Here is a 266,617-nt window from a genome sequence, read left to right on the forward strand (position 1 = left end):
TAAAAACACAATCAGGAAAAAAATCATATAAAGACATAGTGCCTATCCCACTCTCCCATCTCATTTCTTATCTGCAAGGCTACACATGTGCAGGTTAAATTCAGCTCAAGGAAGGAGCTGACCGCATTGGCAGACCTGAAGAACAGCAAAGTAACAATACCATGTCTTGGACCTATAGATGGGCCTACCACTACAGCTGATGGACAGGTTCATTGCCAAGGGCATGTTCAAAGAAGGGGGTGGGAAGAAGGAAACCAATCTTAGGACTGGAGTGGGCAACTTTGGCAGATCCAGTGGCCATACATCTGCCCCAGGAACTCTTAGGGGCCATGCAGGCCATCAAAAATACCAAAACAACAAACCAATTAGTAATAGTAGTAGTGACAATAATAATAATAATAATAACAACAAAACAACAACAACATGCAGCTAGAAGTTCACTTCTAGTTTTGAACAAATGTTTTTCCCCCTTTCCTTTCTTATTTGTTTTGGCAGTGTTGCTGCAGGGAAACCATGAGCATGTCTTATTCAAAATAGCCATCTGCGCTCCTGAAGGCTTCCAGGATCTCTGAATCACCTGTTTTTGTGCTTGAAAAAGTGGGGAAGATTGATGAACTGAGGGCTGGAAAAACAACTTGGGGGCTACAGTTTGCCCATCCTCTCAGTGTCTTGTGAAAGTCAGATTCTGGTGGGAGTACCTTGAAAACTGTGGCTCATGGGTGCAATCAAATCAGCACGCACAATTCCATTTATTTCCCTAGTAAGACTACGGGTAACAACTAAGTATGGGTCTTCTTAAAACACACACACATAACCAACTGGTGTGTTCCCCCTATGCTCATTAGAATTGCTGGACATTCTGCTTTGTGGATTATTACATAAATTCTGTAGCACCTACTATCACCTCTGGTGTTGCTTGATATTTGGACCTAACTTTGAAAACAATTTTTTTCTTTTTAATACATCTGTTTAGGTAAATGCTTCAACTGTCTTGACAAGGGAGAGTGTCGCTCATGAAAACTATGCCCCCAACATATTTGTCTTAAAATTGCAATAAGACTCTGTGTCCTTGTGTGTGTGTTTGACCTCAGACTAATAAGGCTTCCCATTCTGGAATTTTGTCTACTATGACCCCATTTTGTTACAGAGATCCTATTAAAATCCTAAAGGAAGTTACTCTAGATGTTGTTCAGAAACCAGATAAGCAACCTCAGCTTGTCCTGAAATTAAGAACAATATATATGACTCCTTCCAAATTATTACATGATTGTAATTATAGCATTAACATTTATTTTGGAAGTGGGCCTTGTATAATTTATATTTCTGTTACAATTTGATTCTCCCATCATAAAGGAACTCCAGTTGTGGCTACCCAGGTGACTTCCATTTCTTAATAAAATCTTGATGTAGCTACATCCACCCCAAGCACAGTTGAGGGCAGGATGATAATCTCCCCGGAGTGAATTTTATTTTGAGCCCTCTCTCCTTCTTTATTAGTCCTCAATGACAGAATGTCCAACTAACTAATGATGTTTCTCTGCTCAACAGGGCTCTTTTCCTTCACTGTGTGCGACCATGTTCTCCTCATGGAAAAGAAAATGTCAAGATGCTCCAGCCACTGAATTTTTCAAACAGAAAGACTGTGTGTGCTGCATGCTGGGCCAGCTTGTGTGACTCTTCTTAAGTGTCTAAAATTACTCTAGCACAATTATGACTATTAAGAGCTTGAATCTTCCTTTCTGATTTTAACTGAAGAGAAATTTTAACTGATGAAAAACTGGCCAATGTAGATCCTTATCTTTTATCTGAAGCTGCTTACACAGCTTCTCAATCTATGCTTGACAGACCTTTACCCAAAATAGGGATGTAAGAGTCAGTAAAGCATGATTCCCCTAGTTCCAGAAGATTCCTTCAGCCTTCCCCAAGTTGGCATTCTGTTGATATATTGGACCCATACTCCAATCGCTCCCTCAGTTTGTTTTAGAATAAGAATGAGCTGTTGCCAGTAATCTCTTCCAAAACTAGGTAATACTTCAATAACTAAAGGCTCTTTCATGTGTGAAATGTTCAATGCAAACCCAAGTACATTTCCTAAAGTGTGGGCCCAATGGGACACAGACTTAGGTTTGCACTGAATAAATAGACTTAGGTTTGCACTGTTAGTGTTCCCCTCCACTGAACTCGGTGAGAGCAAAGCACAACACTGGCTGCAGTAGACACTCCACACACTGGCTGCATTAACAGCATTCTCCTCTGTGCCACAATTTATGGCTGAGATGCTGAAAAGCTCCTTTAAAAACCCTACAACTTCACATGAAAAATGCTTTCAGTAGCTGTGTTGAATGTGCTTCTTGTCAGGTCTACTATACTGCACAAGGGCAGAGGGAGGATGAGAAATCCCACGGCCAGTTGCATTACTTAGATCGGAGGTCCCCAACCAGGACCGGGCCACAGACACAGATCTCCTACCCACCCACAAGCGCCCCGCGAGTGTGATGTGCACATGCGCGCAAGCACATTCTGTCCCCTGCGAGCGCACTGTGCACATGCACGTGAGCGCCCCCTGCTAGCGTGACATGCGCATGCACACAAGCGAGCTTCACCAACCTTGCGGGCACACCACGCCCCCCCCCAAAACCAATCCGCGGTTGGGAAAAGGTTGGGGACCACTGACTTAGGTAGTTTACTGAGTCATCCACAAAAGCAGTGAGACCCTATTCACAACTTTTTAGCCCAGTCTTTAAAAATTATACAGGACATTCCAAGATAGCAAGAAATCCTAGCACACACCCGCATATAGGATTTAGCAGACATTTAGGAGGTAAAAATAGGAAGTCTGTGATTCCATATATTGCATTTTCGTAAGAAATAAAAACCATTCAGAACTCAACAGGCCATCATGATGCAAGAAAATCACATTTTGCAAAAGAAAAGTAGCCACAAAGTACAAATATATGGAATGAATGCAAGAAAACAGCATCTTGCCATTGGCTTAACTCTGGAAAAGAATTGAGATGCTCTGTAAAGGTATCCTTACACAGGATCCTGTATAAGGACCAAAACGCACCAGATATTTTAAAGCTTAAATTCGTTATTAGGTGGGGGGGGCAGTGAGTGAGGGCAAACCAGGAAGCACAACCTCTCTGAAGAGATTTTCATTTCCCGCTTGTCCGTGGGTGAGTTTCAGAGCCATGAAAATAGCAATCTGCAGGACTGCATCTTCCTGAAGGTCCAGGTGGCCCCTGTGCTCCTGAAGCTCCAGGTGGGCCTGGGATCCCAGGGACTAAGCAAATAATTAAAAACAAACAAAGAACCCTGCAATTAATTGACTTATTCCACCACCCGTTCAGCCCCTATAATGAGCCCTGGGACCCTAGTTAGTTTAATAATTTGAACTACCAAACAAAAAGTGTTTTTTTCCTGTGAGATTGGAGTCATATCCAAGAGATATATTTCCCACCCACCCCACTATTCTGTAACAGGGGGAATCCTAACTCAAAAGATGTGACAGCCCTAGGGATTTAAGATTAAGTATAAAAATCTTCTACCAGCAGAAATACCCATCTACCTCCAGAACCCTTTCTTTCTGGATGAGCTTAGGGCCTTTTCCTGCCTGAACTGCTCTTCTGCCTAAGATCTGATGACAGAAATGTCAAAAGGGGCGGGGAAGGGGCAGGACATGGGAGGAGCTAAGTTACACCAGATATAAACCTCCTGCAATCAATAGTCACAGCCACAGTGCTGGCGCTAAGTCAGGCCAAGGTGAATGTAGTCCTAAGGGATGTCTGACCCAGTAGTTTCCAAACTTCTTCAACTTGTAGCTTCCTTGACCTATCCCAGAGTATCTGCCTGTTCTCCTCCTGTGTAGTTAGGCATTTGGGGAGAAGAGTGTGGCTTGCCCTGGGGTCTGTGCCTAGGCATGGGCAGGGCATTAGACACAATCCGAGCCAGCATGCAGGGAGACCCATCAGCCAAGGAGAGGGAGGGGCAGTGGTGACAAAGGATGAGAGGATCCCACAGCATCCCTGGCAGGGTTTGGCAGTGCCCCAGGGAGTCGGGTACACACTTTGGGGACCACTGGTCTAACATCTTTATACAGGATGAGATTTGGATCCATCCCACCTTCAGTTGGTCTACAGATGGCTTAGCTGTCCCTTGGCCATCTTGGCCAATTAAGACTGTGTTCCAATTCATCTATTCTTTTATAAAGAGAAGTACAAACTGATGTTTTTTACCTGAAGGACCAGGTGGGCCAGGATCACCTGGCAGGCCAATTCCAGGCTCACCTCTTTCACCCTTCTGCCCTCTGTAGCCTGGAGGAGATAAACAAAAAAGGAATAAGAGTGCCCTGGAATTGCACGGTTCTATTTGTTTCATGTCTTTCTCAACATGCAACTGTACAAAAAATTATAATTCACTCCCTTTTGATGTTGGTAATGGAAACAGTACTTTGCATATTTTCTTTTCAACAAACAGACAATGTCTGGTAGAACTGAACAGATTCTATGATCAAGGCTCATTGCTAAACCTTCTTCTCCCAATTTACCCGAATTACTCTCATATCTGTTTTGTACTTTCAGTCACTGAATTGGGATTAAAAATCCTTATCAAAGGACTGAGGCATGCATTGAAAGCTCAGGTGTGCTTTCTTCTTTTTAACATCTTTAACTATCCTATGGGAACTGTAGTGCATTAGAAATATATATATTTCTTTATATACGAAATGCATAATATAATGCAATATGCATTACAACCTGAGGAACAGGTGGCATCAAAATGAAATTTTATTTCAAACGGAAAGGGAAGAGACCTACATGGGATCCAGTATCATGCTTTGTTTGAACATAGGGCATGCAGGTTCAAAACCCTTACCCAGGGTATTAGACCATGCAGAACTACAAATCAATATAGACATTACAGCAGCTGAAAGGAGGCTGTTGAAAAAGGGATGGATTTCCTACATGGGGTCCACATAGGTAACCTCACTTACCAAGTGGATCTTCTGTACTGTGTGAAGAAATTTACGCTAAGCATGAAACCAGCATAGAGACCTTTTGGTGATGCAGAGGATCTATGTGGAAAATGGCACTGCATAATTAAATCATGTGAATTGTGCTCTGGTCAAAGCTGTTTCAGTCTTTCAACAGACAGGAAAAGAGCTTGGAACCAAATAGTGTGCCCACTACTTGCAGTACCACATGCAGATAAAAATGGGTGACAGATTATATTACCAGGAGTGCTGTTCGGAAAGCTGTAGATATGGTTGGTTCTAAAGCCTTTGAGGAACATGCCTCGGCCCTGTAATTACTGATGGCAGCAGATCAACCCCTATACTGTCGTTTCTTTGCTTAATTCTGATTCCAGTACTGGAGTTTCTTCTGTGAATGACTGTACCTATGAAAGTTGCTGATTGCAGACATTTGGAAAAGAGGAACTGGAATTCAAAATAACCCTTTCAGATATCTGCAGCAAAATTAAGGGATATTTTATGGACAGCTCTGTCTTTTTTCACATACAAGACTGGACGTTTCAACTACTAATCACCGAAACTTCTGAGTAGCTCAGTTGTTAAGTTTCTGGATGCAGAGCCAGAGACTGGGTGTTTGATTCCCTACTGTGCCTCCTTGACAGAAGCTGGAGTTGATCCATAGAATCCATTCCAGCTCAGCAGTTCATCATCAATATATAATCATCAGTTCTGTTCCAAAGACTCTTGGAAGCTACTGACAAACTGTTTTGTGGAACAGGAATATGTTAAAGCAACTCAGATCAATCTATACAAACTTTAACAATCATTCACTACTTGATATGGAGAAAAATAATTTGCATTTCCTAATATTTTTGAAGGTCAAATGATGATTTTCGGTGGGTGGGTTAAGACAATATATTTTCTTAGATGAAAGAACTCTTTGGATCCTCCTGTGATTCTGATCAAACTCTTTCTTCAGGTCTCCACTTTGAATAGGAAAAGTCTCCACTGAAGTAAACAGAGACATTTGTCCTGTCTAAATTGTTGAGGAGAAAATATTTATCAAAAGCACAGCAGGGAGCAAATTATTAAATCCATCTGAGTGCTAAGCTAGGATCCCAATCCATGGCAGTCCTCCTTATTCACCTTTGATTAAGGTGGTGAGAAGACAGATGTAACTGCATGCTACCTATTAAAGAAATGTCACTGTTTGGTTCAAATGAAAAAACAAAAACAAAAAACAGCTCAGCAAGCAGTTAATCTAAAAAGCACCACTTCGATCTCCAGAAGCCAATAGACACAACACTGCAGTGCTGGAGTATATTATAGTTCTTAGAGTTGTTCTGTAGGCTGTATCAGAGGCAAAGTTCAGAAACAGAAAAGCTGAAATTAGATCCACTTTTACGATGTCTGTCACCCAACAATAAAAAGGGAGCACAAAGGTCTAAACTAGGGACTTTTTAGGAAGTAATAAGTTAGCTGTTAGATGTATTAATTTATTGCAATCACCTTTAGATCCTGAAGCAAATAAACATGGCATTTTCTTCACCTGCCACAGTATCATGATATGCCCACTTGAAATGATTCAGAGGAGAAGAACAAAGCTTCCATTGATAGAAGAAACATGCAGGAGTGAGGGTGGACGGGGGCATGCGTGGCATGACAAAACGTATGTATATTAACATACAAACAAACAGGCAGATGTTGAAATTGGCTTATATATTAAGAAAGGAATTACAAGGCATTATCGTCATGTTAGTTGTGAAATCTGTGTTCTACTGGACAGAGCTATAAATGATTATCCTGGTGAGTTTCTGTTACCATGATTCATGGCAAATATGTCAGCCCAAAATGTGGAGCAATTTGTTTTAATTGCTGAAATATGTCAGCCCAAAATGTAGAGCAATTTGTTTTAATTGCTGTTTTTCAGATTCCATAATCAAAGCATGGATCACATTTTCCATTTGTTATACCATCTTGGTTTCCTCAGTTTTACAATAAAAAAATGTTTAAATGCCCCCTTTTCATCTACACATAAAATGAGTGATCCCATTAGACATATATCTGCTTAATTGCTACATGGGTCATCCAGTAAGAAACAGAATGTTCATGATAAATCACCTCAAGTATTCCTACTGGAAGCCATAAAGTATGTACAAAATGAAAATCCAAACAAAGATCAATCAATAAGAAGTGAGAAAATTTGTGAACCCTTTTGAGATTCAGAACGCTTTGAAGAAAGTAAATAATACAACAGTCTATCTACTCATATTTTATCAATAAAAATGGTGTATATAGTGCTTAAGAATATTTGAAACTTATATAAACAAATGTTTTGGGCATTCTTGAGCAACAATAACAACGCAAACATTTAATAAAACATTTCACCAATCACTTTCTAAACTTCTGTTTTATTTTACATAATCAAAACAATAAGAAAAACATTTAAATATTGTATGAGAACACCATTCAAGAACAATCCAAAACAAATCTCTGTCAATAACACAGCAGATTTTACATGAGGTATATTTTAATAATGATTAAACTTCTGGAGTTTAAATTCACAGTATACCTGAGCATGATTTTAAGTTCATTATGAAAATTGTGACCTAAATATAAAAGATTTTCACAGAGTAAAATAAGTAACATATATAAAACAAAGGGAAAACCTTTAAACCTTGTTACTGAATGGTTATGCCAGGACCTTTTGTGAAGACAGTGTTATAAATTATGTTTCAGTAAGCCTAAACAGAATCACACTGTTGTGATTTCTTAGCCCTGAAATTATCTTGGAAGTTCAGATTAAGGACTTGTTCAGATAAAAGCAGTCGTTGTGCGGTTAGGTATGACTATGATGAGAAACCTCCCATGACAGCAGACACAGTTGTATAGCTTGAAAGCTATCTGCTTCATAAACACAGTTCCAGCTCACTCAGCAGCAAAGGCACATATAAAGTTCTTCCTTTTTTCTTACTTTATGGAAAAATCATCTGGAACCATTCCTTTGATCCATGATAAGAAATGTACATTAGTTAAAGTCAGTGAATATTTGGAGAGTGCTTTAAATGTCTCTATGCAATCGTCTACATAGTAAGACACTAATATGCTATGGCTCATCATGTGCGTGGTACCGTTTTCTCAGACTATAGAACTGTTTCCCACTGTCTCCTGTGTTGCAATTAAAGCAGTAACAGTATGTAGTATCTTTCAAGACTGTCTCACTGCCTGCACAGTATTCTAAACTGATTGGTGTCAGGACTGGACCTCCAAGGAAAATAATTCCTTCTGCCCTTTCCCTTATTGCCTCATCTCAGATATTTGGGAACTGTCTGCCAGTAACTGATGATGAGACAATGGTACTGTGCACATGATTGAACACACTGTATTATCGAACTCTGCCCATGGAACTTTGATGAGCCCAGATTCAGATGAAGCCCTGGATTGGTTCACGGCATTTTAGTGAGTCTCTAAGTGTGGACTTTGAATTTGATAAATGCTGATCCTGATTCCAGAGATCTAAATGCACAGAAAGGAGCATTGCATATTGACCAACATGCCAGAATATTCCCAATGGCAATATTGAAAACCATGTGGATCATTTAGGGGAGTGTGTATGTGCGATGAAGAACTGGGCTCATAACCTATTCTGAGGTGTGTACATTTATACAGCACTGCAGTACAATGTGCACACAGATTTTGCATGCAGGTTGTTTCTCCCCACACTGCATCTGTAGGAATGCAACCCGAAAGATGCGCCAGTAGCAGAAACCTCTGTTCTTGTATTTAGATCACGCTTAGGGGAGGGGTCATAGTGACTCTCTTTCTAGAATACTAATTACAATGAGTACAAAATATGGGACACAATGTGATCACAATTAAGTGTATTCAAGTCCCATTAATTTTAGTGGTAAGGTTATGCAAGGATACCCATGATAATATTCTATCCTACCACCAAAAAATCTTAAACTCAATGCAGAAGTGGAAATCTGAAACGCCATTTTGCCTGCTTAACATGTTATATGTCACATGTTGTTATTTGCATGGAGAAGTTTCATAGAGAATATTTCCATGCATATAGAGTATATTTATCTGTGTGCCATGTTAATGCCTTATTGGTTCTTCCAATACAGATGTAAATCACACTTCTACCTTCCCCATTGCAACTATCTGATTTTAGAGGGGCAGCTCTTTTAATGCTGAAAGTAAAATCAGCCTTATTACAGCATCTTAAAGATGTAGATTTATTGTGCCCGTAAAGTGTTCACAGGACAGAAGACATGCTGTCAAACTCATGAAGTATCGGAGAGAGAGGTCCTGACTCAGAAAAAGTTCCAGCCAAAATATGCACATCAATCTTTTAAATCTGGTCTGAGGTTTTTTAACCTGCTACGAGACTCTTTGATTTATTTAAACTGATATGACGACATTTTTTTTTACCCACGAGTCTGTGGACTGCAGCAATAGTTCGACCAACAAAATGCAAACTAAATGACCCCGTAATGCGTAAGAACCATTGTACCAAGACTGAGAAAATTAAACAGTTGACTAACTTTCTGTATTTGTCTGAAGACAAATTATAGACATGTTTTTCAAGGAAATAGATCTCACAACCTGATCTCGTCTGTGTGTTTACTAGGGCATATGTCACCCTTCATTTAACATGACTTCAATTGCGGCATCAGTTTTAAATTACTGAAATATTCATTACAAAGATGTATCTGTTTCTAATTATAAATCATAACAAAATTATGCATTTCATTTGTCGAATTAAAACTGTAGTGATCTTGGGTGGGGAGATGGAAGGTATGATGCTCTGCTATATTCTACCATGCCACACAGTAATGTTCTTACAACTAAAACACAAAAAAGCAGCATTATAATTTCCCTTGCTTCCCAGGGGGCATTGTTCCTAGCTTTTACTTCTGGCAAACATGCCCGTTGGGAAGGAATTCACATTATTGCTCAGCTTGCTGTTTCTGATGTACATCTTAAAACTATCCATTGTGTGCATCCTCATTAAGCAATCAAGCAGAAACATTCAAATTGACCATTTACAACAATCAGAATACTCAGATGATAAGCAAGCCATTTGTACGTGTTTTGCTTTTTTAAAAAAACTCTAGTCCCTTTTTAATGCTCTCCTTGTTTCTTTTATTCTGGTTCTTCTCATTCTGAGCCCATCACACTTTGCAACCTTCAGTCAAGGATTTGCTCTTATCAGTCTCTCTACAGTCTTTATTCTTCTCCTCACAGCTTTGTGTTCCGCATTTCTTCAGCTTTGCTCTCACGTTCTTCATTCCAGTCTGACTTGCTCTGACTCCAGAGCAGACCAAACTAACAAAAAACAATAATTAAGAACTACCTATATATTTGTATGTGGCTCATTATTTACTACGCCAATAATAATTACACAGCATGTGCTCTGCCTCTTCGGACAGTCTGTCTAAAATGATTGTCTTAAATGGACCAAAGAAGGCAAGGGGAGAAATTGTCTTAAGAGACAGCCTGTCATTACAACTGAAAAGATTTACGGGGAAAAATAAAAATAAAAGAACAAATAAAAAAGACAAAGACATTACGGTACCTTAAAGACTGTTATATTTTACAAAAGCTCACATTTGAACATAACAGCTAGTCTTTAAGGCGCTACAACATTTTTGTCTTCTGTATTTGTTCTTTTCTTTTTATTTTGTTTTAGCCTGTAACACTTACACAAACTAACACAACTGCCTCTCCTATGGCTTAAAAGATATTAGTGATGGAGAGATGCAACTCAGGAAACATTTGTTTCTCAGAAATCTGAAGTTCAAAGGAATCCCATGCTTAAATCCTATAGACCAATCAGAAAACAAAGCAAGCCAATTTGCAAATCACATGAGATGAGCAAAGCTGCTGTGTACTCAAGACACTTCCAGCAGCTAAGGAATGCCTTCTAATCACAGATTATCTCTAAGGTCTATTTTTGCCACAAGAGCAAAATACTGAGGAGACTGGATTCATTGGCATCTGAATGAGGCACATTGATGAACCACTGAACAAACAACAGAGCTTTCTTTGCAGTGCCATATGAATTTGCAGATGATTACACACCATGAACGGTGCATAGCTAACTATAAGGAAGTATGAATATAATCAGATTCACAGCAAAAATGGCATGTTATAATGCTCAGGTTTTATTAATGTTGGTTACAGTTTATTTTGCATATTTTTCATCATCTGAACCCTTATAGCTCAAATATTGTGTGATGATTACTGATTGTCAGAACAGTACTGTATTTGAGTACTGTGTTTACATGATTGTAGGTTTAGGGAAGGTGTGTATCAGTACCCCAATGTTATAAATTATTAGCATTATTATACATTGATTAGAAGTTTTTAATATACAAAATCACACACCTACTGAATGTTAATATATTGGTCTAGTGTTGGAAAGCGCTAGTATGGATTTAAAAGTTAATAAGGAAGCTAAGTGTGCACTTTCACCCAAACCTAAAGAGGTTTGAAAACTTTAAAATAATATGCATATTAAATTATGTGTTTGGAAGACCTACCTGGGGGCCCAGGTTCTCCCGGTGGTCCAGGTAAGCCATCTTTTCCTGGAATACCTGGCTTTCCATGAGTTTGGGAAGCTAACATGGCAGCTGGCAACTTGATCTGTGATACAAACTGAGCCATCCTCTCTTCATTCATTAAAACAAACAAAAACAAACAAAACGAAACAAAAAACAAGTGAACAGCATTAGATACTTTAGTCTACTCAATATAGTGAATGTAATTCAATATGTCATTTCAAAACTAGCTGGCAGGTATAAATGTCTAGACTGCCATTCTTTTAATGTGAACAGTGGCACTCCAGTTTCTCAGACCTAAACTCTCAATCAGTTTGTGATATTCTACATATACAGTAATAGGGCAAGCAGCAGATTGACACAATGATTTCAACCATGAAAATGGTGGAGAAGAAGAATTAACTTCCACTATAACAAGGTGAAGAAAGATACATTACATTGGGGAAAATCTATTGGGGCCACCATACTGGATGGGTGGGGATTAGGACTGGGAATAAGTGGCGGAGTGGGCCACTTATTTTCTTGCACCTCCCATTTTTCTTTTCTCCCACTGAAAATTGCCATGTCATTATGAACTTCTGCTCTGTGCCAGCTCAGGAACCTGTATCTTTGACCTAAGCCGGTGGACAGATCCATGAGTTGCACCCATACTTCTGGCATCAGAAATGAGGTGTACACATTATTTTTCATTCTATCCTAGAGGGTAGGGTAAGGAATACTCTGCAATCCACACAAGTATTAGTAATTCACCCAGTTCATCATCTCCATTTTCAGTGGGTTGAGCTGCAAATCTTGAGGTCACAACAATAGAGCTTATTTGGAAGCATTTCTGTTTCCTCCCCCATTCCCTAATCCTTAAGAAGAGTTGTGGGATAGTTAGAAACTTGTACATTTTTGTTACATTCTACCAATACCAATACTACTATATCCTCAACTCAATTCTGATTTATGGTGATACTTTGCATGAGATTATGGATAACCTTGGCCATGTAAGTTCATCAGAATGATAAATTTCTCTGCCTTAAGCTACAGTGTCTATTTAAATTATTAATATGAGTGAAGTAAGTTCAGTAAAACTGTTTCAAAAGTTATGTACTGAAAATACCTGTGGGGATATAAAAACAATGAAAACAAATACAGATTAGGAAAAATATGTACATTATGCTTTCTGATACTTCTTTTCCTCACCTTCAAAAACTCTAAGGACCTCTTGTCTGATATATTTTTTCATTTCTTCAAATAATGCTGTATCAGCCTGGTAAAGATATTTAAAAACAACAACAACAGGACATTGAGGTAAGGATAGATTATCTTGGTGTCAATTTTTTTTAAAAAAGGCAAACAATTGTTTTTCAGTGTCTATGAAGAGCTTTGTACACACACAGTCTTAATGTCTATGAAAAGCTTTGTAGTAACATTTGTTAGCACACACACACAGTCTTTGTACAAATGTGTAAAAATGAACCAAACTAGGTGCATTTGTGCATTTCAGAGGCCATCCTAGAGGATACCAAAGAGCCCAAAAGCTTTAATGGATCATTTGTGTTATTTATGGCAGCTGCAATGAGATGTGGGAGGAAATCAAAGAACAATTCAAGAAGACAACGGACAGTACGCTGTTTACCTTGGAAATAAACCTCACTTGCCTTTTCATCTGTGACATTGACCTACCTCCTCTTCGCTCAACCCCTGCCCTTCATGGTTAATAAATTCCACCAAGGGGATTATGGTCAACTGGGCTGAGAATCATTATTGAGGGAGGGATATCTCTCCCCCCCCCAGTGAAGGAGATCATTATTTGACCCATTGTTAAATGACCACACATAGTGGTGGATAATCTTAACTTCAGACCTATTACATTTCCTTTATGAGCCAGGTGCTTGAGCAGATGGTGGTGGTACGGCTCCAGTCGTGCCTGAAAGAGGAGAATTGCCTTGACCCATTCCGGTCTGGATTCAGGACATGGTGGGATATGAGAAGGCACTGGTCACGCTGCACAATGAACTTCTAAGGGAGACTGATAGGGGAGGATCTTCCCTCTTGGTTCTCCTGGAACTCTCATAGGCTTTTGATACTGTTGACCTCGGTATCCTTCTCGACAGGCTCTTGGAGGTGGGGATTGGGGGGGGGGGAGGAAATTGCCTTTGAGTTGGCTTTGATCCTTCTTTGAGGACCATGTCCAGAGAGTTCAGATCTGTCCTTCACCAGCTCTGCAGTGGATGCCATTCAGATGCTCAAGCAATGCCTGGATGTGGTCTTGGAATGAACCAGGGCTAACGGGCTTAAACTGAGCCTGGAAAAGATGGAGATTTTGATCCTGAGGGGTACCTCAGACAGATTGGGGGGCATCATCCTAAATTGGATGATGTTGCCCTTCCAGATAAGGAGCATATTTGTAATCTGGGTTTACTCTTGGATCCAGCTCTGTCTTGGGATTTCCAGATTGCTGCAGTGTGCAGAGCTACCATAAGCTGGACAAGGAGTCTCTCAAGACATTGGTGCATGCACTGGTCATCTCCTGGATTGACTACTGTGATGCCCTCTGTGTGGGGCTTCCCTTGAGGCTGATCCAGCGATAGCAGTAGGTTGAGAATGTGGCAGCTGGAGTAGTGTCTGGGTCAAGTAGATTTGACCACATATCCCCATTCCTGGTTCATCTGCACTGGTTACCTGTTGCCTCTTGGGTCAGATTCAAGGTTTGATGATCACCTACAAAGCCCTTCATGGTTTGGGGCCACATTACTAGTTAGAGGACCTTTTCTCTATGTCTACTGTTCGCACCACTATGTCTGCCTAGGCAATGCTCAGTGACCACACTGAGGAAGGCCAAGAAACTGTCTACTAGAACCAGGGCCTTCTTTGTGGTGGCACAAACACACAATGGAACCTGGTGGAGCTGCACCTGGTTTCCTCCCTCCCAGCATTCAAAAGGAGCCTGAAAACATTTCTTTTCAGAGGCATTTTCACCTACCTGCCTTGATTTTTATGTCTTAAATTTATATTCCGCCAATAAAGCATGCACGATTTAAAACAAATAAAACAAACATATATATATATGCCTCATGTTCATCTTCTAAGTTATAATTTACACATGTTGAGTTTATGCCATTATGTGTTTTTATTATAACATGGTGTTGTTTGTTTTATTTGTTTTAAATAGTGCATGCTTTATTGGGGCGGTATATAAATTTAAGACATAAATAATAAATAATAAATAAATTGAAGCCTTGTGGTTTGGATTGCCACTGATTAGAGATAATGGTGAAATTAATGAATTAGACATGGTCTAGAGGGGCGGGGTAAAAATCAAATAAATAAATAAATAAATAAATAAATAAATAAATAAATAAATAAATAAATAAATAAATAAATAAATAAATAAATAAATAAATAAAATTATTAAAACATTGATGTTAGCATCTCACAGAGCACGAAAGGTACAGCAGAGAGAACAAGCAGCAACAGTGAAGAGAATAAACTCCCTGCATTAGTGCCTTAAGAAGGAATCTGGGCATGCCCATTGAACTTTTAAAGTCCTAAAGAGGTAGTCAAGTTACTCAGTTGCTTGATTCTGTGAGGATGTGGATTTTGATCCATGAAAACTCACACTGAAACAAATCTGTTCATCTCTGAGATGCCACAATACTTTGTCCAGGTTTTCTTCCCTGCCCCCTTGATTACGCTAGCACTTTAAAAATTCTTGTTCCCTCTTTACCTCCCTTTGGCTGCCTTAGAAAGCTATTGGGGTTTTTCCCCTTTGCATTTCTCCCTTTGCAGGAATGGGGTCTTCACAGTGAACCAGGAAAGCACGAATATCATCAGGGATCTGGACCAGGATTGTGCTGGAGGATCTTCAAAAGGGCACAGGGAGGGTTGGCCCTGAACTGTGTGTGCTCTCATTTGGGTACAAAGTGAGTCGAAGAGTTCTGCACATCTCTAGTAATTATTATTCAGCATAAAGCTGAATACCTAATACTGTACCTAGAAGGCGGAAACAAAATTCAAAAAGACTTTGATAAGCTTCAAACAACAGAATAGAATTTAGCAGGCATAAGTATAAAGATCTAGACCCAGGGAAAAAACCAAAACAAATGCACAGTAGCAAGATGGGGGAGTATTTGGCTCAGTACTTCTGCATGTGAGAACCATCTTGGAATTGTTGCTGACCATAAACTGAACATGAGCCAACAGTGTGATGTTGCTGCAAAAAGATCAGTGCTATTTTAGGATGCATTAACAAAAGTATAACCTCCAAATCTTGTGAAGTACTCTTTCCCCTTTATTTGGCACTGGTTAAGCCTCATCTTGAGTACTGTGTCCAGTTCTGGACACAGCCCTTCAAGAAGGATTCAGACAAACTGGAACAAGTTCAGAGGAAGGCAAAAAAGGATGATCAGGGGACTGGAACCCGTGTCCTATGAGGAAAGACTGAAATAACTGGGCATGTTTAGTCTTGAGAAAAAAAAGACTAAGGGGATATATGATAGCATTATTCAAATACTCAAAAGATTGTCATACATAAGAAGGGCAGGATCTGTTCTTGAACATCGCAAAGTGCAGGACACATAAAAATGGGCTCAAGTTACAGGAAAACAGATTTCAGTTGAATATCAGGAAAAACATTTTAACTGTCAGAGCAGTGTGACAGTGGAACCAGTTACCTCAGAAGTGGCACGTGCTCTAATGCTGGAGGCATTCAAGACAAAATTGGACAACCATCTGTCACATGGTTGATTTAGATTCCTAAATCTAGATTTAGATTCCTGGATTGAGCAGGGGGTTGGACTCAAAGGCCTTATGGGCCCCTTCCAGATTTTATGGTTCTGTGATCCTATGAGTCTAAAGGAGGCAAATGTAAGAACAGTCATATTAGCATCATTCACTCAGTGTTTATAAACATTTGTTTTGGAACCCTGTCAAGAGCCATTTAAGCTTACCGGTAAACCTGGAACACCTGGTGAACCTGGAGGGCCTTTATGACCTGGTAATCCTGGATTGCCTTTTTGTCCTCCGGGCCCCATGGGTCCTACATCTCCTTTGTCTCCAGGTAATCCTGGTTTTCCTCTTTCACCTTGCAGGCCCCTATCTCCTGGTATACCTTGATCCCCCTGTTCAAAACAAAGAGAACGTTCAATTCCATTGATTTGTTCAGCCCTGATTGTTTTGTATCTACTGCAAGCTCCGCAAAGAACAGTGAAATCTACCACAGCAAATGGCACTTACAATGTGCAAAGGGTTAACACAGAAAAGATTATTAAAGGTTGTGATGCTTTAGATGAAAAGAAAGACTCACCCATCTACCCACACTTCTGTTTCTAAACTTCCTGTAATATATGAACACTGTTATGAAAGAGGGGAAATGCATGCATGTGGGGGAGAGTGAAGTAAATGATTCAAAGAGATATTGAAAGATTCTGGCTTAAAAGTCCCAAATTACTTTCTGAGGAACACTGAGAAAAATGAAACATTCTATGGCACTGTGCCTATTTGAAACCTTGTGGTCTTCTGTGATAATAGCACAGAAGGCCATGGGACATTTTATGAGTGAGAAACCAACATCCCTAGAGAAACATTTGAAATGAGGTATATAGGCTAAGTACATAAATGTGGTCCAAGAATTTGAAATCAATGCAGAATGTGAATCTCAAAATGCCAGGGAGTTGCATTCCAGATTACTGATCTTTCTGTTGTTAATCACACAGAATGATATTAATTGTTCAAGAACAATGTACTGTCTTGTCTCTCCAGCTGTCCTTCTATTTAGAGGAGTTGCTGGCATCAAACAAAGCGTCTACAAATGAAAGAGGAAAGAAAGGATGTTTGCCAGTTCCTCCTTCCTTCCACAACTTCTTAAATCCTCAAGTCTTCTCCAGAAGGTTATGGAACTTTCCCGAACACCATGGGAAGTGGTTAGGAAGGCTGCAGGAGAGAAATAGGAGATGGCAAAAACACTGCTCTCCTCTTTCTCTTCACAGAAACCTCTACTGGATCAGCACTGGAGATAACTTCATATGAATGGAAATTCATTTATATGGGGAAAGCTGTAAAGCAATATTAAATATGGTGAGTGGCCTCTTTGTTCAACTTCAGTTGTGTCCATCTTAGTGCAAGAGTCAAATTTTCAGAGCTGATCTTAAATCTTTTTAGCAAATTTAACAGTGGATGGCTAGATACTAATTTAAGGTTTTAGTGGCAGCGTACAAAGTCCTAAAAACATCTCAGGACTCAATTCACCAAGATTTAAGACCAGGTCTGAAAACTGTGTTTATTTTGTTCAGGAGTTCTGGGGTCTACTGGGCTACCACACATGCCACAACGCTTTCTCAATGGTGTTACCCTAGCTGTAGAACCTCCCTCCATCAGACAGTTGGTTGTTCCCCTCATTCTTATCTTTCAGATACTAGTTAAAACCAATCTATTAATAAAAGATTTCAGGGTAAAACCATGTGTTCAGTTTATCATTTACTGCTAGTTGTTTGCCTTGCTTTTATTATATTTTTTAGCAACCTTTGTAATCTTTGATTTTGGATATTTGTAACTCTAGATGCATGTAATTTCTGGTTTTGGTTGTTTGCAACTTTTGATTTTCACAGTGTTTTTAAGTGAATTGTTAGCCATCCTGGGCTCATATGAGGAAGGATAGGATTATTAATAAAAATAAGAATAATACCATCATATGTTAGCTGTCTGTGAATTCACTCAATATGCCCTATGTAACATAGCACGGTTAACCTGGCCCAGGTTCCAAATTGTTTAACCAGCCATGGTAGCTGTATCTTCAAAAATAAATGTTGATTTCTGCATACCCTTCAAGAAACAGGCATTAGATGCAACTCAACATTTTGTTTTGTCATGTGTACACTGGCAATCCTAACCTCACCAACAACTACTACCATGTCTTACTAATGAATGAGAAATGTCAAGTACTAAAAATTCAGTGGTGATTCATTTCATAACATGGCCAGGTATCAAAACTGACTCACTTTCTTGTGTGGCTGCTTGAATCTTATGGAGAAATGAGAGGCAATTGTGCATTGTAAAATCTCACACAAAGTAAAAAAAGAGAAAGAATACAGGAGAAAAAGAAGGATGGATGGACTGACTTGAGAAGATCTTAGTATAAGGATTATAATGAGCATATATAGATGGCATGAATTAAAAAGAAAATGTGATGTTATTATTTTTACAGTAAGCCTTTAGGAGATATAATGCAGAAGAAAAATTATTATTCAGGTTTCCCCTTAATCTTTTTGGAAAAGAACAAGCCAGCACTGTTTTAATGGAAGCAGACATTGGATATAAATGATGTACATCTGCTGTCTTGAGACTGGAAAGAAGAAGAAATCAAATAATAAGGATTTAGTCAGTAGTGGTTTTCGCAGCCATGCCTACTTGCTGGTTTGTTTAGTTGCAAAGATTTACATCTGAAAGGTAGACTGCAGAATTTATTCTTAGGTTTGAACTAAATCTGTATCAATATGCATTTGAATTTTTCATAATAATAGTAATGATAATAATCTAGAACTGCAGAGCTGGAAGGGACCCAATATATCATCAAATCCAGCCCCTGTCAAGGAGGCCCAGTGGGGAATCAAACTCCCAACTTCTGGCTCTGCAGCCAGAAACCTAAACCAATGAGCTTATCCAGCAGTTCCTTATAAATAAGATGGGTGTCTCTGAGATTTATGAATAGGTTCTGCTTCATCATATCTCCAACCTGTGTACAGGAAGTTAAAACAAGAAAGTGTAATTATAGTAAACCAAAGAACAGATAGATGGTTCCTACCACTACAGTTCAAAAAGCAACATGTAGTTATTCTTTTTATGGTTAAAAAAGGCAGGGGGCTGAGAAATAGTGGCACAAGTGGAATAATACCTGGATATTGGAAACATAGTTAAGGAGGTGCAACTAGTCCTATCCTCTCTGTCATCACTCTCTCCACCCTAAGGGTGACATGTCTGAAGAGGGAGAGGTGCCTGCTAATGTGCAGTTTTTTCATGTTAGCAAAACTCTGGAATATTGGGTATCTTCACTGTGTCGAGAGCTTATGCACAGGTGGGCTCCTCTTACCTGCAGACCCATTGCACACTGACCTGCTACAGTGGTTAATATTTTGCAATTCTTCATGCATTTGGTTAAGAAGAGCAGAGAGAAAGCTAAGGATTATAGCAAAGATTGAAGACCTTTGTGTAATTTAACTTGACCCCTAAATTGATAGGCTTTCCAGTGGTTTAACATTTGCTACTAACTGTAATTAAGACTTCAGTTCAAAGACCCCTATGACATATGGACTAATTGAATCCATACTGAATTTGGACTAATTGAATCCATACTGAATTCCTGACTACAATTTAAATATTCTCTATTAAACATGCAGCCAGCAAAGCTAATCCCCTGCAACATGACCCTTCCAATTCATCTATTAACTGTGCAAAATTACTAACAGATTATATATCTACAATATAGCCCCAGGGACATATTACAATGATTTAGACATTCTCAGCTATTTTAAGGGGAAGGCTACTTCATATCTGAGAACTCGTAACTCCACTATTAAGGCACACAAGCAGTAATTGTTCTCATTTGATATTAAGTATTTTGGGGGAAAAGTATAAGACCTACATGCAACATCATACTACCACATGCCCACTTGTGTAACATTATTTCACCACCTCACTACATCTCTGTACCCCCCCCCCAGCGCCCAGCTGGACCACAAAGCAAAACTGTCCAAGTTTTAATATAGTTCTGTTGACACAACCACTCACCGGAGAACAGCTTTTTTGTTTTGGTTTGTTTTAAATTAAGACATCATTTTATGGGTGTTGTACTTGCAGAGCACAGAAGGAAGGCAAGTATGGCAGATTCAGTGAGATAAATATTTACAGAATCTGCTGTTACATAGCAAACAAGGTTCATTCCTGGGAATTCTTCCAGAACAAGGCCACAGAGCTGTGTGGGCATTGGTAGCCAGTGAGGTTGTCAAAAGGTCACAAGTCAAAGTTGTGTATTAAATAGAATAAATAAAAAAATAAATAAATTAAATAACTAATGTTATTATCATGCTAAAAAGTAACTTAGCCATATGTAAAAATCAAACTTACACGTTCTCCTTTGGGGCCTCTGTCACCAGGTTTACCCAATGAACCCTGAGGGAAAGAATGGAAAGACACCTTTAAGAATCTAAGCATCTTCCTAAAATAGCTCATCCAATATTCCCCTTTGGCCAAAAACTGAATGATGCCAACTATGCATAAAAACCCAGAAATAACAAGCTACTTCTTACCTGAGGGCCAGGCAATCCATCCTTTCCATTTATGCCCTAGAAAAATAACAAAGCTTTTGTTATTTAGAAAGTTTTTAAAGTTCCTCTCATGAGAAGCATTAGATATCTTAAGACCCAAGTTTGGTGGTTCACACATTAAACGTCATTCCTTGTATGGGATAATGTTACTTTTTTTAAAAAAAATATGGCAACTGAATGACTCACTGGCTAAAATCCAGTTGCAAGTTACAACTACAATAGGCCCATTGAATCAGTGGGAATTTGGTGAGTCAGTTCCTCCATAAGTTCCATAGATTCAGTGGGCCTACTCTAGTTGTGACTTACAACTGGATTTCAGCCACTCAGATGCTGTCTTCTGGGGAGCTTGAGCAATACTATTGAAGAATATGGAACTTGCCCTCCAGGAAGGCTTGCCAGATATCTGTACCACTGTCCCTTCAGCAACCGGAGAAGACTTTTCTCTAATTTCCCAAACTTTTAAAGTGTTTACAGCTCAATCCTAAGCATTCTCGGTGCTGAAGTACATCCTAAGAATTGAATGGCATTAGGTGCCAAGAGATCTACAGCCTTGAATGGTTTCAACTGCTGCTTCTAATTGCCAGTTATTATCCTCTTTCTGTTTTATATATAACTATATTATATTATCATTGGTATTGTGTTGGTTGTAAAGCCCCTGAGAGCCAATTAAAGTGGGGCAGTATGGGAATAGAATGAATGAATGAATGAATGAATGAATGAATGAATGAATGAATGAATGAATGAATGAATGAATGAATAAATAAATAAATAAATAAATAAATAAATAAATAAATAAATAAATAAATAATATCACATAAGAGGGTGCATATTAGAACATGAATCATAGTAAATTTCTTTGTAACTGCATCCACAGACAGAGCTAGATGAAGTTTTATATTAGGAGGAACAAGAATTACTTACAGGTATTCCAGGTGGTCCTTCTGGCCCAGGAAAGCCAATATCTCCAATAGGACCTCTTTCACCCTGAAGGAAATAGAATATTTTCCCTGATGATTTACAATGTCAATATTGTACTAAGATTTCACAGGTAGAAAGTCTAATGAAGGTGCACTTACTGGTTCACCAGGGATCCCTGGGGGTCCTGATGCACCATGTTTTCCCTATGTAAACAAAGAAAAAAAAGAGGACATTACTTAAAATTAGTACTGAGCAAGGGATTCAGTTCAGGTCCTGATTCAAATTGAGAACTGATTTAGTGGTGATCTGATCGTTCCAGAGTTCGGAGCGTCAGACCTGAAAGTTGAGTCATAGCAACTTGACTTCTTTCTTCTTAGGTTGAAATGTTTCGCTACTCATCCAAGTAGCTTCTTCAGTCTGAGGAGAGTTGGCTGGAGATCCCTGATATATCCTCCACATTGGTTTCAATTTCCCCTGGTCTGAAGAGGCTCATTAGATGGAGAAAAGGTGGGGGGGGGAGTGAGTGAAAATCCCACTTCTGCAGGGTGGAGAAGGACTGCAGAAGTGGGAGTTTCACTCCCCTACTCCATCCTTTGTTCATCTAACAGGCCTATTAAGATCAGGGGAAAGTGAAACCAACATGATCCTCCTACCAATTCTCTTCAGACTGAAGAAGCTACTTGATTGAGTAGCGAAATGTTTCAACCTAATAGGAATGCAGTTGCCATGACTCAACTTCCAGATAACCTCACCTGGATGACTGAGAATCTTCACAGATGACATCAACAAATTAAGTCTAAAAATGTTTAATTTGCTGGACTGTTGTTATTAATTAATTGGTCAAATCACTAGTTTTTAAATAAACAGTGGGGTTTATAGAGAATGGCATCTAGGTCGTCACTAGTGTCCCCTTACTAGCTCACTTGCTATTGGCACCTTTAAGAATGCTTTTTAAAAGTCCCTTTGGAATTATTTTTCCTAAACTGGCATTTTTTCTCCCGGTGGACTATAAATCCCATAATACAATGGGTAGCAGGAATTCAAGCTGAAATGAATGAAAACTGTGTAACTGCTGATTGTATTAAAAATCATGAAATAGTTTCATGATCAAAACTATTTCACAACTGTGTGGAGATGTTCCAATGCCAGTTATTTAATCTGTACACACTTTTTTGTTACTTAAAGCCCGAATGACCCATTTTAAAAACTGTTATTGTACATAAAAATGGCAATAACTTCAATTTATTTACTTTCTGAAAGGCTGCAAGCCAGCAAGTCAATGTTTCAGTTCAGGTGTTTGGAATCCTATTACATGCACTGTAGTGTAGTTACACCTGGAGAGAATCATAGGGAGTTACGGCAAAGTATTTCACATTGTGTGCCTGATTGCAGAACTGATATTTCAACTAGTTGAAAAAAACTGTCTGTGGAACTGCTTCCTCTATATGGCCTCCATGTTAGCCTGAATTTTGCAACTGCTTGATTAACTTCAAGTTATGCAGGCATTGCTACACAACAGGATTATGAGCACTGTATTTTGTTTTAACAACAGCAAAGTTTTGACTGAAATGAAGTTTTTTTCAGATTCACGTTATAGCTGCTTAGGTGCATACCAAAAGGAACTGGTCTGCTTTAGAAGCACACATTTATGTGTAAAATTCTCCCTTAAGGTCTGAGTGAGACTGGCAAAGATTCTTTCAGGTCTGTGTCAGGTATGAGGGAACAATATTGGCTTTTTCTAGGTGAAAACTTTACTGTAGCAGAAGGGTATAGAAACTGGAGGCTGGGAGACAAGTGGATGGGAAAGCTGGATTTAAAAGAGACTAGGCTGGAAGCTCTGGTAGAGAGCCTAGCAACAAGAAAGTTGTGTTGCCTTGGAGAAAGAACTGAGCATTGTGAAGGATTAGGTATCATATTCAATTCAGAATATTGAGCACTTTTTTTAGATACAGGTGTCAAACCAAAGTATTATTTCCCACAGAGAAGGCATCTTTGTGCATATATTCATATTCAGTATTTTTCCAGCAGAAATTACTAATATTTCATGTACTGCAACTGATATTATTTTTCTCAGTATGAAATCAGCTTCTTTAACAGCATACTTACGGGTACCCCTGGTACTCCTGGAGGACCCGCTGGTCCCCGGTCTCCCTAAAAGAAGAGATGTTGCATTATAGTATTTTAAAATAACTTCAAAAGTTCAATGTTTTGATAAAGGGTCTGGCAGACTCTGGAAGGCAAATAAAAACTAATGGGTTTAATGGGTGTTTGAGCAAATAATGTGACTGACACCCTGTCTGGCCTCTGTGTTCATTTTACATACCAAAGGAAGGCACAGTATCAGATCACTGCTGTCCTACGTAGGTTTCCATCTGCTCATGTGTATGGCTAGACCAGGTTGGGAAGACCTAGCTGTGACAAACCCAGACCTACTGGGATATGCCACAGTTTCACTAAGCTGCCACCAACCATTCCCTGTAAGGAGTCACACAGACCAGGAATGGATTTTTAACAAATAAAGGAATAAGGTTTATTTAAAATAACACACAGGGAAAATAAAATGATCAAGTGAATAAGATACAGTAACGTGGCTTAGTCTCAATCATACATACACTAGTTTGGTTCACACAGAACGCATTTAACTAAAGCACAGACCCTGAACCTATCAGTTCTGGCTAACCCTACAGACACCTGAACCTATCAGGTTGGTACTGACTGACACACAGTAGTACCCTGTCTGACACACAGACTCCCACTCAAGCTTCTTCTCTCAGCTCTTCTCAGCTTCTCTGCACAGGCTTCACATATATATACAGTACAGCCCCTCCTCCTGATGTCCCGCCTTCCACTCCCCATAGGATGGAACTTTCCCTCCAAACCCATGACAGACAGGTAACATCAGTGCTGTATGTAACACCTCCCCTCTTTATAAGTTGTTTTGTAGGGGGAAAGCTAAGGTGCTTTTCTCCAAAAAACAACCTGGTTAAAACACACAAAAACAGTTATACTTACAATATCATACTTACTTATACTTACACTCTAAGTTAAACATTTACCATTTACAATACATCAAGTTACCTTTATTCATACAAACCAACATGTTTAATAAACAGACACATTTGACTTTTTGTCATCAAAATATATACATAGTCCATGTTTCTTTCGCCGTCTTCATTCTTCAGGTCTTCTTGACAAGGCGTCAGCAACACAGTTCACTGACCCTCTGACCACCTTCACTTCAAAGTCATAGTCTTGCAGGTTTAAAGCCCACCTCATAAGTTTACTATTGTGGGTTTTCATTGTCTTTAACCATTGCAGTGGTGAATGGTCAGTGCACAGAATAAAATGTCTTCCCCAGATGTAAGGCTTGGCCTTCTGGATCGCGTAGACTATGGCCAGGCACTCCTTCTCCACGGTTGCCAAATGTCTCTCACCTTTCTGGAGTTTCCTACTCAGGTAGGACACTGAATGCTGGTCACCATTTTCATCCTCCTGGCAAAGAACTGCTCCTACCCCGCTGTTAGACGCATCGGTGTAGATGATGACCTCCCGGTCGAAGTCTGGAGCACGCAGCACTGGATAATTGATGAGCGCCTTCTTCAACCTCCGGAACGCCTCCTCACAGTCGCTGGTCCACGGGATGCGGTCATCAGTCTTCTTCCGCGTCAGATCGGTCAGCGGAGTCGCTATCTCGCTAAACCTCGGGATGAACTTTCTGTAGTAGCCCACCAACCCAAGAAATGATTTGACTTTTTTCTTGGTGTTGGGTCTGGGCCAATCACGAACGGCTTCTATCTTGGCCTCTAGGGGTTTTATTACTCCTCCCCCTACTATGTGACCCAAATATTTTATTTCTGGGCTACCCAGCTGCAGTTTGTTCTCTCTGCAGGGCCTAGGCCAAAGCACTTCCTCCCCTGGGTCAAAGTGCCTCTCCCTGGCTTGCTGGTCATCCCAAGCTTTCTTTCTGACCTTTTGAGCTTGCAGGGTCTCTGCTGCTAACTCTAGGTTTCTCTTTAGGTCATTCCTTAAAGAGTCTATATATGTCACAACGTCTTGTGGGTCATCCTGGGTGATCTGCGCCCAATTTTGTTTGATTAAATCAAGGGGCCCTTTCACCCTTCTCCCAAACAAGAGTTCAAACGGACTGAACCCGGTACTGGCTTGTGGCACTGATCGATAAGCAAACAAAAGGGATTGCAGCTTCTGGTCCCAATTGTTTGGATTCTCCGCCAAGTAAGCCCTAATCATGCGCATTAGAGTCCCATTGAACTTCTCAGTTAACCCATTACTTTCAGGGTGATAGGCAGTGGTTTCCTTGTGCTTAATTCCACAGATTTGCCATAACCGTTTCATGAGCTTTGATGTGAACGATGCGCCCAAATCTGTGATTATTTCTGAGGCAAATCCCATCCTGGACATATACCCCACCAAGGCATCTGCCACTGTGTTAGTTTCAATGTTAGTTAAGGGTATGGCTTCAGGGTACCTCGTGGCATGGTCCACAATGGTGAGAATGAACCTGTTCCCCCTCTTTGTGGCCTTGGGCAAAGGTCCCACAATATCCACCCCTATACATTTGAACGGAGTGTCAATCACAGGCAAAGGGCACAACTTTGCTTTGGTCCTGTCACGGTGATTCCCCTGCCGCTGACACACATCACATTTTTTACAGAACTCCCTGATCTGCTTCCCTATGTCAGGCCAGTAAAAATTCTGTGTGATTCTCTGCTGTGTCTTGTTCACCCCTAAGTGCGCAGCAAACATGTCAGAGTGCCCCCTTTGTAAGATCATGGGGCGATACTTTTCAGGTACCACTAGCTGACTTCTGATCCCATCTCCCCCTTTTGAGATATTCCTCAGGGTCTCTATATAAAATCCCCTTTTTCTCTAGAAATCTCACTGGGGTTTCAGGTGTTAGCTGGGCGTCTGTCACCTGTTCAAAACACTTTTGGAGAGTGGCGTCTGCCTTTTGCTCTTGGCCAAATCTGCTGTCTGTGGTTAAGGTGTCCACCACAGCTTCGGCACTCCCCTCTGCTTCCGTCTCGGGCTCATCAGTACCCCCCTGAACTGTCCCCGTGGTGGCTTGTGAGCGTGTAATCACTAGCACCCTTTTCACATGTTCAGCCAGGTCATTTCCCACGAGCACGGCTGCTGGCAGAGTCGATGAAATCGCTAGCCGCCAAACTCCCCTCCAGCCTTGAAAGTTCACAGGTACCTCAGCCACTGGCAGCGAGATCATCTGTCCCTCAATCCCTGCCACCTTTATGCTCTCATTCGGGATTATATATTCCCTAGGAATAATATCTGGATGGCACAGGGTCACCTGGGAACAAGTATCCCTTAACCCCCGATACTGATGGTCAAGTATTCCTACGTCCACCCCTGCTGTTTCAAACAACTGTGAATCTGTTCTCACAAGTAAGCAGCGCCTGACCTCCACAAGAGGACCATTTTCCTCAGCCTGATCAGCAGATGTCACTGTTCCAGATTGAGTAGCCATGGCAACAGGCTCCCTCAGTGGCAAGGAGCTTTGCTCTTTCTGGACACAGAACACAGCTTTTGGCTTGGTTCCACTCGAATCATGAGGCACATTTCCTTTTAGCTGCTTTAATTTCTCACACTCTGAGATTAGATGGCCCTTTCCCTGACAGAAATAACATTTTCTGGTGTATTTTGAGTCTTTCTCATCTTGTTTTGGTTTTCCCTCCAAAATCTGAGGTCTTGGTTTCATGTCTGAGGGCTTCCCATCACCATGGGTCCCTCCCCCTTGCTGGTTTCTTCCTGGTCCCTGAGAGTACTTGCTGTAGGTTTCTTTAGGTTTCCCCATCGATTTCCCCTCACCCAAGGGCTTTCTTATTTGGGAAATAAAATCTGCGATCTCGGCTGCTTCTGCCACAGATTTCGGTTTCCTTTCCCTCACCTGGAACTTCAGTTCCCCATGCAGGACTGAATAGAACTGTTCCAGCGCTATCAGGTCTTTGAGCTGCTGGTAGGTCTCTGTTCCCTCCTGAGATAGCCATTTCTCTAGCAGCCTCACCAGTTGGGCCCCCACTTGGGTAAAAGTCTGCTCTGGTTTCTTTGTGAGGGACCTGAATCTCTGCCTCAGCTGTTCCGCATTTATCCCATGTCTGGCAAACACCAGTTTTTTAAACTCAGAGAAGTCTTTTAGCAGCTCCTCTGGCATCTCTGCATAGACTTCTGCCAGGCTGCCACTGATTAAAGATCGCATGATGGTCATCTTCTCAGTTTCCCTTACTGAGAAGTCCACAAACGCTCTTTCCACGAGGGAAAAGAACACCTCAGGACAATCTCCCTTGTGGTACACAGGGAATTTCTTCAGGTCAGTTTTAGACAATTGGCCTCCCTCAGAATCTCTATTGTTATTATTGTTCTGATTCATCAGTTCCAATTTTCGTAACTCAAACGCCATTTTCTCTCTCTCCAATTCAAATTGTCTTTGCCTCTCCCTTTCCTGCATTCTCTCTCTCTCTAATCTTTCCTCCATTTCAAATTGCCTCATCCTCAGTTCATGCTGTTGGGCTATGAGCATTTTCCTGAGTTCTGGGTTCTGTTCTCCCGTGCTGTCACCCTGCACTGAGCCAAATTCATCCTCAGAACCTTGGTCTACCTGGGGGTCTTTCACTTCACCCATTTCTGCCATTTGGCTTCGAGTCAAGGGCATAATCCCCCCCCCCCAGAACAGGCTGCTTTCAAAAGTCAAGCCTCAAAATAAAGCGACCACTTTTTTTTTCTCTTTTGCCTCAGAACCAGCCTTCTATAGATTGCTGCTGTTCTTCAGCACTAACTTGCAACTGTAGCCAGCCGGAGTCCACCCCCTCTGCTAGGCCTCTCAGCAGACAGGCTAGATTACTGCTATTTCACACAGTTTTGCCTCAGCTTTTTTCCCGCCAAAACAGGTTGCCTCAGAGCTCCCTAATCTAGTCCCCAGTTGGCACGTTCTTCCACTAGCGCACCTCCCCGTGAGGTACGCCTAGAAGATTACCTACGCGCCCTCAGATTGTCCCTGACTAGACCCCCCTTGCTCTGGGCACACTTGCCAAGGCTTTGCTGGACCACTGGACAACTGGACCAGTCGTATCCCACACGCTGGATACCAATCAATGTGACAAACCCAGACCTACTGGGATATGCCACAGTTTCACTAAGCTGCCACCAACCATTCCCTGTAAGGAGTCACACAGACCAGGAATGGATTTTTAACAAATAAAGGAATAAGGTTTATTTAAAATAACACACAGGGAAAATAAAATGATCAAGTGAATAAGATACAGTAACGTGGCTTAGTCTCAATCATACATACACTAGTTTGGTTCACACAGAACGCATTTAACTAAAGCACAGACCCTGAACCTATCAGTTCTGGCTAACCCTACAGACACCTGAACCTATCAGGTTGGTACTGACTGACACACAGTAGTACCCTGTCTGACACACAGACTCCCACTCAAGCTTCTTCTCTCAGCTCTTCTCAGCTTCTCTGCACAGGCTTCACATATATATACAGTACAGCCCCTCCTCCTGATGTCCCGCCTTCCACTCCCCATAGGATGGAACTTTCCCTCCAAACCCATGACAGACAGGTAACATCAGTGCTGTATGTAACACTAGCTATACATGGATACCCCATGCCCAAATTCTGCAGTATCCCTGGCAGCACCTTTTTGTAGGAAAAAGTGTGCATACATTTGAATGAATAGCATGGTACAAATGTGAGAAATTGAGCATTTCTCTATCAGATTATCAATATACTACTGCAGGAGTCTGAAGTACAATCACCTGTGTCCACTGACTGTGTTAAATGAAAGAAACAGATACCAAAATCTCACAGAAGATTTTGTTCTTCAGTTAATTCTAATACTAATTTTCTCTCTGCAGTGTGTTAGAATAATCACATGTTATTCATTGATTTCATGTGTAGTATACTGAAGAAAAATCCAGCCCTAACAACATGATTAACATGATTATCACAACTTGCCTCCCAGTTTGTCTTCAATGAAGCCTGTAAAAAGCCTTACCAAAATTAACTTATCTGAATACAGAAGACTGATGGATAACCTGACCTCACTGCCTTTGGTTCCATCATAATAAAGAAACAAGCACCTCATTGGCTGTCCTGTCTGTTCTCATCAATGGCAGCTGCTGGCCAAGGGGCAATGACCTTGTTATCTGATTTCCCCTCCCTCCCCTCCACAATTCACCTCCCATCTAAAAGGCTTGCATTGGCTTCTGAAATTGGAGCAGCTGCTGTGCCTGTGTGTCCTTTAATGGAGACAGAGGAGGAGACAAATAGCAGCTGCTTGGTGTCTTTCGAACTCTTATCCCTTACTGAAGTCAAATCAAAACTCTGCAATGAGTGAAAGAAAAATATCTGAGACATAGCTAAAATAATAGTGGATGAGAATTCAGAGATGGCACAGGAAGGCTGATTTCATTTCCTTTTGCTAAATGGCAAACTTAGCTTTGTGTTTGAATTCCCACTCAAGTTAGATTCATGGGGTACAGTCCACCAGCGCAATGCTTTACAGTGAAAAGTTGCAAGGCCAGCGTCTTTGCCAGTGGGAAAATGCCCCAACATTTCCTGGGTGTCACCAGTGTTGAGTGGGTGTCCTCACCTCATCCTTTCCAATAGTTTACTCCAAGTCTTCCTTATGTAAGCAGCCACACTTAATTTCCATGACAGGTATGCTATATTTTAAAACACACGGATTATCAGTTTCCCTAAAAAATTCAATTGTGCTGTAAAAATGCTAGTGAGTTAGGTTTGTCTTCCACTAGTGTGCCATGGACTGAGAAAATATATTTTGTCAACATTGATAGGCAATAGAGGTATACAAAAGCGTGAGCAGGGCCAACCACTAAGATAGTCAAACTTGTCAGGAAAAGATAGATCAGGTTTCATTCTTAAAATGCTTGCCTTTTCTCCTGGAAGTCCTTCTAGTCCTGGCAACCCCATTGGGCCTGGTTCACCCTTGTTTAAAAAAATAAAAAGTGATTACTCAAGAGTTTTATATCCTAAAGTAAGCTAGACATACTTTATGCAAACATTTTGCAAGCTCTCAAGCACCATGCTTACTTACAGATGCCAATTTTGCCCTATTCAGTTTTTAAAACCTTGAGAATGTGAATTGCTTTCTGACTCAACAATTTGAACAAATATTGAAATTTTGATTAAAAGTCTCAGTCAGGCATGGATGAAACCTCTGATGAGTAAAATTTATCAAGGTCAACTTTTACCTGATTTTAGTCCAAACACAGTAATTGTGTTTTTATTGTTATTATGTGTCATCAAGTTGGAACCAACTTATAGTTACCTTAATAGGGCTTTTAAGATAAGTGAGATATTTAAGGAGTGGCTTTATCCACGCACACACACCCGTGGGCTTCATAGGTCAGTAGGGATTTGACCACAGATTTTCTAACTCCTAGTCTCACACTCTATCCACTACACCACATTAGCAGATCTAGTAGTTTTGTACCTACACTTAGTTTGTATACAAATTTGTATTGGCTTGCATGATAGGTTTCTGGGGTTGACTGACGGTTGTATATAGGATGTGTGTCATGAGTGTCCATTAGCTGAGATGGAGGGAAGAATGTTTATGAATGGAAGTGTGATCTAACTGGTCTGTGGGGTACCTGGCTGAACAAGAGATATGTGTTAGTTAGAGATATAGTCAGCTGAGTAAGAGATATGTGTCAGTTAGGATAAAGCTAGTTAGAGCTGTGAGAAGTATGAGTAAGAGTGTAGAAGTGTGCTCTTAAAATTTGTTTCAAAGCAAGTAGCTATCTGTATATGTATAAAGAACTATAAGTGTTTTATGTTATAAAGAAGACAGTGAAGTCTTATATTGAACAACTGATAGCTTGAAACATTGCTCTCAAATTTTACTTTAACCTGTTAAATGAATTTTGTTCCTTTGTGTATTTCTTAAAAATAAATTTCCTTTCATTTTACATCTTCTGGTTATTATTTTTACAGAGAGTGGTCACGTGATTTTATGCCCTCATATACTGCTAGTCAGTGCTATGTCACATGGCATATACAGAGTAAAGCAAGCAAGGTTGTGTTTTATCAGGAACATTCTTACTTTTAAAAAAAGGCAGTGTGAAGTCAGCAGTGTAAAAACAAACACAGGGTAATTGTCTAGGCTGGCAAGAGGGAAAATCCAAACAGGAAACAGACTTCTTTGGTTTTTCTTCTGGATTAGTAAATGGCTCTGAATGAGGGCAGCTTGAAGGAATAAGGGCAATCAGATGAGTATATAGCTCACTATTTGGTTAGTTTTGATGCTGTTTCATTCACCCTGTTTTCTGGCAACTGCATGTGTTTTCAGAAAGAGGGATTCATCCTGCTCCTTTTGTAAGATGTCCCACTCCTTTCTGGAACAGCACTAGGGCTGCAGTATAGTTGATGCTATTGGGAGCATTCCTGATTATCCCATTTGTTCGTCTATGTAGTTGCTTAATCTATGCCCGAATAGACCTGTATGTAGCATTCTCTTGGAGGACAGCCCTGTGATATATGCAGTGGGTTGTGACAGTAGAAGGAGAAACCCCCTCCCCTCTTTTCATTAATTTTTGAAATATTCTAAGTGCTGCAATACTATTTCAGATATAAGGGAGCATCCATCCTTATCCATATCATATCTGATGCAGCACTGAGTCACTGGAAAGAAATATATATCGTATGTGCAGGCAGGCATGTTTACCATGTTAAGCTGATGCATTGCTGTAGTGCTATGCCACTCACTAAATTTAATCATTGACCAAAAAAAAGTGGGGGACGCTGCTACAGTCTGCCGAATGATGGCCACAACAAAAGACAGGGAAGAAGATGGGGAAGGGAATATCAATAATCCAAAGAGGGGAGTAATTGGAGCAATCTGGAAAGCTGTCTGGATCCTTCTCATGGAAGAAGAAATGTCTCCCATGTAAATGGAAGGACTCCTCAAGTGCAACATAAAATAGATCACGGCAAAGATAAGAGCTTTTTAAGCCCTAACCAGATTGCTCCAACTTCCCCCATCTAGTCATGTCCAATGTTTGTCAAAGGTTTTTTTTCCATGATATCAAATAACGGAACTCTTTAGCTCAAAGGGGCCATCAAGTCCAACTTCCTGCTGAAGAGGAATTCAACAACTAAATGTTTAAGAGGTATTTTAATCAGGTACATACCGCTGCTCCAGTGTCACCTTTTGGCCCCTAAAAGACAAAGGAAGGTTGTACAAACATGTTATTCATTTGTCATTTATTTGTATCTTTTTAAAAAATCCTGCTTTCTCTCATTCTTCCAATCTGAAACACAATTGGAATCATAAAGGAAAAAAATTGTAACTGTTGTCAATTAAAAAAATACAGAGGGCAGAATACCAATGAAACTGTTCATATTTGTCAGGTATTCCTGTCTTCGCAGTTCAAAAAAATCCAGGATTTCAGGATTTCCTGCACATCTGGGCTTACTTATTCAGCATTGGGAAAGCTTAAGTCCATTTAATTGAACAAGTTTTTCTATATCTAATTAGCTGGCTAATAATAATTTATTATGAGATTTGATGGCAACTTTATATGATTTTTTTTTCTGCCATTGACTTACCATTTTATTATGTAGCACTACACTACCTTGGCATTTGTACTTGAGATGCTTATTCTACTTTTGTTTTTATCCCATTGTTTGGTTTATTGTTTTGTTTTTTGTTTGGCTAATGGAGCAGCATATAAATAAATGAATAAATGAATGAATAAATGAATAAATAAATTTATGATTAATTCACTTGGGAAAATTTCAGATTTACTTTTCCTCCCACAAATAAGTTCACAGAGCCAAAAATTGTTTCTAAAAGTCACTACAAAGGCAACAATCATGACATGATTAATACTGCACATTAATAACGTCCCCTAGCTGAACTCCTGTTGTGCAAGTATGTGGGCATAAATGACAATGACATCATCACTTGGAAATGTCACACTTTAATTTAATTTAATTTAATTTAATTTAAAGCCTATCCCCCTCTGAGGTTCAGAGAGTCCCCGAAAATCCTTTTTTTTAAACCTGGGTAAGCCTTTGAGAGCCTTGAGATGGGGTGGGGGAGCCATTGATATACAAAAAGATCACTACCACTGGTTCTGATTTTACCCAGTATATCATAGATAACTGTCAGGTATGTCCAATGTAATTTATTTTCATAAATATCCAGATCATTATTAAGATGTCATACTTACAGGGGGTCCAGGTGGACCAGGATAGCTTGCAACATTGGCACCTCCCTGGAGTAGGGAAACATGGCATTTGAATTCATGGAAAATGTAGTGTAATCAAAGAATTCTGACTTATAAACTGTTAAAATAAATACCTGCAGTTTGTATAGGCTACTCATGCCATTTCTTTCATTGTATGGCACACCCTGAGAAAGAAGAAAAGATTAAGAAGTAGGAGAAGCCGATAACAACGGCAACAGCAACCCTAACAAGTCAAGAAATCTAACTTTCAGAATAAAATATCTGATTTCTCTTATCGGGAAGCACATCCCATTATTTTATGATGCAATGTGTCACAAAAAATTGTCCACATAGTGTGGCAATGGGGAATTTTTTTTCCTGTTGAAAGTCAAGCCGCAATAAAGAAATTATATGGCAAGTGTCAGCATTCTCACTAGTAGTAGCTTTCCAATATTTAAGGACCCTGGCCATTGTCAGTATTTATTTATCATTTATTTATATCTTTACTTTCCCGTTTACTTACAGGGGGTCCTGGAGGTCCAGGTTTCCCAGGAGCTCCCTCATTACCCTGCACCAAAAGAAAAAAACAACAACACTATGAATATTAACTCTTTGTGGTCACTGTGACTATACATGCAGATACGTCATGAATCAAATGTGGCAACATATTATCCCAGGAGTACCTTTAGCTTATTACTTAAAAATGAACTAAATACAGAGGTACATAGCTCCTTAGTATACAAAAATGGAATATAAACATTGCTATAATATTAAAAACAACTGCCATGAATAGTAATCTTGAGTAAGACGTCCTTCCATCAGCAAGAGAGCTTGTCGTTTAACAGAAGGTGCTATTCATAGAAGAGGAAGGAGAGGCTCTTTTAAGATTTAATCACACACACCCCTTCTTTTTTGCAGTTTTCCATACCATCTTCCATGCTAATTCAGAAGATCTTTGAATTCTCCTGAGCAAATATTTGGGTGGAAAAGGAAGGAACACCTCAAATGACTTCCCTTCTCCTTTGGTAACCCAGAACAGAATGTCGGCTGGTGCCTGTTGTGGTGGTGTGGGACAAAAGGCACAGCAGCAAAGGGTGCAAGGAGCCATCATGACAGGCAAAGAAGAGGCAAAGGTGGACATTCATACAGGCATGTGCACACACATGAAGGCAAGCGTTCACTTTGACATTGTCCTGCCCACATCCCATTGACTCCAGAACTCAGCTGAGGAGCATAAAAATACACCTGCCTCCAAATTTGAAATATTTCAACCTGCTGCTGCTGCTGCTTCCCTTTTCTCCCTTCCCAATCCCACAGCTAGGGGTCCAGCAAGAGGACAGCACAAATGGGGCCCTGATTCTCCTCTGCCTGCGATGAGGAAGAAAGGAGGAGAGGGCTGTTGGGGATAGGCTATGGTGGGCCACCACCTTATTTGACCTAATAGAGTCGATGGTGCTGCTGGATCTATTCTATGAGATATATATTTTATAGTACCGTAACCCAAGGTTTTCACATGCAAAGCATTCTTGTTGAACTGGGGGCTTCCTCTTACCCGCTGTGCAAAAGCATAGACTGCCATAACAAACATGTGCAATGCTCTCTTTCATGCAACTAATTCTTCTAAAAACACAATTCAGTAGGACAGAAGTAACACCTATGCTTATTAGTATCTTTTGTATAAAAGGAATGCAAAATGAAAGCTCTCATATACATTTGAATTTGGAAGTGATGTTTTTAATCAAATGGAGCACAATAGTGAAACAGGATTTACTTTCAGCAAGTGGGAGAGAATCATGCAATTAAAATTTGCAAATTCTTTCTTCTAACTGTTTTTACCCAGCCCTTCTCCCCAAAAGGACTCAAGGTAGCTTACATCACCAAAAAGACAATATTTAAAAGCTAAAAACTGTAAGTAGACAAATATTAAAGCTTTCACGGCATGTTGTGTGCATTATACCATACTGTTAGAAGCTGCCTTGCAGTGAAACATAGAATCGAGCTGGCAAGTTATTACAGAGAATGATAAGGCCAGGAAGAGATGGGAATACAATATTGATGATAAAACTCTAACTTTTTATTTCCAAAAGGAAAAAAAGAAAAGAAAAACAGCCTTCATCAATTCAAACTGACAAAATTGTCTTCACATCAGACAATAACAGAAGGTCTATCATTTTTTCATGTAACAGATTGTGTTGGTGGCAATGTGGAACAGATTGATGTGGCTGGCCATCTCTGTTGTCTTAGACTCCGATTCCTCAGCAGAAGGTTGAGAACCACAGGCGGCCTGTGGGAGCTGAGGACTGCTGCTGACATTAAAACCTTCCAAACATTTCATACAGCTTCGTGAAAACTCATCTACATTTATCGCACTGTAAATATATTATGCACAGATCACATTCGAGCAATATATGCATGCCTAGGGCTTAGTTTTTGACTTTTGCCTCCTGTTGATCCAATGATCCACATATTATGAACTACAGCATTGTATTAGCAACAATACACTTCTCAGAAAAGTAGAACTGCTGAATAAAATAGGTGGGGAATTCAGAGTTATTGTGGTTGTCTGAAATCTTCTAGGAACAACTCAAAGACGGTAATAATGCTTGACAATACTATACAGGTAAAAAGGTAAAGGTAAAGGTTCCCCTTGACAATTTATGTCCAGTTGCGTTCGACTCTAGGGAGCTCATCCCTGTTTCCAAGCCATAGAGCCAGCGTTTGTCCGAAGACAATCTTCCATGGTCACATGGCCAGTGCGACTTAGACACAGAACGCTGTTACCTTCCCACCGAGGTGGTCCCTATTTATCTACTCGCATTTGCATGCTTTCAAACCACTAGGTTGGCGGGAGCTGGGATAAGTGACGGGTGCTCACTCCATCACGTGGATTCAATCTTACAGCTGAAGATCTACAGACCTTCTTACAGCACAGAGGCTTCTGTGGTTTAACCCACAGCGCCACCACGTCTCTACTATACAGGTAGAATAAAGCAAAGGTGGAAATATCGGACCAAATGAGGTCTGATTTTAGTGAAGCTGCTGCCTTGGGGGACTGGGAGAATGTCTCTGTTGTAAGCCTTCATCTCTCTCCTCATTATTTCTTCCAAAAAGCTTTCCAGTGCATATGGAAGGGCTATAATAGAGCTGGCTGTACAATCCGGCAGCTGCGATCTACTTCAATATTAAGTTGCTTCATTACAGCCCAGAATATCTGATCTTCAAGATGAGTATGGTCTGCTCTGGCACTGGCTCTTCAGGTTTTCAGGTTACATGTTCCTTTTTACTGGAGATGCTAGCAGGGAGCAAACCTAGCACCCCCTCTGTGCAGATTGTGCGTTCTGTTGTTATGACTCCTCCCTTGTCATAGAGACCCGTACAATGTATTTCATCACCAATTTAAAAGAAGCCTGCTGACCATATACTGTGACCAACAGATGCTGGATTACCATAATATTTTTGCACACTCACATAAGCAACAACAATGGGAGGACTATCAGATTCTTTGCGATTCCATATATTGTAAGTGGGTAGGGTTTGCAGGTCTCCGATTTGGCTCCCAACGCTCAGGTGTTGGAGTCCATTATGCAAGTTCCAGGCTTTGGACCTGAACATTTTAAGAATGGAATGCTACTAACTCAGATTTAGGGGTTCGTTCTTATTCTTTTAAGAAAGGACATCTGACCTGCTTTCTTTCCACTGAGTTGTATGCTGGTGCCACTTAATGAAGCTGGTGCTTCTAGAATTCACACATTAGCCTTTAAAATCATCATAGAGTCTCAACATCCTCCACATGTCAGACGCACAACATTTTGCAGCTGTGGTCTACCCCATGCCATCATACAGGACCAGCCCATCTGATGTCACATAGGCCTGCCCCTAGTTCTCAGCTGATATTCCTGACGTGGCAACCTTACTTGTTGGGAGACCTGAAGTAAAGCACAATGCATCTCAGCAACTGTCATAAAGTCTGAAGTGGTACAGCCAAACTATAAGCTGGCACATTGATGTATTCTGTTACTAAAGGAAGAAAAGAGCACATATTGATATGCAGTATAATTAGTTTGTTTTACTGAGACCTTAACTCTTGGCATTTCCAAACACTTTACAGTTTGACACGAGCAATGTTAAACACTGCACTGATTCGACTCTCCCATCTCACTTAACTATCTCTGAGGAAAATATCAGTGCAACAAACTAACAGTAAAAGCAGTTTCAGATGCTTAACTGTGTACATAAAAGAATAACACACCTTTTCACCTTTCAGACCTGGAGCACCTGGATGTCCAGTTCTTCCTACTGCCCCCTATAAAACATAAGATTGATTGACATTTTTTAAAAGTTATAGACCACTATTTCCTATTTTGACAATGTTCACCAATGCCACTCCAATGTTATTTAAATAATGCACAGTCCACCTTCTTATATATATGCATCATGCAGATCAGGCACTATGATCACAAACTCAGTACAGTGTCACTAAAATACAAGAAAATGTGTAAAAATAGAGAACACCATGTTCTTCAGATAAAAGATCACAGAATAAAAACATATTCATTGGCTGGCAAGGTGTCCCATGGCACTGATATTAATATAATCATGAAGAAGGCCCTGTCCCTTAGCTCACTCAGCTAAGATGGGACATAGATATGGGCATCTCCATTTGATTTCACGAGTAGACAGGCTAGCTATAAACGGCAGTCCTTCAGGATTATTTTAAAATAATTATCAACAACTTGTATTATGATTAAAACAAACTGGCCATCAGAGCAGGTGCTGCAGGCTAGGTGTAACACAATCTCAGAGATGTATGCCCACCAAGACCTTTGCTATCACATACTAGACAAAGCTGAAATACCCAACTTTGGAAAAAAGAAGTTGCCAAAACGCTTCCAAAGTAACCCTATGCAGAGAGAATTGCAATAGTCCTATCTAGTTGTGATGAAGCTTTGCATTACCATTATATTTCTGAGACAAGGGCTGCACGCTGCCCATGCCCCATGGGGTGTGGAACTCATTTTAAAGATATGGTGGGTGAAAGTGACATTTCTCATTGCATTGCCACCCACTCCCGCCTATCTCTGCCAGCTTGATATTAACACCTCTTGATATTATGGTGTCTCTTCAAATGTCAACAGCAGTGTTCAAATGCTGTTCATTACAGTTTGTCAAATCAAGAATGTTGGGTGGCATCCAACACAGCACAAGTGCAAAGATACTTTTGCAAAGGGAATTCCTCAAACCATCTCCTGCTAAAACAACTCCCCAGCCAGTTCTGAGGGAGCAACATGTCCAAAGAATCTCCACTCACGTTTACTTCAAGCCAGTCACACATCTCAGTTCTTTCCAGAGGGTCCTTGGCTCTTTGGTGAGGCATTTAGAAGCATCGGGCGGGGGGGGGGGGGGTAAGGTGAGAGAATGGGGTTGGAATTTTATCTTGTACAAGGGCCCTTGCTCTACAGTGGATGAAAGGTGATAACTACACTAAAGGAGAGCTGAGGAACTGCCCCTGTCTTCTTCCTATATCCCATGAATGTCCCATAATCTGCTAGGTCCTTGGCAGTCTTTTTGGTCTTTGTGATTTTTGCTTTTGTAGTTCTAGACAGGAGGAATGAAGGCCAGTCACAACACCTAAGATACAAAACAGAATGGCCTGCCACAGAACACATACTTACAGAAGGTCCTGTAAGACCTGCTACACCTGGAAGTCCGGGAATCCCTTGAAGCCCCTGAAAAAAACAAAGGAAAAAATCATTATGTATGTATGTATGTATGTATGTATGTATGTATGTATGTATGTATGTATGTATGTATGTATGTATGTATGTATGTATGTATGTATGTATGTATGTATGTATGTATGTAGTTTTCTACATAGTTATATTATTATTTTTCAGTTTGCTTTGAAATAATACATTAAATCTATATAGTAAAAATGTTGTTTAAGACAATATACCAGCTTCCCTTCCATTTTTCCTTTTATAAGATTTTCAGGTGAGCTCTAAATCCAAAGTTATACCTGACTACAGTTGGATCTAAAGAATAAGTGAAACTTGTGTAAATGTTGGCTTGGCAAATGCATATTTATTTATTGAATGTGTTCCATTTGGGAATAAAAGTTTAGGCCCTGATAATTAAATCTGTCTTGTTCAAAGGCACATTTGTCTGAAACGGTTCTGGTAAGATTTATAAGTGTGATCTGATAGGCTGCACTGTAATTATAGTGTTCTCTTTGCTAATGCAATGATCTGTTAAGTCATACAACAAATAAGCTAGAGTTATCCTAGATTTGCTTAATTTTTCTGTTTGATTGATTGATTGATTGATTGATTGATTGATTGATTGATTGATTGATTGATTGATTGATTGATTGATTGATTGATTGATTGATTGATTGATTGATGTTACAAGATGCAATGAGCTAGTATATAGTTTTGTGTGAAAAAGTTAACATTAATCTGAGAAAAGGATGTCCCCTAAAGTTGTTAGAGGACAAGAAGGCGGCATATGGGGAAATACAATCCCTTAGACACAGTAGTTTGGCCCCAAACTGTATAAAGTTTTATAGGCCATAAAAAGCATTTCGAACTGGGGCTGGAAGAGGATCGGCAGCCAATGAATCTTTTGTAACAGAGGAACTATATCCTCCCTGTAACCAGTCCTGGCCTTGAGTCTGGCTGCACCATTTTGAATGAACTGAAGTTTCCAAAGCATCTTCAAAGGTAGCCCCACACAGAGCAAGTAGCAGTAATCCGAGCAGGGTGCAACTAAGGCATGTGTCACCATAGCCGAATCAGACATCTCAAGGAATGGGCACAGCTGGCCTCCGGTTTTAACTGTGTGAATGCCATCCAGGCCGTTGTCAAGACCTGAACATTGAGACTCAGAGGTGAGTCCAGCAGTACACTCACGTTGCAAGCGTGGATTTTAAAAGGGTGTGTAAAGCTATCCTGCATAATTGGAATCTCTTTCCCCTGATCTGCCTTTCTATTGTCAGGAGTGCCTCTGTCTTGTCTGGATTAAATTTCGATCTTCTTGCCCTCATCCAGTCCATTTCTGATGCCAGACACTGGTTTAGAACAGAAACAGCTTCCTTGGAGTTGGATGGAAAGAAGAGATAGAATTAAGCACCATCTGCATACTGGTGGCAGCAAATCCAAAACTCTACACAATTTATCCCAGTGATGTCATGTATGCAATGAGTAATGGGCAGATGAACGGAATCCTGAGGGACACGAAAAGCTAATGGGCAAAGTACTGAACAGAAGTTCCACAGTTTCTGACATCTCCCTTCCAGGAAGAACCAAAACTATTGTAAAACACTGCCTTCGAGTCTCATACCAGGGAGGTATTGAAAGCCAACAAAAGATATAGCAGAACAAACATGGGTAGACTGCCTTGTCCAGTTCTTTGAATAGGTTATCTACAGTACCAAGGCAACCAAAGCAGTCTCCATTCCACAACTAGGTCTGAAGCCAGTTTGCAATGGATGCAGATAATCCATCTGGTCCAGGAACCTCTGGAGCTCAGAGGCCTCCATATGCTCCAAAAATGCAACACTGGCAATTGGTCAACAATTTCCCAACATTTAAGGGGATTTAAGGGGAGTTTAAAAAAACAAACAAACCACTGCTCATTATTTCCTCCTTCAGGCATGCTGGAGTCCTACCTTGCTGCAAAGAGGAATTCACCTTCCTTCTTAACACCCACTCAGTCACCCCTGGCTGGTTTTATAAGCCAGGACGGACAAGGATCCACCACACACATGGTGGCCTTCACCGCTGCAACCTCAGGCTGCATAAAATAAAACCTGCCTGTCATCAAAGGAGAAACAGGTGCCAAGACTACATCCACAAGAACTGTATCACTACAGCGTTCAAATCAGAGCAGATCCGAGTGACTTTGTCTGCAAAATGCAGTGCAAATTCTTCACAGTGGGCTGTTGAATGGTCAGCATCTCGTTCTACCTGAATACTTGCACTCTGCATACAAGTGAATCGTATGCTGGCTAGGAACAAATTTGTAGGCACAATAATTTAAAAAACCAAGGGACATGAAACAGAAATAAGGCAAGAACAAATTTAGAGGCAGTTTGCAGCATAAGCTGCATTTTAGGATAACCCCCCCGCCCACCAAAAATAAAATAAAATCTCTAATGGGGTTGTCCAAAGTCAAGTGAAAAAGAATCAGTATGGCAGTCTTCCACTGCTCCTGAAACATTATTTCTTTTCAGACCCACTACTAATGAAATCACTATTCTGCAGCGTACTCTCCTCGAAGTAACCTTAATTCACCCCCTTATGATGCACTAAACTACAGCAACTGTTAAAACATAAGAGCCATTGCAAAGTGCTGGGTTGCCTAAGGAGGGAAGGATAGCACTAGTTTTGTAACCAAAATGTCAGTGCAGCACCCTGCTGAACCAATAAAAAGTTTGGTTGGCATGAGCTTACTCTGGAGCCTTTTAAAAGGCTAAGTGCCAATTATAAACTGGCCTTTTTTATTAATACTTGTTCCGTTGCTGCTTAGTTCTCAGCAGCAAGGTTTTGATAACAGTTGTTTGAAGTCTGATAGTTGGAGTTTCTGCAGCTGTTGTGGCTGCCTTTTCTGTACAGAAAGATCTCAACAAGCCACCATGGTAAAATAATGCTGCTTATTTATTTGTCTCTAAAATATAGTGCTGTAATTGTTTACCTTTAAAAATTAATAATATCCATGTACCATCAAGTCAATGTTGACTTATGGTGACACTTTTAAGGGTTTTCCTGGTACAGAGTACTCAGAAGTTGTTTCCTGTTCCCTTCTTCTAGGGATGTCCCGGGACTGTGCAGCTTGCCGAAGGCCACCCAGGCTGATTCTATGTGCAGGAGATACACTGCCAACCACTGGCTCCACAGTCAGACATCTAAACCACTGAGCTATCCAGGCAGCTGGCAGCTCTTTAAAATATACAGCAGCATTTGAATACATACCAGCACCAAAATCCTACCTATACCTGTATTTTAAAATAAAATAAGTTTCTCTAATAGCCCAAGAAGGTAATTTTAGATTTGGGACCTAATGGTCTCATCCACCTGCATTTCTTAGATGAGGAAGGGAAGAGCATAACATTCAGTCACTTCTACCTGGCAATGAATGAGTTCCTGCTTGGATTCTCAAGTGTTTGCCAAGCTAGAGTGCATGTGCACCCCGGAGCATCCCAGCGGGGACTTGTTAATGCCAGCTAGGAGTGACTGAATGATACTTGCCTAACAAACCAACAGGATTTCAGTCAATATATGCTGCTTCATTTTCAAATGTGGTAAACTATTCACACTGTGCCTGGAAGTCCTACTGCTTATTACTATTGATTGGGACCCTTCAGTTTTATCCCAAAGTCCTGATGATGCCACTGAGTTTCTTAAATTCAAATACACCAAACCTCATGTTGGTTGGCTGGTACTTATGTGTTAAACTAGCACCATTATCACATATTCACCTCATCATGTGGTGGCTCATCACCACTGGAAGCTGGTAGCACTGCTGGGGGTGGGGAATGACTCAGTGTAATCTTCTAAAAGCATTAAATGAGGGGAGATTAGGAGCCAAGCTTCTTTCACCCATCTTTTATATATTTTACACACTGCTTATCACTACATTTATATTCATTAATTTAAGGGCTCTTCCAAACATATAATCTACATTATCCCAGTGTACAGTTTAGACGCAGATGTCACCAGTTTAATTTGGAGCAATGACAGATGACTTATTCGGATTTCATTCAAATTGCAGTGAAATTCCAGTGCTTTTGGAATTGAGATTTTTTTTAAAAGCCCAAATTTTTTTAAAAAAAATGCTAGCACTTTTCATGTCCTCTTCTCTCCTATGTATCTGTGTACTGGTATGTTCCATGATGCTAATAGTCATGCCCTTTCTGATGTCCATAGTGATGTGCAGTGTTGGAATGTCCTCTCTTTATATGTACCAGCCTTCTATCCTGTTCTTTAATTCTGGTTTCCTATCTCCTGTGCTCTTCCATCTCCGTAACAGGGAATTATCCTCAGCTTTCAAGCAATCATTTCCCCCTGCTCCTCATCTCTCTGAACACTGAGCGTAAGGAGAGTTGAGGGCAAAGGATAACATACTTCTACTCCTGTGGTTTATTTTCCCATTCTTTTTGCTACTTTGGAGCTTCAGGATGGGACTGAATTGGCATTACGGCTGCCTTGAGCTCATTGGAGGAAGGACAGAATATACAATGTAAATAAATCCTGCCCAAATGAGGAATCCACTGTGAAACATCTGGCAGCACCATAGCTAGTTTCCTCAATGAGGAGTTTTTCAGTTCCATATGCTTTTTGGCAATATTGCTAAATAAATGATGTTTTTTTTTTAAAAAAAATACTGCATCATACCAGTATCATCCAAAGCACTGCAATGATGAACTCTACTTACGGAAGGGGACAACATCTGGCAGCTACTGCATAGCCTTTGCTGTGCTTTGTTACAAGTTTCCAAGAAGCCCGGACTTAAAGAGCTCTAAGCCACCTGCTTTGTGTTAGCAAGATGTAAATGGCAACATACTGATTTTATTCAGTTTATTCTATGTAATGTTCCTGAAACTCATTGAGGCATGATTGTCCCTGAAGAACTCAGTGCAAGTGTTTAAGAGGAAATTTGTGGTTGCTGGCTCTGACTATCCATAGCATGCTATACTATAATGCTGAATTCCCTGGCATAACGGAATTGCTGTAATTGCATGGCACAATCTTTAAAACCAATTGGAAAGATGCTGTGTATAATGGGTCTCTTTTCCTCTAAAGACTGCTTCATGTATTACATTTCCCCTAATCAATGGAAGTAATATTGAGAGTGGGGGGAGAGCTGTCCCTTCAGCGCTGCCTGGGGACTGTACAGCAATGGATGCAGGAGAACGGGCTAAGGCTGAACCCGGACAAGATGGAGGTACTGAGGGTGGGCGCCACCACAATTGGGGATTTGGGAAACTCCCTCCCTTTTGGGGGGGTGACTTTGCCCGCCAGGGATGGGGTCCGCAGCTTGGGGATCCATCTGGGCCCGCCGCTCACTATGGAATCTCAGGTGGCGTCAGTGGACCGTACCGCCTTTTTCCATCTTAGGTGGATAGCCCAGCTGCGGTCCTACCTTGATGTTGGGGTGCTCACTACCTTGGTGCATGCGCTCGTAATCTCAAGATTAGATCACTGCAATGTGCTCTACGTGGGGATGCCTTTGAGGCTGTTGCGGAAACTACAGGTGGTGCAGAATGTGGTGGCCAGACTACTTAGTGGAGTGAAAAAATATCAACATATCTCACCCACTCTGGCCACATTGCATTGGCTGCCCATTCGGTTGGTGCTTACGTACAAAGCCCTAAACGGTTTAGGGCCTCGATACTTGGCGGAACGCCTATTTCCACCAAGTTCTACCTGTGTCACTCGTGCAAGCCAGGAGGTGAGGTTGAGGAGCCTAAAGCCAAGGGAGGCCCGGAAGGAAAAGACAAGAAATCGGGCCTTCTCGGCGGTAGCTCCTTGCCTCTGGAACAACATACCTCCTGAGATTTGTGCGGCTCCCTCGCTGGGTATCTTTAAAAATCAATTAAAAACATGGATGTTTCGGCAGGCCTTCCCTCCAGACAATTCCTGATGTCCTCTTCTTTCTCCTTCCTACCATTAGTTCCCTTCTTGTTTAAATGTTTCTACCATGTAAAAATTGTTTTATATATATTTATTGTGTTATTTTATGTTGTTAGCCGCCTAGCGTGGTCTTAACCGACCAGATAGGCAGGATATAAAATAAATAAATAAATAAATAAATAAATAAATAAATAAATAAATAAATAAATAGTCACATATTCACTAGACTATTTATCTGAAGGTATCAAAACTAAACAGCTACTACAATGATTAATTAATCTGTGTACCAACAGCCAGCCAACAAGCCAGCTAGCCAACCCCAAATTCCATACACTGTCATAAACTGTGAGGTTTCTCAAATGCCTAGTATGCTGTGTCTAAATTGTCAGAAGCTTATTTAGTCTGTTACAAAAAATGTGATAAGAAACATGCAGGAGTAACAATTTTACCTAGTCAAAAGGGATAATGAGACACACTTACCTGACAACCTAGTGTGAAGACTTGCAAAGGGAATGAAAGGGTTTTTTCCCCCCTCTTGTAATTTACATTCAAATAATGGGAAAACAATTCCCAACAAAACAGAAATGATTTTTACCTCATCACCTTTCTCTCCAGGAAGCCCAGGATATCCACGTTCACCTTTAGTCCCCTTGGAACAAAAAACAGCAGGATGTCACTAAACTGTAGTGCTTCCCAAACCTAGGTCCATGAAAGATGCTGGACTTCAACTGTCAAAAGTCCCACATGGCATGGCTAGTGGTCAGGGATTCTGAAATCTGTAATCCCAAAAAATCTGGGATATAAATTAGGGAGCCACTGTGTTGAAGGAACAAAGCAGAACGTGCTTCACATGTCTTGGTTAGAGATGGGCATGAATCAGTTTGGTCCAGTTCATAAAAAATTCATCAGCATGGCACCACGGGTGGTGCACATTTCCTCCCTTCACCCCCTCAGCCAGCTGCCCCATTCACAAGTGGATGCACACTGCACGGGTCATCCTTCTCTGGCAGCTGTACAGTCTGGGCAGTAGTTCAGATTTCCCTTCCCTACCTCCTCTTGCGGCTGACCACTGAACAGCTCTACAGCAAGAATCCCTGTTTCCCTTGTCTGAGTGGTTGACTGCCAGAGGAGGCAGGCAAAGGAGAACTGAGCTCCTGCCCAGACTGGACAGCTGCTGGAGGAGGAGGACCTAGGCGGTGTGCACCAGCTCATGACTGGGCCAGCTGGCTGGAGGATGGGGGGAGGGAAGGCATGGCACCTATGGTGCCGTGCTGATGAATTTCTACAAACTGGGCTGAATTCATCCATGCTAATATCTAATCTTGGACCATAACACTGTGTTATGAAATGGTGTCTTGAATTTGTTTGGACATACAGCTCCACATCTAATACTGCAACTGAGAAATGGGCATGAACCAGCACAATGGTGGTTCATGATTTGTCAGTTTCCATGGATGTCAAACTACACACTATGCTGAATACTTTTTAAAAATGAACAGGCTCATGGTTTGTTTGGTTTAGGCCCACCTCTCAATGAAGGGAAGTTTTCTGTGTAGGACAGTAGGCCGTCTTTGGCCTACTTCCAGCCCCATTGGTTCTTGGGAGGCTTAGGGTATTATGGGAAGTGTAGTTCTTTAGTTCCTTGTACATAGCCCAATAGGCAGCAAAACTACACTTCCCGCAACAACTGAAGCTCCCAGGAAGGAGTCTCCAGACACCCTACTGTTCTACTCAGCTGCAAAGAGGAAGGAAGGAGGCCCAGAGTGAGTATGGTAGATGTTGGGCCCATGAAGATAAACTTTCTGGGGTTGGGCTAGGGACAAAGCAAAACAAAACACCAGTAATAAAAAAAGTTCGGTGTTCCATTTCATTTCACTTTGCTTCATGAATTTGTGGTTCCCTGAAGTGACCCATGAGCTGGCCCAGTTTGTGGCCTTTTCTTGGTTCATGGTTTGTTTTGTGTCCACCTCTACTGGAACCCAATGCTAACTAACCTATGATTACATTCCATTCATTTCAACAGGACTTAAATTTTCAGTAGACATCCATAGGGTTTTTTTGATTTTGAGTAGCATAAATAAAAAATATTTAGATGCATATGTGAACCTGCTTTTAAAGGAGATTGAAAAGCTCTTTTTGCTGCCAACTCTTATAATGTTAGGTTAATCCATCAGCATTCCTGTGTTTCTGAATCTGGAGTGGTCAATAAAAGGAGGACAGTAGAATACTCATTCATCTGAAAGAATGAGAGGCCAGCTATATATGATAATTGCAAGGGTCATATTTTGAGGATAATGCTAATGACAGAATAAGTAAGCTATGATCATTTGCAAGGCAATGCTAATTTTGACATAACAATCTTTCAGTACCATTGAAAGATACTTTTTCTGAGATCAGCTGAATGCAAAATTAAAATGGTGACTGCCAAGCTGTTGATATATGTAATAATCATGTGCCACCAAGCCAATTCTGATTTACGCCTACCTTTTCCAGGGTTTCCTAAGTAGAGAATACACAGCAGTGGTTTACCTTTCCCTTCTTCTGGGACTGCCCTGGGACTGTGTAGCTTGCCAAGGCCACACTGGCTGGCTCTACTCTTAGGAGGCAGGGTGGGGAATCAAATTCCCAACCTCTGCAGCCAGATATCTGAGCTATCCAGTCAGAGTGCAGTACTAATTACACAGTGACAATTTCCCCCTGTAATGTTTGCTCAGATATAAGTTATACTTAGTAAAGCTCTTTGCAACTATCCCTTCATTTGGAATCTTCCTCTGTTCAAATTAATTTCTTTCTGTCCAGTGGGGCACAGCATTACGTAATTACCCCTTAGCTAGCTTTTCCCTACTCTCCCTGTGTTTGTAGGTGGACATTTCATTAACGACTTATGGAGCAACTACAGCTGGAACAATCAATCATTTAAATAAATTAATCACATCTGCACTAATGCAACAGAGAACACATATACTACTTAATGACAAAATATGAATGAGCAATGAAGTTTTCGTTGGCCAGGAAACTTTCTATTGTCTTCCTGGACTCACCTTTGGTCCTTCTCTGCCTGGGATTCCTGGAGGACCTCTTATACCAGGTTCACCCTGATAATGACAAAAAAAAAAAAGGAAAAAAAGGAAAACAACAAAAACAACAACAACAGTGGTCAGAAATTTTGGGATAAGGTAATAAAAACATGAACATTCACAATGAATGTCATACTTTACTGGGTTCATGGCCATCCTTGTCAAATATTCCCCCTACTCCCATTTCTCTTCTTTTATTCCTCAAACTCTAGCCCAGTATTTGCCATAAACATTTTATTGCAAATATAGAAGGCTATGGTAGTTATGAGGGCATAAACGCTTTTCTGCTATTGTGAACTCAAACAACTTATGAATGAGGCACTCATGTGGCAATTGATCCCAAGTGAGATTTTCTTCCTGGGAGGAAAACACTGTTGTTAACAGATACAACACATGAGGGAAATTTAGGAAGAGTCAACAGAAAGAAGACTCAGAGATGATGGTGATGATTTGAAAAAAATAAATTATTTTATGAAAACGAGGTCATGTAATTCCCATCTGAAAAGGAGAAATCAGTTAAGTCTGATCATCAAAGGTAGCACGATAACTGGAAATCTAAAAATCTAGTTTAAATTCAAATTAATTTATTAATGTTACATATTTAGGCCATTCTAACTAACCCTCAGATGAAGTTGAGAGGTGGGGGGTTAGATGCTGCAGAGGCCCTCCTCTGGCTGTGAACAGAGGCTGCCGTGGTGAGGAAGAATTCCTGTATCTCCTATGGCCTCCAGTGCTAGCAGAAGACACCCCAATGGAGGATACTGGCAGTGGGGGGGGGGGAGTGGTTTTGGATCTGCTGGAATCAATGTTCCTCCATTTTCCAAAGATGTTCTCTAAGGCAGTGGTCCCCAACCTTGGGCCTCCAGATGTTCTTGGGCTTCAACTCCCAGAAATCCTGGCCAGCAGAGGTGGTGGTGAAGGCTTCTGGGAGTTGTAGTCCAAGAACAGCTGGAGGCCCAAGGTTGCGGACCACTGCTCTAATGTCCTCCGCTGAAATCAGTGGTAGAGGAAGCGGATCAGCACCTTGAAAAAACATCCACTCTGGCTATTTTTCTTCTGTTGGATGTGGGACACTGAAGTGTCACAATGGCAGATCTCCTAACTGGGCCACCTTTGGATAATGTTTTCCCTTTAATTTAATTTTTCTTCATTGTATTGGGCCACAAATCAACTAAGCCAAATGTGTACACAGGAGATAGCCACATCTGCGGCTAGGCTTTTTCATTCTCCTTCTGATCTGTGGAAATTGCTGAAGAAATGAGCTGCGTTTTAGAGAGAGAAGCCATTGGTGAACATCAGTCTTATTCTGGGGTTATGGAACAAACATATGGGGAGGGAAGCATGCCATCTCCCCTTCCCTCTGTGGCCTCTGCCCTCTTTCTGTAGACAAGAGCTTCCTCTATGCTCTTCATGTAATTCAGAGAATTGATTTTCCAGTGTGACAGACATGCACAAAGAGGGGAAACCAGATTAACAATATATCCCTCATGTGTTTATATCATGACATGTTGTGAGCCTCTTTAGTGGAAAACATGCAACATGAGCTGGAATATGACCTTGAGTGAACTTAGTAAGTATGATGGTCAAGCAAATCCATGACAGCGTGCTTATCCAAGAGGTGCTTTGCACACATGCATGCATCTTTCTTTTGTTTCTTATTCTGGTATATGGTGAACTAGAACTAAAGAGCAGATATTAGGATCTATGACTAATGGCAGAATCTGCACCACTGCTGCATGTGTCACTGCCTCTAATAATTAGGCCATCTATAAGTACCAAGCAAGGAACCTTTATGTACCAAAAACCCAAATGTGTACTGATAAATGTACCAAAGGATGGCATCTATTCTATCAAAATGTTGCCTCTGAAGATACAATTTCCTCTTTATGGGAAATAGAAAAGCAGCAGCAGCTGCAGAAAATGCAGTTACCTTCAACAAAGTACCCACGTCTCCAAGAAGAGGAAGAGCAACCTGTAATCAAACACAGTCATACACATGTTCTCTTAATCCTCCAGCACATGATTTATCCTTTATTTAATATTGTAAAGACACCGAATAAACTCACAATTCAAGCATGCATGTATTTGTTTGTATAACCTATATTTTGTTTCCATTGAGCGCAAGGCTTTCTCCTTCTCTCCACTTTATTCTTACAACTTTCTGAAGTAGGACAGAATGATAGGTGAGTCTGCCAAAATTATCCGGTAAGCTATCTCAGTGTGGACTAGATTTTGTAACTCTCAAATTTCAGACCCACTCTATTTCCCAGTTTCAAAATATCACCCAGTGCCTATATAACTATACCATCCAAATCCAACTCAACTATAGAAGCAATGGAAGACTTTAGTGGCCTGATCCCATGTAACTCTGTAGAACATTACACATATTATATTTATTTCACTCAGAATTTAGAGGAAACTAGGTAGAATAGCTACCTACTAGTAATTAATTCATTTTGCCAGTAGCTAAGATGTAATGACATTATATGAGAATTAAGAAAATGTAACATCATTTCTTTTGGACATTAACCAACTTTCCAATTACTTTAATAGCTACAGAGGTACAGGCACAGTAAGTGGTGGAGGAAAAGGCATATCATATGGTTCAAGTGCTGACGTATCGCTGGCTTGTGCTCGGTCTGTTGTAGCTATAACGAGGGAGAGTGGAGGTGAGTGTGCATGGATTACAAGCTAGCAGCTCATAGCATTTGGACTTTTTATGTGAGGGAAAATAATTATTGTGACGGTTGAGGAAAGTAAAGAGTTACCCTTCATGATGTAAATGTAAGAGCAAATATATAGTGGAGAGGGCTTAGAACTGTAACTTTGTTTAATCGCTTATCATACGTAACCTTCTAAACACAAATTTCACCTGAGGACTGAACGTAGCAAAGAGGGACATACAAGTGTGCTCATCGGGGAGCTATGATTGACTACCGTTCCTTGTTGAATGCGCCATTAATGGCAAATTCAGATTTCTCACTGTGTAAAGCCCAAAATGGGCCTGAGGCAGTTCGCAGGATGTGAAAGGAGGTCTCACTGTCAGCACAAAGATGCAGTGCAAACTAGCATAGATCAGGGACAGGGCCAAATTCCCTTGCAGACCTAACAATACAAGAGAGCGATGTGGCTCCTCTCATCAGATGTCAGGCGTAGGATATACAGTGCCAGATGCTTAAATGTCACACAGAGTGCAAAAGGGAACATTTAGTGATACTTTCTAACCTCAACACCCGGCAAACATCAACTCTAGCGCATAATGATTTGTCCTGGGAATGTAGCATTGAGCACCGCACCTTCTGTGATCTGCTGCTTCTAGTTCCTCTTGTAATACACTCCAGGAGAGGCTAGGCAGAGCACCTGAATCTGCACAGTTTCCCTGTAACAGCCCTCTAGGGGGTTGATTCAAAATTGACTTAAGGGTGTTTCAAGCACAAAGAATTGACTTTATAGGGACTACAGCAGTACAAATGTTCATCAAATATAATTCTAAGTGACTGGAATTGGCAATCTATTTTACAGACTTTCTTCCCTGCCGAGTTCAATGCACAGATTCAAACTTTCAGATGCTCGTGGTTCTTTTAGTAAATCTGCTTTGTCTGTTCCTAACTGGAATGTAATGGAACTTTGTTTTGTATACATACGGGGTCACCGGGAGGTCCTGGTAGTCCTTGCTTTCCATCACGTCCTGGAATACCCTATAGATACAGATACAGATACAGTATTTCAAATTATAGTGTTTGAGAAGGAGCACATACTGTCATTGTAATATTTCCCAAATTAGTACTTACATTAAGACCTGGGGTGCCTGGAGCGCCTGGCAATCCGGGAGGTCCCCTCGGGCCCTGAGACAGAAACAGTTTCAGGCATCAGGGCATCATGCACTAGCTTTACAACAAATATGCAGAATTTTTTTCACCCGTCGTTCCCATTCTGTATCTTACCTGGAACCCTGGTACCCCTGGAGGCCCCTTGGGACCCTGCAAGAGAGGGAAAAGGAAAGGGAGCACATGCAACCGAGAGGGCCATGCCATAGAGTTATCTGTTTCAAATACTGTATAACACTTGTCTTGGAAGCGAACTTAAAAACACAGGTCATGCAAGTGGATCTGCACAGCAGTTACAGCTGTTTGGTACTGCTCTACTTGCAATTACTCTATTGCTATGGAATCATGGGATTCGCCGTTTGGTGAGAGAACTCCAACTATCTCGGATGGTGACAAATCTAGGGTATAAACGTTCAAAAATACTGAATCTCAGTGTTGCAGCAGCAGGGAATGGCCATACATCTTGCTGATATATCTGAGGCTGCAAATTGCCACAGTGGTTGATTCATCTGATTAATTAATGTCACTTTGGAAGTTCTCAGTCCTGTCTGACAGCAGAGTGACATGAAGTAATTCTGTACTTACAGGAGGGCCGTGGGTTCTGTTTCCTGCTGGACCCATCTCCCCAGGAAGACCTTGCAGCCCAGGGAGTCCTCTTTCACCCTGACGAAGGAACACATCTTTGCTTTAAATCCTTAAAAACACTGGCTACTCACATTTTAATCAACAAGAGGTCTAACCACTTTCTCCTACCTTAGGACCTCGTGGACCTATTGTTCCAGGTATTCCTGGAGGGCCCTGAAACAAACACAAAAATCTGCTTTGAAAGAGAGTGATTTAATTTTCAATTAGCCAACGAATTTTGCAGTCCCAGATAGCCAGAATACAAATGTTTAAGCATGCCTGCCTGCCTGCTTATTCACTAACAGAAGCCATAGTTGCACTACTGTAGAGGTGAAATTGAGAAACTACATCACAATTCTACTCACTTGCTCTTGGCTTATTTTCAGACTTAAAACAAAAATAAGCTGCTGGTTATATATAGCCTTATAGGGCTTAAAGCACTCTCTGGACAGTTTACCATTTAATTATGCAGGCTACACATTATGGAGCCCCTCCCCACTGGACGAGCTGGGTCAATCTACCAACCCTGGAAGGAGAGAAGGCTGAGTTAACCCTGAGCTGATTACCTGGGATTCAACCCAGGTTGTGAACAGAGTTTTGGCTGCAGTACTGCAGTTTAACCACTGTGCCATGGGACTGTGCCACAAGATTTAGCATATACAGCAGTACTTGGTTTACGAAAGCCTCGGTTTAGGGAGGCGGGGCTTTGTTGTGGTGCTGCCAGCAACTCCAGAGAAGAGCTCTCTGGAAAAAACTGGAACCCTCCGGTCCGGGATCCCCCTTTTGAAATGGGGATCAAAGGAGAGTCTAGAAGAAGTCTCTCTGAAGCAGATGGTGAGCAGCAGAAGGAGAAGAAAGGGAGGCAGACCCGGACTTTTTTCTTCTGAAGAAATCACCGTGCATGGACTGGAGCGGGCGCCATTTTTGGCACTGAGCCACGAGGAACCCTTTACCGGGGGAGAGGAGAGCAATCAATATAAACTAATAATATATAACAAGTAAGTAAGCCGAAGCCTCTGATTTATGAAACAGCCTCATTAAGCTGAAATAAGAATGAAAATATTTGGCTGAAAGAATAAATGCAGCGGCGGGTTTATCTTATCAGTCTGACTCAAAAGCGAAACTAAGCTTCTCCAAGTGAACTCTTAAAACACCAGGCTGATTCTAAAGCCGAGAGTCTGAGATGGAAAAATAAATCTTATGTTTCTGGAAAAGAATCCCAGACAGCAACACCGTCTGACTGGATTTAAGAGACTTCAGTGGATGCAGTGTGGCTGGGATACATTACTCTTTGCCTTCTCTGGACTTTGTGAACTATAAATAATAGAATCTGGTGGTTTTCGGGAGAAGGAGCTGACGTGGCCGACTGGACTAAGGAGCATTAAGGGGTTAATGAAGGTCACAAGACGAGCTTCAAGGACAATCTACTGGACAGTTTGAGACTTTATGGTTGTTGTTTTGTTTGTCGGACTGCAGACCACGTGTGTCTAATAAAAGAAGCTTGCTGAACCCAGGAGAAGAAGAAATAACTGCGTCACGGTTCTATTTGATACTGTATTTGCTGGGCTAAAAGTTGATTTTTATATTACAATATTTGGATAAAGATTGGAGGGAGATCTAAGGGGAGGTTTATGATGAGGGGTTTGAATTGTTGATAAAATTGTGGAAACTGTGGAAGGATTTCTAGGGGGTGATTATTGTGGTATTTATACAAACCCCAAAGCCTGAGATGGACCCCAAAAATTCAAAAGAACAAATGGAGACTTGGTCTGTTCAATCCCAAAGTTCTGGAATAGTGGTGCAAGAAATAGAAAAGGAATGGCAGATTAATATAAAAAGGCTAATATTAACAGGGTTTCAGCAAGTACATGAAGGTCTTAGCAAAATAGAAGATCTGATGAAAGTGACAAAAGAGGGGACAGTAGATGCCAAACAAAACTTAAATGAAGTTGTACAAACTTTAGAATCGTCTGTATTAGACATGACACCAAGTAATATGAATGCAGTAGAGAGTTATCCAGTGACCCATGCAGCTTCCAAAATTAAAAAGCATTATGACAAAAATCTTAAGGAGGCAGAGATACTGAAACCAGACAATCTTATGGTGAAAATATGGGAAGTGAAAAAAATGGATATTCTGTCAGATGGGCTGAAAGACTGTTCAATTCAAAAAGAAATTGAACGATGGGATGTATTGTATAAATGGCAGCAGTTACCAGACAATGTTGGAATAACATAGAATAAAATTAAAATTAAATGATAAGATAAAAGCAGGAGGGTAATCAAACTGTGAAAAAGCAAAAAGTTGATATGTATTAGTAATATGAATTGATTGGATGATGTTATACTTTATGCTCTCCTATCCCCCAAAACCATTTTTCCTTCTCTATCCCCTCTTTCTTTTTGTACCCCTTATCCCTGTTCCTAAATAAATATATAAAACAGTTAAAAACAAAAAACGAAAGCCTCGGTTTACATAATTTTTGGTTTATAAACCAAAATCCATAGAAAATAATACCCTGGTTTAAGTTTTCTTTTTCTTTTTCCGCTGTATGAAAGGGTTTCCCCAGGATGCATTGCGCCTGGAGGTTTCTAGCACCACTCCCGTTCCTAGCGCAATCTGCATATTGGTTTACAAAATTTCCGCATTATGCAACATCCCAGAGGATGCATTAATTTTGCAAACTGAGGTACACCTGTATAGCATAATTTATGGGCATTATTGTTTAAAATAGGGTTGGTAACTTTTGCCCTCCAGATCTTCTGGTTTCCAACTCCCATCAGCCCCAGCCAGTAAAATCAATGACAAGAGATTATGGGAGTTGTACTCCTAAAATATTCATAGGGTCACAGCTCCCTGCCCCCAGTAAAAAGAAGAAGACACCAGGGAGCAGAAATAAATAGTTCAGATGTTATCATCATCTGGAGGTCTCTGCTGTCTGGGGGCATCTTGTGCTACATCCTTTGCTCGTGAGACAAGGGATAGTGCTGAATCATGTTAGTTTCTCTTTGAAGTGGTCATAGATGGGTCGATGTGCCTTGGGGCAGACATTTGTTTTAATGAGCCGCTGGTCTCCTTTTGTTACGTTGTTGATGAGTCAGTGGTGCTCCCTTGTTACCTTGCTAAGTGATGTCATGTCACATCCAACTAGTGAAAACTTTAAAAGGGTTTTCAAGGTATGTGAGACATGTTATCATTGCCATCCCTTAGTGAGTTTCCATGCCTGAGCAGGGGTTCGAATCCAGGTTTCCCGAGTCCTAGCCCATCACGCTGTCCACTACTCCACACTGGCTCTCATGGTCCTTCCTGCACTATGGTAATTCTGGGGTACCTACCGGTTTTCCTGGGAGACTTGATCCTGGAGGCCCCATGTCGCCTTTAGAACCTGGAGGCCCAGGGGGACCTATGATTCCACCAGAATCACCCTGTAAAGTCAAGATGAAAACAATTCTCATTCCACAGAAGGAAATATGTCAGATATTAACATGCAATATCTTGGGCATGTGAATGGACATATTTTCCCTTTTCCCAATTGCCTTTTAAGGAGTCAAAAGCAACAGTTTGTTCAAAAGTCTCATTTTTCTATATATATCCCCAATAATCTTCTCATCTCATTCATTATGGGGGTTTGTACATTGCCTCTTTATCCCCTAATTTAAGTTGCATTGGGAACTAATTCATTCAATTTAAAGCCCAATGACCACAAGATGTAAAGGTGAACAGGAGGGAGCCTATTGTGGATTTTTTGTTTTGTTTTAAAGGGGAATCATCTTTCTTCTTCAGCTGCCAGGGTAGTTTAACATCACAAATGGGCACTCTTGGGGAAGTCAGTTCCCCTCAACCAAGTACCCCTTGTGTCTACACCATTTTTTCTTTCTTTTTTATATGGTTTCACTGCACTGGACAGGCTTTCGCTGCAGCAGTTAAGAAACTAATTTGAAAAAGAGAGAGAGAGATAGAAATTGCTAATCAGCACTTGTTAGCACCTTGTTAAGGGTTTTGCTCTTGGAGCTCAGTGTAAACCAAGCCCTCTGACTCACCCTGTGTTGATTCCTGCAAATCTGGATGGCTACAGTGAATTTCCCCAGGGAAACCTGATTTCCATGGGTGTGAATGCCAGTAGATCAATGTGTATTTTTCTCACAGTGTGGTTGCACTCTGGGTCAACAGGGCCTTTTTTTTAACCTATCACCATTGCATCTGGGTTTATGCAGTAGTCACATAGATATGACTCTGTAGAAACAAGAAGGAAAACCCTGCTTTCTTATTCCAAACCAGCATTTCTGTTTGCTCTCGTCCTGCATGTCCACTTCCACAAGCTCTTCCTCAGCTTTCAGTTGAGCCTTTAAGGGGCAAAGCATGCTCTTTAGCTGAGACAAAAGCTGTCATTCAGAGCCTGCCCATATTTCTCAAAAAAAAAAAAAAATTCACAATATGTAGCATTTTAATTTTAGCCGACTCAAGTCATGTGATTTTTGAGTAGTTTCCTGTGTTCTTACTGAGTAATTGAAGTGCTCCCTTTTAAAACCAGCTGTAACATTCACAATGGGCTTAAGAAAACAGCATGCTAAAATAAATTGCACTCTAGTGGTCATTTATTTTAAGTCGCTTCCTAAGAAAATAAACCAAGTCAGAGGAAAATAACCTTGGAATTCATTGTGTGAACATGAAACTCAGGATGGTTTTTTACACAGGTCAAATCCCAGGTTTATTGGCTGTGTGACCCGGCCCTCAGTTCAAATCTATTGCTTGCTTCTAAGAGCTGGAGTACCCCATTCAGGTGCAATCAATCACTGAACTAGTAGGGAACAGTTCATTACACTGTATATATTATGAGTGGACAAAATAAAAGCAATTATATAACAAAGGTGATGACCCTTAAAAGCAATACATATAGATATTGTAAAATGTACCTTTTCTCCTTTAATCCCTGGTTTTCCGGGCATTCCTTGTTCTCCCTGTAAGCCCTAGTTAATTAAAAAAAGAAAGAAATAGTTTTGAATAACTATGAGATGGTGACATTCACTGCTACTTTCTTCCTTGGAAATGCAGGAATGTGAAAACACTTACTAAAAGGGTAGTACCCTGTCCTTCTTTAAAAAACAAAAACAAAAAATCTTACATATTGCAGAAACTTAAACGTGTGTATAACATAGAGAATCCATAGGTACTTATCACCCTCAAACCCCCTGCCCATTTACAGTCTTGTAATACAAAAGCCATTTTCCCCCTTTCCTGTGTGGGCAACTCTTGAGTGTACTTAGTTCAGCTGTAATGATTGGAAGATGCACATGGAATTATTTAAAACACTGGTTCTTAACCTTGGGTTACTCAGGAGTTTTGGACTGCAACTCCCAGAAGCCTTCACCACCAACTGTGCTGGCTGGGGTTTCTGGGAGTTGCAGTTCAAAAACATCAGAGTTACAAAGGTTAAGAACCACTGATTAAAAAAAATGATAATAAAAGCAGTTGCTGTTCCTTCTTTGCCTCTGCCTTCTTTCAGCAAAAGTTTTTGCTTTTGCACATTCAAAGGGTACAATCAAAAGAAGTTTGGGATAATTACAAACACAATTTTTACTGATAGCCACCTTTGCTTAAGTATTGGTTTCCACACTCCAGGTGGACATTTCATACTGTTTTTGCTCTCCTTTTATCAGTTCCTTTGAATGGTAGGGAACGAAACAGAAAATAAACTAGAATCCATTTAGACAGTTTTGGCATTTTAGGTAGAACTCTAATGTATTAACTTTAAAATTTGCTCCAGAACAAATTCTTATGAGCAAAAGCACGGAAATGCAATTTCTCACAACTGCTTAAATGAATTGTATCCAAGAAAGTGGTGCATTGTCCTGTCAGGACAATATTACACACACAGAGAGAGACACTGCAATCATGCAACTATAGTATGTGTACTTATTGTGGGGGTGGGGGGATGATTTCTTTCCATTAAAAGTACATGAATTGAAAAGACAGATTTCTTTTCTTTGGAAAGTTCAATTTTCATACTTTGATACCCATAGAATGAGTAACCGACATCAACACAACAGCAGAAATGTTGAAATGCTGAGTGTATATAGTGCATCTACTCATATTGCTATAGTATAGTAAGTCACACAGTGAGGATTTTGTGAGTCACCTCCTTCACAAGTTGTATTGATTAAAAGAAACCAACTCTAGTTGTGATTTACTTTAATGTAGTAAATCACAACTAGAGTAGACCCATTTGAATCACCTACAGAGGAGTTGACTCACCAAGCCCCCACTGGTTCAATGAGCCTACTCTACTCTACACCAAACAATGGGATTTCAGCCAATATGTAGTCTTCCCTCAATTAACTCAGACTGGCTTGCTAGGCTTGCTAAAGGATACCACTTTATCCTCACAATGACCTCCTGCAACATCAGTTTGGTTGAAAGCATGTGGCTATCTCTAGATCACTGGTTCTTAACCTTCGGTTACTCAGGTGTTTTTAGACTGCAGCTCCCAGAAGCCTTCACCACCAGCTGTGCTGGCTGGGGTTTCTAGGAGTTACAGTTCAAAAACATCTGAGTAACAAAGGTTAAGAACCACTGCTCTAGATTACACAATGAGCTTCATGGGGATTTTAACCCTGATCTCCAAAGCAGTCGACACCTCAATGTACATTTTACTGCATTTTCCAACTATGTTGCAGTCAACTTTGAGAAAGGACTGTGGTTCAGTGAAAAAGTTTTGAATGTAGGAATATCTAAATGCAATACCTAGTCTTTCCAGGTAGAATTAGGAAAGACCTCTGTCTGAAACTCTGGAGAGTTAGGTGAATGACTGCAAACTCTATTGAATGGATGGACTAAAGCAGTGCTTCTCAACCTTGGGTTCACAGATGATCTTGGACTGCAACTCCCAAAAGCCTTCACCATTAGCTGTGCTATCAAGAGATTCTGGGAGTTGCAGTCCAAGAATATCTGGGGACCCAAGGTTGGGATCCACTGGACTAAAGGAATAACACAGTGTAAGTCAGCTTCATATTTTCATACTTCTGAGGCCTCATTGCGATGTTCGTATAGCTTAGGTCTCTGGCTGCAGATCCAGAGTTTGGGAGTTTGATTCCCCACTGGCCTTCTTTGACAGGGGCTGGACTCAATGATCCTCAGAGAGGATATGCTTAGCTATCAAAGAAGGCTAAGGGGGAGTGAACAAGAAATGAAATAATGAATGAAGTGGAGGATTCTGTTTTTGGCCTTCTTTCTCTCCCATACCCCCTTAGGGTCCCCTGTCCCCACCCACTGAGGATTTTTTTAAAAAAACTCTGCAAACTCTGAGGTTCCCTCCAGCTTGATGAATCCTGGATGGTGACATCCTGGCTTGGGAAGCACAACCTTTGGAAAATGAACAGAGAACAGACTGCGTTCTGACTCCAGTCCTCTGCAGATGCCGGCCACAGAGACTGGCAAAACGTCAGGAAGAAGAACCTTCAGAACATGGCCAAAGAGCCCAAAAAATCCCACAGCAACCATTTGGAAAATGAGTTTGATATTAGTATGCTTGGTTAATAGTTCCAGACTCCTGACTCCTTTTCCATACTTTCTTTGGTCATGGAATCAGTTAAAACAATTTATTTCTTACTTAAATGCATTCCAGTAATGAAGAGCACAGTAACAGAAGCTTTATTCTTAGAATGTTTTTGTCCGTGGTTTCCATAGAAATTTAAAGATGGTCTGCTCATGTTTCTAGGTTGACACATTTTATCCTGTATTTAGTAAGTAAAGTACTTAAAAGGCATTCAACAATCCGTGTCGGACAGAGCATGCAAGCACAATGTGGTTTATTTGAAAACTACATCTCCCAAAATATTTTGTCTTTCAGCACAATAACTTACAGTGGCTGAAATCCTGTTACTTTAACTGGTGGCAGGGTATATTAAATCATCCCACCAGCAGCGTCTGTTTGTTTGTTTTTTGTATTTTATTTTATTTTTTATTTTTTCCAAATAGAAGACTCCCAGTCTGCTCCACAGCCCTCAAAGTCTGGCCCGCAATGAAAAGGATTGCAAGGTGGTCTCAGGATCTTTGGAAGGGGAAGTGCATATTTTTTATTTCTGAAAAACCACTAGAGTTGACGATGTCACTAGCCTTACACAGTGTAAGTTATACTGCTGGATTTCAGCCACCGGGTACAAAATACATGCAGCAACTTTTCATGGACTTGTGTTATATGAACACTCCATGTGTGCTCAAAACATGGTCATTTCTTTCAAATAAATTACGGCAGGGAAAGGACTGCCACGTGCTTCCAGGGAAAACAATTTCTGTTATACATGTTCATTCTTCATAACGGATAAGGTATACATGCATTTTATATTTGGGTATCTGTAGTTGAATCTAATAGAGAAATAGCTCCATGTGGCTTGATTTTTACCTTTTTTAAAAAGTAGCTCGCCCTTTTAACCATTGCAGCAATTCTTTTTGTTTCATTCATAATTTTAAATCACAGGTTCTTATCACAAGAATTAACCTGGCTCCTTCGTGCTTTTGCACGGCCTTGCAGTGTGGTTATAAGAACGATTTCATTTTTATTTGGTAATTAACTGTAGACTGGTATGTCATCTGAATCAAGACAAACCGCGAACAATCCCAATGATATGTTAGAAAACGAAGCCTACTTCCAACCATAGTGCCTTTTCTTCCCAAGAAAGAACATGGTTACATTGAGGGGGGGGGGTTGTATTTGAATTGGGTTTGGCATGTTTTAATTGGTTATTTTTTAAAAAATTGACTACAAGAAGCTCAGAAAAACAGAATGTGTAGCAAAAGTAGCAAAGAAGCAGTATGATGGCTAATAGTCCCTGGTGTTAGATCCCATGGGCTGCATATCAAACACAACTCTGCTCGTAGTCCTTGTAAAAAGAGCATGCCAGCAGTTTTCCTGGACATTTCAGTTCATTGATTTTTACAAAATGCAATGAAAACACAACACACACCAATCCTCCTGGCTACCCTCTGGGACCAACCAGCACAATGACAACCATGTAGGTTTTCTAAACAAACACCGACCAACCCCTCCTGTTCACATTGTAACGTTTAAATAAAAAGGGTAAGCATCTGAATAAGTCCGGCCCTAAAGTTTACAGCTGTGTGTCTCTAATCCTAATAGTTTGATCTAGCCAAGCTCTGTGGTTGTAAAATTGGGAGACTAAATGACCAGATGATGTGCTAAACTTTCTTTTTCAGATTAAAGAAAGAAACAAACTCTGATCTAACCGTACAGAGTGCTTGTTCTCCATAGGTCATTTTCACATGCATTACCAGGGGCGGTCACTTATGTATTCTTCTCTAATAAATATTCATAGCATGTTCTCTGGCTCTCTCTAATAGCTGGTTCTGTTAATACACGTAAAAAAAATTTTTTTTTGGATTTTTTTCTTTAAATATTTTTGATAGTTTCATGCTGGATAAGTGAATCAGTGGATACTGATACCATGGTTAAGGAAGTCCTACTGTATAGTATAACTAATTGGGGCGAGTCCCTGTGTTTAAAGAATCATTCAAAGTGCTTTTATTTCAGGAGCATAAAGAGAAACCATAGCCATCAGAATTTCCTCATAGACCAGCAACGGCAACCTATGGCACACATGCCACAGCTGGCACGCAGAGCCCTCTCTGTGGGCACGTGAGACATAAGTCACTGGATCATTACCCCCGGCAGCCAAACCTGAGGGGATGGGTGCAGCCACAGTGCTAGTGCCCTGACAGGCGGCAGGGCCAGGATCCAGAGCAGCTGGCTGGCCAAGTTATAGGCAGTGACAGGGTTGGGCATGACTGGAGGAGGATCCAGAATGGGGTCTGGAGGCACCTCCGTGCTCAGGATTCCCCCTTCTGCCACCACTTCCACTTCTGCTGCTGCCGCCACCCTCTGCCCGCTGGTTTTTGTTTTTGTTTTTTAGTTTGGGCACTCGGGCTCAAAAAGGTTTGCCCTCACTGTCCTAGACCATTGTTTTAGAGCTGTGGTGGAAAAAACGCAGCCCTAGAGCTGCAAACAGCAATCCAACGGAGGCTAATTTTTGCAGCCTTCTGCAGGTCCCTGTTAAAAAAAAAAGGGGGGGGGATGAAGCACTTTGAAGGCTCCATAAGTGGCGACCCACATTTTAAAATGGATTACAGCCTCGCTTCCAATTTTTGAAAGTGGGCATATAGCCACTTAATATTTCATTTTTTTTCTTTTTGATGCTCTTTTTTTTTGGGGGGGGGATTTTCAGGTTATTTGTACAGCAGATTCTGGGACCAGAAAATTGGCTCCTACCCTCACTAAATTGTGTATCTCTGCAGCTTAGGCATCTGGCTGTGGAACCAGAGGTTGGGAATCCAGTTCCTGCTGTGCCTCCTTGACAAGGGCTGGACTCTGCAGTTCTAAAATGACCTGTCCTATGTATGCTCATTCCAGTTTTACGAGAATATGGAGAGTTCAGACTTGTGCAATAGTGGGGCTAGCTTCCTGACTATTTTATGCATGCTACACATTTCATAATGAGGAATAACAGAACAATGGAACAAATATTAAATTACTTTCTCCTCTCACAAGGGTCCATCTGAAATGCTACGGTGTCCTACGGACGTATTTTGCCCAATGTCAGGGCTTTCTAAACTATGGTGCCATGCCTGTAGAACACTCATTGCAAGCATACTTGCCTGGCACTAAAACTGGTGTATATTCCCAAAATGAAGATACAGCACATCATCTAGCCAGTTCAAATCCAAAGGTTTGCAATGATTTTGTCATTGCTATTACAAATCTCCTTTTACCGCCTGTTTCATTTATTGCTATATATTTTTGATAAAATGTAGTTTTTGTTGTTCTTTGTTATGCTAATTATGCTAGCTGAATGGCAACCTATACATTAACCATGCAAATAAAATAAACAAATCTTGCTCCTTTGCTTGGGAGAGCAGGAATGGATGCACAATGTAATTTGATAAAGGATGGTGATGTTAGCTGAGATGTATTTTTAAATGGGAAACCAACTACAAATATTATTTAACATTCATTTGGAGTTATCTATGCATTTGGCACCGCACAGGTCAATGAAGCAACATTGTCAGAGTTTGACGGACAGTGAGGGTGAGGCTGAATTTTAGGGGGTTGATAGGAAAGGATGTTAGGAAGCTGCACATATTTTTGACATTTTGTAGAGATCCAGCTGATGTCTAACATAGTACAGAAGCACACCTAAGTTAAAACATTAATGGTATCTTTTAAAAGTTCTGAAAAATCAACTGTGCACCTGCAATGGAAAAGACAATATACCCTTCAATGAAAGCATTCAAATACAATTTAAATACCTGAGGTCCTGGACTTCCAATGGGGCCAGGAGGACCAGGCTGCCCTGATTCACCCTAGAAAAGTTACAAAAAAGACGAGTTAACCTTAGCCAGAATTGTGTTGGTTGATTCTACTAGAGTAGATCAATTCTATCAATGGAATTTACCTAGGTGCTGACTTACAATTCAACATTTGATTCCATGGGTCAACGCTATTTGGGGCTACCCTTAGTTTTTGGCCCTTGTTTTTTGATAGAGATTTAAAATATGAACAACTGATAGCATATATGCTAGCGAGCAGTTTATTTTGTGTGTGTGTGTGTGTGTGGGTTTTTTTTTTTTTTTTGCAAACTTCTTGCACCAATTTTGTCCTTAAAAAAAGGCAATATACAGGGATTCTCCATGGTAAGGAATATTCCCAATATTCCTTTGGGAATATTTACATACTCAAAGAGCTAATAGCACAATATTCATATTTCACATCCATATTTCTTGGAAGCACCCAGAACAGACAGCAAAATAAGACAATATAATGGAAGAAGACCATAGTTATAGGTTTTACTTACTGGATCCCCTTTTTGTCCTTTCTCAGAAGGCTCTCCCTAAACAGAGTACAAAAAAAACTTAATATTTGTACAGGCCTTTAAAATGAAATACCTGTATGTATACAACACAATTCTTAGCATGCTGAGAACTCTTAAGCTCTGTGCTGTTCTCATGAAAAGTAATAAAGCAGAGAATATAAAGTTGTAACCCAAATGCAGCAGAGATATATTTCCATCCATGCACAAACTACAAGTGCAGAATATAGGATATAGTACTATGATGCCATTTAGTTATGCCTTGGGCATAGACCTTTGTTTAATAGGTCTATGTTTCAGCGGAACAGTTAGAGACAAACTCAAGTTTGCTATCAGTGGAACATAAAGTCAGCACTTGAATTTACTGGTGACAACTTCAATGTTTCCTAAAATTAAGAAATTTAGAAGCAAGTCCCATTTCATTTAGTGAGATTTGTCTATTATATATGTTTTTCACTATGCTGAGCTTATATGGTTAATGGTGCAGTCCAGATGGTTTCTCTCTTGAATTACACGGATAAGTCTTAAACATGCTTGCTCTGAAGTACGTCTTACCAAATTTGCTAAGGCTCATTTTCCTGTTGTTAAACATGTTTAGGCCTGGAATTTTAAATTTTGTCTTGCCACAGAGAAGGATACCTAGGCTGGGATGGGCCCTAATGAGGTTACTTCTGTGGCTCTGAAGGGGCTCCCTTATACATCACAGAAAGGCGAGTGTAAGACCAAACTCATCTGGCCAATGCAGCTATAACATTCCATTCTAGCACCTCCCTAATTCCCAGGAAAGGAGACTGTATGGAAAGGAAAGTTTCTGCATGACAGTAGCATGTAGTAGATATACGTACACTGCAGCAGTTTCCATATTATTGGAAAAATGTTTGAAGGGATCCTTAGTTAAATAAAACACTCCAAAGATATGAACAATAATGAGCCTGAGACCTTTTCTTTGACACATAAATCAGTTTTCCAAATTTGTTTTCTTTTTGTTTCTTCTTTTGAAGATTTGGGTAAGTGAACCCATGCTTAATTCCCACTAATGGCAAGCAAGCAAGCAAACGTGCCACCTCCAAATCCCTGAGCAAACATGATTATTTACCTTTTCACCTTTTGTTCCCATTTCTTCTCGACGACTCTTTAAAGGAAAATAAAAAGATATCCATTCATTTGCTGTCCTAACCAATAAAAGAAACAGGATCGCTTGCCACCAACATCAATAGGGCTTCTTAATGGTCCCCCCTCCATTTTCAGTCATATGGTGACAACTGGACTAAATCATCAGATGACTGAAATGCCATTAGAAGTGATTCCAATTTAGAATCAAATTCTAATTTTAAGTACGGCTCCTCTCCTGGGCCATAAGAATTTCTGCATTCTGAAGTGTTCATAATCAAATCATAACTGATGAGAGATAGATCACTGTTTCAAATTCTTTTGAATTTAATGCTGCCTACTTCCAGCTGTGTGCAGGATTACATCAAGTATCATAAATGAAACTAATACTATAATTTTAGTATTGAACTAGAACCAGTTTTCTCATGTTTCACAGATATGGCCCTCAATAAAGGCTTTTAAAATCTGTTCATTATCCCTTTGGGGCCATTGAAGTGGGAACAACAATAAGAAAGCTCTTCCATGGCACGGAATAACATCGTTATGAACCTGCCAAAGGCCTCATACCCCCATTACTAATTTTGCTGTTGTCTGATAAAATGCTGGCAGTGCAGAAGCAGCAAAGATGCTGTGTTTTGCCCTTTAAAACAAACACATGTGGTTTCAAGCAGAATAATAGACCTGAAAAGCTTCTGAAAGTGCTATTCTACCTTGTTTAAATGCACATCATGGCATATATATGACATCTGGAGGGGGGAAAGACGTCTATAATTTCCCCTTTAATTTCTATGAATATCTGGTAGATCTGTCTTGGATCAATCCATGCGTCCTGCTTCGCACAATATAGGGAAGATAACAGAAATAATGGATTCCATCCAACACCACATGGACAGACTTTCATTGGCTCAACAGAATTCTCCATTCTTCTTATCAAATCCGTGCCGCCTTTACGCCTGAAACCTGCTCCACAGGATTTCAAAGCTCCCTGGAGAAGATTGGGAGGAACAAGCCTGTGTGGACAGAGATGGAATCTGCTCCACCAGCAGTGTATGGTCGGATGGTGGATGGATGCATGAACAGCTTATGGTTCCTCTTTCCCTTCTTCTCTGAAACATTAGCCTTGATATTTGAATTATTCTTCCTGCAAATTTTTAGATGTATCCTGGCTGGACCACAATGCCTCTATTGTTTTCAACAACAATGAGGAAGCCATAGCTATATTTGTCATCTTAAAATACCAAAATTTTTCAAGCTTTTCTTTGCATGCTCGACACACCATGTTGCATACAAAAGTTCTTTTTCGGAACAGTGTGCACATTTTATTTGCTGATTAAAAGCACAATTGGAGAAGATATCCCGCTACATCAGACTTAGAAAACAAAATAAGGGAACAAATTTTTTTACATTTTCTGAATGTATACATGTATATATTGGAAACTTATTCTAATGGATGTTTTCCAGTTCAAAGGAGTTCCATATGTTTTTGTATGTAGGAAGGCAAAATAGTAAGGGTGAACATATTAGAAGTAACAATGGGATCTCTGATGGTAAAGAAGAGCACTTCAGTTCAAACCGTAAACAACTGGTTATACACAAAAATCTATAAAGGAGGCTTGAAAGAAGAAAGCTAAGTACTAATAACAGAAAATTGGGCATATAAATTGGCAATAAAAGTGATAGTTTATTTTCCCCAATCAGAAGCTACGTCGTCTTGCATCCAAAGCACTGAAAATATCAGAAGGCAGGACATGAATGTCATAAATGTAGCAATATTGAGAAATGCATCTCTTTTCCACTCCTCTGAGATTTTGGGGTTCCTCTGCTGTATTCACGGAAGATTTATGGAGGTACTTTTCCACTACTAAAAATTGTGTCAAAAAAGAGGACAACTTTACATCTAAATAAATAAATGCCCAAACAGTTAATACTATTTATATAAATATATCAATAGGTGGATTACTAGCATATCCCATTCAAATTAATCTGGGGAGTTTGAACAAAATGAATGAAAGATGGAATCTGAGCTGGCAGCTTAGATGTCAGGACAGAATCTGAGAATAATGAAGTCTGACCATGACCCATAAGCTAATGAGGGAAGTATGAGGAAGTGCAGATTGTGGGGTTCTTAGAGAAAATGAAAAGCAGGGTCCAAATTCTTAAAGAATTTCAACTCCTCCAAATGTCTGCATTCAGAAACAGCAAATCCGTGATTGTGATGCAGAAAATTATTATTCACTTTGCAGCTTCTTAAAACAGAGTCATACAACCCCCTACCAAACATGAGACAGTGAGACAGTTTACCTCAGAAAGCATTCTCCTCCCTAGGGTGTATTAAATGTCAGAGTCTCTAGCTTGGATGAAAAGTATAAAAACTTCATGGCAGATCCACAAGTCTTGGCTTGTGGCTAGATGGCTATGATGCATGACTGACTGCACAGCAATGGTTACTGTTTAAGGGAATACAGTAGAAGCATTTTCTCCCGAGGCTGCTGATGAAACAAAGCATTTGCTGACTAGAGCTGTAAATACTGGCTAACAGAAAATAGGTAGGAACTTTTCCTTTTTCTTATACTGTGGGTAGGAACATACTTGCTACAGAATGTGGGATATGGGGCACAAAGAACAGGGGCCCAAACAATCATGTGATAAAGGGGTAATTGCATTAGTATGAATCTCAATCTTATTAACTGAAAATGTATTGTAGGCTATTGGGAAACTTGCTAAAACCAAAGAATACTTGTGGCAGTAAATGAGTCCAGCATGTCACTACAAATGTGAACATTAGCTCAGTGGTTTAGGTAGCTGGCTGCAGAGCCAGAGGTTAGGAGTCTGATTTCCCATGGCGCCTCCTTGACAGGGGCTGGACTTGATGATCCATAGGGTCTCTTCCAGGTTTGCAGTTGTAATATTATTATTATAAAATTATTGTTTGGCTTTGACGTAAAGGCCAGAATCCCATTGTTGTTTGCTGTGGGTAATTGCAGCTGATTGGCAAGGTACCAGGGTGTGTCATGGTCATGTGTCTGACCGCACACACACAACCGAGCAACACAGTTGTACCCTGGCACCTTGTCAATTAACCCAGCAAGTTAGGCAAACCTTACATGAATACTAATAGGATTCTGTATCTGTAATATAATATATAATGATTATTTTACATGTTATAAACAAAGGAATTAGTCAATTGTGTTGCAAAATGTGTTGTAAACAAGACAGTTCATTTAGGTTAATAACAGGAGGCTCTATAGCAACACAAGATGCGAGAAGAAGAACAAAATTAAATAGATCACATATATAAAGACCATTTAATTATTTAATCCCCCCATCGGAAAAGGCACATAGTTCTTCTAGACACTCTTAGCACAATATGAAGGTTTAAATTTAATTAATTCATTTTGAAGATTTGGATCAGTCCCATTGTTTGCCGAAACTCTCATTTCTAGAATTTTAGCCATCTTAGTCTGTTGCAAAAAAACCAAAATGAAATACCAACCTTAAAGACTAATAAGTTTTATTTGGCATAAGCCTTCACAAACAGAATTTGATAAAAAGGGATGCAGCCAATGAAGGATTATGTCAATAAAACTTGTTAGCCTTTAAGGTTGGACAAAACTTTTCATTTTTTAAATAGTTCCAGAGAGTCTAAGTATTTCCATCTGAAGTTTAGACTGGTAAACTTGACAATCATCTTCTGGCAAGTTGCTTACTTGAAAATAAGTTATTAAATGCTTTGAAATGGACAGCTGAAAAGAGAAGTGCGTTGGTGTTCCATAAGAGGCTTTACAAGATGATTAATTTCTTGAACACAAAACAGCTGGCCCATGTTTTGCCAGAAGATATTAATTGGGAAAGATGATATGCCTTAGGAATTTGTAGAGTCTTATGGCAGTGAGAAATATGACTCATGTAGACAGATGCATATCAAACTTTGAGGACCTCAACTGTGGCTCATGTCACCTGCCACTAACTTAATCTTTAAAAGTGTGGAATTAGGAGGCTGCTAAAATGAGTGTCAAGCATATTATTATGAGAAGCAAATGATACATAAAAAAGGAAAAAATATCCCAGTACAACTAGATGTTCTTATGCAATGGGTTAGAAAAGCAGCCCATCAAAAGAAGTTTTCAAAACAGTAAAGTCCAAACTACAAGTAAATGTGTAGAACGAAGCATGCAATTAATTAATGAAGCTGCTCATTATTTATGTGTGCACATTTGCATATGTACACATATGTACAACCAGGAAATAGAGAGAACTGCATATATCAGAACATGGAAAATAAGAGCCACTGGCCATGCGGGCTCCAGAATTTTGGGAGCTGTAGTCACAAAGGTAACATTTCCATACTCTGGTGCACACATTTCAGGTTGTGTACCACTCTTCAGCAGAAATGGGAAATTATTTCATTGACAAACTTTATTTTACTAGAAGTCTTGGAGAAACGAGGAATGCTAGATTAGTATATCATAATGGATCAAATCTTTGCTTTTCTTCAAACATGATGGAGAACCACAACACCCTTCTCCTTGGGAAAGACAGAAAGGATTAATTTTTTTTTTTGCACTCTTGTTGGAATTCACACATTGGCAAAACTGTCATTTTGTATAAACCTGCCATTTTTCCACACTTTTGTGCAATTCACAAAGTTGTGCAGGTTACATGACTTGGCTTAGCCTGGTTTAACACTGAAAAACTCTGTCATTTTCTTGGCTGGAGGTAAGGAATTTTACATGTATTTAAAATTCCTCAGCGAGGTGCCTCATCATGTTCAAGGAACTTCAGCTGATAAGAATGAGGAATTTGTTAAGCATTCTTGCTGCCTAGAGTACATCAGCTCCCCGGCACCAGACCAACAGATTAGAGCTTTGTATAAGTCCTATAAGTCAGTTCAGCAGAGCATTTATGTGATCATCAGCCTTTACAACGAACCATGGAGCCAAACAACTGGACTTAAAAAAAGAAGAATTTGGAATGGAAAATCTGGAAATATGAGTTTTCTTAGAATCCCTTAATAATCCAGAGAATATAACAAGCACAGAAGGAGTCCCTGGAACATGGCAGGAAGGCAGGAAGAAAGGGAAGTCATGACAGAGTGAGAATACACCATTGCACTTATTTGAGGTGCTGCAAAACTGAGCAAAATGCAGTAGCCTCTCAGCTTGCTCATCTAATGAATATGCCACTTAGCAACTTATAAAAAACGAATGATACAGCCTATTTCCAGGAGCAGTTCCATAAAATTTTTAGAGGCCTAGAAGAGTGTCATTTTCTGCCATGAACAGAGTGGTTCGTGATTGTCCTAATGGAAAGTGAGCAGCTGCAGAGGATCTGAGAGACACTTGTCACATGGCTTAGACCGGTGCAGGCTGCATCTACCGCTCCTGTTAACATCAGAAGTGAGTAGAAGGCTATTTCTTGATTCTAGAAAATGCTTGTTTTAGTCAAAACGAGGTCTAGGAATGGGGATAATTTTGTATAGAACTGTACCACCTGGAGGAGGTGGAGGCATGATGCTTCAAACATTTTTTGCCCACAATTTTTTTACAAGGGATATAGAGGACTGGGAGGGGTTAAGGACCACAGAAAAGGCTTGTGGGGGGGGCAACAAAAAGTGTACAGGCCATATAAGCCACACTGCTGTGCTAAAGAGAATGACTGAGTTTCCATTGAAATTGGACATTGCCATTGATTGAAAGCTTCAAAGGATGCTTCAATACTAGTTAAGCCTCATCTAGGAATGCAAGGAAAGTTATCTTTCTGGAGAAAAAAAAAGCAGGAGATCTATCTGAGCACATGACAGTATGTCAGAGAGCAAGGAATAATTCTGACAATGGAACTCATAACTAAGCACCAAAAAAAAAAAAAAAAGGCAAGAAGGAAAGAAAAGGCAGATGAATCAAGGGAACCCTTTGAGCTGTGTGACAGGCAGTGTCGGTCAAAATTTAGAGCTATGAATGGAGAATAAGCAATCAAGTTTTGTGTGCTCAAATGTAATAGCAATTATAGACTTCAAACTATGGGGTAAAAATTAGGGGCATACACAGGACTGGATGACTTGATAGTTGTTTTTATAATATATTGCAAGGGCACCCTGGACTTCTTCAGTGAAGAGTTTCTTACAGACAAGATCAATAACAGCAATCACACAACAACTAAATGCCTAGGTGCATTACAGAATATGCTTCAACTCATGCTAAATGTGTGAGATGGAGTCAGAGGACAATTTCTTGTCAGAATAGTTTTACCAGCATTCTTGTAATGTGCCATTCTCCTCTTTTAGGTCCTCCTGTCTTTCCCAAGTAAAAAGACATATACAGACAAAAACACATGAGGCTGGGAGCTGTCTAAGTATCTATATCTATAACCATATCTATAATCATTCTTTGGTTCTCCTGTTGTTCACAGGTAAAAGAGATATCTACAAATGAAAACACATGAGGCTGGCAGCTATATAATAGTATAAAATATTTCATCTGTTCCCAAAGGAATTAAGTGTCCATACCTCATAATATGGCCCTTTGAAGAAATCTTGAAATCCTGGAACCCCTGGAGGGCCCTAGAATAGAAGAATATAAAAAAGTATTTTCTCTCATATAAATGTATTTCAATTATTATGAAGTTTCTTACTGCATAAAAAAGATTCTTAGGCACTATTCATTTATGACAACTTCTGGAAGCACATCAACACAATTGGAATATATCAAGTTATGGGCATAGGTGAACTGGCTGAATAGCTCAATGGTTTAAGTATCTGAAGCCAGAGGTTGGGATTTCAGCTCCTTGCTATTTCTCCTGGGAGTCAGCTTGTACAGTCATGGGCAAGCCACTCCATCCCAGGGTGTCCCCGGAAGAAGGGAACGGTAAACCACTTCTGTGTATGCTCTACCTGGAAAACTCTGAGAGGGATCATCTTAAGTCAGAATTGACTTGATGGCACCTAATTATTATTATACTGTATATTATTATTATGTGCATAGGCAGATGACAAAACACAACTGTTGTTTCTTAGAAGAAATTTAATGGCTCAGGTCAGCTAAATAGGCTTACCACTCATTTTAGTCTGAATCACATCTGTCACAGTCAACAAACATACTTCTTAAAGACTTGTTCAGGTTTTATGCTTGTTCAACTTAAAGATGCATTGTATTGCTTTAAAGAAGGTGGTAAAACGTTACTATAAGACATGCCAGTTTTCCAACTATCTAGCTTGTTATAACACAGACCAATACTATTTTAATTGGTGATTGCTTTCTAAGGAGAAATTGAACTAAAGAATGTTATATGCACATATGCAGAAAACATGTGCTCTAAACCATTGCTATTCTCCTTCATGTGATAAGGCCAAGTCTAAGAAAAATAAGACACAGGCAACATAAGGAAAATAATGTGATTTTTTTCCCAGAAACCCTCAGACTAAGAGGAGCAATGTCATTAAAAGGCTTGTAAAACATTCAGTATCAAAAGTCTCAGAACTTGCAATGCTAGTTACAAATCCAATATTCTGTGTTTTTAAAAAGGTAATTTTTCCAAGCTCAGAATTATTCTTTTCTATCACCAACATTTTTCTACTATGGTAATATTTACCCACAAAGAAAAAAATCAAGTTAAAAGAACTGACAAAACAGGAAGTGATTATATATTTATCTCACCAAATCCCATAAATTTCAATAGATAAGTGACCTGAGAGAACCATCCCATAAAAGTTTTCCATTAAAACACGCCAAACAAGATTCATCATAGTCGCTGCCATCCAGGCCCAGAATTACAACATTATAAATATTTATAACTGTGCAAATACAAAGAATTTTTGTTATGGGGAACATAAAAAAACAGAGCAAATGGAGCGAGCAAAGCAATTTTAGAAAGTAAAACTACTATGGAATAGTTCCGAAAAGGAACCAGGAACACTGCTCTTACTTGCTATCTACCTTCGTCATACTCCAGATTACTTTTTAAATCTCTCTGATACATTATGAAGTTCATGTCGGTGCTTCACTCTAGAAAGTCCTATGTGAACATTATTATAGTCATTACTGCACACAGGGATATTGTGGATCCCAGGAGAGCATAATCTGCAACCTTAGATAGTCGGTTCCTGAAACAAAAGACTGGAAGAATATGAAGTGAAGCTTGGCAGAGAATGGCAGCCAGCGCCATGACACATAGCAGAGGGACTGTAGCCCAGTGATTGTAGAAGGCTCTAGGATTCAATCCCAGTTTATCCACCTGGTAGCAAATGAGTGAAAACTTTTTTACTGAGACCCTAAAAGAGCTACATCCATTCAGAATAGACAATACTGCATCTGACTAGGTGTGAATCAAAATCCTTTATGTTTACTAATATATTTAGGCAGGCCTTCCCCTCAGTTATTATTTGATTAATTTTTTTTCCATCTCGAATAACTCTGTTATTGATGTTTAATGTTATATTTTCATATTGTTATTATATGTGTTGGAAGACGCCCAGAGTAGTGAGTTGACTAGATGGGTGGGGTACAAATGCATCAATCAATCAATCAATCAATCAATCAATCAATCAATCAATCAATCAATCAATCAATCAATCAATCAATCAATCAATCAATCAATCAATCAATCAATCAATCAAAAGTTTCATGAAAAATGAATCTATTTAGATCAAAGGACAATTGTGCCACAAAGACCCAATAAAATATAATGTCATTTGATTTCTGACAACATACAATTCTGTCAAGGGATTTGTGTATACAGTTTCCAAATGTCACACACACTCTCAGTGTCACAGGAAGAAAAAAGAACCCAAGATTGCTCCACTATAGTAGAAAGAAGAATCCTTGTTACCAATGGCTAATTTCCACTGATTTCTATAGGACAAAGTACATGCTTTGCAATCCAAGAAATAATTCAAAGAAAGCAAATGGCGTTCTCACTCTGGATAGCTAACAGTATCATAAATAGGAGATAGATTCATCCTTATCTCTGTAGTATCTCCAGGGCTCCCTTTTGCTTCTATTGTTTCACTGAGAGGAAAGTTAAGCATGGCATTTTGAGCTAACTCTGGAACCTCCTCAGATCTCCCTTCATGTAGATAAATTGCCCAGCTACCTCAGTGTTAACTTTTGACTAAACACTTCCAGCTCTACTAATCTACCTCAGTTTTCAACTTTGTGAAAGATACTAATTATTTGAGTATCACCATAAGATACTCTTGCTTTGTACAAACCATAGTTCTCAGGTATAAAAAACTATTGCATCCTGGAATTTTAAAAAAAGCTCTATTTATTTGTTTGTTTGTTTGTTCTACCATAGTCTCTCGAGACTGAAGGATGACTATGATGATGTTTGTTTCTTTGTTTGTTTAAAATACTTCTATGCCACCTTTCACCCCAAAAGGACCCAAGGTGGCTTACATCACTAGAAAACAAGTTGCAATTTTCGTATCATAGATTTTTTCTAATATATTTATTATATAGGCAGAATATGTGGCATGGCACATTGTAATGTTATTTTGGGCTAATAGCCTATTATTCTGAATCAGAAGGGGGAAAAAAGAACAGTTGTTCTAACATTAGAAAAGCAATACTTCCATTTGACCTACTGAAGTTACAGTATAAAAACATGCACACCTTAAAAGTGGGGACTAACGACATGCTTTCTCAAAATGGTTTATTTGAATTTAGTTTTTCTTTTCACATTTTAAAGTCAAAACAACAATCTGTTACCATATCAGTGAAACATCTTCCTTTCCTTTCAAGATCTATACTTTGAAATAAAATGATGTTGCCTATGGCATAACTTCTGATACTTGACCCAGATTGAAACCGTCAGCCCACTCACTGGGGATTAAGCCCTTCTGCAAGTGGGGGCAATTTCTTTCAACTAAAACTCACAACTCTTTGGTCAAATCCTGTCAGGTTCCATGTTCCAGCAGGGACGATGGCAGGTTTCCCAACCTGTGCTGTACTGAAGACAGAAGGTTTCATCACGGAGTGCATACGCAGAAGATTGCCCTGTTATTCTTTCAGCACTCATACCATTGCCTTGGCCTACATCCCAAGCCTACAGTAATTATAATTTGAAGGAAATCTGAGGATTATGACAATTTGAAGCCATTCCATGAAGAGCATGACACTCATTTGATGATTCTCTTTGGCCTGCTTTAGTCAGAAAGTTATCCTGAGGATACAGTTCCTAAGGGTAGGATAGCTTGGCTCCCACATCATCATGTTGTGAAGCATCTTAACAAATGAGGCAAATACGAAATGACAAGGGAGACTGATTTGCATTTTGACACGGAAGCCTTTTCAAGCAAACTCCATCTGTTCCACTGGAGCGCACTGAATGGACAAAGACCAAGAACAGCTCCGCTCTTCTGAAAAAAGAACAACGTTTCGTAATATGATCCCCAGAGATGCTTTCCAAATATTACATTTTAAGTTTAGGAAAAATCTAGGTGAAGCGTGGACTGAACTGTAAAAGTGTTTTAATTGAATGAGATCCAGATCTTTTTTTAAAACAACTGCTTTTCTTGGAACACTATTTTTTTTTTGGAGATAACATGTTCATGTTCTTCACAGTTTGTAGAGACATAAGACCACAACAACAACAAAAAATATATCAGCAGAAACAATTCAGGTAAGAGTGAATTAGACCTCAAAGCCTTGTAATAGGGAGTAAATAATGAGGCCAAGAAATACTCTTCCTATTAACAAATCTGAATAAGCCTAAGGAGAGATGCTTTCAATCTGGATGGCGTTGGTGGGAAAGGCTTGTAGAATTAGCTATGGAGGGGACTGCTCAGACATTGGACTGCTGTGGGAACGGGCCGATTTGCTCCTTTTGCTGGTGACCAGGTGGTGTAAGTGCCAGTAGAAACCTGCCAATCCCCAGAGTGTTTCCATCTGCACTTCTCCGGCTTTTTATCGGGGGCTATTGTTCTTTAGGTGCAGGTATGATTGCTCCATTTTGGTTCACTTCCAGCCTGTGCAAATCCCTGTGACTGAACAAAAGTGGAGCTTGTTTCTTTAAATTTCCCACCTCGTTTTAATTTCCCAAGGCCATTAAATTTAATCACTCAGTGATATTGGGAAATTAAAAACATCCTCTGGCAGAAAGAGAGAAAGCAAAGTTTTTTTTTTTTTTTAAAGCTTATTTGGGCAGCATTGATGTACTGTACTATGCTTCTTAGAAAAACATTTTTAAAACACAAAGGCTTCCCTCCAGAAAAAGGAGGAAAAAGGAGGGGGCAAGGAGGAAGATGTTGGGTTCTTTTTTAAAAGGTGGACCAAATAGGGTTGCTTTAGTTGTCCATATGTCATTTGGATGCAAGGAGCACACCTAATGGCCTCTACGTGGCTTTAAATGAATGTATTTAGCCCATTTCAGACCACTCCAATTGAGCAGCACAGAAGCCCCTAAGTCTGGTCTTACAATCATTCTAGAAGTCAAAGAATGCCATAAATCAAACAAAATTTTGTTATGAATTTTCCGGGGGGGGCGGGAAATGGAAATATGCACATACTCAAATTCCTAAAGAATGTAGTGCCTACCTCTATTTCTTTTGTTCAATGCCATGTTTTATTTTGCTTTTTTCCTGCACTGTAGGACAGTAAAAGTGGTTTTTTCACCTATGACTTCTATTTTCACAAGAGGACTTTGGTTTGTGAAAGACACAAATTCTACCAAGAACAATTAGAAAACAAATCAAAAATAAAGCTGCCAATATCATGCTGCCCTTTCACACTGCTCCCAGAATACTTGTACTGTCCTGGTCACAGTACCTGGAGGATGATATTGAGGGGGGGAAAGATGCAGAAAATGGCAGTACAAATTATCACTGGTCTGGAAAAACTTCCGAGTGAGGAAAGTGTTAGGTGTTGTTTAGCAAGCAAAGAGAAATTGATAGAAGCTCAGAAAACTGTGCATCATGTGGAGAAAGTGGTTGAGGACGACATTTTCTCTCTTCTGATGCTAGGGCCTGGTGTTGTCTCCAAAGCCCTACGGTGGGAGATTCAGGACATATAAAAGGAAGTAGTGTACCTTGTAAACATATGTCATTAAACTGTGAAACTCACAAGCCACGCAATGTTGTAAGAACAGCCAACTGAGACAACTCAAAAAGTAGAATTCATGGCGGTAGAAATGGGACAGATGAAAAATTCTCAGTTCTCAGAATTCACAGATATTTGCTTTGAGTTCTCTCAGCTTATCAGCTGATCAACTCCTTCCTTCTTTTTATCTCACAAACAAGTTTATTTTATTTTGTTTTTTGGATAAAGAGCGGCTCCTTCCTGCATGTCAAGAGATGGCAAGTTCTATGCTATTCATATTCATGTGTGCCTACGATCTAATTATGTGGAATCATAACATTCACATTATCCTCTATAGGCCATGCTCACTGACAGCGTGGCAAAGAAGGGTAGATGTGTGTGTGTAATCAACTAGCCACCAGAGAATTTTTGAATTTCTACTCTTTAAAAACATTACCTATTCATTTTTATTGGAAGGAGCAAACTGGTGCCATTCAAGGCATACATGACATTTATTTGGAACTAAATGCAACGAACTATATGCCAGGCAGTGTTTAATATTATGCTAAACTTGTTTGCGATACATAGCAAGCATATGAATTTGATTTCAATGTGATAAGTCAGAGAGAGAACTTTGCAAGAGTTCTCTAGAGGGAGGGAGACGAGTGCTCAATCGATATGTTCAAGGTCAAGGAGAAATAAGGAGAACTGTCTGACAATTCAGCTGCCTTCAGATACAAATTCCCATCTCTGGCTATACCCTATCTCCAAGATGAGGGGCAATCAGCCTCTGAATGTCATGTGCTGGGAAACATGAACTATTGTTGCTTTCCTGATCCGCTTGTGAGTTTTCTATAGGGACTTGATTGAATACTAATACAGAGCACTGGATTAGATGGGCCTTTGGTCTGACCTGGCCTGTCTCTCCTTATGTTCTTAAGAGAGATCAAAGAGTAGAATCGTATAATCCTTTTTGGTCCTGAAAGAATGAATGGTTGTATATAATCATGATACTAAACCTCTTCTCCATAATGCACTCTAAAACAAACTGTTATCCAAGTCTCTCTCTATATATACTCTTTGTGCCAATAGTACTAAACAAAATAAATTACTGATGGTCCAATATTTTAGAGGTGAAAAAACTTAACTGTATACTGTTGTTTTCTCCATTGTGGGAATGTATACTCCATAGCAGGCATTGCCTGTATTTTCTTGAGAGGCTTTTGGTAGGCTTCACATTGTGTATGATAATCATTTCCAACATACTACATCACCAGAAAAAACACTGAAATTCAAGCTCCCCTCTCCTTTAGTTGTGTGAAATAAACAATCACACAAGCAAAACACCATATGAATTGTTTCACTTAGAAAAAAAAAGTAGAAGCCCCAGTGGCCGAAAGTGTGGGGTATCCTGGATTGGAAGGAAAAAAGGATGAATTTATTTGCATTGACCTTTACATTGTGTGAAGATATAAAGCCCGGTACCACAACATCTTTGACAGCGTGTGTATTTCTGCTTTGTGGGTTGAGATATGTTGTGGTCATTCAATCAAAAGAAGATATCTTTCTCTTGAGTGATTATTTTGTATGTTTTATTTATTTATTTATTTATTTATTTATTTATTTATTTATTTATTTAATTTATACCCCGCCTATCTGGTCGGTAAGGACCACTCTAGGCGGCTAACAACAAAAATGAACATGTCCTGGCTATCTCCTCTAATTTAAAAAAACAAACAAACACTTTTGAGCATCAGTGCCACTAAAATGCCCTCCATGTACTTTTGCCATATTGAATATTTTGTCTCCAGATGCTGTTTAATGTATCTCATATAATTTAAAAATGCATATTTAACTACATTTTGGAATGTTTATGGAGGAATGAGTTAAAGGATCTGAGCTTAACTAGGTGCTTGTAGGCCAGTCAATCAAAACATGACTTAAATCACATTGATCTCAATGGAAAACTATGTACAAATAAGTCTGGATGTAACCGATGAAATTAAGCTGATGGATGCATAGACAGAATGTGGTTCTCTTCAGTGAAACATGTTCCATTTGTATTTTGATTACTTTTTTCCAAACTCCTCAAAAATTTGGGTGTGGGAATTGTGGGAAAATATATGAAAGAGAACTTGAAAAAGTGCAGATTTTCAGGAACATAATTTGGAAGAGTTATTTAATTTAGCACCTAATTTTGTACAGCTGTTAAAACTTCACACCATCTTGTTTTTCAGAAACAACGAGTCTGTCCCAAAGAACAAAGGGTAATGTATACTGTACATAAAATCAATATAACTTATAAGAAACATCAACACGATTGGTGTTATGTTAATGGAACATTTCTGAAATTCTTTCAGAGGAAAATAAAGAAATGTTTGAAAGCATACATTTTATCTAGCCATCTGGAAAATATTTTGGGTTCATCACTTCCACTCACTCCATGCCTCCTTTGGTAAACAGATTTCCCCATCCTGCTTTTTATTGCAATGAAATGTTATTCATTATGAAACACAGAGATCTTTAGTATGGTTTGTTGAACAGTGCAATAGCATCAAAGGGGAACTGTGAAGAGCCATGGAAGCTTGACATTCCCCAATATCAAGATGAAAGAAAAGCAATTGATGTTTGTAATATTGAGAAATATAGGCAGGGTACAATAATCACTTCTTTATTGTCTAAATCTCATATTGGGATCTGGTTTCTTTAAGTGGCCTCTTATTTTCTGAAAATTATCTCCATGTTTGCAATGGTTCTTTTCCTTCAGACAGTCTTGGGCAGAACTCCAAGACTGGCCACCTTGAGATGCCATTTACATTTTGATTGGTTGCTTACCAAAACAGACACCCAAGGTGAGACATCTGATCAACAGAACTGTCTCAGTTTTGTCAAGACCACCAACTAAGGCCAATCTTGTAGCCATGAGAAGTCACAAAGCACCAAGGCTTTGTATGGGTAATCTAGGCTTTAGGACCTAACGGTCCCAAGAACATCTCGTACAAACAATGTTCTATGTAGACCAGCCCTCCTCAATAGGGGCCATATGGCCTCCTGGGTGGTCACAGTACATTTGAAGGGGGCCACAGGCTGGAAACAATTCTTCACACACAACCTTATAAGGTACATTATGGGACTTGTACAATCCTGATATTTTTCATATTGTGTTTATGTCCATGGCCAAAAAAAGCAGGGTTCTGAGAATAACTGATGTAGACTGAAGCTCACGAAAGTGCTACATGCTAAGCAGCTTGAGGGGGTCTGTCAGCTCTTTCTTAGTGGAGATCCACTACTAGTCTTTGTATCTAACAATGGCCTAGATCAATCTTGGGCTAAAACTCCAAAAAGTCTTCACCAATAGCTGTGCTAGCCTGGATTTCTGTAGTCCAAGAACATCTGGGAACCCAATGTTGGGAATCATTGGCCATAGATGAATCAATGGTTAGTTGGCTGACTGGCTCATTGATTAGTGGAACAGTTTCCCTGCTTTTCCTCCAGGGAACTTATGGGAATATACAATGCCCTTATTCATTTTATTCTTACAACTCTGTACGGTATTTTGGAAGACAATGGCGTACACTGTATATATTATCATGCTCAAAGGCATGCAGTCAGTTTTATTAATGAGTATGGATGTGAACTTCAGACTTGCTCTCCTGGAAATGTGGTTGCTAACCAGAATTCTAAAGGCGTCTGTGTAATCTAAATTCTAGCCCCAGTCATTTCTCTGAGCAGGACTGAAAGTTTTGGATATTAACCTTTATCTTCTAGTCATCGACACCCTGGAAAATCATGGTCATCTTTTCCAAGTGAGCTTTTCTCCAATCCTGGCAGGGTAACCATCTACATTATGATTTGCTCCACCCAAGCAATGGCAGGGCTTTAAATATTATAGCAAATTGGTGGAATGCTTATAGAATTTTACGTTACTCCATTTTTTAAACCAATACAGATGAACTCACAGAAAACCAGGGAGATACCAGAGACTACAATGACATCTAAAAGGGAACATTCTCCTAAGGGCGCGCTTTCTTGCTTATTTGTTGAAGAATAAAGTGCTCTTCCAAATTTATTCTTCACAAACACCTCCAGTGTGTGAATGCAGTATCCATAATTCAAAAGACCAGGAAAGGATCCAATACTACTGCACAATATTGTGACCATGTTGCCAACAGAAAAAGGATACCAAGCTTTACATAGAAAAAGGCAGTCTGATTGTTGACAACACCAATGGCAGCAGTCAAGATAGTCTAGAGGATACCCTCTTGTGCTCACTACCATTCACAAAGTGACACCAAGCAGGAGAAAAATCTTAGAACCTGATTCTTTTTTCCATCAGTTAATCACTTCTCACCCAAACACAAAGCAACTATCAGAACTACTTTTCAGCTGATTTGAAGCGTCATTTAAAAGTTAAAAAAAGTTCTGGGCTGCCCTCATTTTTACAACTGCCTTACATAATGTTATTTTGTTGGGCCAGCAGAAGATAATACCTTCACCTACTCTTTACTTCTTATTTGATGGAACCAACTCTGAAGTGCTAAATATTATTACTTGTCCAGTATTGAATCTTTCTAGTGTCTAGAATCTTTCTTACTGTCTCTAAGAATGTGGATATAGAAACGCTAGAGGGAGCTGCTGCTCTATCAAGGATGAGTTTGTTGTGTAGATTCTCAGCTTGAATGACCACACACTGAATGGAATACTGATGAGATCTTCAGGAGTGAAATAGTAGAACAGTGTTCTAACACTGAGCAAGAGAGGAAGGAAAAAAACCAACAAAGGAACAAAAAGTTTTGCACCACAAAGGAGTCATGAATATGATTCTTGTTCATAATGATTGATTTTAATCAATATTTCAAGATAAAAAAAATAAAATAATGTGAATGAAATAATATGCTTTTGGTTTGAGAAATTAATATTATAACTTTTGGGGAATCTGAATTTTCCTCAATAGGAATAGTCTTCCTAGACATCACAATGTATTTTCTCTGAGTTAATAATGTTGTACATGCAACCACAAGGTCTTTCACAAACAAGGAAATGGCTCTGAAGTTATTTAGTATGTGCCTGAGTGAGCAGCTGGGAAAATCGTAGTGGGAACAGATTGCCTAAAAGAGGTGTTCTAAAGTTTACTATAAAATACAGCACATAAATATCTGATCACAATAACCTTCCAATAGCTTTGCGCTGTGTGAAAATTGATTTTTGATTTGTTTATTCATATGCACTGTCTTCTCACATATAGAGTCTCCTTTTAAATCAAGATTGCATTTACTGCTAGTTGAGACATTGTGCATGGTAGTTGGGCCATTCATGAGGAATGATGATTGCTCTTGCAGTACTGCATACAAAGACTGGCAGTAAATTACCGCGTTCCTCTTCTCTGCAGCAATCTGCTGTGATCCATTTCCAGCAGACCTATGTGCAAAGAAATTTTTCTGCATCTGGATCTTGCCATTGTATCAGAAATAACACAACGAGGTCAGCAGCACACCTTGTATTAGAAGTGGAAGATAACAAATAATGACAGCAGGGGGCAGGGTAGAAAATGTATGTACTCGCTGGGTATTCCGTTTGTCTTAGTAAAGCTGTACCTGCTGGTCCAATTATTCTTATATTTAATTATTTGTTGGTTGCTATAGTACATATATTTATTCTTTATGCCCACTTGCATATGAACTCCAAAGCTAAAGCATATACGGTGATCCATATTTTCTCATACATAGAACACTACAATGTCACTTGCTCCCAGCCTGAAGTGCTTTAAAAAAATTATTAGTTTTCTTTTTTAAAAAAAATCCTAAATGAACCCTGTCTTCTTCAGCCAGTAGAAGCACTTGGAAATATATAAAATGATTTGGGTCAGAAGAAACCTGAGAGTCAGCTAGCCCAACATGAAACAGAATTTTCAATGCCAAATATTTATGTCAAATCAGCTGTCAGGAAGACAGCCTATGTAATAGTGAAAATCATCATCTCAAAGAAGAAAATGAGAAGAATAATCTACCTGTTACATGATATCAGTAAGGTGATTTGACAGTTATAGGTCATCACTCACTGTTGAACAGGACACAGTTTAAAAAGGTGCACATTGCCAGTGTTTTCAAATGTTTCCATAGTTTCATTTTTGGCTTTTAATCTAGCTATTAAAACACTGGGGTATAGCACCATTTAGAGGGCTGGAGAACAGAACCTGTTGCCAAGAAGTCAATGAATCATAAAAGGGTCTGAAAGTTTAGGGCTTTGGGAGCCTTGCCTTCTACTGTATGTACCTGCAAGCAGTCAGCAGGAAAGAGCAGGTGGGCAGGCGTTTAGGAGGCGCTGGAGTGGTCCCTCACTATTTTCAACTGCATGCCTGTGCATGATTGCGGTGTTTGCTTATTTGTCAAGGCAAAAATGGGGCACTGCTCCACCTAAGGCTCTGACTAATCCCAGCCATCCCTCTCCTGTCTATTTCCTCACCAGAGGCAAAGGGCCTCTCTCTCTCTCTCTGTCTCTGTCTCTGTCTCTGTCTCTCTCTCTCTCTCTCTCTGTGTGTGTGTGTGTGTGTGTGAGAGAGAGAGATTCTGTTTGCATATCTATACCCACTTCTGCCCTTGGCCTAGCATCACTAGTTGTTGTGACTTCCATCCTATCAACAACAATGGGCACCAGCTGCCACTAGCTGTTTGAGTGTGCAACTGGACAGTCAAGTTGGAGGAGGCTGGATTGAACTCATTAGGGTTGTGTAAGGTTGTACAGAGGAGTGGTATGCCATTTGGTGCAATCCTTGCATTCATGTGAAAGGATCGGGTGATTTTGGATCAAGAGACCACATTCCACTTAAAGCAACCCTATTTCGTCCACTTCTTTTTAAAGGGGATAGAGAAAAAAAAGAAAAGAAAACACAGAAAGGGATCTCCCTCATCCTCTCCTGCCAAGAGGAAGCTTAATATTTTTAAAGGCACACTGCATCAGCAGTGCCTTACATGACTCAAAAAACAAACCAGCCTTTGCTTCCTCTCTCTTCCCTTACACAGAGGAGCAGGAGGAACTTTTCAGTTTCCCAACATTGACAAACGGCTGAAGCAGACAACTGAAGCCATTCACTTCAGTTTGATCCCAGCAACCACACATGCTGAAACGGAACCAAAACTCTAGCCAAACAAACAAAGAAACAGAAAAGAGTAGCCATGACAAGGACCCCCCTTGATGCAAGTTTAGGCACGCATCAAGGATGGGCTACAAAGACGTTTTTAAAACACAAAATAAAATTTTTTGGTGCAAAATACAAAGTTGTTACATTACATCTCCTTTTACTAATTATACTGTTCACCAAAATAAGACAAAGCAAAGCGAAACACAGATTTTTTTTCCTCTTGTGCAGGATTGAAAAAATCTCATAGTGGTTGATCATTTTTTTCAATATATTAGATTTTTTTTCAATCAAGGATGATAAGAATTGTGAATATTCATTACATCCTTATTTTAAAATACAACCACCACTTCCTACATAATTAATGTTAGGACATTAATGTCCTGCACTATGCTTACTGCCTTTATGACACGCAAAAAGAGCTGCTCCTGTAGACAGATATAAGCTATAGTTAAAATCAGGTTAAGGATTTTTTAAAAATGGGGCAAGATTGGTATCCGTTAAACACTTCACAGCAGCAGTAATGTAAGTCACAACTTTTCCAAATCATGGTTGCAATTAAATTTCTTTAAAAATGATTTTTTTAAAAAAAGAGACTTTAATTTGCCAATGCCTTTCCCTTCTGCTGGAATTGTTGTCACAGGTTTCTACTCGTCAGGCAAACCCCTGTTGCCCGTATAGCTCCAATATGTCTGCCTCAAGTGGAATTACCATCCTCTTGTTTTTACAGGTGATAAACGGGGGCATCATTCAGGTCACTATCTTAGTTTTCTTTTGTTGAGATCTATTGTTATGTTGTTTCTTCTTTTTGCCTTTAGTTAAGAGAAAGTACTGTGTCTTCCGATTTATTCACCCTTCCCTTTCAGAATTCTTTTTCTTTTCTTGTTGTGTCCAGCACTACTCTTGCCATGAAAAATGTAATAACTCAGAATTCCTGAAGCTCAACAGGAAACACACGGTTACTGATGGATTTCTGCACATCATACACTATAGCAAAAAAGTGGACAGAGATTGGATAGTAGGCATGTATATCTCTTTGTGTTGCTTCTTTTTAAAAAAATGACAGGAGAAACATTTTACAAAATCCTTGAGGGGGGAAATAAGAGCTCTTTGTCTTGTTCTTGGTTGGAGGCAAGGAATTTTGCAAGTCTTCGTAATTTTATTTTATAGATGTGTCTCATTTTGTTGAGACAGCCTAAATAGATGAGAACACATTTGGCGAGAATTCTTTCCCTCCTTATTGGTCGGTACAGCATGTCACAAGCATCCAGACTTCACTCTTCATCTTCTTATGTGCCATCAAGATGCTTTCAACTTCTGGTGACCCTATTAATTAAAGTCCTCCAAAAGATCTTACCAGTAACAGTCCAACTCAGATTGTGTAAACTCAAGGCAATCGCTTCCTTTATTGAATCAATCCATTTTATATTTGCTCTGTCTCTTTTCCTGCTGAATTCATATTTTCTCCCAGCCCTGTTGTCTTTTCAGGAATTTTTATCCTTGTCATGGCACGCCCAAAGTACAATAACTTCAGTTAGTCATTTTTGTTTCTTGATACAGTTCAGGGCTGATGTTATCTAGTATCTATTTATTTGTCCTTCTGGATGTCCATAGTAGCTATAAAAGTTGCCTCCAACATTTCAAATGAACTGCACCAACCCAAATGGAAGGGAGTGATAGTTATGCATTTACCATGTTCTTATGTTGTCAGTAAATACCAGCAGGGGTACTTCCATGATGGAAAGTGGCAAAGTGCAATCTGGTGAGAAAATAGCTGGCATACATGTGCATGAACATGCAGGATATCACACCATTACAAAGGGTGGGAGATTGCAAGACACTTTCCCATTTAGCTTTCCCCTCTGCTTAGCCACACCACATGAACTTCTGGCAATAAGCTCTTTGGACCAGGAATGGATGAGAAGTTCATTTCAGTTAGCTTTTTGTATAAAATTACTAAAATGGTCAACACTTCTTTATATTCAAGGTGGAGAGCACTTGACGTTTAAAACAATTCAAATGGGGGCAAAACCAAATTGACAAAGTTTGTCCATCTTGGCTTAGGATCTGAGTGCTTAACTCTTAAAAGTCTGGGTATGAACTCCTGCATACATTGATGATACTACTATATTTGTGATACACATTTGTCACTGAAAGACATTTCCTCTTTACTACCTATATACCCAATTAACCAAAAATTCAAAATTAACCCAAATCAGTGTGTACAGCTATTCCCAGTATGATTCTGGTTCATATAGATGTGGGAAGAGATTCATTTTAGTTTGTTTTGAAGAATATATCAAACTTTGAATAGTTTTTTTTTTGTATCTGAGATGAAAATTTCAAATGCAAAAGAGAGCAAAACTGGCCAGTTTACTCATCCCTCCTTTGGATGATGATGTATATCTATGCACAGCTATGCATAGGAGAAGCAGGAGTAGAAAGTTCTCCCATATGAGTTCACTGTTCCCTTTTTTTGGAAAGAAAAGGCCTCTAGGACTGTTAAGTAAGGATAGGAAAACCCTATGGAACCAATAGAAGAAACAACAAATGGCTGTTGATGAATTGACCCACTGCAAGGAAAATACAACGAAAAAAAATATTCACAGCATGCCTACAAATTTCTCTTTCAAAAAATTGCTATTTAAATCAAGAATATCAATAAATATAACTCATAGTATGTAGCTGAATATGAAACTCAACGCTATTCACAAAGTATACCGATATTGTACATTCTCTCAGTGTTAGAGTACTTTCACAGATCGTAAAACCAACATGGGAATGACAAAAATTAGCAGATTCCATTAGATATACAGCATAATGCAAAATGGCCTACTTCCAGAGGCTGCCTCCATTCCATGATGTGAGGAAATGTCTTGAGAGTCAGCTATATGGCCAAGATTAGATTTCAATCCATACAAATCTAGTTGTGAAGAAAACAAACCTCTAATGCTTAGGTATGAATCAACACTTCCAGTGATGTGTACTACAATTTCTTTTATACACTTTACGCATTTCATAATCTTCTTTCATTCTTCAGCAAACTCATTTGATCTACAGCTGAATGCTTTTTCCAGCATTGGGTATAATCCCTTCCGCCATTCAAACAATTTGCAGGTTCACCATACAGTTCTTTATCTTTAGATTACTCCTCTGAGACAGAAAACATCCCATCTTAAAACACACAGCAGGATCGGTTTAGGTGAACTGAAGGAGCAATAACCCTCAGATAATGTACACAGTCAGCTCTTTGAAATACTAACTGATTTCCTCCGTTTCTTCTGTGTCAAAAATGATATCCCCTCCTTCTCTGTAGTTCCCTCAACCTTCATCACTATATCTATTTTCAGAGTCAATCTCATTCTTCCCCCCTTTGTTTCCCAGTATTTTGCAACTGTTAGATAACTTCAGAAAATAATAACAAAGGTCTGCTGTGTTCACTTAAAGCTTGCTTTGGAGCATCTGCTAGGTGTTACTGATTGAAATGGGTTTTAGTCCATTGGCGTGATTACTTACAGGTGGCCCTGGTGGTCCAGTTTTTCCAGGAACTCCAGGCTTACCACGGCGTCCCTGGGTATAAACAAATAAAGAAATGAACAATGTGAATAGTCCATAAATATGATAGCAGGACTTATATGGAATAGAGCAGTCATTTCTTTTGAAACAGGACAAATGTCTGCAGAAAAATAACATCTAATAATAGCCTGATCTGATGTTGCAGTTTTTGATTCTGCTATGACAATGAAACTGCTGCAGTTTAAAACACTAACAAGCCAGATAGAACAAAACTACATACATTCGATTCTGTCGATGTGCCTTCCATAATGCCTTAAGACCCATTCAAAAGTACATCCAAATTGTTGGTGTATGTATATCCTCCAAGTAGGACCAAAGTTAGTCTTACATATAGGAGAGGTCACAAAGATATGGCCCACTCAATCTGCACTTCCTCCTTTATGCCCCCTGCCTGCTACCCCTCAACCGCAAGGCCAGTCTCCTGTCTTCTCTACTAGTTTCACTAGCTGTCTAGTGATTATGTTTCAATACAGCACATGCTCGGCGCATGTTAGCAAAGCTGCCTCTCCTTATGAAACCTGCTGTGAAAATCGAGAATACAGACAATGCTGGGGAGAGGGGGATATTGGAAACAACGTTACATCAATGCAAGATGTAAATCAAATTTGGCAGCTCCCACACCAGTAAAAACTTGCAAAGCCTCAGTTACATCAGCATTTAGGGTAACAATGTTTCTTGGACAAAATCTGTTCCAAACGTGGTATTTTAAAATTTTGCTTCAGATTTGCCACAAGACGTGGGACCTTCAACACATCTTACGATGAGCTTAGTTTAGCATGTAGAGAGCCTGCAGCCCTGTGATGGGGCTAGAAAAGGATTGTCCCCAAAGTGGTTGCAATTAACTTTTCCCCAAGGCTCAAGTTTCTTCTCCTTTTGGAGACAAATACCTTCGCTTATCCATAGTTGTAGTTTTAGAAGAGGTTGGTGTGTCAGCCTTGTTGGCATATCAGGCAATAGTAAATGAAGATTTTTAAATGGACAGACAGACAGACAGACAGACAGACAGACAGACAGACAGACAGACAAAAACGGTACCACAACCTTTTTGTCTTTAGTGGAAATCTATCTCAGCTGTTTGACTAGGTAACACTATGAGACCCTCACTGCCTAAAATTACTCCAGGAAACAAAACAAAGATGGGAGCCAACAGATTTGCAAAAAGTGGACATCCAGACACTTAATTTGTTACTTATTTGTTTTTCAAAAATATTTCGGAAAGCTTTAGTTTTGTTCCTTTCAAAAGCACCTTAACATTCAGAACCTTCACAGGCCAATCTCTGCTCAAGCTTTTTGCAGTTGCAATTGCTCACATCCAAAAATAGTTACCCTGATACTTATAATACCCACTGTCCTGGTAAACAAAGGGATGAAGCATCTCCTTGAATGGATGCTAAGAGCCTATAATACAGCGAGAGATGGGTATTTTGCAATGAAATCAATTATATCCCATAGTTTTAATATAGCTATATATTAAAGAAGTACTAGCTAAAATCACACTGAAACAAATTCATATTTAATGTGCATGCTCACTTGGTACATCCATAAAAGAGCCATTGATCCATCAATGAAGTGACAGAACTAACTAAATAACCAAAAGAGTGAATTTATTCCACCACAATTTTAATTACCGTGTTTCCCCGAAAATAAGAAAGGGTCTTATATTCATTTTTGCTCCAAAAAATGCAATACGACTTCTTTTCAGGGGGTGTTTCATTTTTTTCATGTACAGCAATCTAAATTTATTCAAATACAGTCACATCTTCTTCTGGTTGCTGCACAATGGTGGAGGGTGGAGTTTCATTTAACTAGGGCTTATTTTGGGGGTAGGGCTTATATTACGAGCATCCTGAAAAATCATACTAGGGCTTATTTTCAGGTTAGGCCTTATTTTCAAGAAAACAGGGTAGCACTTCTTTTGAATGCTGTTTCAGTGAGAAGAGCATTTTGATAGAGCTCCTATCACAATACAGCAAATTCAGATGAATGGCATAACATACACAGCATGAATCTATGATATAGAACTACAATATAATTGTCACCCTAAGTCATATAAACCAGGCTATGTGTAATAGATTTACAAATGTCCTGCTCTCATTTGCTAGCCTAGTTTTCAGCTGTATTGTAAGTGAAGTGAATTATGTGCTTCCTATTTATTGATCTCCATTGCTTAAGTCATCTGTCACCTGCTGAGATTTCCAGCCAGCTAAACCTTGATTCCAAGAGCTAAACAGTTCTATGGGAATCTAAGACCAGAAAAGAGTAGATTAAAATTTTTCAGCAGCTATATGTCTTATAATATCACTTTTAAGTTCATGTATTTCACATATGGTGATACATTTTAAATCAGCTTGTTAGCTTTTAATTTCACAGCTTTTAAAGTGTTGTTATTGTGGTGTTGGTGTTCAGATATATGAATGCTTGCACTTCAAGGACAAATGGACAAAGAGGTATAAATAGTCCTTCTTTAAAAGCTGGTTCATTTAATTTTATTCAAGAGCACAAAACCTTCCAGCTCTCATCACACCTATTTTGAATTTAAGCAGCTCTAAAACAATGATTTTGTGACATATTCAAACCAGTCTTCCAGTAATCACAATACAGGGTAGCAAGAGAAATTTGTCCAAAAGAACCTGGACTTAAATCCAGTCTTAATTCCAACTAGAATAGACCATCTGAAATTACATTACTTGAGATCAGAGGTGCATGAGTACCACACAGTGCCATTGGTTTTGTGAATGTGGTGGATCCTCAGTGTGTAGGCAAAGTTGCTAACAACTTCTTATGTCCTTTCACTCTCTCTGCTGCTCAACACATGCAGTTGCCTACTTCCAACCTTCTATGAATCCACTCTCTATCAGCTAGAAGCCAGCAGCAGGCATTAAAAAAGAAAACAATAGCAGAACAGAGAAAGATAATCGCTAGCACTACTTTGATCTCACCTAGTCAAAGCCTGCACAAGAGATTCAGCCACCTGTTCCACATTCACACACACTCTTAATCCTAGGTTTAATGAAGACTCATTGTAGCAAAAAGACAAAAAAAGTGAGGGAACTGCTAGAATGCAACCAGTCAAGTAAGCAATGTAGCACCCTCCTTTTGCCACACCTGGATGCAAAATGGCTACTCAGTCATGTGAATGGGGAATACAGTGGTGCCTCGCAAGATGATGTTAATTTGTTCTGTGAAAACCCCTGTTTTGCGAAAACATTGTCTTGCAAAATGCGGTTCCCCATTGGAATGCACTGAAATCTATTTAATGCGTTCCAATGGGGGGGAAAATCATCATCTTACGAAAATCGCCCATAGGAAAAATGTTTTGCAAAGCTGTCAAAATTGCTGTCTTACAAAAAAAACATCCCTAAAAAAAAAGTTTTGCGAAGCACGGACCCAGCTGTCAAAATTGTCGTCTTGCGAAAAACCATCCCGAGAAAAAAAAACCTGTATTGCGAAGCACAGACCAAAACATCGTCTAGCGAAAATCGCCCATAGGGAAAACCATTTTGCGAAGCGCTATAGTGATCGCAAAAACCCATTGTATTGCGAGGCACCACTGTACGTACATAGGGTCTGGTAAGTCTGACCTGAACCCGTCCCAGAGCTCATATATTGGTGTTTCCAGGAGAGGTTTTAGATTTCATTGAGCTTCAAGTGTCAACGTCCTTCTGCTTTGGTGCTTCCTTCTTTTGATACACCAACTCACTCCAAGAATCCTCACACTCCACCCAAATTCCAGCATTTCTGATGCCAAGAACAAACATGAATGATCTGCAGGGGCACACACACTGACCTGAGTGTAACTGTAAGCTTCTTCAAACAGAGGCTGATCCAAAATTTCCCTAATATCCTTGCTCAGCTTTGTTTGAACACTTTTCTTTAAAGCCAGTGCAACCCCCTAATTGTGAGTAGCAAGTCTACTTATTTACTACCTTTGGATTGAAGTGTTGGTTATTATGCAAGTCTTTCTCACACTTTAAAAGTTTGTTCCCACTTTATCTTAATGTGAAGCTCTCCTTTCATATTTTCTAAAGCAATAACTGAAAAACAGTTATATTTTTATATTTGCTTCTCTGAGTTTTGTAATGCACCACTCCAATTAAGAATACAGACATGCATACATATTAGAAAGAAGTATATACAAGAAGGCAAATGTTAATGAACCCAATGTATGAAATCACAGTCAGATGGTTACTGGTGATCTATGCATCAGTTGCAACAGCAGACTGCCATTAATTAATGGGATGTCAGTTGCATTCCTGGTTATGTGTCTTTCACACAACCAGCAAGGCAACTTGTGTCTCATTAATTACTAGCAATATGATTTTGCAACTTATGCAGTCACACATATGTATGCATAAATGGTTCCCAGGATTTTTGCCTCCTTCATATAAAGGGATTTTGCTTGCAAAACTGTACACATTAGGTAAACTGAATATAAAAGGGCACATGAAAGTTCACAGAAATGCATATAAATGTAAATACAGAGTTTTTAAAAGAAAAAAAAAACTTACATTGATTCACACACAGTGCAAAATTAGCAGATGGTTAGAAAATGAGAAACCTGTTGCAACCAGAAATGACAAATTCAGCCTTCCCTTCTCTGTAGTTATTTTGGTTTGAATTTTAAAAATCCATATGTGCTACAGTGTGCATGTAAAATTTCAGATGGTTATGTTCCCTTATTTACTTTAGAGGTGAATGCAGAGAAGGAAGAGTTTTACCACCACTCATTAGATTGAATGTGTACAATGGAGCTTCATGTATATTTCAAACTAGGCTGCTCAAAATCTGTTTTTCCATCCTGTTTATTAATTAAACTTGTTTGAAATGTATGCTTAATCAATAATTGAGCTGGAACGCCTGGGTTCAGATCTCGAGTTACGTAAAAGAAATGAAAAGCTTATCTGCTGAAATATTATGCTTAAAAAAGGTAAAGGTTCCCCTTGACAATTTTTGTCCAGTCGTGTCCGACTCTAGGGGGCGGCGCTCATCCCGCTCTTCAAGCCATAGAGCCAGCGTTTTGTCCAAAGACAATCTTTCCGTGGTCACATGGCCAGTGTGATTTAGACACGGAACGCTGTTTACCTTCCCACCGAGGTGGTCCCTATTTATCTACTCGCATTTGCATGCTTTCAAACCACTAGGTTGGCGGGAGCTGGGACAAGCGACGGGTGCTCATTCCGTTGCGTGAATTCGATCTTACGACTGCCGGATCTTCTGACCCTGCAGCACAGGCTTCTGCGGTTTAGCCCACAGCGCCACCACGTCCCTAATATTATGCTTAAACCCTAAATAATTTTAAAATCGATTGCCTTTGAAATGAACCTTCTGGTTTGTTAAAACTAAACACTGAAAACTACCTCAGCCCCCCTGCCACCAATTTTCTGTTCATGTCTGCCTGTTTTAGGGTGCACTGAGTATTAAGGGAAGTAATAAGCCACAGAAGACAGGATTTTGATCGGTATGCACAGCTGTGACTGAGGTGCTAATTGCCCCAGGAGAACATTATGAAATACCCTACAACCCACGAAGGCAACCAGAACACAGTGGCTCCAGTCCAACAAAGCATGAGTAGAACCACCAATAATACATGTGCATTGATCTATGCAAAATGTTGGAATCTCAGCTGTTGCCTATTGAGCAAGAAATCAGAATACCCTGGCCTCCATCTCCCAAGCCAGTAATTTGTGGGATTTCAGCATGCAAAGTCCCAAGTGTTAACGCACCATGCACATGTTTGCACACCTTGTTTCACCACAGTATTAGGGATACGTGGATGGGTGTATAAATTCCAAACTGAATATCAATTTGGAACCACTTGATATGTGTGGAATCAGTTTGATTATTCTTTTTCTACAAAAAGTGGTATAAAATATGAATAATAAAGTAGGTGGATTGTAGCATGCATGGGCACATGGTGACAGAATAATTAAAATGTCTTCCAGATGAAGACTCTGAAAAGCTGTGAACAAAAAAATATAATTTCCCCCATTCTTATTCTACGTAATTGTTATAATAAAGTAAAAACAATGTTCAGTCTTTCTTTCTGTGTAAACTAATTGGTTCTTCTTTTTTCCCTGTTCCCAAATATTCTTATCAGGAAAATATGCATTCTGCCCAGTTAGTGTTAAGAACAAGATATATGAATCAGTTTATTTTTCATTTTGCACACTTCTAGACTTAAGTCTCCTAAGCCAAAAGGCATTGTCCAGGTAATCCATCGTTTCTTCTTAATATTTTTTTTTTTTTGTGGTAAGAAAAATTAGAAAAAGACAGAAGTAGCATTAAGGAAAACAAGAAGGTAGCAAAGGAAACTTATGTTGTCTAGATAGCCTCTAAAATTTCAGAAATGAAGCAGGGAAATTGCAGTCTATAAACCTCAACTGAAAGCATGCTAGCTGGATAAAACAATCGTGGATGAGAGGCAAAAGTAAGAGGATACTTACTGGAAGGGCAAATAGCCACATAACAGTTCAACTGAAGAAGGAAGAGCAAAAGTTGGAAAGATACTAAAAACCTCCACTAACCACTGGAACAATGAATCACAGGCCCATCCAGGAAATGAACAACTTCTTAATATATTCCACAACATCCAGAATCCGTATCCAGATGGTGTGCGTACCTTCCTGTTTTCAGCTTCCTTTCCCTATTTCTGCTGTTTTTCAGATTGTAAAATGTCTGCATGTGGGGAACACCCTCGAAATCGTAAACCATTTCAGCGTGTGCAAAATCCTAAACTAAAGGAGAGAGAGTCTTATGCTTTGCTCTGAACTTTCTCTACAGGGCCTGTGGAAAAATTTGAATTATCGTTCCTTCCCAGTGCAAACCCCAGTTGTCACAAACCAGAAGATTACCAGCAATTACCAGTGACTACATGGTGGTTCGAACTGTGGTTTCATTACTGTAGGAGCAAACCAAGTTAATGGAAAGAAAGCAGGATGGAGCTACACTGTTCCAATAAACTGGAAGTGTATTTGCTGCAGGTTAGCTGTCAGAAGGTGTGACTTCCCTTGTTAGACACAGCCATGTAGCAGTACTTCTTTTCTATGTTTGACTCTGGTATACTGTAGTAATCAACCCTGAGTGCTCACTGGAAGGACAGATCCTGACGCTGAGGCTGCAATACTTCGGCCATCTCATGAGAAGAGAAGACTCCGTGGAAAAAACCCTGATGTTGGGAAAGTGTGAAGGCAAGAGGAGAAGGGGACGACAGAAGACGAGATGGTTGGACAGTGTCATCGAAGCAACCAACATGAATTTGACCAAACTCTGGGAGGCAGTGGAAGACAGGAGGGCCTGGCGTGCTCTGGTCCATGGCGTCACAAAGCGTTGGACACAACTTAATGACTAAACAGCAATAACAACAAACTGTAGTAAGGGACATGGTGGCACTGTGGGTTAAACTGCAGAAGCCTCTGTGCTGCAAGGTCAGAAGATCAGCATTCGTAAGATCAAATCCACGCAGCGGAGTGATCTCCCGTCTCGTTGTCCCAGCTCCTGCCAACCTAGCACTTCGAAAGCACGTAAAAATGCGAGTAGATAAATAGGTACCACCACGGTGGAAAGGCAATGGTGTTCTGTGTCTAGTCACGCTGGCAACATGACCACGGAAACTGTCTACGGATAAACGGTGGCTCTATGGGTTGGAGATGGGGATGAGCACCGCCCCCTAGAGTTGGACACGACTGGACTAAATGTCAAGGGGAACCTTTACCTTTACCTATACTGTAGTATGGGAGGGTGTGCACATTGTTGCGGTGGGCATGTTGGAGCTGGGCATGATGCCACACAACAGAAACAGCCTGCCCACTCCTGCCCCTCCACTTTTTTTAAAAAAAGGTGTTTAGGTGCACCTTTGGATATGTGATTTTAAATACTGTACAGGGTTAAAAAGGAGAATTGGCCCTCTGCATGTGAGTCTTGATGGATAGCCCAATGGTTTAGGTATTTTGCTATGGAGTCATAGGTTGGGTTCAATTCCCCGCTGTGCCTCCTGCAAGTAGAGTTAGCCTGTGTGGCATTGGGTAAGCTGCACAATCTGAGGGCATCCCTAGAAGAACAGAATAGCAAACTACTTCTGAGTATTCTCTACCTAGAGAACCCTGAAAAGGGTTGCCATAATTCAGAATTGACTTGACAGCATGCAATTATTAATATTATATATGAGCATGGTAGCACAAAGGAAAAAAAAGTTCCAACCTACTACAGCAGTTGAGAAAGTGGTGAATGAGGGCCGTGAGGAAGGGGCAGGCACACATCTAGCAGCAACCCCCCCCCCAAAAGGTAGTCCTGTACCACCCAAAACTGTGGTGTTAAAACTAGAGCAGAAAAGAAAGAAATCAAGCCTCATTTTGAAACATTGTTTGACTTGGCCTCATGTGCTAAGACAGAAGTCACTGCAGATTCAATTTGGTTTTTCTGTAAAATGTTGTTTCGGTCAGAAGAAGTGGACTTCTCCATAAAAGCTCACATTAAAATGCAGCACTTAGTCTTGAAGGTGCCACAACATTTTTGTCTTCTTCATTTTTTTTAAAAAAAATATTTTCCTGACAAGCCAAAATTAAGCTATTTCTGGGACGGTACACAGTTTTTGGTACACTCATCCTCTCCATGCCACTGTTTCCCTCCAAATTATCTGAAAATATTTGCCTCTCATTTATTCAAATTCTCTTTAAATGAGAAGAGAGCAGAGATTTGGGGGAGGAAGGTGTCCTTGAGGCCATTTGTGGTTGGGCTAAGGAGCACCTGACTTGTTGCAGTCTAAGTAGTTGCTTCCAGACTGGAGGACCTAGATGAAACTGGACTAAAAAACCCCCATAATCTATGGCCATAATCCCTGTCTTTTTTTGCCACTTTGACTGCATACAAAACGTAAGAAGCACAGATCTTGGTATCACAAGGAGAAGAGTGCAAAAGGGGTGGTGGTCTAAATGATAGTTGTAGTGGAGATAGTAGAGGTTTGGGAATATTCCAAACCAATTGGAGAAGAGCCTTGCACAGATTTGCCTATCTCTAATCACTAACATGTATTTTAGATGTCATAGTTGACAGCATCCTTTTGATTCATTACACGATTCCTCTCACGTCTTGCCTTGCCACTGTATTAGACTCAACAGCCCATTTGTATATCTTCCTCTCCATTCCTGGCACAGACAGTTGTATTATATCTCTGTGACAGGAACAGCTGAAGCTGCCCCACTTGGCAAGACACGTTCTTTAGGGAGGAACATCCAAGACTGACTCTATCCCAGGCTATTCTTTGGTCCCTACTGGGCACGAAAGAGAACATCCTGTTGGCTCAGTGGAAATTTGCTTGTGGAGATGTTTGCCTGCAACACGTCGAGTGCTAATTGGGGGTGGGGATGCAAACAGGTACAAACCTTACCCTAGTGTCCCATCTGTATGTACCTGCTGTCAGGGTACCATACACATATACATTTACCTCAAAAACTGGGAAAGGATTTGGTTAAGTCTATATAACTGAATACTGTTTCAATCTGCCCATAATCCAGAATGGTGATAGAGTTGATTTCCCCAGTATAGGGAGTTTTCTAAACAAGTTTAGGCATGTGGGTATACAAACCCCTTTCATGCCATCACATCCAGGATGTAAAGAGCTCTTGCAGCAGTCAAACAAATAGGGACGTGACGATGGAACACTTACTACACCCACGTCTTTTTCCCATTTGAGCCATTTCCAGAAAAATGCCTATGGAGGACTCTGGTTCCCTTTGCAATGGGAATTTTACAGTGATGTGTAGAGAATTACTCATTCATGCTTTCAGAAGTAGGACAATTGTACTATTTTTTCCACATTATTAGCTATTTTCTAGACCAATCTTAAAACCATCAGCAGAAGAAGGAGAAGTGGGCTGGGGAGAGATCCACAGTTCCCAACCTCACCTTTGTTTGGATACAAAGATTATGGAGAATTAGAAGAATTCATGTGGAAAAAAGAATAGGTGCCTCCTCTTCCTCTCTTGCACGTAAGGGCAGGAACTATATGCTTCACATCACCTGCAGTAAGCTTTTTACTGTGTGTTACCTGAAAAGAGGGATGAAACCACCTGTTTCACATGCCCTGCTTTAATGTGATTCCTTTAATACAATTAATTCCTCACATCAAAGCAGGACATCAAACGACTGCTGGCCAGCCAGTGCTGGGAGGCTTCGGCTGCCACTGACAATGTCAGGGTTGGGGCAGCAGCTCACCTGCTTGACATGCGGTGAAAATGGAGCTGATGGGGCTGCCCTTCAGCCGACCAGAACAATATTGCCCTCCAGCCAGGCCTGAGATAGCAAGGAAATCTCCCAGGGCCAGCCGGCCAGTGACAGAAGCGGTGGTTCAAAAATGGCACTGAGGTACACTTTTGAAAACTGAGTCACGGCTCGTGTCATTTGCAGTGACCATATTCTCCCCTTCACAACGTCTGGAGCATGTAGTTGCAACCAAGGTCACATAATTATGACGCTCATTTTCATTACTCTTTCCTTTATCTCATTAGGCAGAGTAAGTGGCTGTTTTTGGTTGGTAGATCTTTAGCACCGTTGAAGAGGAACAGGCAATCCTTTTTCCTCAGGTGGTCGATGCACGGAGGGTTACTATGCTAATTTTTTGCCTTAGTTACGGGAATCATCCTGCTGCATAGCAACTTCAAACAGGATGAGCATGGAGGGGAATAAAAACACGATAAGACACTCTGCTTGTTGCAGACTTGTAAGGCACATTACAAACAGACAGTATTTCTACTGGAATCCCACTCCCTGTGATGGAGTAACATCTCCTAGAAGACACAAATGAAATCTGGAATGTGGAGTGGCTCTCTTTGGTAGCCCTATTCAGTTGCCTGGTTTGTAGGTAAAAGCCACACACAATGAACATTCCACCCACCCCCCATTTCTATAACCATGGAAACAAAATAGTCTGAAGGAGGGAAGGTTGATGTATCTGGGTGACCTCTCAGGATGAGCTGGGCCCTCCCTCCCTTTCCCCCCTCATTCTGGCTTATGTGGAGAGACTGTTCAGATACAGCAGCCTCCCCTCTTCAGATTGTTTGGTTTCCATGATTAAAGTAAAAACAGGGGGCAAGGCTAGCGCATCGCTTTACCACATGTGAGCTCCACTCACAAAGGGGGTGAATAGGGCTAGCCATACAGACCCATCAGCTATTCTTGTTTCCAGGACTCTCTGTTCTAATCCTCCTATTCCACATGGTCTCCTATTCTGTACCCCAAGTCATACAGCATTCTGTGGCTACTGCGCATGCTCAGTCTGTATGTGGGTGTGTTCATAAATGGGCAGAAGGATCAACAGGAACATTGTGCTATGTCTATGCACCGTCTTTCAAAGTAAAGCTACCACTGAATTCAGATAAGTAATAATTGATTCACTTGCTTTTCCAAGTAACTAGACATTGAACCATTAACAGGGTCCTATTAAAAGGATTCAGTAAAATCCCATGTCTTCCGGCAGCATTAACACTTGTAAAAATATTTAAAGCATTTCTGGTTGATTTGGGCTCATACATTCTGAGCTTCATTTCAACTGTATCTAAATGAATCTGAACAGCTGTAATGTGGCTTGAAGGTCCATGCAGTAACACATCCACATGGCTTGGACTTCAAATAAAAAGAAGTGCCCTTTCATCTGTTTTAGTTCCCACTAAAAATGCAAAGGAGGAGTTATTTCATTAGTCCCCTAAATGGGTTTTCATGTTCATTTTCTTGAAATTAGCTGTAAATAGGAAGGCAGAAATTAATTACTGGAAATGGCATGACAAAAAAATTGAAAGAGGTGAGATAATATTCTTGTTCAGCACCGAAACTGATTTAATGGTAATTAGACTTGAAGCCAAAAATAAAAATATTAACAGGTAATGTAGATACGGGAAAAGGGGGGGGGTTCATAAAGAGCTAAAGCTCTTCGTCCAATCATTTTTTTTTTTTTGGCAGTTGATTTATTATCGTCGTTTCCTCATATTACAGGCACTCTGGAAAGAATAGGCAATAGTTTCCTTCCAATTTCTGGTTGACAGCTGATTCTTAACCAAGGCCACATTTTGAATTGAGTTAGTATTGAACTAACTAGGCTTAAACATGCTGCTCTTTAAATTTAAGGTATCAAACTGAATACCTGTAAAGTATTGAAAGGGCAAGGCATGGAGGTTTAAAAATCTATTCCTATGTGTGAGAGCATATCATTCATCCCTTCCCATCCTTCTATTGGAGAATATGTCTTGGGGAAGGGTGAGGGGAACTGTGGTCTTCCAGAACTTTCTAAACCCCATTCCCTTACCAACCCGTACCATGGGTCAGGCTGTCTGGGACTTGTGGGAATCACAGATTATTCATTTATGGACAACAATGGATTGACCAAAGAAAAAGAAAGAAAGAAAGAAAGAAAGAAAGAAAGAAAGAAAGAAAGAAAGAAAGAAAGAAAGAAAGAAAGAAAGAAAGAAAGAAAGGTAAAGTAAAGTAAAGTAAAGTAAAGTAAAGAAAATGTAAGCTTGATCCATATCCTACTGACTACAGTGTGACTAGGTTACCATTTAAATGGCTGGACTACTACTGAACATACAATTCAGAACCTCTGTTGTAGCAGTACATTTATGTAATTTAGCCACACAGTGATGATTAAGAACAGCACCAAATGGAGAATTGCATAGGAAATAACCCTGTCAACAAGGAGACATAAATTAGAGGCATTTGCATACACTCTCATTGGCATGTGGGAAAAGTCTCATTGGAAGCAACCAACATATTACACAACATAGGAAAATACACAAATCAAAACTTAAAGAGACAGAGGCTACTTTAGTCTCTTCCAGCATTACCAAGCCCACAACAATAAATGCTGACTTCTTGTTCATCTGCAGTGGGGCAAGCGTCTTTGCGCCCAGTAAATGTGTGTTGAGGTAAGCCAGCAGACACCCATTGCTCAAGTCCTTACTCACCCTCTGGCCTTCTTTCCCAGGTGGGCCTTGAGGCCCTTCTGTTCCTGGCATGCCCTGTCAACAGAAACAGTTCAAAAAGATGAAGTGCATCATTAAGCACTGCTTAGACTTCATTGTACTGTAGTACTAAAGGGGCAAGCAAAACACATATTCATATTGTATGTAATTTAATTACACAAGGGATACCTGAAGTGGATGTTCATGTACAACTAACAGCTAATCTGCTGAAAATTGCTTTGAGAATTTTTTTTGGTCTTCCAGTGCATCTCATTGTAATGGAATGAGGCATTTAATGGTGTGGCTCCAGTGGATATGCTCCCTTGTTTCAGAGCAGAAATAAAATTAAGTTCAGCTGTATGGATATGCTTAAGAAGAATATGGAGCCATCATAAAACAGTGGCTCAAAGTCGCAACAGAGAGATGAATTAGAAGGATACCATGATTGATGGTATTAAAAGCTGCTGAGAGGTCCAGCAGAACCAACAGGGACAAACGCGCTCTGTCCAGTTAGCAGTGTAGGTCATTCACCAAAGAAACAAAACCACCGTCTGCCACATAAATAGGCCCCAAACCAGATTTAAATGGATCTCGATCATCCTTCTCATCCTGGATCTGAGAAGCCACAACTCACCCCAACACCTTGTCCAAGAACAGAACGTTAGAGAGTGATCAGTAATTATCCAATACTGTGGGATCCAAGGAAGAGAGGAGAATTGCTAGCTTTTGGCTGCATTCAGATAAGATCAGTAGGCAAGCCAGACAGGTGGGCAATTAAAAAAGCTTTATGTTAGATCAGGAGTGAGAATGTGGGTTCTCTTGGATACACCAGTTCTATATGCAAGCTATGAAAGAAGCCCCCGGCGTTTAATCAATAAAGAGAACAAAACATTTTCAAGGCTTAAAAAAGTAGCATGTCGTTGGAAATACGTCCTCCATGTCTGGATCGATCACTAATAAGAGCTGTTCATTCTAGAGCTAATAAATTGACATAATAAATTGTAGTTCTTCATTTCAAATGAAGGGAAGACCCTTTCTGAAAGGTTAGAAATATAAAAATAAATTTCCTTCAGGGGAAGAAGAATAAAACAATAAAACAAAATGAAATAAAATAAAGCATATTAAGGAGAAAGGCACAATCCCTACTGTACTCGTTTTCCACTGGTAAGGTATTTTTGCTGCATCTGAATGCTGTGTTTTTCACCTCTACCCCAGAACTTTACTACCTCAGTCTTCTGCATATGTAAACAAGGGCATTGTGACACATCAGACAGTACCAAAAAAGAGCCCCATGCTTTGTGACAGAAGACTTGGGGTGATATTGGAAGAAAAGGCATGGAAGCAGGCAGCTCTTGAACAATGGAAAAAGAAATATTCGTAATGAAGGTCAAATTAAAGTTATAGTTTCAGATATGTACTTGTCCACCCCCCCATGTGCTTAAATCTTACATTTGTTGGTTGCAATGGTATTTGGCATCTATTTTATTGTCAAGAGGGACATTCTTTCATAGTTTTTCAAGGAATAAGCAACGAAGAGACGAGAACTCAGCATACAAAACAAATTTAGCGTCGTCATTTAAGCTCTAGTGCGGTAGTGGTGACATTTCAAATGCTATTTTAGTGCATTAGTTATGAAAGTGTACAGGGAATTATTTGCAGATCTTTTTTGTAATTAAAAACGGGCATATATCATTTTGTGTCAATTGGATAAAGCTGCAGATTTTTTTATTTAAAAAAAGTGAAAGTAAAGCATAAATCTTCTTCGGTGTCAAAAACATAAATCTTTTCAGCTTTCTTGCATTACTGCACAGAGGAGATAAAAATAGCCTAAAATGACAGCAATATATTTGAATTCTTTACACAGATTTACCTTGGCAGCATACACCCAGTACATGCAAATAAAATTAGACAAGATTAGAAATCCAATAGTACTGCACTATTGAGAAGGTTAAATATTAACCTGTGATTATTTTAATGAAACTGGCTGTGAATGAACTCAACTAGCATTATAGAAAATAATTTATTTCTAATCTAGATTTTTCCCAATTTATATATGTTTTAAAGAAAACCAACGATATAATTTTCTTTTCCATTAAGTCCTGTTGGAAGCTGAGAAGGCCGCGTCCATAGCAGACTTTTACAGTGCAATCGCCCTGTCTCCTGGAATCTTCTGGAGATCCAGGGATCACCATTCTCTGCTTGCAGCCTTCCCATCTTTTCCTGTGTTTCTTCCTTTCCAAAAAATATATCAAAGAAAGAAAGATGACAAACTCTGCACAGTATCTTCTAGGTGGAAGTGGTAGAGCAATCGGATTATGCAAAATCGTGGACAGTGAAATAATCCCACTATATATTTTTCTTTTTATATGGAATATTACATTGGGTGAGGTCCACATTCTACATTCTCTTTAAGGACTGACATAAAACATTAATTTAAGAAGTCAACTCCCAAAAACTGTAAATAATATTCCAATCTTTAACCTAAGAACTAGCCAACTGAATCTCCTAAGTATCTTTTTTAAAGAAAACATTGTATGTTCTATTATATCACAAGTATCCTGTTACAATAGCAAACAGCTTGTACAGGAAACAATTAATGGTCTGTAGTGACAGTAGATAGAGTGATGGACTAGGACTCAGGAGACCTGGGTTCAAATCCCTACTAGGCCATGGAAATTCCCTGGGGGGTTGCACTGGTAAAACCACTCCTTTAATACCTCACATGCTTCAAAACCTGTATCAGGGGTACCACAAGTTTGGATCACACAACGTCCCTTTATTTCACAAGTCAGATGCACCTTGACATCATATAACCCATACATTTTCCCCCAAAGTACATTGGATTAGATCCTAAGTACTCCCCTGCCCTTTTCCTTCAAGGGGATAAATCCTGTGGGTGGAACTCCGCTCAGGGGATGCTTCTGCTATGAGCAGACAATATCCCAACCCTCATCTTAATACAGATGGAATGTAACAGTCATCTCTGTTTATAATTGTAATTCACCATCTGCAGCATGACAGCAGCATTGTGTGTTAACTGGTATGTCACTTGTTTACTTGAGTTTGTATGTGAAGGAGATTGAAGAGCATGCCTCGGCCTGAGTAGCCAGCTTCCTCTCTTTCTTTGCTTTGTGCCCAACATGTTATGGGTCATTTCATTTGACCAGGCCTCAAGGACTAGGGAACCAGCATTCCAAGCATCTGTTTAGTAAGCAAATCGTAGGTGCCTCTGCTTGTGACTGACTTAACCCTTGGCTTCTGTGTAAACATTTGGTGCCATCTGGATGAGTATTCTATAACTCCCCAAAGGGATAGGCTCCGCAGGAACGTAGAGACGGACACTCATTTTCCTGAGGAACTAAAAGCTGTGGATCAAGTGTCAAGAGGAATAGTTTTCATATACTTTACAAGAGAGATCACTGTGCCACCTTCTTTCACCTGTCACTCGTGTGACATGACATGCACAGGCTTAAGCTCTGGATGCCAAAGAGGAGAGAGGAGATTAGCGAACTGTGTCATTTCGGAGAAAAGTCCCCAACTTTTTTCTCCTTAATTCAGCACCTTGACAAAACTATGAAGATAATCCTGTCATCCTTGCTGCTCAGTCACTGGATGGCTCTAGCAATACTCACTCATTAAGGATATCAGGACTTAAAAGTAATACATGTGCTGTCCTTAGGCAATTAAATAGCGTTGATATTGGGGAAATAATCTACCTCATGCAAAAGGATTAAGAATTAAATGGATTAAAGTGTCCAGCTGACACTTCTTAAGAATAAAACACAATATAAAAATAGTCATTTATTAACCCACACATTTTCATACCAATTTTAAACCCCTTCTCTTGAAATTAAATGACATTGAAATGTATTTTGCAATAACTACTCAACACCCCAAGTGCCAGTAATATTTTTTAAAAAACCATTTAAATATATTGTGGGTTTAAACCAGAATTCCTGGCTATTTTTGTTTTGTTTACCAGTCATGTTACATGTTCTGGCAGTACACTGCCAGTAGAAACATAGAAAAGATTTAGATGGAAGACTTTTAAGCCTTGTGCAGAAAGCATGATGAAAAAGAAACACATACACACACAAAAGGCTACTTGCACCTCCTGTATATTTGTTTTCTCTAATTATTAGTGATGGGTGAAATAGGCTCACTTAGCTTGCAAAGTACAACTGACCCGGCACAAAAGTTATTTGCCTCTCTTCAAGTGCTCTAAATATACTGGCAATGGCCATCTGCCTCATCAGGACACAGATGATACCTAGACGACCTCTCATTCATATGATCTGATCTTAGGAAGGCAGCAGAAGTCCTACAGGAGTGTTTGGGGGAAGTTTTGGATTGGATACGGGTGTGGGTGAACAAACTAAATCTTATTTAGGGATGTTGAGAGAAACCTGATAGAGTCCAGGAAAATATGTTTAAGTTGAGCAGTGCCTGCTTGACTCCAGTCTCAAGTGCCTGTCTGTGCTCCTTCCCCCTCCCACTACTTTATCTGTTCTCCAGATATTTACGTGTGGCCAGGGTAAGGGGGAGAGATAAGAAAGACAAAGCAGATGCTCTAGCTATCTGAAGTCTCCCTTCTCCATGCCACGGGGATTACAAATCTCAGCCTCCCCCAGGAGGAAATGGCGTACTGTATACATTTCAGCTGGGAAGAAGGCCATATGACATGTCCCACTGAAATTATCACCACATAAGATAGGTAATACAATCAGGCATTTTCTCCAGACACAGTTCGTCTACATGTTTTCATGATGACCTTGTAATGAGATGGCAGCTAAAGCACATTTAAGAGATCTGGGTGTGGAAATGAACAGAACAGAAGTGAGTTACTAAACACAGCAGGTTTTCATCTTACTATGTCATATGTTACACATAGCTGGCTGTATATTCTGTAGCAGTTCACATTCATTTAACTGCTTTTTTTTTTGTTTATTGCATTGATATCCCACCAATGAGCTCCATGCTGTTATTCCTCCCCTGTAAGACAGATCAGGCTGAGAAACTCTGATTGGTTCAAAGTCACTTGCTGAATTTCATGGTCAAGTGAGGATTTGAATCCAAGTCTCCTGTGTCACAGCCCAACACTCTAAGTGCTGCACACTGATGATCTACATACAATTGTAGCATTAAAGAATCTGCAAATGAACACAGAAACACCCATAAAAGCATTCCTCCTGACTAGTGTACTTACACTAAGAGCAGCTGGTCCTGGAGGCCCCATATCACCCTATAAAATTAGGAAGAAATTAAAAATCAATGAATTTTTGATGTCAGTCTCTAAGCATTGTGAGCAAGTATTTAAAAAACTGAATTCTATTACTTTTCTTTTCTTTCTTTTTTAAGTGCCTTTCTCTCCAACCTTCTGAGGGCTCGATATTGATTCCTCACCAACATACTGGTCCTCCACCAAAGTACCCTCAAATATCCAAAACAATAGGATAAAATTAGAAATGGTGACTAGTCCAAGGTTACCCAGTGAAAAGAAACCAGTTTTCCTATCCTATGTCCTATCCACCATACTATATTATACTCTCTCTCACTTTTCAAAGTAGTGTTCCTATATTCTAAGATAATAGGTTTTGAGATATGTAGCTAGCTTGACAAAAATCAAGAACATAATTGGCTTCCCAGAGACTGGATATGAACACAAATGTACAGCAGTCCAGGATCCATTCAGTTTCAGTCGAGATTCAACTGGATCATAGCTAACAGGCCAACGTGGCTGCAAACAACATCAGTGTAAAATCTGTATTTACTTAATTTTTAAAAAACTGTTTTACTCTTAGTACTAAACTGTTCCTAGCAGTAATCCACACGAACGGTATGAATTTCCCCCCCAGATCATTCATTGGAGAGGGTATGACTGGAGGTGGATACATGTATAAGGCAAAGGAACCCTTTTTGGGGGGGGGGCTTCCTTTTTGTTTGCCTGCTGTTTGTCCCACAGAGGTGGGAAATATAAATTGTACATTGGGCAGTTAGTTTTACCTACCACTGTAGCACTATTAATGTAAATCTTAGTTGCAAATTGCCACAAGTTAAGACGTTATATAGGCATTTGCTGTTCGATTCCAAATCACAAAAATCAGAAATTGACAGCAAATTTCTATGCTAATTTCTAAAAATGAAGCAGTTTGCTGTTGATATTTATGCCAGTGGCTTTAAGCTGGTATAAAAACTTAAAAGCATTTTGGCCTTTGAGTAGCAGAAATGTGATCTTCCACAATTGTTCCACTCCCAAAGGGAAGATGGTTTGTGGACTACACAACAAACGAACAATAAGTTCAATGGTATAGGAATGATTGCATCCAGGACCAGAAGAAGCCGATTACAGTATGCGAATGCTACATTTATGGATTTTGAGTGTATCCCTCTTTAAACAAACAATATTTTCTATCATTCCCTCAAGATTTAGCTACTTGAATATACATAACAATAATTATATGCTGTCAGTTTGATTCCAGTTTATATAAACGGTTTGCATTAGAATATATGTAGCAATAATAATTACATGCTCTCAAAATGACTCCAGCTTATGTAAACAGTTTACAGGATTTTCTAAAGTACTGAGAGTACTCAGAAGTGCCTAAAATTCCCTTCTTTTAGGGGCTCTCTATGTAACTTGCCCAAGGCCATGCAGGCCGGCTCTTCTCCCAGCAGCCGCAGTGGGGAATTGAACTCCTGACCTCATCGTACTGTGCCGTCCAGCCAGAAGTGAATGCACATATCCACACAACAAATACCTTTTCTCCTTTTGGACCAGGCATCCCGTTATCACCAGCATCACCTTTTAAACCCTGTGAAACAGAGATATAGTGAAGAAACACACCATTAATTCAGCAGCACATTTTATATAGACAGTATAGAAATAAAGCCTTGCACATCTTTGAAACTGCAACCAGGGCAGCAAAGCATGAGACAAGGGCTGTAGCAGGTTGTCCATATTACTGGATATAATTTTTTCCCAGTAAGGAAAAAACTGATTTAGCCTTTCTTACTTGTGTAATTTTGGGCCTTTTTTTGTTTTGTTTAACAAGCCAGGTTGACCTAAAAAATAGAAGGCCATTTTGCAGAGTTTCCTAAAATTTCTGTGTAGTAGTAGTAGTAGTAGTAGTAGTAGTAGTAGTAGTAGTAGTAGTAGTAGTAGTAGTAGTAGTAGTAACTGGTTCCCTGCCACAATAATTATAATGCTTCACAAAAATATTAGGAAGAAGGCATGGTATTGGAAGAGAAATAACGGCTCAACTGCCCAGTCCAATTGCTACTATATCCACTTGTAGTGGTAGTATGAAAACAAACTACAGAGCACAGAGTGCTGTCCTCTGAAGATGCCGGCCACAGAGACTGGCACAATGTTAGGAAGAACAACCTTCAGAACACGGCCAAAGAGCCCGAAAAACCCAGAACAACCATTAAATCACAGATAGTGGGGAGCCACACCTCTGAGACACCATTGGGAGAATTTCTCCCTCCCCCTTTCCCTAGTTTCTCTGCTCAGAAATAGGGTGGATAATTTTGAAAGACAATTTGTGCATAGTGAACGTTATACTGTAATCCACACACAATGACATGGTTTTAAAAATAACTGACAGAAATCCTGTTGGTGCAGCTAAGCCCATGGAAGGCTGCTGATGTCATCAATAGGGGCAACTTTCAGTAATTTCCATTATCCCATGGCTCCCATAGCTTTCACAAAACAAAAGGAATCACACAAAGACTGGGGGAGCAACAGCACAGAAATAGGAAGTATTTAATTTCCAAAAATTGTGCCATACATATGACATCATCAGCCTTCTGCAGTCACAGTTGTACCAAAAGGATTTTAGCCACATTGTTATTGTTGTTACTGTTATTGTTATTTATTGTGGCATTATTTTATAGTATAGTAAGGCTGTGTAACTGATCTGGCTGAATTCTGAACCTATTTGGAACAGAACTAAATGAAGGCCAGGGTGAGGGGAGGGTGAGGGGAGCTGGGCTTCATTGGCAACTCCAGCTTCCAATGCAAGGCAAAAATCTCAGCAACACTCTCCAGTCCTAGTGCTTCAAAGGAGCAACAGTGAAGAATATTCTTTTGCAGTCCTGCTAATTTTCTGTTAGCAAGAGGAAACTGCCTGAAGGAGCTTTCTTGGAGGATGTTGGTGACACCAGACCAATAGTTCTGCACTGGCAATTGTGATTAGCAGTAGCTGTTCAGGGATTCAGACAAGATTCTTTCCTGGGCCTCATACAAGGAGATTACTTCTATAAACTTATAGTATCCCATCCAAGTATTAATCAGGTTTGACCCTGCCTAGCTCCCAAATTCAGATGAGATCTGGTGCGTTCAAACTAGTATGGCGTGTGCTGATACCCTTCACTAGCAATAACATTCCACCCTATTTTTCTAATCCATTCCCAACCTAGTTCCATTGCCCCTTACACTTGATATTTGTTATTGGTTTAACTGAGTTTCCGTATTGGCCTCAGTATTATTTCTGCAGTAGTCTTGGCACTAATAAAACTAAGAGGAACTTTAGCCTATTATCTCCTCTCTCATTCTGGCTCTAGTTTTTTTTTTTAGGTTAGATATCAATTTAATTTCAGTTTGAAATGATTAGTGTGCTTCTTATCTGTTTGTGTAGATTAATGTGTTCTGTGTTTTTACATTTTCTTTACTGTATATCTGTATTCTAAATAAGCATTGTACACACAAAACAGTACACATTTATTAATTTGATTTGTTTTGATTTTTAGCCTGCCTTTCTCCCAAAAACTGGGACCCAAGACAGATTACAGTAAGATTTTGAAAAGTTAGCGTTAAAAACCTACATGATTAGTATAATTATTAAATTAGCTTTTTTCACTTTTAAGAAGAGAATACAGTAAAAATATTTTGAAAGGCACTCAATAACTACAGATTATATATATACGAAAGCACAGTGACTTTGAAGACCCTATCCTTATCAATCAGTTCATCGCTGAATGTCCACCTAAATAAGAAGACTTTCATGTGCCATCAAAATAACGTCAGAACAGTGGCCAAAACCAGCCTCACAAGGCACAGAATTTCACAATCTGAGAGGAGTTACTGGAAAGGATATCTCTTACATCTTTGACAAATGTGACTCTGAAGGTGGACCTATGGATTCAATGGACCTACTTAGCATAGCAAGTTCTTAGACTAAGCAACAGAATTTCAGCCATATCTACCTACACTACAGTGATGTAGAAAAACCTTTAACACATTGAAGTCAATGTTAAACTTGGCTAACCCAAAAATCTTGGTCTACAATTTGCTGGGGTTAATTTAATTTGAAGGAGCTATTATGTGTCCTTATTTCACAGATTTTTGTGAAACACACACATGTATGCACACATGGCTATTTGAAAAATATTTCAAGGTGTCCAGCACAAATGAAACTGAACATATTTGTCTGCAACTTGGTAAATTCAGTCCCCTCTAAGGGACTACCATGTCTCCAAATTTTATGTGAAAAAATCAAAGCAAAAATATTATAGCCATGTTACTTTTCCACTGCAAAGCAATGAGCAGAATGAAAATTCACATTTCCAAATTTGCATCTGAATAGCACCAAGTCTGAATCATTACATCAGACCCACAAACTGAATTAAAAGTCCTTTGCAGAGCAACATTCTAGAAGGGCAAAAGACCCTCTTTTTGCCATGACGAACATTTTAGTGGCTCAAAAAGAGGGAGCCATGGCCTTTAGGACTTGATAATATGACCCTTCAGAGGTCACCAACTTGTAGGGTCACCATAAGTCAGAGGTGATGGTGGGACCTAATAACAAAACATTTAGAACAAAAGGGCAAAACGAACATAAAGGAACACAATAAATCAGTACATCTTTATTATAGTATCAACTTATCTGAGTGTGACAAACATAATTAATATGTGTTTCTTTCCATAAGAGAATGAGAATGTATTATTCTAAATCTGCCCACCCCACCTTAAAGTTTTCCTAATATTTCTGCTTCAGGTGCAGTAACAGAAAAGACAGATTTGTCACTAAAATGCATATAACATCTGTGCTGTGCTGGGCAAAGAACCATTAAATCAGCAAGTATTCAAAATATTCATATTTGCCTAACAACTTTCTGGGGGGGAAAATTGATTCACCATCTGGAAGAAACATGATCCAGAGTTATACAAGCATTTAAGTATCCACTTTGGAAGAAATGGTAGATGTTATCAATACTTCTGATTTAGATTTCATATAGCCTTTATTAAGTCTGCCAGCATAGAAGAGTCAAAGCTGAAGTCTTCTTGGTTCTATCAAAAAGAGGCAGAGCAAGAAAAGGAGAAGCAAATGGAAAGAAAGGCTTATCTAGAAGGCATGAAACAGGATAACTACAAATCACAATATTCTCATTTCTGAATGGAGGTTTAAGGTAACTGAATTGCTGTGGACTATTAGCAGAATTCTGTAGGAAATTACTTTAGAGAACATATGGAATACATTCACAAACTAAATAAATCCATTAACTTCACCCAGTTGTAAATGGCCTGTGTACCTCGTGTAGTTATCCGTATCTGTATGCTTTATTGCTGCAAGGACTGAATTGGCAAAATGAACGAGGCCAGATTATCTGGAAAACCAAGTCCCTTGTCCTTGGTTGACCATTCAAGACTGAGAAACAGTTGCCAAGCAGTTTGGCCATCTGGAGGTCCCTTGATATGAGGATTTTCAGTCTTAGGTACTGGAAGCAGTAGTGAGGAACAGAACTAGATGAAGCCCACTGAGATTAACCAAATTTAAATAAATTTAAAATGCAAGAAAATCCCTACACACGCACATCTGACTGTTCACTTGTGTGCTCCAGGTTCCACTCATGTGCTTAAAAGGGCTTGCAGAGAGGCAGTAGGAAAGTAGGAACTGCTGCTATCTATTGTGTAGTAGACAATAATGGATGAGATTCTAGTTGCTAAAAGGATCAATTGTCTGATTTGGTAGAAGGGACACTATTGGATGTATCTCCTTGTTCTAAATTATAATGAGTAACATAATTATAAGGAAGGAAGGAAGGAAATCCAGGCATGCATGAAAGGAAGGAAGGAAGGAAGGAAGGAAGGAAGGAAGGAAGGAAGGATATCACTTCAGTGTTAATAAGTAAGAATGTCACATAAGCTAAACAGAATTTGGTCTCCTATGAGGGATTAGTGGCCAAGATAAAATAGTTGTTCCTTTTCTAGCAATTCATTGAAATGCTTTTTTCAGCAGTTGACTTTAAAAGTTGCTGCTTTCCACAGTTACCTTTATAAATTGCAGCAATATAGGTTCAATGACATGAAGAGAAGCTACAATATAAAATACAGAGGAAAGGTAACACACCAACTCACCTCTTTTCCAGGTTTGCCTTCTGGTCCTTGCTCTCCTCTGTCTCCCTTTTCTCCCTAGGAAAAACAAATAATCACTTTAACTTTGAAGGGAGACACATCTGTAGACAGAGAATTGTGAAGGAGCATTACCACAAAAATAATGGCCATTTTTGGTACAACTTCCACTAGCTTTGATAAACTATTTCATTTTTGCCTCAAATATAAGTATAAATATATATTTCAAAAAGGTTTGGAAAATCTCCCCATTTCATCCACAGGCTTTGGATCTGGAAAGAAAATGCTGATATAAACACCTGTGTTAATTAAAACCTGAATGTGTCAATTCTCATTTTTCTCTGCCACTTGCTTACTACATATTTACCACAGCTTCATTATCCCAACAACCTCCATGCATTCAAAAAATACTTTTAAAAATAGCCACGTATTTTGTTGCTCTTACCCACTGGTTTCTGCTTGCAATATACCAATACAATTGTTGTGTTCACCAATGTCAAAAGGACTATGAACCCAAAACCAGTTTACAGCACAGCGAGCAGCACATAGTCTGGGGATTGTATGCAGCCACAAAACCATTTTTTTGCAGCTCCCGGGTTCTCCCAAGCTCTCAAACATGTTGCTGATATTCTGTAGAAAGTTGCTACCAGACATCTCAAAGATTTCGTTCTTGTTTTCAGTCGAGGGGGGTTGGCATGTCACCTCAATTCACTTGTGGTCAGTGAGTCGCATGAAACAGAATTGGCTTTTTGTCCTCGGTGCAACCAAGTTACTCACATTTAGTTTACAGCAAGGAATCTCTCAGCACTTAGAGGAGGGGTGGGCAACTTCCGACAGTGCAGGGGCTGTGCATCACCATCCTTGGGGAGCTCACTCTTGGGACTCCCCTACCTCTAAAGTTTTTGTCTTAGAAAATAGGTTTTTTTAAAAGTGAAATCACCCCCTAGTGGCCAAAAAGGATGGGAAATTTGCTTCAGCCCCCTTTGAGAGCCCAGGGAGATATTTTTTAAACTATTTAAAACAAAACAACCCTGTCTGTCTGTCTGTCTGTCTGCCTGCCTGCCTGCCTGCCTGCCTGTCTGCTTGTCTGTCTGTCTGTCTGTCTGTCTAGTGTGGTGGGTGGCTCAGTGTACTGGGAAGCTACATTTAGAGACTCTACGTGGTCCACCTCTAGCTTAAAGCATTAAAAGAAATAATTAAGTGATACAGCCTCCAGAAGGCAGTCAGGCAGACTTGCAGCTCTTCCTAGCCCGCCAAAAGTCCCATTTCTAATCCTGGAGGTCATCAGGACTATCATTTTTTGCTTAGGTGCCTTGGAGAAGTCCCCAAGATCTAATAACTCTCTGATTACACCCTCAAGTCGAAATCTGATACTTCAAGCTGAGTCAAAAAGTTTACAGCCTTCATCTTCGGACATTAACTCAGATCCTGACACCAAAACATCTGGTCAGAATGATTTTTTGGACTTTTGCATGCACGCATGGATGCACACATACATGCTCACATACACACACACGTGCACACACAAAAGCTCTGCAATGCCCTATCTGAGGAAAGGTTCTGGTGGGCTCAAAAGCTTACCAGATTTTGACATTTTAGGGGTCACATAGGGGCATGACTCATTACCAGCACCCCCCCCCTTTTTTTTATTCTGCAGCATACACATGAATGGCTTCTATGGCTAAGTTCATGAGAACATACTGATTGCTGAGACAACCATCCTTAGCTGTTCTTTAGCATCTGGTTTGTTGACATTTTAGAAGCCTTATATTCAGTCTGCAGTCAGTTTATATTAAGAAGATCGACGTGCAAAGCCTTTTGGATTCTAGATCTTAGAGAGAGAATTCAGAATCCATAGGGAAACACATAATCCCACGGCACGTTCCTGTGGATACTGGCTGTCATATCTGAGGAAAATAACTCCAAGGTCAGTCCCCCTCCTTTTTTTTTCTAGAGGGGAGAACATGTTCCTTTTTTCATGATTGTGTGAACAGATCCAGAGACAGATGGCCTTTAACAATATCTCAGACACCAGAAAACGTCCTTCAATGGTGTATGATTAAAGGGAGTGGCCAGAACTCAGAAAGTTACAGTGAGAAGAATAATTAGCTAAAGCTATACAAGCCGCTAAAAATAGCAGGCTCCATATTTGTCTTCTTACCCAAAGCACAGCACAGAGCAGGATGATGCACATGAAGAGTCAATAATTGAACCACGTAAGATGCTGTACATCTTGAGTTTACTCCCTTCATAATAAAAGTAATTAAGATACCATAGAAGAATTGAAATTATCCCTTGTTAATAATGATGATGATCATCACCATCATCTTAGAACTGCAGAGCTAGAGGAAGCGTATGGATCATCAAGCCCAGCTCCAGTCAAGGAGGCAAAGTGGGGAATTGAACTCCCAGCCAGATGGCTACAGCATTGAGTTATGCAGCAGTTCAATTATAGTCATAGGCCAGAATCCTATTACCTATTAAATTCTGGTGGTAAATTGCTGCTGGGTGTATTCCTGGGTGAGTACCCACATGCAAATTTATACAAGTGTTAATTAGCAACAGGGTTCTGGCTATAATTAATGCAGGGCTTACCTACACACATCAATTGGAGCAGGCTGGATTGAGCTAAATAGGGCTGTAACAGGTCAGGTCAAAGTGTGGCATGCCATTTGGGCAATCCTCACATTCAAATGACATGCACCCCTCAAGCAACCCTATTTGGCCCAACTTCTTCAATCTGGCATACAGTGAAATGGCTTAAGAAGAGAACCACTTCTAAATATTTGCAAATTAAACACTTCCCACATGCCTTCAAGGAGACAGAGAGGAAGTGTTTAATCTGCCAATATCCTGAAGTGGCTCTCTTCTTATGCCACTTCGTGATACTATGGCAAATTGACAGTGGCAGGCAAATTGACAGATGCAAGGCTCACTTTGGTTTGCTTCTAACAGTCACCCATGCTTGAAATGAACCAAAACAGAGCAATCCCAGCCATGCATGCGCACGCAGACGCACACACGCACGCACACACACACACTTTAGTGACAGTTTGGTTTGTTCCAGCAATTAAATCATGTGTTTGCTGGAAAAAGAATGAATCAACCCATCCCTGCAGCACACCAAACAGCAGTTGAATGTCTGCCTGATCACATCTTTGTTTTTGGGGAAAGGAATTAATAGCAAGGAACTCATTATCATTACCAAGTTACTTCAAGCTCTGCAATTCACCAACACCTTTTACTTGGCAACTAGTGCATCTCCTGGGACAGCATTATATTATCAGCATGTGAGATCACCACTTCCTTATAACACATTCTTTAAATTCTTAAGTTTGGATAAATCTAAATGTGAATTTTCCTTCACATTCCATGCCACCAACTTTTCTTTTGTATGAGCTGGCAAATGTATAGAGCATCACAAGTAGTCTGTTTAGTTCTGGGGCATAAGAATGGATGCTGTTGTGATTATTTTAATGAATTTAGTTCTGGAGCCCCAAAGCACATGACAGTAATGTGCTGAGGGATGGGGAAAGATCCAATGAGGAAAGGGAGGTAGAAAATGAAAAATAAGGAATTGACTGTTAGAAGCCCTATGCCTTCAGTTCATATGCACATTCCTCCTCTCTTGATGTCTTCATTGTTTCCTTAACTTTGCTAACAAAGCCAGCTCATTCTTTGTTCTTTCCATGCCATACATACGTCACACATCTGTGAGAAGTGGGCTTTTAATAATTTTCTACTGAATTCTAATATTGCCACAAAACATTTCCAATGCACTGGGGTTGGTCAATTTATTCACCATGAACATCTTACTGGAAGGAAGGAAGGAAGGAAGGAAGGAAGGAAGGAAGGAAGGAAGGAAGGAAGGGAGGGAGGGAGGGAGGGAGGGAAGGACTGTGAGCACAGAAATTGTAGGATTTGTCCCAAGGAGATGTTAAATCAAGTACAACTACTAATTTGGTATGAATAAAATATGAGTTGACTTGGTCAAAGCAGATTTTAACATACTATCATGCTATTGATTGATCATTCTGTCCCAAACTTGCAATCTGAATCTCATTTACAATTTTATGCAAAATAGCCCCACGGAACAGAGTTTCCTCTTCCTTGCTACATTGTAATCTTGAGAAAAGTGAGAGAGCTGGCCTCATAACTTCCACAAGGGCAAGCCAATCAATTCTCTTGGCTTCCAGATACTGTAAATAACTTGACTGTTGCACTGAACTTAGATGTTTTGCAATATATATACACTAATGAATAGAAATGGGCACATGCAGGTCCACCTTCAGTGAGAATCGACTGAATTTGCGTTATTCAGGCTGCGAATGGACACAGATTTCTAGAGGGCATGATTTCTCTCCTGTTGGAATTTAACAGCCTTTAAATCCATGAGAGAAACCTGTGGTTCTTCAGAAGCGCTTGTTGGGTCTTCAGTTCTCATCATCCCAGCCTGTGGCAGAGCTGATGGGGCTTGTGACCTGGCTATATCTGGAGCAAGACACGTTTCCCATCTCTGCTTCGACTTGTGAAAAAGCAGAAATGTTGCCATCTCAGTCCTTCTGACTGAATATCTGAACATTCATCTCAGAAGAGAATTTGCAACAGAATGAGTTGCAAAGGGGAAGGATAACTAAATCTCCAAATCAATGGAGCCCTTCAAAAACAGATTAGAAAAATGCAGCCTGAGATCTGATTAGGACTAGCGGGTGGACTACACGGCATTAGGGTCCACTGCCAGGCCTAAACTCTATAATTATCCCTGTGTTTTCATGCCTGCCAATTGACAACTGGATATAAATTGGGTCCAGATAATGCTAATGCTCAGTTGTTTCCCCTCCAGATGTTTGAATTTAGCAAATTGGAACATTGAGCTGAAGACACAGGCCTTTGAGCCTTTGTTCTGGTTTACAGACAGAGATCTGGCATGAAAGCTCTCCAGCTTGGAGGCATGCCTTGGTTGCCTTTGTGCTGAACTGAACGAGAGTCCTTCAAGAATTATTGGAGCCATGCTTCCACAGTAAGCTGAAATATCTGATTAACACGCACGTAAAGTTAACTTCAGCATGGGGCGACAGAATCGGGCTTGGTGAGTACCAACCAGAGAAACCCAAGGCAAAGAAAAGTTTAAAATGTCCTTACTGCTCATGCAGTAGAGTCAATAAATAACCATACCTGAAGTTCAATTTCTCATTTGACATTTCTTTCTTGCTGGAAAATGTTTGAGATTTTACAAGAAAGAGAAACCAGCGTATTCTCTTTTCTTTTAAAGGTGAGCGAAGAATCAATCTTTACCTGTCAGCAGTTGACAAATGGCATTACTTTCACAGAATGTATTTCCAAGACATCAACATTTTTGGTAGCTTCAGCAGGTTGCGGCAGCCGTTATTTAGAGACTAGCAGATGCTGCACAGTCAGTGATTACAACCATGCCAACTGTGTGATTGACTGGTGATAGTGTACTGTGAAGTCTGAGCTTCACCCACTTCTGTTTCATTCCATAACATTATTTGCCATAGCTGTGATTATTGGTTACTGTTTTTCACCTCTGCTAGTTTTATTCCAACTACCACTTTCAAAGCTGAAGGCAATGTACATGGATACTCCTCCAACAGTTTGTGGCCCTAGGTTTTGTTACTACAGCAAAGTGTGTTGCTTATATACTGCCCCATAGTGTTTAAAGCTCTCGCTGGGTGTTTTAGAACTTGATTACACTTTTCCTCCCCACTCCTTGAGCTGGGTACTCAGTTTACTGACCTCAGAAGGATGAAAAGTTGAGTCAACATTGAGCCGCCTACCTGAGCCCGGGATTGAACTTAGGTCGTGAGCAGAGTCTTCACTGCAGTACTGCAATTTAACCACTGCACCATGAGGCTCTTCACCATGAAGACTGGCACAAGATCAGTCAATAAGCTTCATGCTAGAGCACAGATTAGAACCTGGGTTCCTCTGCCCTATCCCCATCTAAGCCCAAGACACCAGTAGTCTACCGTGAATAACCATTGATACTTTCTAGAAATCAACATTGAGTCAAATTTTGGGTGTAAAATAGATAGTACTGACAACAGGAACACAACTGTATTTACATAGGTGTGAAAAACCAAAAGAAAAAAAGTGGAGGTGGCAGTGAAGACATGTTTCTTCTGCCTGCTGTACTATTGTCTTGCATTTGTCAGCAGCTTTCATGAGATGGAAAGTAGGGTCCTATGCCAATCCAAGAGAACTGTGGTAATTGAAGGTAGTTAACGATGTATGAAACTACATTTTGCTAGTTTGGGCCGATGGAGGAGAAAGAGTACTGAACAAATTTCACATTCATATTTGTTTCGGGCACCAACACCTCAGAGCAAATCTACCAGAAAATATATTTCAAAGGCAAACAAATAATTTTGATTGGAATAATTTGTAGAGCTCTAGTGAAAGTGGACAGATAGAAAAATAGTCCTAATTTCTGAAATTCAGAGAGCACCAACAGGTCTGCTGAAAGAGAGACAAAAGGAAAATTGTTTTTTGAGGCAAGGGTGCAATGTTATTCTGAACATCTGTGAGCTCCAACGCATGTATCAATACCTCTGTTATCTGATTAGACTGTACTGTTTTAATTTTTTAGGAAATTAGCTCTGGCAGTTATGTGTTTGGTACACACACTTACTTGGGAGTATACCCCACTCACTGTACAGTGAAATATATTTTACACTCTCATTTGGAAATCAATATATTTTTAATTGTATCTGTTCACTTAGAAAAGCATCTTTCCCTCCCTTCAGCATCTCAGACAACTCATTAAGATTTTTAGTGTCTTGGGACCAAAAATTTATGTTTTTCCTTTAGTTTTCTTGTTATGCTATACATACCATTATTAAACAGTAGAAAAGCAATAGCCTCTTTAAAACTAGGCACACTAGAGTGTAAGTTCTTCGCCAGAAATACTTCATTGATTTTATATGTTATATTTTCCCCCTCCTAATGATTTGAACCTACATTTTGTTGCTGCAAATTGAAATTGGTTTCTCATAAGGAAAACAATAACTTTTTATCATCCTCAGATGATAAAAAAGTAACTATTGCATGTTAATACTGTGTTGGTTTCAAGGAATATATTGATTTCCTACAAAGAGTAGGAAATACTACTCTCACATGGTCATAAAAGCATTATTCACCCATTCCACTGTCTTCTACGGAAGAATCTTGTACTACAAATTGTACATTAATTCCTAGAACAGCCCTAGCACCACTGCAATGCACTACAGGCTTCACTAAGATGGCACATGGCCACCACAGCGTGGTACTCTCAGTCAGATGAAACATGATTTCCCCTTAGCATGAAAAGAGAAATAAACCCTTCCGCATCAGGCTTCTTTGATGTGATGTGTTAAAGCAGTGGTCCCCAACCTTGGGCCTCCAGATGTTCTTGGACTTCAACTCCCAGAAATCCTGGCCAGCAGATGTGGTGGTAAAGGCTTCTGGGAGTTTGTAGTCCAAGAATATCTGGAGGCCCAAGGTTGGAGACCACTGTGTTAAAGCAGCATACCACCGTTGCCAACTAAAATGCAACAGTATTATGTTGCACTGTTGCAGTACTCTCAACCTTGCAACATTTTCCAAGTGCATTTGAAGATCTGGTTTTCATGCGACGCTAAACCACAGATTAGTATTATGACGTGCGGTGAGTATGAGCTCTCCCACCTTGTGTTCCTCCAGCACAGCTGCAATTCACTTGGAAGCTTTGGCTTCTTATTCCTCCACCAAAAGCAGATTAATAGCAGTAACAAAATGTAGCTTAACAGAAAAGCGATCATTAAGTATAAAATAAAACAAATACGATAAGATGCAATGAAAATAACATGAAATACCTAGCTAGCCCCTAACCAGTTGCATCAGTTGTCTGCTGGTGGCAAGAGAGAACAGAAAGGACTTGCAGAGCTAGCCTTTTTTTGCTTTCCCACCGTATGTGCCTCTGATGGCGGTAATACTGAGAACCAGGTCCGTCCCAAACAGGCAGGCTCCTATGCAAGAACCTGGTCCTATGGGATTCCTGAAACCAAACTGTATAGGCTTTATAACATAATCACATTTTGAAGCCCAGAAACAGATGGCTAGCATGTGAAACCCGTTGAACAAAGATGTAAATCGACTTTCAATAAAACAAAAAACCATAAAAGTTCAACAGAAATTGACAAACATGAACAACAACAGACAGCAACAGAGCAAGAAGGCATGAATGAGTGCAGGAGGCAAAACAGAAGCAATGGTGTTGCACGGTTGCAGTACGCACAAGCTGTGACAGAGAGACACACCCCTTCGGTGGTCAGAATCCTATCACAACTACAAGAACTGAATGAACTTTGTTAACAAAATAATGAGAATGAGACTTTTAGTCTAAACTTGTGTGACTCAAACCCTATTTAGTAATTTTTTTAAAAAAAACTTTCAAGATACGGGCTTGATACTTTTCCCATATCCTAGGCACTTTCAAGTATTTTCTTCATTTAAACTTCTGGTTCAGAGGCAGTAGCATTAGAGTAGAATCTTTCATAGATCCAGTTGTTTCCACCAACTTGTTGTTCCTATTTATTATATACTTGTTTATTCTTGCACTATTTTGGAAAATCATTAAAGAACAACCCAAATCAGAGAGCTGTTATAGTATTAAATTTTCTAAAGGGTGTTTCTTCAAGTGAAATAAAATGACACAGAGATAGTTCAAGAGAGTGGCGGCAGCAGCTGGAGTCATGACCTGAGGTCCATATAAAATACAGCATGAGACACAAGGATGCTTTGGCACAGCTGCTGGTGAGCTACTTAAAATCATTAAAAGAGTAATAATTTAAAAATACAGTCATCCTCAACAGACTTCCCAGGAGGTGCTTATCACACCCATCACAAAACTGCTAACATAATAATGAATGTTGATGCTTAGTTTGCTCTCCCTGGTGTGTCATTTGTAGCTTTTATGATCAGATTACTTCTAATACATTGTACTACCAGGAGCCTCATGGAGCAGTGGCTAAACTGCAATACTGCAGCCAAAACTCTGCTCACATCCCAGATTCCATCCCCAGGTAGCCTGCTCAAGGTTCCATCCTACTCAGATCAGCAAACTGAGTACTCAGCTTTCTGGGGGCGGGGGGGCGGGCAATTATAGTCTGCATAATTAAATTATAAACTGACCAAAGAGTGTTTTAAATGCTGTGGGGTGGTTTTGCCTTGCTCTACAGATAAAAGACTTACCGTTTTAAGATGTGCACTAGTTGGTTATGCTCATGGTCCCTGGAAACTTTGGAAACTTAAAAGAATTGCAATTCTAGCTTCTGAAGGTGCATGTAGGGCTGCTGTTCATGATACAAGCAGCACTCAGAAACCTTTGCTTAGTTGCTTTGACACAGTCAGTCCCATCCCTCTCCCCGATGTACAACTGATTATTTTTTATGAGAGCAGACTATTATATGAATTCAGCAGATAAGCCTCGGGGCATTACACTGCTCCAGCTAATGGGAAATTTCACTAAACAGACATTATACCCTTCGATTTCATTTGCCTCTCCACCAAGAAAACTGCATGCCATGCTGCCCACAAGCTCCATATGTCCTTCTAACAAGTCATCCCGGCTCTGCAGTGGAAATGTTCAGAATATGGTATTGTACCCAACAATGTTTCATTTGTCATTTAGAGGATATAGAGTGCAACCTGGGACTTCCCAGTAGGCAATAAAGACATAAATGGAGAAGTATCACAAGGACACATACATCTGATCTAGAAATGAGAGAAAGAAAGGAATTGCTTTCGGTTCAGAAATTATACAGAATGCAAAGCAAAGCCGGGGTATTTGTCAGTTTCCTAACAGATATGAAGTGAAGCAAAGTAGTCCAGAGTTGCATTTGAATCAAATTGAGGCTTTGGTGCTTCAGTTCAAAAAGCTGAGGATTTTTAAAAAGAAATACTTGGTATCAGTGACACTCAGAAGATGAAAGTAATTAGTCTATTAGAGACGGCTAGCTTCATTGCTCTCATTTCCAATAGGGTGAGTGTGCACTGGGGGTGGGGATTTTTTTTGGTAACTGCGGATGTCAATTGGAAGGAAGGAAATGGGAGATTTACATGCACACTGGAGGTCCAGTAGTAGCTGATGGCAGTGAGTTTCACACATACCCCCCATAAGAGGTCAGAACCTTTGATTTTCCCTATTTGTACCCAGCCAAGTACTTTCCACTATTATGATGCAAATTGAAACAGATAGGCTACAAATTGGCTCAAAGCAAAGAGCTGCTATTTGTAAGACAAATAATTGCAATAGTATTGCAATAGTGGAGAGTTGTGACTAAATGTGATGGAACACGATACCAAAATCAGATTGATTATGTTCTCTGCAGTCAAAGATGAGAAGCTCTATACAGTCAGCAAAAACAAGATCTGAAGCTGATTGTGGCTCTGATCATCAGCTTCTTATAGCAAAATCCCAAAGAAGGCCAGTGCCAAAGAATGCTCCAACTACCGTACAATTGCACTCATTTGCACACGCTAGCAAGGTTATGCTCAAAATCCTATACGGTAGGCTTCAGCAGTGTGCACCAAGAACTCCCAGAAGTACAAGCTGGATTTCGAAGGGGCAGAGGAACTAGAGACCAAATTGCTAACATGCACTGGATTATGGAAAAAGCCAGAGAGTTCCAGAAAGACATATACTTCTGCTTCATTGACTACACAAAAGCCTTTGACTGTGCGGACCACAGCAAACTATGGCAAGTCCTTAAAGAAATGGGAGTGCCTGACCACCTTATCTATCTCCTGAGAAATCTATATGTGGGACAGGAAGCAACAGTTAGAACTGGACATGGAACAACGGATTGGTTCAAAATTGGGAAAGGAGTACGACAAGGCTGTATATTGTCCCCCAGCTTATTTAACTTATATGCAGAATACATCATGCGAAAGGCAGGACTGGATGACTCCTGAGCCAGAATTAAGATTGCTGGAAGAAATAATCTCAGATATTCAGACGATACCACTCTGTTAGCAGAAAGTGAGGAGGAATTAAAGAACCTCATAATGAGGGTGAAAAATGGTCTGAAGCTCAACATCAAAAAAACTAAGATCATGGCCACTGGTCCCATCACCTCCTGGCAAATAGAAGGGGAAGATATGGAGGCAGTGACAGATTTTACTTTCCTGGGCTCCATGATCACTGCAGATCGTGACAGCATGACATTAAAAGATGCCTGCTTCTTGGGAGGAAAGCGATAACAAACCTAGACAGCATCTTAAAAAGGAGAGACATCACTTTGCCAACAAAGGTCCACATAATCAAAGCTATGGTTTTTCCAGTAGTGATGTATGGAAGTGAGAGCTGGACCATAAAGAAGGCTGGCCACTGAAGAATTGATGCTTCTGAATTGTGGTGCTAGAAGAGACTCTTGAGAGTCCCCTGGAGGGGATCAAACCTATCTGTTCTGAAGGAGATCAACACTGAGTGCTTGCTGGAAGGACAGATCCTGAAGCTGAGGCTTCAATACTTTGGCCATCTCATGAGAAGAGAAGACTCCCTGGAAAAGACCCTGATGTTGGGAAAGTGTGAAAGCAAAAGGAGAAGGGGACAACAGAGGATGAGATGGTTGGACAGTGCCATCGAAGCTACCAACATGAATTTGATGCAACTTCGGGAGGCAGTGGAAGACAGGAGGGCCTGGCATGCTCTGGTCCATGGGGTCACGACGAGTCGGACACGACTTAACGACTAAACAACAACAAAAAAGAACCCCATTAAATCTATTTTGTGATTACAGGAACACACACTCTTAGAATCAGGACCAAGATAGGATGGGGCAAATATATTCCCATGAATTACAAAGAAACTCCCAGAAGCAGTAACAATGGTGCACGAAGACTCAAAGTTTGCAAAGCATTAGTCAATTGTAGACAAGGGCTAGAGGCCTATGCAACTGACTGAAGGCAACTACCAAATTAACTGAGCCGCTCTCCCAGATGTCTGTCAAGTATTGGGTCTTCTAGCTGTGCAATTTGGTCATGCAACAGGCAGCCTTGAAAATGTGAAAGAGGCTTCTGCAAACCCTGTACACACATGGAAAACTTTGATTAGATTTTGGCCAATAACTCCAATTACTGAACTACCAGCATAGGTACAGTTTTCAGTAATGTTTCATCTGTACTCAGGAAAAGCATTATTGTTTTCCCTTCCTCAAAGATACTCGTAAATACATCCACTCCAGTCAGCCAGCTAGAGTAGCACCTTATGTAAATCAAGTGAAGAAAACCCTGTCATCTTTTCAATTCCATTATGGCCGCTTAATACAACACACAAGGCATGTGTGTCAAAACAACACAGCCTTTAAAAGGAAACATATCATTTTCAATCTGCTCCATGTTCTTTACCAGCATAATCACTTTCCAACTGTTTCTCCTGAATGTAGCGGATCGGCATGTCACCCACAAAAGTCTAGTTTTGACACTCAGTAATAGCCTGCAGGTTTACATGGGGCTTCCGGCAACCTCTCAACCCAGTGGGGAAGCCATGAAGTCATCAGTCAAATTAGCACTGACAGATAAGGCCTATTCACCTGCCCTTCTTTTTCAAACTAAACCTCTTGTCTGGCAGCTGGTCTCAAACCTCAAAAACTGTCTAAAAAGAGTTGACAGCTCCTGCGCAGATACACAGCAAAATTTTACTAGCAAACTTAAAATAGAAATCACCAGGCATGTTTTTCCTAGACTAGGTTTAAGATGAAATATGAGTAGCATACCCAAATTCAACCGAAACAGTAATTACCACATTTTTGGAATGTTTCATTCCTATACTGAATACCATAGTATCTTAAGGAAAAATCCTTTATCACTATCCTACAAGGGAGCAGTAGTTTTGTAAGTGGACTGGATCTCCTGTGACACTGGGCATTACTTTTTAAAGGTTTAGTTGCACCAAACAAAGTCAATGTGTAAAACCTGGTACTATTTACCTTTTCGCCCGCTTCACCTTTGGCACCCTGCAGGCCATGTTCGCCCTGTTTGTGGGAGAAACAAAAAGAAGTCAGATAGCACATAGAACATTTAAAACAATGGTTGCAAAAGAAATGTCTCTGCTGGACAAAGTAAAACATACAATGATTTTTTTTAAAGCAGAAGGCTCATGGGGTCCATTCCCACTTGTTTATGTCATATTTACTAATATTAATGCTAAAATCCTAAAATATTTTCCTCTGAATTTAAAAAAGAGCAATAACGTGAGTTTAATCAAGAAACATCCTCTTTAAAGCATAAATGCTAGGAGAAGAAAAATCTCACATTTCACATAAAACATCTTGAGCATACTTGACAATTCCAACTTATGTCTAAACAGCTTGAACCATCTTTGTTATTTTACAGACTGGAAATGAGGTGTATATCCCCTTAATGCTTTTCAGTGAGCCTATATATTGGCGATAGGGGAAATCTTGTGGCCTGTTAAAATAGTTTTTTGTGCTGATGATCTTCAGTCGTTCACTTCTGCACTGAGCATATTCTTTTTGGTTATATTCCCAATAGCCACATGAATGCCAAAAAAGAAGGCCAACCTGACTTAACAGCTAAAATTGCTACTGAAGTATTCATGATGGATAAAACGCAGAGTGCTATTTTTAGCACCAAAGTTTTTATTAGCAATAGAGTAGCTGACAAGCAGGAGTTTTATTTCTTTTGTGCGTGAAAATGGGCAGTCAAAGTGGCCACCCAAGTACTGTTTTCTGTAAAATAATGCTTCGCTGGTAGCTGAGGGGGAAAGGGGGCTAACTACAAAAGCTGTTATCTAGGCAATAGAGACACGCAAATAAAAACACACACACCACAGAGTACAAAGCTGAGTTAATTGTCAATAATATAGATTTTCTCATAAATACAAAAAATCATAAAAAGTAAACATGTTATAAAGCATTCTATATTTTCAACACAGAAAGAAGTAGTACATTGTTTGGAGACATATACAATGTGCTTCTATAGAGAGCTCCTAATGCTACCAATCAGAAATTGGAGTCCCTTCCATCTTTCCTGTCTTAGCAAGGTTTCTGTGATAAGAAAAAAAGATGGAAGAAGCAGTGAAAAAACTTAGGAGGGTTACAGCAATGAAATTTGGGTGCCCTGATTGAATTTTATGAGGCAGGAAGACCTTATATTGTCCAAAGTTTCACCAGGAAGACTTTGGAAGTAGTGTACCCACAGACGTACTGATATGACACAGTACAGTATTATTTACATACTAAGCTATTTCTTTAGTTAAGAAATTTCAGAACAAATGATCCTCCCTAGTTTATAATAGCAAAATTAACACAAAAATATTGATATTACATTTAAACAATACCACATTAGTAGATTAGAAAGCAATTAGTCAGAAATATCAGCAACAAATAACAAAAACATTAAATAATAGCAGCAGATCAAAATTTCTAGGACCATAAATAGTCAGTAGTTATCACAGCAATTTGACATCTTTGTTTTTTTTTCAGATATCTTAAGCTGGGAAAGTTTAAAGCCTTGATATTAAGGTAATTATATAAAACTACAGGTGATAGTTTGGAAAAGGAATATGAATCTTACAGCCTGTAACTCTCGGAAAGAAACTGGGGAGTTAAAAACAGTCCTTTGCCCTTACAGTGAGATTTTTCTGCATGTGATATTTTTGGTGCCAAGAGAAAATATTTGCCCACAATATATTGTTTTATAGCAAACAACTGATTCTATCTGGGTGTGAGGGGAGTCACAATGGTGTTCCCCTCCTAGCCCATTTGTTGACTACATTTGGGTTTGTTTATTTACTTCCTAAATTTATATTTTCATCAAATAAGTTAGTATGACATACACGGCACCCTTGTTTTACCATCCCAACAGGACCTTCAGATATACGCAGGATGTTAGCAAGGTCAGCCTCTGAGTTTAGTAGGTAAAGAAGGAACTTGGGTTTTTGAAAACAAACATCATAATCTTTTCTTTGCTCTGTATAAAAAGTAATGGAAAAGGAGAAATGAGGAACTTCAATTGTACTAAATGGATATAAACTGGACCTACCTTCTCACCAGGAGCACCAGTCAGTCCATCCTCTCCCTGAAATAAATTACATGTAATCAATGTTATTTGTCACTTATTATCCAACAAGGTTTCTTAACAAACAAACAAACAAAAAGGAATAATAAATAATCATTTAAAAGTTTCTTCACTGAGAACTCATTTAAGACATTTCAAAGGTTTTTTAAAAAAAACATTTAAATCTTCATTGTGTCACCTCACACTTATTTGGATGGCATATCTTGATATTTTAAAAAAGAAAATAGTCATGATAAGAGTTCAAATAATCTAACTCTTTAGGCAAGAGCATAACAAATGGATATGCAATGCACAGTATGGTGCCTGCAGATTATTTAGTTCACTGAGCTTGTTTCTGGTTTCAGAATGGTTGATATCAGGGAAGAAGAGGTGCAAATCTGAAAGATGGAACAGAGGTCTGATAGAGATAGCAAGCCTAATTTAAGGCTGTTCTGAAACATTTTTGCCTTCTAAACTGTCACAAAGAGCCATTGGACATGCTATCCTGATGTAAGGAAGGGCCACAAGAAATAGGTGATGGTCAATATCCTGTTGGAGGAAAACACAATTGGAATGGACTGTTCTGTGTATGATTTTAAAGCTGTTTGTGCAAGGGGGGGATATAGCAAACCCTTGTAACAAGCATAAAGTCCTGTTGTCTGCAATGGATAATCTCTGATTTCTGGGACTGCCAGCTGGAGATTGTCAGGGCAAGCACAGCCCTTAAGGTCTGCACATTAAAATGGACACTGTCACCCTTCTATAACAGTTTGGAAATGTCCTGGGAATCTATGGATTTCTAGTCTGTGTGGCTATACAGAGATCTTAGGGCGCTTGGCAAAATAAAGAAAATCTAGATAACATTCAGTGAAAGGGGTCCGGAATACCTCCACACTATTTAAAATAGTTATAATCCAGGCTGAGATAAAGATATGGCATAGATTAGAAAAGGCACAATGAAGTGCACCACCATGCCACTGTACTTATCCAACAATGTATTTTTCCTTTCACTTAAGTACTGTATCAGCAGAGGAAAGAGTGTGTGGGGGGGGAAATGACAAGGTGCTAATTAATTACTAAGACTTGGAAAATGACACTTTCATGATTTGCGAATGACAAAGCTTTTCAGAAATACTATCGAGTGTTGTTTTTTGACCAAGTATTAGCAAAATAAATGAAACTGCAAAGGGAAAAGTGTCTAATACTCCTTTTTAAGATCCAGTTTGTTGCAAGAGACATGTCACTATCTTAAAACAACTTTGTCTTTTTACCCTGCAAATGTAATGATACTATAATTCCCATCATTCTGCAATATTGAACTTTGCACTCATTCTATCTGGTTTCTGTGCTAGAACATTTCATTATTATATTATTATTTGCATTCAGTTGAACTGTGCTATTAAAAAGTTATCACTTTTTAAATGAAAAAATGCGATCTGTGCTTTCTTTTTAAAGAATCATGTAAAATGAATGCCATCTATTGATTTCTAGCTGTCATTACTGAACATTCACAAAAGAAAAGATGCTAATGTTAAGAAGATTGGTTCCAAGGAAGAAGAAAAGGGTTGGATTAAGATCTGCTTTAGATTATGAGCAGTAAATAAATTCTTTGCAAGATTTTCTCAGTTGTGAACATCACTACCTGTCCTCTATAGAGAACTACCTATAAGGGGGAAGATATTGTTGCATTCCTCCTGTAAACCTCCTATATTTCCCCACTGCTCCTTCCAATACTTTTTCTCCACACACATACAAAGGAAATCCATGAAGGAAGGAAAGGTGAAATAGCAACACGGTGTCTTTTCATTGTAGTAGAAGAATCTGTCAATTGAGAAACACCACATATTCTATCAGCCTTTGATCTCCTCAACCTTACATGTTTGTCATTAAGGAACAAAGTGACCTATTGGCTGACAAGTACAGTTCTAATGAACATTCACATTTTTTTTCATCCTCAATAAAAACATGTCTCTATGCATCAAGAAAACCACTTGATGAAACTTTCAACTGTTACTGAATGAATAAATGAATGAATGAATCGCACACACACGGAGTTCCGGGTGTGGAATGACTAGTGCTTTTTTCATCAGCAAAAATATAGGGAGTAATTGCACAACAGCTTGTATTGCACAAATCTCCATTTTCTTTGTACCAAGTACAAAGGTAGGATTTTTATTTATGCATAAAATTCCAGTTTTCTCCACAGAATACTGGAGGTAGTGTAGAAAATGTAAGTGATATGTCCCCAAACCTTTCCTCCTTAGAAATACAAAAACAAAACAAAACAAAAACAAAAAGGTAAAAAGAATGATTTTATCCTTGCTTAGTGGGGAGGAGTTTTTTAATTTTTCATTCCCTGAGGTGAGAAACAGACAAAGACTTGCACCCCTTCTCCTGAGGGACTTTTTTCTAGGGCTGTGGTCTCTCATCATCTGACAGTCAGTTGGTAATCAGCTAAATCTGTTTGAGGGTTAGAGCTCAGGACAATTTCAGGTTAAGATGGGGAGCTTTGGGGAAAGTCACCTGTTCCTAACAGGAATTTTTCTGCTGAACTTCTTTACTTGTGTTCACACTGTGAGATTCAGAACACTATGTTAATAATCAAAGTTTGCTGTAATCTCATTGTATAAAATTGTTTCCCTTTATTAAAGAAGGCAGTGAAAGGAAAGAGAAGAAAAGGGTTATGATGGCAGAGTTCATATCTACACACACGTGAAGCAAGATACAGAAGCCAGATCAGAGATAATAAGTCTTTTTTGTCTTCTGTGGAAGTAAAGTGAATCACTGAATAAAACTTTTGGAGATTGGATCAAAAATATAACTGAAGATAAGTACAGTTTTTATGCCAGGATTTTTTCATGAAAGAGACAAAATTAGCACACAGGAATTCCTTTAAACTTCAGTGACACTATTTCTTTGATGCTGCTTTATTGGGTGGGTGAAAGGAGACTCTTCTCTACTGCAGTGATGTTAAGCCAAGGAGTAAGAAAAAGAATATTCTTCAATTAAGAGAATTAAATGTATATGCAGTTTCCACTGATAAGCTGTCTGTATATGCTTCTTAAATGTGGAAAACTCTGCTTTGCTTTGCTCTTGATTGTCTCCAGACATCTCCATTCTAGCAGTTCACTTAGACTTTTAAGTTCTTATTTCAAGATACGAAACCATGTTCATTAGCAGCAGAGAAGCATCCGCACCTTGGAATTGTTAGAGGTGTGCACATCCTCTTTCTTCAGGTCTTGCAACCTAACCACACAGTTTCTATTACTGATAAACAAGATGTCCACAAACTCTTTTTTAATCAACAATTTGATTTGATTTATTGTGATACAGTGAGTAGATAAATTATGAATCAAATCAAATAAGAAAGGACAATAACATAGCTAGAGTTTAATGATCTCTGCAAAGAAAGTTCCCTGGTTCTTCTGAAGGCAACTTTCTGAGGGTAGGAAAGACTATGAGATGACAGTCTCTTCCCTAATCCTATTCTGCTGGGGTCTTCCTTTCAAAAAACCTTTGTGAAATAAGTGAGAGACTACCCAGTTCCTCTGCCCTAGTCTGATAAGCACTTACCAAATATCAGAGATGGGCAACAGAGCAGAGAAATGTACCCTACCCCAATTTGTTATCCTAAAAAAATACATGCTAGGTATTTGCATGCAGTCATCCTTCACTTTTGGGATACATTTGGATGTTCATGTATTCCATACAGGATTATAATTCTCTTTGTCAAAAATTCTGTGCAAGGCTAGAGCAAAACAGCCAAACATTTTATTTCAGAGATTTTTAATGAGACATATCCACTTTCACAAATCATCCCACAAATGTAGCAGAATTATTTCCTAACCTTGGAAAAAACATCTTCTCTTTTGGACTACAACTCCCAAATTCCCCAGGACAGCACAGCTTGTTCATGTCATTAATTTCAGGATCTGATTAGAGATGGGCACAAACCACAGGTGCTGCACGTTCCCTTCCCCCACCTCCCTGGCCTATGACCTACTCACCAGTCAATGTGTGCTCTTCTCCTCCACTTCAGCTGCTCGACCAGTCACTAGCAGAAGAATGAACTTCCATGTCCCGCCTCCTTGCCTGAGTGGACAATCAGTCAGGGAGGTGGAGCAGGGAAGCCTGTGCACCTGCCAGAGATTGGTAAAACAGCTGAAGAATAGGAGGAGAGAAGCATGCATTGGCTGGTAAGTGAGGGGAGGGAATGCACAGTGTCTCTGGTGCTGCTTGTACGAACTGGCATGAACCGCCGAACCAGGGCACATGCCCATCTCTAGATCTGATTACATTTAGGATTGAATCATAACTAGATTACAATTCCTTCATGGATTGCTGCCTTGTCGTGACCAAGTGGCTTGAGTAATTCAGAGAAGCTATGGGCTATGCCATGCTGGGACACCCAAGACAGACAGGTCATAGTGGAGAGTTCTGACTAAACGCGATCCACCTGGAGCAGAACTGGCAAGCCACTCCAGTATCTTTACCAAGAAAACTCCATGGACAAAAACAAAAGGCTAAAATAAAAAACGCTGGAAGATGAGCCCCACCGGTCAGAAGGCGTCCAACATGCTACTGAGGAAGAGCAGAGGACAAGTACAAGTAGCTCCAGAGTTAATGAAGTGGTGGGGCCAAAGTTGAAAGGACGCTCAGCTGTGGACGAGCCTGGAAGCGAAAGGAAAATCTGATGCTGCATAGAAAAATATTGCATAGGAACCTGGAATGTAAGATCTATGAGCCTTGGGAAGCTGGAGGTGGTCAAACAGGAGAGGGCAAGAATAAACATTGACAAGTGATGAGAAACCTAGACAGCATCTTAAAAAGCAGAGACATCACCTTGCCAACAAAGGTCCACATAGTCCAAGCTATGGTTTTTCCAGTAGTGATGTATGGAAGTGAGAGCTGGACCATAAAGAAGTCTGACCACTGAAGAATTGATGTTTTTGAATTCTGGTGCTGGAGGAGGCTCTTGAGAGTCCCCTGGACTGCAAGGAGAACAAACCTATCCATTCTAAAGGAAATCAACCCTGAGTGCTCACTGGAAGGACAGATGCTGAAGCTGAGGTGCCAATACTTTGGCCATCTCATAAGAAGATTTAGTCGTTTAGTCGTTCAGTCATGTCCGACTCTTCGTGACCCCATGGACCAAAGTACGCCAGGCCCTCCTATCTTCCACTGCCTCTCGGAGTTGTGTCAAATTCATATTGGTTGCTTCGATGACACTGTCCAACCATCTCATACTCTGTCATTCCCTTCTCCTCTTGCCTCCACACTTTCCCTAACATCAGGATCTGTTCCAAGGATTCTTCTCTTCTCATGAGATGACCAAAGTATTGGAGCCTCATCTTCAGGATCTGTCCTTCCAGTGAGCACTCAGGGTTGATTTCCTTTAGAATTGATAGGTTTGTTCTCCTTGCAGTCCAGGGGACTCTCAAGATCCTCCTCCAGCACCACAGTTCAAAAGCATCAATTCTTCAGCAGTCGGCTTTCTTTATGGCCCAGCCCTCACTTTCGTACATCATTACAAGAAAAACCATAGCTTTGACTATGCAGACGTTCGTTGGCAAGGTGATGTCTCTGCTTTTTAAGATGCTGTCGAGGTTTGTCATCGCTTTCCTCCCAAGAAGCAGGCGTCTTTTAATTTTGGGGCTGCTGTCACCATCTACAGTGATCATGGAGCCCAAGAAAGTAAAATCTGTCACTGGCTCCATATCTTCCCCTTCTATTTGCCAGGAGGTGATGGGACCAGTGGCCATGATCTTAGTTTTTTGATGTTGACCTTCCAACTGTTTTGTGCACTCTCCTCTTTCACCCTCATTACAAGGTTCCTTAGTTCCTCCTCACTTTCTGCTGTTAGAGTGGTATCATCTGCATATTGGAGGTTGTTGATATTTGTTCCAGCAATCTTAATTCCGGCTTGGGATTCCTCCAGTCCAGCCTTTCGCATGATGTATTCTACATATAAGTTAAATAAGCAGGGAGACAATATACAGCGTTGTCATACTCCTTTCCCAATTTTGAACCAATCAGTTGTTTCATATCCAGTTCTAACTGTTGCTTCCCGTCCCACGTATAGGTTTCGCGGGAGATAGATGAGGTGTTGAAGCACTCCCATTTCTTTAAGGACTTGCCATAGTTTGCTGTGGTCCACACAGTCAAAGGCTTTTGCATAGTCAATGAAGCAGAAGTAGATCTTTTTCTGGAACTCTCTGGCTTTCTCTATAATCCAGTGCATGTTAGCAATTTGGTCTCTGGTTCCTCTGCCCCTTCTGAATTCAGCTTGTACTTCTGGGAGTTCTCGGTGCACACTGCTGAAGCCTACCGTATTGGATTTTGAGCATAACCTTGCTAGTGTGTGCAAATGAGTGCAATTGTACGGTAGTTGGAGCATTCTTTGGCACTGCCCTTCTTAGGGATTGGGATGTAAACTGATCTTTTCCAGTCCTCTGGCCACTGTTGAGTTTTCCAAACTTGCTGGCATATTGAATGTATCACCTTAACAGCGTCATCTTTTAAGATTTTGAATAGTTCAACTGGAATGCCATCACCTCCACTGGCCTTGTTGTTAGCCAAGCTTTCTAAGGCCCACTTGACTTCACTCTCCAGGATGTCTGGCTCAAGGTCAGCAACCACATTATCTGGGTTGTCTGGGATATCCAAATCTTTCTGGTATAGTTCCTCTGTGTATTCTTGCCACCTCTTCTTGATGTCTTCTGCTTCTGTTAGGTCCTTACCATTTTTGTCCTTTATCATGTCCATCTTTGCACAAAAAGTTCCTCTAATATCTCCAATTTTCCTGAACAGATCTCTGGTTTTTCCTTTTCTATTATTTTCCTCTATTTCTTTGCACTGTTCATTTAAGAAGACCCTCTTGTCTCTCCTTGCTCTTCTTTGGAAGTCTGCATTCAGTTTCCTGTAACTTTCCCTATCTCCCTTGCATTTTTTTCCCTTCTCCTCGCTGCTATTTCTAAGGCCTCGTTGGACAGCCACTTTGCTTTCTTGCATTTCCTTCTCTTTGGGATGGTTTTTGTTGCTGCCTCCTGTACAATGTTACGAGCCTCTATCCAAAGTTCTTCAGGCACTCTATCCACCAAATCGAGTTCCTTAAATCTGTTCTTCGCTTCCACGGTGTATTCATAAGGGATGTGGTTTAGATTATACCTGACTAGCCCAGTGGTTTTTCCTACTGTCTTCAGTTTAAGCTTGAATTTTGCTATGAGAAGCTGATGATCAGAGCCACAATCAGCTCCAGGTCTTGTTTTTGCTGACTGTATAGAGCTTCTCCATCTTTGGCTGCAGAGAATATAATCAATCTGATTTCGATATTGCCCATCTGGTGATTTCCATGTATAGAGTCGCCTCTTGTGTTATTGGTAAAGAGTGTTTGTGATGACCAGCTTGTTCTCTTGACAAAACTCTATTAGCCGTTGCCCTGCTTCATTTTGAACTCCCAGACCAAACTTCCCTGTTGTTCCTTTTATCTCTTGACTCCCGACTTTAGCATTCCAGTCCCCTATAATGACAAGAACATTTTCTTTGGTATCAGTTCTGAAAGGTGTGGTAAGTCTTCATAGAATTGGTCAGTTTCAGCCTCTTCAGCATCGGTGATTAGTGGATAAACTTGGATTACTGTGATGTTGAAAGGTCTGCCTTGGATTCGTATTGACATCATTCTATCATTTTTGATATTATATCCCATTACAGCTTTTCCCACTCTTTTGTTGACTATGAGGGCTACTCCATTCTTTCTATGGGATTCTTGTCCACAATAGTAGATATGATAATCATCTGAATTGAATTTGCCCATTCCTGTCCATTTTATTTCACTGATGCCCAGGATGTTGATGTTTATTCTTGCCATCTCCTGTTTGACCACCTCCAGCTTCCCAAGGTTCATAGATCTTACATTCCAGGTTCCTATGCAGTATTTTTCTTTGCAGCATCGGACTTTCCTATCACCTCCAGGCATGTCCACCGCTGAGCGTCCTTTCGGCTTTGGCCCAACCACTTCATTAGCTGTGGAGCTACTTGTACTTGTCCTCTGCTCTTCCTCAGTAGCATGTTGGATGCCTTCCAACTTGAGGGGCTCATCTTCCAGCTTCATATCTTTTAGCCTTTTGTTTCTGTCCATGAAGTTTTCTTGGCAAAGATACTGGGGTGGCTTGACAGTTCCTGCTCCAGGTGGATCGCGTTTAGTCGGAACTCTCCACTATGACCTGTCCATCTTGGGTGTCCCTGCATGGCATAGCCCATAGCTTCCCTGAGTTACTCAAGCCCCTTCGCCACGACAAGGCAGCAATCTGTGAACGGGGACTTAATGACTTAGCAACAACAACAGAAACATTACAACTGTTTCTCTAGTGCATATGCGTTGTTTTGTTTATGTGGATTCCAGTCCTACATAACAGAGTCCTATGCCTGACAAGGAGCTAAGACATTTAAATAAATTATGAAAGGAGTCGGATATTATGGAAATGTATACTATGATAGAGCATGAAAGGAGAAGAAGATGACAAGTTTGGGAAAACTGAGAATCTGTGAACTGAATGTTATCACCACATACAATTCGGCTGTTTGCTGAGCTGTGTTCTGCAAAACAGTGATGTAACAGTAAAATCACTTAATGGGGAAAGCCTAGCCTAGCAGATAACTCTATGAAAGAGTAAATGGGTGTCAAAAATTATTTAAAACCTTCCTTGTGGATTAAATATATATTCTTAAAGGTTTATGTATATGGGAACTTAAAAGGATTGGATTCAGGGACAGGAACTATAAGTAACCCACAGGTTTTTTTAAAAAACAGCAGGTTATCAGAAAACAGGTGCCTGTTTTACACATCCTGCTTTAATGAGTGGCTTAGCATTAAATCCTCGCAGGATGTCCCTAGCTTCCCAACACTACTGATAGTGCTGGAACAGGGGCAGCCTCGCCCAGCTGCCATGAATAGTCAAAATAATGTCACCCACCAGCCAGTGCCCAGGGTGGCTAGGAAACCTCCTTGGCTCTGGTGGACTCAGGGGCAAATCCAGTGGTTTCTTTTTCCCCACATGGCAAAAGGGTGAGGCTGCCCTGACTATGATGCTGTCATTCACAGTGGGAAGCCTACCAGCACCGGCCAGCCAGGATGGAAACCCTGATGCGGTCTAAAAATTGTGCCAATGTGCACGTTTAAAAACTGCACCAGGGCTTGCATCACGTGAAATGAGCCAAGTCGCTGTGAAGCTACCATGTGAAGTGCAACCTCAATCACTGGCAACCAGTAATTTCACAACCGCCATAATCAAAGCAAGCATCTCATGCATGGCAGGCTCTCCTCTCAGACAGAGGAAGACTACTGTCTCAAGAAGCCAATAATGGTGTCCAGGAAAAGCAGTCCATCCTCCTATGAGTGATCTTCAGCTGTCTGGTCCATCTATGTCAGAGGGCGAAAAAAGCCCATTAAAAGAACCCCTTAAAAAAAGAGATGGCTTTCATTTTTATAACATTGATAGCGGTTTTTGAGAGTCAATTCACGCTTTCAGAAAATTCGGAGGAAAATAATAAATAAAAATAATTCCAGCCTTATTAGAGCAACTTCCTTTTTTGTTTCAGTACCAGTTTTCCCATTGTACTGATATTCAAAGGTACCGTATTTGCTGGCGTACAAGATGACTGGGCGTATAAGAAGCCCCCCCCAACATTTCCACTCAAAATATAGAGTGGATGGCTCTGCTGCAGCACCGGCGGTGGCTGCCCGGGGCTCTGCCTGGGCCCACCCTGGAAGTTCATGGCCAGTGATGAAGAGGGCGAGGAGGAGGGGAAGCAGCCGGGTGGGCGGCAGCAGCGGAGGAGGAGGAGGAGCTCTCTAGTGGCGGGCAGGCAAGCGGGCAGCTGGCTCAGCGGCACGGGGTGGCAGGCAGCCCGGCAGTGGGCTCTGGCCACTGAGGCATGGTCGGCTCTGCTTCTCTCCCTCCGTCCGGATCAACCGCCGGCCTGCCCGCCTGCCTTCCTCCCCGGCTGACGCGGCCCCACGTCACTCACTCAATGGCAGCGGCTCCTTCCTGGTCCAACTGAAGTGCACCCGGTGTATAAGATGACCCCCCCATTTGGAGGCATGTTTTTTGGGTCAAAAAAGTCATCTTGTACGCCGGCAAATACAGTATCTAATTCCTAGTTTATATTGCTGCTTCTATCTCCCCCAGCTATTAACTGCAAGGTTCTGAGACCAGTGTAACAATTGGAGAAATGTGTTAATATGTTACTTTGTGCAAGATCAAATTATTTACAGATGCAAGCAGTAGATAATTTTCCACTCTTGTTCTTGAATGCTTATTTTGACTAATCTTTCTATTCAATGCTCTTTCTACTTGAACGCTTATTTTGACTAATCTTTCTACTCAATTTTGACTAATCTTTCTACTCATTATACAAGTAATTTATGGCCTGCTTATTTTATTTCATCTCCCTCTTTCCCTTCAAAGCAGTTGACTTTATGCTTTTATTGTGCCAATTCCAGATATAATTTTATCTCTGTTCAAATTTAATGCGATGACAATTTGCCTTTAACTTATGGAACACAAAAGGTCCACAATTTTCAGGCATGCCAGAAAATCTTTATAGTGAAGGCCATTTGTTTCCTGAGTCATCGTTATTTTTGGATATCAGAAGATGGTCCTAGGTGAATGTCCCTGTATGTTAGAGGCAGTCCATCATTAGAGTTGAATTCATGTTACTGTTCAGGATATGTAACTGAAGCAGTCTTTCATGTCTAGGAAATCAGGCCTTCAAAGGAAAAATAAAAATACAAATCCATACTTCTGGCTTGAGGACCAACTATAAAACAAAACAAGCTAATTTGCAAATTACAGGAAAGCCCCTTTTGTGACAATTAGACACAATCAACCCTACAAGAATGTCTTATTCTAGTAATAGGTTATCTGTAAGGTTTAGTTGGGCCTAAATAAGCAAAAGCACTAAAATAAGCAATAACCAAAATCCTGTTGCTCAGCATAACAAATGGTGCTAGAGTAAACCTATTGAATCAGTTGTGATTTGGTGAGTTAACTACTCCGCAAGTTACATTGACCCAAATATGTCTACCTTAACTGTGACCTATTTTAGCATAGTAAATCACTGTGATTTTTCATTCCATACAGCAGCCTCCAGACTCATGCTGTCCCCTAGCTGGATCTCTATTTACAGAGGGAAAAAATAGTACCCAGCTGAGAATCACAAGTAGAGATGGGGACAAATAAAAAAATGGATCGGTTTTTCTGACAAATATAGCCAATTTGTTAAATATTCATCGAATCGTATTTGTGGGTTCCAGAGAGGCCCTACGAATATGAAGGGATGAATATTTACCTGTTTTTATTTGTCTTTCATATTTAAAACAAACAAAAAAACACAATTCTGCCTACCGGCTGCCGATTACCTGATTGGCAGCGGAAAGGCAGCCACCCAATACCACAGCCTACCCCACCCCCTTCCTTTTCCTATCTTAAGCCCCACTCCATCCCACCCCCACCAACACCCTCTTACCTTAATCACTGCTGCAGAGGTCTTCTGGCCTTACAGCCACACATGTTAAAAGGGAGACTGGCTGCCCTTTGCAAAGATGGCAGCTGTGGCTTCATTTAGGGTAGGGAAGCTGCAGCTGCCATCTTTGCAAAGGCCTGGATTCCCTTAGCCTGCCTGAGTACATCCCTCGTCTACCTCCTCTGCATGATTGCCCAATCACTGACAGTTGCACACTTCCCGCCTCTGCCTCCTCTGCATGATTATCCACTGAACAGCAGCATTGTGGGCTTCCCTGCCCTGCCTCCTCATCTGAGTGGGCAGCCGCCGGATGTGTGCTGCTACAGTGAGTGGTGGTAGTGCAGAGGAGGCAGGGAAGGGAAAACATGGCACAGAGAGAACACCTGTGTGGCTGTTGTGCCAAACCAGGCCAAACTACTGAACTTCATGCCCATCTCTAGATTGTACTGTTCACTCTCTGAGATCACGCACCTTCCATAGATAAAATGTGTTGCCCGTGTTGGGTTTAATGGTATGTCATATCTTGTACATGAGAGACATGATGCTTTCATGCGACCTGAAATCCCACACAGAGGAGAACACAAACTCTTATCTTTACACACATCATCATCATTATCCTCATCATATCCCATACAGTCAATTCTGACTCATAGCAACCCTTTTCCAGGTTGTTTTCTAGGTACAGAGCACTCAAAAGGAATTTACCATTCCCTTCTTCTAGGACTGTCTTGGGACTGTGTAGCTTACCCACGATTATACCGGCTGGCCCTTCTCCTGGGGGGGCACAGTGGGAAATTGAACTATCAATGTCTGACTCTCCACCAGATACCTAACTCAAGTTATCCAGACAGCTTCCCAAATTTAAGTAGAATAATTTAAAACAAATGCTAAGTGTTTTTGTAAAAAAAAAAGTTCCCATTTTTTAAATGGAGGGAACCAGCAACACTGTTTAATATATTAAATCATTTCTGTCCTCAGGAAATCAGCTGTTTACAACCCTCCGTTCCCCAAATTTCTTCCAATCTTTTTTTTTTTCAGTTTAAAAAACAAAATAATTTATCACCACAATTCGTGAAGTTCTATACAAGAATCTTACCTTTTCCCCTGGAAATCCTGGGATGCCATTTTCTCCTTTAGTACCTTCTTCACCCTACAAAATAAATTTGTTGTAGAGATATTTGTGCTCTTATGAAAATGCAAAGCTGTTTAACAAAATGTTTAAGTCCTTTAAATGTTAAATTCTGCTTTATAAATTCTGCTACATTTTTTATTTTTGCGTTTCTCCTAAATGTGAATGGCAAAAGGAACCACCCACCCAAAAGAGAAAGAGAGAGAGAGAGAGAGAATAGCAAGCGTTTTACTGAACAAAACATTCTATGTACTGTAAAGAGGACAAATCAAATAGCAAATTAGACCTGAAAGATTTAAAATCTACAGTGATGTTTCTAGCAAAATAAAGCAAGAATTAAATTTACCCTTGCATTAGTTCATGACATAACATTCATGGTCTCTTGGCATTGCAGAAAGAAATACCAGTGTCAAGGACCTTTGATTAGTAGAGAAAAGAATTGTTCCACTTGGAAAACTTAATTCACAAAATCCAAAAGTTCTAGCACCAGTCTACATTCACTACAAGTCCTTACTCAATGGTGAACACAAAAGCCACCATGCTTCAGGTTTTAACCATTCAAAGTGGGGATAGCAAAACTTTGTTATTGGAATAGCATATAAAATCTACTGGCCTTACCCTATGGCCTCCTGAGCAAGCATAAACCAAAATCCAGCTACCCACCAAATATGACTACTGAAATTAAAGATGAGATATCTTAAATACAGTCTTCAGCAAGAAGGTTTTCTAACTCAAGTATTATTTTTTTTAAAAAAAACCTTTTTTCGAATGACGCTTCTCTAAAATTTGTAAAGAACAGATCCTCAACAGTATGTAAGTAACCCAAAGTCTGCAGACTTCAGGAATTATAGATTCTGAAGGTCTGGACCATTGTCCACTAATGAACTTAATAATAATAATATGCCCTTTGGCTGATGTAACATTAGGGATCAAAAATTAAAAACAACAACAGGAAAGCTGCAGTCTGGTACAGAATAATAATAATTAGCCATGTATGCCTGCATTCTAATGCATAAATAAAGGAATATGTTTTGCCAGTATTATGACACTAATCTGATTCTCCAGGCACTTCTTCCATGATGTATTGTTATAGCCTTTCCTCTTCCTTGTTTGATAGTTATTGGGAAGATCATATGTTGCATGCTTCTAATACACAGCTAATCTCTCTAGACCGTAAACTGAAAGTGGAATATCAGAAGGGTGAATTAGAATTGAGTGTACAAGAGAGAAAGTGTTTCTAAAAACTGGTTACTTGTGCATGTATTTATTTTATCTAGTTAAGTTACAAACAAAAGTCCTATAACAGAATAGCCCCTTACAATTTGTTACAAAGAGCGCTCCACGTGGCGCAAAGCTGCCACTATGTTTGCACTTTGCTTGCCTGCTCGGAGGAGATGAGCGCAGGAAAATTACATCAAGGCCAGGGGGAGGAGGAGCTTGAAGGAGCCTTCATCTTGCCTGCCTCTCCCGAGATTGGCCTCTGTTTGTTTGTGCAATCAGGCCCTTCAGGAGAGACATATGTGACAGCATTGCCTGGTGGGCAGAGCGCTATGCTGTCGGCTGTTGTAATAACAGAGGAGCAGCACCGTTGCTCGGGAGTCAGGGCAGCAGCAGACGAAGCAAGCCGGGAGCCCGAGGGTGTCCTGTTAGAGCAGTGGTCCCCAACCTTGGGCCTCCAGATGTTCTTGGAATACAACTCCCAGAAGCCCTCACCACCACCACGGCTGGCCAGGATTTCTGGGAGTTGAAGTCCAAGAACATCTGGAGGCCCAAGGTTGGGGACCACGGTGTTAGAGGATAGGGAGGAGAGACGGACAGAGGCAGCTGAGGTTGTGGTAGTTGGTAGCACACTGGGGTCAGGAGTGGTCAGTGGCAGTCCAGACAGGGCTGCAAACCTGCCACCAGGGGAGCCACCACACACAGATACAGTGGCATAAGGTGAGTGTATTTGGCCATGGGTGCAGTGAGCCCACCCGGGTTCAACCAAATGCCCACTGCGCCAGTGATGTCAGCTAATCCAAGTGGGACACTGCCGAGGGTTTCACCAGCACCAGCTTCAAAGCCTTGGACGGCACCCTACCCTCAGTGGTTCATGACCAGTCAGGCCCCAGGTTTCGCTGAAGGAATTTAGACAGTCATCCCTTTCCCCTATTCCGGATACTGGTTATAACTCTGTTTTGTGCAGGGCTCTCCCTTATGGGGATCAGCCCCTGCTACTGGGGGAATCATCTCGTTCCATCCACAATAGAAACAATTTGGAGGCAGGAATACATTGATGTTTTTAAACAGAAAGTTGGAGGAGAAGAAGGGAGATAAGGAAGATGATAGAGAGAAAAAAGAATTAGGAGAAAGAAGCCTGAGAGGTGCTGGGCTAACTGGCTTCCAGGTTTCTTCATTAATGCCAGAATCATTGTGAGGGCGCAACCTTCATGCCTTTTCACTGATTCAATATATGGACTTGATTTACTGGGCCTCTGTGGATTTCCCGGGGCATGTGCGGCTTCTCTGTGATGAGGGGTTCCGTATGGGAGTGGCGATTCACCCAGAGATGCACTGGGATGTGCAGCACCATGGTTTATGGTTTACAGTTGATGACCCCATCCTGGCCCAACTTGGATGACTGCTTTGACAGCTGTCATTTGATTCAAAAAGCAGTTGCAACAAATATTCCCCACACATTGGCGTGTCAGGTGGTTCAACCCCACTTGGTCCGCTGGGAGTTTAATTCCAAAGGGTTTCGTAGCTGCAAGCCATGTAGATTTAGGCACCAATGCTCCATCTGCAGTGCCCCACATGGATCATTTACCTGCTTCGGGGGAGACCAGGGCCAGGGGCAAATAGGGAACAAGAGAATACAAAGAGGCCACCTCCTGGGTCGGCTAACTCTGGAAAAGGGCCCCAGCCCAATTACAGTTTCAGTATTGGAGAAATGGCTGGAGTTATATCCAGATAAAGAAGCAGCCAGTTATTTGAGGAAAGGATTTAGGTGTGGTTTTAGGATCCCATTTCAAGGTAAGAGGGTAGCTGCTATGTGCAAAATTTTAAGTCAGTTGTAGGAATGGAAGAGGTGATAAGGAAAAAGATTTGCAAAGCAATAGCAGAAGGGAGAGTGCTAGGCCCATTTAAGGAGTCATGGGTTCAAACGCTGAGGGCCTCCTCATTGGGAGTGATGCCTGAAAAGCACTGGGTGAATATAGACTTATTCACCATTTGTCATACCTGGCAGGGGACTCAGTTAATGATATGATCCCCCAGGAATTGTGTTCTTTTAAGTACAGTGGTGCCCCGCATAGCGAGGTTAATCCGTTCCGAATTAACCCTCGCTATGAGGAAACATCGCTAAATGGGACGCAAAATGCCATTGGAACGCATTAAACTTAGTTTAATGCGTTCCAATGGCTTCTATACTCACCGTTAAGCGAAGTTTCCTCATAGCGACGCCATTTTCGCGCCTTCGGTAAGCGAGGGCAGGGCGCGAAAATGGTTGCGGCGGCCATTTTGGGTCATCCGGTGGCCATTTTGGAGCCGCTGAACAGCTGATTTCCCGGCGTCGCAATGAGAAGATCGGTAAGCGAAACACTTACCGATCTTCGCAATGCGAGTTTTGGCCATAGAGGCCATCGGTAAGCGATCGCATTAGCGATCTCAAAAAAGAGATCGCTATGCGATTTCGTCATTATACAGTGCACTCGTTAAGCGAGGCACCACTGTACACCTCATTTGATACAGCAGTATATGTGATTAGGACATGTGGACATGGTGCAGAATTGGCTAAATGCAACATTCAGTCAGCATTTCATTTGCTGCTGGTGCACTCTAGTGATTTTGTGTTACCTAGGTTTGTCAATGGCATGTTCCATATCTTGTGCAGCATTTGAGCGTTTCCGCTTGTTCTTGGAGTGGATGCTCAAGCACAGAGTGGGGTTCCCTCATGCAGTGCATTATTATCTTTTTTGTTGCAGGCAAGGGACCTCCCATTGTGAATGGATCCTGAAGTCATTTCAGAGGATAGCCAGAGAATTAGCAGTTCCCCTTGCTGCAGAAAAAAACGGAGGGGCCAGCCATGGTTCTCACTTTTCTAGGAATCAAATTAGACACTGTTCAACAATCTAGCAGGTTACCTGATGACAAATTAGTGGACCTCAGGTTACGGTTAAGGGCCATGCTGACTAATCAAAAAGTTACGTTGAGAGAGTTTCAAGTAGTGCTTGGCCATCTCAATTTCACGTGCAAAGTAGTAGCACCGGGCAGGGCTTTCCTTAGGTGACTTTGTGAGGCCATGAAAGGACTTTCAAAGCCACATCATCAGAGGTACCTTTCAGCTGGGATGGAGGAGGATTTGGTTGTATAGTTGCGTTTTTTAGATAGCTTCAATGGAGTATCATTTTGGCAGGATACAGTCCGCCTGGAGACAGATTTACAGGTGCATTCTCTTGCTGCAGGCTCTTTGGGTTATGGAATTTATTTTAAGGCCAGGTGGTGTTATGGGTTATGGCCCAAGGAGTGGCATGATCTGGAATTCACTAGGGACCTTACCTTTTTGGAATTTTTTTTCCAATTGTAGGGGCGCTATGGCTCTGGGCAGGCATGAGGGCCAATTGTGCTGCAACCTTTTGGTGTGACAACATGGCAATGATTCATGTGGTAAATTCTCTCTCATCAAGATCAGGGAGGGTCACATGTTTAGCGTGGGCATTTACGTTGCACTGTTTACAGTTTAATATAGTTTTTCAGGAGCGATATGTGTGAGGTGTAAACAATGCTCTGGCTGACGCCCTGTCCCATCAACAGATTGACTGGTTCAGGGTGTTGGCTCTGGGGGCACAGTCCCAGCCAGATGTCTTGCTGGAAGAGGTATGAAACCTTGGTGGGCTGAGGCCAATAGGGCCATTAGTCTAGCACTGGCACCCCGCACTAGGTGCAGTCATGCAACGGTCTTCAAGAAGTTTTATGCTTTCTGTATACAGAGAGGTTTAGGTCAACCGTGGCCCATTACTGTTGACCAATATGGGGTGCATTTACATCAATAAGGTTTAGCCCCTAGGTCTATTCAAGGTAAGATATCCTGAAGATGATTTGGGATATCAAGTCCTGAAGCATCTAGTATGGTTAACCTTCCTACTTCAGAGCACAGTTTGCTGTCCTCTGAAGAAACCGGCCACAGAGACTGGCGAAACGTTAAGAAGAACCACCTTCAGAACACGGCCAAGAAGCCCGAAAAACCCACAACAACCACTTCCTACCATACTTTAGGAGATTCCCTTTTCTGTCTCATTGCATAGAGGATGCAAGGAACCAACTGTTTTAGATCAGATTCTTCCAGTTGCTGCTCTGAAATCTCAAGTACAATAGAGCCAGTCTTTCCCATTCTGAATCTTGGAGCTATGAGGCGATAAGAAGATCCTGAAAGCCAGAAATCTTCAACTTGGCAAGGGTAAAAAAGGGATCTCATTATTTGGATAATGAGATTATAAAAAGGATTATTTGATTTTAAAAATACAAATGTAGTGATCAATGTAAATGTTTTTGTGCCTATAGCTTCTACGTCTTCAGTCACTACGTCTCTAACCTCTCCAGTCCAGGTCAGCAATCCCAATTGAAGCCAATTTCACTCTTCTTCTCTTTTTTTCAAAGCAGCAGGATAGTGAGGAAGAAAGTCAGGTGGAAAGACCTGACAGACTACATCCAGCCCATGGGGTGGAGGTTCCACACCACAACATTAAACCACAGTTAAACCATGTTTTAGCATTACATTTAAAAGTTTAGTTTCTTTCTGGACTGTTGCACTCCACCATCCTCTACAACTATTGTAAAGTAAGTGCAGTTTGCCAAGTCATCTGAACCCTCTATTATGCTTAGCCCTACCCAGGATTGTTAAAAACAATGTAATTTCATAAAACGTGGTGTGGAACAAGCTTATTTCTTCCAATTAAAATTAGCTACATTTAAAATTAACCACAGTTTGTCTGGGTTCAAACGATGCAGCAAACTATATTGTCATTAATCAAAAACTTACAGATTCCTCCTCACAGAGGGAGGGAAATAAATAAATAAATAAATAAATAAATAAATAAATAAATAAAATAAATAAATAAATAAATAAATAAATAAATAAATAAATAAATGCTCCAGAGATGTGTAGGGCACATGGGCTTGTTGGAGCTAAAGTTGTAAGCCTAAACAATGGTTAAACTAGCTCACTGAATCAATATTCATTAGAAATTGGGTCTCAAAAACAAACAATTTTCACTCTGGAAATGTCCACTTTTTCTGAACATCCACACCATCTCATAAGTACGTTTAGGTTGCACAACCTCTAAAATTCCATGATTCATCACAAAATCTAGCTGACGCAAAAATCTCCTACACATCCAGTACAGGAAAACATATGTTGCTGTCTGTTAAACGTTGTGTGTGGGAGAGGTGTGTATGTGAGATATTAGGTACGTAGCAGAGTGAAATACGAAATGTCACATATCAAGGCTATATCTAGCAATATTAAACAAAACGCATGATATGAATAAGAGGCTTTGAAAAGGAAGATGGGCTCTGAAACACAGGCAGGCCCCCAGGTTTGCAGATGAGATGCCCCATTCTGCAAGGATAATTCCTGAGATAAGCAACTGTCCATACAGCTGTGCTAGGTTACAACATGGTCTCACATCACTGTTTCTACCAGCATAAGGAATGAGAAGTAATTAGCCAATGCACTAAGCTCGTGTTTTCAAAAAGTAAATATCTGCAAGTCACTACTGCTGTCTACATAGTAAATTGCCTCCACAAGCAATATCCTGCTGCTTTTATACCTGTCTTCTTCTAATCACAGATTTCCTTTGCAGAAATTCAAAGGGCTGCACCTGTACAATCCAGCTGGCAACACTTATTTATTGGCATGGGCACAGGGGGATGAGCAAATCAAGCAAAATGAGCCACACATGCTGCACTCAACCCAGAAATTCAAATCCAGTGAATTGAAGTAATTATGTTTACGCTTTCCCATTGAAATGGTTTTGAATGCAAGCATGTGAAGCTGGCTCACTCACCCAGCAACAGGATGGCACCCTGATGACTATGTTATTAGCAACTGCCTCCAATGTTTAGGAGGATAGACAACAGCAGGATCAGAAGTGACTCACGTCAACTTCTCTGCGTGCCCATAGAATGAGCTTTATGTCATATTTTTGCTTCCTGTCTTGTTATCAGCTATTTTAAGAGAGCTCTGAACTATTCTGTTGTCTCCAGTAGTATATTTTTACATGCAATCTACTTCAAATTTCTGTAGTTCTGTGTTCTGATATTCAGATTCAAGGGCAAAGAAAGACTTAATGACATTAATTAGATCCTACACACAATGTGTGACACTTAGTGTGGTATAAGTGGACAGAATGAAAGACACTGAGTATTCAGGGGACCTGGGTTCAAACGAGCACTCAGCTGGGTGTTGGAACTGGTAAAACCACTCCTTAAATATCTCACTTACCTTACCTTGAAAGCCCTACTAGGGTAGCTATAAGTTGGTTCCAACTGGTGGCACATAACACACACATGCCTGATACATACAGCAGCTCCGTAACAACAATAAAGCAGCTATTCTCCTTAAGCCCTTCTGATAACAATATCCAGAGTTGACCATACGATTATGAGAGATGGACTCCAAAAAAAGTAACTTTTCCCATCTCTAACAAAGTGTTGGAACAAATTAGATTCTAAAGGTATGCCTATTTTGCATGATTTTCATTTTAATAGAAAGAGGGTTGAATCTTGCAAGCTGTTCAGTTTAACAGTAGCTGATCTACTACAAGCTGCCCAGAGGCAGTTAACAATTCGCTTGAGACTGTTGGTGCATCATATGGGTTCGTAGTATCCTTAACATTTTATTCCACAGCTTCCTCCCAGTATGATCTTTTACCAAGATTGCAACTATAGATAGTCCAATTATCCTGAGCTGGATCAATCTAGAACATGCCAAACAGTATTGCTTTCAGGTGCTGCATGTCATTTGAAGTACTCCTTGCATCCACATGCAAGGATCAACCACACCACAACTTAAGCAATCTTGTTTGGCATAATGTAGACCAATCATCTTTCCTTTTAGGGGGAAAAATCCTCCTCCCGTCTCCTCTTCCATGCTTTATGTAAGTCCTTTAATGATCTTGAGAAATTGAAGGCTTCTCCCCACAAAAAGTCCTTTCAAAGCATTGTTGATATGATGGTTTTCAGAAACAATTTGAAAGGAATGGAACACTTCCTTCTTCTCCACAGACTTTTAAAAGGGCTATTTTGTTTTGTTTTGTCTTACAGACTCCAGATTTCTTTGAACATGCTGATAACCTCACTGTTTCTCTACCTCCTGCCCCCACCACTTTCAGTTCCAGTTTAACCAGCATTCACCAACTAATTCTTTATGAGAGTGAGCAAAATTGTTTTAATGAAAACCAATGGAAGCTACATGACCAACCAGCCCTACACCATCGCATAAGGTGAGTGGTTTAACTCAGTGGTCCCCAACCTTGGGCCTCCAGATGTTCTTGGACTTCAACTCCCAGAAATCCTGGCTAGGAGATGTGGTAGTGAAGGCTTCTGGGAGTTGTAGTCCAGGAATATCTGGACGCCCAAGGTTGGGGACCACTGGTTTAACTGACTGAAATAATCTGTATGGAATTAGAACTCCTGAAAGAGGATTCCTGTCACAGCTTGTTTGGTCCTCCATCCTAAACTTGAGATATATGTTCATTTCAACAAGATGAGATTTAGGGAAAAATGTCCTGAGGGAATACAATGGACTATATCAATGCAAACTTAAAAGGGGAAGGAGTCATTTCTGAATACCTAACCAAATAACATGTTGGTAGAAAATCAGGACAAAGAATTCTCTCCCAGCCCTTTGTTCAAAACATAGACATATTTGACTGGTTTTTCTGTTTATTGAGTATTTCATGGAGTGGTTTTTGTAGGTTTTTCGGGCTGTTTGAACTTGTTCTGAGGGTTTTTCTTCCTAACGTTTCTCCAGTTACAACAAAAAACACGCTGATCACCATAATTACCCAATCTCCTGAAAAAGGACAAAAGCTGATCCCACAGCTATAAATACTCAACTATTCCACAAACTGCACCAGAGCACAGACAGAGTCCTGTCCTCTGAAGATGCCGGCTGTAGAGACTGGTGAAACATTAGGAAGAAAAACCCTCAGAACATGACCAAACAGCCTGAAAAGCCTACAACAACCATAAGATCCCGGCCGTGAAAGCCTTCAAGAATACATTGCTTCATGGAGTGTTTAACATAAAGGAAGCATTCATAAATACAGTTCTCCACCTGCAGCCAGGAATGTCTCAGTCCATTCTACTACTTCAATCTGCTTCAAGTATATAGCAGGCCTCCAGTGTCATCAGGGCTATGGGGCTGTGGATTATGGCTACATGCCTATCAAATATGTCTATGTTTTTGAGAATGCAACTGGGCTTCCTTCCAAATAAATTTGTTTCACATAATGATGCCAGCCTCTGTGCCAACTACATTGTTTTTACTTTGTTCTGCTTTCTCACATCAATGCCACTTAAATTCCCAAAGGAGACAGTGAGGTTAACAATGATAAAAGAGAGGAAGGAGGAGTTGAAGAAGGAACATAACCAGGTCTTTGAAAGGCAGAATATGTCAAACAAATCTGGAAAAGACCATTGGTCTTCTGGATAAGAGAAATATAGTCTGTTTGGGTTTCAGCAAAATGTCTGCTACTATGGAAGATTATTACCTAAATTGGAAATCATCAGTTTCAAGGGAATATTATAGATAAATAAGAATATGGTTAAGCCAATACAGAAAGGGCTTCATGGAAAGATTTCTTTTTAATGTTGCTTGCATGCATATGGACATATCAAGTATCAGCTCAGGAGAGCTGATTCTCAACTCTAGTTTGGGTGGTGAGAGTAGGAGGATGTCACTGAAATATGAACCTGAAGTGGAATATCCTGGTGAAATTAGGAGGCATGGTTAGCAAAATAGGGAGTATGAGTCAGAGTTTCAGTATGAGTTGAGATAGTGTTCAGCATACACTTTGGAGAATACTAGTAGCTCAAATGCCAAAAGAATTATATCTTTGTAATCTGAAAACTACAGTGAAAGAAGTCATGGTCCTCCTAGCCACCTATGTAATTTTAGAAGGAAAAGACACTGAAAGCAGGGTGCCCACCAACAAGAGTAAGAATGATGGAAATTTATAAAGAAGATGGTTCTTCAGATCCAAGTGTCCCATATAATTTAGAGTTTCACAGGTGTGCAGAACAGTGGATGTGGGATATTATTTTATGTATTTAATTTAAATATTTTATCCCATCTTTCACCTTGAAAAGGACCCAGGGTGGCTCACACCAGTGAAAGACAATATTTGAAGTTGAAAACAATGAGCATATAACGGTGGCTAACTTCATTAAAAAGCTATGTTTAAAAATTATGAACAATGAATAAGGAGTAGAGGTGGGGGTATTTGTATATGAATATGAATACCCCCGCACAGTTGGAGGTAACAAGGATCCAGCCCCCTGGGGCCAGACCATCCACTTGCGTGTCCGCTGCTACCACTGGCTCCGCTCTCCCTTCCAATCGCTCCAGAGCTTACAGTCAGCTATCCACTTGTCAGCCTGGCATGGAGACTCATCTTCCTTCCTTCTGCCAGGAGTGGGTAGCCGACTGCAAGCTCCAGAGCGATTGGAAGGGAGAGTGGAGCCAGTGGCAGTAGCGAACACATGAGTGGACGGTCTACCCCCATCTCTAATAAAGAGGTATCTTACATCAATTTACAGGCAATATTAAGGCAAAGATCAGTAAGTATACAAATTTTTTAAAAATGTCACTCTGAGAGGAAAACACAAGTAATGCTAACAATCCAGTCAAAGCATTAATGCATAACGATCTGTCTAAAAATCACGCATAGGTACCTGGTTACTGAGAGAAGGCTTGCCATTACTATTATTTTTATTTATTACTTTTTATTTTTACATTTTATTATTACTAGAGGAATAAAACTTGTACCATTATGCAGTGGTTCATGTAAAAATAATTTTTAGAAGGATGTAGAATAAGTTGTACGAATTATGCTTCTTTCAGTTTCTCTAACATATACTGCTAACAAGCAAAACAAAAGAACTGTGTGAACACTGATAGTGAAGTTTTTCAACAAATTTCTTACCTTTTCTCCTTTCTGACCAGGCAAACCAGCTACCCCTGGCAATCCTGCTTCCCCCTGAGAAAACAAAACAAAGCTGGAAGGTTCTGCTATGGGATATTAAGGGTTTTTTTTGGGGGGGGGCGGTGGAAGGAAGCAAATGCTAACATCACCTGAGAGTTATCAAGGAAGGTGTGGTGTTCCAGATATTGTTGGACTACAACTCCCATAAACCCTCACTACTGGTCTCACTAAGGTTTGTCCAATAATATCTGAAACATTTGGCTCTTTAGTCTGCTCCCCTTTTGTCTTGTTCATCTGGACATCATCCCTATGCCTGTGTGATGAGGGAGGCGGGACTTTGTGACATCAGCAACTCGTACAACAATCTCCGCTGTTGTTTTATGCCTCTCCCCCCTTTCCTTAGGAGCAATAATACTCCTATATATGTGAGAGGTCTGAGCTGAAGATTGGTAACCTTTATACCAGCTAAAGGTCACAAAACCTGCTCCTTATGTTATTGTGTATTTATTTGGGCAGTGTGCCAGAGGGAGTTTCTTCTAACATCGCAATATTCCCCAAATATAGCCTATTCATCTCTGCTTCCTTGCCTATAGTTGAGTGTGCTGAAGAGGAAGGCATGCTGTTTTGAATGCTCATCGTGTCTGGAATATTCTTATTTCTGTATTATCACTGCATTTTCTATTATTTTCTAATGCACCATTAGCATTAAAGGGTTTTGAGGTATACTAATTTGAACTTTTATATTATGTTACTGTTCAGGTCTTGGGCAAACAACTCATGCGCATCCCTTGTAAATGTTTAGGGTTTCAGAATTCTAAATATTCAAAATTTTTATTTTTAGGTTGCTTCCCCCCCCCCCCCGCCAAAGAAATGTTCCATGCTTGAGAAATAGGAGTTTTAAGTGGTACTTGATGAACAGCTTTTTAAAAGCCTCAGTGGCTAAAACACAGATATCACTGTTGCAGTTTTATTTACAGCCTCACATGCTGCTATAGTTTGAATCTCTGGAAGGCAGTTTCCTGGGCCAGGGTGATTTTCTTTTGATCCAGCATTAACCAATTGTTCCTTCCAGCTTTTGAAATTCAAAGAGAAACCCACCTCTCCATTGAGTGTTCTACCCCTCTATTTAATTTTTTTTTGCCCCGTTTGTTGCTGTACATCTGTTTGGTTGGTTGGTAGTATGTGTGAAGAAGAAAACAGTGTGCACAAGTCTGTAATTTCAAGTAACTGTAAATAAAATGTTTTGTATTTTTTTCTCCTACAAATGTCTCAGAGTGAATTACTGAGACTTTTAAGTACTAGTTAACGAGAAAAGGATGCACTTTTTATTCTTTGCGGGTCTTTGTATTTCTACTGTGAAGCAAAAAGATATTTCTACCAGAAATTAAAAACTCCTACGAGTTACAACATTCTAGAGAGAGACCTGCATCACAGTACAGTGGTGCCTCACTTAACGATTGCCTCATTAAACGACAAAACTGCTTCACGACAACGTTTTTGCGATCGCTTTTGGTCTAAATAGTTTTTCTCGCTTTGCGATGATCTGTTCCCTGCTTTGGGAACTGATTCTTCGCAAAATGATATTTTTTAACAGCTAATTGGCGGTTTCAAAATGGCCACCGGGTAATTAAAATGGCTCCCCGCTATGTTTAGGGACAGATTCCCCACTTTACAGGCAGCGAAAATGGCTTCACTTGGGATCATACTTTTGCACCAAAGCATACTAGCTTTCTACTTACAGCAGACTTTCTTTGTTTATGTGTGTCTGCATGTCCCATTTTTTTCTCATTCACCTTTGATGAAAAAAAACCAGCCTTTCTTCAGCCTTTTCTATATCTGCACATTTGAAATTGAACACTATGAATACTATTCTTCCATTGTAGACAGGTTATACTGACATCATAACCTAGTCCCTCTGCTCCATGTAGGAATAAGCAAAGGACTGCCACACACCGTGCTGGTTCTCAAGCTAGCTATTCTAGAAAATGGTCATTCAGACTGTTTGGAAATTTCATCTCTGCAGCATACCTTGGAGTGATATTTATCCAATCAATCTGAAGTAGGTGAAATCACCCTTTATTATAGTATTTGTCTCTCCGGTAAAATCCTCTAATCTCCCTTAAATCTGAGTAGTTGATATCATCCATGCTAAGTCAGAGGGTTGACAGTATAACCCTTCAAGCTTTTTATAGCAAAAATGTGTTTCATCAGAACTAAGAATCTGGAGTTATGTCATCTTTAACATGGCACGGCCATGCCATTTGCAGTACAATTTATAACTTTATATGATCACAGGCCCTTTTTTTGTGCTCTTAGCATCTAAATCCAAAAAGGCTGCAGAAAATAACATCCCCTAATGTTAACTCTTAGCTGAGATAAAACAAGCAGAGTTACAAGTAAAAATGAGTAGCTTGGTGCAGAATAAACTTTATAGATCACACTAAGCACAAATGTAAACAAATGACTCTTCTACCTTATTTGGATAACAAAAGCATTTTTCTTCTGGTTTTTTTTCCATTATTGGAAGGGCATGTATTTCACCAGCGTGAACAGTTGATGGTGATGCTGTAGTAACTTTCATGTTTTCTTCCAAAATACACTGAAATTATAAATACACAATATTTTGAGTTAAGTCAACTTCATCGTCAATGATCAAATTATATTTTCTACAGCATCTTCTGCATCTGCACAGGAGACACTTTGAGATGGGGTGAGGAAAATAATTCTGCAAACATCATGAAAATCGCAAAATTAATTCCAAATCAGGCCAAGGGAAATTTGTTTCTTCCAAATACACACACAGACACAGACACAGACACAGACACAGACACAGACACAGACACAGACACAAACAAACAAACAAACACAAACTTCGAGCCCTCTATCAGGAATCTGTAGAGCAATCCCATGAATGCTTATTATAACATATAAACTGCCCAGAATAAATAAATAAATAAATAAATAAATAAATAAATAAATAAATAAATAAATAAATAAATAAATAAATAAATAAATAAATAAATAAATAAATAAATGAAAACCCAGTGAGTTTAATGGAGCATACTCAATGCAGTGGTTTCCAGTCTTGGGTCCCCAGATGCTCTTGGATTGCACCTCCCAGAATCCTTCACCATTAGCTGGGCTTGCCTAGATTTCTAGGAGTTGCAGTCCTAGAGCATCTGAGGACCCAAGGTTCAGGACTAGGCCTCTAATGTATTTGAATGAATCAATCAATGAGCTTTATTACAGTCACTGACTAGCAGATATATCCAAATGTGACTATAACACAATGAGTTAGAATGTATCTCAATTAGATGGCACCTCCTTAGTTTCGCTGGACTGAGGTAAACTCTGTACCACCTCCAGTGTCATTTTCTGAAGCAGTGTAGGATATAGAAAATAGGGTGGCCAGTACACATTATTACTAAAGCATTACGAAACATCTAGCTTCCCCTTGATCGGTGCAAGTAGGGACCAGTGACACTTCATTGCTACTGCACAGAACTTTGCCACTGGTTAAATCAGGCTTCTTGTCCAAAAGTAAGAGCACAGCATAAAATTCTCTGGACCTCCCTTGAAATTGTTGCAATATTGGCTCGAGGACATCCCTCCGAGCGTCTCGTTAGAAAGAGCACTTTAAGAGGACATGATCAACACTTTCAGTCTCCACCTCATTGTAAGGACACACACGATTAACAACTGGCAAACCTTGATATATGCTTTCCAGTAGTCTGGATGCAGGTACATTAAACCTAGCTAGCATAAAAGCTTTCCCAAATTTAGGGATTGTTATTTTGGATAAGTAATTGGGCATTCTAAAGGAACTGCTCCTAAATATGCTAAGTTTATCGTATACCGCCAAATGTTCTCGACTCTCGACATCCCAGATCCTTTTTTTGATGGCTGCCTTGGCATTGGCAATGCCCATCACTAAGACGACACCTGGAGAGAAGCCCAGCCTTGATAATTCAGCAGGTAGGTTTTTCTTCCATGTTGACTGGAATCTGTCTGCTAGTATTAGAGGTGCCAAGCCTGTTGGAGCAAGTTGGAGTAAGTTTCAGTGGTGCCCCGCATAGCGACGATAATCCGTTCCGGATAAATCGTCGCTATCCGGAAACATCGCTATGCGAAATAAAAAAGCTCATAGGAATGCATTAAAACGCGTTTAATGTGTTCCTATGGGCTTAAAAACTCACCTTATGCGAAAATCCTCCATAGGGGCGGCCATTTTCGGTGCCTCTAAAGCGAGGCAACACAGCGGGCAGCCATTTTGGAACCGCCGATCAGCTGTGCGAAAATGGGGCCTTTGGGAGGACCGTGGGGGAGGGCTCCCCCATGGTCCTTCCCAAGCCCCCGCCAGTCAGCTGGGGGGAAATGGGGCGTATGGGGAAAAATCACAAAGTGATTTTTCCCCATAGGGAACATCGCAATGTGATCGCAAAAGCAATCGCAAAATCTTCATCGTTATGCGGATTCGTCGTTAAATGGGGCGCCCGTTAAGCGAGGCACCACTGTAATTGAACATGAGGGCCAAGGCACACCTCTTCTTCACTCAAAGCCAGTTCTTCTCTCTCATCTCTCCACTTCGGGGCCATCAAAAGACATTTGCTGCCTAAGAAAGAGCAATGAATGGTGCTCCTAAGTTGCCCAAATCAAGACACATTGTACTGAAATTAAGTTGATCAAATTGTTTGGGTGCATGAGGTGAAAGATCCCACCTAAACCCACTTTTAGCAGTTTAAAAAATTACAGTCTTACTCTTATGTGTACTGCTGATCCTGTCTAAGGTTGTAGTTATATTTATGCACATCTACCTGAACACAATGGAGTTTACTTCTGAGTAAACATGTATAGAATTGTGCTGTTAGCCACATTGCTACTTCACATTCCATTGTTCATTTGGAAACCACAGTTTCTTTTGCATGCAAAATAAAATGTAATTAGTTGTTTGAAAATCCAAATACAGATACAACTCTTATTTCAAACAAGTAAATTATGATATTGGTCTTAGCAAAAGCACTCTCTTTGTGATTTGGTGTCCCCCCCCCCAGTTACATATTTATTTATTTAAAACATTTTACCTCGCATTTCTCCTAAAAATAATCCAATAATTAAAAGTTTAAAATAAGCAGTATAAAAACTAAAAAATAATCTTAAAATAAATGGCATAAAAGCTAAAAACAACAAATTATTCCAATATTAAGAAAGAATTAAACAAATGTCACCTTAAAAACTCGTGGCCAAAAGTAGTGTTCAAAACCAATTAAAAACAACAGAAATGCAATAGTTTCTTTAAGAACTCCCTTTAGTCAGCCAGTCATTTAAAGAAAAGCCTGCCTGAAGAGAAAAGTCTTCACCCACTTCTGGAATGACAGCCTTGCCCCCTATGGGAGGGAATTCTAGAGTCTGGCAACAGCAACAGAGAAGACCCTCTCTCATGTTCCTAACAAATGCACCTGTGAAGGTGGTGGGATCAAGAGAAAGGCCTCCCTTGATGATCTTAAAACCCAGGCAGGCAGGCTCCTAAAGGGAGATGTCATCTTTGAAACAGTTTGGAACCAAGTCATTTAGGGCTTTATACGTCAACCAGCACTTTGAATTGTACCTGGAAATGGGCCAGCAGCCAGGAAAGGTGCTGCAATTGGGGGGGGGGGTGTTATGTGATTCCTATAACCAGCCCAATTAACAGTCTAGTTGCAACAGTTTGGACCTACTTTCCAATGGCAGCCCCATGCAGTTTGTGCTACAGTAATCCAACCAGGAGGTAGCTGTTGTTTCAGTGTTGTTTCTATTGTTTCTGTCGTTTTATGTGACTTATCTTTATTGTCTTTTCAGCCAACTATAGATCACCCAGAGAAGTGCATCACTCTAATGGGGTGGTATACTAACTAAACTAACTAAACTAACTAAACTAACTAAACTAACTAACTATTAAAATAAATAAATAAATAAATAAATAAATAAATAAATAAATAAATAAATGTAACTAAGGCATCTGTCACCATGGCCATATTAGACATCTCCAGCAATGGGTGCAGCTGGTTGCACTAGTTCTTACTGTGCAAATGCATGCTTGACCACCACCAAAAGCTCAGCATCCAGGCTCAGGGATGAAACCACAGTCATAACCAAGCTACACGCCTGTGCTTTCAGGGGGAGTATAATCACATCCAGCACAGGTTGGTTCCCTATTCGCTGCTCTGCTTCCCCCCTGACCAGGAGTACCTCTGTCTTGTCAGGATTAAGTTTCAGTTTATTCACCCTCATCCAATCCATCACTGACACCAGACACCACTTTAGAACTAAAACAGTGTCCTCAGATTTAGATGAAAAAAGAGAGAGAGTTGGGCGTCATCCACGTACAAATACCAAAACTCTGGACAACCTGTCCCAGAGGTTTCAGGTAGATGTTAAATAGCACAGAGGTCAAAACAGAGCCTGAAGGGACATTACAGCACTGGTTCTTAACCTTGGGTTACTCAGGAGTTTTGGACTGCAAGTCCCAGAAGCCTTCACCACCAGCTGTCCTGACTGGGGTTTCTGGGAGTTGCAGTTCAAAAGCATCCGAGTAACAAAGGTTAAGAACCACTGCATTACAGGTCAATGATCAGGGTGTAGAACAGTTCACTAGCACCATCTTCCTATCCAGGAAGAATCAAACTGTCCTCTAAAAATGTTTATAAGACCCATCTTGGAAGGATACTTTGATTGATGATATCAAAAGCAGCAGAAACAGCAGAGATAAACTTCCCCCGTCCAGTTCCCAATGCAGGTCATCCAGCAAGGTGACCAAAGCAGCCTGTCCCATAACCAAGCCTGAAGCCAGATTAAAATGGATCCTGGTGTCTGTTTCATCCAGGAACCCCTGAAACTGTGAAGCCATGACCAGCTTCAAGACCTTGCCTAAGAACAGAACATTAGAGAATTGTTGATAATTATCCAGTATGTTAGGATTCAAGGATGGCTTGTTCAGCAGTAGTTTTACTACTGACTCCTTTAAGCATGTTGGGATCTTACTCTGCTGCAGGGAGGCATCCACCAGTCCTCTTACCCGCTCAGCCATGTCCTCTCTGGCAACTTTTATAAGCCAGGAAGGGAAAGGATTCAAGAGGTATGTGGTAGCCTTCATCTCTTTACGGATCCTGTTTGCATCCTCAGACTGTAAAAACTTATCCATTAAAAAAAGGACAAGCAGGTGTCAAAGTTGCACAGGACCTGCATCATCTACAGCATCTAAGTCAGAGAGGATCTGAGCAAGGTCGTCCGATGCTGTCTTCAAAGTATCCTGCAATTCCTTCACAGCAGGCTACAATGTGGTCTGCATTCTCATCCTGCAGGCCAGCCTGCAATAGGCCCTTGATTACCCAGCTTTATTTATTTATTTATTTATTTATTTATTTATTTATTTATTTATTTATTTATTTATTTATTTATTTATTCATTCATTCATTCATTCATTCATTCATTCATTCATTCATTCATTCCCCACACCATCTGGCTACCAGGCTACTCTGAGTGGCTAACAATAAGATAAATAGCACAATATCAAAACATGATTAAAAAATGAAATAATACTGTTGCGTCCCCCTAGTGTCCCTTGTTTGTTCTCCCCAAACACTGGTCCACTCTCTGGATGCGCTTCCTCTTTTTATGCTGCCACCAGTGGATCTAGTCCAGACTATACCCAATATATGTATCTCAGACACGTGCTGCCAATACAACAGGTTTATTGATCTTTAATCACAGATATAAATCACAGTTGTTGAGGATCATTCATTAAATAGGATTGATTTGATTACACGTTTGCTTGTATGTGCTTTTATTCACAATAACCACTTTAACAATATTCTTTGACCATCTATCTATTGTGTATTCCTTTTAACTCTTTCCTATTCTCTATAACACACCAACTTTCCAATCACTGTCTTAACTCTCTCAATTCAATGTCCCAACCCTCTCACTTCCATTCCCTATCTCCTTTTCCTTTTTTCCCCTCTCTGTCTAACTGTCTGTCACCCTAACTCCGCCCCTCCTGTCCTATCATAGGCTCCTGCACTTGAGCTCCTTATGATGGACAGGAATGACGTGGGCATTCCGCCACAAATACATACATGCAACAAATATAATATCCAGCAGGATAAATTAAAACAGATGGCAAGAAAGGTAGTAAAAAGGATGATGAAAAGGATGGCAAAAAGGATGGTAAGAGGGAGGCCGAGATCTCAAAAACCTGGTGGAAGAGCCAAGTCTCCAATGCTTGTTTGAACCCGTTCAGCATGTAGCATAACTCTGTGCAGACACAATGGTGGTAGAGAAGAAAAATCTCTCTGCTGCCACCTTTGTCACAAAGTAGGCCTTTCAGTGGGCCCTATCCTGTGTCTGGTTGGATTCACTCTGGGGTTTCTGCTATCATTTCTCTAGTCTCTCACTCACTTCTTCCATCATCACCAACTCACTGGTGAACCAGGGGGTCAGTTTTGACTCTGGTTCATGAGAGGGAATGCTCAATGAGGTTAACACTCTCTGCCTCATCCAAGCAAGTCTCTGTAATACAAACCAGATCAGCATGCTCATCCAGGATGGCTGTTGTTTTCTCGTTTGCTGACCTGGCCCTTAGTTAGAGCACTTTCAGTCCAGGGAGTCTGACACCAAGACCATCCAAACTATTTAAATCTGGGGACAGCTTAGGGGCAACCAACACCCTCTTGCTCTCTCCTCATACTGTAGATAAAAAAAGTATGAAGAAATTTCTTGCCGCTTTTTGATATTTATGCCATGAACTAATTTTCTCACATTAATTGTAAAGTGGAAAAAATAGGATAAAAAATGAGGGGGAAAACTAACAAGGGAAATGTAATTAGGCTCATCATTAAGGATCCTGGTGTTTTTGTGCTTGTTTATTTACATTTATCCAGGAGAGAAGGAGCAGAGCTTGGAATGTTTCTTTCATGAAAAATGAATATAATAACATGCTGAAGCCATCCATAACTGAATCGTGGTAAGAAGCTGTCAGAGCATCATAACCACTGCTAAGGTATGAATGGCTTCAGCAGATCATTATATATTGATTCTTCTCACAGGTAATTTTCTAAACTCTGGTCCAATGTGAAAAAAAATTGCTTGCTTTTTTTATATCTATAACTTACCATATTCTCAGATAATTCACAGCACATCTCCAGAGCAGCAAGTCTCGGATTGCAGTATAGTATCATGCGACCAAGTTCAATCTGTTTCATAAACACAGGGATATTATCAGCTGAGTATAGCAAAAAAATAGTGACAGAAGTGATGCTTCTATTAGTAGGGTTGAACCCACATAAATAAAATGTCTTAAATGTGCTTTAATCTATTTTGGATTGTGGCCATAAAATATTTATGTTACTGCATACTTCCTTACCAATGTCTGTGAAATATTGGTTTAAATATTTGATTATTTATATGATCCCCTTTCACTTTTTTCTTCTCTTTCTGTTCAATTTCATTATTCTCACCAATTTTATCATCTGGCCTAATCTGATTTGCTATATAACACTGGGCTAAGTTCACATTTACTACATGATTCCCACTGACTGACTGACTAGATGATGTGACTGATCTAGAAGGCATGGATCTTGTACTGAAATTATTTCACCTCCCACCTGTGATGCCCTACAGTCCGATCTGATTGTTTACATAATGGCACTCCATCGAAACCAATAGGTTTCCGTTGGCCAGGATAACCCATGAGGCTGATCCAGGAAAAGAAAGAAACAACTAAAGCAAAACATGCCACTCCAGTTCATGGATCAAGGGAAACAAATAACTTCTTACAAAAGATAAATATTTGTTGTGGAGTTTGAAAACTGAAACAGAAAAACATCCACCTCAAAGCTGATCAAAATATGTGAGTTGGTACAGGTATTTGCATTGCCTGTGTACTAAATGCTCTACACAGCAAGAAGTGGTTTTAAAAATAAAATAAACAATGGGGGCAAGCTCACTGCAAAATATGGGGCTATGTTCAAACTGCTGTTACCTTCCTAGGGAGAAAAAAAAGCTGGCCAGAGAATCGTTTTCTCCCACAAGTGGCATATTTCTGCAAGTGTTTGCCTGCTGAGGAGAGCCTGTCCATGCTAACTGTTTTGTGAGACATTTATAGACTCAAGAGAAAGAAACCAGATGAAAAGGAGATGGTGGTGAGGTAGGGATAGAGGAAAAGGGCTGGGGAAATAAAAGTAATGTGACAATAGCCAGAAGCACGGGGCGAGGGTACTTTCTTTTCCACGTAGTATCTAGAGTGAAACTTGTACAAATGGGAGGTACCAACAGGGAGAAAATGCATGTGTGACCTCGCACACACAGAGACTATTAAATAAAAAGTACTGACTCATCTACCATACACCAAACAACTGTCCTCTACAGTCCCTCAAAGTTTGGTGAAGATTGAGTTTCAGACATCCAAGTTACACAGCCACAAAGTGGGTCCCCCCCCCCCCCAGGAAAGTGCCCTTTAGCACCTGGCTTGAGAAAACCCAATCTTTACCAAACTTGGAAGGATTGTAGAAGAGAGTCAGAGGAACCTTCCCTGCAATGTTGGTGTCTCTGGTTGCCTTGGGGTTTGTTTTATAGTCAACAAATGAATGAATTTAAAAAATCACTCAAAATTCATTGATTCATCAGATTGTTGATTCATATGAATACAAATTGATGAATTAGCAATTTTTGAACAAATTTGGTGATTTGTTTCCCTTCTTCTGGGGGCGCTCTGTTGGCAGATGTTTTCATGGATCACTTACATCTACAGTCTTGCCGTCTAAGTAACGGCTGGCAACAAGAACCTTTCCATGGAAGTCGGCAGTAGTTTTTTCATCTGTTTGCCTTTGCTCAATTAAACTGCAGTCCACATAGAGAGAAATCATCCTTGATTGTACGCTGATGCCAATCTTATGCCACTGCCGATCAAAGACAGTGTGGATGTCACGGCTTTTAAAGGTGTAGCGCAAGGAGTGCCCTTGGGTGGATTGTGCGACATATTCTACAAGTTTCTTTGAACCATCGACTGTCATGTACACCTGAAATAAAATATGAGAAGGAAACTTCAAAATAGTTGGATGCAGCTTCAAAATGAATAAGTTTTGAGTTAGTGAAGAACAGTACAGAAATACAGTGGTGCCCCGCATAGCGACGATAATCCATGCCAAAAAAATCATTTCTATCCAGATTCGTCGCTATGCGGGGGAAAAACCCCATAGGAACGCATTAAAACACGCTTAATGCATTCCTATGGGGAAAAAACTCACCGCTGTGCAGAAATCCTCCATCCGGCCACCATTTTTGCTGTCCTGTAAGCAAGAAAAGGGCGCGAAAACACTGTAGGTGGCCATTTTTTCTGGCAGCCATTTTGGAACCACTGATCAGCTGTTTTTAAAGCATCGCTATGTGAAAATGGGTAAGCGAAATGCTTACCGATCATCGCAAAGCGATTTTTGGTCATCTAAAACATCGCAATGCGATCGCTTTTGCGATCACAAAAACCTCATCGCTATGTGGATTCATCGTTAAATGGGGCGCTCGTTAAGCGAGGCACCACTGCACACATGTGTTCATTTTGGGTGGAAAATTCTGGTTGGTCAATGGGGCTTTCTGGCCCTCCCCTTTTCCTTGTGGCCTCCTGCATGCATTTGTGCCCTAAAGCCACTTCTAAGGGTCAGGGAACGCTCCGCAATGAGATGTGATGTGATGAGAGGACTACTGCTGAGAAAGATCAATGGAAATCTCATCTTTGCCTTCAGTTTGTGTATGGGGATCTCTGCATTCCACCTCTTCTGTTCAACCATGTGACTCAGTCATTGAGCAACAATTAAATGTTTTACTGTGTAATTCACTTTACATTGCTTACTTCTCTATCTTGCCATCACTGATGGAAAAAAATGGGGAGGCAGTGTTTTTAGGTTCTAGGAGATTCTTTGGTTTGCCTTTATGCACCTACCATTCCAGGTAGGTGCGTAAAGGAGAACTGGCAGTGTTACTATACTACCTAAGTTGGAGAATGGTCACTGTTGTTTCCGGGGGGGGGGGAAGAGGGGGGATGGACACATTTTGAGTGCAGTCTGAAATTGGAAGAGGAATATCTGTATTAGCCTAAAAGAGTGGGGTAGACACAAGGTAAAAAATGGGGGCGGGGGAGAAACCCAAACAAAATGGGAAAGAGAATGTGTTCTTACCTGTGGCAAGTTATGGTGATCTAAAATTTGCAGCAAATACCACCTTTCTTTTTTGCTGTTTCTTCTAACACGGAATGTGGCTGTTAGGAAATATTCCTCTGGAAGCCCGTTTGGGAACACTTGCCTAAATAATGTTGGGGAAAATGCTCTCATTAGTTCAACTCTAATAATGCAAAACAGGAAAACAAGCATATGCTGAGGTACCCAATTATAGGCTCATAGATGCTCTTGCATCTCTACCATCTTCAAGAGAGCATTCTGTCTCTTTAAGTCAGGGAAATTACCATTTCATTTCTATCAAAAATCCAGCCCTAATACACAATAAAGATCATCCCAAATATAATTTTAATTTTTTGACATTCTTATGCACAGTATCATCATTTACAAAATTTCTTATACATTTTATTTTTCAAGGCAACTAACAACAATGAAAAACATGGCAAAGCTCATTATATGGTGCAAATCATTGGTGTAAAATTTACGCATGCACACTGACCAGTAATGTATAGGACACTCCTATGCATGTCTACTTAGAAATTCATTTTACCTAGCTTAATTATTTATATTTCCTTATAAGTAAGATTCAAATTGCATCCTCAGATATTATTTAAAAGTTTTATAAGAGCAAAAATGGATAGACTCCATCCGAAGAAAAATATCCCACTTAGGTATGTGTATCAAATTGTTCACAATGCACAAAACAAGTTATGAACATATATTTTAAAACACATACTTGTGCTTTATTTTTCATGGAGGAATGAGTATTGCACACATTTATGTGTATGAATCGTCGTACCCTAACATAAGCAAACATGCAGTCAGAAAGTACTGCCTCTAAATCAAGGCTCAGGAATCTGTAGCCATCTAAAAGCTGTTGAAGTCAGACTCCCATCAGCTCCAGTCAAAGTGCCCAGTGGTAACACATGATGACTCTTATTATGCCTCTCCACTTACATCCTGCCTAAAGCTGAAAGGCTTGACTTTGAACAACATCTCCAGTAATTCATCAACATATTGAATGCTGAGGGTTCTCCATCCTAAAACACCAGTTGCCTGTTGAGGAGTGGAGGATTAAACGGACAGCTTATATTCTCCAAGAGAAGATACCAGGGTGTTTTAAGACAAGCAAAACAGACAGCAGTGAAATCATCAGGCTGGCTTTTAGTTTTTCTCTTTTTTTCATGGACTGCTCTCATGTGTAACTCTCAAACTGTTCTCAACATTTTGGCTTCGTGTACAATAGACAAACATAAAACAGAACACACACACACACACACTTGTAGGTTTCCAAATGACATAGTAAAGGTAAAGGTTCCCCTTGACATTTTGAGTCCAGTTGTGTCCGACTTTAGGGGGCAGTGCTCATCCCGCTTTTCAAGCTTAAGAGCCAGTGCTTGTCCGAAGACAGTTTTCCGTTGTCACGTGGCCAGCATGACTAGGGAACGCCATTTTACCTTCCCACTGAGATGGTACCTATTTATCTACTCGCATTTGCATGCTTTCGAACCGCTAGGTTGGCGGGAGCTGGGACAAGCGACGGGCACTCACTCCATCGCGTGGATTCGATCTTACGACTGCTTGGTCTTCTGACCCTGCAGCACAGGCTTCTGCAGTTTAGCCCACAGTGCCACCACGTCCCTTCCAAATGACATAGCACAGCCCAAATAAGGCCTGTAAAAATAGACAAAATGAAGCCAGTGCTCTAATCGGGGGGGGGGGGGGGATCCACACTAGTCTAGCAAAAGTCTAAACAGGGGAGGAGTCCCAACAATTTTTTACAAACCAAGAATTTTGTGATGTCACTGTTTACTCCTGCTGCATATGTTCAAAGCTATGACAGACAATTGAGAGTGCCTGAGAGCCATACCAGTAGGCATCATAACTAGCTGGCCTGTTCTTCCATGCCATTCTTACCTGGTGGCAGGTGAGGCCACATGAGCAGAACTCTGTGTAGAGAGTTACTTGAGGAAGCCTCAAAAGCCTCACTGTACTTACAGAACTCATTCTACAGAACTCACTTCAGTATCTGGCACTGACGGAACTTCAGCATTTACTATCAACAATATTCCATGAATTGGGCTGGTCTAAGATATTTTGTTGCTTGAAATGAACAGCAAAAAGTGCTCCCCGCACCTCCAGCCATGTTATACATAAAACTGTGCTATTTATTTATTTATTTATTTATTTATTTATTTATTTATTTATTTATTTATTTATTTATTTATTTATTTATTTATTTATTTATTTATTTATTTAACTTATATGCCATCCACTCTACCCAAAGGTCTCTGGGCAGCTTACAACAATTAAAATTCAATTAAAATAGAATAAAAGATAAAATGATTAAAATACAATTATTATGGACATGGACCATGTATTTCACAGCCCACAAAATTTCATGTTATAAACAAATTTGTCAGTCTCTAACATAGTACAAGACTTATACAGTCCTTAAAGCCAGCCACCTTATAGGATGAAAAAAACTGTAAAAATGCAGTGAAAACAAATTAAAAAACCAAGAATTTGATGCTTTCCATTCCAAATACGCTGCCTGAGACAGCCACTTCTTTCTGCCTTATAGTAGGGCCAGCTTTGTCTGTGAATATCATCCATTTTTCTCGTCAGATTATCCAGTTTAGCTGCTGCTTCTGCAATAAGAGAACTGTCAGGAAAATTGACATGTTAACCCATTTGCTGAACCTGGAAAAGGAATATTTCCACAGAGCCAAAGTGCTGGTGTACACCCAAGTGATTGTGGGATCTTGCACATGGGATATGAAAGTTTACAAAGTGGCCGTTTCTAGATAACATCCTATAAATATATGGGTGTATGTGAATAGATTCCAGGAGCTGTGAGATGTTGGCCAGAAGATTGTTCCTCTCCCCTGTTATTCAATGGCCAGATGAATAACTGAGCGAAGCTTTGGGTGAATCATACCAACATCTATTTTATACCCCTTTTAATTATCCAAGACTACTTGCATTATGACTATTTGGTACTTATTCCAGAAGCACCAAAAAGATGAATGGCGCTGCTCCTTTCTTCTCTCAATTTAGCAGAGGGCCTGTGAAATGCTCACTGAAGGCCAAAAGGAGGAAGCTCATATTCTCAGTCATGTCTGCTGGCAGCATTTCCTGCCTGTTGCTTTTTCACCACACCCTACAGAGATGGGCTCTTATCTTTCACTGGGCAAATAATTGGGCAACTTGCCCATAAGCATAGCATATTCATGAGCAGACAGTATGGATCAGCCTTGTGCAGCAGCCCAAAAGCTACACACGCTGCTTAAGCACCACCTGATACACAGACCTTTTGCTGGCCACCTGCCGAGGGATAGATTTCACCCCAAATGATCTTTGCATGAAATCTGGGGGGAAATCACACAAACCCTGTAGCTTTCAATTCAAGATGGGCACACATGCTTTCTACCAAATTATTCAACCCACCACCAACACACACACACCTAAAAAAAGGACCACAATAAACTTTGTGGCCACTCTTATATATTTTGGCAAACCCAACCTCTGTAACATTTTCAAGGCATAAATTCAGATTAACAAAGGGGATCAGTCATTACAATTTGAAGTGGGTGCTTTAGCAGTAACATCCCCCTCTCGTATTGCTCAAACGTATGTCAACAGATATAAACCTGCAAATAAACAATAAAGAAACACAGATGTTATGCCGTAGGCACAGGCAGTTCATGACAGACGGCCTCCTAGATTTGGGGTGTGTGTGAGAGAGACTCCACACACTTAGTCTACCAGCTATCAGTATCTGTAAATGCTTCAACTGAACAAGGAAACATTTTCTGTAAACAAAAATGCACCTTCCATCCATGGAAGGGACTCTTGCCCAGTGAAGACTGTGTCTGGGCAAACAGAGGGGGAGGCAAACTTTGACCCTCCTTCTTCCTGCAGCCCCAAGAACCCTGTGCTGCTCAGGAGAGTTTTCTACATATGCAGAATATATAAGGGTGGCATAAGGTGTCTTAGTCTCCCTCTCTCTGCTCCATCTCAGTTGCTGGGGTTGGCTGCCATCATGACTTATTTCCACCCTTCTCTCGTTGTGTGAATTAGTTTTTCTCTATTAGGGGAAAGCCAGCCTCTGATGTTACTCATCCAAGAAATCTGTCTTCTCTCTCCCTCCCACCTGCCCTTCAGTGATATATTGCAAAACACTATATTTTTTGTGATGAATTATGTGTCCAAGATATGTGTCCAAGCTTGTTTCTCAGTAATCAACTGTGAGGAGGACAGGGACATGGATGCCTCTGTCAGCAGTCTGACAAGCTCCAACCGAGGATCCACATGACCCAACCAACCTTGCAGTGAACCAATCAAAAGGGTTTGTATGCAACAAATGAAACAGGAGGGCACCACCACATGTAGTTCTTGGGAAATCAGGACTCAGGCAGAGCCCTATGTGCTTGTGTCAGCCTTAGGTAGAGGAAGAGAGAGGGAGGAATTACTTTGCCCCTGGAGCATAGCAGATATAAAGACTGCTTTGCTGCCAACAGGCAAGGAGAAATAGGAGGCACCAGAAAGGAAAGGAACCCATGAGGAATGAGAGAAGGAGGAGGAATTTTGGACAAGTCAAGGGGAGGAAGAGGGAGTTGCTTTGGGAGAGACAGAAGGGAACTCTAAAGGTGAATTGGTGGAGAAGGGAAGAGAAGAATGAGGGAATCTCAGAGAACCCTCTCAAGAAGAAGAGAAAATAGAGGAAGGAGAGAGGGGTAATGCTCAGGAGGAATGGTCAAGAACTTACTTGGCTGAGGATTCCCCCAGTGAAAAACCAGATCCCACCCCCCATGAAGAGGAGTAGTAGTCCAGTTAAGAGCCCCTATGGGAGAAAGGAGGAAAATACGAGAACCCCAAGACTCCCTTCTGGCCATCATATTGGGGCAAGCAGGAGAGGAAAAAAGAGGAGCTAAGAAGATGGGGAAGTCCAATCCTGCATCACACTGATACTGGTGCAAGGAGATGACTGAAAAGGAGAACCACAAGACCCAGAAACACCCTGTTACCATACAAGGAGGTCCCTCTTAGTCTGGCCCTCCCTTAGGGTATAACACCCCTTCCTATTAGGAGCAGTCAGGAGGCAAGAGGGCCTTGAATTCTACATACTTGTCCACCTAAGGGTCTAGTGGAGATGTCCTGGGGGTCTGGACTTATCCTTGGTGGATAGAACCGGGGAGCAAGAGACTGCTAAAGAACCTTGAACCCATGCTGAAAACTAGGGTCAGAATGTGGTATGTGGAACCAGTGGTTGCTCATCCCCCCCCACCCAGTTCAATAAACCCCATTTTGTTTCAAACCATTGGTCTGAGGTATGTGGATTTGAGGATGAAAGAGGAAATACCTGCTGGTCCAGTGGGGACTAGGAGAGCTCGCATCAACGCTGTTTCTTTTTGTTTTCCTGTCTGATGATGTATCTGTTTATTCTATCAGCTTATGGCATGTGAAGGTGTTTTAGCAGAAAGGATGGACTGGTGACTTTCCCTTCTTCACTTATATCAAATGGGGCCAATCAGCCCCACCACCTGTGGTGGCAATATTCATATTCATCTCCCCTGGGGGATGAATATGAATATCCCATCTCTATTTACCATCCTTTCTTCTGGGGGCATCCTGGGACTTTGTAGCTTGCCATACAGAGTGGCTCTTCTCCCTGAAGGCACAGAGTGGAAGTGAACTCCCATCCTCTGACTCTGAAGCCAGATACTAAACTCATTGAGCTGTCAAGCCAGCTACAAAGGTCTAGAAATAGCCAGACTGAATCAATCACACCAAAGCCCCACAGGATTATACTGTTTTCTGGCCTTGTCATGCCACCCAGTGGGGTAGGAAAAGGTATTTATGAGCCCCATTTTTTCTTGTTTGCATTGTTTGTAAGTCTCTAGGCCAACACAACCAATATTTCATTTACTGTAAGGCAGTGGTCCCCAACCTTGAACCTCCAGATGTTCTTGGACTTCAACTCCCAGAAATTCTGGCCAGCAGAGGTGGTGGTGAAGGCTTCTGGGAGTTGCAGTCCAAGAACATCTGGAGGCCCAAGTTTGGGGACCACTGCTGTAAGGCATGATGTGTCTACACTGCAGTGGCAAAGAGGTATTGGTGAAGGAAGTGATAATACTACAGCACTGTGGATGTTTCTGTGAGATAGAATCAAAACACAGACTTTTTTTTCTTATGTTTGAGATGTAAGTTATCCTCATCCTTAGGGTCCTTTCTCCAAGCCAAACAAGTGGTGGTGATCCTGAGGAACCTGGAAATATTATATTCCAGTGCATGGCCCAGGTCACCTATTTGGGCTTCTGGACATTGAAAACCTTTTACCTTCTTCTCTACAAATTCCAGGAAATTACTTTAACTAAATGTATATTCCTTGATCTGTAGGAAGTACATTTATACTTCAGTTTTGATATTACTGAAAGGTAAGGATGAGATATCATGCAAAGGTAACTGTGCGTAAATGCAAGAACTCTTTCCATGCACTACTATTGTGTGTATGTATATATATAAATGAGGTAATCATGCTTAAGCATGGCAATTTTCCAATTAACCGTGCCCTATCTGCTAGTACTATAGCATTCGCCAGCTGGTTTGGAAGATGAAATGCAAAGCCCATCCTTGGGGACAACGGTAAATGACTTGTGCCTACCTAGATACCAATTAAGTGGCTGAAAATTTACTTTGGCCTTGGCATATGCTGCCTGCTTAGAGCCCACATAGATCACTGACATTGATTAGGCCTGTAGTATGCTCATATGGTCAACATATGCTAAGATTAAGAAAATGATTCTGCACGGGCATGTCCATGTAGATAATTAGCAAAGAGAGAAAAATGTTTTCATTTGTTACTGTTGATTTTTTTTTTTCAGGTACAAATCAACAAATCCATTTATACCTTCATCTCTGTTCATTCTGTTGATTCATCTCATGGATTTGGTTAGGAATATAATGATGCAAGGAGAAGACATTTCCTCTCACCCCCAATGTCTGATTTCCAAGAGGGCGTGAATGGACATTGTTTTCATGCCAAAATAATGACCAAAGCATGCTTCTAGGTTTGTCTTATTCACACAAGTAAACAGAACAACTGTCATTTTTAGACAGTGCCAGTTCAGGAAGGCTGAGAAAGAATAAGCACGGCATGCTATTCTGAAGCACTGAAAAGGAGATCCAGCAAGCTAAAGTTGGGAAGTCCAAAGAAGAGAGTCAGAAAGAGAGAAACAGAAAGAAAAGACTGTAAAGGAAATTCCACAGAACTAGGTGATAATTTTGTCCTTTGGGATTAGTGCCTTGAATTAGGTTTAGAAGAAAAGAAGAACCCAAGGAAATACATTCATCATGCATGTAATTTGATTCCACCTAGCTCTACTTACTATAATTCTGGCCATCACACTCTTTAGCACCCAAAACTCCTGATTCAGCGTCAAGGGCAGCCACAAGTATGAAGTGTTCCAGTAATCCAGTTGGGAGGCTAACACAGCAATTTGGATATTATAGTAGGAATTGCAACTGGGAAATACAGGTGAAGTGCCTTAAGCACTTCAAAGCGCTAAGCAAATGTTAAGAACTGTTATTACTGCCAGTTTTCACAATTTTTTCACAGCAGAAGGGAGGATTAGGGTCATATTTCCAAAAGCATTCAGATCAGCCACCTTCCATTACAAGAAATATGCCATCGATGTTAAAATACAGTTGTAGGTGCTGAGTATCCACCGCAGTGATCCTTCTGCTTAAGAAAGCAGATTCAAGTACATTTCTCTTAGGTGTATTATTAGGTTTGCCATTCTGTGCACAGTGGCAAAAAGAGCTAAATGTTGTTACAAATACCAATAACAGGAACCAGATAATTTATTTCAAGACTTGACTGAAATATACTTTTCATTATGGAGGCTGCCAGTGGGAGTTCCAGACCTGGCCTGCATATAACCTTCAAGCAAGAAGAAATGTAATGAAAGACCGACACACACACACACTGGAATTTCTAAAAAGAATACATGATGGAAGTTGCTTTGGGGGAAAAAACTGAATTCTTCCAAAGAATTCGGGCTGGATGTTATTCTGTGCCTGGTGATCCGTGCTGTGAAGTGGGAAGGCAACAACCACATAGACAGGCCTGAGAGTGAAATGGCCCACAAACTTAACTGGGTAAACTTGCAGCAGGCTTTTGGTGTGGACTGGATTCAAACACTAGACAGCCAACTGCTGGTTGATTTTTCACACATAGCCCTATTGCCAAGAGATTAGTGGAACATCAGGCCTACCAAGAGGGTACTAGTCACATTAGTCCCTCCTGGCACTGGTGTCTTGGAGAGGCATGCCAGCCTACAAGCTTGAGTGAAGCCTAGCATTCCCCCCCCCACACAAGCACATTTATGGGACACTTTGGGGGGGAAATCATTTCCATAAGCCCTGCTCCTTCCTAAATGGACCAATGGCTCTGCTCGTCCTTCCCCCACTGTTAATCAATGATAGAATTGAGAAAATAAGTCAACATGTACAACAATGATGAATTCACAGATTTCAGCACCCTCTCCCACAATATCCTCATGATCATCATCTTAGACCTGCAGAGCTGGAAGGAACCCTGTGGATCATCAAGTCCAACCTCTGCCAGGCAAGCACAGAGGGGAACCAAACTCCCAAACTCAGATTCTGCAGCCGGATGCCTAAAACACTAATCTACCCTGTCCTCCCTGCCAATTGTAAACCATGGGTGCAGATTGCAGAGAAGGCCTCCTATCCCAGATACATCCCAGAAGCCCTTTCCCTTGACAGGGATGTAAAGAAGAACTGCTAAATTCCCTATGTCATCAATTTATGCTGTCTTTACCTAACTAGATACCTCAATAAGGAATGTTCAAGTCCAGCAAGATTTCTTAGATCCAGGTGAGAATGAGAGTGACACAGAGAGAACTTTTTTCTCTCTCTCTCATCAGGTTCTGGGTAATTTCTACAGTTGTCTCTGCCAAAACTAGTGCCCATTCCCTTTTGAGTTGCAAAACACAGAGACACACAAAACACCAAGCAGAGAATGATTGTTTTAAAAGATGCAGGCAGCCTCATCAATGCTTCTCTCCTTAAAATGACAAATAGCTAAGCAGCAGCCATAGTCATCTTGCATAGTTTACATTATTTACACGGTTTTGCTTGATCTGTGGAAACAATCATTATCATTCTTTGACAAAAGAATTGAATGATAATGATTGTTTCCACAGATCAAGCAAAAGTTTTGACAAAACACCACAAAATACAAGGGAAAAAAAATCTGCAGTTGTATTTTTGTACCTGTTGGTGCAATCTATGCTGTTGATTAGAAATGGAAAATAATCCCATTGAGTTCACCAGTCTTGGGGAAATGTCATAGCTACCGGCATGAATCTCAGTTTGAAGGTTTGTCCTGGTTCATACGCTCCGCGCTACAGGTGATGCATGTTCCCTTCCCTCACCTCCCTGTCTGGATCTCCCACTCACCCGCCGGTGCATGCTTTTCTCCTCCTTCTCCTTCAACTGTTCAGCTAGTCTCCAGCAGGATCACGGGCTTCCCTGCCCCACCTTCTTGGCTGAACACCCACTCAGAAAAGGAGGCAGGATAAGCAAACCCATGCTCCTGCCAGGGGCTGGTTGAACAGCTGAAGAGGAGGAGGAGGAGGAGAGAAGTGCAATGGGTCATTGGCTTGGAAGGCAGGGGAAGAGAATGAGTGGCGCCTCTGGTGCCATGCATACAAATCAACACGAACCTCTGAATTTAGGTTTATGCTGATCTCTAGTCATAGCAGATGTTTTCAGAAGAAAAAAGCCCCTCACCTCCTGAAGTTGCAAATTTCTGAAGTTTATGGACTGTCTTGGGGAATAAAATGTGCACAAACCAATGCACACATTATAAAATGCAAACACTTAGAATGTCTTAAGTTGGGGAAACTGTAAAAATATGCTTTAGTCAAGGGAGAATATGTTCATTTCTAGACATTAGGCACCTTGTCATTCATATCTAGGATGAAGCATGACACAGATGGTACGGATTCCCTTCCCCCACCCCCAGGCTGACCGGGTCACTAACTGGGTTCTGTGTGTTTCTGGGGTCCTTCTTCAGTGGCAGCACACCAATCTGGGCAAGATCCCCACTGGCCAGGCCCCACCTCCCCAGGCAGCTGACCACTCACTGACTTCCCATCCTCACCAGAGTGGTTGGCTGCCCATATTGGTCTGTCACCACTGAAGAAGGACCTCAACAATGCGTGGAGCCCAGTAGGTGGCCTCTCCAGCCCACAGGGTGGGGGAAGGGAATCTGCACCACCTGTGCTGCTGCACTTTATCCTAGATATGAATGATGATGTGTCCTATTCTCTTCCATTAAATGTGAAAATAAGAAGTGTATATTGGTGTGGCAATCATCCTGCTTTGGCTCATGTAGGAGGTTATTTGCATGCATCAATGGGAGGGAATGTGTCATGGGCCTCAGACTAGGGAAATAATCTGGGGACACGCAGGGGCACATCACAATTAGCAAAATGCATTAAAATATGTACACAAATTTCTATATGAAACATCCATCAAAACTGAACCATCTGATACAAAACAAAGATGAGAAGAATAAATCGTTGGGATCCAGGGATATGCAACAAAATGGAAACAGAGGGGTTTTCTCAGCCCTGGTCTGAGTTTATCTCCAGTTGCTACGTGATCTTCTGGGACATCTGCTAAACTAGAAGCTAAGAGGAATTTGATTCGTGCCTTCTTCCTCCAACTCATGCAGTGTGAAGTGGGCACCTGGGCTTGGACTGAATCATAACAATTGCATTGTTGGACTGCACTTCTTTGGGAACGGTATTCTAGGGTGTCAAAACTGATTTCCTCTTTGTTGACACAAATGTATCCAAGGGACAAGCCTTTTCTGCTACTCTGGAATTACAGCTAGCGTCTGTGGATATAAATTCACACAACAGGATTTAAGTCATTGTGTTGTTATACTTGCAATTTAGGGTAAGGGCACGAAAAGTGCTGCTACGTTGTTGGAAAGATAATGAAAACGAACAAAAATAACAATTCTGGTACACTTGGAAAATGGAATTATACTCTTAAGTATACATTTCACTACTATGCTAATTGTAAAGCATAAGATATTTCATTCTCAGTCATTTTTAATATAATACAATATAATATAATATAATATAATATAATATAATATAATATAATATAATATAATATAATATAATATAATATAATATAATATAATATAATATAATATAATATAATATAATATAATATAAATCCTGTGACCACCTAGACTGCTTCTAAATTCTATTTGTAGTTCATGTACTACATGTATTAGGCTTGAAACCCCCTGATCTAGTGGAGCAGAAAACACATAGCATACAAACAAATTGTATGCACACACACAAAGCATTCTGTGGCCTACATTATATGAATTAATATATGATGAGCCCTGCTTAAGGACAGTGTATTGAACTATGATGACTTCCCAGTCCTATGACATTTCATTCCATCCTTCCGAAGTATTCCATGCTCTCATGCCTAGCTATCAATAAAGGGAACATAATAATCATTGAACTATAGGCAAACTCATTTGCTGTACTATTTTTGTGAAGCAGTAGTAAGAGGTACCCATATCAAATTTAGTAAGGCAATCTTTATTTACCTTTTGGGGTTTGCTTTAAAAAAGCACTGATGGAAAAAAGTTGCTATTTTTAAATCTTAGGAACACTAATTCTTCCACACTGAATGAGACCAAATTAGAGTTTGTGATTAACTTCCGTATTTACAAGTATCAATGGGGCCTCCAGCCTGCTGAATGTCTTCCAGGAAGAGAAAGATGATCCAAGTTACATTTCCTGAGAGTGAAGTGAGAGATGTTTGGCATTTATGGCAAGACATTTCTTCTTCCAGCTGACACCTACCATCACCTGTCACGTTACAAATAATTTGATGATCAGTGGTCATGAGGTTGGCGTGATCAACCTCTGTCTTAGAATGGGTGATGATGCATTCAATGTTGCCTTAAACTCTGAAATCTTGTCCCTTTGTGTTTATGGAGAAAAAATGACAAACAGAAGCAGGTTGCTCATAAAAAAAACTCCAAACCTCAGAAGATGCAAAAGAATAATGCACATTCTTGGCTGCAACAAATTAGACGTAACATTTGCAATCTGGAAAGCATTTCAAACTACAAACAAGTGCCCCACAGAAGCACAACAAAAGGCCAACTAATAAGGTCCAGCTGCAAGTTGGTGCTAACCCAGGAGTTCTGAAAGTCTAAGTAAAAAATCAAGCTCACTTAACTACTATTCAAACAAAGGATGAAACAATAATTTAAATATATACAGTACTCTTTTTTATTTTATGAAAATAATTAATTGCTGTTCCACAGCAAATTCCTCGAGGCAGTGCTTGGCAAATAAAAATGCATCGGTTAGGAACCAAAATAAACTTATTGCACTTAAGCCTCAGTGTAAGCAAGATGAAAATTTTGTTACAATTTACAAGCTTAATTTATCTTAGTTTTAGTAATATCCAAAGGCTGCTAGAAAAGGATATATTCAACCCGTACAAAACAAATTTAAGCGAATCTTAAAATCACACCTCCAAGAGAAGATAAAAATGAAGCGGGAAAAGTTTGGAAACAATGGAAACTCCACAGTGCATAATCAAAAACCCCGATTTTTACCATTTTCCTAAATTGAAATATTCAATAAACAAGGCACAAATGCATGAAGGATGTTTTTTCTCTGCACCAGGGATGGCACTGAACAGTGTTCTGTGAACATGATGACAATGATGATTATGTTTAGCACTTTCACTGCGCAAAGTATTTTACAATGTGTGAGAGGGAAGGGGTCAGCCACAACACAAAACAAACAACTAAGAAACGGGGTAAATAATGTTGGAGAAGAATATTCCTCCATTTCTTATTTTTCATGTATAAATTTATAATAGGCAATGCAGAACTAAATGACTATGACATTTGGGACTGAAACTATGACCATGCTTGAACACAATGGTAAATTAAAATTCAGTGGAATCTCAAGTTTGTAGTAAACGCAGTCCAGCAACAGGAACTAAAGTACCCAAAAGCTTAGCACAGGGGTCTCAAGCATGCGGCCCAGGGGTCATTTGCAGCCCATCGGACGATAGTTTGTGGCCCTCGCCTTGCCTGCCCCCCTGAAGTGCCCACTGCTGTCAAGAGTGAAAAAAGCCTCGCCTTGCTTGCCGGCTCTCTCCCAAGATAGCTCGCATGCCCCTCCTCCTCCTCGGAGCCCCAGTTGGGCTAAGGAAACTCCTGGGCAGCTTCCTTGGGCTCTTGCTCTGCTTGGCAGAAAATCTGATGTGGCGCAGCCTCATCCAGATTCTGCTTTCAGCGGCCCCCAGGTAAATTGAGTTTGAGATCCCTGGTTTAGCATGTTCAAGCCAGGTATCATGATGTCTTACTCATCTTCCAAATAGCAACCTGGGTTTTGCTTTTGGTTTATGAAGTAGTTCCTAGCTTGTTTGAGAACCACAAGACAGGAATTCCATTCCAGACACACTATGAGTTTCCTTCCTGGGCCTGAGTGACTTCTGTTCTTCTCCCTTGTTATATTCACAAGCACAACATTTCTAGCTGCAGACACTTTTCACATATTGCTCCTCTGTATCTAAATAAAATAGAATAATGGACATATTCTAATAGCAGCAAATTGGTTATGAGGAAGAAATGGCTAACTATGCTTTCCAGAGTAGCTGTCTTAGGATGAGACTTGTATTAGATTAATCACACTACACAGTAGGCACAACATGGCCGCTAATGTAAGGGAAAGCTGCAAATAATAGGTAGCGAGATTATGATGTTTACATAGGTTGAATGGTAATTTGGCTGCTTTCTTCTAACTGAAGAATTTCCTTAGTTTCTCGCTTTAGGAGATGGAATAGATTAGGCAAAAAAAATTAGTTAAGTAGAGAGTTGAGGCTACAGTGTCAAACTGACCTTTCCAGCATTCAAAATGTTATGGTGAGAGCCTAGGTACATCAAAAACTCTGTGGAACTGGCAATCATCTTTGGAAGGAAAGGGGTTTAGAAGAGCCTTCACCTTGGCAAGGTGCTCAGCCCTCTCTTTCACTATACTTGAAGGGAAGTACAAGAATATCCCTCTCACTTAAAGGCTTTCTACCTGTCCCTTAAGGGGGGGGCAAGCCTATAGAGCACATGTTCTTCATGGTGGCACTGCGGGCTAAACAGCAGAAGCCTGTGCTGCAGGGTCAGAAGACCAGTAGTCGTAAGATCGAATCCACATGGCGGAGTGAGCTCCCGTCGCTTTATCCCAGCTCCTCGCCAACCTAGCAGTTCGAAAGCATGCAAATGCAAGTAGATAAGTAGGTACCACCTCGGTGGGAAGGTAAAACGGTGTTCCCTAGTCACGCTGGCCACATGACCACGGAAACTGTCTTCGGACAAGCGCTGGCTCTATGGCTTGAAAATAGGATGAGCACTGCCCCCTAGAGTCGGACATGACTGGACTCAAAATGTCAAGGGAAACCTTTACCTTTACCTGTCCCTTAAGGGGGGGGCAAGACTATAGAGCATATGTTCTTCACTTGTCTGCATTACAAGGTCATCACCCCACTGACCAATAATAATAATAATTTTTTAAAAATATCCAGGCCATTCAGAAAAAGAACAACAACCACACTTGAGTTTCTTCTTTCTGATATAGACCCCAATATCATTTACCAAGCAGCCAGTTTCTGTATGGCGATATTCAGGTCTTGGAAAAGCCGTAGGAACTAGATACCAGGTTTAATATTTAATGCCAAATATTTTTATGAACTACTGTATTTGAATTTTGGAAATTTGCAAAGGTTTATATTCCCCCCCCCCACCCGGTATGAGGATAGGTCCAAGGACCACAGCAATAAACTGCCTGACTGCCTGACTGCTTTAGGAGAAGATGAGTTATATCGTAATCATGCTATAATTAACATTCACATGGCAGCATACAAAAAAGAGGGCTGGTGTCGAGGTATTTTAATCTCATGAAATTTCCAATGAATTGTTGGTTAGGACTGTAGCTAGGGTCAGAATACAATGTTCTGAATCCACTGAGAATTCCAGTCTCCCATAAAGGAGGCCAACCTACTGATAACAAAGACTTTCACTTCTGCTTCTCACCATCATGGTTTGCAAAAACCAAATCAAACCTAAACAACCCCCCCCCAAAAGTCCCCATAATTTGTCCCCATGCCTACACTGTCTAGGACCAAAAGGGTCCTACTAGCAAAATGCAACAAATTGACTATGGCAATTTCTTTCTTTCATGTATCCTGAGTCTGGAACCTGGGGACAAGAGGAGGGAGACGGCCTTCATTCCTGGTCTAGTTCTGTGTGGATTCTATCACAAAATGTAACTCTGGGAGACTAAAATATCCAAAAAGACAATTTTGAAACTATGCTTAGTGTTTATACATCCAGCAAAGTCCCAGATGTAGTTTTCAGATGGTTCACAACACTCAACCCTATATGAACAGAGGGGTATATGAAAAAGTAAAGGGAGTTGTGAGCTTCATTGGTCTAGCCTTCAACATCTGTAACTGAGCTGAGTTCCATATCTTAAGCCTCACTAATGTGATAAGCTTCGGTCCATAGCCTCTGGGGCTCAAGGCAGTTGAACATTCTTCTAAAGCAGTGCTAATGAATGTTAGCATCTAGGCACAACCTCAGATTTAAAGAATCCTTTAAAAATACTTCACATTACTCAAAAATCTGGAACCTCCCCCACTCTCGGTCCCAAGGAAATGCAGTTAAGGAAATCAGATACCATGCATGGTATTATCCTTCAGAGAATGGTTGGAACGGATTCAGTGATCCCTACATGACCTAGAAAACTGCTTTGAAAGCCTTCCCACCCAAGTCTAATCTTATGACAAGCCTAGCAGGGCAATGAAACAACACAGAGAGCAAATACTTGAACAAAACAACACCAACATGCAGTTCTTGGCAAGAATACGCTAGTATAACTTCTAGATGAACATTCGTTGACCTCTGTGCCAACCCTACTGCTGAATAAAGGCGATTTGGCAGTCTATTTTCAAATAGGAAGCAGGCGAGGATCTTACAGCCTTTAGAGCTGTTGCCATTTTCCTTTTGCCTTGCACAGGATATCTCCTGAACAAAGTAAAGGGTTGGAGATTTAACATCTGATTTCACAAGTTCCCTCCCAACTTCCCAGATCTCAATGCACTTCCCATTAATCTGGCCGTTGTGTTAAATGTATTAAAATATTAAGAGAGCCATATCTTTGTTAATAATGCTGGCAAGTTTTATGGTTTAGTTGCTTAAAGCACCTAGATACCAAAAAAATAATGTCTGTATGTAAGAAAGAGGAGGGAATTGCCACTCAGCCCTCGTTTACAGCTTATTAAGGTAGTTCTCTTATTAAGGTAGTTCTGTCTCTTTCAAATCTGGATGGCTACAAAAGAGCTACATTAACAAGTTGCAAACAAGACTGCTTGCCAACTTCATCTCCTTTCCTGCCTGGCTAGCCAAAGTGAATTTACCCTGGGAAACCCAACTTCCTAGATGCAACTTCACCCTGGATCAATTTGTATTTTTCTCACTATGTAGTCACATTCTTACCTATAGTATTTGTAGTGAGTGGGTTGGTGAGTGATTTACTTTAAGGAAAAAGCACATTGAGAAATCCACTCACCAGCAGTGCTGCAGCCTACCCTAATGTCTGCAGTGACTAATTCCAAACCACTATGCTTTTGATATCACTGTTTTTAAGCCAAAGGGGGGTGGGGAATCAAGATTCTCAATGTAAGACTGAATCCAGATTCTCCAGTTTTTGCTCTCTTTAATTGTGCACTGTTTTTGCCCTAAATAGTGGTGACTTGCTCAGCAAACCAAAATTCCTTTCATTTGCTACAGTATCTCCTCAGCAACATCTAGAGTTCTGAGAACATCTGGCTGTCCATGTGTTGCTCAGTCATAGTTCCTATCATACACAAACATCATAGCTACTGGTGAGCTTTGATGGGAATAGCATTTTATCAACATTCAGAGGGTTGACATTTCCTAATGTCTGATCAACATCAGGAGAGAGCTTTCCTGTCCCTTATCTAGGTGAATTATGGTTATGGTTGCTGTTGCTTTCCTTCTGTCATTATTGCTGGGAAAGCGAGGTGAAATAGGTAGACAAATGTTGCTTTTGCAAAAGAGTATTTGTAAGGGAAGCCATAGCCCTGAAACTAGGCTGAATGAGAAGGACAAGGATGGGCCTCAGAGATTAGCTACCTGAGGTGATAAGGTGAAATCAGCTGCGTTCCTGAATGCCCCACTCTTAAGAGCTCATATTTTCTATTAAACTTTTATCTATTTTTAATTATTTACCTTATAACTGCTTAGCTAGCAGCTGATGTCAACAACTTATTTTACACACAGGTTACGATACAGAGTCTAACATGTTTTTTAGCTTTATAGTCTGTGCGCCAAGGCTACCCAGGAGTGTAAACAATGCAGTGTTGGATCGAAATAATCAGAGGGTAAAGACTGCTTATGTAGGAATGTTCTCCCACTCCCCATGTGCAATGCATCTGAAGAAGTGGGTGTAATCCACAAAAGCTTATATGAAAAGCATTAGCTTTTATAATGCCACAAGGCTTTGCTGCTAATGAATAAGAAAACTCAACATCAGTCCTTTGACCCTCGAACGTGTGAGCCCAATGTTCTCTCAGCCTTGCAGTTTGAAATACAGACATGCCAACGAATAGAATAGTCTTACATTGTTGTCTTCTTTCTTCTACCCCATGTGTGTAAAAATATTAATATATATACACATATATTTAAAATATTGTTTGTGGGGTTCCTGTTTATACCACCAGCAGCAGGTAAATGGTATTTTTATACTCTTTCCCCTCCCCATAGAACTCAACAAGGAAAGACTAAAGGTGGACAAATAGATTTCTCTTTACTAGATGCAAAGCATAGCCTTCACCTCCATCTTCCAAACTGTACTCTCACCTTTTCACTCACAATTTCAGTTCAATTCTTTCTCAGAGGGACTTTCCTGAACTTAAATGGATTTCTGTACTTGATTCCATGCGGGGTGTCATAGGGGAAGCTTGGGCAAAGGGTTTTCATATTACAATTTTTTAAAAGCAAAACTGTTTCCCTACCCACCAACCCAAACATTTACAGCATGTTTTAAATAGAAGACAACTCACCTTCAAAAGTTACTTATTTGTGTTATGCCAGCATAATTAGGCAATAGGATTTTTGGTTGTTATGTGTTACGTTTGCACAGAGCTTGGAAACTAATGTATAAAGGAACATCTTAGCCATTAACCTTTCCACACCCAACAACTCCATAGTCATTCATTGTAACTCATTGCTTTCTAGGCAACCCATTGCCAATGTGCTCTCCACCCCCTTCTTTTTGAATTAATTTTTAAATAGCTATAAAAATACAAAAATAGGCAAAAACAAGGCATTACTCATTATGTAGAAAATTAATGATGTTACCAGTCCTTACATTATCTTGCAAAAATAACATTGTTGTAAACTGAGAATGGCAATCGGCAACATACTACAGGTGACACTATTACATGGGAAAAAATCTTACCTCCAAACTCTGAAGTTTGCTTCTAAACCAAGTAAACTTCACTATTATCAACCTCCTCTATTTAAGCATCCATGACAGAATATTTATTTATATGCATGTGTTCTGCTGCCCACACTGTGGACACTTAGCTTATACGGACCTTAGAGAGAATCTAAACAATGGGATCTAATTTGTGTGTGTGCTTCCAAAGACACCCTTCTTAACCCTCATATACTCAATCCAGCTAGTGAGTGAATTCTGGGGTATTTTCTGACTTGACTGAAATGTCATTAGTTATAGGATTAGAGTTGGAGGGGGAATCTAATGGACACATCTTGTATTTCTTAAGTCCATTTGGAATTTCAATGGTCTTCCCAGCATATGGGGCAAAACTACATACAGATCATCGAAGTACTGCATTTATACTTTCTTCTGCATCATAAAAATGGCATGAACCATTTTTGCCCCAATACATTACATTGGCTGGGACCAAAAAAGGGGAAAGGTGTGTGTGTGTGTTTGTGTGGCATAGCAGATATAGGGAATAGATGGGGGGGGGGAACTTTCCCCCCAATTTTTTTTTCTCTGTAAAAAACAAATAGGAAAACCCCGCCCTGTACATGGCAAAGGGCTCAAGCAAGAGCGAAGTGATTCTTTCCAGCTTGTCAGGCAACAACATCACAGAATGCCTACTGTGTAGTTCCTGGTCTAGGAAGATTTTGCAACATCTGTGAGTCAGGGTCCTCTTCCTGGTTTATGAAAGCTACTATCTCTTTCATAGGCAAACTAGAAAGAAGGCATTACTACAGCCAGATGTGAGGAAACAGAGACTCTCCCACAAAGAGGGACACTTGGAGTCACTAGATCTATGATGCATTCATTTGTTAAATACTTCCATCTTACTGATGCTGTGAAATGTTTGTTTGATTCCTTTAGTTTAATTTTTTTTAAGTCATATGATACCCTGAGTGCTCTAAATTCTTAACTGATGCAATGAGACTTCAACGCTAAGCCCATAAAAGATTCAAAAGGCAGTGGGAAGGAGCAGTCTACAACTGGGAGGCATAATGGTAAAAAAAAATCTGCTCAGTTGCTCAGCCCTTTAAATTTCTCTATTAGAATATTGCTTTAATTCCAATTACAGCTGGTTGGATAAGGTCAGTGAATTAGGTATGGTCCAAGGTTCAATTCCCCACCATATCTCCCAGGAAAGGAGAAGCTAAATATGTTGGATTTCTCTTTGCAGCCTCTCATGCTCTCTTCAGTTTGTGTAACTGGGAAGGACTTTTCTGGACTAGAGGAAGTGTCTATCTGTCCAAAACTAACCAGTTATACCTTCCAGTCTCTGATTTAAAAAAAAAAGCCCCACCTTGCTGCTGAGTGTTCCTTTCGCACTCTTTCATCTGTTAGTTTTTTGCTGTTGATTATAGATGGGATATTTATATTTTTCTCCTGGGAGAGATTAATATGAATATCACCATCACAGGTGGCTGGGCCCTTTGGACTATCCCCCAGAACCATCCCAGTCCACTCACCAGGCTTCGTGTGGTGTATGCCTCCATCGTTGGTAACATCGTGCCAATGGCAGTACTGTAATAACCTGGATGGTGCTTTAACACCTCTCTGTGGTGCTGACCACTCAGCAGCTGAGTGAGGAGACCCGTCATCTTCCCTCTTGGGCTACTTCCACAAATTGCATGATGTTACTGGCAATGGCCACACACACCATACGAAGCCCAGTGAGTGGACTAGGTTGGTTTTTCAGGCTGTTTGGCTGTGTTCTGGAGGTTTTTCTTCATAATGTTTCACCAGACAGAGTTCTAACTCCTGTCCTCTGAAGATGCCGGCCACAGAGACTGACGAAACGTTAGGAAGAAAAACCTCCAGAACATGGCCAAACAGCCTGAAAAACCTACAACAACCATAGTTGGCAAAGTTTAAGCCTTGCCTTTTAAACTGCTAACTCAGTGAAAATCTCTCTCTTTTTCCCTTTCACCCTCCTCTTAGCAATTACCACTAGGGGAATAACTTCTGTTGACATAGATGGGATTCCCCCCCCCCCCAATGCTCACTGCCTGTAAAGGCCATTTTCCACAGAAAATGCAGTCGAGAGAGAAAAGCTCCATAGAGGTTTGGGGTTATTTTAATGACCCTCTGCAATGGCTACAATTGCTAGACAGTAAAGACTTTCATTTGTGTTGAACTACATTGACTCTTTCCAAATTGCAAAATGTTTTTTGTCATGTGGCAAACAGTCATCTGAGGATAAGCATCGTGAAAGTGCCAACGTCATTGCACTACTGTTCTGAGCCATCCTGGAGTCTAGATATCCTGACTGAAAAAAAAAGTAGAGCACAAACCCATTTTTGGTTATACAAAATTAAACAAACTTGTTTCTGGAAAAGTGTTCATGAATTTATCTCCTTCAAGTGTGAAAAATACTTTGTGGCAGGATGATAAAACTTGCAAACAGCTAACCACCAAGAAGTGGTGAGTAAGGACAGGAAGCTTTACTAATTGACCAAGCTTTAATGAGTATCAGGATGTTTAGAATGCATCAAATGCTTGACTGCCTTTGCAATTAAAAAGTGCCAGCTTTCACATCCCTGCCAAGTTACATAATTTTTTAAAAAATTCTAAACCATCATTTCATACAAATACGCAGTCTGCTTTTGAAGACCTTCAAATTATTCCTGGACTGTTTTTGCTATCTCACTGGTGAAGTCATAAGCCCTCTTAAAGCATATTCAAATCTATTTACATAAAACACAAGAAGGGAGAACAGGAACTATAATGCTAACACTATTCCCTATTGTCACCATTATGATGTCCATGAGTTCAGGGTGACTCTCTGCAGCAGAGAACCTCTATAGCTTCAGAGACTCTTAAGGCAACGCGGAACCTTGGAAAAACAGGTTTCTATGTCCTCAGGGAAGCTTTACAAATAGAAGGGACTTCCACTGCAGAGATTCATTCTGAATATGAGGAGGAGAAGATACACAATAACCAAGAAAGAATTGTTCCATTTATTCATCATATTTATAGGTTATATTTCTCCTGGTTGTTGTGGGCTTACAACCAGGCAGCTAAGAAATGGCCACTTCTTACAACAAACTTTCTGTGGCAGCTAGTTTGACCCTCCATATAAGACTCCCTGAATAGAGTGATACATGTTTCACCATGATAAGTTAGAAAACTAATAAAAAGGTTCCCAGAAATCTGTGCAAGAAGGGATGAGACTTCTGTGAACCACAAAATCCACTTCAGATTTGTTGGAGCCTCCCAAAGAAACAGGGAAAAATGGATCAAGAAGACAGATTCCAGAAATCTGGGACCTGAAACTGCTCCCCACTTGTTTTTAAAATTATTTTTGGCCTCCTCACTTACGCTACCAAGCAATTTCTCTGAATAGTTACATTTGCTTTGTTCCTTTGTATGAAATGACAACAAAATAAACTGAGTACCTTAAGGACAACCTTGTTATTCACAACGCTGGTAACTTTAACAAAATGTTTATTTTGGAATTTCTCATCAAAGGAAATGCAAAGCCGTACTTTTTTTAAAAAAAAAAGATGGTGAAAGAAAAGCATGCTCCCCTTTGTTAGAGTTGGGGGGGTTGTATTGTGGTTCTGCCTAAATCTCAGGTTCTGGTGCAGTCAGAACTACCATGAATCAGATTCAAAATAGTTTTTAAGAATGTAAACTATGTGTGCAAGATCAGTAATATAGCTTGAGTATCAGAATGATGAATGGAGGCAAAAGATAACACAGAAGAAAATTCTATCGCTCTTATTGTAGGAAGTCCACTCATTGTAAAGCATTGTTCCAAGGCCATCACTGTATCGGAGGTATTTCTGTAAACTCAGCTCTGAACTGGAAATCCAAAAGTAAAGAAACAAACCAAGGGATTCTATATGACTACTCTCTCAAGGCTACAGTTGCTTTCCCAGCTGAAGCGAGGCATTGTTGATTTCTACTCCATGCTGTCCTTAACTTGGTAGGTGTAGATCTCACCAAGGCTAGCAGTTGGCTCCCTTATCTCAAGAAGCTGTCTTATTTCAAGAAGCAATGATATAGCTCTTTCATGGAGTGGTGGTACAACATGCATAAACAGTTTGTATATTTCCTGCTAGGCCCTCCTGCCTGAACAATCACAACAGCTCCCTAAGCAAGTGATTTCCCCATTTGAAATGACAAGCTGATTTTGAAACTCAAGGAAGTTTAGAATCTACGTAGCCTTTTCACACAGCTTTGGGTATCTGCTGCCTTAATTTGGTTTGTTTGGTTTGGTTTGAACAGAAATCCCAGTGAACATGCCTAAAAACCTCCAAGGTTTGTCCAGAGGCTCTCTGGACGGAGTTTTTCTTATGAGTCATATAAGAACTGCACCCACAAAAAGTTCATTCTTTTCACATATGACACACATTAAGCAGTTGCCCAATAAACTGTACCACAAACATCCCTGGAAATGTAATTCTTCTCACCCATTATTTTGTTAATAGAAAATTCCATTAAAATGTATCCTCTAATGAAGAAGGGAATTTTCTGTCAGTGTGGAAGGGTTTTCATATGTTCACGGTCATTGAGCGTGGGTTTCATTAATAGAAGAGACAATACTGGTCATAAAGGCACAAACCCAAACCAATATGGTTTTATACTTTATTGGTTTGTATTAGGTTTAATTAAGAAAAAATAATGTGTTTGTATTATTTATTGCTGTTCATTATTATCTCGTTATTACAATATAACAAACGTAACTAAACCATTTCAGTATCATGATAAATTTGGAAATTTTATTTCCTTGTCCCCAGAGATCCCCTGTAAGAGCTAGAAAAAGGAAAGCTTGCAGGGATGTGTATATTTGTTTATTCATGTGGATATTTTCTGGAGTCCTCTATAAAGTGTGGCAGATGAGTTTCAACAATGAGATCCTTTCCCTAGGACTATGTATTCAATAGAGATAAATATTTTCGTAAGTGTGTTTGTTTGTCCTGAAAGATCTCCAAAAAACAGCTAGAAACACCATACATTTGGATTTTCCACTTAAATACTGGACTAGCTGGAACTCTGAATTAATTCCCTCAGAGGCCTGCCTGAGCTCACCTGGTAATTAGTTTTTATCAGCTCCTGATCATAGATTTCGGATGGACTTGACTATTCAGTGTATCACATCAACTGCATCTATGAGATCCTTTTACTTTATAATATAAATGTAATTGTGAAATTGATATTGCTAAGCATTTAAAGAGAGAGCTTCATTTTCACAGGAGTGCAAACAAGCACTGGTCAAAGTGAGTACAGAGGCTAACGGAGAAAAAATTCATGAAAAAAACTGATGTTGGGGGAAGAACACAGGTGACATCAGTTGTATTTCCTAATGTAGCAGCAACAAAACTAACAAACCTTCCAACCTATTTAGATAAAAAAGCTTAATGTCTGTGGAAATATATATTCTTCTTTACCAATCCATGATAGGTCTCCATATTTTAACATTTATCATTTAGGGCCATCTCTTCTTCTTATTCTATCTGTCATTGTCATTTTGCCTCTAATTCAATGGAATCATCACAATGAAATAAAAATTGGGGTTTGCTTGTAAAATGGGTCTTTTAAAGGAATGTGTCTAGCAAAACAATTCAGATTTCTTCCATTTTGTTTTTGTTTTTGTTTTTTGGAGGCGGGGAGCTGTCTCTTTAGCTTTCACCCCTATCTTTCTATTTTTAGTGTGCTTGTCCTCTCATTTAACACAAAAAGGACAACCTCTTTCTGGTTATTTTATTTCAGATTTCCCACATTTGTGTTTCCTGGCATTATTCCAAATTAAGCTCTACAGAACCCTTAAAAACTACTCCAAAAAAATAGAGAGGAAAGCAACCCAGAATAAATCTACCCCTAAAGCAGACAATAGTGCACAAGAAGGAAAAATCATCACCAGACCTACGCAGGCACTAGTTTGCATTATCACATTCACACAGTCCAGTATCCTACTGACACAGTTACAAAGTCCACCTTCTTGGCCCACAAACTGTCATGGAAGTAAACAAAACAGTGCCACAATGTCCCCATCAAAATACACATCATCAACAAAGTAAGTATGTAGTAGATTAAGCAAATAGCAAAAACCCATTAAATAGGAAAAGCACACACAAGAAAAAAAGGGAAAATACATCCCTCTTCCAAAAACTAAGAAAAGCAAACAAGCAAATAAAAGCAAAAACTATGATCAACACCCTCAGCCAAAACCACTATGAGATTTCTCTTCCCCATATCATTTGGTGCTTTCTTTTGTATTCTCATCTTTGAGTCTTTTTGCAGGTAGCAAAAATAATTAAAGAAAGGGAAGGTAGGAACCAAGAGGGAAAACATCCCCAAAGGAAAAAAAAATCTAAAAATAATCCTACAGAGGCATGCTGACACAAGCAGGCTGCCTGGAAGCATCAAAAATTATCCAAAGAAATTGAGAGAAACATACACATACCCAAAAAAATCAAGTAAAAGGCAAAAAAAGGAAGAGGATTGAAGCTGGAGGTACAGGTAGGCAGACAGCAAAGCCATCCAAGATGGAGGTCACCAGCAGTTCAGCAGCCCACAGTAATATCCCCCAGAGGAAGGACTGTGAAGCAAAAGGGGGATTCCTCACTAGATTCCACATTTTTCTACAGATTCCAAATTTTCCTCCCCCTAGAACGTGTGATTGTCTGTTGGTAGCCCTCATTGGTCACACTACAATGCCTTTGCAATAGGTCTCACAGCACTACTGGATGAAAAAAATTACCAGGTGATTGGACATACAAAGGTTAAATGAAAGTGGGAAAACAAGAAAGAACACAAAACATCCACATACTCCTGTTTTGTTAATATGCATAATTTGCACTATTGGTCCGTTTCAGGAATCAATGAAAGAACATAAAAATAAAAAAGAAGCCTCTTCCAGCGCCCCCCCACCTCTTTTGTAGAAACACAAAGGCCCATCCTTAGAGTTTTTCTATTCCAGAGGAAGCCTATGGATGAGAACTACCAGCTACTTTTGTTTCTTCCACGTCCCAGATATGTCTGCTAAGCTACAGGTTTGATGTGGCTTTTATATTCATTTGGTATCTCTCTGTTTCTTTTTATCTGCACGTGAAGGGGGATGAAACATGAAAGGAGACTAAAGGAAGTATACATCTCAATGAGATCTATCAGTTTTGCTTTCTTCCACATTCACATTTTTAAAGTATTATCTTCCCTGTCAAAGTAATGTGGGCATGTGGCCATTCTGCAAAGTTCTCATAAAAAATGAATCACCATAAAAGCTCAACCCTTTACACAGGTTAAAGTGAACACTCCCCAGTCTCCGGGGGATCATGCTCTGCCTCTGTTTGTCAAGTAGTTGTTAAAGATGAGAAATCTAACAGGAAAAAGAAAGGTAGTAACCCCGATTTAGCATGACCAAAAAAACACAGAACAAAACAATGGTTGAATACCCTCCGCCTTGATGGGAGGCTCTCTCACTATGACCTTTTCACCCAGCTTCAAAATCAAAAGTTCTTTTTCCTTTAATAAATTCAGAATTTGTTGAACATTCACATTTTTTTAAAAAAGGCCACATTAACAAACAAAACAAAACCCAAGTGGAAATTTCACATAGTTTTAAAGGAGATCTCAGAGATGCAGGAACAATTTATGAAGGCCCAGCCGTAAGGTGCTCTGTCCACTTTTACTCAGCACAGCTTGGTTCAGAGTAATTTGGGGGTAGGGGAATTACTGTTTTTCTGCCCCAGCCATTCAAACCCTACCTTACTCTATATAGTAGAATCCCTTCCCTCTGGGTAGCATTTTTAGACTCTGGAAGACTTTAGAGTGTTTAGACCATCATCAGTCTCACTTCAGATGCCCAAACATGGATATAACCCACTGATCTCAAAGTGGAAGTTGCCCAAAGTTTGTACTGTAAATGCATTTCAAGTAATGCGTATTTTTCTGTAAAACATGATTCTTTTGACAATAAGGACTTGTAGTGCATTTCATTTGGTTATTACTTCTAAAGACAACCCCACCAAACTCTCTATGACAGCGATACCCAACTTTGGGTCACCTAGGTGTTCTTGGACTAAAACTCCCAGAAGCCTTCATCACTAGCTGTGCTGGCCAGGATGTCTGGGATTTGTAGTCCAAGAATACCTGGAGACCCAAGGCTGGGATTCTCTTGAATACAAATATATAGGGCTGGACTGTTGAAATAGTTTCATATCGTCACTTTTGCTGAAACCAAAGCTTAATCACACAGGTTGGGGGAATTTTGAAGTTTTAGGTCAAAAATAGCTCTGGCTGAACCACACTAGTTCTATCACATTATAGGACTAAAAACCAAGAACATTTTACATCACATCTCATTCTGAGGCTTTGTTTTGCACCCACCCATTTTTTTTAAGTGAACCTTCAGGAAAGGCTGTTCAGGGAATTTAGAGGGTAGTACAAAACCATAATATGTTTATCATGATGTATACTTCAGTGGATGTCACTCCAGGAATTTTTTTTGCTACAGTTATCTTTTAGTTTTCAAGCTATCGCAAGACTGTGGTTTATATCCAGAGCAGAAGATCACTCCTGTATGTCTAAGACAGAACCTGCTGACTTTCTCTAGTTTCCCTGTTTGGTTGCAAAACCCCAGTAGGGGAAAAGAGGCATCATGAAACCACCCGGATACACTCAAGAGTGCCATTTATTCCTTTCTGGATCGAACCCTCCGTGTTCTTACAATACAGAAACAGCCAACCCCACAGTCAGATCCTGAAGAAAACAGAAATAGAACCTCATACAATCTCTGTTTACATAAAAATATACTTACATTAAAAATTTAAATAAAACTATTATTCCATATTCATTCTGAGCAACTACCACTATCGCAAATGTATCAGTAACTGTGAGCCCCATTGAAAAATAAAATGGCTTCAGGCAAGAGAAGTGGCACCACATAGTTTACAAGCATTCATGCTATAGCTATGAATGAGTGAAATGTAAGGGGATATTTGCCAAGCTACTTGACACTTTCAAGTCAGCTTAATCAGATACCCTTTCGTTTCCTGTTGTGGGGCGGCTGGTGTTCTGCTACTCACTGCACACTGAGAGTCTATTTACATATTCTGTGAGAAGAGACAAACCTACAAGTCATGTTACATCTGGCTAGATGGCTATGCTGTTTAAAACAAGATAAACTAACAGTGTGTGGGGGTGGGGTGGGGGTGGGGGTGGGGTGGGGGGAGAAGGCAGCCAAAAACAAACAAAATAAACAAAAATGATCTACTGAACACAGATAATCTGGGCAACTGAGACAAAAGTGTTGTAATGATAGTTGTTTGTATTCCTAGAGATCTTTCCTTATAACCCAGGCTTCAAAAATTATTGGGGTGGCAAATCAAAAATTCCTGGGGCAGCAATTCACGTTTTAAAAATGAGTTTCCTGTTCAAAAGCTGCCTACCACTGCTAGAAGCCAAAAAGAAAAAAAAAGGGGGGGGTTCCAAAATAGTTTGTGAATTTGGTGCATTGAAATAGAGATATATGCAAAACATTAGAATTATCATTTTTCTTCTTTCCAAGCCACTGATACCTCAGTGTGTGTGTTGTAGGTTTTTTAGGAACAACCACCTAAAAAGTACAACTTGTCCAACTGTGAATGAGAAGGAAGAAGAACGGTTGGACCTCATCATTTGAATGGCTTCCTGGAAACTTTCAACAAATAGGAAATAAAAATATTGTCAAACCATGAAATAAAAATTAGAGTCCAACAAGGATTAAGTCAAAAATGGAATTGGGTTTCAGGATATTCTGGGCAACTAGCACATAAAGCAATTGTATTTCCATCAACATTTGATTTCCATTTAATTCCTTGATGTCTCACTTCTTTGATTTCATTTTTTTCAAGGGGAAAAATACTGAAGCAGTCCATATGCTTGCCCAAAAATCCTAGGAAAAAAAAGACTTCTCTGCGAACAAAAGGAACATCTGCAGAGGAAGCAATGAATCACTGCAAGAAAAGGTGGGGCTGAACAATGCAATAAAGAGGAAGTCAGGAAAAAAAAGAGGAATTCTGTGCATTCATACTAGGTAATGTATAGTACTACTTACTGCGAATCTCTGATAAGAGGTGCATTTCCCAACTTAAAGCAGGGTTTTCCAGCCCCACATGAAATTTGCCTCAAAGAAAAGCTTTCTGCTAAATCAAAACCTGAAAAATACAAGAGGGATATCATTTACTGTTCATATAATACAGTTTAGAAAAGCTGGCTTGATTTGCGCCATAAGCTTATCAACTTTCCTAGACTAAGAACTGACAGGCTATTTCAAATCCTGTGATTTGGGTCGCAAAAACGTTCAGAGCTCACTTACTCTGGAATATTAGGGTATGGCTACACTAGCAGCAGGGAGCAAGGTAGTGTGGGCCACTGAAGAACGGTTGGGCTTGGTTACAACCTGATTAGAACAGCAATTTATTAGACTATTGCTGATGCACTACACCGGTTATATATATTTCTTTTTTAAAAACAAAACACACATACACTTTTCTTTGCCTTCTCTTAAAGGGCCAATTGAGAAATTGTCTGCTGCTGAAGCCACTGCAATGGATTTGATTGTGGGCAGTTTCTCGGCTCGTCCTTTAAAGTGAGGCAAAGAAAAGATTTTTTAAAATAAAAATGTTTAATAACTGATGTAGTGCATCAGCAGCAGTCTATGAAAGTTAAAAAGAAAGAAAATTCCACTCCCCCTGTCCTCTTGTCAAGCAGGGTAAGTGATTTGTTTGCCAGTAATCTGAAGTGGCTTGCTTATCTTGACAGGGGCTGGACTTGATGATCCATAGGGTCCCTTCTAGCTCTGCAGTTTTAGGATTGTTGTTGTTTCTTGTTGTGGCTAAGCCACTTCATGACATTGGCAAATTGAAAACAGGAAAGCTTGCTTTGTATCAGCTCCAGAGATCACACACACTGGAACCAATTGAAACCAGAGTGATCCTATCCTCACCAGAAAAGCAGAAGCCTCTTAACAGAGGCCAGAAAGGTGCTGGTAGGAATACTCTGGAGGCAGGTTGGTGTGCTCTAGCAAAGACATTGTCTGCTGTCTTAAAGAGTGCCCCAGCCTGTCTCTGCAGTCCTCCAAATAGCTGGCTAAACAGCCCGTGTAGTCAGCGTTCTAGTGCGAAATTCCCCCAGCACTTGACTTGACAGCCTTCTAAAGAAATGTGCTCATTGCTTCCTTTTGCCATCTGAATGAGTTAGAATGAAATGCTCTCCAGAAATGAATGCTAATCTCATGCTAATTACAACAAGCATGAATGGAAAATTAAAAGATGAATGCAAGTGTCTTAGCTGTGACACTCAGAAATAAAATGTTCTGCTTTAATGCATGTTTCTAAAAATTACAGATACTGTCCATTTTTACAAACTTATTTAATGTTGAAATAATGTTGAACACTAGTCTGGTTTTAATTTTCTTACAGAAAACTCACCTGAAACATCGAAATTTTCTTTGTAGATATGGTTAAATTGATGACCTTCTGTTTTCAGTGCTGGACATGCAGCAGCTGGAAAAGAATATAAAATTTCCTAAATGTTTAAGAGAAACTGACAGGTTAAACCACTCTTCATTAAAATAAAATTTGTATCAGTTTCTAGTACAGTGGTGCCTTGCTAGACAATGATAATCTGTTCCATTGAAATTGCTGTTTAGCGAAATCATTGTCTAGCAAAAAGCATTTCCCTATTGGAATGCATTGAAACCTGTTTAATGCATTCCAATAGGGAAGAATCGTCATTGTGTAGCAAAGATTGGCCATAGGAAAGCTGCTTTGTGAACCACCGATCAGCTGTTTAAATAGCTGTCTTGCGAAGCTTAGGTCCTGAAAACACCCATTTTGCAAGCACAGAGGGAGCTGTCAAAATCATTGTCTAGCAAAAATCGGTTTGTGAAGCAGGGACCAAACATTGTCCAGCAAAATTCCCCCATAGGAATCACTGTTTTGCGAATCGCTATAGCGATCGCAAAAAGTCAATGTCTAGTGAAAAAACTGCCATGCGGGGTAACTGACTAGAGAGGCACCGCTGCAATACTGCTCTCTTTCTGTCTCTGTATGTCTCTCCCCAATGCATCTGACAATTTTGGAGAAATAAATGACAGATATTGACCCTTGGGAGTTTACGGTCTTGCATTTGACATAAGAAGGAAGCAGAGGAAGATGGCGGCAAATGTATTGGGAGTAGCTTCAACAGGGATGAAGATTAAGCTGTGCTACCAAAGACTTTCCAAAAAAGGTGGGATATAAGGAAAAATTTGAAAGAAAGGATCATGAAGATTTTCTGGAAAGACATTTCAGGACTAAGTGGCTGCAAGAGAATATGGGAGGTAGTTGTTTCAGATAAACACTTGGACAACTTTGGGTGGAGGAGCTGAAAGTTTCAGAGGGATACATCAGGTTACAATGCAGAGGTTACAAGCAAAGGCTGATTGTCAATTTCCTCCTCTTTCTCTCTCCCTCTGCTGACTCCTTTGGGGTCAGCTAAAGCAAAGGTACACAAGGAAACCAGATAGGTGGGGTATAAATTAAATTTCAAAAAACCCAACTTCCCAGGTGTGAATTCACAGCTGATCAATGTGGCTTTTTTTCTGCTGTGTAGCTGCACTCTCAACTGCCCTCCATACTCCACAGGCAGTAGACGTTACTGAGAACAGATTCTTTTTGTTTCCAAAAATGTATTTCTCTTAGTTTACAAACCAATATTATTTTGCATAATGAAAATATATCTAAAAATGGAGAAGGCATTGCACTGAAGCCAACAACTTTTATTTACAGTAGCATGATAGTATGATACAGACTCATCTACACTGTCCCTTTTGGAGTGGGCTAGTGTAGTCTAAATAGGGTCCTTGAGATCAGGTGGAGGTGTGGTATGCCATTTAGTGAAATCCTCACATCCAAATGGCCTATGGACCTTAAGTGACACTATTTAGTCCAGCTCCTTCAGCTGTCAATCTCTGAGATTGTGGTTTAATAAATGAGCCAATTCAGAATATCAGCAAATTGAACACTTCCCCTGATCCTCAGTAGATAGGCAGGGAATGTGAAATCGATTTTTTAAACTCTGCTGGACCAGTGTTGATATACTGCATTACTTAGATTAAATTTAAAAATAAATTAAAATTTTCAAATTAGAATTTAAATTTAATTTAAATTAAAATGTTTAATTTAAGATTAGATTAGATTAAATTTATCTAATTTAAAACTAAATCATCAGAAAAAGGTGAACCAAACCAATTTAGCTTTTAATTAAATTTTAAAAATTATTTTCTTTGCCTTGTCTGAATTGACAATTGAGAAACTGCCCACAGCTAAATCTGTGTCTGAAATGCTGATCAAGAAACTCCTTGCAACCATCGATTTGGTTGTGGGCAGTTTCTCAATCAGCATGCCAAACAAGGCAAAGAAAAATAAATAAATTTAATCTAAGTGAGGCAGTGTATCAGTAACAATCAAGCAGAGTAGAAAACAATTAATTTAACTTCCCCTGCCCCTCCCTCTGAGGAGCAGGGGAAAGTGTTCAATTTGCTGATATCCTGAAATGGGCTCCCTTATTAAGTCACTTCATGATATTGGAAACTGATAGCAGAAGGAGCCTTGACAGCTTAAGGTTCACTTCTTGGTCCATTCCCAGCAAACACATGCTGGAAATGGAGCAAACTATAGTGAACCTACCAAGAACAACAACGACAAACCCTCAACATAGTGTTGGGAGGGATGCTCTGGCAACAGATTGGTTTGCTCTACTGAGTACATCATCTGATCCTCAGGAAAAAAAAGGTGAACCAAACCATTCCCACAGCACACCAAACACTGGGACAGATGTCTGTCTGATGGAGTCTTATGTTTCTTTTTCACAGTAGTAAGTTAACATTATCTTGCTTTTTGAACAGTGCTAAATAATATGCTCATACATGTTCTCTTGAAAGAGATCTGCAAGTTGTCGCTTTTCAGCAGGGATTGTTTTAAAGATAAGTTAACACTTCCCCATTAAATACACAATGTACCAGTGTTTGTTATGGGATACTCAGAGTTCAGTTCAAACTGAAATGTTAAATTATTAACTTAATAAAATATGATACACTGAAGGATTTCATGAACCGAATGATCAAAGTTCTGCCAGAATAAAACATTCATTTCCAAATCCTTTACATACCAGTCTTCAAAGGTCTTAATTCCAATATTTATCTATTTGAATAACAATAACACAATCCAAGCTGGAGCCACCAATCTTGAAGACCTACCCCAGTCTTTTAAGTCTCTGGTTCAGGCATATGTCTTACCAAACAGAGTCACATTTGCTTCTTAGTAAATATGTATTTATGGGGGATGAGCACCATGCCCTAGAATCAGAAATGACTAGACTAAATGTAAAGGGGAACCTTTACCTAAATATGTATAGCACTGTGCTGTGAGTTTCTCCAATGTGCATGTCTGTTTCCCCCTCCCCGGGGCTAAATGGCAAGTTCTTCTCTTTCCCCAAGAGTTGTTGACTAACAGTTTTTGAATTTCATACGAACCATTGGGATGACAAGTAGACTCTCAAAGGCCGTACATTCAAAAAACTAAAATCCAAAAGGCATACAGCACCCATTGGGGTCATTACTCTCTTCCCCATCCCACTCAGCTTCAGGCCTCCAGAGTGGTAAGAAACCTATTTCAGTGGGTTGCTCAGTCACCCAGACCAGGTGCATGAAGAGATGCAGAAGTAAGGACAGGCTTACTGCCTGTAGGGAGAGTAGTGAGATCCTGCAGACATACACTGTTGAATGATGGCTTACGTCTTCATATGTATTCAAAGAAGAATGCAATTGCTGTGGCAGCATGAATTCAGTGTTCGAACATCAGTTTGACCTCACATGGTCTTGTGAGGAAAATGAGAGGCTCGGGATAACATGTGAACAAATGCTTAAAGAGTTCATCATGGAACAGAACCAGACATAGAGTTACTTAGCACCATTTATTTCAACAGGTCTATCCTAATTGTATTAAACTCTGGATCCAATCCAGTATGTTTTAATTCAGCAGACAGTTCCATGTCTTGTCTGTGCCTGGACCAACCCTTCCTGACTGAAATTACATACAGGCAGCAAATTTCAGTACCAAGTTATTGCTTAAAGAACTGACCATGTGTTAAGCATTTGAGTCCATCGCTAGCCTACTCATTTAGTGCAGATGGAATCTGTATTGAATTTAAAATGTGAAATCCCTAAGACAGATTGCCAAAAACAAATTAGCAGGGGCTTTCCAAAGTGTCAAAAGGTTGCAAAAGATGAAGGCAACGCATAATAATAGCCCAGGAATGCATTTAAGAAGGTTCATGTTTACAGAGAAGGAGAGAAATGTTGTATTCCCAGTCTTATCGGTGCAACTGTGCAAGATGTATGTTTCACTTTACAAATTTCTCTCACACACATATTGCAGTCCACTTAGTTAAACAAGAACATACATTGCTAACTGGAAGGAACCATCATTTTTTACATCCAAAAGGTTGCTTAAATAAATTATCCATCATTAGTTATGGTCTGTTTTATTGTAGACAATTAAAATGGAAAGCAAAAACTCTTTGAAATTTTTTCACTGCAGCGGCATCATTTTAGCACTCACTCACTTTTTTGTGCAAATTCCACACAAAATTAGATTAGAAATGTAAATCATGCTATGGCATTGTCACCTGCACATTCTAAACAATGGGCTAAATCCAATTATTAGTAGTCAACTAGAGTAATCCTACCAAATAAATGAAATGTTAATTTAAGAATTTTAACTTAACAATTGGTTTTAGCCTAATCTTCTAGCATTTCAACCATTTGCTATCTAGTTCCCCCCCCCCATAAAAAATAATAATAAAAATAGCTGAAACAAGTGCATCCCAACAAATCTATTGATTTTTCTTGAGGCAATGTAAGAAAGAATATATCCCATGCCTTTTTATTTGATGGACTGTTGCTCAGGGAAGCATGAGTGATGTACTCCCATCATCACAAGGCTGCCTCCATTTACTGATATGTATTCAATGGGGGAGCACGTTTGATTTGGAAGACAGAAATATTAGGACATGGGCATTCCTATGCCCCACAATACACTGTGATTATCAGTCGGTCCAAATGAATACCCCACAGCTCACATGCTGTGATTGTTTTATCCTAATGCTAAGAGGGCTAAACAAAAATTGGCCAAGAATAATCCAAGTGGATTCCTCCCTCTTTAGTCATATAAAGTTCTTTTCACCTTGAGTTGATGGTCAAAAACCGTAAATAAAAGAGATGTGATTGTCACTTCTTGTGCTTGTGGATCAATTTGCCCATTATTAAACACCCTTTACCTAAATCCCTCATTCTAGCATTCTCTCCTACCATCATTCGACTTCTTTTAATTTATTTCTTGAATCCATTTTTCTGCCAAAAACAGAGAACCAAGGTGGCTAACTGTAATAACACTCTAATAAAACAAATACCATAAGTATTAGGACAGAGGCATCAGGAAGAAAGGAAATAACAACATCTAGCCAGTGAAAATTCCTTCAGTAGCAACCCAGCTGAAATTCCAAAGGCTGTTAGAACTGAAAGGTTCTTGTTTGCCTGTGCAAGGACAAGGCAGGGGTGGGGGCATTTAAACATCATTTGGGAGAGACTTCAACAGCGTTGGGCTAGTGGCCACTGAGAATTTTTTCCTGTGTGTACCTGCCTAAAGACCCTCTAATAGCAACAGGACTGAGAGAAGACTCTTAAGAGCCTCATTTTAAGACAGATCCATATGGAAGAATACACTCTTTCGGAAAAAAAATGTAAGTACCCCTGCACAGTGATTTAGAGATCCAGTTGTATGTAAAAAGGTTCATTAACTTAGAGGGGTGAGTAACATGTGGCCCTGTGGATCACATGCAGCCATTTATTCCATTTTTGCAGCCCCAGTACCCTCATACTCCTGCTTTGTGACATGCCCCATCCAAAGGCGAGAAAAAAAATGGTCAGAAAGATCCTTTTAGTTTGCACGGGGGCAATTTTGCCATGCATTGCTATACTCTCAGGGGCTGTTTGGCCCTCCCGTACTGCCCAATTTTTTAAAATTTCATCACTGGAGGTCATTAAAGGTTATTTTCAGTTTTTTTTTTTAATTTAGTTGCACTTTTTTCTCAGTTTTTTGAAAACCCTGATGACTTGAATTCTATAGCCAATCCACACTTCTGTAAGGTAAACTGAGGAAGTCCTAGCGACAAGTTGCTCCTCATTAGTAAGGTGCTGGTTGAATTCTTGGGTGATCACCCCATTCCATTGCGCATGGAAACAGTAACATAAAACAAGCATTTCATGAATGAGCTGCTGGTGGCTGCCAAGACTTATACAATTTCCTTACACAAGCATAAGTCTGCCATGGAATTCTAGCCAGTGTAGTGACCTGTACACAGAAAAGAAAAAACTTATGTGTGCAAACTAGCCTTTTTTGCCAAGTGATCTCCCCTTGAGTCTCTTCCCCTTGGGAATACCGTCTTCAGGTTTTTGGCAAATCTGGAAAAACAATATTTGGCCCTGTTGAGATCTCTCACCCCTGCCTTAGGGACCTATAGGAGTTGATTCCTAATACAGTTGCATCACCTGAACCATTATTTGAAAGCCTTTAATGAGTTGACCTTGGGAAGAAACTATGAAATAACAAAAATATAGACTATATAACAGAGCGATAAAGAGAATCTCAGTTCTTCCATGTTTCTGGCTTAATTATGCTTAATTGCCCATTTTGTGTGATGTTCTTTTATGGAGTTAAGTCAACACATGAGTATATCAATGGACAGTGATTATTTTTCACTTAAACTCCGGATATGTTGTGCTTCTTTCATTTCAAATTCACAGACATCACTGAAGACAAGATGGCCTTTCCCCCCAATGAGGCAGAATATATGGTATTCTGAAAAACAAACAGGCATTCCTTTTCTATGTGTTTTAATTATGATTCTGAATCTCAGAAGTAAAAAACCTTGAGGAAAATATCATACTAAACTGTGGGATCCCCTACGTGTTCAACTTGCTAGAGCAAACCTACTGTGTGTCTCTTTGCTATAGAGAACCCAGCTGTATGCCTGTTCTGTGTCCTGGATTGTCCCTATCCTGGACAAGAGAGAAACACATGTACAAATTACAATTCCAATGATTTTTCGCCTTGCCTTTTTAAATCTGAAGAGAAAGAAAGTGCAGCTATCTCTGATGGAAAGAGTGTTATCATGAAGTCATTTCTACTAAGCCTCTCACTTTTAAATGACATCACCAATGAACTAGTACTGTGGCACACAAGAGCAGAAGGGGAAACTGGACATTTAATTTTGGCAATCTCTAAATTTTGTGAAATCTTGCAAGCAAAATATTTACAAATTACAACCTCACAAGCTGGAGTTTAGCCTGTGCGGGTTGTGCATATTGTCTGACACTAAACCATAAATAAAGTGTAAGCTGTAATTAAAAGTCACAGGAAGGTAAACTTTAAAATGACATACAATGTGCAGAATTTAACGGGTATCCAGTCAGCTTTAGAGTAAATGACCACACATTCATAAATTATCTCACTGGACTAAATGGAGAAATTATTCATTGTGCTCTTCCAGGAATGTGAGCAAAAGTACATATCACATTAAAAATGACTACAGTAGAGCACCATATAATTTAAAGAGACGTGTAGTATTGATACACCATTTCAAGTTATCTGAAGCAGGAGTTTCTTTCCAGATGCTTTAATGTAAGCAATAATCAGTATTTTCAGACCTGGAATCATTCTCAACCTCAACAGACCAACCATTATCCCCACAAAGGAGTCTTGTACTTTTTAAAGTAAGATACCGTAGAAGATTCTGACAGACATCCCTTGTTATGGAAGGCTAAGAAGCTATGTTTGTGCAAAATCTTCTTCCTTTCCCCCCCCCCCTCTTTCTCTGTAATTCTGTCCTTCTGCTTCTCTTTAAAACAAGAAAAAGAGTGGAGGTGTTAGTGGTGACACCCTGCTTAAGTCCTGATCTAACCCATTTGTGGGTCCCAGCCAATCTACTGAACACCACTGGATTACTAAATAGTCTTGCAAACTTCAGTTTGTAAAACTATTTACAAAAAGGGCAACCAGGCAGCATTTTATCTTTCTTGACTTGCTACCCAGTGGTTGCAAATCCTGTTGCTTATCGTTTTAAGTCAAAACTAGAGGAGACCCATTAAATTAGTGTGGATTCAGTGAGTCAATGACTGATTGCAGCTATGCACAGAACATTTTCCCTAACTTAAGGAAGCAGAGGAGCGTGATGGATGGAGTGCCTGTTCCCCATCCCTGCTACTTACACTAAATGAATCCAAGATGCTCCTGCCCCATAGCTCTAAAATGTTGCCCTGAAATTTACAGTAACATATTATAGACAGAAACCAATGTCATATTTTCACTGTCTATAACCTGTGTACTTGCACAGTTTGAATAAAATTGGTTGATGTAGTTAACTAGCTAGAGTCAAAACAGTAATGTAATGTGTGAATCTGTTGAAATAATCCAGTTCAATGGATGATGGAACCACCTTTTAACCAGAAACAAATAGAGCATATGTCTCAAGTAAGTGTGTATAAGACTGCAGACTTAGTGAACACTAAAAGTAAATAGACTGGGATTGTAGAATGATGCTGATAGTAGGTATGCTAGACCCACAGCAATAATTGTGATCAAAGCACTATTTATGTTCAACTACAGTGGGATAAATGATCACTTATACTCTTTACCTCCCCTCTTTAAAAAAAAAAGATTCCATCAGTACATTAAGATCATTATTTTCCTAAACAAGCTTAATCTCTAAAAAGTCAAGGAATAAAACTATTACAAGTTATCTTTAGTCTATTTAGACTTTAACACAAGATTGTTGACAACTCCTTGAGCTTCAGTATTGTAATCCAATCCTCTCTTTTAGATTTGTTGTATTTTATTTTTAGATGTAAACACTTCCCTCCAGCAAACAGCTCTCATGCAGACAGTTCTATACCAGTAAAAACTAAGGGAGCATTACTACGAATCAGAGAGCTGTTGGCTTATGCCTAGGCAAGCTGCTGCAAGCATAACCAGCGCAATCTACTGCTCTACACCATCTTTTTTTTAAGGCAAGCAGCTTTCTTAATTAATACAATATTAGCTAATGAAACCAAGTCATTCCCTGGGCTCATTCAAGATAGTAAGCAGAAAGCAAACGTTTCTTCTTTCTTCATAACAGGTTGCATAGATAATCTCTCCCTTACTTTTGCCTGCATAATTGCCTCCAAATGTCAATATAAGCCACTTGAACAATCAAGGTTAATTGAGAGCTGTCATGGAAGTTCCAGGTGTTCCTACAGTCGTTTTAATGCAATTACATTGTAGGAAGCAATTTATGAGGGCCTGAAACCACAACATCATCTTCCCTCCCATTGTGAACCAAGATCTGCAATACAGTATCTTCTGAACCAGACTTCTTCAACCTAATATTGTATCTCAGGATATAACCCCTCTCATTCCCTGAAGCCTGGCCTTTGGGAAAGATTATAGAGATAGTTTTGATGTGAAGTAGTAAGCAGAATCAAAAGGAAATTTAGAATCAATTGCTACCCCAAGAATGGTGGTACGGCCAAAAATTTATCTATGGTTTATAAGTCCAAAACATTTTTTTTCTTTTGCTATAAGCAACTTTGCTCTCCTTGTTTATTTGGAAGTAAAAATATATTACATACTTTTCAAGGCTGTATCCTTTGCTATTTGTCCTTTCCAAATTATAAATGTGTTAAGGCATATGTTACCAATCAATGGCAGAAACCGAAGAGTGACTGTTCATTATGTAATATTTCCCAGTGAATATTGAAAAACTTTTGAAAATCTCTAGTGAATATTGACACTCTTCATTTCTGACACATACAGTTCTACATGGAGGCACACACAAACATATATGTATGTGTATGTATATACATATATAAGAGTGACTAACAATCAAAAATTTTAAGCACTTTGCTTATAAGTGTCTACATATTCCAGTGATTGACTGCATCCCTCCAGAGAAACCTTGAGTGAGGTGCTGTTTTGTTCTCATTGTATGTGCAGGTATATGTGTAATATGTATGAAGAGTGTCCATCACCTTGAATTCTGTGGCTCTATTTTCGACGCTCTCTATTCAGCAATCCAATTAACACTATATTTCCTTCAGACCTTTGTAACTTCACACCTTAGAGGGCAGGGGAAGGATATGGCAGGTTCATTTGGTAGTTTACTTTCCCTTTCTCTCAGGAGCTGAGATCAGCAAGACTTCCAGAGCTTTTGCTGCTGTAAGAGTTTAGGAAAGAATCTGAAATGCAAGGTTGGCTTATTCACAGTTATTCAGCACATTTGTTACCACCTAATATTTATTATTGGTACTGCAATATTGCTTAAAGGTCCTGTTTAAAACTGATTTTCCTTTAGATTAAAAATAAATTTTAATATGATGTGTTGGCTCATTTGTGAAATCAATTTATCCATGAGTAGTAGAAGTACCTACAAATCAATCCATGCCATCCTTTCCCTCAAAAATTATCATTTTATCCACATGTAGTTTAAAAATGGCCTTTTTTACAGCTTCCTATAGCTTCCAGCTAAACCAATCAACATTAGACAGCCTGTTATAGAAATCATTCCAGAACCTCCTTCTAGTTTCATGAACAGCAGGCTCAAAATTTAGATATGGACAGAACCCCACATTATCTGGATACACAACAGGATCTTTTCCTTCTGTACGTCTGTCTCCATATCTGCTCTGTGGGGGGCCCTTTAGAGCAGATCTGGAGCACACATGGAGGACTGAGGGAGGGAACTTGATCTAGAAGGCATCCTGTTTCTCTGAAGGAATGGCACCTTAGATGTACCCCAAGGAGTGCAATCTATGAGCTATCCCAGGAAAATGGCAAGTCAATATCGGGTGGGGTGCCACCAACTTAAAACATTTCTGCTATAATAAAAATGTAACATAATGTATTTCTGAGATGGCAAAAAAAAAACCCCAAAGCCAATAAACAGTTCTTAGACAGTAGCGGGATAACAACACAAATGCAAGTATATAATTTAATTTACTTGTGCCTGTGCACAGATCACATTTTTTCCTGTAATTCACAAACATTAACATTCTAATACAGAGAAAAGCTATTAGTGATACTAAGCAAACTTGCTTACTGGAAGATCAGCCCCATTCATTTCAATTGAACATATATCCAAACAAGTGACTTTTTGCTACTAGATTATACTTAGTAGAAAATTCATCCAAAATCAAAGTAGGCATTCCTAAAACAAGGATGCAGAGTGTGGAGATCCAATGCAGAGGGTTTGAGTTCTTTTCGGATATGTAACTTAAGAAAATGAGGAAGTATCAGTAGTTACACAACATAGCAGCAAATGTCTGTGAGTTCATTCCAAATGTAGACTCCTATGAGTGCACAGGAAGTGGAAAGATGGCTGTTGGGTACTCAGTGTGGAAACATCTTTTAATAGAGAACTTTAATTAAATACTTCCCAGACTAGAAACTTTAACATGGTTTCAATTATTCCGTTAGGCTCTCCCTACACTTCATATTATATGCACTTACTGTGTGTGTTCTGGATTGATTCCACAGGCAGCTTTGCCTACCAAACCCTGAGGTTAGACTTCTGTGCCTTTGCACTTCTCATACAATTGTCTTATTTGATCAATAGGAACCTGAAGAACTTTTGCGTCAGACTGAAGTGGCAGAGTGAATATAAAGAAATACCTGTTTTGTCTGTGACTGTCATAGAATGAGAAATGGGGAACAGGAATATTGTAAACCAAAGCCAAACTATGCAAGATCCAATAGCCTTCATCTCCTCTTGGACACATGTGAACAAATGGCCAGAAATCTGAAATGAAAAACAAAAAACAAACCTTGACTAAGACACTGAAGATGGAGGAGTTAACAAGTGGGCAGATACATGAAATGAATTTCACTAGGACCACATTTATTCAGCAGTGTGGGATTCTACCCACGAGGTCAAGTGGCAAATCTCCCAGGCAAGACATTCTTGACTGGGTTAAGAAACAATTGTAGACCATTGCACACCTGGCTATCAGTGTTGCCCCCTAAACTATACAGGCATCTTCCCAAAAATGCTCAAAAAGCCCTAAGCTGCAAGACTCAAAATCAACTATAAAATTGTCTGTGGGCACTACCAACACTATCCCTTGACAAAATTCCTGTACAGACCTGCCACCAAATACATGAATTCTTTCATTTTGCCTTGTTCAGTATGAAGTAAGCAAGAAGATCCCACTTAAACATGACAAAACAATACCATTTGACCCCCAAAGCAAACAGTTAAGCAGGTATGAAGTGCATTATGAATATCAGATTTTCAAAACAGGATGGTAGCATAGTGTAGACAAGACCTACATCTTTCTGTACCCACCTCCGTTCACATACGAATTGCAATTAGATACCAACACACATCTTCCTCCCTGCCATCAGTACCAGCCGAGCTCCATAGGAGCCTGTAGCTCAATCATGTTTCTTATGACTCTTGATCAGGCTGGATGTCTGTGTGGGTGTTCAAAAACATGCAGCTTACCAGTCACATGCAGAGTTAGGTACTGGTGCTTGAATTACCAGGACAGAGAAGAGGGGCCAGTCTCCTTAGTAATATTTTTAGCATGCTATGGGGAGAAGAATTTAGCTAAAATTGGGAGGCGTGATCAGGAGCACTTGTGAATTTCATTAATTGATGCCTACCAACGCCCACAGAAATCAGCTGATTTGGGTGGAGATAACTCTGCTTGTGACTCAACCATACTCTCTGTTAAATGGATCTGCCTGATATCACTTCATTGCCGCAAAACTCCAAATCACACTAGCTCAGAACTAAGCACCTTCCTTTCTACAGAAATTTTTAAAAGTTATTTTTAAAAAATCACAACTAAACATCTTCCATGCCCTGGACTTTGGCAGTTCTTCAACGTGAACTCACAGATTTGAGAAGGAATGGTGCATCACAGGAGACACAAGACCTAAGAGATACAGAAGAGCAGAGGCCAGTAAGCCTGAAAGACCAAAGTCCCTTGACCCCCAAACCCCTGAACCCTGACCAATATTGGTGGTTCCTGAACTTAGCTCCTCAATGCATCCTTCTTCAAGAGCTCCGCAGTCCTTCAAGCTGGTATACTGACACCAGGAACCAAAATGGCAAAAACTCTTAAAGATTTCAAACAAAACACCTGTTCTTTCCTGGAAAATGGAGGAGTTTAGGAGTCATAATCTGGTACCAGAGAAACAAAAGGGCCCTGCTGAACTTCATACTTGGTTGGAACAAAACTGTTGTCATAGAGGTCTCCAATGTCCAGCTTGTCTTATCTCCTCTGGGTTCCTGCTTCTGGCCTGAACACAACACATACTGTATTTTTTGCACCATAAGACTCACTTTTTTCCCACAAAACAGGGGGGTGGAAAGTCTGTGCATCTTATGGAGCGAAGAAAACAGATTATATTTTCCTGTTTTCTTCTCCTAAAAAATCGGTGCGTCTTATGGAAAGGTGCGTCTTACCAGCCTGAACTCAAGAACTTTCAATTAACTTATATTGGGGGCAGATTTAAAAAACAACAACTCCTGTATAATTACAAATAATCTGCATGAGGGCTGGGGTAACCTGTGGTATTCCAGGTGTTGTTGTACTCCAGTACTCATTAGTCCAAGCCAGCCCAGAAAAATGATGAGGAATGGTGAAATGATTAACTCATCCAAATCTGGAGGACAAACAGCTCTTTGCTTGTGATCTAAATAACCATTCCACACACAGACATAAAAACAATTTGCCATGCTTTATTTAGACCATCAATCCATTCTCCTACATGGGAAGAAATGGAAGATTCCCAAGGTTTGCTTGTTTGTCTTTAGGTAAACATGTTGTTGTCTATAATTGTCATGCTATGGATTGCTAATTCCTGCATCTTCTAAGTATTCATTTATTTAGCTTGTACAGTATATAGCTTCCATTAGTGCCAAGGCACTACTCTGTGTGGTTTATGATATACAAAACATCAGACAAAGATAAAAACGAAATACTAAAGACAGTGAGAACAAATTAGCAAATAATTATAAAAATAACCATAAAAGTATATCTCAGGTAATTTTTGTTTTAGGGAGATAATTTTTTTCCTCTCTGGGAGAAGAAAATACGGTGATATAAATACCATGCTATCAAATGACTGCTATGAACATTCTAAAATTTGGTCTATGTATATAATGTAACCTCAGAGTAATTGCTTATAGAAATGGCCTATGGCTCATAGCAATATGGGCAAGATGAGATGTTTATTATTCTGCTTTATATTTTATTTTCCCCTCTTCACTCTACCTCCCACTCTTTCAAAGAGAGTAAGGAAAGAATGTCATCAGCCAGAAAGAGTATATATCATTTACCACTATGACAAAATTGGGTGGGAGAAATAAACAGGCTAAATTTAAACTTATAAATACGCAATGAAAAATGTTTCACAACTACTTCTTAAAGAGTGATGAGTAATAAGGTTCAAGCAGCTGTGTTAGGGTCACATATATTGGTCAAAAAGCTACCAAATTATAATTTATTAGTAATTTGCTGCTTTATATTTTTATTTTATATTTTTAGCTGTTGACATTTCAGGTTAAACTAGATGTACTCATAATCAGCAGAGTGCCTGAAGTAGTCATCACAGAAAGCTGAGCTGTTTCATTCTTACATTTAGACTTTTTTAAAAAAATGGGCACCTTTTATGTCTCTCAAAATATGCAAATAAGGGAGACAGACTGTTCTTTTTTGAACTGCATAAAAAAATTAAAAGTTTAAAGCAGCCAACAATGTATCTTTGTCCCCTGAGCACAATCAATGATTTCATCTGAGGCAGTTGTAACGAATAGAGAAGCATGACTTTATCAAAACATAGCAATACATAAATATAAAAAGATTTTCCCCAATAAGAATGAACATGATCTTTGTGGGGGAAATACGCTGTTGCTAATTCTAATGCACTCATGCAATCCACATTTTGTCTTCTTGTTAATTTTGCCTTCAAAAAATCAACAGTAATAAGAGACATTAATTTCCTCTAAATTTGGAGGGCATAGTAATAAAAGATAAATAAATGTGCAATCTGGAAAAAGAAAATAGTTCTTGAATCAAATGATTTTAATATTCTATTGCCTTTCTTTGGATTGTGCTTAAGACCTTGGAACATACATTCTTCATACAGGACATTGACAGAGATCTTGTACATTATTTAACATATGGTAACCATGTGTTGACTTTATTAATATACTCTGTTTAAAGGCTAGTCCACTGTTTGATGGTATTTTCTTTTTCAAGGTGTTATAAATTTGATCTTTACTCCTTTTCTCTTTCTTGAACATGTAACTAGGGCACAGGTCAAGAGTAGAGATGGGGATGAATTTTAAAAATGGTGATTCATTTTGATCTGTTATTCGTCAAGGTTAACGAATCAACAAATATGAATATATGAATAATCTTCGATGAATCAACAAATTGATCTGTTGATTCATCTGCACTTTAAGTCGCTATAACACTGCCCCCCCCCATGACCTAGAGACACCAAATTGGCAGGGAAGCTTCCTCAGATGCATTTCTGCAACTCCTGAATGTTTGGTGGATCATGGACCCCCAAGTTATATAGTCACAAAGAGGATCTCCCCCAGGAAAGCTCCTCCCAGATACTTAGAATATCCAGAATCACAACAGAGCTTCCTATGTATTTCCCCAACATGCCTGCCAACTTTGGTGAAGATTGGATATCAGACCTCCAAGTTATTCACCCACAAATTGTGTCCCCCCAGGAGAGTTTACCACACAGAAGCCCATGGCATTGAGGGAGTTATATTTAGCCCCAGCAGAATGAGAGGTCCCTTTGGCAGAGGCATGCTTGAGTTTGCCTTATTTATTTATTTATTTATTTATTTATTTATTTATTTATTTGATTTTTACCCCGCCCCTCTAGACCATGTCTACTCGGGGCGGCTTACAAAATAAAACAAAACAGTATAAAAATATATAAAATCATAAAAATTACAACTACAGTTTTAATTTAAAACAATTAATTTAAAGAGAGGGTTACCAAGATGGAATAGCAAAGAAAAAGAAAAAGAGAAAGACTTAATTGACTGGAGGGAAGGCCTGCTTGAATAACCAAGTTTTTAACTGGCTTTTAAAAACACCCAGCGAGGGTGCCAGCCGAATTTCTGTTGGAAGGGCGTTCCACAGCCGAGGAGCCACCGCCGAGAAGGCCCGGTTTCTTGTTTTTTCCTTCCGGGCCTCTCTCGGCGTCAGACCCCTCAGCCGCCCCTGCTGGCTATGTCGGGTGATTCGGGTAGATCTGGGTGGGAGAAGACGGTCTGCCAAATATTGAGGTCCCAAACCGTTTAGGGCTTTATAAGTGATCATTAGCACTTTGAAGTCAACGCGGAAACGGATGGGTAACCAGTGCAAAGCAGCCAGGGTGGGGGAGATATGCTGGTGTTTTCTCACCCCACTAAGGAGCCTGGCTGCTGCATTCTGGACCATCTGAAGTTTCCGCGTCAGCCTCAAACACGTTAGCTCAACACAACATTACATTTGCCAGTGAAGTAGAGTTTGCCCTCAGGAAGACTGGAGACAAGGAAGTATTTGGCAGCACAGCAGGCTTTTTGGCTCCATCGGGCACTGAGGAAGTCGGCAGCATGAAAACAAGCTCTTTTGGCTCCATCGGGCACTGTGGGAAAAGGCAGCAGGAAAGCAGGCTTTTTTGGCCACATTGGGCCAAAAACCCTACCTCTTTGGGTTCAGTGAGGGGAAGCCCAACAAGGTTCACCTTGATGAACCACAGTCTCTCCACAGTAACAGGATCCAAACACGAGCAGCATGGTTGGAGTATGTCTTTGAGATGGGAGAACACGTGCTCGCTTTGGATGCTGGTGGGGGGGATGGAAAGGAGGTCCATGGCCACATTGGACAACTCCAGCCATATGACTAGTTTCCTATTGCAGTAACAGAGGGGAATCTGACTGGTGGGGCTGAGGGGACTCAGCCAGATATTCCTGCACCATAATCTCTGTCGAATCCTCCTCAGCTGTCTGTCTTTCCTCTGAGGCAAGTGCCAAGGTCACCACAGAGCTCCAGTAATGTTGGTGGTGAATGGAGCCTTCACCAGGTGAAGTCTTTCCCTGTGGTTCAGGCAAACCACCCTGCCCCTTGTGGCCTGACATTCCTATTGCCCCATGCAAGTGTTGTGCCCCCAATGCTCTGCAGACCTCAGTGGAGAGCTCTGTTTTCCACTCCTCGAGGTCTGAGGTGCATACTGCCAAGCCCCCCTTGATTTGAGGATCACATAGGAAGGCCAGTTGGTAAGCTCTGTTGCGGTAGACAGCATGGAGTCACTTCTGCACGCCTGACTGCAACCTCTTCACCAAAGCCTTGGTCTGTGAAATGAGGGAGGATCCTGGTGCCACAGCAGTCTCTAGGGACCGATCGAGTGCATGAATCAGGGGGATGACTTGCCCCAGGCTTGCCGTATAATCACACAAGATGTCCATGGTTTCCAGTAAGAGCTTGAGCACCTCCACCATCTGGGAGAGGCCCAGCCAATCCGTGGCACTGATGGGCATGGAGGGCATGATGTCCTCCAAAACAGCCTTCTGCTCCACCAGGCGGGACACCATGGTGTAGGTGGAGTTCCACCTGGTCGGCAGGTCTGTCAGGTGAACGTGGGTCTCCTGACCCAACTCCTCCTGCCTCTCACGCAGCCAGTGGGCAGCTTTCAGGCTGCGGGAGAAGTGGCCCACCAGTTGGCGGCATTGCTCCAGGAGTGCCCACGTCTCCTGGGTGCCTGCGTCCCACTCAGGCCTGACGTGGCTACCCAGGCTGAGGGCATCATGCACCACAAGGTGTACTTTGTGCACCATGCATACAATGCCCTCAAAGCCCACCACGTTCAATGCCACCAAGATGTTCCACTCAGCATCTCTAACCATGTGGCCACGGGTCACCTCCCCCTCCAGTGCCCACTTCTGCAGCACGGACAGGAACTCATCAGCGATGTTCCTCCCAGTCACCTGAGCTTCTGCCTGCAGCAGAACAGACCGGTAGCCTGGGGGCAGGGCAAGGGCCTCCCCCTGCAGCCTGTCACCAATGCCCCGCCACTACTCAAGTCCTCTGGCTGCCACCAGTGGGCTATGAGTGAGAGGTAGCTGTGCTGACCTCCACTCCACAGGTCCGCTGTGAAGTGCACCTTGTGCCCCTATAGCCATGAAAAATGGTCACGAACCACCTCCCTCACAGAGTCATACAGCGAGGGCAGCACTCCAGAACTGAGAGTTCTCCGTGAGGGGAGGTCGTACCAGGGGGCAAAAAAATTGCAGCAACCGGTGGAAGGCTTGGGATTCCACAATGGACAGTGGAAGTCTGAGCAGGGTGATCGTCTTGGCAACAAAATGAGTGGCTGCCTGCTGGGCCTTGCCCTTTAACCACTGGCTGAAGGTCATGGCAGACCCAACAGGTGCTATTTCATAGACTTGGTTGGACTCGATGGCCTTACGGTCTCCTTCCAAGTCAATTATTCTATGATTCCCTACAAGTAATCTTTTCCCAAGATATGTGCAACAGTCCCTTGGAACAGGGGTGGACAATTTATTTCCTACATATGTGGTCAGACTGCAATTCCAATCAATCCTACCCAGCATAGCCAATTGTAAAGGATCACAGAAGCCGCAATACAATGTCTAAGGGCCAGAAACAGCCCACAGCTGAACTACAGTTTTCATGACATGGTCATAAACAACTGATAATTTCTGAAGGTCTGCTTGGTTTATGAATAAATAATTAACTGGAGACTGGACTTGATGTATAGCCTGACAGTTATCTTTCCTCTCCTGCCTTGACCAAGAGTGACTGAAAGCCAAGAGTAAGTCACAACTAGGGTAGTCCAATTTAAGCAATGAAACAAATGGGGAGTTGATTCACCAGATTCCAACCGATAATGTGCACCTGCTTTAGTTGTGATTTACTACTGGATATCGGCTGATATCTGCTGGAATTTTTGTGGGCAGTGAGTGAAGCTGCATAATGGTATTTATCAAAATCCATGTACATAATGTGCATCACTACAATACAGTACATCGGTACATTAAAATAATAAATTAATTTGAGATTTGGAAAGCATCCACCTCCGTTCCTTGCTCCCATGGATAACTTGGGATACATTCTATCACTGTTTGTTCACCCAGCCATCTTAGAGGAGAGAGCAGCTAAGCCAAATATAATTGCATTAACCAGTGAGATCCATTTGAGAGTCTGCATTCCCTTCTTCTCTATTGTGTCTCAGAAGATGTGCAGACTATTTTACTTTTAAAACCAGGTTCCACCTCATTCCCCTCTTTCCTCCCTGCCTTCTCTTCTGGTGATACCATGGCTGAGAAAGAAATCTGAAGTTCTCAAAAGCTGCCCCAGATGTTTGGTTGGCCCAATAAAAATATTATCCCAACCTAGATTTGGGGATTTTTTTTCTAATCACCCACATAATTATGCTGAACTGTGGTTACTTTATAAAAAACTTTTATAAATATTAGCACATATAAGTGCCTGCAATAATTTAATGTGTGTGTGTTTTGTCAATGAAGCACACTGAATAAAACAGAGCTATTTTCAGTAGAATACGTATTCCAGTCAATGTACTACCTGGGGATGATAAATGTAGAAATTTAGTGTACAAAATGCAAAAAGCTGTTAAGAAATTGAAATTTTGAAAACATTGTTACATTTCTTTATTTCCATTTTTGCTTTAGGAATAAATATATTATTTTGACAGTATAACTATATTTGCTTACAGGAAGATTCTGTTCTAACTCTTTCTATAGCTACATTAGAAGGTGATTTTCAGGTTTATATCTTTGTTTGTTTTGCTTATGTAATGTATTATCCCCACAAAATGCAATAGTGTTTTAGAAACAGTTTTACTGGGAAACCAAAAAGCAAATAACAAATAACAGAGGAAAAACAGTTATTGATTGCCTGTCTTTACTGTACTGAAATGTGGATAGCTGATATTTTGGTTGGAAGAGCACGGCGGGGAAGCGTGAAGTAACCTTTCAATTCACCCTATGAGGGGGCAATGAGGATTAAAAAACAAGCAGTTTAGAAAAGATTTTAGAATCTTTTGTTTTGTCAGTGCAGTGATCCAACTGGTAGCGTACCAGTTGACATTTTTTGGGTTTTTTAAAAAAATGTTTTGAGGGTTCAGCCATGTTCTTTAGGCATAATGAGCAGTGTGACCCAAAGAAGGTATGCGTTCTGTTTGACAGACAAACGCACACAATGCGTTCTGTTTGACACACAAAGGTATGCGTTCTGTTTGACACACATTTGGCTTGCATTTTAATACATACTTACTTAAGTTTGCATGTCAATTATAATGCAGTTACCCTTTGAAATGTGCTCTTTTTCTTATTTCACAGTGAAGTTCTTAGTGTCCAGGGTTATCTGAATTTAAGAATGGAAAAATTTGCAAAGTGTGGGCTGAATGGAATCTAATAATAGGAAAATTAGAAACTGAGAAAAGCAGGGTTGGGGACTTGAGTCATGGGACTTGCTGTCAAGTCAGACTTAAGTCACACCGATGATGACTCAGACTTGCCTTTTTTTTTTCTCTCCCCAGTGAGTCAGACTCCACTCCCAACTTGGAACCCACCCACTCCTCCCTTTTTTCTGGGCAAGAAACCAGCTTATTTTTAATAGAGACAGCTTGGGACTCAGGACTTGGTACCAAAGACTTGGGCAAACTGAAATTATGTCCATAACGTTCCCTAGCTGCCATTTTGAGAACTGACTTCATCATCTTGCAATGTAGGTCCCTACTGAACCTGGTCATATGTACAGATTCATCATATCCTCACCAACACTATTGTTTCTCTGACATTATGTGCTTAAAATGGAATAAATGTATTATTTTGACAGTATAACTATATTTGCTTACAGGAAGATTCTGTTCTAACTCTTTCCATAGCTACATTAGAAGGTGATGTTTAGGTTTATATCTTACTTTGTTTGTAGGGCATGAAGGGATGCATGTAGGGCATGAAGGGAGTAATTCTCTGTCCCTTCATGCCCTACAGCATACTGTATGTCCTCAAAACCCACTCTAGGCCATTACCAACTCTCTGGAGCAGGGTTTTGGGTGGCAGGCGGCTACAGATAAAGGGGAGGAGAACATCCTGACACATTAGAACAACATTGGTTTTAAGCTCCAGGTTTCCCCAAGGTTGGTCTTTCAGTGCTGTGAAGCTTTCTTTGCTATTGGCAGGGGTTGCAATAATTTGTTAAATCCACTAAAAGTACTGATTTCTGTGTGAATACTCACCACCAGGCGACTTTGCAGGTGACACCAGCATTCTTTGCAGAGTAAAAAAAGGAGAGAGAGAGAGCACGCTCAGTGTGTTTGGTTTTTATTTGTTTGTTTGTTTACTACAAGCTGCTGAATTTGAAATTGACAGTAAAAGTTATTTGCCTGGAAAACCTACCACAGAAGCTTATTCTCTGTGTTGCCTGAAGACAGCAGGGAGAACATAAATTGTATAATTTATTTTTTTGCTTTTCTCTCCCATAAGACACTTTTGTAATTTATTGTTTTTTTTAAAAAAAAGAATAAAAAGTAAAAAGGTTGATAGAAGTGTATGCTTAAATTATGATCTGCTCACCACCGAAGACAGATGCACACATAGCTCAAAGTGTTTTAGTCTGTTGTCAGTCTATACCGCACTGATAAAACAAAAGATTCTAGAATGCATGTGGTATCTTTGAGTAGGGTGGCCAGCTCTTTGTCAGGTGTGGCTCATGTGTATTTTAAGAGCTGCACATCTAGTAAACCGGTGTTTACTCTTCTTCCCATTGCCCTCCCTTTCATCACTCCAGTGCCTCAAGCACCCCATGCCCAAAATTGGATTGGAAAAACTTTGTATAGCCCAGCCCCTGTCTAGAGTCCTTGCGCCAGGCTTGGCGTTCATATCATGACTGCATGGAAAAGATGAGCTCCATCGACATGCTTGACGGCCTCCCCAGGGTTCCCTCACAGCTTAGGACAAATGGGCACTCACAAAACAAGTAAGGAGACTAGTAAACTAGAAGGCAGGCAATCCTAGATTCAGCCATTTTAGTCCGCTTGCTGCTTATACCCATTTCCATCATGTGACAGATTTATTAGTGACATTTGAGGATCCCTGAAATACTAATAAACTAGACTATCAGTAGTCTAGTCTTGACCTCTTCCAGTTCTGCTCTTGCTTGCCCATTTCTCACTCATGCTCTGCCTCACACAAGCATTCTGTAGTGAGGAAAACCAAACAGTTTATTGGTGTTTCCTTTCAACCTTCACAAGAACCTCATCCAAAACAATATTAAATATTTAGCCGCAGAAATACATGAAACAGTCTCCCCTTTTTTTTTAAAAAAAAACCCTCACAGTTCATAAGGCCCCATAGCACCTGCTTAATATATATTTGTGAGAGAAATTCACACTTGTCAGGTCTATGCAGGTAGCAGACTAAACTATTAATAAGGTGGTAGAGTTCGGAGGTAGCTGAGTGGATTCTATTCAAATGACAGGATAGGGTAGTCATATATTTTCATATTTTTCTGTGTTTAACAGGCACACATCACATACCCCAATCCACTGCAAACAAACAACAAGCAAATTTGGGCTTGAAACTCTTTCTCTAATATGCTAGGTTTGGAGGTTTTGTTTTCTGTTGAGAGAGTATTCCTAAAAGACAATCCTCACCTACAGATTGAAGTGACACAGTCCCCTCAGGTTTAAACAACTCATTCCGCTGCAGGTACAAAGGCCAAGTCTTAAAAGTGTAAAGATGGATGGTTTTCAGCAATTGGTAACCTGGTTGAGCCCGCTCATTTCCTATGGTTCTTCAGTAAGTTGCTGATAAAACTGTGAGGTTTTTGCCAGCCTTCCTCCTCTCTCTTTTGTATGTCCTGGCTCACAAATATTTTAGCACATAAAGCTCCCCACCCCCATAATTTCATGGCAGAAAAATCTCCACTACTCAGCGTAGGCTCCCTTGGTTCCCAATACTGAGGAAACTGTAGTATATTAATAAGGTAAAAGAAAAGAAAAGAAATAATATCTATATGTAAAGCATAGAAGCAAAACTGGTAAAAAGGTGGCAATCCCAGAAATGAGGCCAATAAACAGACAGCAACCCCAGCCATGCTGGACGATGGCTTCTTGTGGCTACTTCCTGCTTTCAAATGGCATAGGATCCACCATTTCTATTTTAAGCCTTTCACATCCTGGTTAGCAACACTCAACACCTTCTTCATTGGGAAACTACATCCTGTAATGCGCTCATCATAGCCGCTAAATGTAAAAAGTGTGCATATGGCCCATTTGCAGGTCAGTTATACATGACCACATCAGGAAAAAAAAGGAAACATGGAATGATTAAATAAAGAACCTCTATAGATATGTGGTTCACTTGTCTCCAGAGATAATTGAGGGGTGGTCTCAATGTGCCCCTCCTAATGTTTATAAGAATGCCCATCGTTTATCAGCATTGGCTATATTGGTTAGGACTGATGAGATTTGTCATTTAGCAATACCCAAGGAGCCACATGTTGCCTATTCCAGCATGGTGAAAACAAAAGAATATTTTGTGTTATCAGGTGGGATCCAATGGAATTGTTCCTGTTTCATTCAATGGAACAGGAAATGGGGGCAATTATGCTTTGGAAGAAGTTTTAAAAACACGTGTGGGGGCTTCACAGAGAAGGGAAAGATGTCCTGTCACACTAGTGAGCATCTACCAGCACTATATTGGCTCTAGGCCATATTATGTCTAATGCCATCCTTAGTTAACACTTTAAAAGAACTTCCTTTTGAGAAAATACTTCAGAGCCAAAAACATGAGGCAAAGTGGGAAAAGAAGAGGGGTCAGTATGTCTTAGCTAGTTGGCCTGATCTATAGTTAGGATTAACATAATGAGAGTGACACTAAGACAAGTGGCCATTTTAGAAGTGAGAAAAGGTGGAAGTATGAGAAAACCATATGCCGAAATACACAAAATGGTTCTTATGTAGAGATGTGAAGAATGCTTGCAAAATTTCCCACTCCATGCCAGGACTCCCCATTGAGATTTCCCCTTGGTTTAGTACAGTTTCCTGGCTTCCTGTGAAAATTCCCTTCCTTTCGTTGTGTTTTCCATTGTTCTGTCCAGAAAAGTGTCAAATTCTACACAGTATAAAGCCTTTTCTGGAGAATTCTGTGCAGTAATGGTGGCATTGTGCTTAGAAACTGGAACAATTTTTATGCCCTTCTCAGGTAAATAGTACATAGGAAAGTTCCTAGTTTGTGGAGCTTGGAATTTATTTCAAAAACAATGACCACAAAACTTGTGAGATGTCCTGCAAGAGTTCTTATGGGAAAAAAAACCCTCATGCAGAGAAATCTTGCTGTGAGGAGATTGGAGTTTTTTTTTTCCTATCAGTTTCTCTCTTAGAGTGAGAAGCTGTAAGATTCACATCACTATTCTTAAGCCTCTTAAAACATTCCCCCCTCCCAAAAAAAAGGGGGGGAACACTATCAGCCAAACACCAGCATCTTCAAATCCAGCTGATTTTAATGGGCAAGTAAGCAAGTACTTTACACCTTTCCCTTTTCAAGTTAATGAAACACTCAAAAGCAGTTGACTTTGGTTCGAAGATGTCCTAGATATGCATCTGACTATGTGTGACAGTACTATAGTGAAATACGTAAGCCTACAGGAATAGTGTGGATATGGGGGTGGGGAGGTGACTACTTGAAATTTAACTACAAGAGAATTCTAATAACAGTTTAGTTCAGGGTGTATGTGTGTTTGTATGGGGTAATTCATTTTCAAGCAGCAATATTTCCCCCTTGCTTACTTGTTTCTTTGTGTACCTGAAGGGTGAAGTCATTGTCTTGGCCCAAATGACAGGAACTCTGGTAATATAACAGAACAAAATATCCCTGACAGCATGAGAGAGAGAAAGGAGAAGGGGTGGGGGGAGAGTTTTCATCCAGTAAAATGCAAAAGTACTATAGACCCTCATGGGAGCTACAGCCCTTTAGAATGTCAGCATCCCATCAAGATTCTTTTCCCTCACCATATCGACATATTCATGTGCCCCTATATCACAATGGCCTGCATATGAACAGAGCAACACACACAGACACACATGGATAATTTGTTTTCAAAATAAACACTGGACATAAACTGTTCACAGGCTTTGTTTTCACTGCATCTATTTCTACCTTGGTTTTTAAACTATCTCTTGTGCACTGAGAACACAAGACTTATTTAAACCATGGCATTTGTGCAAATATGGCATTTGTGCAAATACCTGTTCTCCCATCCTCAAGAGCTATGCAAGCTGTATAGCACAGTAAGCTTGGAATGGTTGCTATCGCTTTATCAGCATACGGTCTGCAACACGATTTATGAAGGGCTCTGTTAAGGCTTGCAAAAAACAGAGGAAACCAAGCAGCACAGTGCCTGGCTCTTGTGGGATAAACACTGGGCATCAATGAGCTGATGACTATAATAATGACAGCAACAAAAAAAGAGAGAGAGAGAGAGAGGCTCTTACCTTTAATTTTTATTTCTTAAGTGTCCCCCAGAAGCAAATGCCTGTACAAATCTGCTGAAGAGTTGCTGGAGTCTCTAAAGAGTGGGAGAAGGGGATGCAGCTATGTCCTTATTAGTCTCACACAGTGTGACCCTCCCACTCAGCAAGCACAGAGAGAATACAAGTGTAAGACAGGACAGCCCCCAGCTCCCAGGCAGCCGAGAAGGGCTTTTTCCTCTCTCTCTCTCTCTCTCTCTCTCTCTCTCTCTTTCTCTCCCTCTCTCTTTTCCTATCCCAAAAAAGCACCCACTAATAAGTTGCAAATCTGGTAATAATATTATAAGAGTTAGGTATGGATTGTCTACAGCTGTGTCACAGATAAGGCTGCCTGAGTCTGACTGCATGAATGAAAGAGTGTCTGGTTTCAGTGCGCTGACTCTGAAGTTCTGTACATGATACTCGTGCAGCAGCAGGGGAGTGGATCTCTCCCCCCCCCTCACTGCACATTAAGTGTAGCTACATCTCATTAATTTTATATACTTTATCATAAATTTAAAATCAACCGACCATGGGAATGTACCTATTTATGGCACGGATGCTGCAGAGAAGAGTGGATGGGTGGCGTTCGGCTTCTCTTTTTTAAGCTCATCATGATGTAAAGCCACGGTGTTCTCGCACTGCAATATCAGCTGTCTGTGATAAAACTGTGTGACACTCAGCCCTCCTGTTAATTCTCCCTTGAATATGCTAAACTGTGCTTGCTGGCTTGGGCCCTCGGAGTGTTCTCGTGATGCGTTTCTTCCAGCGTTGCCTCTTAGCATTTAACTACAGGATAAAAGGATAGCATGGAAAAATAAAACAATTGCAGTAAAGACTTCAGAAAATGAGGGGGCAGGATCTTCACACCCATCATGAATATATATTTTCCTTTAAAGGCTACACTCCTTCTTCAGTATCCTGCCACCCAGTAAAACTGATCCACGGTAGACCCCCATGATTGTATGCCAATAAAAAGTGCCAACAAGGTTTGGTTTGTGACATTCTGAGCCATGGGATATTATAGCCTTAGACAGCTTTAAAATGGAAGTAAAGAAATGCAGAAGGTACGAGGTCTGTCAGCTGCTCTCAGCCCTATGCAAAAGCATCACGGCTCTGAATACCACACAGGAGAGCAAATAGTCGGGGAAGGCTTTTACCTACGTGATCTAGTTGTTCTATCCCCAAGGCATCTTGTTGGTCATAGTGTGACAGAAGACCTTGTCTGAGATCAATATTGTAATTTTACTCAAAATTGATCCGCTTTTATTTTCTTCCAGTATTGGGGGAGGGGGAGAGAATGTGTCATCTCATTTGACACTTGTTTCATTCAAATGATTGCAGCAATTTAGTTTATTTGTGACATAGATGCTTATTCGTTACATTATGAATTTAATGTCATTTCTTCTTTTTAAATACAAAGGAAGATGAAGTCCTGCATGAGAACGTGGGTGTATATTTGATGGGACTCAATTGTGCTTACTTCATGACACCCATAGGGCTCCACTGTAAAGCTTTTAAGGTTTAGCCGTCACTGCACATTATTTTTTCCAAAATTCAGTTTTACTACATTGACATCCCTTCTATCTTCCAAGTAGCTCAAAGCCACATTCATTATCCTTCCACACCTCAGTTTTATCCTTTAAAAAATCCCCATGAAGTAAAGTTAGACTGGAAGAAAAGTCATCCAGTAATATTCATGGCCAAGTAAGACTGTGATCCCAGGTCTTCTACTAGACCTCATTCAATATGTGAAGGAAAAGAAGCCCAGATTGAGTATGTATGGCCCACCCTGTCATCACATCCATGACAGCCATGCCTCCATGTGCTGAGGAAGAAATCTGAAGTGGAGAGCCTGCCTAATGAACATAGGCTTGTTTATGAGTGAAACATGGAGAACACAAACCTGCAAAGAATAATTGCTTCTGATGATGAAAGGTTGTTTTAAAGTAAAAAAGGGGAAACTAATCCAGCTATGTCAGTCAGCTTCCATAGACATTGGCATAATATCTTGCAAGGCAAAGCCTGACAATTGCTGCAGAAGAACAAAGGTCCTGTGAACTTGTCCATAGAACTGTGCAGTTGTTCTCCCATTTTTCGTGGCTATTTGTGTCCAATGGGGGGCAGGACCTGTGCTATATTTTTTACAATTCCTATTGGCAGACAAATTAGGTACTTAGATCTGATCCTGAGCAGAGCTCACTTCTCAACCCAATTTGCTTTGGTCAGTGCCCCCTAATGTTATCATGGGGGGGGGAGGTCATTTCAAAGTAGAATATTTCAGTCTTGTAACTTCTTTATGATTGTGCCCCTGAATTATTTTCAATAGATGACTTTAAGGGTTAGAGAGTGCCAAAATGATATAATAAAGTCTAGAGAGCTGATTTCAAACCCTTGCTCATCAAGGAAACTCACATTGAACAGTTTCAGGCCATCCACACTCTCTCCTTCTTCACAGTGCTGTTCATCGTTTTAAATCTAGATAATATAATATTTTAAATATACATAATATATATATGCAATGAACAAACAAATAAGCAGATTATAGCCATCTGTTGTTTCATCAGTACAGCTGATTGTATTCACTACTTCCCAGACAAATACAAGAAAAGCTACACGTTTGACATAGAATGTCACTGTGGTTTTATATTTCCTCCCTACTGGAAACTCATAAAATCCATGGAAATTGTTCTATACAAAAAAAAAGTTAAAAATGAAGAGTTGTATTTATTAGATGGTGAATTTACTACAGCCCAACCCCCAAGATCACATATTTAATATCTTTCATTGATACTGCTATATATATATAGTTAGATGTATATATATATTTAATACCAGCTTACTTCCAATGATCTTCAGGCAGCATGTATAGATTTCTTCCTCCTGATTTCATCCTCACAAGAACAACATTGTGAAGTATGGCTTAGTGTGACTTACTATTCAGCATGAATTTCACAGTCATCTTGGATAATTTTTAAGGAGAAAGGCAGGGCAAAAATATTTTAAATAAATAAACTAAATAAATACCGTAGATAAGAAAAAAAACTAACTGGAAGCTAGCTATGAATGTATTTATTTAAAATATTTTGACCCCACCTTTCTCCTTAAAAAGGATCCAAGGCAGTTTAAATCATTGAAAGACAATATTTAAAGCTAAGAACAATGAGTATAAAGAGGCAGCTTACGTCATTAGAAGACAAGATTAAAGCTAAAAACCACAAGTATAGAAATATTTAAAAAAGGAACAAATACACTCTGAGAAATGGAAAACACGAGTAATACTAAAAACCTAGTCAAAGCAACAATGCATAACAATCCATCTACTGTAAAAATCACTCTAAGGTAGCCAGTCACTGAGGGAGATGGAGCCAGCCTAGTCTCCTGTGGGAGGGAGTTCCAAACTGTGGAAGCAGCAACAGAGAAGGTCCTCTCCTGTGTCTCCCACTAAGCCCACCTGAGAAGGTGGTGGGACCAAGATGGGTATACAGTATCATTGTAATAGTTCACAAAATAATAAATAATACAATGGAAGACCTCATCTTGTTGTAAAGCAAAAGTGGTTGGAGGTTTTGATATACTATGTCATATTTTAGTGTCGCTCCAATTTTGGAGGTATTTTTGACCTTCCATTATGTAACACTTAAAATCTCCACATGCAAGAAAATCTGAACATTGCTGAGTTCACATACTGTGAACTGACCTACTGGCCTACACCCACAGTAGACCAATGCCACATGGAAAACTGTTTATATGGCTATTTTGAGGAGTCCTGGAACTTGTACACAAATATACTGTGACAGTCACATACATCACATAACAACCTGGAGGTGAATATGATTGTTTGAATTCATTTTCAGACCACTTGAAATTAAACTATTTTTAGAAACCTCAACTCCTTTCAATTCTTGCTGTATTATAGCTGTAGCATAAATCACTTGGAGTAACCCTGAGGTTTGAAGGAAACAAACTTCAAAATTTTCAGGAAAATGCCTTATGTGGCTAGCCCCACAAAACTGTTGGCCAGGATTATAAATTACAGATTGTCACTAACAAGAATCCATTAGTGTGCAAGGAATGCACCCCCCTCTTGGATGCACACCTTAGCTGAGTGAGAAAGTCCAATGCTGTAAAGAAAAATACTGCATAGGAACCTGGAATGTAAGATCTATGAACCTTGGGAAGCTGGAGGTGGTCAAACAGGAGGTGGCAAGAATAAACATTGACATCCAGTGAACTAAAATGGACAGGAATGGGCGAATTCAATTCAGATGATTATCATCTCTACTATTGTGGACAAGAATCCCGTAGAAGGAATGGAGTAGCCCTCATAGTCAACAAAAGAGTGGGAAAAGCTGTAATGGGATATAATCTCAAAAATGACAGAATGATGTCAATATGAATCCAAGGCAGACCCTTCAACATCACAGTAATCCAAGTTTATGCACCAACCACCAATGCTGAGGAGACTGAAACTGAACAATTGTATGAAGATTTACAACACCTTCTACAACTGACACCAAAGAAAGATGTTCTTCTCATTCTAGGGGATTGGAACACTAAAGTCGTGAGTCAAGAGACAAAAGGAACAACAGGGAAGTTTGGTCTGGGAGTTCAAAATGAAGCAGGGCAACGGCTAATAGAGTATTGTCAAGTGAACAAGCTGGACATCAAAAACACTCTTTTCCAACAGCACAAGAGGAGACTCTATACATGGAAATCACCAGATGGGCAATACCGAAATCAGATTGATTATATTCTCTGCAGCCAAAGATGGAGAAGCTCTATACAGTCAGCAAAAACAAGACCTGGAGCTGATTGTGGCTCTGATCATCAGCTTCTCATAGCAAAATTCAAGCTTAAACTGAAGAGAGTAGGAAAAACCACTGGGCTAGTCAGGTACAATCTAAACCAAATCTCTGATGAATACACAGTGGAAGTGAAGAACAGATTCAAGGATCTCGATTTGGTGGACAGAGTGCCTGAAGAACTTTGGATAGAGGCTCGTAACATTGTACAGGAGGCAGCAACAAAAACCATCCCAAAGAAAAGGAAATGCAAGAAAGCAAAGTGCTGTCCAACGAGGCCTTACAAATAGCAGAGAGGAGAAGGGAAACAAAATGCAAGGGAGATAGGGAATGCAGACTTCCAAAGAATAGCAAGGAGAGACAAGAGGGCCTTTTAAAATGAACAATGCAAAGAAATAGAGGAAAGAATAGAAAAGGAAAAACCAGAGATCTGTTCAGGAAAATTGGAGATATTAGAGGAACTTTTTGTGCAAAGATGGACATGATAAAGGACAAAAATGGGAAAGACCTCAGAGAAGCAGAAGACATCAAGAAGAGGTGGCAAGAATAAACAGAGGAATTATACCAGGAAGAACTGGATATCCCGGACAACCCAGAGAGTGTGGTTGCTGACCTTGGGCCAGACATCCTGGAGAGTGAAGTCAAGTGGGCCTTAGAAAGCCTGGCTAACAACAAGGCCAGTGGAGGTGATGGCATTTCAGCTGAACTATTTAAAATCTTAAAAAATGATGCTGTTAAGGTGGTACATTCAATATGCCAGCAAGTTTGGAAAACTCAACAGTGGCCAGAGGACTGGAAAAGATCAGTCTACATCCCAATTCCAAAGAAGGGCAGTGCCAAAGAATGCTCCAGCTACTGTACAATTGCACTCATTTCACACACCAGCAAGGTTATGCTCAAAATCCTACAAGGAGGCTTCAGCAGTATGTGGACCAGAAGTACAAGCTGGATTTCGAAGGGGCAGAGGAACTAGGGATCAAATTGCTAACATGTGCTGGATTATAGAGAAAGCCAGAGAGTTCCAGAAAAATATCTACTTCTGCTTCATTGACTATGCAAAAGCCTTTGACTGTGTGAACCACAGCAAACTATGGCAAGTTCTTAAAGAAACTGGAGTGTCTGACCATCTTATCCATCTCCTGAGAAACCTATATGTGGGACAGGAAGCAACAGTTAGAACTGGATATGGAACAACTGATTGGTTCAAAATTGGGAAAGGAGTACGACAAGGCTGTATATTGTCCCCCGGCTTATTTAACTTATATGCAGAATACATCATGCGAAAGGCTGGACTGGAGGAATCCCAAGCAGGAATTAAGATTGCTGGAAGAAATATCAACAACCTCCGATATGCAGATGATACCACTCTGATGGCAAAAAGTGAGGAGGAATTAAGGAGGGTGAAAGAGGAGAGTGCAAATAATGGTCTGAAGCTCAACATTAAAAAAACAAAGATCATGGCCACTGGTCCCATCACCTCCTGGCAAACAGAACGGGAAGATATGGAGGCAGTGACAGAGTTTACTTTCTTGGGCTCCATGATCACTGCAGATGGTGACAGCAGCCACGAAATTAAAAGACACCTGCTTCTTGGGAGGAAAGCGATGACAAATCTTGACAACATCTTAAAAAGCAGAGACATCACCTTGCCAACAAAAGTCCGCATAGTCAAAGCTATGGTTTTTCCTGTAGTGATGTATGGAAGTGAGAGCTGGACCATAAAGAAAGCTGATCGCTGAAGAATTGATGCTTTTGAACTGTGGTGCTGGAGGAGGCTCCTGAAAGTCCCCTGGACTGCAAAGAGAACTGTGACAAACCCAGACCTACTGGGATATGTCACACAGTTACACTAAGCTGCCACCAACCATTCCCTATAATAAGTCACACAGACCAGGGATGGATTTTTAAACAATAAAAGAATAAGGTTTATTTTAAATACAAACAGGGTAAATAAAACAATCAGGTGAATAAAATAAAGTAACGTGGCTTATTCTCACCCACACAAGCATACAGTTTGGTTCACCTAGAACCTTTAACTTAAAGCACAGACCCTGAACCCATCAGTTCTGGCTAACCAACAGACCCCTGAACCTATCAGGGTGGTACTCTGACCCACAGTAGTACCCTGTCAGACACACAGACTCCCACAACAGCTTCTTCTTCCCCAGCTGCTGCTTCGTCCCAACCCAGTGTCTCACAGTCTGTCTCAGCATCTCCTCTTCACCACACAGGCATCACATATTTATACAGTACAGCCCCTCCTCCTGATGTCCCGCCTTCCACTCCCCATAGGATGGAACTTTCCCTCCAAACCCATGACAGACAGGTAACATCAGTGCTGTTATGTAACACCTCCCCTCTTTAAAAGTTGTTTTGTAGGGGGAAAGCTAAAAGTGCTTTTCACCAAAAAAACAACCTGTATAAAACACACAACACCAATTATACCTACCATATTATACTTACTTACATTCTAAGTTAAACATTTCAAATAGGCATTTAAACATTTACCATATACATTACATCAATTTACCTTTATTAATACAAACCAATTTAAAACCAGGTACATTTTAACTTTTTGTTCTCATTATATACATATAGTCCATGTTCTTTCGCCGTCTTCAGTCTTCAGGTCTTCTTGATAAGGCGTCAGCAACACAGTTCACTGACCCTCTGACCACCTTCACTTCAAAGTCATAGTCCTGTAAGTTCAAAGCCCACCTCATAAGCTTGCTATTGTGGGTTTTCATTGTCCCCAACCATTGCAATGGTGAATGGTCAGTACACAGAATAAAATGTCCTCCCCAGATGTAAGGCTTGGCCTTCTGGATCGCGTAGACTATGGCCAAACACTCCTTCTCCACGGTTGCCAAATGTCTCTCACCTTTTTGAAGTTTCCTACTCAGGTAGGACACTGGATGCTGGTCACCATTCTCATCCTCTTGGCACAGAACTGCTCCTACCCCGCTGTTAGACGCATCGGTGTAGATGATAAACTCCCGGTCGAAGTCTGGAGCACGCAGGACAGGATAGTTGATTAACGCCTCCTTCAACCTCTGGAACGCCGCCTCACAGTCGCTGGTCCACGGGATGCGGTCATCAGCCTTCTTCCTCGTCAGATCGGTCAGCGGAGCCGCAATCTCGCTAAACCTCGGGATGAACTTTCTGTAGTAGCCCACCAACCCAAGAAATGATTTGACTTTTCTCTTGGTGGTGGGTCTAGGCCAATCTCGAACAGCTTCTATTTTGGCCTCCAGGGGTTTTATCATTCCTCCCCCTACCATGTGACCTAAGTATTTTATTTCTGGGCTACCCAGCTGACACTTGCTGGCCTTTACTGTTAGCCCTGCTGCACTTAACCTCTGCAGCACTAACTCCAGGTGTATCAGGTGATCTTCCCAGGTATTACTGAAGATCCCTATGTCGTCAATGTAGGCCACTGTAAAGTCACTGAGCCCTGCCAAGGTCTGGTCCATCAGCCTTTGGAATGTGGCTGGTGCATTTCTGAGACCAAAGCTCAGGACTCGAAACTCATAGAGACCAAAAGGGCTGCAAAAGGCAGTCTTTTCTTGATCCCTGGGATCAATTCTTAATTGCCAATATCCCTTTACCAGGTCCAATGATGAGATGAACCGACAACCCCCTATGGTTTCAATCAGGTTGTCTAGCCTGGGCATTGGGTAGGCATCAGGAGTGGTTACACGGTTTAATCTCCTGTAATCAACACAAAACCTAATGCTCCCATCAGGCTTGTCCACAAGGACTATCGGAGAGGACCAAGGACTAGAAGAGGGGACGATTATGTTCTCCCTCAGCATCTCGTCCAGCTCCTTCCGCACCTTGTCCCTATAGGGTCCCGTTACTCGGTATGGGGATACTGCCTGCGGGGGTGCATCCCCTGTGTGGATCCGATGCATCACTCCCTTCACTATCCCCGGCTTGTTGGAAAACACCTGCTGATATTTACTAAGCAGCATTTTTAGTTCTTGCTGCTGGTCTTGGGTGAGTGCAGGACTGATCTTTACCTCCTCTGGGTTGTATTTTACTTCCCCTCTACCCTCCCAGAAGGGTAATTCAGCTTCCTCACTCTCAGCTGCTTTTATAGCAAATAGAACCCTCTGTTCCCCTCTGTAGTAGGGTTTTAGGGCATTCCCATGAACCACCCTCCTTGCTTGGTTCTCCTCCTGCTCTATTAGGTAGTTCAGATCTGACATCTTGGAAATGACCCTATATGGTCCTGCCCATTTGAGCTGCAGCTTATTCTCTCTGCAGGGCCTAAGCCAAAGCACCTCCTCCCCTGGGTCAAAGTGCCTCTCTCTAGCTTTGCGGTCATACCATGTTTTCTGTTTGACCTTCTGCGCTTGCAGGTTTTCTGCTGCCAGCTCTAGATTTCTTTTTAGGTCATTCATCAAGGTGTCTATGTAAGTCACAACGTCTTGTGGGTCATCCTGGGTGATCTGCTCCCAAATTTGTTTGATCAAATCAAGGGGCCCTTTCACCCCTAAGTGTGCAGCACCCATGTCAGAGTGACCCCTTTTTGAGATCATGGGGCGATACTTTTCAGGTACCACCAGCTGACTTCTGATCCCATCTCCCCCTTTTGAGATGTTCCTCAAGGTCTCTCTATATAAAATCCCCTTTTTCTCCAGAAATCTCACTGGGGTTTCAGGTGTTAGTTGCGCGTCAGTCACCTGTTCAAAACACTTTTGGAGAGTGGCGTCTGCCTTTTGCTCCTGTCCAAATCTGCTGTCTGTGGTTAAGGTTTCCACCACAGCTTCTGAACTCCCCTCTGCTTCCGTCTCTGGCTCATCATTACCCCCCTGAACTGTCTCTGTGGTGGCTTGTGAGCGTGTAATCACTAGCACCCTTTTCACATGTTCAGCCAGGTCATTTCCCACGAGCACGGCTGCTGGCAGAGTAGATGAAATCGCTAGCCGCCAAACTCCCCTCCAGCCTTGAAAGTTGACAGGTACCTCTGCTACTGGCAGAGAGATTACCTGCCCCTCAATCCCTGCTACCTTCATGCTCTCATTTGGGATTATAAACTCCCTAGGAATAATATCTGGATGGCATAGGGTTACCTGGGAACAAGTGTCCCGCAGCCCCCTATACTGACGGTCAAGTATTCCTACGTCCACCCCTGCTGTCTCAAACAACTGAGAATCTGTTTTCACCAGCAAGCAGCGCTTTACCTCTATAAGAGGACCATTTTCCTCAGCCTGATCAGCAGAGGTAGCTGTTCCAGACTGAGTAGTCATGGCAACAGGCTCCCTCTGTGACACTGAGCCTTGCTCTTTCTGGACACAGAACACAGCTTTTGGCTTGGTCCCACTAGAATTCTGAGGCACCATTCCTTTTAGCTGCTTTAATTTCTCACACTCTGAGATTAGATGACCCTTTCCCTGACAGAAATAGCATTTTCTGGTGTATTTTGATTCTCTCTCATCTTGTTTTGGTTTTCCCTCCAAAATCTGAGGTCTTTGTTTCATGTCTGAGGGCTTCCCTTCACCATGGGCCCCTCCCCCTTGCTGGCTTTTCCCTGGTCCCTGAGAGTACTTGCTGTAGGTTTCTTTGGGTTTACCTACAGATTTCCCCTCACCCAAGGGCTTTCTTATTTGGGAGATAAAATCTGCGATCTCTGCGGCTGCTGCCACAGATTTCGGTTTCCTTTCCCTCACCTGGAATTTCAATTCCCCCTGCAGGACTGAATAGAACTGTTCCAGGGCTATCAAGTCTTTAAGCTGCTCATAGGTCTCTATTCCCTCCTGCGATAGCCATTTCTCAAGCAGCCTCACCAATTGGGCCCCCACTTGGGTAAAAGTCTGTTCTGGTTTTTTAGTGAGGGACCTGAACCTTTGTCTCAGCTGCTCTGCATTTATCCCATGTCTTGCAAACACCAGTTTTTTAAACTCTGCAAAATCTTTCATCAATTCCTCAGGCATCTCGGCATAAACCTCAGCCAGGCTACCACTGATTAAAGATCGCATGATGGTCATCTTCTCAGTTTCCCTCACTGAGAAGTCCACAAACGCTCTTTCCACTAAGGAAAAGAACACCTCAGGACAATCTCCCTTGTGGTACACAGGGAATTTCTTCAGGTCAGCCTTAGACAGTTGGCCTCCCTCAGAATCCCTATTATTATTATTGTTCTGGTTCATCAGTTCCAGTTTTCTTAATTCAAACGCCATTCTCTCTCTCTCCATTCTTTCTTCCCTCTCCATTCTCGCTCTCTCTAACCTTTCCTCCATTTCCCTCACCCTCAGTTCATGCTGTTGGGCTAGGAGTATTTTCCTGAGTTCTGGGTCCTGCTCTCCTGTGCTGTCACCCTGCACTGAGCCAAATTCATCCTCAGAACCTTGGTCAATCTGGGGGTCTTTCACTTCACTCATGTCTGCTACTTGGCTTCGAGTCAAGGGCATAACCCCCCTCAGAACAGGCTGCTTTAAAAAGTCAAGCCTCAAAATAAAACGACCACTTTTTTCCTTCTTGCCTCAGAACCAGCTCTCCTAGAGATTGCTGCTGTTCTTCAGCACTAAATTTGCAACAGTATCGAGTCAGAGCCTACCCCCCTCTGCTGGGCCTCTCAGCTGGCAAGCTAGCTCACTGTTGCTACGCAGTTTTGCCTCAGCGTTTTCCCGCCAAAATCAGGCTGCCTCAGAGCACCTTAATCTAAGTCTCCCCAGTTGGCACGTTCTTCTACTAGTGCACCTCCCCGTGAGGTACACCTAGAAGATTACCTACGCGCCTCAGACTGTCCCTGACTAGACCCCCCTTGCTCTGGGCACACTTGCCAAGGCTTTGCTGGACCGCTGGACAACTGGACCAGTCGTATCCCACACGCTGGACACCAATCAATGTGACAAACCCAGACCTACTGGGATATGTCACACAGTTACACTAAGCTGCCACCAACCATTCCCTATAATAAGTCACACAGACCAGGGATGGATTTTTAAACAATAAAAGAATAAGGTTTATTTTAAATACAAACAGGGTAAATAAAACAATCAGGTGAATAAAATAAAGTAACGTGGCTTATTCTCACCCACACAAGCATACAGTTTGGTTCACCTAGAACCTTTAACTTAAAGCACAGACCCTGAACCCATCAGTTCTGGCTAACCAACAGACCCCTGAACCTATCAGGGTGGTACTCTGACCCACAGTAGTACCCTGTCAGACACCCAGACTCCCACAACAGCTTCTTCTTCCCCAGCTGCTGCTTCGTCCCAACCCAGTGTCTCACAGTCTGTCTCAGCATCTCCTCTTCACCACACAGGCATCACATATTTATACAGTACAGCCCCTCCTCCTGATGTCCCGCCTTCCACTCCCCATAGGATGGAACTTTCCCTCCAAACCCATGACAGACAGGTAACATCAGTGCTGTTATGTAACAAGAACAAATCTATCCATTCTAAAGGAAATCACCCCCGAGTGTTCACTGGAAGGACAGATCCTGAAGCTGAGGCTCCAATACTTTGGCCATCTCATGAGAAGAGAAGACTCCTTGGAAAAGATCCTGATGCTGGGAAAGTGTGAAGGCAAGAGGAGAAGGGGACGACAGAGGATGAGATGGTTGGACAGTGTCATCGAAGCAACCAACATGAATTTGACACAACTCCGGGAGGCAATGGAGGATAGGAGGGCCTGGCGTGCTCTGGTCCATGGGGTCACGAAGAGTTGGACATGACTGAACGACTAAATGACGACAAGCTGAGTGAAAGTGTTTGAGTGTGTCAGAGAAGCCAAGAGCAAAGCCACCAGGCAGGAAGCCTCCATTATGACACCGGACTCCTACCAGGATCACCAAAAGTGAAAAAGTCAAAACATTCACATCAGATGTTATGATTAGAGATGGGGGTATTCGTATTCTTATATGAATATCCCCCACAGGTGCAGAAAACAACCAGCCATACATGATTCTGCCGCTGCCATGGGCTCCTCACTCCCGTCTTATCACTCCGGAGCTCGCGGTGGATTAGCCACTCTTTGACCTGGCAGAGAGGCTCGTCATCCCGCCTTCTGCCAGGAGTGGCTAATCCACCGCAAGCTCCAGAGCGATAGGAAGGGAGCGCAGAGCCCACAGCCATGGCGGGATGGTGAGTGGTCAGTCTGGTCCGAGGGGGGCGGACCATCATTATCTGCACCTGTGGGGGGGTATTCGTATACGAATAGCCCCAGCCCTAATTATGATGCATCCACACTCTTCAATGGTCACATCAGCAGAAGAGAATGGATAGTTCCTACGGTGATGGGAGTGAGGAAACTCCTGGAGGGCAGCTACTAGGCAGCATCAGCAGTGGAAGATGATATTGGTGGATGATCTTTCATAGACAACAGCAGTGTCAATTCAAGCTAACTTTTGTCAATACTGCGCAGAAGGTGGCAATGGTAAACCACTGTTGAATCTTTCTTTGGTTGAAACTTGAATGACAACCGAATTGAACAATAACGTTGGAAGACAACATTCACAGATTGGAAAGCACTCAACCATTTATTCAGGAAGGGTAAAGGGCCAGTACAAATAGTGCTATCATTAATGAAACAACTAGATTACAGTTGAAATGACATCTACTGGCTGACGTACACAGCCAGTAGATGTCATGAAAGGAAAGGAAAGGAAAAAAAGGTGAAAGGAAAGTTCGAAGCGGCAGGACACATACAGTTGGAACATGGAACACGAGGCATATGAATCAAGGCAAACTTGAAACTGTAAAGCAATAAATGGAGCATTTAAACATTGCAGTATGTGCTATGAGTGAACTCAAGTGAACTGGAAGAAGACATTTTCAGTCAGGCAACTACAAAATGTTTTACTCTGGAAACAAGAAAAAAAAAACAGAATAATCCTAGTACTGAGGTAGTTAGGAGTTATAGTTTGTCCAAATAATAGCCAAAATCCTGTTGCTTTTTATCAAATCAAATTAGAGTACATCTATTGAATCAATGGGGATATGGTGCATCAGCTCCTCTATAAAGTCTATTGATTCAAATAGGCCTAATCTACTTACTTTACTTTAACAATTTACTTTAACACATAAAAGAATAGGTCCATTTAAATCAATGTAACTTATGGACTCACAACATCCCATTGATTCATTGGGCTTACTCTAACATGATTTACTACACTAAGTAGCAGGATTTTGGTTAATATCAATGAGATTTCTAAGAAAACCTATGAACATAACCATCATCTGCTCCAATTACAGCGGCTGGAGAAGAAATTGAAAGCTTTTATGTAAGCCTCCAGGAGGAAATGACAATGCACCAAAACAAGACATGCTTATAGTTATATGTAACTCCAACAACTGAAAGACTGAGACTCAGAAGCACAGTGATGAAGGAACTAGAAAGCATCCTTAAGTGCTGGAATGAAAGGTCAAGACAATCCATACTGTGGTATTCTCAATTTATTTCACTGATCAGGTAGTACTTCTGTTAAAGTACTCCCTTTCTTTGATGATAATCATTTTCAAGGTACTCAGTTGCAGGTTCAGGTCACACACATGAACACACACACACACATATTAGGATTGTGCTGTTTGGGGGTCTAGGGGTCTTGGGAATACATGTCTGAATTCATATAAAAACTTAGAAGAGTCTGAGTATTTTTCTTTTGAATAAGCCCTCCTTAGTATGTAACCCTAACTAATACATCAATACATGCTGGCATCACTACTGTCTTAGCATCATATGATCCAGGATGCCTGCCTTCTCCCTTCTCCAAATTAGATGTGGGAGCTTGCACCACAGATAACCTCCTAGGATGGGCCTCCCCACAACCTCAGCTCTGTCTGGCCTAAAAGAGGAGAACATCTGCAGAAGTGACATTTTTGTGCGAGCAGAGCAAATGAACATTCTACAAGGCAATTCTAAAAATAGGGGCAGCCCAAACCAAAAAAAAAAAAAAACTTTGAAACTTCTGCTCACTACCCTTCACACTTGTCAAACAACAGTTGCTTTGTGTTTAGGTAAGAAATGGTTAACTGATGAAAAAGGGAGCCAGCTTCTGGGATTTTCCCTTGCTTAGAGCCACTTTGTGAATGGTCGTGAGCACAAGAGCATAGCCACCTTGACTGCTAACATTGATGTTGCCCACATCCAGGCTGCCCTTTGCTATGTTAAGTTTGGCATATTTTTTCCAGCTGGCAATGGAGATATGTTATTGTGCAGCAACATTGAGCCATTTCCTGGCATTCTGAAGCATGGATACAGAAGCACAACATCCCAAATATGTTTTTATTAATTGGTAGACCTGCTTTTAAACATTTGTTGGACAAAAAAAAGAGCAGGATCTCGCTTCTTGGGAGCCAAACTGAAGATCCAGGCTGATAGACTGTGAGCTATCTGGACACATTTGTTATGTTCTAGTGCTCTTTGTGTAAAGACAATTTAGAAGAATTTCTGTTGTCACAATGAATGAATATGCATCAGACTGCATGCCAACAATGTTTCTTATTCATATGAAAAAACATTTCCCCCTTTATTTGTTAAATGTATATAAAATATATGGAATGTACAGTATTCATTTAAAATTAACAATCTAGTTGTTAATTGTCATTACATGTCCTTTTCTTTCATTGTTCATTTAACTCTGGCTGATTTCGGATGGTGATAGGTAGAGGTTCCACTGTCTCCACAGACTGAATCTGCCCACTCATCAGTTTCTAACACATATTGGGATATCAGTGAGTTACACATGGACAAACAGGTTCCTCTGCCTTGCTAATCTATTATGAACCCTTGGAGGACTGCCTTAATCTTCCCATATTCTGAAAATGCAACCTGGCAGGATCTTCTCCAAATATTACTGGATGCTTTGCAAATGTTGTTGCTGTGGCCTTCTTGTTTACGCACTAATGTCAGCTAGGAGTCCTCACAGTCAGGGACATAACTGAACCACAGACTTAAAACTAATAATAGTTACTCTCTTAGTCCAGGGCCCCCTGTGGATTTGTAACAGAGAATGTTAGACATGCTCATCAAATGATAATTCCTAGGATTATTTGGCGGAAGCCATTAGATTAAAATAGTCTGAAACAAAAATGGTTTACATTTGTTCTTAATCCTTCTCTTTATAAAGACAAGGTAATAATAATCCCATTATGAGTAGAACTGAAACTCTGAGATCATCATTTTGCACAGGAATACTTAAAGCCCACTTAAATCAATGGGCTTTAGTATGCCTGAAGGTGCTGAAGAGGAGCCCGATTCTACTAATAGGGGGTTCTTCTGCATGTTTTGACAAGCATGCAATCAAGAGTGAAAAACAAAGTGATGTTCTACTTCTTCAAATCAGCTGGCTGACTTTGTTTCTTTTTCTGTCTTAATGAAAGCTCATTGGCTAATCAGTTGAAAGAAAAGCAGCTGCTTGGAGAGCGTAAAATCCTGAAAATGATCACCAGGCTCATCCAGAATAAATGGGAGCTATACTATGGAAGTGATGCAAACAAGAACCTAAACATACATGAATATCATTAAGATACAGTGTTCCATTTCCAAGTGAGGCTTAAAATACCATTATTTACTATTATTATATCATTTTGAATAACTTTCCAGATAAAATCACATAGGTTATGGCAAAGTTTATTTGAAACTTCTCACTGCTCTGTAAAGTAACAGCCAACAATATAAGGCAGAGGTCTCAAACTCAATTTACCTGGGGGCCGCTGGAGGCAGAGGCTGGGTGAGGCTGGGCCGCATCAGATTTTCCGCCAAGTGGAGCAAGAGCCCGAGGAAGCTGCCAAGGAGTTTCCTTAGCCCGTCTGGGGCTCTGGGGAGGAGGAGGAGGGGCGCACGAGCCCTCGTTGCCGGCCACGACCCCGTCCGGCTCCTTCACTACCACCAGCAGCAGCAGCAGCAGGACAAAGAAGCGGAGAAGGGAGGGAGCGCTGACGACCGCCTAGCCAGGGGAGAGGGCACGACATAATTTTTAAAACAAAAAACCCTCACAGAATTCACCTTGCCTGGTACCTACAAAATTAAACAGAACGGGGCGGGGGGCCCCACAGGTGCACGTGCGCATGCACACACACAAACACACACACACGGAGGTCCAGCAACCTTCCTCTGAGGGCCACCTCAAAAAAAGGCACACTCAACAGCAGCTACCCCCACCATGACAGAGGAGCAAACTTTGCGAGCTGAGCTCAGGCAGCCTCCAGAGCCGAGGCGGCTGAAGCAGGATGAGGAGGAGGAGGAGGAGGAGGAAGCACCGCTGGGTGCTGAGGCGGCCACTGGCCAGGCTGGTGGTGGGGGTGCCGAGAGAGAAAGAGAGCCAGAGAGCTGCTTCCCTGGAAGAGGCAGTGGCAGTGGCAGCTGCTGTTGGCGGCTTGGAGGCGCTCTTCAAGGATGGGCCGGCAGTGAGCTCCGCTCTCAGGCATCGCTCGATCGTGGCTCGGGCACTTGGGGAAAAGGGCCAGCAGCACACCTCACTTGCTGGCTCTCCCCCAAGAGAGCTTCTCTTGCACCCTCCATCCAGAACTGTAGCCTGCCAGCCGGCAGACAGTCGGGCTGGATGGCAGGCTGCAGTTCCAGATGGAGGGTGGAAGAAGGCGTGGGCACTTCGGGGGGGGCAGGCAAGGCGGGGGCCACAAACTATCATCTGGTGGCCACAAATGGCCCACGGGCCACATGTTTGAGACCCCTGATATAAGATATCTATAGTACACACTGGCCAAAATGCTGCTTCCTAAGTTAGGCTTGTACAAGGGTGATTATGCCACCAGCAAGGGGAGATTTTAGGTAATTAAAATATTCTACTTCTGTCCCACAGCTTGTCTGATTGATATATAGTCAGTTATATTGTGAGCGAGTTGTGAGAGCCATGGGACAGAAGTAGGAACTCTTTAATTATTGAGATTTCCACCCTGCCGGTGGTATCATCACCCTGATGCAGGTGTAACTTATACAACAGGTTTTGGGACTATGTGTACCATGATGTGTAAAGATAATGTCAAGGCAGCCTTCCACAATTTTATGCTCTGTAGATATGCTGGAGTATGTAATGTTTGAAATGACAAAACTTCTAGTACCACTTGATTGGAACAGGCTGGCTAACGAAGTCTGTTTAAGCCTCAACCACCACAATTTTCTTAAACTTGCACTAAGTGAACTTAGTCTTCTGACTCCATGAAAATGCTGATGCATTGAGGGTTGTGGGCAATCTAGGTTGAGGAGGAATAATCAATGTATACAACTAAGACCTTTAACACACACAGGCTGAAATCTTATTGTGAAGCTCTGCATGCTCAGCAGTGAAAGAGCATAAGTGGCAAACTGCTGCTCCCTAAAGGTGATTTCAGGGTGCACACAACTTTTATACAAAGCAATGAAGTTGCACCCATCCTGAAATCCCCAAAGGAAGTCTTTATTCAGTGGCAATTTGCTGCTGCTGGCATCATCAATGTTATACATGGACAGCTATGCAACAGGATTTCAGCCAATAGCTATAAACATTCAGAGCAAGTCCCATTAAGAGTGAGAGGAAATATATAGAAATACAGTGTGTGAGCCCTTTTGAGGAGAAAAACATATCCCTAATTCTCTCACTGGATTCACACCAATCCTTGTGTCTCAGTTTGGACTGTAGACACAGTTTCCCTCTTAGTTGCTGTGGTGCTTGTAATCCTAATTGTGGATCATATACTGAGACCCAAGGATATTGAGACCTTAAGTATGTTGCACACAAGGAGGCTAATGTTCAGGGAGCAAAACAAAGACTAGTAATCTGGAAGTGCAGACGAGTGGTGTGGCAACCTCATTCCACAACAAATTCCTCATGCTGAGGGAAGGCACCTAGTTTGGGAGTATTATACCAGCCAACAGTACCAGATTAGCCCTCTGTGTCTCCAAATTGGTAGATACCTAGAATGTTAGATGTATGGCCCAGCAAGAACTGCTTGCGGTTTCATGTTTTTTGACTGCCTCCAAAGCTGGCCCTGTCATTTGGATTGTCTCAATGACTATCTGACTGACCTACTGACATGTACATTGCCTCAGGAAGCAGAATGCTGAGTGTGGCAAATTCTCCTCTCCCTCTGGCTGCTGCTCCTGCTACAGGCGTGTGCTCTCTATTAGCCCTCTACATCTCACAGCTCCTTTGGGGGTGATGGTTTATTTGGTCACATGCTATCCACAACATCATTGCCAGAGAAAGAAAGGGTGGTGTGGCAACCACCTTAACTTAGGCCTTTAAAAAAAAACTTGTCTGGCTCAAAGAGGTCCCCTTGAACTCAAAGCAAATGAGAGGGATGTCTTTGGGAGTCACCTAAAATCAGACATGGGCAATTTTTTTTTACATCTCTTCCACATACCATCACTCTGAGAGGACCCCTTGGAGCCAGGTGTTTTTAAAAATAGCAACGAGTACTGGTAGCATGGGGGAAAGAGTGTGGAGGCACCTCCTTCCTTTCCTGGGCTGGGTAAAACGTCAGCAACAGATACAGCAAAGATGTGGGGAGAATGTCACATTCAACTAAATCAACCCCTGATCTAGTAATAGGTAATGCAAAGAAAATGTAACACTCCATGCCTTTCTTTATGCCATTTCTTTTTCTCTTGCATTATATCTGAGGCTATATTACAAATCGGGAGGTGCACTAGCCATGGCTTCTATTATTACTAAGCTCTAGACAATTTCCTGGTATCATGGGAAAAAATTCAATGAACTGTTAACAATAAGATTGCTGATGAGCCGAAACAGTTCCTTGCCGCATTCTATATTTGCCCATACCACACAATTTATGCATATATACAGTATGTGATTCCAGGAACACTTTGCTAGACAAATAGTATTTTCTTTTTATGCTATAGTCACGGGTTGCTGTTCCTTACAGATATAAAGTCAGCTATCTGTATCTGTTTGATTTTCTCCTCACAGCCATTTCTCCTTCCTTGTCCCTTGAAGCAGCTTTGGCCTTTACTGAAATGATGTTCAGGTGGCACTGCAGAAATGAGGTAGCCACCAGGTGAGATTCTTTGGAATCCACATTCAAACTGCACAGTCAGCTGTGAAGCTCACAGTAACTTTGACCCAATCAAAGTAGCATAAAATTCAAGAAATTAGGATAATTGAGGTGTGTAGCGGGTACCCCAGTCAGCACCTGCCTGTCACAATGGAACCTTGGCAGGAGAGCCAATGAGGAGGACAGAAGGCGGGAGCAGGAGAGAAGAGGGGTGTATAAAAGGAGGAGTCTGGAGGACAGAGAGTTCATTCAGTTCAGTGTGAGATTTGGTTCTGGAGGAGCTCTCTCTTCTTTGCTTCTGAGCTGTCACTTCCTTGTTTGTTCCCTCTTACCAGGCAACATAGGTTGCTTCAAGCTCCAGAATGAACCAAAGACTAGGTTGTCACCATGTCCCAGTATTTTCCTTCTTTAGGAAGGTAAGCCATTAATTAATGGCTAAATTCATTCATTCATTCATTCATTCAGAGGCCAAACCAATCCAAAATCACTTTTGCTATTTCCATAACAATTCCTGTTAAGGGTGCCTTGATTTTCAAAGAAGTGAATACTCTAGAGGTGCAGGATTACCCATGTTGAGAGTACTTGGAGTGAGATCATTGGAGACTTACTGGTCTTCTGCAATATTTGTATTTATCTAAAATACTCAGGTTGAGCATAGGTAAACACTCTAGCACCCACCCACAGTTCTCCCAGAGCTCCCATTTGGCTTGCTGGCCCTATTCATTATGTGTCTCTCCTTTAGAAACTATAGACTGCTTCCATCTATATTGGCAACTACCTGAGTTCATCCCCAAAGAAGGGACGTGGGAGAATATGGAGAAAGAGAAGACACGGATCACTCAGTCTAGAAGGAATCTTGGCTTGTTTGCTTAAAATGCTGGTAAAGAGAATCTTCACAAGCAGAAGATACTTGACTGTTCTGTCAGAGCAATTATTAGAGCTTGGATAGTTATTTTTTTTTAAAGTTAAAAAGCCTCAAGGAGCATCGAAGTTATATTTTGAAAAATGACTTTCCCTTTTTGTCAAAAGTAACTAATTAATTTTTTAAAAAAATTCTTCATGCTATAAACTAATAGTCGGAAGTGCAAAAGGCACTCTCTTCCTGTTTGCTCTGACACTCACTATGAAGCATGTGGCACAGCACAAGCCACTATATATATAAATTACATGATTTTCCTCTTCCACCGTCTAGTGAGGCTACAGCCATGTATCTATAGAGGTAACTGATATGTTACAGTTGCACTGCCAAAAGGGATGATGTTCTCTCTTACTGGCTGAAATCCTGCTCATAGTGTAACCTCAAGCGTAACTTTCCATCTGTTCCTCCCTGGTAAACAAAGCACCCTTGTTACAATTCACACATGTCGGCTTGGTGTGTTGCTTCTCTTGGCACATGCTAGCTTGGTGCATGGCCACGTGTGCCCCAAGAATTGCGCAGCCGCAGTTCCATTTACCAGAAAGGACTGGACAGAAAGTTATGCTTGAGCTTACACTGTAAACAGGATTTCAGCCAGCAAATTACAATTGCAAGGCAGTGCAAATTAACATAGCTGTGGGGAAAGGAATTAATTATTTATTTACAACAAATTATTTCCAAGGCCTGACAGTTAGAATAAACTCCAGCAGTTAGACTGGTTCCATTATTCTGCCCCTGCCCATACACAAGTCTTATAATCAAGAATCACGGGGTCCCAAAGAATCTTGAGAAGGCAATTGGTGTATGTGAATCCCATAAAACCACATTGACCTCAAAAATAGGTCCCACCTTCAAAGCCAGGTATCTTGTTCCTTAAAATACTGTTGGGGTACTGGTAGCGTTTCAGAAGCTTTTCAACCACCACTCTCATAATTACTTACAGTTAGCCATTCTGATTGATCTGGGAAGAGGTAGAATCCAATAAATCTGAAATGTTATTGGTTTCCCAGGTCTATTCAGCTGTCCCAGGGCACCAGAAATGGTAGAACTTTACTCTGGAAGAATCTAAGCAGCTGGTTTAGACCTGGTCCTACTGGCTGTAACCAATATAGACAATGGTGAGGGCTTTCTAGTACCTGTATATCTGGAGGGTCACAAGTTGTTCACCTGCATTTTAGGAATATCAAGTGTAGCACTGCATACGTCTGGACTCTAGCTGTGTGACCAAAGGGCTGTCAAGTTGTTCTCAGCTGCTTCAAAGAATGGAACTTGAACCAGTGGATTCAAATTAGAAGGAGATTTTTAAACATTAAGAAAGACTTCCTGGATCATGACAGAGTTCTTCAGCAGTGGAACAGAATACCTTGGAAGGGAGTGGATTCTCCTCCACTGGCAGTTTTTAAACACAGGATGGATGGTCATCTGTTGAGAATGCTTTCGTTATGGCTTTTCTATCTTGGCCAGGGGTTGGACTAAATGATCCTTCAGCTCTACAGCTGCATGACAAAGGGTTGTCTTCCTCTTTATACACAGAGGAGGAAGTGGGGTTGTGTGTTTTAGCCTACTTCTCCTGGCCTCATTCATATGTCTCACTGCTTTCCCAACATTCTGCTTTACAATTTAAGGTATACACCTCCAAAGTAAGAAAAAACAATTTGTGCTTATTTGTCATTTTGATTTTTAATATTTTGTTAAAAACTTTTGAGTTCTCTTCTTTCTTCATGTTTATCAGCAGTTCAGGCATCTAGCTGTATGGTGTTGGTATCTGTTCCATCTGCCTATAGTTGGAGAAGTAATGAGTATGGAACAAAGTTTGTAAATGTCTACACTCACATCTTTTGTTACTGTGGCTATTCCTCCATAACAGTGCTGTACATCATTATTGCCTAAATAAAACATACTGTACTCTGCTCAGAATCAAACTATAACAGTCTGGACCTTGGCCAACAAACTTCCCTTAACCCAAGAACATGAGTGTTCATCTTTCTCATTTATATTTCTGTATAGTGTGATTTTTTTGTGCCTCATGCATATTTCATATATTCCAAGCTCCTAGTCCAACCCGGAAATTCTTAGCACCCTATGATCATCCAAAGCCTGCTGGGGACTGAGGGACTTTTTATATTTCTGTCTAGCTATGATAAGAGTGCTTCAAAGATATACATTAATGTGGTGGTTTTCTGTTGCCTTCCATAGCTCAGTGCTGTGCCCAACTGCGATGGCTACAATCACGGCCATTGTTTTCCACCCCAAAGCTCAAGTGCCATCCTTTGCCTTTGGCTTCTGATTAGTTTTGGCATTGCAGCAGCTGAAGGTTAATTACAGTTTAGAGGCAATTTAGTTCCTCCAGGCTTCACAGGCCTCCTAGTCAAGCTCCTCCAACCAAAGCTATTAGCTTCTCCAGAGATCAGATTAACTGCTTCATGTTACTTGGCATGGCTGGGGTATATGTTGCACAGACAACCGGTGTGAGTCCAGAGGCTGATCTTCCTTCAGAATTAAATGTAAGGAATAATTAAGTAAAATAAATATTTCATATTGTTCATAGAGATAGCATAATCACTAATGATAATTTCTCAAAACAGCAAAAACAAAAGTTAGGGACTGCATTTATGATCAACTATTTCCTTTAACTGTATAATCCTAATACTTCGAGACAGCTCTTTGGCCCTTATTAACACGGGTGTTTGGGTGTACCTGATTCATTGCTATCAGCAAAAAGCTCAGGGGTTGGAAAATTTTAGTCACAACTATTTCTGTGGGCAAAACAGGTCCAAAATACAGTGTTTGAGGGGCAGGACACTGGCAAGATGGGATCTACTTCTCTCTCTGTCTCTGTCTCTGTCTCTGTCTCTCTCTCTCTCTCTCTCACACACACACACACACACACACACACGCACGCACGCACACACACACACACACACACACACACACACACAAGAAGCAGAGTACCCTTTCAAATGCTCTGCATGTTCATATATTGAATTTATAAATCATTTTAAAAGACAACTTATTTACTCACACCAATTCTGTGCACTGTTTCCAAGAGTAATAAGCTATATATGGCACCCATGAGGATTGATTCAAATGAATGTATATCTATAAAATGTATTTTAACAACCGCAATCATCCTTTACTAATCATGCTTTTGCTGTCTAGTGTTTTAGTAGCAATATATTCCTGTTTTGTATAAAACATCGCTCTTCTTTTCCCTTGATGTGAAAACTTTGTTTTTGTTTTGCAACTTTTTTATTTTTGGGGGGGGGGGGACTTCATGGTAGATATGATGTTTGTTTTATAACACACATAATTAAGTACCAGAAATGAATGAAGGGAAAATTTTTATGGTGATCTGATATTTAGAAATTAATGATGAGAGCTCTAAAGATGCCAGATTGGCTGTGTATAAAAATAATTGGATAAGTTTTATTTTTATAGAAATTATGCACAGGAAAAAATGCATACTTGATACACAATACCTATTAGCTTTCAGAATACATTTAACGCTAAAACTGTAAATGCCTTTTGTTGCTGGAAATTTAGTAGACTTTTTTGTTGCTAATTTTAAATCTTGTTAATTACCAGGTGCTGACAATGAATTTACTATTCTAAAGAATGTAGATGACTTTCGGTTTCAGTTAAGAAATGTTCCTTTCTTTAGGTGGCTCAGAGCTGATTTAGCAGAGAACTGTGCAGAAAGCTGCATGCATTTGAATCACAAGTCTTTCCCTTGTAAATAATAAACAAAGAAAGCAAAGTTATAGTATTGTCATGTCTTCTGAATTTCGTTCCCCAAGTAGCAAAAATGGCACCATCTATGAACAACAAGGTCTTGACCAGCATAAAGAAACCCAAAGATATGCCTAAATGTGAACGGCATGAGGGGGCAGATAATCATGGGAAGGGAAGGAATGGAATGGAGAAACCTCAGATAAGGAATAGCTGGTTGGAACCCTGAATAGGATTACTTTTGCCAGGAGTATTTTGCTACAAGTCCTGTTTGTAATTGCTGGATAGCTCAGTGGCTTAGGTATCTGGCTGCCACACAAAAGTCTGGGAGTTCAGTTCCCCACTGTGCTTCTATGAGGGGGGCTTGACTCAATGATCCATAGGGTCCCTTCCAGCTCTGCAGTTCAAAGGCTATTATTATTTCCCCTATAGTTTCCTTTTCACTTTCATTTCTGTCTGTTCCATGTTGTACACATTCCTTTGAGAACATCATGTTGTCTTTAACGAAAATCCATCTCCCATGGAAAAGCATCCTGGACGGCAGCTCAAACGAGACAGGTAAGGAGACGAAGTCTTGGGTTCCAAAGAACTTGATTGTGACTGAGCTTAGCTGTTATCGCTGTTTCTAGGAAACATGAATGCTTACTATTGTCCTTAACTGATAATGAAATCTGTATCTAATTTAGAGTCATGGCTCATGTTATACTGACTTGGTCATAAAGATTTCAAGAATTCTCTGATAAAGAACTCTGGTGGCCTGAAACGAGCTTTTAAGATTTCATTAACAGTGTTCAGTCAATTCATACTTTTGTTTGTATAAAGTGAAGGGAACTGTGCCAGAACATTTGCAGATTGATAGGTAAATTTCTAAACATGAAACAGGCAATTTTTTTTGCAGAAGAACTCATAAAAACTCTCCTCTCTCCCATCCCCCATCTTAAGCATTTCATTTGATAGTTGCTTTCCAAATTGCAGCCCGGGGGTGTATTCTACATGTTCTTAAATCAGTGGAGTGCTTTAACACCAGTAGTAGAGTATCTCAAGTTTTTTATTGCATAGTACCATTGACGTTTGTGCTTTGATGATGGACTGACACACAACCAAGCTATGGAATCCCACGGTAAAGCAGGCCAGTCTGAAACATGTTAATGTTTACTAACCCATGGTCTAGCTCATTCACAGGGAATTATCTTGCCTCAGAGATGGGGGGGGGGGGGGAGAGAGAGAGAGAGAGAGAGAGAAGGAAGACATGAAGCCAATAGATCTTGAATTTAAATACATTGCAGTCCATTGAGGCTGCAACTTCATTCTGAGCAACATTATTTCCACAAGAACTGCCCTGGGGCTTTAATCGAAATACTCCATATGCCTGAATACTTTCACTAAGTAGAAAGAGGTGGCTTGCTCCAGGCAGTTGGTTCTGGATGTCAGAAAAAGGCAGAAAATGGTTAGATGCTTTATTTATTTCCTCGTTATTGCATTTTTTTTTAAAAAAAAACTGCTTGGAGGGAGAAATGTGTGTAGGATTAAGTGCCTCAGGTGTGAAAATAACTTGGTCTGCACTGGGGATGATACACTTTGAATTGAGGCGAGGGATGCCATTCGCTGTTCTGATGCTGTCACTTGGGTTCAAACAGTTGTGCTGCTTAACTGCGGCTTCTATGCTTAGAAAAGAGCAAGAAAATGGCCATGTTTTTGTCAGCCAAAGGCAGGAGGTAATCAATTAATTCCATCAGAAAAACCAACAACTCTGGAAGGCAAAGGGCACAACATTTTTTAAGAAGGATAAATGTGGTGACATTTTGACTCTACTTTATAAAAAAAAAATCCCCTGACTTAACCCTCGAGGAGTCATCTTTGGCTGCAAGGGGCCAGAGGAACAGTATCTTCTTCCCATACCTCAAATACTTTGCCTGAAAGGATATCACTAGTAAGAAGTGAAAGAGGAGAAGATGGGTTCAGTTCGCATTTGAAAACTATCTTGTACATAGTTGTTGGTTGGTGTTTTTTTTTTTTTTAAGGCACAGAGGGGAAGTGTGTATTCTTAAATCTCTAGGCAAATATGGAGATTGTCATGGGCTAGAAGCACCAGAGAATCTACTTAGATGTTTATGAAGTCTCTGAAAATCCAAAAGACTTTGGAAATAACGTGGCTTTCTCTGAAGCCCTCAAACATTTCAACCAGGAAAATAAATTCTGTATAATGTCTTAATCTTTTTCTCCTTCTCTCGGTCTCCAAATTGCTGTGGCATTTCTTTCTGAATTCCTAAAAGGAAAATATTTTAAGCACAATATTTCCATCTGCAAATTCGCTACATTCCTATACCTGCCATACTGCTTAAATGGGGCTTTCTTTCAAGTAACCTTTGCATGAGATTAGACAAACATACCAAGTTCCTTCATGGTATCAGTTATTGTTTATCATAGTCTCCAACTACTTTGCCTCCCTAGAAAGAAGAAACCTTTCTGCAAGTCTACAGTTCCTCCACTGCCATGTTTTTGAGTCTGCCAGAGACACACAGAAAACCCGCTACAGAAACTAAAAGGCAAGGGAAGAGCAGATGTGTGGGTGGGTGGATATTATGCGCTGTGCACGCACAGTGTCTCCTTGCAGGCTGAACATGCCAGGATAATGGCAGAGGCTGTGCATTCTTTCTCTTCCAGCTGGAGAAGAGAAACTCCCAGTGGCCTCACATATTCCTTCCTTCTTTGCATCCAGAAAAACTTGGAACAGTTTTTCTACAAGTTGTGACAGAAGAATTTTGCTGTTAGGCCAGAAATCCCATGGTTATACAGCCACAAAAAAAAACAACCCACCTCTTCTTAAGCATTATCTTTTCACAGAAAACAAGAGGCATGCAACAGGAATGAATCTAGGTTAAAGGCACTCTGATGTTAATTGAACTTTCTTCCTTCCTTTCTTACTCTCACAGTGAACTTTTGTGGAACATCTAATGTGCAGCTTCTTTTTCTGTCTCTATGCCACACAGACCTTGAAAATAACAAATTGCAGGTAACATTGTTAACACTAATGCATGACAATGGGACACAACACAATAATATGTTAAATGCTCATTAATGAGCAGAAACACATTTAATCTATTAGTGCAATCAATTAGCAATATTTTCTAGTTACCTTTTGAAAGTTACTTTTAATTTTTTAGAGATTTGTATAGGAGTTTTATGCTAACTTCTTATTGATCCTGCCAAGATTTTACATGGAACATAATCAATGTAACAGTAACACAGTATGTTGCCTTTGGAAACACTATAATAAGTAACAGAAACAAATTACATTTTAAAAACTATGATGAATAACATGAACTATTTTTTTAAAAAATAACTTTTCCAGCTCTGGTGCTATGTGGGTCATCAGGAGTGGCTGTTACTTCTGTTCCTTGGTCGTTTAAATTCATATGAAAAGATTTAAATGAGAAACAATCCAGATTCTATTCCTTTGACATATTACCATTTAAACATCACACAAGATTTTTTCTTCCTCCCCCCTCCCCCGGTGGTTGAGGAACCAAACCAACATTTTACTCCTACCCTGTTTCCCTGAAAATAAGACCATAAGATTTTTCAGAATGCTTGCAATATAAGCCATACCCCGAAAATAAGACCCAGTTAAGTGAAACCCTGCCCTCCACCATTGTGCACCAACCAGAAGAAGATAACATGGCTGTATTTGAATAAATGTAGATTGTTGTACATGAAAAATAAAATAAAACATCCCCTGAAAATAAGCCCTAATGCATTTTTGGAGTAAAAATTAATATAAGACCCTGTCTTCTTTTTGGGAAAACACGGTAGAAAGAGAAAGCCCAGACTACTCTACCAAGAATGGTATCTTCAATCAAAATGTAATAAGGCCTACAAATCCAGCATGTAACTTCTATTAACTTAAGAAAATTACAAGAGGCATGTTTTTATGGCAAGGGACAGGTACCTAATAGCATTTGAAAGAGATAAACTGTCGGAGCCATTGGTCACGGTAGCTGAGGATTCTGGGATTGATGCAAAAGCAGCAACAATTCCACACTCTGCACTGTCATAGATGATGGGCTTCCCATCATCTATGACAGTATTCTCAGCATTCATTCTCATTCAATGATTTCTGAAGATGGTGTGAGGCAAAACTCATGTCAATGTCACTTCCCAGTTGGCTACAGAGGATTGGAACTGATGTCTGTCACCCTTAAAATATTGGCCCTATTTGGATGCAACACTAAAGTAGTGTTAGGACATATGCAGATACCCTGGGTGGGTCTTGGGGCTTGTGTGGTCCCTGTACCCTGCTACAGCCGCAAGACTTGGAGTTATCTGCTTCCTAGTTGAATGACAACATTAAATAAATCATGGGAGTGGTACCTAGTGTAAACTAGTCATGTGCATTGTCTTTAGAGAAATGTACAAAAAAATGGAATAAATCAGAGTATTTGTACAAGTACAGGGCAGAGTGAAAAGCTACCATCACACCTCCAAGCTGGAAAAACATCATAAGAGATCCTTCATATCCCATTTCGCACTTGCAGGGTTAGAAGGATGGTCAGCAATCTGAATGAGGAAAAAAGGAAGCTGAAAGCAGCAGAAGCCCAAAGGAGAAGAGGAGGGTCTGCTGAACCACTTGACAAAGCCCAAGATCTCCCCTGGGCACTCCAACCGAGCACTGAGGTGCTAGGGAGGGCTCAGGCTGAGGTGAATAGGCAGTATATAGTATATCCTTTTGAACTATTCTACCAGCCAGCAGGAACTGTAGTGTCAAAATCATGCGTCAAACTGCTGTTTACTTAGACTTTTTGTGTTCACAATATTCTATTTGTTCCCTCAGTAAGCTTGGTTTACTAAACTTTACTAGGTTATTACTATGCTAATTGGACTAAGTGTATGCAACTGTGGAGAGATGATTGTTGTACAGGTTCTGAGTGGAGATGTCACACAATTAGGGCACTGTGCAGGCCCCCCACCTCAGCCTAGCCTCACCCCCTCCAATCTGTGGTACAGTAATTCTTTTTAATGGAGAACCGGAAATGGATCTGTATGGAAAATATTTGGGTACAGAGCCTTTCACACACATCTAGTTTAAACTATTCATCAATGTAGGATCAATCCCGTTGTTCAATGTCTTGTCTGACTTCAATAAATCATAGCTTTAACTAACCAAAGTATTACTTTCTTAGGGTGTTATGCTAAAGTGCACTTTGTTTCACATCAGAAAGCAGATTATTCTAATCACTTATTCACAGGTGTGAGAAGAGTTGAGAGTGTGAGAGTCCGAATCTTACCTAGGATTACTCAATAAAGCATTAAACGATGGTTTAAGGTCATATCTGAACTGTGTCATTGCATGCTTGAATAAGAGATGCCACAGGTCTTGTCACAGAGTCCCATTTCTCGTTCTCAGTGGGCCTGGGGCCACTGCAGGCCATACCAAGCCTAAAAATGGCTGCTAAAAAAAGCCACCAAAAAAAACTAGAGGTCCCCAGGTAGGCACTTCTGCTTTCTGTTTTGAAATTTGGGGTTGAACACTGCTACTCCTGGAAACTCCCAGGAACAGAGGTAGGCAATTTATGGGGCCAGCAATTTGAGATGCTCTCAGGAAACATTGCATATTTGAAAGGCTTCCTGCAGAAACTCTGCTAATCAATTTTACGATGATGTGAGGATGACAGGACCTTGGAAGCCCTTGTTCATGTGCAATTGCAGACTAACCCAGGACCCAAAGCACTGGAGACACAAACACAGACACTGACAGACACCATAAAGGGGACCTGGAGTCCTCAAAGCCCACCAGAGGGTCCCCACTCTGCTCAGGTAACTGGGACCCCAAGAGAGGCCCTGGTAGGGATATCTAACTTGATTTTAGTGGCATATCCCCTAGGGGAAAGAGCAGCAACTGTCAATCCCTGGCGGATGACAGACATAAAAAATGCTGTCCCACCACCAATGCCCAGGTCCAAGAGGGAGCCAGAAAGACAGAAAGCTGTCTGAGGAACAGGAACCAGAAACCACAGGGCCAGAGCTCGCTCGCTCGCTCTCTCGCTCTCTCTCTCTCTCTCTCTCTCTCTCTCTCTCTCTCTCTCTCTCTCTCTCTCTCGTGTGTGTGTGTGTGTGTGTGTGTGTGTGTGTGTGTGTGTGTGTGTGTGTGTGTGTGTGTGTGTGTGTGTGTGTGTGTGTGTGTGTGTGTGTGTGTGTGTGTAACTTACCAAAAGAGCAGGCCGAGGGAACCACATGGAGTCAGAGAAGGTGCCTGGAGAGATGCCAAGGAAGAGTGGGGTGGAAACTACATCCCTTTGGTAAGATGAATTCAAAATTATTGTATCCATGTAGAAGAAATCTGTGTTGATATTTTGGCAAAGGGTTGTACAATCCCACAAAAGGGGGAGGGGGGTCAGACTGAATTAATGCCTCACCTTGAGCAGAAAGGGGAGAGAGGGAGAGAGAAATCTATTGTGAATTCCCACTCTAAACTGAAAAAAGCCTCTTCAGACAACCAAGTGTTTTTCACCGTCACAGCACATATGAACGAAGGTCTGAGGCCAAGGTGCTCCTTCCTCTTCTGCACATTGTGTTTGCACTGTGCCACACTGGAGTCTGCACTTTATTTTGTCTGATTAGTACTGTCAGTTTGCCTGACAGACTATCTGAGAGCATATGGTTGCACCTGCCCTGAGTAAAGCCTACGCTTTAAAAAATGGGAACTTACTGCAAAGTCCTTTTTTACCTATTTGTTCTTGGAGAAAGACCTTGAGGGAATGCTATATATAAATGGAACAATAAAAGAGCTTTCAAAACTTTTAAATTGAATACAAAAGATATCTAAATATAAAGACAGATATCCAGTGTGGTGTAGGGGACAGAATGAGGGTCTTGGACCCAAGAGACCTGAATTCAAGTCCCTGCTCAGCCATGGAAAGCTCACTGGAGGCATGGGAACTGGTAAAACCACCCTTTAAATATCTCACTTACCTTGAAAGTCCCTGTAAGTCAATTCCAACTTGACCGCGCATAACAAAAGAATAAAGACATAAAATAACAATGTCTCCTCCTGAAGTAAAATTAAATTGTTGGTGCCACTAAGACGTGGGACGTAGTGGTGCTGCGGGTTAAACCACAGAAACCTCTGTGCTATAAGGTCTGTAGATCTTCAGCTGTAAGACTGAACCCACAGAGTGAGCGCCCATCACTTGTCCCAGCTCCTGCCAACCTAGCAGTTCGAAAGCATACAAATGCGAGTAGATAAATAGGAACCACTTGGGTGGGAAGGTAAACAGCATTCTGGGTCTAAGTCATGCTGGCCACGTGACCACGGAAGATTGTCTTCGGACAAACACTGGCTCTATGGCTTGGAAACGGGGATGAGCACCGCTCTCTAGAGTCAAACACAGCTGGACAAAAATTGTCAAGGGGAACCTTTACCTTTACCTTGCAACTAAGACAGAGGTGGTCCTTTGATTAGATAAACCCTGGTGTGCACCTCAGGCCGTGGATGCTGGTGCATGTGGAGCAGCAGGGAACTGTAAGAGGATGAAGCTGTGCCATAAGGCCTTCCCAGTTTGTCGTAGGCTATTCAGATGCAGGAGAGGACCCAGAAATGAAGTAGGTTTCAACTGGCCGTCTAAACTGGCCTTTGTATACAGACTTAAGGGGAAAAGTCATCGTCTCCTTTGCCAGATTCAGCAAAATATGTTAGGCCAGTGTGAGCCAACCATTAGTCAGTTGGATGTTTTAAATGATTCTAATCATTTTTAAATGATTGACTAGAACTAAGAAAGATACAGTCAAAACCAATAATGGGATCATGCGGCATGAATGGAGTGTATTCATACAAAATGTTAAAAATACTATAGCTCTTCAGCTTTAAAAAAAGGGATGAATAACTAGAAATATGATAGAGGTATGTGAAACCATAAAAGCTCTTGAAAATGCTAACAGGGAGCAGCTGTTCACTGTTCTACACAAATATAGAACAAGGGGGCACCTGATGGAATTAACAAGCAAACTAAATGAGTTTTTTAAAATCATATAAAGGATAATGGGCATCTGGACATGGATTATACACATTAGTTAATGCAGGGTTAGCACAGATATGGCTAGATGGCCATAGATTGCTATTTGTCAATTAATATAGAAACTCTCTTAAATATACAGTTTATGCTGCCAGGAATCCTCTCCCTGGAAACAGTTGTACTGAATATATTAAAGTTTATCACTAAAGAAGTGTTTTTTTTTTCAAGACAGCTGAATGTAATGGGAAAAGAGGGACTATATATAATATTCTTTGAACCTTTGAAGTTCCAACAGTGCAGAATTCCTGATTCTGATTAGTTACAGTCGATGCCTTCCTGAAATCTGGAAATGAGTAAATAAACAAGTGTGGGTCCATAATCATTTGCAGTGCTTAAAGACAGTACAAAGGATGGGAAAACAGGATTCTCCATTTCTCCTCTGGCTTTCTTCTCTGAGTGGGGGCACATGGATACCTTGCATTCCTGGGCACACAGGAAACTGCCTTATATATACAACCAGACCCTCACCTGTCTAGTCCAGTATTGTCAATGCTTACTAGCAGCAGTAGCTGTCTAGGACTTCAGGCTGGTTTCCTTCAAAGATGTCTCCAACATCTTCAGTCTCCAACCTGAAGATGTTGGACACTGAGACCATCTGCATCCATAGAATATACTCTGGTCCACTACGGCACAGTTCTTTGTTCTTCTTTCTTTCTTCTTTCTTTTTAATTTACCTTAACAAAAAACAAAATATATACTGTCTCCAGACAGTTGGGCTTTCCATCCACAGTAGACAGAGGCCAATCTCCAAGACTATATTTCTTGTCTTCAGATAATGTACATTGCCACATATAGTCATGGCCAAAAATACTGGCACCCTTGCAATTCTGTCAGAAAATGCAACCTTTCTCAGAAAATTGTTGCAGTTGCAAATATTCTGATACTCACATGTTAATTTCTTTGGTTTGCTTTGGAAAAACACACACAAAAAGAGAAGAAAAGTCAAATCTGATACAATCCCACACAGAAAACCAAAAATGGCCAAAATTATTGGCAACCTATATAAATTGTAAGAAATAATTGCTTTTCAAGTATGTGATGCTCCTTTAATTTGTATTTAGACACACCTGTCGCAAGTAAGAGGTGTGGACAGTATAGTAATCACACTTGCAACCAGTTAAGATGGAGAAAAGGTGGCTCAACCTTTGTGTTGTGTGTGACACTGGGCATGGAGAAAAAAAAAACGAAATGTAAAGAGTTGTCTGTGGATCCGAGAAGACAAATTGTGGAAAAACATTGACATTAAAATCTTAATGTACCTGTGTCCACTGTGCACAATATCATCAAGAGGTTTACAGCCCATGGCACTGTAGCTAACCTCCCTAGACATGGACGGAAGAGCAAAATTAGTGAAAAATTACAACAAAGGGTTGTTCAAATGGTGGATACAAAACCCAGATTAACTTCACAACAAATTCAAGCTGATCTGCAGACACAGGGTACAACAGTGTCAGCTCACACTATCCGTCGCCATCTGAATGAAAAGGGACGACCCAGGGGGACACTACTGCTGACACAAAAGGATAAAAAAAGCAAGACTGGAGTATGCCAAAATGTATGTGACAAAACCACAATCCTTCTGGGAGAACATACTGTGGACAGGTGAGAAAAGTAGAGCTTTTTGGTAAAGGATGTAATGACACTGTTTACAGAAAAAGAAATGAGGCATTCCAAGAAAAGAACACAGTCCCTACAGTCAAACATGGTGGAGGTTCCAAGATGTTTTGGGGTTGCTTTGCTGCTTCTGACACTGGATGCCTTGACTGTGTGAATAGTATCGTGAAATCTGATGATTACCAAAGAATTTTGGGGTGCAACGTAGTGGCCAGTGTCAGAAAGCTGTGTCTCCACCAGAAGTCATGGGTCTTCCAGCAGGACAATGACCTGAAATACACTTCAAAAAGCCCTCAGAAATGGTTACAAACAAAGCACTGGAGAGTTCTGAAACGGCCAGCAATGAGTCCAGATCTGAATCCCATACAACAACTGTGGAGAGATCTCAAAACAGCAGTTGGGAGAAGGCATCCTTCATATCTGAAGGCCCTGGAGCAGTTTGCAAAAGAGGAGTGGTCCAAAATTACAGCAGAGAGGTGTAAGAAACTCAATCATGGTTACAGGAAGTGATTGATTTCAGTTATTTTTTCCAAAGGGGGTGCTACCAAATATTAAGTTAAGGGTGCCAATAATTTTGGCTAGAGCCTTTTTTGGGGTTTCTGTGTGGAATTGTATCAGATTTAACTTTTCTTCCCTTTTTCTGTGTGTTGTTCCAACACAAACCAAAGAAATGAACATGTGAGTACCAAAACATTTGCAACTGCAACAATTTTTGGAGAGAAGGGTGGCATTTTCTGACAGAATTGCAAGGGTGCCAATATTTTTGGCCATGACTATATGCTGTCCAAAAGCTACACTGTTGAAGGCAGAGGGGACCAAATCATGCACTCTTCAACTACTTAACTCTAAAGTCCTCTGTCAGGGACAAAATTCCAGGCTCTGGATAGCTTGGAGGATAATAATTTTCCTTTCTTTTCCCTCTTTCCTAGTAGTAAAGTGGTGGCTTCATTATTATGCTTCTCTTTAAAACATTTCTTAACTTTTCCGTGTAACATTTTTTTCCTGCTGAGCCTTTCTTGGATTCCAGTGAAAGAGCTCTTCTGATTTCTAGGAAGATCCACAGGAGGCAGTTCTTTAGATTTATGAAGTGCATTAGGTATAGATACGAGACTTCATCTCCTTCACCTTTTTGTTCAGATGTGTGATTTATAGCATTTGCTATATAATTGGGAACTCTTAGGGTTACATATAATTACTCTAGACAAGATAAACAATTCCACTGTATGCTTATTTTGCCTATTATGATGTTACATGGCATAGATATTTCATTTAAAATTTTAATATCAATTGTCTGATATTACAATCATTTATATGACTTCAGTAAGAATCAAATCACAGGTTGCTTTGCATGGAATAATTTTTGAATGTAACAATCAGTCTGATTTAGGCATCACTATACCTTTTCATGCGTAATAATGTTTGTGATCAGCTGCCCATACATAAAGGGGGTTCACAGGTGTACACCCTAGTGTATGCATTCATATGCTCAGTGGTTTCAAGAAAGGTGGGTTGCTGATGGTGTTACAGCTAGCCTGGGGTGATAGAAAATCAAGCAAGGATGAAGAGGCCTCTAGATCAGTGGTTCTTAACCTTTTTGAAAGAAACGCCCCCTTGAGCTATTGAGGAAGTTATCATCACCCCCTTCCCCACGGTGATATCTTATTTGTTTGTTTGTTTGTTTGTTTGTTTAAGACACTTAAATCCAATGACCCCTGAAAACAAAATTAAATTCCAAGAAAATGAAATGCCCCCCAAAAAGTAACATTTAATGATTTAGTTGCAAGTGAATTTTAAGACGCAAAAAGAAATATAAAAAGGGCATAAAAACAAATGCAGGAACAAAAAATTTCAAGACAAAAAGTCTGAAACTAAATTAAAATTGGAGGAAAATATATATTCATGCACACTGTAAAAAGGCTGCAGCCATCTTCACAGGTTTGGCTTGCTCCAGCGCCCCCCACCGCCCCCCTTCTGCTCCAGCGCCCCCACGCTGCCCCTTTTCGTTTTACCGCCCCCCTGAAAAATGAAATAGCCCCCTGGGGGGCATTATCGCCCACGTTAAGAACCACTGCTCTAGATCACCACTATCGATATTTTATCCACAATATGCTATTTTAAGTACAATATTTATCCCATGAGCCACTGCAATAAGAAAACTGTGGAACCTTGAGGTCTCCAAAAGACACTAACAGTATTTCCTAGTTTACAATGGGAGTGGGAGGGGAGATGCCCTTTTTTGGCATGATGGTCTTTGAATTTTACCAACAGGTGTAGAATTTCCAGGAAAGAAAAATAAGTATTGATTCCATCAAATAATAGGTCTGGTAAACCCAAAGGGTGTTTGAGACTAACTCATATCCCTCCAGAGAAAGCAAAGCGTGCTCCTGATGCTTCAGCCATTATCAAGTCACTCTCAAGGCTCTCCTTTTATGTTGATTAACATGATAATGGCACATCATTTCACCTGCAATCTGGACCTTGTATGATACCGGCCCATTGACCTAAGGGATAATAAAAGAAACCCATTTTGGTCCAGATCAGAAATTCCTATTAAAATCTGCTTCTGATGAGAAGGAATGAAGAGTGAATTAGTAGCTCAGCAGGACTGACTCAGGTTGTTGAATGTGGAGTCAACTTTGAGTAATGAAGAACTTGGCAAGCCTTAATGGCAGGGTCCTCCAATATTGCACTTCAGGGCATCCTTAGTTATCTGCACCATAAGTTTAGCTATTTGCTTGAGCTCAATGAGGCATGGCAACGTCAGCTCAGATGCAGTTTCTGCCTGCAAATGCCTTATAATTGAATGATGTAGCTACAGACTCATTGACAGAGAATTATAATGTCTGACCAATCTATGTGTTGAAATAATTACTGCAGAGATGGGATTATTGCAGCAAATGTTTATGATTAGTATATTAGAACCTTCTCAACCAATTTTGAGCAGGAGTCTATGACAAGAAGTTCTTTTTCTGGAAGAATCCTGAAACATCAATATGAGTTACTAACCAAAGACTTTTTAGTCACTTCTAATGGGAACATAAATGCCTCTGATGGGTCATTCTAAGCAGCCTGACATGTGCTGTGCTCATGTAATCTTTTCAGTGTCAGAATCCATTCTAAGTAATTTGATATAGCTCACATCCAATACTTTCATGTCTAGAGTTCTTGGATGAGCCTTCTGGAATGACAACAGAGAACCTTATTACAGAGACACTGATTATAGATACACAGAGAAGCTAATTTTTTAAAAGAGAAGCTGGGTGTGATCATCGCTCCACATCACTCATGCCATTCATAGTCATGAGCTGATTTGCATGAGCCTATGAGAGGACTGGAGAAGGGGAGTCAGCAGCTACATGAGGTTTGGTGGGAGAAGGAGGAGTCAGAGAGATAAGGGCTAATTAGTCAGAGAGAGAGAGGGAACAAATACTGAGAGAGATAAAGTTGGTTAAGAAAATAGGTAGAGGTGGTAATGATATAGCAAGAGAAAAGAAGTACAGTATGTACTGGGAGAACTGTTGATGATTTGCTTGTGTATAATGTGTATCTGAAGGACTTCTGTTATTATTCAGTCTGCTTCACTTCAATAAATAAGTTATGTTTGTGTTCACAAGACAAGTGTCCTGACAAACGCCATTTGTATTGTGGATTGAGGTAATCCACTGGTGGTAGCGAGATGAAAACGCGACATAACAAAAGGACAAGCAGGGGTCACAAGGGCGAATGCCACACTGGGTTTTACAAATACAGGCAAATAAACATACTGGTAACATCTGGTGCAAAGCATGGGGGTGGGAGAATATTCCATGTAGATGAATCCTAAAGCAGGGTTGTGCAACTTTCAGGAACTCTTGAGTGCACATCCAACCTCCAACCCTCTGCCCTGCTTGCCAGCCATTTTTTTAAAAAATGAAGTTGATCCTAAATGCCCAATCAAGTCCTCATTATTGGTCATTTTGGCCCACGCCTCCCTTGTTCTCATTTAGGTCTAGAGGGGTATCCCACCAAAAAAAAACCTGGAAATATCTGGATAGGTCTGGGGAGAGAGGCTTTACCTGAGAGACCCAAATGACAGATTCTGCACTCTTACCTTACTGCTACTTACTTAGCTAGGCATCATTTAGACATGCATAAAACCCCAAATAGCATTCAGAGTTGTTGTTTTTAAGACAAAGGACTGGAAACTGATAAACCCTATAAAATGTACTGTCAAGAGTGAACTAGGTTTAGTCAGAAACATATTTTTCTTTGCAAAACATGTTTCACCTTGAATAGGTGCTTATATACATACATGCACACAGAGAGACAGATAGATAGACAGATCTGTATGTTTTTCAAATGCAGTGGTGCCTCGTTTAACGACTGCTTCATTAAACGATGAAACCGCTATACGATGACTGTTTTGCGATCGCAAAACGATGTTTTAATAGGCAAAATCTGCTTTGCGACGCTCGGTTCCCTGCTTCGCATTACAACAATTTTAAAACAGCTGATCGGTGGCTTCAAAATGGCTGCCCGCTGTGTAAAATGGCTCCCCACTGTGTTTTTGGATGGATTCCTCGCTATACAGGCACAAAAAATGGCCGCCCTGTGAGTTTTCAGCCCATTGGAACGCATTGAACGAGTTTTCAATGAGTTTTTATTTTCGCTTAACAAGGATTTCGCTCTACAGCGATTTCGCTGGAACAGATTATCCTTGTTAAGCGAGGCACCACTGTAGTTGTCTTACAATTTTAATTCCTTGGCTGAGATAACTCAAAAGGAAATATCTCTCCTTCTCTCCCTCAATTACAGCAGCAGCAACAATTCATCTTTAGAAGCAAATTTTGAGTCATCTTAGCCTTACACAATTGCACTCACTCAGTGAAAGTTGTTCCATAACATCTCAAGGAAGCTCAACACCTATCTGCTTTGATGACACAACAGTCACCAAGGGTTAAACTTGAAGCTCTAGCTGTAGCCACATAATTAGCAAGTGAAAACTGTCAAAAACAGATCAAATACAAATATAGAACTGATGTCATCAAGCTAATACTAGATCTTTTTAGCTTTAGGATGTAAATTAGTTGAGTATTTCAAATACATTCTAACATGTGGTTTGACCACTGAAATGATGGCCAAACCATAGGCCAGTTTGTTGTACTGCTATTCTGTACCAACTTTCCTAAAATGTGTTCCAATGAATTTAATGGATCAGGGTGGATTTAAGTTAAATGACTACTCAGAAAGACTCCAATTAGTTATGTGATTTAGGGCACCCTTGCTCACTATAGCTTTAATACATATTTTTCACAACTCAAGATACTGATTTTGAAGGTCCATGTTATACATTTTAAAAACAATGGTTTATTCTGAAAAACTTTCAGATTAGCTTTGCAGCTATAACAAAAATGATTTTGTTTAACTTACCAAAGCTCACTGAAACAAATATTTATGAAGATATTGGAAATGAACAATCTCTAGTTCAAGAGTTTAATCATGAATATTTGAAGGATTTTCCTACCTTACTTTATTAGGATAACCACCATCATGACAGACACTGCAGCAAGAATCCTTGTGGATTTTGCTCCACAGTAAAATTCCATAAATTGCAGTGGCAAATTGCAACTAATTAACAATATACAGTGGGACCTCTACTTAAGAACATCCCTACTTAAGAACAATCCAAAAAAGAACAACTCAGTTTGCTAAATTTTGCTTCTACTTGAGAATGGAGCTCCAAGATAAGAATGGAAAAAAACTTTCCTGCTCTTTTTTTAACCTTAGGTCATCTTGTTTTTTTTAAAAAAAATTATCCCCCTAGTGGTAGATTACGGATTAACCCGCTTTGCATTAGTTCCTATGGGAACTAATGCTTCAACGTATGAACACGCCTCTACGTAAGAAAAAAACCCGAGTGGATTAATTGGTTTTCAATGTATTCCTATGGGAAATTTTGCTTCAATTTAAGAATGTTTCAAATTAAGAACACCATTCCAATACGGATTAAGTTCTTAAGTAGAGGTTCCACTGTGCCAATTGTGTCCTTGCTCACATGCCTGGCTATGTGCCAGACATGCAACTAGGCACACAACTGGTACCTTAGTAATTAGCTAAATTTTACTGCCATGACTTCTGTGTGATTCTGCTTAGTCTGGAGTAAAATACCAGTAGGGTTAGGGCCAATGAACCTATGCATTTAACTAAATGAACACTGAACTGTAATTTTTGTGCCTCCAACAGCAAACACACAATAGCTCATATCTTCTTCATGGAACTTTGTGCAGTGGAAGTACATCATCATCTTGCACTGCTGAATATGATTTTTATTTAATTAAATGCTTCCTATCCCTGTTTTCAGTACAAAGTCTCTCTCGGACCCCTTCTATCCTGGGGAAGCCTTTGAATGCCTTGGGATGGGGTGGAGGGAGAACCTTTAATCACCAAAAATTGCTGATGGATCACTACTTCTGTGATCAAGGCTGCTGCTGGATGTCCAAGGGTGATCTTTGACAATTAAAGACTCACTCCATTCCGAGGTTCCCAAAGGCTTCCCCAAGGCAAAAGTGAATCCTGAGGAGCCTGAGAACTTCAAATGGACAAGAAGTATGCAATTAAATTAAAATAAATTTTAGTGGTGAAAGTTGATGAAACGTTTCGGGTTTTTTTCAAGATTTTTAAAATGAAGTTTATTTCCAGCTGTACCCCTCTAAAAGGAATCAGCATCACCTATGGGAATTACTGATGATAATCTTGGATATTTTTAAAGGATGTCTTAGAATTTCCAATAGTATATACTGTCAAGCAATCAATCCCCTTCATGGATTGCTGCCTTGTTGTGGCAAAGGGGCTTGAGTAATTCAGAGAAGCTATGGGCTATGCTGTGCAGGGACACCCAAGACGGACAGGTCATAGTGCAGAGTTCTGACTAAACGCGATCCACCTGGAGCAGGAACTGGCAAGCCACTCCAGTATCTTTGCCAAGAAAACTCCATGGACAGAAACAAAAGGCTAAAAGATATGACGCTGGAAGATGAGCCCCCAGGTCGGAAGGCGTCCAACATGCTACTGAGGAAGAGTGGAGGACAAGAACAAGTAGCTCCGGGGCTAAGTGATTAGGCCAAAGCTGAAAGGACGCTCAGCTGCAAACGCGCCTGGAAGTGAAAGGAAAGTCTGATGCTGCAAATAAAAATACTGCATAGGAACCTGGAATGTAAGATCTATGAACCTTGGTAAGCTGGATGTGGTCAAACAGAAGATGGCAAGAATAAACATTGACATCCTGTGTGTCAGTGAACTCAAATGGACGAGAATGGGCGAATTAAATTCAGATGATTATCATATTTACTACTGTAGGCAAGAATCTCATAAAAGAAATGGAGTAACCCTCATAGTCAACAAAAGAGTGGGAAAAGCTGCACTGGGATACAATCTCAAAAATGACAGAATGCTTTCAATACGAATCCAAGGCAGACCTTTCAACATCAAAGTAATCCAAGTTTATGCACCAACCACCGATGCTGAAGAGGCTGAAATTGACCAATTCTATGAAGACTTACAACACCTTCTAGAATTGACACCAAAGAAAGATGTTCTTGTCATTACAGGGGACTGGAATGCTAAAGTAGGGAGTCAAGAGATAAAAAGAACAACAGGGAAGTTTGGCCTTGGAGTTCAGAACAAAGCAGGGCAAAGGCTAAGAGAGTTTTGTCAAGAGAACAAACTAGTCATCACAAACACTCTTTCCAACAACACAAGACGCAACTTTACACAAGGACATCACCAGATGGGCAATACCAAAATCAAATTGATTATGTTCTCTGTAGCCAAAGACGGAGAAGTGTTATACACTCAGCAAAAACGTGACCTGGAGCTGATTGTGGCTTTGATCATCAGCTTCTTACAGCAAAACTCAAGCTTAAACCAAAGAAAGTAGGAGAAACCACTGGGCTAGTAAGGTATAATCTAAACCAAATCCCTTATGAATACACAGTGGAATGAAGAACAGATTTAAGGAACTAGATTTGGTGGACAGAGTGCCTGAAGAACTATGGATGGAGGCTCATGTACAGGAGGCAGCAACAAAACCATCACAAAGAAAAGGAAATGCAAGAAAGCAAAATAAAGTGGCTGTTCAACGAGGCCTTACAAAAAGCAGAGAAGAGAAGGGAAACAAAATGCAAGGGAAATAAGGAAAGTTACAGAAAATTGAATGCAGACTTCCAAAGCAAGGAGAGACAACAGGGACTTCTTAAATGAACAGTGCAAAGAAATAGAGGAAATGAAAAAAAGGGGAAAAACCAGAGATCTGTTCAGGAAAATTGGAGATATTAAAGGAACATTTCATGCAAAGATGGACATGATAAGGGACAAAAATAGTAGATACCTAACAGAAGTGGAAGACATCAACAAGAGGTGGCAAGAATACACAGAGGAATTATACCAGAAAGATTTGGATGTCCTGGACAACCCAGATAGTGTGGTTGCTGACCCTGAGGCAGACATCCTGGAGAGTGAAGTCAAGTGGACTTTAGAAAGCATGGCTAACAACAAGGTCAGTGGAGGTGATGGCATACCACTTGAACTATTTAAAATCTCAAAAGATGATGCTGTTAAGGTGCTACGCTCAATACGCCACCAAGTTTGGAAAACTCAGCCACGGCCAGAGGACTGGAAAAGATCAGTTTACATCCCAATCCCAAAGAAGGGCAGTGCCAAAAAATGCTCCAACTACTGTACAATTGCACTCATTTCACACGCCAGCAAGGTTATGCTCAAAATCCTCCAAGGTAGGCTTCAGCAGTATGTGGACCGAGAACTCCCAGAAGTACAAGCTGGATTTCGAAGGGGCAGAGGAACTCGAGACCAAATTGCTAACATGTGCTGGATTATGGAGAAAGCCAGAGAGTTCCAGAAAAACATCTACTTCTGCTTCACTGACTATGCAAAAGCCTTTGACTGTGTGGACCACAGCAAACTATGGCAAGTTCTTAAAGAAATGGGAGTGCCTGACCACCTTATCTATCTCCTGAGAAACCTATATGTGGGACAGGAAGCAACAGTTAGAACTGGATATGAAACAACTGATTAGTTCAAAATTGGGAAAGGAGTATGACAAGGCTGTATACTGTATACATCATGCGAAAGGCTGGACTGGAGGAATCCCAAACCAGAAATAAGATTGCTGGAAGAAATATCAGTAACCTCAGATATGCAGACAATACCACTCTGATGGCAGAAAGTGAGGAAGAAATAAAGAACCTCTTAATGAGGGTGAAAGAGGAGTGTGCAAAAATGGTGTGAAGCACAACATCAAAAAAACTAAGATAATCTCCACTGGTCTCATAACCTCCTGGCAAATAGAAGGGGAAGATATGGAGGCAGTGACAGATTTTACTTTCCTGGGCTCCATGATCACTGCAGATGTTGATAGCAGCCACAATATTAAAAGACACTTGATTCTTGGGAGGAAAGTGATGACAAACCTAGACAACATCTTAAAAAGCAGAGACATCACCTTGCCGACAAAGGTCAGCATAGTCAAAGCTATGGTTTTTCCAGTAGTGATGTATGGAAGTGAGAGCTGGACCATAAAGAAGGCTGACCACCGAAGAATTTATGCTTTTGAATTGTGGTGCTGGAGGAGACCCTTGAGAGTGTCCTCGACTGCAAGGAGATCAAACCTATCCATTCTGAAGGAAATTAACCCTTAGTGCTCACTGGAAGGACAGATCCCGAAGCAGAGGCTCCAGTACTTTGGCCATCTCATGAAAAGAGAAGACTCCTTGGAAAAGATGCTGTTGTTAGGAAAGTGTGAAGGTGGAGGAGAAGGGGACGACAGAGGATGAGATGGTTGGACAGTGTCATCAAAGCTACCAACATGAATCTGACCAAACTCCAGGAGGCAATGGAAGACAGGAGGGCCTCGTGTGCTCTGGTCCATGGGGTCACAAAAAGTTGGACACTACTGAACGACTAAACAACAACTACAATATAATGTCAACAGGAGAAAAGTCTCCAGGACTGGTGTAATTTCAGGAAGAGCTAGAAAATACCACTGATCAGATCTATTATTCCTCATCTCCACAACTGCTTTAACAATTATGTATTTCTGGTGACACACATCAATTTGAGAACTGCAAATTTTCCAATGGTATCTTCCCTACTGAGTATCTGGAACTGAGTAAATTGGTACTTAGTATATGTAATTTGTAAAGAAACCTATGGAACTCCATAAAACTGATGCCCCAATTCAAGAACTGTTGGATACTATAAATTAATTCTTAAAAAAAACAACAACACTGTGTGGAACTCAGTGGGATTTATTCTGAGTACAGATCCACAGAACTGTGATACAAAGACACTATTTGGTACCTACTAATAAACACGTAATTGTCTATACTGAGTATTTGTTCAGTTTAGTTAAACTTATGATACTGGTACCATATTCCAGTATCCATGACACAAGGCTGAAATTAACATCAGCAGTCAAAGCAGGACAAAAAAAACTTTCTGGGTTTTGTTGTCATTATTGTTCTGCTTTGCTCCCATTTGCTCCAGTATAGGATCTACTCATGTGGATTCCACTACCACACTGATGTGTGCTGATCTGTACAGATTTTGTATGTGTGTGTGTGCGCGTGCACACATGCACCATTTGATATTTCCTTATAGGTATGTTTAAACTGATCACTTCTTTCCTCACTCTGACTTAGCACTGTTCTTGTTTAATTTTCTTTTAAACTTTTTATTGGAAAATAAGAAAAATAAATTAGAAAGCATTGTGGGGAGAAGGTGCAGGTTTGAGGCTAGAAGAGAGTCAAAACAAAGGGAAGAGAGAGTGAAAATACAGGCTAAGTCTTTGCAAGGTCAAAGCATTTACCGAAAACTTTTGATTGACCCTAGCACCTATTCATGCTGACATTTGCTGTTCAGTTTACCTCAAGACCATTGTCCTGCCTCAGGTGAGGCACAAGATGGCACCCTATTGCCCCGCATTTACAAAAGCTTACTGCCAGCTGAATTTACCTTCAGCACTAGCAATGCCACAGCAGATGGTATCAAAGCTTAAGGGATGCATAGACTGTTCCAATATCTTGTTGCTATCTCTGACAATGTTTCTGCCTGTGCAGCAAGCACCTCACTTTACCCATACCTTGAAATATATGTTGTTGTTTTTAAAAGGGAACTTGTTGCATAGCCTATCATTTGGAAGCAATAGATTGCTGCTACCACTATGTTGATCCCTTTGAAAAAGTAGGCCATTGTGTGTAATCGGTATATTGCACTGTCATTGCCAGCACACCCGAAAACACTCTCCCACTTCCTCCTAGTAGCCAGTTCTTCTTCTCCTCCCAGACCCTGAGGGTTAGATGATGGTAAGGTCATTCTGGCTATGTATGAGACAGTTCTAAACAATAGTGTTGTGCTGCATCCAGAACAATATTCCAAGTTCTTCAACCAATATGTTCTACACTTTCTCTTTTTAACTTTCTGAATGTTATGGTTTCTTGATCTTTATCCATTTCCCTTAATACTGCTTTGCTGGTCACTCTCTTCATCAAAAAATTATTAGCAACCTGTAATAAATTCATGGTTCAACTGATGGTTGTTGTGGGTTTTTCGGGCTCTTTGGTCGTGTTCTGAACGGTTCAACTTTTTGTATCTTGAGTTATAGGAGACATATCCAAAGTCCGCGATTCAATGCCAAACAGAATTATACACAGTACAATGTACTTTCTCAAAGCTAGTTTTAGTTTTTCGTTGCACGTGACATTCTTCATCATAAGGAATTTATTCTGAGCCATCTCTGTTCTGACGTCCATTGCATATCCATGATTGCATTATCTGTTCAACCAAATTCCAGGTTGAATTATATCTTCTAACAATCTTCACACTTTCATTCTGGATCTTTAACTGTATTTCTTGGGCTGCCTGCTTTTTATAATTTTACATCTGATACTACAATTCTTGGAACAGACCTTCAAAATAATTAAATACAAAAAATTGCTAAGAGAACAACATTTCCTTCATAGAATTATAGAATATCTAAGCTGGAAGGGGCCTATAAGACCACTGAGTCCAACCCTCTGCTAAGTGCAGGAATCCAAATCAAAGCAGAACTGACAGATGGTAGTCCAATTTTCTCTTGAATGTCTCCGGGGTTGGAGTGCTCACCACTTCCTGAGATGATTGGTTCCACTGTCATACTACTCAAACAGTTAAGAAATTCATAACTTGGCACTGATGGTAGTATTCTGTTTCCAACTTAGTACTGATAACAGAATAGCATAAAACTCCTGCCAAAATGTCTCTAGAAATGTCCATAAAAGTACATTTTTGTAAGTAATTAGAAACTGTTGCTCAAAGCAGCAAGAAGTTACATCATAATTAATGGTTAAAATGTTTTTGAAATGTAATTCGATTCTGCTTGTTACATTGTAAGTTGTATGTTAGAGGCAACTATGTTACATGCAAAGTAATTGCTTCCACACTCTAGTTCAGCTAATGGTAAGATTGTTCTTACATGCATTAAGTATACCAAGGGTGGACAGCCTTTTTCTCGGAGGCTAGATGTCAGTAGTGAGTGAGGTTCAGCCAGCAAGACTATCTAGGATCAAAAGCCAGTTAAACAAGCTTTACTCTTCTCAACTGCCCTCTCCCTTTCTTTCTCTGCCACTCCCCCTCCCCCATTTTCTCCTATACCACAGCAGAGCTTGGAAGCAACTAAGCCCAAGTTATCTGTAACTAGGTACAAGTAGTTACAACACTGCTTTCAGGTATAACTAGTATCATATAAGTTATTTCAAAAATCACCTTTTAAGAACACTTTAAGTAGCATTTTGACAGGAATTTTAGTTTTTATGCCATTCTCTTATCAATCTTAATTGGCAAAGTATTCTCTAGTTTTCTCTTCTACATTTTTATATGCACAAAGTGCAGTATTAGAACTGACAACTAAAGG

The 266,617-nt window shown here is 40.5% G+C and overlaps 1 protein-coding gene and 1 long non-coding RNA gene across 4 annotated transcripts; one reads left to right on the top strand and one right to left on the bottom strand.

The window, feature by feature from the left end:
• Window positions 1-2,378: 2,378 nt before the first annotated feature.
• On the bottom strand, window positions 2,379-219,955 carry COL19A1 (collagen type XIX alpha 1 chain). 3 transcript variants are annotated; one of them, XM_073000073.2, is made up of 48 exons: window positions 219,561-219,955; window positions 205,671-205,797; window positions 194,352-194,426; window positions 192,977-193,076; window positions 164,264-164,387; window positions 162,836-163,111; window positions 161,207-161,287; window positions 154,534-154,659; window positions 152,061-152,114; window positions 140,842-140,895; window positions 128,208-128,243; window positions 126,131-126,175; window positions 113,169-113,222; window positions 108,568-108,621; window positions 107,016-107,051; window positions 101,813-101,866; window positions 88,803-88,856; window positions 72,646-72,699; window positions 66,130-66,165; window positions 65,019-65,054; window positions 64,474-64,527; window positions 58,071-58,124; window positions 56,493-56,582; window positions 53,286-53,330; window positions 53,118-53,195; window positions 52,650-52,685; window positions 52,497-52,550; window positions 52,350-52,403; window positions 50,636-50,677; window positions 48,670-48,723; window positions 46,224-46,277; window positions 39,671-39,724; window positions 38,248-38,301; window positions 34,522-34,566; window positions 34,133-34,183; window positions 34,002-34,046; window positions 32,958-32,984; window positions 30,697-30,750; window positions 23,868-23,912; window positions 21,920-21,964; window positions 21,765-21,827; window positions 20,826-20,861; window positions 20,644-20,688; window positions 16,476-16,646; window positions 12,727-12,793; window positions 11,521-11,649; window positions 4,236-4,313; window positions 2,379-3,283 (listed from the first exon to the last, which is right to left on the bottom strand). In XM_073000073.2, the coding sequence occupies exons 2-48, from the start codon at window positions 205,759-205,761 to the stop codon at window positions 3,156-3,158; spliced, it is 3,192 nt and encodes a 1,063-aa protein (XP_072856174.2). In that variant the 5' UTR covers window positions 205,762-205,797; window positions 219,561-219,955; the 3' UTR covers window positions 2,379-3,155. The 3 variants fall into 3 exon arrangements, with proteins under 3 accessions (XP_072856174.2, XP_078242233.1, XP_072856180.2); XM_078386107.1 differs by lacking the exon at window positions 205,671-205,797 and having other exon boundaries at window positions 219,561-219,721; XM_073000079.2 differs by lacking the exons at window positions 2,379-3,283; window positions 4,236-4,313 and adding an exon at window positions 10,115-10,303.
• An 18,722-nt stretch (window positions 219,956-238,677) lies between these two features.
• On the top strand, window positions 238,678-248,290 carry LOC144587614 (uncharacterized). Its single transcript, XR_013542775.1, has 2 exons — window positions 238,678-244,549; window positions 246,443-248,290. It is a non-coding gene; the product is annotated as an uncharacterized LOC144587614 (long non-coding RNA).
• The last annotated feature ends 18,327 nt before the right edge of the window (window positions 248,291-266,617 follow it).

The sequence above is a fragment of the Pogona vitticeps genome, chromosome 1, assembly GCF_051106095.1.
Source record: "Pogona vitticeps strain Pit_001003342236 chromosome 1, PviZW2.1, whole genome shotgun sequence".
Taxonomy (NCBI): domain Eukaryota; kingdom Metazoa; phylum Chordata; class Lepidosauria; order Squamata; family Agamidae; genus Pogona; species Pogona vitticeps.

Bases quoted from the DNA above. Each gene is read 5' to 3' on its own strand.
- COL19A1 (XM_073000073.2), bottom strand. From the start codon at position 205,761: ATGAAGGCTATTGGATCTTGCATAGTTTGGCTTTGGTTTACAATATTC. The intron at 52,551-52,649 runs GTAAGATACAGA...TTTCTGTCTCAG, and splicing joins CAGGGGTACCAGGGTTCCAG to GGCCCGAGGGGACCTCCCGG. The intron at 21,828-21,919 runs GTAAGTGCACCT...TATTTCCTTCAG, and splicing joins CAGGGATCCCTGGTGAACCA to GGTGAAAGAGGTCCTATTGG.